The 288,358-nt window shown below is 38.6% G+C and overlaps 7 protein-coding genes across 17 annotated transcripts; 3 read left to right on the top strand and 4 right to left on the bottom strand.

The window, feature by feature from the left end:
• Positions 1-8,207: 8,207 nt before the first annotated feature.
• Positions 8,208-11,720, bottom strand: stx11a (syntaxin 11a). 2 transcript variants are annotated; one of them, XM_079832697.1, is made up of 2 exons: positions 10,828-11,155; positions 8,208-9,963 (listed from the first exon to the last, which is right to left on the bottom strand). In XM_079832697.1, exon 2 carries the CDS (start codon positions 9,956-9,958, stop codon positions 9,077-9,079), a length of 882 nt encoding a protein of 293 aa, XP_079688823.1. In that variant the 5' UTR covers positions 9,959-9,963; positions 10,828-11,155; the 3' UTR covers positions 8,208-9,076. The 2 variants fall into 2 exon arrangements, with proteins under 2 accessions (XP_079688823.1, XP_079688824.1); XM_079832698.1 differs by lacking the exon at positions 10,828-11,155 and adding an exon at positions 11,588-11,720 and having other exon boundaries at positions 8,214-9,963.
• Positions 11,721-28,023: 16,303 nt separating this feature from the next.
• Positions 28,024-43,876, top strand: akap12a (A kinase (PRKA) anchor protein 12a). The gene is made up of 4 exons (XM_079833261.1): positions 28,024-28,341; positions 30,418-30,517; positions 34,359-42,374; positions 42,463-43,876. Exons 1-3 carry the CDS (start codon positions 28,225-28,227, stop codon positions 42,335-42,337), a joined length of 8,196 nt encoding a protein of 2,731 aa, XP_079689387.1. The 5' UTR covers positions 28,024-28,224; the 3' UTR covers positions 42,338-42,374; positions 42,463-43,876.
• On the bottom strand, positions 43,315-46,369 carry zbtb2a (zinc finger and BTB domain containing 2a). Of its 2 annotated transcripts, XM_079833262.1 has the most exons (3): positions 46,246-46,369; positions 45,427-45,624; positions 43,315-45,329 (listed from the first exon to the last, which is right to left on the bottom strand). In XM_079833262.1, exons 2-3 carry the CDS (start codon positions 45,597-45,599, stop codon positions 44,168-44,170), a joined length of 1,335 nt encoding a protein of 444 aa, XP_079689388.1. In that variant the 5' UTR covers positions 45,600-45,624; positions 46,246-46,369; the 3' UTR covers positions 43,315-44,167. The 2 variants fall into 2 exon arrangements, with proteins under 2 accessions (XP_079689388.1, XP_079689389.1); XM_079833263.1 differs by lacking the exon at positions 46,246-46,369 and having other exon boundaries at positions 43,842-45,329; positions 45,427-45,691.
• Positions 46,370-47,529: 1,160 nt separating this feature from the next.
• On the bottom strand, positions 47,530-53,053 carry rmnd1 (required for meiotic nuclear division 1 homolog). 4 transcript variants are annotated; one of them, XM_079833258.1, is made up of 13 exons: positions 52,900-53,053; positions 52,655-52,773; positions 52,130-52,548; positions 51,858-51,966; positions 51,667-51,742; positions 51,537-51,576; positions 50,335-50,435; positions 50,081-50,187; positions 49,927-49,991; positions 49,739-49,815; positions 49,532-49,652; positions 49,319-49,435; positions 47,530-49,117 (listed from the first exon to the last, which is right to left on the bottom strand). In XM_079833258.1, exons 2-13 carry the CDS (start codon positions 52,683-52,685, stop codon positions 49,085-49,087), a joined length of 1,296 nt encoding a protein of 431 aa, XP_079689384.1. In that variant the 5' UTR covers positions 52,686-52,773; positions 52,900-53,053; the 3' UTR covers positions 47,530-49,084. The 4 variants fall into 4 exon arrangements, with proteins under 4 accessions (XP_079689384.1, XP_079689383.1, XP_079689385.1 ...); XM_079833257.1 differs by having other exon boundaries at positions 52,655-53,053; XM_079833259.1 differs by lacking the exon at positions 52,655-52,773.
• Positions 53,054-54,937: 1,884 nt separating this feature from the next.
• On the top strand, positions 54,938-68,141 carry ccdc170 (coiled-coil domain containing 170; the record flags this gene model as incomplete). Its single annotated transcript, XM_079832769.1, has 10 exons — positions 54,938-55,048; positions 55,126-55,382; positions 58,793-58,937; positions 59,014-59,199; positions 60,203-60,520; positions 60,594-60,773; positions 63,235-63,417; positions 65,311-65,553; positions 66,170-66,385; positions 67,863-68,141. 10 exons carry the CDS (start codon positions 54,938-54,940, stop codon positions 68,139-68,141), a joined length of 2,118 nt encoding a protein of 705 aa, XP_079688895.1.
• A 971-nt stretch (positions 68,142-69,112) lies between these two features.
• syne1b (spectrin repeat containing, nuclear envelope 1b) lies at positions 69,113-268,310 on the bottom strand. Of its 6 annotated transcripts, none has more exons than XM_079833876.1 (144): positions 268,095-268,310; positions 254,353-254,414; positions 244,748-244,843; positions 244,504-244,587; positions 242,596-242,688; positions 242,322-242,500; positions 241,991-242,187; positions 237,881-237,990; positions 235,030-235,137; positions 234,695-234,832; positions 232,144-232,308; positions 231,947-232,059; positions 229,730-229,898; positions 229,543-229,639; positions 226,268-226,470; positions 226,008-226,172; positions 225,627-225,779; positions 224,840-224,983; positions 224,587-224,754; positions 223,091-223,249; positions 222,608-222,772; positions 222,325-222,459; positions 220,142-220,300; positions 219,846-220,054; positions 217,329-217,437; positions 217,072-217,236; positions 216,551-216,718; positions 216,282-216,458; positions 213,736-213,876; positions 213,281-213,441; positions 213,016-213,166; positions 212,624-212,851; positions 212,452-212,550; positions 211,712-211,899; positions 211,462-211,585; positions 210,401-210,567; positions 210,094-210,247; positions 209,200-209,825; positions 208,935-209,114; positions 208,563-208,713; positions 208,290-208,448; positions 208,021-208,203; positions 207,845-207,946; positions 207,154-207,357; positions 204,813-205,020; positions 204,595-204,707; positions 203,517-203,722; positions 203,201-203,350; positions 202,193-202,484; positions 201,641-201,813; positions 201,253-201,562; positions 200,846-201,010; positions 198,682-199,038; positions 198,459-198,595; positions 197,828-198,005; positions 197,562-197,744; positions 196,692-196,835; positions 193,790-193,945; positions 192,142-192,306; positions 191,513-191,685; positions 189,723-189,876; positions 189,486-189,629; positions 189,248-189,412; positions 187,744-188,061; positions 187,260-187,415; positions 186,552-186,725; positions 185,705-186,031; positions 183,623-183,775; positions 183,372-183,539; positions 182,975-183,151; positions 182,740-182,886; positions 181,919-182,044; positions 181,659-181,835; positions 181,033-181,298; positions 178,762-180,922; positions 178,071-178,408; positions 177,764-177,908; positions 177,439-177,657; positions 176,926-177,194; positions 176,378-176,543; positions 175,717-175,872; positions 175,430-175,582; positions 175,150-175,332; positions 174,902-175,039; positions 174,603-174,788; positions 174,388-174,510; positions 173,932-174,114; positions 172,388-172,531; positions 171,410-171,598; positions 169,428-169,568; positions 169,068-169,187; positions 168,820-168,981; positions 168,492-168,686; positions 165,006-165,167; positions 164,147-164,338; positions 163,005-163,139; positions 162,773-162,873; positions 162,510-162,663; positions 161,216-161,347; positions 160,774-160,923; positions 159,874-160,083; positions 159,687-159,788; positions 159,246-159,365; positions 158,883-159,083; positions 158,608-158,781; positions 156,040-156,171; positions 155,680-155,876; positions 155,449-155,581; positions 154,389-154,571; positions 154,090-154,239; positions 153,718-153,894; positions 151,056-151,211; positions 150,789-150,944; positions 150,481-150,651; positions 150,259-150,392; positions 148,842-149,046; positions 146,342-146,524; positions 146,103-146,249; positions 144,883-145,037; positions 143,060-143,207; positions 142,847-142,941; positions 142,518-142,752; positions 140,703-140,897; positions 140,424-140,549; positions 140,195-140,350; positions 139,302-139,460; positions 137,882-138,048; positions 136,491-136,653; positions 136,218-136,405; positions 134,798-134,948; positions 134,530-134,712; positions 133,531-133,668; positions 133,267-133,458; positions 132,700-133,033; positions 130,114-130,182; positions 128,798-128,940; positions 128,547-128,673; positions 125,246-125,457; positions 122,526-122,726; positions 122,148-122,276; positions 121,835-122,047; positions 75,155-75,247; positions 73,045-73,103; positions 69,113-70,073 (listed from the first exon to the last, which is right to left on the bottom strand). In XM_079833876.1, exons 1-144 carry the CDS (start codon positions 268,159-268,161, stop codon positions 69,827-69,829), a joined length of 26,343 nt encoding a protein of 8,780 aa, XP_079690002.1. In that variant the 5' UTR covers positions 268,162-268,310; the 3' UTR covers positions 69,113-69,826. The 6 variants fall into 6 exon arrangements, with proteins under 6 accessions (XP_079690002.1, XP_079690004.1, XP_079689999.1 ...); XM_079833878.1 differs by lacking the exons at positions 130,114-130,182; positions 268,095-268,310 and adding exons at positions 237,610-237,657; positions 256,975-257,226 and having other exon boundaries at positions 69,113-70,076; XM_079833873.1 differs by lacking the exons at positions 193,790-193,945; positions 268,095-268,310 and adding an exon at positions 256,975-257,375 and having other exon boundaries at positions 69,113-70,076.
• A 4,403-nt stretch (positions 268,311-272,713) lies between these two features.
• On the top strand, positions 272,714-275,253 carry myct1b (myc target 1b). Its single transcript, XM_079833769.1, has 2 exons — positions 272,714-272,822; positions 272,975-275,253. Exons 1-2 carry the CDS (start codon positions 272,750-272,752, stop codon positions 273,490-273,492), a joined length of 591 nt encoding a protein of 196 aa, XP_079689895.1. The 5' UTR covers positions 272,714-272,749; the 3' UTR covers positions 273,493-275,253.
• The last annotated feature ends 13,105 nt before the right edge of the window (positions 275,254-288,358 follow it).

Genomic DNA, 288,358 nt, shown 5'->3' with positions numbered 1-288,358 from the left:
ATTGGAGTCCAGTCCTAATAGAATCTCCAAATCATTAAATCTAATTGTACTTTGTGGGTAAATGTGGTATGACGAAGTAGCTCTTAAGTACATGGGAAATCAATATTACATTTAGGTGATTAATAAATTGAGAGGAAAGGGTTTAACCCCACACAACTGTTCCGCAAGTTAATTGAAACTTTTTATATTTTCTAAATGTTGTCTAATTTGACTATAGCATATTCCTAGTCAGTATCATTTTCACCTGTATATTCATCATTAGATTTATTTTGCAAAATCATTGTTCTGTTAAAGCTTTATAAATGTGCAATTTTTTATCAGAATTACCAAAAAGCTCAAAAACTGTCACCCCAGATACTGACATCACAAAAAAATCTTACAAGAAACTCATGAAAAAGAGGATAAGAGTAGCATGAGGTGGTTGGTTAACACTGTGTTCCGTGACCAGGATGGCCAAGTGGTTAAGGCGTTGGACTTAAGATCCAATGGACAAATGTCCTCGTGGGTTCAAACCCCACTCCTGGTAGAGGCATGGTAACTTTAATTGGACTGCTTTGATGTTTACAGGTTCATGTTGCTGTCAGTAATGTTTCTGAGAGTTTGTACTGAAACAAACAAGCAGACACACTGAGGTTATGTTTACACTTCAACAATGTATTAAAAAAAATAAAAGTTTTCCTTTGTTTAATGTTTTCGCGTACAGACAACAACGTGTCGAAACGATACCCATTCACATGGAAATGCTGTATTATCTATGCCAGACCAGTATCCCTGTTTCCACCGAAATTGCCCGGACCAATTTGTCCCAGGAACTTTTTTCAGAGGAACTTTTTTCCCCCAGACCTGTTGCTGCCTGTGTTTACATCGCGGTTTAAAGTACCGTGAAGTCTAGGCAAATTAGTCCGGTGACGTAGGACTGTGCTCGACTTTCCAGTTCCCGTTGGAATTTCGTCCTAAGCTTAATAAAGCCAGAACCTCGATGTCGGTCCATTGGTTGTATTTTTTAAACTCCATTGTTGATTCGAATAGCAAAACAACTCTTACTGCACACACAGCAACAGACTTTTAAAAATGGTGGTTGAAATAAAATTCTGCATGGAGTCAGCCAATGAAAACGCTGCGTGATCTCAACCAATCAGTGCCCAAATCCCACCCCTGAAAGTTCCTGAACTTTGAAAAAGTGCTACCTTGCGAGCAGGGACTTTTTGACTTTTAAACCTCATTTAGAAACCTGGTCCCTGCAGTCGAAACACGCCAAGTACCGCCTCAAAGTCCCTAGTTCCTGGGGAAAGTTCCTGCAGTGGAAACGCGGCTTTAGTAAAAACACTACACACCTAGTTCAAACTAGTTCAGTGGAAACTCCGCCCTGCAGCTGATTCTTAAGATTTTATTGGTCATGTCAATCATAGTATTGATTGCCTACACCAAACACTGATCCCTAAACCTACCTTCACTGTAACCTTTGAAATTAGCTGCAGGGCAGAATTTCTGATGAAGTGGTTTGGGGGGGAAATTGCGCCTCCTATAGACTGAACACGTAATACGCATGCGTACAACTTCACCGTTTACACAAACTCATGCTTTTGTAGTTTACATGGAGATGATAATGTTCTCTTTTCAAAAACATGCACTATGAAACCCGTTTGCAAAAGTATGCATTTTCATATGAGGTTCCATTTGTGCCTAAAATTAGTTGACTGCTTTGTGCTTTCTACTATACGTGCCCTTGTCTACAGTAATTAATAAAATTAGGCTATATGACATGTTGATGTGTATGTTCTCTGTTTATGTAGTCTTGTTCTGTCATCTTTACTGTCATCTTCTTTTGTCTTTACTGTCGTCTTTCTCTATTGTCCTTAGTCTTGTTATATTTTCTTTACTGTAGTATTTTTCAGGCCCCTAAGATCTAGAGATAGGGTTTAGATTAAACCAGGATTAGGCCTTAGGACATTTATCTTATATAAATGTGCCCTAGAAAAAAACATTACTTATGTACATATTAAGACAAAACAATGACAAAACATTGACATATTTTATGATATGCCAGTGCAAGTTGCTTTTAGCTCAAACATGCATTGTAGTCCCAAACCTTGTCTGTGAAACCGGAGTATAGAGTATTTATTTCTCCAGTTACTTGAACTTCAGTTAACAGACATGAGAATCTCTGTTGAGACCTAAAAAGTTCAATACTGACATCTAATGCTGTAACATGGCATCACATCTCCAGTGTTGTTAAGAATCACTTAAAGGGGCACTTCAGCGCTGGGAAGATGAATGTGTATTTAAACTGTGTTATTTATGTAGTAGAAATGTGAAATTATTTTTGAATTTGGTGCCTTCTAGACTGAGAAAAGACAGAAAATGTATTTTTGTCTCATGTGGATGAAAGACAACAACTCCCAGAATGCACTTGCTTCGCTGCCCTACGAGGCCACTCCCAAAGCCACGGCTATTGGTTATCACTTGCCCACCATGGCACCGCCCCCAACGTCGTGTTGATATTCATAGTAATACAATCATTTTGTTCAGTTAGAGAATAGACACTACAATTAAAAACTGAATGTGTCTTTTCAATAAAGTGTGAGTGAGCCAAACGAAAGTCACGTCACAGACGCAGCAGGTGTCAGATTTCATTCATCACGAGAGAAAAGCTGAGCAGAGCCGAGGTAAGCGTGGCTGTCATTCTCGGCACGTGTCCAGTCTGGCGCGTTCGCATATGGAAGTTAAACTTTCATAGGAATTAATTGAAAAGTTGAAACACTCACTTTGCTCCGTACCGCCCCTTTATGAATGCCCGAGCCGAACGGCAGCGTGCGTGTGCATTTACATTCTGTGAGTGAGATCCCTCTGTGAGTGAGATGACGCAAAATGACGATATATGCGTCATCGGAGGACTTTTTCCAGAAATAAAATACATAATTCTCTTGTCTCAGGGGGATATGAGGGGGGAAAGTACCACAATTCGAATATACTACCAGGTTTCTACTGATACAAAGCTTAATGCTAAATCACTGAAGTAACCCTTTAACCTAATGGGGAAAATGTGACTTCAAATAGAATTGAAATATTTATAAATAAATATATATATTTTTAATTCTTTTATTATTGTGAAACTATTTAGAGCATCAACATGTGTTGTCTACTCTCTTTAAAACATCTGTACACAAAACTAACCTTTAAACTCACAAGAGTTCTTGTGTAGGGGCAGATACAATTAATGATGTTTCATTAACAAAGTTCGGGAGGAGCACGTTCAAATGATCTATCCAATCATTATGTCATTCCAACCAGCTGTCAGCAATCAGTAATCAACATGTCTACCCAATCAGCTCAAGTGGAGGACTATATAAATACCCAGTCAACTCACCAATGTTCCTTGACAGGTTTTCAGCATCCCTCCACCACCCCATCTTCCTCACACTCACCTGGTTACTTTCCTAACCAGAGACACAGGGGGAGTACTCTGGGTTTGGGCCAAATACCAAGCTCGGAGCCCTCTCCTCGAACAGCACGCCAAATACGCATACCATTTATTCTATCTGACTTATTTGTAAGTGTGAACTCGTGAAACCCACACATCACTGATCCATAATTCACATATCACCGACAAACACACACACATACATACTTGGCACTTCCCCTTTAAGAAGTGGGAGAGCTAGAGAGTTTTGTTGATGCGTTGTTCCAGCGCAGAAGTTGAAATAAAATGGGAGCCACAATATGCCAACTGTCAGTAGCATAGTAGCTAACGAAACTGCTTACCTACTGTTCATCACAGACTCATTTATCTGGCCGACATTCCCTGTGTGATACGGGGGCACAGGTTAGCGTCCTGTCTGCGTCAACAACGGACAGACACTTTGGCAAGGTTGGCTCATTGCTCGAGGCAGCCAATCAAGGCAAATATGCACCTATGGGAAGCGGCTAGTACCACTGTGCTTCAATGGACAACGTTTTACATGAGAGTTTGTGTTGGCGAATGTGAGCAGGCCCCTCCTGGGTGCAGACTTCCTGTGCACAATGGCCTGTTAGTTGATGTTAAAAATGGCTGTTTGGTCACCGCAAAAGGTTTCAATGTCTTACCCTGTTCAAGGAGCACCTTCCCCACGACCACTCTGTCTAGCGCATTGGCAGATGACTGTGAGTTCACCCAACTGCTCAGTAACTTTCCAAATCTCACTTAACCCACTTTCTCCTCAGCAGTGGCCAACCATGGGGTCGTACATCATATCTCTACATCCGGGCCGCCGGTCTATGCCCGGGCACGTCGAATAGATCCGGTGAAACTTGCAGTTGCCAAGGCCGAGTTTGCTAACATGGAAAAACTGGGTATAGTGCGATGCTCTAACAGTCCTTGGGCCTGGTCCCTCCACATAGTCCCCAAAGCAGATGGTGGTTACGGCCCATGTGGAGATTATCGTCGACTCAATGACATCACCACACCTGACCGATACTCAGTGATCCACACATTCTGGATTTTTCAGCCCGACTGGCTGGGAAAACCATTTTTTCTCGAAAGTGGACCTTATTCAAGGATACCATCAGGTGCCAGTCTTCCATGAGGACATCCCAAAAACGGCAGTGATAACACCATTTGGTCTTTTTAAATTTTTGCAGATGCCTTTTGGACTCAAAAACGCAGCACAAACCTTTCAGCGCATGATGGATTCGATCCTACGAGACCTGGATTTTCTGTTTGTGTACTTAGATGACATTTTACTCGCCAGTGTCCCCAAGAAAGAGCACCTGACTCATCTAAGATTGCTGTTTGCTTGCCTCGGCCAACATGACTTGATAATTAACCCGCCAAGTGTCAGTTTGGCCTGGCTGCTACTGACTTTCTAGGTCACCGAATCACAAGCCAGGGGGCAGTTCCCTACCAGACAAAGTCGACACCATTACAGAGTTCCCGGTTCCCCCCACAACCAAATCACTGCAAGAGTTTTTGGGGAAGGTGAATTTCTATCACCACTTCATCCCTCGGGCAGCCCAGCTAATGCATCTTTTTTACAGGGCCCTCAAAGGACACAGCAAGAATGCACAGGTTAACTGGTCAGAGGAGATGACCAAGTCATTTGAGGATGCTAAACTCGCCTTAGCCCATACAACCATGCTGTCTCATCCAATTCCAGATACCCCCATTGATATCACTATTGACTGTGTGGTGGGTGCTGTACACGATCAGCTGGTAGATGGTGTTTGGCAACCCCTTACATTTTTCAGTTGGCAGCTCCGCCCAAATGAGCAGAAGTACAGCACTTTTGACAGGGAGTTGCTCGCACTGTACCTGGCAGTAAGACACTTGTGTTTCTTTTTGGAGGGACGTGTTTTCACAGTGTTTGTCAATCATAAATCCTTGGTTCATGCTATGTCTAAATTTTCTGAGCCCTGGTCATCAAGGCATCAATGCTACCTGGCCTTCATATCCGAGTTCACAACGGATATCAAGCACATAGATGGAAAAAGCAACGTTGTGGCAGTTTGCCTTTCCATGGCCACTGTGCAAGCAGTACACTTGGGTATAGACTTTGTCCAGTTAGCTGCTGACCAGCAATCCGACCCTGAGGTGCAGGCTTACAGAACAGCTATCTCAAGTTTGAAAATAGCTGACGTCCGCTTTGCAGAGGCAGGAGTTACGCTGATGTGAGATGTCTCCAGAGGCCACCCTCGGCCAGTGGTACCAGTGCAATGAAGGCAAGTTGTGTTCGATAGGATTCACAGTTTGTCACACCCTGGGCGGAAAGCTTCACATAAACTGGTCTCTTCAAAGTTTGTGTGACATGGATTGAAAAAGGATGTTCGAAACTGGGTTTCAGCATGTGTGGCATGTCAGTGGGCCAAAGTGCAGAGACACATCAAAGCTCCACTGGAAACTTTTGAGGTACTAGAGCAACGTTTTGACCACGTTAACATCGACCTAGTGGGTCCACTGCCGCCCTACCGGGGGTTTACTCACCTTTTGACTATGGTGGATCGAACCACCAGGTGGCCGGAAGCAGTACCATTGGCCTCAAAGACAACAGCAGATGTGGCACGGGCCTTCGTCGACACTTGAGTGGCGTGTTTCGGCACACCTTCTGACATATCTTCAGACCGTGTCCCTCAATTCACATTGGAGGTGTGGACGGAGGTGGCTCGAATCCTAGGTGTGCAGCTTCACCATACTACGGCTTTCCACCCACAGGCCAATGGCCTTTGTGAACGCTTTCATCGCTCTCTCAAAACTGCACTGAGGGCCAGTCTGACGGATGACAGATGGATTGAGCGGCTACCATGGGTCCTGCTGGGCCTGCGAATGGCTCCCAAAGAGGATCTACAAACTTCCTCTGAAGAGTTGGTGTACGGTCAGACTCTGCAGGTCCCGGGAGATTTCATTCCAGACTGCACAATCTTCTGAACGCTCCGCCCTCTTAGATAGAATCAATACTTTCAAACCCGTTCTTACCTCTCAGCATGGACTGACGGTAGCTTGGATGCCCAAAGACCTCTCTGCGGCTGAGTTTGTTTTCATCCGTCATGATGCTCATCGAAACTCTTTGCGGCCCCCATGCGATGGCCCGTTTCGAGTGCTGGAGGCTGGAGACAAAACTTTCCTGGTCAACGTTGGGGGCCGGCCAGAGCGAGTCACTGTCGATCGACTTAAACCAACTCATGGAGAGCTAGGCCAGCCGATGGTTCCGGCGTTGGCTCCTAGGAGGGGTCGACCAGCCACCAACAATAGGACAGACCCCAAGGAGAAATCTCAGGCTGTTAAAGAGGTGCAACCTGCTGCAGACTGCACGCGTTCAAGGAGTCAAGTTCGAGCTCCAAGCAAGCTGATGTTGCCGGTGTTGGTGAATTCTGGGGGGGGGGGGGGCTGTGTAGGGGCAGATACAAACAACCCACACATCACTGATCCATAATTCACATATCACCAACAAACACACACACATACATACTTGGCACTTCCCCTTTAAGAAGTGGGAGAGCTAGAGAGTTTTCTTGATGCGTTGTTCCGGCGCAGAAGTTGAAATAAAAGTTACAACCGTTTTGGTCTAATGCTGCATTCCTGACTCGATAGCTTGCAAAGCTACACTAAAACACTTTGATTACGACAGATCATTTGTAAGTGTGTGCTTGCTGAGAAAGACATTACGAATGCATTCATAATGCCAATGCATTAATGTTATAGGCTTGTCATACACAGATGCAGTGCCAGCTGCAGTTACAACGTGAATTTCAACATCCTCATCACATCACATGCAAAATCCACAGAAGAAAAGACCAAAGTTGGAACTAATGCAATATATCAGACTTTAGACTGATAGTCACATTACAGTCTGAACTGAGAAAAAAAGAAATAAAATTAATTATCTCAAATGAAACTGTATTGATACAAGCAAATTGAACTGAGCAAGTTTGCAGCATATACTGTTTAGTTTCTTTCTTTGCTGCATATACTGTACCTTATTTGCTTTGAACTTATTTTATGGAACTACCACAAAAGCTACGAAATTGAAATTCTGTGACCCCAAACACACATCAGCAGGTCTGAATGATATCCTATAGTTTCCTATTTGATACAGAAGGTAATTAAAACCTCACATGGGAACCAGGATGGCCGAGTGGTTAAGGCGTCGGACTTAAGATCCAATGGACAAATGTCCTCGTGGGTTCAAACCCCACTCCTGGTAGATCTCCATAACCTTTAAACATAATGTGATAAATAAATGTTCCACTTTGGAACTACACTCTAAAATAAAATGGTGCTACATGGCACTAAAAGTGGTTCTTGGCTCGTAATCAGAGGAACCACTTTTGGTGCTGCATAATTATTAACAAAGATAGCATTGTCTCTCTGTTGGTTGCGTGTCTACATTTTCTACACTCCTGTTTGATACAGAAGGTCATTAAAACCTCACATTGGAGGTTGTATTATTAATATCTTTGTTAATAATAGTTGATAGGATTCTTCAATGGTATAGCCCCACTTTACTGTTCTACTGGAAATTTTCTGTCACTTATACCAAAAGCACCTCCATATAACTCCATCATAAGCATATGCATCATTGCTTTACATTTGTAGTGTTCTTGTACTGTTTAAACTTTATGAATGTGTCTAAAAGCTTCTAGATACAAATGTAAAACATGTTACCTCAAATACACAACTACAATCAAAACTGAAAGACACAACCTAGTTTAATGTGATGCATTTTTTTTTTTTTTTTAAATGAAAGCTGCTCTGTGGCTGTATGTGGTCATTTGACACAAAAAAACAACAGAATCTATTTCCTCAATTCCAGGATGGCCGAGTGGTTAAGGTGTTGGACTTAAGATCCAATGGACAAATGTTCATCAAAAAAGATTCATAAGTGTTATAGAATATCATGTTGACTTGCACACTGTGATGCTACTTTGCAAGTAAACATGATTCTCAAAAAGAAGCTCACAGATTTCTCAAACTGATTCGAATGCAACAATGTGCAGATTTGTTTCGACGTTTGTTTAAATGAATGGAATTGTTGGGCTTTATTTTCCGAACACTTTTACACAACGCCTTTTGCAAGTCATATTGCAGAAGTAACTAGTTGGGAAACCAACAATGATGCAATACAACGTATTGCATAAATGCTATAATGATGAACTGTAGAACAATATGGTGACCAAACAAACAAAGGCATTCGAAGATAAAATAATATTTATTAAATTAATACAACAAATCATACACACAGAAATGTACCTTAAAATAAAGCAGTAATAAAACATGTTACTGTATAATGTTTGCTTGCACTGTACATGGGCGTAAAACACTTGCGGTTTCCTTTTTAATATCTTTAACACATCAAGTAAATGTCCTGTGACACTCGCAGAAGGTTAGCAGCGAGATTGCAGTATCACTTCAGCTCAATTGCATTGCAGCTCCTGTGGTTTACAAGAAGACACAACGTTTTTTTGCAATGGCAACCATCAAGCGCAGGCACTGGGCATTGGTTGTTCTCTACAAAGTACACATGACATGGTTAACACTAGAATGAAATACTGTTGTTTGTTTAATATGCTATGGCTTAGGTGAAACTAGAAGGCTTCAACGCTGAGATCATTTATTGCAACATGGAAAACAGCAACAGAAGAGCTGTCGACAAGGGTTTTGCTTCTTGTATTTGACAGCCTTCTTTATCTGAGTTGTAGCTTTGGCCACAAAGTCTTGGGTGGCATATACATTTGCCTCAATGTTGTCCACCATGGGCCCTTGTTCCTCCACCAGCAAAGCCAGCTGGAAAAACAGATCATGGATGTCTCGGATGCGACTTTCCAACTCCAAAAGCTCCTTGTGGCGATTCTCGATCTCAGTGAGCGCTGAGCGAGCGGTTCGCCCGTCTGTGAGCAAGTCGTCGGAAAAAACATTGCACTTGCCGGTCTCGATCATTTCTTCGATTTGATCTCCACTCACTTCTTTACCCATGATCTCCGCTTGCCTTTGGATACGAGTCTTGCAGTTGTCCCTCTGTGCCATTTCGGCGCTGTTGTATTCATTCATAGCCTCATGAAAAGAACCCGTGATAGAGACGAACTGGCCATGTATCATGCGCACCAAAGCTGAATGGGCTCCGTGTTTCTCCTCCAACTCTTTACAAAGTGCATCCAGCTTCTTTATCCGAGCATACAGGTTCTCCCCTTTCGTTTTGATGCTGCGTGCAATCGTGTTCGAGTCGCGTTTGATGCTGCTAAAGCGTCTGACAGAGGTGAGAAAGCGTGTGTTCTGTTTGCCCAGTCTCTTCACCTCCATCCGGAGTTGGGCGATTTCTTTCTGGATGGATTGGGCTTCTCTGAAGGTGTCCTCCATGACATCCTCGCCCTCGAACACCACCGCATGCTGTTCAAATTCACCACTGTCCACATCTTCTCCGCAATCCACTTGCTCTTCCTCACTGTTGACTTTGGTGGCAACACCTCCCAGTTCAGACAGCCTGTCTCTCATCTTTCCTGGGAGGAAAATTACGGTTGTTAGACTTTATGACCTACATAACAAGCTTTGACTCTACAAGCATGTGTGAGACCTTCATTGCACAGTATGATCTTCAACTGGAGGAACATAAAATCAGACACAGCTCACAAGCTTGAAAATGTGGCCTCACATAAATGGTTTTAGTACAGCAGCAACAATTTACTATTAAGGTAAACAATTTATAACAAGACCAGAAATGTATGTCATATAGTTCATAACCACAATTGCAACCATGATGCTGCACATTTCCCAACAGATACAGTCACCATAGAGAGAATAAAAAGGGTGGGGACTTCCCTTTTGTCCTCTGTTGAACACCACGAGGAATAAGAGCAAATAAGTGACTTAAATCTAAAATCCTGGAGTAAACTCGTTATTGTCTCATTATGAAAATACAAACCTCAAGATACACATGTGAACGGAACAATAGAGACCATCCATTCTATTCCCGGATGTAAAGTCAACATTGAGCACCAATGAAATATATCAATGTTGTAGCCTACATAAAACAATATCATGCAGCCACACACACACAAAAAAAAGTATCTTGGCTGTAGGCCAAGACCATTTTACAGTGAACACCATAGTTCAGCCTCTTAATTCAGTTGATAAATAAAGCATCTTCATTTTGACTTCCTCAAAAAAAATAGTAAGCCAAGATCTCTTAAAAGTAACCACTACAAAAATAGTAGGCTATTCATAAACGATATAAGGACAATAGTGCGCAGTCGAATCAAGTTCCTTGTTTATTTCAGATTAACTTTGATGTTGGGCTAAAAAACTTCGTCAAACTTAAAACCAAATTGAAATAAATTGAAATGATACATTAACTGTCACGTTACCTTATTGCATGTCCCTTCGTTCAATTCAAACGCTTTAAACACGAGCTTGTATGGTTTCCTAACGCGCATCACCTCATGTCACATCGCTGCAGGAAATAACGTTGCAGTCGAATGACTGACTGACTGACTGAGTGTGACTGGTGGGAGTTTCCGACAAGTCAAAACACGAAAGTTAACTCATGTTTAGCCTACTAAAGTTTAAAATAAAGAATTCCCTTACATTCACTTCGCTGACACTTTTTAAACCCTAAAACGCCACACTTTCCGTCCAGTAGCCTATCACATGGATGTTTAAAATCCCCTCACATCATTTTTTTTTTGCTCACACGTTTCACATTCAGCATTCACATTGCAAATGCAGTGGCTGAATCCCTAATGCAAAATCGATCACTTCTGTTTTACCGAAGGGCACTTGTCAAAACCAATCCAAAATATTTGTCAGTGCTGGAGACAAATATTTTTTGTCTCCAGCACTGACATGTCAATAAAATCTTATTATTTTGGCTTTAAACTGAGTCCAACAATTCGTTTAATGCTGCTTTGTACTTGTCTTATACCCTTGACTGACAACCTACTGTAAGACAAACAGTTCAAATAAATTCCTTAGCCATTCATTTTATATTTTGACAGTTTCTCTCGTAACAAGATACCCAAACCAGCTATCCTCCTCTGAGGTATGAGGGTATAGGCAATTTATGGGTAATTGTCCTTTTAGAGAGGATCTATAGGCCTGGTTGAATCATAACTTAATCACACCTACCATTCTGTTTGTACCAAGCAAGCAATTTTGGAAAATCTGAAATGATATGTCTAGCAGAATAAAAAAGGTGTTGTCGCTCAAAAAAGTGAGGTAAGGTGTTCTAACTCTATTGATTGGCTAACATGTGTTCTGAAACTACTTCTAGAACAAATAGTAGCCTAAGCCAGATGAGTCACAGTAATCATGTGAGTGCAAAAGCAGAAGTGAAACAGCAAAAATATGTTCTGCACAACATGATAACCCAACTAAACCTAATGGTGTTTGCATTTGCAGGATAAAATACTTTACATAAGTTGTTTTTGCAATCAGATATTTATCTCTCTAATCTCAATCAATGTAAAAGGAATAGGCTCTTTTGTTCATGCACTCACCACATGATGGCAGTAGAGCCTGAATAATGATTCTCACAACCTTGTGACTTTTTCCTCCCTGAAGCAGTCACTGAGGTTTGAAATCTGTATTAGATAGCCTAATATCTCTTTGCTTATGAGGGTGTTGGGACGGTATATTTTTGTTAACATTTTTTGAGCATAACTGCTTCTTTTTGTTTCCTGTGCCTGACCAGGGGTGCGTTTCCCAAAAGCATCGTTAGCCAACTTTCTGTTGAATTTTGTTGGTAATGACGGAACTTGTGACCATATAGTTAGCTTTGGGAAACACACCCCAGATCAGTGTGGGTTTCCTCTTTGTACCATGGTTCCTTCCTTACTCTCAGGGTGTCAGGGAGTTTTTGCTTTCTGATGAAACTTTGTGCTTGCATTGCGACCGTGTAGGACTAAAACTGAACAATTGACAGGACCTGTACACACATTTTTTTTTTATTGTATGTTTAGGGGCACAACGGCTTGTCACAGGGCAGTCTTTGTACTTTTTCACCCTTAAATGTGCATATTAGTACCTCAGATTAGCAATATGTACCTTAAGGTACTACATTTTAGCTGTAAAAAAAAGGTACAAAGATGTCCTTTTAAGGGTGCACATTTTTTTTTCTGAGAGTGTATTACAGAAACATCTATTCTATCTGTTTAGTAACCTATTTTTACTTTTTGGAAATAGAACTTTTTCAAATCTTGAATCAAGAATTATAATAAGAAGTTTCTGTAACAGCCCCAGTTATTTACTATGCACTTGTGCTTACTTCTGCACTGCATACTTGATGTGCAGTAAATTTGCCTGGTAATATCATGGTCATTTGTTAGATTTATATTTTGCTGTTGATGTTCGGAATTGATAGCACGCATATCAAACGGATTATGCAACAGTGAGACATCACATGAGACAACTTCTGACATTAATTAAAAACATGCAAAGAAACGTTGTAATTCAAATATGATTACCTCTAGTGTAGTCAGATGACCGTGATCAGAATATTTATTAAATGATGAGTTCACCCAAACATGAAAATTCTGTCATTAGTTACTCACTCTCATGTTGATCCTACGCAACTACCACTTTTAAGCCCCAGAAAGGTAGTAAAGACGTTAAAGTAATCCACGTGACTCCAGTGGTTTAACCTTAATTTTAAGTGACGCAAGTGCTTTGTTTGCGACAACAACAATTTACCACTTTATTTATAAAATATGAATCTCTAACGCCCATTTATGTAACAACATCTGCTCTCGTGTCAACACAACACGCATGCGTCATGTTGTTCTCGTGAATGCATGTTGGAGATTAATTTTTAAATAAACTGGTAAATTATGTTTTATGTGTGCAAAGCACTCACTTCATTAAACTGAGGTTAAACGACTGGAGTCACATGGATTATTTGAATGATGTCTTTATCTTTCTGGGGCTTGAAAGTGGTTGTTGAGTAGCTGTCATTGGAGGGACAGAAAGCTCTTAGATTTCATCAAAAAGATCTTCATTTGTGTTATGAAGATGAACGAAAGTCTTACGGGTTTGGAACGACATGAGGGTGAGGAATTAATGACAGAATTTTCATTTTTGGGTGAACTAATCCTTTCAGCTCTCTATACACTGGTATTAGAGTGCAGAGATATTGTTGGTTCTCATTGAGTTTCTTTTCTGATATGATACAAGTAAACACACCCATATTAAAAGTCTGACTTTCCCATACACACCCATATTAAAATTGCCTAGATATACAAATAATACATTGAAAAAATAAGTTCCTCACATCACTACAGCATGATCCACAAAATCTAACTTTTACTTTACAATATAACCTTAAAAAAACAGTACAGTCCAGTTTATGTATTCATCGAAGCTTGATGTTGTTGGTGTGTTTTCAGATAACAAAATGATGGAATTTTTCCTATTATAAATCACTGTGTTTCTGATGTTACGTTTTTGTGTACTATGTATGGTTTTAAACTGCTTAAGACATAACTCAGTTATTGCACTTTCACTGTATGCTCAATATGTTTATGCATCTAATAGAATTACACCCTTCCGCCTGAAGTTCTACCTGTCTCTGCTGTGTGAGAATAGTGCTTCTCCACATAACAAAGATATGCTGTGCAAACACAGAGACAGAGTGTTTCCAAAATGAATTATATGGTCAGAATGTCATTTTTTCATTACATTAGGATATTAAATCACTTTAGGAAAAAAGGACAAGCAATAGAGTTCATGACCCAACTGCAAGGGTCATGCAATGATTTTAATTTAAGAGCTATTCATAACCAGCAACCACTCAGAACACCTGAGCGATTTGAGCATCAAGACAGCCTGAACATTTTCTTTGAAATAGAAGTCCAAACGTTTTTACACTTGTATATAATCATTAACTGATCAACTTCTGAACAAACCACCGTTTTCATTTTCATTTTACGTTCATTTCGCTTAAACCAAAATTGAAATGCCAGTTGCCACTTTGTGATAAGGTACAGGTTTCATACAGTTGTGGTCAGAATTATTGGCCCCCTTGGTAAATAAAATCGCAAAAATCGAACCTTTCATTGAAGCAAAAGAATTGAAAGTTGGGTTTTCTCCAAAACACGTTGGACACAATTATTAGCACCCCAAGAATTTATATCTCTGAAGTATATTCCCATTCATTTGTACATGTTTTAGCACACCAGGCTGACTAGGAACATGAAATTGTCCAGCTATGACTTCTTGTTTCACAGGACTTTAAATATGAGGAAACACATAGGCCAAATTCCCTTAATCGTCAGTCACAGTAACATCAGTAGCATCACAAAATAGAAAGCTGATGTAAGAAAATAGCTAAAGCATTGAAATGTTAGCAGCAGATCCTTTAAGTCCTGTAAGTTGCGAGGTGGGGCCCCCATACTCGATTTGATTGAGATCTGGGGAATTTGGAGTCAACACCTCAAACTCGTTGTTGTGCTCCTCAAAGCATTCCTGAACCATTTTTGCTTTGTGGCAGGGCACATTATCCTGCTGAAAGATGCCACAGCCACCAGGGAATACCGTTTCCATGAAAGGGTGTATGGCAGGGGGTACTCAATTAGAAACCTAAAAGGTCCACTCACCAAATTTGCCTTAAGTCCAGGGTCCGGAACAGTGATGGTCAAAATCACAAAAGAACTCCAACAACAAAGGTGGTAAATCCCCCAAAACGTTCAAACTATGTACAAAAGGTGATGTGGTCTGGCCTTATTAGTGTGAAAGTGACACCTTTTTTGTGCCACGAGTTCTTTAAACTTGGGCATAAAAGGTGTGAGGGCCAGGCGGAGGTAAGTGTTCATTACTGAGGGTGCTCCTGTATTTGTTTTTCACCATATTCATGGTTGAAAAGGCAGACTCACAACAGTATGTTGAGGGAAACATGGTGAAAATTTGAAGGGCCATCTTCTGCAAGAAAGGGACACCTGCTGTAGGGACCATCTTAGTCCAGAAGGTGGTAGGGTCACCGAGAGACTCCTGCAGTGGAAGGTTTTCCTGAAGCTCAGTTAGCTCTGATTGATGAGAAGAAGCACTAGCCCATGGGCAGATTTTCAGGGCTTCAGTTGAAAATTCTGCGATGTTTTTGACAAGGAATGGATTTTTCATGCATAGTAAGACTTGTTTTCCCAGAGGGAAATCCCCAAAGCGAGTTTGGAAATTTTCAATCAGCTTGTCCAGGAATTCAGCATGATTGTGATGATGATGATGTGTTCCTGCTGTTTGATTCAAAAGCTTTGGGAAGTGAAGCAGTTCCTGCTGTAAGTCACACTTGAACAGCTCCAGGGAGGTTACACTGTGTTATTTTTGCCCTGGAGCTTCATGTTCAGATCATTGAGATGGGAGGTAATGTCAGATAGAAATGCAACAATTTCCATTTGTTCTTCATTCTGCATGAATTCCACTAATTGTTTTGCTTTTGCACTCTTCTGATCCAACAGAAAGGTTTCCAACTCTTTCCGTAATGTCCAAAAGCGCTCCAGTACCTTGCCTTTACTAAGCCACCGGACATTGTTGTGGAGGAGCAAATCATCAAATTCTGCATTAGCCTCTGTTAGGAATGAGCGCAACAAGCGATGATGCCCTCAAAAAGTCTCATTACTGTTGTCATGACCTCTGCATACTTTTCTTCAAGACTGGCACACAAAACCATCTGATGAATTATGCAATGATATGCTATGAGGTCAGGGTGATAAGCTCTCAAGCGTGCCACTAATCCCCTCTCTCTTCCAGTCATACATGGAGCTCCATCAGTAGCAATGGAAATAACATACACCCTTAAAAATAAAGGTGCCAGGAAGAACCAAAAAGGGGTTTTCACGGCGATGCCATAGAAGAACCATTTTTGGTTCCCTGAAGAACCATTTTGTCAAAGGTTCTTTAAAGAACCATTTTTTTCTAATCATTTTATAGTCTAAAGAACCTTTTGCCACTACAAAGAACCTTTTGTGCAATGGAAAGGTTCTTTGGATATTAAAGGTTCTTCATGGAACCATACACCCTGGGCAAAGAACCTTCATTTTTAAGAGTGTACTTCAGGTCTATCTCTCTGTCTCTCAACATCTGCATCAGTGCTTCATAAATATCATCCCCTCTTGTGTGTCCATGGAGGGCTGTGAGGCCTAACACGTCTTCACAGAATTCTCCCTTCTCTTCATCAAAAAATCTGACACAAACCAGAAGTTGTGCGTTGTCTGTGGATTCATCCAAAGCCAATGAAATGCATTTACCCTTTTTTATTTCAGACTTCATTTGGTCAAGCAAATCATCAGCAAGGACTTTAGTTCGCTTTACAGCAGTGGAGTCAGACAAATATATTTGATTTCTTTTTTGTATGATGTCATCTTTTTGAGTTCCCTCAAACAGGGCAATTGCTATTTCATTCATGCATTCTTTCACAATCTCCGAATCAGAGATTTCCTAAGACCCATGCCACTCTTAATGAGGCTTCAGCTGCACGCTCTAGATGGGTGGCTGATCTAACTATTACACTGCATGTTGCTTGGTATGATGATTGCAGTTGTTTGATTTTTCTGGCCCTACCTCAGATTTATGGGGGTAATTGTGGTCAAAGTGTCCATGCTTTGAGCCATAATGACGTTTCACGTTACCACTCTTGACAACGGCAACCGTCTCGTTGCAAATTAAACACATTGGTTTTGAGCTCTCCACCGGCAAGCACAAATGCATAACTGTCAGTCCACAGTCCGTCTTAAATTCGCGACTTTCAGAATCGACTTTTCTCGGTTTTGTCAGGTTTTGAGCATGCCATGATTTTCGCTAGCAAGGAAAACAGGTACCGTTAGCAGATAGATCAGCGCCTGCGTTGTTGCGAATGACACACACAACTGTCATGGTGATTACAGTTATTACAGCTCCTGATTGGATCTTCAGATTAGACACAGAAGATAGATAATCCACATCTAGTAGGAAAACAATATAGGAAATCACGCACCAATGAAAACTCGCTTGGTTCATAACTAAATTATAATGTTGATTTTGGCTTCGGTCCAAATTGTATTGCGTCTGGGTCGGGATCCGGACAACGATCCGCCTATTGACTACAATAGGCGTAGGTGGTACATGTCAAAGTAACAGCAACATGGATGGCAGGACCCAAGGTTTCCCAGCAGAACATTGCCCAAAGCATCACACTGCCTCTGCCGGCTTGCCTTCATTCCATAGTGCATCCTGGTACCATGTAAAAGAAAACGTGATTCATCAGACCAGGCCACCTTCTTGCATTGCTCCGTGGTCCAGTTTTGATGCTCACATGCCCCCTGTTGGTGCTTTCGGCGGTGGACAGGGGTCAGCATGGGTACCCTGACTGGTCTGCAGATATGCAGCCCTATACGCAACAAACTGTGGTGCACTGTGTATTCTGACACCTTTCTAGTATTAACTTCTTGAGCAATTTGAGCTACAGTAGTTCGTCTGTTTGATCGGATCACACGGGCCAGTCTTCACTCCCCAAGTGCATCAATGAGCCTTGGCCGCCCTGTTCCTTCTGTGGACCAATTTTGATAGATACTGACCACTGCAGACCGGGAACACCCCACAAGAGCTGCAGTTATGGAGATGCTCTGACCCGGTCTAGTGATGTGTCGTTCATGAACGATTTATTAATTTTGAACGAATCTTTAATATGACTCGGGACTACCGAGTTGTCTCAGAGAGTGATCCGTTCATTTTGTGTTGACCGCGCATGCGCATTACGCTGAATCTGTACTGGAAACAACAAGAATGATTAGTTAATCTTTCGAGTCTCGAGTCTCGAGTTCGGATTTGAGTCTTTCGTTCTTCCTGTCAGTTCCATAGAGTCTATGCTGTCAGTAGCGGAAACAGAAAAGATTAGTTCTTTCAAGTCTCGGGTTTGAGTCTTTCGTTCTTCCTGTCAGTCCCATAGAGTCCATGCTGTCAGTAACGGAAACAGAAAAGATTCGTTCTCACGAGTCTTTCAGGTTTGACGTTTGAGTCATTCGTTCTTTTGCCACGTGACTTGTCACCGTATTGAACACTAGTTCACAACCTTTTTACTAACAAGCACGTAGTTATTTTTTTATTTTATTTTCATTTTTTTATACATATTTCTCAGTTAATATCAGACATATACAAATATGGGAAATATATTGACTATTCAAGTCTTACATCACAAATTCAAGTCAATTAGAGTATTACTCGTTTTGAATCAACTGTATTTTATATTTCTCTATTGAGTTGTTATATCATTTTTTTTGTCTTTGTGTTATTAATGAATAAAAATCAGTTTAAAAATGTTACCTAAACCTTTGTAACATAGCTTATAGGCCTATAGCACCTATACAAAAACATATTACAAACACACACACGCACATACACACACACACATATATATATATATATATATATATATATATATATATATATATATATATATATATATATATATATATATATATATATATATATATATATATATATATATATATATATATATATAATTTTATGTATGTGTGTGTGTTTGTGCTATATGATTCAAAATGAGTAATAGTCTAATTGACTTGAATTTGTGATGTTAGACTTGAATAAGTCAAAAAGATTAGTTCATTTTGCTGAACGAGACTCAAAGATCCGAGTCAGTAAAATGATCCAAACTTCCCACTACTAACCCAGTCGTCTAGCCATCACAATTTGGCCCTTGTCAAACTTGCTCAAATCCTTACGCTTGCCCATTTTTCCTGCTCCTATCAACTTTGAGGACAAAATGTTGACTTGCTGCCTAATATATCCCACCCTCTAACAGGTGCCGTGATGAAGAGATCATCAGTGTTATTCACTTCACCTCATAATGTTATGCCTAATGCACGGTGAGGAGGAGAGTTTGAGTGACCAAAGACTCTCCAAAGATCACAGCTGGAGAATTGCAGAGATTAGTTGAGTCTTGGGGTCAAAAGGCCACCTCAAGTTGTTTCAAGAAAAACCCTCCTGCTCATCCAAAAACAAACTCCAGCATATTCAGTTGTCAGACACGACTGGAGCTTCAAACGGGACTGGTTCTATGGTCTTATGAAACTAAAAAAAGAGCTTTTTGGCAGCAAACCCCATCAGATAGTTTTGGTACCAAGCCAAACGCCTATTTCTTTTTTTTTGCTGGAGGTCCTGGGCATCTTGTTCCGATACATGCATGGCATCACAGATTCTATCAAATACAAACGGATAAAAAATCAAAACCTGAAGGCCTCTGGTAGAAATCTTATAATGGGCCGTAGTAGGATCTTCCATCAGGACAACGATCCAAAACAAACATCAATATCAACACAATAATGTGTCACTGAGCACAAAATGAAGCTTCTGCCATGGTCGTCCCAGTCCCCTGACCTGAACCCTATAGAAAATGAGTGGGCTGAACTGAAGAGAAGAAGCACCATCATGGAACTGTGAATCTGAAGGATCTGGAGAGATTCTGTATGGAGGAATGATCTCTGATCTCGGGTCAGGTGTTCTCTAAACTCATCAAGGCATTATAGGAGAAGACTCAGAGTTATCTTGGCAAAAGGAGGCTACAAAAAGTATTTAATAAAAGGGTGCCAATAATAATGGGCAACGTGTTTTGTAGAAAAAAAAACCCATTTATTTCATAAAGAGATTTTCCCCACATTTTTACATTGCTTTATTTCAATGAAAGGTTAGATTTTTTCTGAATTTTTGGAATAAAAGATCATTCTGACCACAACTATATGCATTTTATGTATATGCAATTGTACATATATGATGAAAAACATGTTAAGTGGGAAAGTGAAAATTATTTTAGGCCTAATGATATATTTATAACTGACCCTAAAAACCAGTTTAGATGACACCACATAAGTGTTTGTTACCCAACAAACATTATACAATATGCAATATTTTGAATGCTTCTCATCTTTTATTTGAGGAAATGAACTCATCAGCTGATTTCCTGTTCATCTAAAATATTCTTGCATTAAGTTTTATTAGAAAAGCGAGCATGTAGTACCTCAAACAACCTTTTTAGATCACATTAAAATAAAATTAAATACATATGCATCATTTTCTTAAGGGTCCTCTGGCTCTCAGCCCTTCTGTAAGGTTTCATTCAATTACACCTAATGAGAAACCTGTAATTCACTTACCATTACAGAGCAAGAAACCACAACACACAATAATGCAATCAAACATCCTGCAAGCTGTGTACTAATGCAGATATAATGCATGACTTTTAAACATGACATGTTAAATGTGTGATCGGCGACACTGTACAAACAAATAGGTTGCAAAACAAGGTTGCATGAACAGACAGACAAACTCTATGAGAGAGATACGCATGCCTGCAGTTTATTCACATCCTTTACAGGGACTTTTAAACTGTATAATGTCTGAAGAAAACATCAGCTGGTTTTGGTTAGCCAGACTGTGACTCAAATTAACTGATCCTGTTAACTTAGTATGAGAATCTCCACAGCAGCTCCAATGTTTCAGGGCCTTTGATTGAATTAGCGCTCATGTTTGTCATGTGTTTAGACATCTTTCTTGGCTTGGTAATTGCCTGTTGCTGTTACTGTCCATTTCATTTATAAAGGAACCAAAACAATTAGTTATTTCTCAATAACAGCTCTCTGATTAGTCTATTAAAATGAACAATAACACATCAAACTACATCTAGAAGTTCCCCATAAACACTTAAAGAAAACTTGATTTGTATTCTTCTTAAAGAAAGTGTTAATGGTGGGCAAAACTCACCATCAAAATGCAAACTTATGCTTGTGTTTGAGGACACATACATGAATTTGGAATGTGATAAAGTCAAAAGGTTATTGAACAGATTGAACAAGACTGTCGTTTCCTGCTCTGTGGAAAGTCACAAGTTTCCTGTGAGATTTGGGTTCAATAACTTTGGGTTCGGTGGGATCAGACCACCGACATGTTGTAATTCTCTCTCCAAAAGATGACCAAAGATGGATCCATTGCATTTATGCACCAGATTATGAGCTAGCAGATGGACGCATTATCTTAATCTTCAGGCCCAGCAGTAATTCATGTTGATGTTCTTTATGTTGCTAAACTCAAACTCACACTATTGGTTTTAAACAATCTTGTTATGCGCGGCCCAGTCGAACATCTCAAATAGGTTGCATTTTTTTTTGGGGTTGATCACAATATCTCTTGCATCAATGTATTTGAAGACTATTACAGCAAATGTTGTTTTATGATCCAGTGCAAAGCTGAATACAACATTTTTAAAGCTGTTAAAGGAACACTCCACTATTTTTGAAAATAGGCTTATTTTCCGTCTCCCCTAGAGTTAAACAGTTGAGTTTGACCGTTTTCGAATCCATTCAGCCGATCTCCTGGTCTGGCGGTAACACTTTTAGCATAGCTTAGCATAGATGATTGAATCTGATTAGACCGTTAGCATCTCACTCAAAAATGACCAAAGAGTTTCCATATTTTACCTATTTAAAACTTGACTCTTCTTTAGTTACATTGTGTACTAAGGCCGATGGAAAATGAAAAGTTGTGATTTTCTAGGCCGATATGGCTAGGAACTATACTCTCATCCCTGCGTAATAATCGAGAGCTGTGAGCCGTCCCATGAGTGCAGCGGCGCAATGATATTACACAGCGGCTGAAAAAAGTCTAACTTCGGTCAACATAACCAACGTGACAATCGGCTTACACAGGGAGCGCTGGGAACTATTTTCAGGTGCTGAATATGGAAACTCTTTGGTCATTTTTGAGCGAGATGCTAACGGTCTAATCAGATTCAATGATCTATGCTAAGCTATGCTAAAAGTGCTACCGCCAGACCCGGAGATCGGCTGAATGGATTCAAAAACGGTAAAACTCAACTGTTTAACACTAGGGGAGTCGGAGAATGAACCTATTTTCAAACAAGGTGGCGTGTTCCTTTTAAGGAATGATAGTTCACTCAAACATGAAAATATTGTCATAATTTACTCACCCTCATGTGTTTTGAAGGAACGCATGAACTGTTAAAATGCATACCATGTGATGCAATGTCTCTGCGTAAATGCATAAATGTAAGAACCTGATGCATGCCACACACCATTGTGTCTCGTGCTTTGTAACTGTGCCAGGTTTTTAGATGTGTGCAACATAAACTTTGTTATGCAATTTTTTTTGTCCTTTTGGAGCTTGACAGCCTTTGTTGTATGAAAAAAAGAGCATAATAAATGTTCTCATTTTGTGATGCTCAAATGGGTTTCAAAATGACAAGAGTGGGAAACTGTCCTTTTAAGACAAAAACACAAAAGTCTTTTTGGACTTTCCTTTTGGAAACTTAAATTATCCTACTTTTGTAAAAGGTCAAACGTTCCTTTGAAATGAATGAACATGCCTTCAGAGGGACTTGGAAATCTTTGAGAGATCGGAACATGAGAGAACCATTGCTGAGTGTTTTATGTGGGCTTGTTTGTCACACTCGTGATGTTTGAGTTCACATGGCCTCATTTAATCTCAAATTGCATTATGATAAAGACTTTTCCTAGTACTCAGAATAACATTTGACCAGTCAGTTGATTTTAATTCACCCTCTCCCCATACTTTCCGCTTTAGGACATGATCTGCATGCCCAAAATGGCTGGAAAATCTATATATTTATCTTTAATTCCACTGCTCCCAAATTAGCAGGCTTTTCTCTTACTTCTATTACATAATCCATTTACCATGGATGACTGCAAGTTATTCCAACCCTTTTTGACCACAGATGTCAACCAGGAATCTACTTTTCCTGTGTCTCAACATATTCACATTGGCTGAGGTAATTATAATAATGATAATTCTTAATAATTTACGGTAAAGGTTAAACTCAGTTTAGCACATAACTCTAAGTAACTTGTATTCACAAAAAGCAGAGCTGGATGCTTACACCGTAAAAAGAAAAAAGTCCACCTATTTCAACTTAAAATCTTAAGTTGCTGCCTTAAATTTGATATAAGTATAATCAAATTGGCTGTACAAGTCATTTCAACTTAAATTCTATTAAATTACACAATCCAATTGAATCTCATTTAACTTATATAAAAAAGTTGAAATTGCATAAATAATTTTAAAGTAAAAAAAACTTCATCATTCATCAGCAATCATTATTTTTAACAGTGTACAAAAATCGATTCAATTTGAAATTAAGGGAACACACAATGGCTTGCAGATGTTTGGAGACCTTTATTTCATTTTCTCATTTCAGTTATAAATCCTACATCTTTACAATTAGATTAAGAGCAGGATTTTGGCTGGGCTTTTGTAAGACATTCACATTGTTTTTGAGCCACACCAATATTTATTTTACCTTGTGTGTTGAGATTACTGAAAGAACTTTCTCCCAAGCCTCCATTCTCAGCATAAAGAAAGGGGTTTTCTGTTGTAGCTGTTCCCTACATGGTGCTCCATGTTTCTGTTCCAGCATGGCTCACACCTGAACACTGCTGAACAGCTTCAGGATCAGTTGAAAGACCAACTGCAAGTCAGTTCCCTTAATTGATGCTTTAGAGTCTAAATGGGATCAAATCCTTGCATCCAATTTCAACATCTAGTGGACGGTCTTCCCATGCAGGAGAGTTTAAACTTTTATAGCAGCAAAGGGAGAATCGTGTTTTTTTTTTTGCATGGTTTTGAAATGTTCGACAAACAATAGATTTCATGAAGCTTTGTCATTCACAACAGAAAATTGTAACAAAATTGGAAGCACAGAATTAGATTGTAGCGATAATATTTGTTTCACTTGAATGACTGGAATAGACAAACCTGTTAATAAGAATTACCCGATAATTAGGGAGTGCCCTCATACTTTTCATTTTTTATGAATGAGTGGGCCATGTGAATTGAATTCTGAATTTTACTTAAAGGCACAATATGTACGATTTTTGGATTAAAATAACCAAAAACCCCTAGAATAATGTTATATATTTTGTTGACTTGTGTAGGCCTATACATTGTCCCAAAGTATTCCAAGAATGTTTAAATCAGAGAAATAAGCAATTCTAACCAGGACACGGAACGTGCGTCCATGCGTCCATGCGTCACCCATAATGACACCCCCATTACCCTCGATTTACGTTTTTATTTTGTTTTTAAACCAAAGAAACATCAAATTAATATATTATGTGTTTTATTAGACAGGCGAGCAACTGTTTGGATTTATCGACAGAAAAGGAATTATTGTTACACAGCTAAACACAGTTACACCGTGTCCTACCTACACGCGATGCGACGCCGCGACACGCGATAAAAGGTATCTTTTCCATGTTAATTACAGTTTTTGTCCTAACCAGCAGCGACGGCGACACACAATGAATCTAGCCTATTTTAGAAACGGTTTCTGTTTCTGCGACGTCGCGGTTGGAATAACAACACAAAACATTATCTCAGGTAATGTTCATGTGCTTTATTTAATGTTAAAAGCGTGTAATGTGACTCTGAACATCATTTAGTGCTCCCAGCTTTGTAACGTAGTCGTACTAAAAGCAACAATAGATAATTCACCTAATGGAAACAAGAACGTTCAAACAGTGAACAAACAAGTATATTCTATGACAAAGATTGTCTTAGCAACTCAGTATGTATTTTAGTATGGTGACGCCTTGCTGCCACATACATATTTTTTCCACTCCATTATGTCGTAATAACGAGATGTTATGTTGTTTTAACGATAACTTGTATTTTAATTTTGATCAAGATTTCATCAACTAATTGTCTGTATATTTAATAAATAAGAAGCAAACCAAGATCGTCTGGAATGGATTGACGTGCATAACGAACCCAATGGCCATGTTTCCATGGCCTTTGAGTAAGGCTGAAACTATAGCGTCTTTCTGTTTTTAATACAATTCTTGAATATATGTCTTAATTACAGTAGGCCTATAGATAGTTATGATATTTGTGACTGCACCCATGGGTCCGTCATTACTAGGTTAAAAGAGGCTACTCATGAGTGGTCCATGGCACCTGTTACCCATGGCTATCTGTTAAGAACTGTAGGCTACATCAATAAATTACAACAATTTCGTGCTATGGGCACTGCCACTGATACAGGCAGCGGAAGAGCCTATTTTACGCTGAGCTTGCTTCTGCTTTTTAAACATAGAAGTGTGAGAAAAGCCCATAGGCTATATCAATTCTCAAATGTGGATACAGGCATATATTTTTGTACACATCACTATACAACACGTCCTTATAAGGAGAAAATAGGTCGTTTTAACGAGAAAAATATGTAGTTTTAACGGCATAACTTCTCGTTATTATGAGAAAAGATGACGTTAAAACGACATATCTCGTTGACATAATTGAGTGGAAAAAAAATATATGTATGTGGCAGCAATGCGTCACCGTATTTTAGTAATGTTTAAATAGTGTAATATTTGTGAATTTGATTATTGTAGGCTACTTATCCATTTCCTTGCGAGTGCTGTCAAGATTAATCTCTGGTGCCGTGCACTTGCCGCGAGAACCCGCCCACACGCTGTTCTGATTGGCTGTGGTTTTTTTTATTGATTTGTCGCCTCTCGTAGTCGCATCTGGTGTGGACAGACAAATTGCTTGTCGCTGGAATCTTATCGCGTCGCGTGTAGTTAGGACACGGTGTAAGTCTTATTGTTTAAATCTTGTTTTCTTGAATTACCATGAGTACCATGTTTTACCATGCCTAATATCGATCTAGCTTACGGCAGTGTGCAACAAGTGTCTCATAGTAGCCGCCAAGTGAACAGAGTAGCATTATAACATAACTTTCAACACATTCAAATGTATCTAATATGATAAAACAGTGCTGCGTTACCCCACATACGCATGCGCGGAAGAAGCGGAAGCGCTCGTCTGTGGCATAATACAAGCCCCGCTGCTCTGGAGCCGTGTGTCGAGCTGGTCTCTCATTAGCTATCGCTCCGGCCTCGTTCCGCTCCAACCTGCTTCATAATACAGTAACATTAATAAATCTGTAATACATTAGCTCATCCATGAATCCATGATTTCTGCCCGAGTGTAACCCCTCCTGTTCGAACCACCTGCTCCAAGCGGGGCTCGAACCTGGGTCCGCCGGCATGAGAGTCGGACGATAACAAGGCGGCTAAAGGCTGCAACCTCTAGCATCAGTCGCTAGAGTGTCTCTTGAGATCAGATGAGTGAGGTTTACTCATACAACAACAACTACTAGCTGGCCTCCGTTACACGTGTCCAGTCAGATTCTTTTCCACCGACTGTAGAGGTGAAGACAACTCCCATCATTCTGCGTTTTGTTTTGAGTAAGCGACCTCTAGCTGTGAAGATTACATATTGTGCCTTTAATTGGATTTAATATTAAAGGGTTAGTTCACCCAAAAATGAAAATGATGTCATTAATTACTCACCCTCATGTCGTTCGACACCCGTAAGACCTCCGTTCATCTTTGGAACACAAATTAAGATATTTTTGTTGAAAGCTTATGGCTGAGAAAGGCTTCAGATATGCCTCCATTGGCATTCAGTACATTTACACTCCCAAGACCCATAAAAGGCACTTAAAACGTCGTTACAAAGTCCATCTCACCACAGTGGCTCTACAATAATTTTACGATGCGACGACAATAGTTTTTGTGCGCAAAAAAAATCAAAATAACACCTTTATCCAACTTGTTCTTGTCTTCCGTGTGTGCCTCCACGACGCATGCGCGAGAATATTACGCAGATCCGGCGTTTGGACACATGACCCAGAAGCGATTTGTTTACAAGCAGAGGAAGACGCGCGTATCTAAGCTGTTGAATTCGACATTGTCTACATCTACATTCTACATTGATCGGGGTTAAAGTGTGCATTTCATGGATTCCCGAACCCCGGCGCTACGTCATATTCTCGCGCATGCGTCGTGGAGGCACACACGGAAGACAAGAAGAGGTTGAATAAAGTCGTTATTTTGTTTTGTTTTTTTCGTAAAATTATTGTAGAGTCACTGTGGTGAGATGGACTTTGTAACGACGTTTTAAGTGCCTTTTATGGGTCTTGGGAGTGTAAATGTACTGAATGCCAATGGAGGCCTGTCTAAAGCCTTTCTCAGCCATCAGCTTTCAACAAAAATATCTTCATTTGTGTTCCGAAGATGAACGGAGGTCTTACGGGTGTCGAACGACATGAGGGTGAGTAATTAATGACAGAATTTTCATTTTTGGGTGAACTAACCCTTTAAGACATTGACATTAAAACACTTTTTTTTTTGTTTATTTAAAAAAAATTGGGCAGTTTAATTGCTTTAAAAACTAATTATATCACAAAGAATACATTTTTTATGTAGGAGTGTAAAATTAAGTGTTTTTTTTAAGTCGCATAAGAACTGTACTTTTTTCTCCAACTTTAAATTAACTTAACCTTTGTCTTATTTTAAAAAAGCGTTTATAGGAAGGACTATTCCACATAAGTTAGTATGAGTTATTTTTTTACAAGCCTAGTTCGACAAATAGAATCATTGGACAATAGGCCTACATCATGCGATGAATAAAGAAGCATAGGCCTAATTATGAGATAAATACGTTCATTGTAGGGGTTGTCCCTCGTTCATCCCAGGACTATAGTTCTCTCTCCCTTTGATCCGTCGAGGCGTGCCAGTGTGTTCATGTGATGCAGGAAGGATGTGTCCTAAAAGAGTTTGCATCGAGGCAAACTGCATCACTTCTGAGTCCGACCACCGCTCAGGACTCATCTTTGGATATCATCCCTTTCGCTTTGCAGTTACATTGGGTGAAAGGGAAGAAACCGAAGAGAAAGAGAGAAGGGTTGTGAAATGGGAGCTACGGCATCTACCCCGCAGCGGGACAGCAGATGTGAGGAGGACGCGGCGGCGGAGGAGCTCACTGCAGCAGCGAGCGATGCTCAGGATGACGGCAGTGCCGATGACAAGGTAGGATGCATGAAATCAGCCTCCTTGCTTGCAGAGAAACGCTTCACAAAGTTTCAAAGGCACGATCTCTGAATTTAAGGACACGTATGGGCCGTATCTCAAAATACAGTGAGCTGCCTACCCAGATAGCATTTCTGTTTAGCAAAATGTTTGGTAGACAGAGGAACAAATTATTGCTCAGTGGTTGCTCTTCTTTTTTTTTTTGCTCAGGAGAATAGACATAAAATACACTTAAATTAGACATTTGTTGAAATTAAATGTATAGAGTTATAAAAAATGTATGTGGACAGCATTTCAGTTAAGTTAGTCTTTTGATAATTCAATGAGAAATGTGACTTCATATTGCGATCTATGAGTTTTAATTTCAGACTTTGGTGTTTTTGAGAATCGGAGCACAGTTTGAGACATCTATTCTGAAACTGTGAGAACATGTGAGATTGCTTTTCCCAGAATTTTTTTTTTGAGACTGAAGCAATAATCTCCATGTTATCCCAATCTCATTGCTGTTTAGGATAAATATCTGATTTATAAAAAGAGAACTTTATTTCCTAGGAAGCAGCTCACTTCAGATGTAGCCATAAAATGAAAAATCACATTGACAAGCTGATATAAGTTAATAATGGTAGTGTGTTTTCCTTGGTGCGGGGAAATATATGAAAAATGTATGGGTTTTCTAGACAAAATAAATGTCCCACGTCCTATTACCTCATTTGCAGCTATTTAACTGCAGTAAGAGTCAAAAGTTAAAAGGAAGAAGATTAGGTGACTTTGTCCTATTTATGGGTGTTTGACCTAAATTCACCTTGAACAAAATATGCTTTAGGTTCTGGTAATTCAGATGAGATAGTTTCCCTTAGTTTTTAAGGGAGCAAGTTATTGAGATTTGCATTAATTTTTATGTTAAAATCATATTTGTTTTAATCTCTCTGTGGTGAATTCAGATTCAGGAAAATTCTATTGAACACATTCTTTATTTTGCCTGGTTCTGTACTTTTAGACATCAAGGAAGAATCTGTCATCTTGCAGCATGAGAACTGCAAGACTAGACATATTTGGGAAAAATCACACACATATACAAATGATCTGCCAAGCAAGTGTTTTGGTTAATTCTGGAGGAAGAATAACACTATAATACTAATAGTTGATGCATCCTCAATGGCTGGCAAAGAATATGGTATATTTTTTTACACCCAGACTCTAAACATTAAATTAGATTTAAAAGTGTTTCATCACTACTACACTGCTTCATCATTCATCAATTATGTGGATTGAATTTTTGGTTTGGCCTTTGATGTTTGTTTGCTCGTTCATCGCAATTATTTTCTTGTATTAAAAGTGTAGGTTAAATTTTAAATCCAATTTCCTTTTGTTTTTTGAAAGACGGATTATTTCAACATATCACAACTCTGTTTTGGGTTTGTCAGTTGTTTTGTTACACTAATGTGTGCACATTAATGGAGAGGGATATTTGTAGTGCTCGTATTCCCAAAGGATTGGTGGAATTTTCCCTTACTGTACTGGGTGCATTGATTTTCCATGTAAAACATGATGAGGTCAGCTATGGTTTAACAGGAAGTCTGTGAGTTGGCTTTTAGTCAAATGAGAGCTATCTGATACTCGGATTCTATGAATGTTCATTTATTTTGTTTTGTTAGTTTTCCCAAGGGCCATCTCCTTCAAACTACACTGGTTAGGCGGTTAACATTCAGTGTAGTCAAATGATATTGTGATAACTTTTGTAAAATGTTTGGGGAATTTCTTAACTTGAATCAGTCTCCATATAGATAAGATTTCTTAAATAGAAAATGTATTATCATGATTTCTATCTGCCAAAATCTGCATTAAACAATAACCCTTTGAGTGTGTTGCTGTTCATTTTTCATGGTCTTACTATATACTTGTCTATGCATTAATGTCTATATAATTATATAATGTATTCTATTCATTTAGTCTGTATAATTTTTGTAAAATGCAAATCAGCATTATTTATAGTTCCTTTATAAGTCATAATGATAAATAGCTAAATCCATTGTTTACCTTGTTGGTCACTCTTAATTTGTGCTCTCTTTTGCTTAGTTGTTACAGAAAAACGGACAGATCTCCAAATTGAATGTAAAGACAAGGAACCATGCAGATGAATTGAATGGCAGCTTTGAGGAGAAAGTACTTGCAGATGGTAGGTGATGCTATGTTTTTGCTTTTCATTTAATTGTAATATATTAGGGGTGTAATGGTACACAAAGCTGATGGTTCGGTACGTACCTCGGTTTTGAAGTCACGGTTTGGTACGGGTTTGGTACAGCAGGGGAGAGTAAACTAAATATACTAAATATAAAATTGTTTTTAATTTATTTTTAATAAACAGTGGTTTACTGAACAAATTGGGTCTGTCCTTAAACTAATTCAATTATAACTAAAAGTTTCTTAAAGATAATGCTGTAAACTATATAGGGAGCCCTTACTTGCACATTACTATAATATTAAAGGTTAACAACAGAGCCCAAACTATAAGCATGAATTCAGTTGCTATTTATGTTTAGATATAATAATCAACACTCATAAGCTTCACATAAGGCCGTTTTTGCATGAACTTCTAAAACTAATTATTATTTTTTTTCTCCAATTTGTTGTTGAAATATAATCATTTAGTGGCTGTAATTTTCATGACAGGTTTATTTAAACATACATTAAATAAACAAGACATCACTAACAGGCTAAGTAGTATATAATGAATATATATAGGCTAATATAATGAATATATATGCTAATATAGTGCATATATTCAATGAAAGAGTTGATTTCTCTAGTGAACTAACAGCTGTAGACACTGAATGACTTCGGAGGTAAACATGATTCTACATGACATTGTTTACAAGCTGTTTAATTGTCTTTCTGCGGTTGAAACACAGATGGAGCGATTACAAGACACATGATACATTTCAGTAAGTTGTAATGTATCCTCAACATACCTTAAGAGATATTAATTTATGTTTATTCTTTACACTGTAAAAAATGTTAAGGTTGTACAACAACAAAAAAATCTTAGTACCAATTTCCCCTAGCTTTTTTTTTGTTGACTCAACTTTTGTAAATAACAGTTATACGAACTGAAAATAAGATGTCTGTGACATAAAAAATGTTTAGTTGAGTCAACTTGACATTATTTGTTTTCTGGAGATATGCAACTATTCTGTAACAAATCTTTTGTTGTTGAGCCAATTCAAGAAATGTTGTCCATTGGAAACAGAAGTTCTTAAGAATTAACTGGTAAAGATGATTTTTTTAAAATTGAAAATCATTTGGTCATCACTATTTTGGTGATGAGTGTTTCCTTTGGTTGGGCAGTTAGCCTCTTTGTGTGAGTTTGTAACAGTGTTGTAACGCTTTGTAACTGTGTTTAGCAAAACACAGAATTTGTTGGTAAGAAAGAAATCAAGATTATAAAATTTTCAGCCTCATAAACTCTAATAAATCAATAATATTGTTTCTGACCAATATTTTACAATATTATATATTTTACCAGCAAAACTTTGTTACAGCAGGTCAGACATTCTGAATTTAAAATACATTACGGGGGGAAAAAAGTATTTTGCCACACACAGACATCAAGAATCAGCATATGAATCTCAACAATGGTGACATGCTTCATGCCGCAATGCTGGGAGCCAACAAAGTATTCAAATTATGGCTCCCAGCATGCATTGTGGCATGAAACATGTCACCATTGTTGAGATTCATATGCTGATTCTTGATGTTTGTGTGTGTCTAAAAAACGTTCCCACAATGTATTAAAAAATCAAAATTCAGAATGACTGGTCTGCTGCATAAAACTTTTTTTGGTAAATATAATATATTATTCATAAAAATCACTATCGATCAGGAATAAAGTAGTAAACTACTCCCCTTTATGTTGTTATCTAGATCACCTGATCATTGGTAACATCTTTCTTTGCAACAAATTATATGTTTTGTTAAACACTGTTAAAAAAAACCAAGAGTCAAACTGCCCAACTAAAGGAAACGCTCATCACCAAAATGGTGACCAAACATTTTCAATAAAAAAATTACATCTGAACCTATTAATTCTTGATAAGAACTTCTGTTTCCAATAGACACAAAATGTTGAATTGGCTCAACTACAAAAGATTTGTTACAGAATAGTTGCACCTCTCCAGAAAACAAATAATGTCAAGTTGACTCAACTAAACATTTTTTTTTTAATTTACAAAAGTTGAGTCAACAAGAAAAAGCTAGGAGGAATTAGTACTTAGATTTTTTTTGTTGTACGAGAATTTTACAGTGTGGATTTTCGCTGAACCAACACAACAAAATCAGTCATTTCAACTTTTTTTGATCGCGTTCACTCGCGCGGCGCACGCTGCCGCTTGAAGTTGAACTGATACGCGTCTATCAGTCACATCAAATTAAAGAGCGTTAAAACCGCATTAATCGTTTGAATTTCATGATTAAATGGAATGAATACTCAATATGTTCGTGTGGGAACTCGGATTGACGTGTGTTTCGCGCTTAAAACAAGCCGACTGTTAACTGTTAAAGATTGCAGTCATAACCGTTCGGTACACACGTGCACCGAACCGAAAGCCCTGTACCGAAACGGTTCAATACGAATACGTGTACCGTTACACCCCTAATATATATTGGCTAATATAGTGCATTATCAAAAGAGTTAATTTCTCTAGTGAACTAACCAGCTGTGGACACTGAATGAGGTAAATGTAATGCTACGTGACATTGTTTACAAGCTGTTTTATTGACGTCTTCCCACCTTTGAAACACTGATTGAGCGATTACACGACATATGATATGTTTCAGTAAGTTGTAATGTATCCTCAACATACCTTAATTCATTTGTTTATTCTTTGACTAGGAAGAGATATGCCATGAAGATATGAAGATGACATGCCAATACAGTGATCTATCACGTCACATTAGAGAGCGTCAAAACATAATTTATCCTTTGAAATTTGTGATAAATTGACAGAATACTTAAAAGATTACTTAAAATAACTGATAATTTATTCCCCTCCATGCCATCTAAGACGTTCATGTCTTTCTTTCTTCGGTGGAAAAGAAATTAAGTTTTTTGAGGAAAACAATTTAGGATTTTTCTCCACACAATGGACAATGGCAAACAAATGTTGAAGGTCCAAATCAATGGAGTTTCAAAAGGCTCCAAATGGCTTCAGAGGCTCGGCACGATCCCAGCCGAGGAATAGGGTCTTAGCTAGCAAAACCATCGGCCATTTTCCAAAAGAAAATAAATAAATAAATAAATAAATATATATATATATATATATATATACCTTTCGCTGCTCTGCGACACACCACCGATTGCGCAATCACGTCGGAAAGGTCACGCTAGACGTAGGCATAAGTCCTGCCTCCGTATTTACAAACCGCTTGTGCGAAGACTAATACTAATACTTCTGCCTACGTCTAGCGTGACCTTTCCGACATGATTGCGCAATCCGTTGCACGACACAGAGCAGCGCAAGATGAGTAATTTAGGTTAAAAAGTATATAAATGTTTCTTTTTTCTTGAAAATGAACAATGGTTTCTCTAGATAAGACCCTACTCCTCAGTTGGGATCGTGCAGAGCCTCTGAAGCCCTTCGAAGTGCTTTGAAACTCCATTGATTTGGACCTTCAACATTTTGGTTGCCATTGAAGTCCATTAAGTGAAGAAAAATCCTGGAATGTTTTCCTCAAAAACGTAATTTCTTTTTGACTGAAGAAATAAAGACACAAACATCTTGTATGAGATGGGGGTGAGTAAATTATCAGGAAATTTTAATTTTAAAGTTAACTAATCCTTTAAAATATGCACACGTGCACTGTACCGAAACGGTTCAGTGCGAATATGTGTACCGTTAAACCCCTAATATTTATATATATATATATATATATATATATATATATATATATATATATATATATATCTGCAAAATCATACATACTGAACTTTGTTCTTTTTCTTCTTATTTATTTTTTGTCAGTTGGCTCAGGGTTTGTCACCCTGAAAGAAGATGGAACAGAAACAACTGAAGACCTTCAGGAAATGGATGCTCTTCAACCAAACATTAAGAATGTGAGCACAGAGATGATAAATGTGGGTGCTGAAGAACCTGAGGAGGACAACCAATTGAATGATATCAATGAAGTTGGCTTCAAAAAAATATTCACATTTGTTGGATTTAAGTTCACCCTAAAAAAAGACTGTGAAAAGACTGAAGAAAATGAGCAAGAAGAAAGAGTTGCAAGTCCCTCAGAGGACTCAAGTGACACTCAAGAGAGCAGTGCAGTGGCAGCAAATGAAAACACACCTGATGAGACTCACAAAAGTGAAGCATCTTCCCAGCCTGATGCAGCTGAACCCTCTCAACAAACAGACAATGAAGCAGAGCTGGATCCAGACATAAAGTTAGTGGAACATTATGTGGAGGACACACCTGATAAAGACATGGCAAAAGAAAGTCCTGAGCCAGAGGAACAAATGTCACCAATCAAACAATTCTTTACACAGGGTATCTTTGCCAGTTTAAGAAAGAAAAAGAAAGAAGAAGAAATACACAAAGAGAGCAAGGAAGAGGAACTCAAAAGAATTGAGAAAATGGGTGCAGAGGAGGCTGAACATCAGGACAGTAAATGCATGTGTCTTGATATTCCATATATTATATCAGAGGAAGAAAAAGAATCAGTGGAGAAAGCTGATGACAAGTTGTTACCTGAAGGAGAGCTTCAGAATTTTCTAGAGAAAGATAAGGTACAAGGAAGTCCACTTAAAAGACTTTTTAGGAAATTTTCCACAAGAAGGCAGAGAGAAAGTAAAGCTGCAGAAAAGGTGATCGAGGCAGAGGAACAAGTCTCTGAACAGCCAAAGCCATCATTGGAATTGTCAGAGCAAGGGAGAGTAGAGGAACCAGTGATTGGAGAACCAAAACTTTCTGAAGAGGAGCTGTTTGCTGATGTAAGCCCTCAAGAGTCCAAAAAGAAATCTGACACCAGCGTTTCTTGGGAGGCACTGATTTGTGGTGGCTCCTCTAAAAAAAGGGCTAGAAAAACAAATGAGGAAGAAAAGGCAGACAAAGGAGAGGAAAATGAGAAAACAACTGACTCTCCACTTGGAAGTTCTTTTGAGGGTGATTATGATCATCTCACATCATCTAATGAACAAACAGGAAGTCCTGCAGAGGGAGAGCTGGGATCCACATGGAAAACGTTTAAAAAAATGGTCACCCCAAAGAGAAAGGTCAGAAATGGAGAAAGTAGTACCCCCGAGCAGATACCTTCAGACAGTGAAATGAGCAAAGATGATTCATTTTCTATGAAGAAACTTATTCCAGGGCATAAAAAAAGAAAATCAGAAGCAAGGAAAGAACAAACATCCTCTGATGAGGCTTCTAAGGATCATGATACAGGTGATGAAGATGATGAAACCCCAGCTATTATTCCCCTGTCTGAGTATGAAATAATTGAGCCTGAGAGTCTGAAGGAGATGAATGAACAACGAGTTGAAATCACAATAGAACATGAGATGCCAGAGATGACATCACATGTGTTAGAACAGGACACATCCAATGACTTGGTGCCCAAAATTGCAGCTAAAGTTTCAAGTAACTCTGGACCAACAGTCATACATGGTCTACCAGAGGACTTTGAAGAACTCACAGACTTTGTGAGCAAACATCAACAATTGAGTGATATACCAGAGGAAGGCATCATTGAGGAAACTATTGAAACACCAGTATCATCTGCTGAGTGGACAACACAGGATGACACCTTAGCTGAGGACATTGTGGAGTTGACAGCTGATGCGGTCACTGCCCCAGAACCATCGAGTGAACAATTCATTGGAGATGACACTACTGAAATGGTCTCGGCAGTCTCGCAACTAACTGAATCACCCAGGACATCTGGACATGTTACACCAGTGCCGGCTGAATATAGTGTACAAACATCAGATGTGATCCTACAGGAAGCTATTCAATCTATCTGCATGACTCAAAGTGTTCAATCAGTAACTACAAAAGATGAAAGACAAGAATATCTGGCCGTGTCATGCTCACCTTATATTGTGCAGTCATCCACACCAGAGGAAACAAAGGTTTTGGTTGTACATAAGAAAACCGAGGCAACAGCAATATGTACGGGCCTAGTATCTCAAGAAATAGAGTCTGTTGAAGAACATTTCCCTGCACACTTACTGGAGGCAATAGCTGAAGTGAGTGATGCTGTCCCAACTGAATTAGTATCTGATAACTTTACAGATGAACCTGAAGCTGCAGGACTTGAGGCAGATGAGGTCTATGAAGCTGAAATCAAGGATGTGAAGATTGAGTATCAGGAAATAAATGCGAATGAAGAAGAATTTGTCACTGAAACTCAGCTAGACGTAGAGCAGGTCATTAAATTAGTGGAAGAACCTCTTGTGGACGAATCAGAGGAAACTCATATGGAGGACAAAACAGAGGAATGCACAACTGGTATTCAACTCAGACAAGTTATTGATACAATGCAAAGTGAAGCTGGGCTGGTTCAGGTTATGTCAGACTACACCCATGGTCCTGAAACAGAGTGTCAATTGTATCCGGAGCTAGAGGCACCTGTGTATGAACAATCATTACCTTCTGAATCTGAAAAAGAGCTGAAGCTACCAGATGTTGAATTGTCATCTGCTGAGTTTGAGCAAGCTGCACTCACTGAAGTAGTTGAAACTTTGACACTTAGCGTTGTAGACAAAATTCCTGACACTACTACAAGTAAAGCTTCAGATGTCTTTGAGGAAGAAATTGCAATGATTTCCTCAGCAGATGAGTGTTTGGAAAGCAAAGAGACTGTTTGTATTATAAGTCCAAATTCAGATCACATAGGGGCAGAGACATTGGAGTTGGAAGACAATTTAGAAGTAGAAAAGGTTGAATCAATACATGCTGATGTCTGTGAAATACAAGTTGACATAGAAGATGCAGTCTTATTAGCAGGTGATTCAGTGGCGACTGTAGAGGACATCAGTGAGAAAATGGAAGAAAATAATGATGGAAAAATAACACGGCAGGAGATTAAGGAAATACATTTAGAGGAAGAGTCTGAGGATGCTGTTGCTTCAGAAGTTGTTCAAAATATTGAGGCTAAAAACATTTCAGAGGCTGTAGATGAATCATTAGCCAGAGAACAGTTGCTGGAAAAGGAGGTGTCACTTCCAGAATCCGTATTAGATGAGGAGGCTGAAGAGATCCATAAAGACATTGATTCAGATGTGGACAATAACAAAGTGGAAGACAGTGCAAGTGACAGAATGGACAGGATTTTTGTGAAAGAAGAAGAGGAACTTACAGTAAAAGAAGGTCAACCTTTAGCAAACACTGAAAGCAATGAAACAGACAATCAAGATATTCCTGCTCATATAAATACTACTGATGAATCTCCTGAAATAACTGTTGAAGCAGGGACTGAAAATGGAGAGATGGTTCATGAAATAAGAGAACACACAGTTGTTCCTGAGTTTTCAAAAGATGTATTAGAGCACACAGAAACACCAGCAGAAACCGAAACTAGTTGTGAAGTCATACTGACACCTCTAGAGACAGAATTGCCAGAAGTTGAAGCAACACCTGTAAAAACAGAAATTGTGGCTTCTCAAACAGAGGAATGGGGTGAAGACACCAAACATAGTTCAGAACCGCCTAAAGAGAATGAACAACCAGTGACAACTGAGAATATTAAGACTGGTAAAGTTTTAGAGATGGTTGCCATTATTGAGAACACAACAAAGCAGACAGGGAAAGAGAAACTTATTGTGATAGAACCAGTAGCACAGGCACTCGCAATATCAAAGGCAACAGAACAAGAGGGTGAAGCATCTGAAATGACTGTAGTTCATGCTAAAGCAATAGATGGTGACCAAGCCTCAGCAATGGCGTCAAAATTAATGAAAGTAACAGCAGTTCCAGAAGAAAAGGATACAATGGCTGTTGCACCCAAAGTGGAACCAGAAAGATTTGACTCAGGGCCGACTATAATTGAAGTGACTGCAACCACAGTGCTGGCACAAAATGATACACAAATGGAAGTTAGTAAAGTGAGTGAACATAAGAATGAAGCAGATGAAGATGCTAGGCTAAAATGTGAGCCTCTTGAACAATTAATAGAAACTACACTGTCAAATGAGTTACAGGTAGACAAGGCAGAAATTAAAGATGAAATACCAGCAGTAACGGATGTTACGCCTATAGCACAGGTACTACCATTGAGCTCTGAAGTTACAGCGGAAATGGCAGACATTTCCGTTTCTACAATACAAACACAAGTAGTGAGTGAACTCAGGGCTGCAACACTTGAAGTGACAGAACCAAAGGTTGAAATGCCAGTGGTAACAGAAGTTAAAGTAGAGACAGCTGTAGTAACTGAACTGGAAGTGGAGACACCTGTTGTCACATCAGTGGTTAAAGAACTTGAAATAGAAACGCCAGTGGTTATATCTATGGCAAAAACGACTGATACTCACAATTCTGTTTTAGCTCCACAGAATCAAAACATAGACACTGACACGTTAGTGTTGACAACAGTGATCAAAGAACATGTGGAGGGGAAGCCCACTGTTATTTCTGTGGTAGTGACACCAGCTACACCTCTAGATGATGTAACACCAGTTGTAACTCTAGGCAACGAGTCAATGGTTGTAGCACCAGTGGATGACACACCTGTTGTGACAGTAGCAGCAGAAACACCAAATGTTGAATCTGTGATTGTGAGAACTGCAATGGCCCCAGAAGTAGAGATACAGAATGTGATTCCAGTGGTAGCAACACCGAATCCTGGTTCAGTGTTAGTAACAGAGGCTGCATCTTCAGTATTAAGTGCAGAAACTGTTACTACAGTAGCAGAAGCAGCAGTTGTGAACACAGTTGTAGAAACACCAGTTGTTTCTTTCACAGCAGTAAAATCAACTCCAGCTCTAGTGACAGAGATACCAGCTGTGATGGAGAAAACAAATGTGCCCCCTGTAGTAGAGATACCAGTGGAACAGACACCAACTGTAGGTCCAAAGATAATGTCATCAGCTGTAACATCTGTGGCGGAGACTCCAGCTGTTGTTTCAGTGACAGAAACTGTACGTCCAGAAGAAATTACACTAGATGTGACCCCATTTGCAGAAACACCAGTAAGCCAAGTAACTGAAACTCCTGTGGTTTACATCACATCAGTAAAACCAAATGTAGCTGCAGTGATACAGACAGCAGTCATTGAGATACCAGCTATGATTCCAGAGACAGTAACAGAAGCTGTATCTTCTGTAGTAGCTACAACAGCTATAACTCCAGTAGCATCAGAAGAAAATGTAACCCTAGTAGTAGAAACTCCAGCAGAATATTTAATTGCAGTGGCAGATACATCACCTGTGATAACACCAACTCAGATTCCACTAATTGTAACAGAAGCAGCACCTCCAATTACACCAGCAGCAACTTTAGCAGTAGAGACATCAGCTGTGATCCCAGTAGTAGGAACTCCTGTTGTAAAGTTAACTCCAGTTGCAGTGGTTGAGACACCAGTTCTGACCCCAGAGGTAGAGACACCAGGCCAGGTTTCCTTGATAGTAACAGAGACTGCATCTGCAGTAGTTTGTTCAGTAGTGACTGCAGCGGTAGAAACACCTATCGTGATCCCAGTAGTAGAAACAACAGTTCTAAAGTCAGCTCCACTTACAGTGGTTGCGGCACCGGTTTTGACTCCACTGGTACAGACACCACATCCGGTTTTAATGACAGTAACAGAGGCTGCACCTTCAGTAGTTGTTTCATCAATGACTTCATCAGCTGAAACACCTGTTGTGATCCCAGAAGTTGAAACTCCTGTAGTAAAGCCAACTCCAGTGGCAGAGACACCAGTTGTGACGATGACATCAACTGTGACTTCAATAGCAGAAAGGTCAGTTGTGAGCCTAGTTCAAGAAACTACAGTAGGCGCAGCAACTGCAATTACAGTAGCAGAGAGACCTGATATGATCCCAGCGGTACAAACACCAGCTCTGGTTTCAGTGATTGTAAAAGAAGCTGCACCTCCGGTAGTTCTACCAGCAGTGACTAAGGCAGCAGAAACTCCTGTAGTAAAGCCAACTCCAATTGCAGTGGCAGAGACACCAGTTGTGACCCCAGTGACGATGACACCAACTGTGACACCAGTAGCAGAAAGGTCAGTTGTGAGCATAGTACAGGAAACTACAGTAGGAGCACCAACTGCAATTACAGTAGCAGAGAGACCTGTTATCCCAGTGGTACAGACACCAGCTCTGGTTTCAGTGATTGTAAAAGAAGCTGGACCTCCAGTAGTTCTACCAGCAGTGACTTCAGCAGCAGAAACTCCTGTAGTAAAGCCAAATCCAGTTGCAGTGGCAGAGACACCAGTTGTGACCTCAGTGATGATATCAACTGTGACACCAGTAGCAGAAAGGTCAGTTGTGAGCCTAGTACAAGAAACTACAGTGGGAGCACCAACTGCAATTGCAGTAGCAGAGAGACCTGATATAGTCCCAGTGGTACAAACACTGGGTCTAGTTTCAGTGATTGTAAATGAAGCTGCACCTCCTGTAGTTCTACCAGCAGTGAGTTCAGCAGCAGAAACTCCTGTTGTAAAGCCAACTCCAGTTGCAGTGGCAGAGACACCAGTTGTGACCCCAGTGACGATGACACCAACTGTGACACCAGTAGCAGAAAGGTCAGTTGTGAGCATAGTACAGGAAACTACAGTAGGAGCACCAACTGCAATTACAGTAGCAGAGAGACCTGTTATCCCAGTGGTACAGACACCAGCTCTGGTTTCAGTGATTGTAAAAGAAGCTGGACCTCCAGTAGTTCTACCAGCAGTGACTTCAGCAGCAGAAACTCCTGTAGTAAAGCCAAATCCAGTTGCAGTGGCAGAGACACCAGTTGTGACCCCAGTGATGATATCAACTGTGACACCAGTAGCAGAAAGGTCAGTTGTGAGCCTAGTACAAGAAACTACAGTGGGAGCACCAACTGCAATTGCAGTAGCAGAGAGACCTGATATAGTCCCAGTGGTACAAACACTGGGTCTAGTTTCAGTGATTGTAAATGAAGCTGCACCTCCTGTAGTTCTACCAGCAGTGAGTTCAGCAGCAGAAACTTCTGTTGTAAAGCCAACTCCAGTTGCAGTGGCAGAGACACTAGTTGTGACCCCAGTGACGATGACATCAAATGTGACACCAGTAGCAGAAAGGTCAGTTGTGAGCCTAGTACAAGAAACTACAGTGGGAGCACCAACTTTAATTACAGTAGCAGAGAAACCTGTTATGACCCAAGTGGTACAGACACCAGCTCTGGTTTCAGTGATTGTAAAAGAAGCTGGACCTCCAGTAGTTTTACCAGCAGTGACTTCAGCAGCAGAAATGTCAATTGTGAGTCCAATAGTAGAAACTCTAACAGTTAAGCCAACAGTGGCCGTGGCAGAGACTCCAGTGCCTGTAGTTCCAGTAGCAGAAGCACCTGCTGTGACCACATTGCCTTTGGTAAAAGCGACACCAGCTGGGACTGTGATTGAGACACCTCCTGTGACTACAGTTGAAGATGCACCACAGGAAACACCAGCAGCACAGATACCTGCTTTAGCCCCTGTAATGGTGACACCAGCTATTGGCCAAGTTGTAGGGCCAGCAGCTGCAGCGCTATTTGTTGCGACACCAGAGGTTAAGGAAGCAATGCTGCCAGAGTCTTCATTTGTGTCTGAAGATGTTGAACCACCATTTGTGGCAGCGAAGACATTAATTTTATCTGAAGAAAGTGCAATGGGTTCCTTGCAGCATGAGCCTGTTCCTTCAACAGAACCTCAATCAGAGGTGGAGGATGATGTGTGGGAGGATGCTGTAGATAATATTGGAGATTCCCAGGGCCTAGTGACAATCAAAGATGGTGCACCCCAAGATACTGCTGCTCAACAAGCATCTGATGCTGCAATTTGAGAGTGGCATGCTAAACCAAATGAAAGATATTAATGAGGTAGTAAGTGATTTCTTTATATCGCATTTAGTTGCATTGTATATTTAATTTTTCTTTGAAATGAATAACACTGATTTTATCATTCCAGGTGCAAGTTTAACAAGAAAAGATACAAACTTTTTACACTTGGAAGAGAATGGCAGATTTCACATTTCTCACAACAAAGAAATGACCAAACCACTGAGAAATAAAATTGCATTATTAAAGTTCCATTAAGTTTAGCTGTTCGGTGGATAGGCTGTTCTTTGATCACTACAAACATTTTATTTTATTAAACCCTTGAAAAGCAGCTATTTTGTCATATTCATACTAAGGATATTTTTCAATGTATAATTTTTATGCTGATTCTGACAGAGTAAGCTTAAGCACATTATATCACATTACATATCTAAAACAAAAAGTTTTCATATAAAATCTAAAACATTTGTACACATGCATTATATCCTATAGATTTGACTGTCTGGCATGTTTAGATTGTCATTGTTTAAGGCAAAAGCAATCGCCTGCTATCAATAATAAACACTGAAAGTTTAAACTTCACATTCATGTTCCATCAAAGAGGTTTAGACGATATTCGTTCAGATTCAGTCACTTAAAGGGATAGATCACCCAAAAATGAAAATTCTGTCATCATTTACTCACATTCGAGTTTCTTTGTTCTGCTGAACACAAAAGAAGATATTTTGAAGAATGTTTGTAACCAAGCAGAGAGAGCAACCATTGACTAACATAGTAGGGGAAAAATACTATGGTAGTCAATGGTTGCTTTATCTGCTTTGTTACAAACATTCTTCAAAATATCTTCTTTTGTGTTCAGCAGAACAAAGAAACTCATACAGGTTTGGAACAATTTTCATTTTTGGGTGAACTATCCCTTTAATCTGTAACTGAAAATGACAGGTTGATTCATTTGTTTTACAAATATATTTTACAAACAATTAAAAAAAGAGATTTATTTTTGTTTGTCCACATAGTCATACGCCAGTGTTACAAAATGAAGTATAATTTACAGAAAAACCCAATTCAAGAAAATATTCATGTGATTATTGTTAGCATATAAATTTAAGCATGCAAACTAATGTTGCAATTACTGGCTTGTCCCCATGTGTTGTTTTTTTCCCCAGAGAAGCACTTAACATATAAATGTTCCATATGAAAATCAATACTCTTCTGCATATGATTATTAAACAGTTTTGAATTTTTGTTATTATACAAGCTGCCTTGCTGTATTAAGGGGGTTTTGAAAGCACCTGGCCTGACAGAATAAGCCATAGCAGTATTGATATCAACATGTTAACTTATTCTAATATATTCCTAAGAAGTGTTTGAAACCATCTGTACAGACTATACAGGCTATGCATCTTTGATGAAGTTGTAATATTAACAATCAAAAATACAGGAGTATAGCATTATTCCTGTATTTTGAGACATTTCAAAATGTATGGTTTAATACAAATTATATTTCAAGTTTTATTTAAAAAATAATAAAAGAAAACTTCACCAATGTTTGGCTTATGATTTATGAGAAGTGGATATACAGCACACCAACACATTTATTTTGTTAATGGATGGGGAAAAAAACTGCTGGGTTATTTTTCAAATTTGTGAAATAGGAAGGAGAAACAGTAAATAGAGTTGTGGCATTTTATTAGTTTCAAACAAATCCCCAAATGACCTTTTAGCAACACAAAAATAAGCATGAGAGAGAGAAAAAAAATCTCAGTTTATAACACAAACACATAAAACAAAGTTAAATATTGGCATTGAAGCTAATACTGCTTTAGCATGATGTTTTAAGAAAGACTGGTTACTTCCGTAGAAGTTGTTGCCAAGTCCTTACTTTGATTTTCCTCCTGTGAATGTTCTGCCAATGGTAAATCTTCACTGTCAGTCAAACACTGATGTTTGGGAACCTCTGACGGACTTGCAAAAGAAGCTGCACACATGCTACATTTATAGGGTCTTTCTGAAGACTGAAAGAGAGCTTCCACCTGACTGTTGTCTTCTCCACCACACAGAACCAAACTCTGTTTGTTGACCATAATGTACGAGTCTGCGTCCTGACTCAAGCAAACATGTCGAGCAGCTTGGTTTGCTCTGCAGAAGTTCTTCCCACAAGCACTGCACTTGTACGGCTTTCCTGTGTGAATGTACATGTGCTCACGCCAGTGGCTCTTCTGAATAAACTTGCGAGCACAGGTCGGACACTCAAATTTCCTGCGCTTCATTTCACGGCCCATCTCGGTGCCCTCCAGGTTGTCTATATCAGCAATTTCAGAGGGCGGTGGGGTGTCTTCCATCCACGCCTGTTGATCGGTATCACTAATAACATCACTGTCAGCATGCAAAAGCTCCTCCTCCATTTCCTGATCTTCAAGCTCAATAGTGTGACCATTTTGCATAGACGACACCTGTGGCTCAGTTGCTTGGTTGCTGTGGACAAGCAGATGCTCCTTCAACTTGCACCTCTGGTTAAAACGGATTCCACAATAATTGCAGCCGTAATGCTTTCTGGAGGAAGCACTTCTGCTCATTATGCCATATGTGAGGTGTTGAACGACCGTGGCTGCAGGGTTCTGGGTGGGTGACTCTATGCCGACAGGTAGTGGAGATCTATAATCCATATCAGAAATTCCTGAAAATTCTTGGCTGACGATTTCACAGTTTTTAGCATAAACATCACCCTTGCACGTTGAATTGATTTTGGCTCGGCTGCATGTCTGATCAGGTATCTGTATACCATAAAGTGAGTTTGTCAAAGGTACATACTGGGACTCGGGGTTTATAAGAAGACTTGCCTCCTGTAATAAGGGGTACGCATGCAGGAATTTTACACCCTGCTCAAGGCGAAGAGGGTCAATGGGTTGTGAGGTAAATTTTCCAGTGTACATCAAGTTAAGCAGGTAGCTGAAGATATCTGCTTGTATGTCTGAAGGCTTCAGTCGAACACAGTCGCTACAAAAGAAAACAGAAAGAATCGTTTAAATCCAGACCTCCTCTGAAATAATACAATTCAAGTACTACAACTTTTTTGCCATCAAGTTCATGTTACCTGTCTTGATGGATGAACAGCATACGGAAGTAGTTTGAGAAAGCAGCAAGAACGGCTTTATGGGCTTTGAAAAGAACATCCCCGATGGCCACAGTACAGTCACAGAGGAAACCAAACTCTCTCTGAGCATTGAGACGCTTCAGAAGCACAAGACCGTGATGTGCCAAGTCCATTTTCCCCACATAAACACAACACAAACTAAAAGAAAATAATCATTAGGATTTCAGTAGATATTGCTCCTCATTAAATATTATTACACTTTGGTCAGCAAAACTACATTAATTTTGAGTGTAACGTTACTTGTTTTACTCTATTTCTATTTACAATATCCTCAAAAATATAGTAAAAACCTACTTGTGTACTTGCAAAATATTTTAAGTGTAAAACATCCTAAGGGGACTACATAATATCAAATTGGCAGAAGCGTGTGGCTTAAACGTCTAAACAGGTTTTGAGGCTACTACGTGTGTGTGTGTGTGTGTGTGTGTGTGTGTGTGTGTGTGTGTGTTGAGGCCCCGCCCATGTTGATGTGAATTCCGAGTACAAAAGTTTCCGCGGACAAATAGGAAACACGCGCTCAAGCAACGAACCCAATAAAATAACGTTACACTTATTAATGAGCGAAAGAAAACACACATATAAACAAGAGAGATCAAAAATCTTAGTCTTCCGTTAACGCAAGCCATGTCAAGAAGAAAACGGTCACGTTATTAATCATTTCTGGTCAAGATCCGTGAGTAATCAATAGTGCTTATCGTTACTAGGGTAAAAACGCCGACAACCTGTTTATTAAACACTTGTTTCAAATAAGACCCTTACCGTTCTTTCCCGACAGAGTTCTAAGCCTTATTCGGTTTGGTTTGTTGGCTAAAAAACGGAGGAAACTTCTTCACCGACGCAGTACGAGTGTAGTCAGTCTCAGTCAGTGATCCGCTCGCTGCTGTTTTCCGGAGAGTTTGAATCACATGACATGAGCGCGCGCCGGATCGAACGGCTGTCAATCACAAGAGGCTGATGATCAGTCAATCAGCTGCTGTAGAACATCAGCATTACGTCACGATGTATATGTTAGTATTTTCATCACATTAACTAGTGAAATGGTGAATACGTGTGTGAAATATAAAACACCCTGCTAGAAAATCCAGTTTATGATGGCACGTGTTGCAATGTTCCAAAAACCAGCTTGACAACATTATAAACTTTGTCGCAGCTTTTTGTGAATTAAAAATCAGTGGATAATTTTTTAGCAGTTCCATGCCATTGGCAACAAGGCAGCATCTGAAGAGTTGTGCACATTTCGGAGCTGTTTAAATATTAGCCTGCTCAAGCTCATATACTCTATGTTAGTTGTAAATAGAGGGCTATCGATGTCACTTTCCTAAAAATGTTCCATCAATACATGGTAATAAACAAATAAAACATCTAGAAAATAGCACAGACAAGTTTAGACATCTGAATAAATTTGGTGAACAATATTCGTATTTTGTGTGTTGTACAGTATTCCATCCATTTACATATTGTCTTTTTTTTTGGGACCCTGAGTCTGTAATAAAGTTTGATGATAATAGACACGTCGCACATTTAAGAATAGGGCTGTTTCTTTGCAACAGATTCCCCCCTCCATGCCCACAATTAATATGTTTTCACAGACAAGGTTTGAATCTAGTCCAGACTAAAATGCATGTTTGAGCTGTTCTTATATTTTATAATATGACATCTTAAAATATGTCAGTGGCATTGGCTTAATCTAAACCCTGTCTGTGAAACCAGACCTTAATGAACTGTGACTTCTAGTCACAGATTTCTCTAAGTCACAGCTGTCTCAAGATGGTTGACTAGCTAATGACCAGCTTGGACAACCTTTTTATTTTTTACAATAAAAGAGTGCGTTCGTGGCAAGATATAAGTAGCTAAACATTTAATATTTGACAACTGTTTTACGATGGATAGGTTTAACAACCCACGGTAACATACAGTGATGCAAACTACTCAACTTTTTTTAATGTAATTTCATCATTTTGAATTTAAAATATTTAATAATTTAAATGATGTCATTCATAACTGAATGTGACGAGACAAGAAGCTTTTTTATTTGACATTTTTGACACACATATATATATATATACACTCACCTAAAGGGTTATTAGGAACACCTGTTCAATTTCTCATTAATGCAATTATCTAATCAACCAATCACAAGGCAGTTGCTTCAATGCATTAAGGGGTGTGGTCCTGGTCAAGACAATCTCCTGAACTCCAAACTGAATGTCAGAATGGGAACGAAAGGTGATTTAAGCAATTTTTAGCATGGCATGGTTGTTGGTGCCAGTCCGGCCGGTCTGAGTATTTCACAATCTGCTCAGTTACTGGGATTTTCACGCACAACCATTTCTAGGGTTTACAAAGAATGGTGTGAAAAGGGAAAAACATCCAGTATGCGGCAGTCCTGTGGGCGAAAATGCCTTGTTGATGCTAGAGGTCAGAAGAGAATGGGTCGACTGATTCAAGCTGATAGAAGAGCAACTTTGACTGAAATAACCACTCGTTACAACAGAGGTATGCAGAAAAGCATTTGTGAAGCCACAACACACACAACCTTGAGGCGGATGGGCTACAACAGCAGAAGACCCCACCGGGTACCACTCATCTCCACTACAAATAGGAAAAAGAGGCTACAATTTGCACAAGCTCACCAAAATTGGACAGTTGAAGACTGGAAAAATGTTGCTTGGTCTGATGAGTCTCGATTCCTGTTGAGACATTCAGATGGTAGAGTCAGAATTTGGCGTAAACAGAATGAGAACATGGATCCATCATGCCTTGTTACCACTGTGCAGGTTGGTGGTGGTTGTGTAATGGTGTGGGGGATGTTTTCTTGGTACACTTTAGGCCCCTTAGTGCCAATTGGGCATCGTTTAAATGCCACGGCCTACCTGAGCATTGTTTCTGACCATGTCCATCCCTTTATGACCACCATGTACCCATCCTCTGATGGCTACTTCCAGCAGGATAATGCACCATGTCACAAAGCTCAAATAATTTCAAATTGGTTTCTTGAACATGACAATGAGTTCACTGTACTAAAATGGCCCACACAGTCACCAGATCTCAACCCCATAGAGCATCTTTGGGATGTGGTGGAACAGGAGCTTCGTGCCCTGGATGTGCATCCCACAAATCTCCATCAACTGCAAGATGCTATCCTATCAATATGGGCCAACATTTCTAAAGAATGCTTTCAGCACCTTGTTGAATCAATGCCACGTAGAATTAAGGCAATTCTGAAGGCGAAAGGGGGTCACACAGTATAAGTATGGTGTTCCTAATAATCCTTTAGGTGAGTGTATATATATATATTTATTATTTGCAGAGTTTAAATGGATTAATTCACAACTAGGCTATACTTAGGCCTTGTTCTTTATTCTCTTGAATCCCTTTTAACCACCCCCCCACCCCCAATGTTCAAGACATGGTTACGGCCTTGTATCCACTATATGTGGATCCTTTATTTTTTTTAATTTCAGGTCACAAAGTCACATTAAGAATAACAAAAGATCAGATGACTGATAAAGAAGTACATCAACTTAATTTACAGAAAACTAAATTTGTTGGTTTACAAAAAATGTAAGTCCTCTTGTAAGTCTATATCTGTGGGTCCTCAGAAGATTACACGAGCAAGTTCAAACATCACCTTCAGAGAGAAGAAAATAAACACGTTTTTATGTTACATTTGTAAAACGTACACGATATGATGCAGACATTTAAAAAAAAACACACATGGCTGTTTTTTGACAATGCAGCTGAATACACGGCCTATTATTAAACTGATATTCAAAATGAAAGCGAGTTGACTGGATGATATTAAATAAGTGAGCATTCAGTGTTTTCTAACCTCAATGGTGATCAGCACGACGATCATCCACTCCAGTCTGAGACTGTGTTTCTCACTGAGGTGATTCCTCATCAGGTCTGTAAGTTCAGTGCAGTGCTGCAACTTCTCGTTCACAACCTAGAAAACAAACAGTGCATTAGGATCAATGCAGCATTATGCCATCCTTTGATCAGGATATTTATGTCACATTTTATTGCAAGTACTTTCACTAACCTTGACTCTCCTGTTAATATTGAGGAACTGACAGGTCTTGTCATAGAGCTGCTCGAGATCTTCTCTGTCCCAGTAGAAATCAGGTGTGATCAGTAAGTCAGAGCTGAGGTTTATGCAGTGCCTGTAAAAGTGTAACAATATTAGAAGAAACAGAGCGGTAGATTATCTCATACAATATAACCCAGATATAGTCATATGGATCCTGACCTCAGGGAAAAGAGCTCCCCTATCTTCTGCATAACTTCAGCCCTGGACAGTTTCACTCGTTGTCCAGACTTCAGCATCTGTTTAGAAAGGTTTATGGCTAAAATTACCTCATTTCCAATAAAAGTATATTTTGCAGAAAAGCACCAAATGCTGGTATTACCTATGAAAAAGTACATAAGTGGATCTACCTCAGGAATTGACTGGATGGACTCAACAAAGTTGTCGAGGGAAACCTCCCATATTGCCAGTTTTACTGAAGGTAAAAGCAATGCAAGCGTTAAAAAAATAATTAGTCTCACAAAGTTTGATAAAAAATGTGTGAAAAAGCAAACATAATCCCACCTGACAGAGATAAAGCATTGGAAAATGCAAACTTCTCCAGAACAACCTGCTCATAATCCAGCTCTCCGTTAAACAAGAAGATTCCATGATGGAGCTTTGAATTACCCCTGAACCAACAAAAATAAATAATCAAACAAGCAAAAATAAAAGCATGGCTTCATCTTAAAGTAGTACCATCATCAACTTTCAAGGAGCATTACATGATTTCAGTTTTTGCATATATTACATTATGAAATGAAAGATTTGTGACTGACTCTCCTACTGTATAATTGATTTCTTCATTTTCCCAGTGGATCAGAGCGACTTCATAGGGTTGAATTTCATGCTGCTCCAGTACCCTCATCGCCGTCTTTACCTGAGTATAAAATATAGCATAATTTTTAATTTTGTGAAAGAGCTTTTTAATATTGGGAAAACACCTGATTCAGATTCACGTGGCATATTTATATATATAATTGACTGATATGCAATGGAAATTCACTGGTCAATAGGATTTTCATATATTTCTTTATTAGAGATAGTTCACCCAAAAACGAAAGTTCTGTCATTAACTAAAACCATGAGACTTTTGTTCATCTTTGGAACACAAATGAAGATCTTTTTTATCCATCCATTGAAGCTACTCAACTACCACTTTGACTTACTTTGAAAAGTTCATAAAGACATTGTAAAACTAATCCAAATGAATTGAGCAGTTTAGTCCATATTTTCTGAAGAGACTCGATCACTTTATATGATGAACAGATTGAATTTAGTCTTTTATTCACATATAAACATTCATCAGCTCACACATCAGTTGTGGTAAACGGAAGCTCAAGCATGTTCACTTGACGTGAGAGCGCCAATGAGGTTCATTCTCGTGTTACGCAGCACGTTTGAACTTTTGCAAGAACCAATGAGGTTCATTCTCGTGTTACGCAGCACGTTTGAGCTTTTGCAAGAACCAATGAGGTTTATTCTCGTATTACGCAGCACGTTTGAGCAGGTTTGTTTGAGCTTCTGTTAATGTCCCCTGATCAATGTTTAAATGTGAATAAAAGCCTAAATTAAATCTGTTCATCATATTAAGTGATCAAGTCTCTTCAGAAAATATGGAATAAACTGCTCAATTCATATTGATTAGTTTTACAATCTCTTTATGAACTTTTTGAAGCGTCAAAGTGGTAGTTGCGTAGCTGTAAACAGAGGGACGGAAATCTCTCAGATTTCATCAAAAAGATCTTCATTTGTGTTCAGAAGATGAATGAAAGTCTTTGGAATGACATGAGGGTGAGTAAATTATGACAGAATTTTCATTTTTGGGTGAACTATCCCTCCAAGGAGCTTTATTAAAATGTTCCTTTAATACAGCTTCCAACCTTATTAGAATATAGAGCATTTGAATGGTTTCCATTTGAAAGCTATCTATCAGAACATATGCCAGTTGCTTCAGTGTGTGTGTTATCTTAATACTTACAGTTTTCTCATCAACATTCCAGAACACCACTGAGCCTTCTCTAAAATGGTAAATAACACACAAAAAAATTATTACTAATCAGAAATCAAAAACCAAGAAATTTAAGTGACAAAATAATCATTCAGCATACCTGAAGAAGAATATTGTGCCACTGTCGTTTGGTTTTGAAGCATTCTCTGTTCCCATCACCAAAACATTAGAAGCGTCTGAAACCCACAACATTTATTTACTACAAATAAGAGACTGCGCTTGAGCAAGAATGCAATGCATTGTTTTTTATGTCAGCTCAGAAACATAAATAAGTGATGCAGATGAACTGACCTCTGGGAAATTCTTTGATTTCATTGAAGCCATGAGCTATGAGATCGTGACAGAGTGTTGGTAAATGGTACTGATCTGCAGTTGCGTATGCAATGCACTGCATCATGTCCTGAAAAATACCATTAAATACATACTAAACAGTCATCTTATATATATATATATATATATATATATATATATATATATATATATATATATATATATATATATATATATATATATATATATATATATCATAATTGGTTTTATCGTAACACTCAATAGTCACACACCTCCTCCAGACTGGGCTGAGTGGTTCGTGATGGCTGTTTGGTTCTTGGTCCCTTAAAGGTCCTTTTTCCAGGTATACCTCCTTGTTTCAGCACTGACTTGGTGACGGTTGTTGTGGACTGCAATCTCATTTGTATACTCCATGTTTTGGATATTAAATTTAAAGGGGTCAGCACTTCAAATTGTGGTCTTTGAAACATTCCTCTTTGCAATAAGTATCTATGGTTATTTAAGCTTATGTGACAGCTAGTCTGGTCTTTAAAAAGGTTTTGTGTAGGTGCACTGGATGCCAGTGTTGAGCAGTTTAACCTCATGGTGCTGCTTAAACTGTTTAATCCATTTACAGTTCTGAGAGCAAATCCACAGGCTTGGGTCCATTTCAAGGGTTGATGTAACCGCCGTAGAATCTTGAGAGACATGCCTGTAAGAATCAGACAGTTTCAGCATTAAAACAGTGTAAAATTAGGCATATTTCAGACCTGAAAGTAGCACTACATCTATTGGCCAACAGGCCTATTTCAACTGACCTTGAATGACAAGCATGTCAACACACTGCATTGGTCATATCTAACCCTCGTTATGGTTCAATATAATTTGTATATAGAAGCAAGTGCAAAGACAGACGTGTCAGCTTCTTTCTGATCAGCTGAGACAAACAAAGCAGATCCGATGTGAATTTCTTTCTAACACTATTGTCAACACAAGCTGCACTGTGACATACAATTGATTCTAATAATTCACTGAAATTCATTCGTCTTAACCCTCAGCGTACCTGTCGCGTACCGTCCCGCCAAATATTAGAACGTTCGGTGACAGAAACTGTTACATTTTTGTAAATACATGTTGCAACATTCTTACAGATTATTTGACAGTTCGAACAGCACGAGTGAACCGGTCACTTCCTGTATTTTGGTGACGTCAAATGCAGACGTAATGTTGCCCCGCCCCTGTAGAGACACGGCTTAAAGGGATAATTCACCTCAAAAATTAAAATCAGATTTACTCACCCTCAAGTCACCCTAGGTGTAGGCCTATATGACATTCTTCTTTCAGACGAATATAATCAGAGATACATTAAAACATGTCCTGACTCTTCCAAGCTTTATAATGGCAGTGAATGTCTGTTTCTGTTTTGATTGAAGTTCATAAAAGTGCATCCATCCATCATAAAAGTGCTCCACACTGCTCTGGGGGTTTAATAAAGGCCTTCTGAAGCGAAGCGATGGGTTTGTGTAAGAAAAATATCCATGTTTAAAACTTAATCTCTATCCCTTTAATTTTGAGCTTGTGGGTTTTATTTTGAACAACCTCATTACTTTATTTAGTAAATGGCATGTAGTAAAAGCAAATCTAAAGCATGTTGCAATATATAAGCAAGTTTGTTCTCTTAAATATGTGTGTAAAATAAGATAAGGATTTGAAAGTGTGTTCATTTAATTATTTTTTTTTTTTTTTGTTCTTTCATGTAGCTTATGTGCTAATTATATATCAAACTATAACACATTTTCTAGTCAAAGTTAAAAATGCGGTTACACTTTATTTTAAGGTGTCATTGTTTCAGTGTAATTATATATTTAAGTTCTGATATTAAGACTATGTACTTACAATAGGATTAGGATTTGGTTGTAAATTGCATGTAATTATGCATAATTTACTGTTATTACTATGGTAAGTAGGCTACACGTAACATATGTAACAAGGACACTGTGAAATAAAGTGTTACCAAAAGCGCTTTTATCGAGGAGAATTGTAATGCTTCTTTGAATTTACTTATATAGCACACATTTATCAAGACTCTATGAGGTAAATAGGAGGCTTTATGTTATTTGTCATATTCAAATCCATAATGTCAGTGAATTAAAACCAATAAAATCAAAACTGAACGCATTGTACGTCGCTCCGATAAAAGCATTTGACAGATGCATAAATGTTATGGATAAGCTTGACTTTTTCAACATTTGATCTTGCGCCCCCTAATGGTTAGTGCGTTAAGTGTTGTTGTGTTGCTTGGATACTTGATAAACTACAGCGCCATAACATGGCATTAGTCAGAGTTGGTTTGATATTTCGACGTGGAGCAACAACAAAGACAAACAAAGTGAGTTTTTATTTTTTGTACACTGTGCCAATTTATAGAGTGATACATTCTCATAATTATTTTCTTCATAAAAAGAATCGTTGACTTAATGACTTGACTTCCTTCTGCTATAACCATATATCATTTGATTTGTGTCAGGAGGATCAATAAAATGCTGTAACATCTTTGGGACTTGTCATAGTGCAGACTAAAACATGCAAACATGTAATAATTTAGACAGTCACAATTATTAAAATGTGATCTGTTTTGTAAAACTTTCAATGTGTATTTTATGATCATCTAGGTGTTAATTCATAACCAAATTCCCCTAAATTGGGGAGTTAATTGTAATTCAGAGTTAAATAATATCCCCACTCTGATTTATTACTATTATTTAAAAAAAAATATTAAAGGATTCACCCAAAAATGAAAATTAGCCCATGATTTACTCACCCTCAAGCCATAGGCCTATATGACATTCTTCTTTCAGACGAATACAATCAGTTATTAAAAACATTTCCTGACTCTTCCAAGCTTTATAATGGCTGTTTCTGTTTTGAAGTCCATAAAAGTGCATCTATCCATCACAAAACTGCTTCACACACAGCTCCGGGGGGTTAATTTTCATTTTTGGGTGAACTATCCCTTTAATATTCATTGTGAATGTTACCATTGCTATGGATACATCAGTTTCTGTCTGTCAACATTCAGGTTTGATTGACAGCGTTTCGCAATGGAAGAGTCTGTGATCCAGCAGCACCTCACACACTATAAACAGGCCACTGAGACGGCCCGTGAAGAGCTGGCCGCCCTGCAGGCCAAATACAACAACCTCCAGTCACAGGTTTACATATTCACTGGCAATTCCGGATGTTTTGAATGCACATTCTCTTTGTGAAATAACATATTTCATTTTAACAGTTCTTGGAAAGCCAATCCAAAGTTGCATCTCAGGACGAGACTTTGAAGAGTTTAAAGGATGCTATAGATAGACATAAAGAGAAAGAGGCAAGACATGAGTCACTCATCAGCTCGCTCAGAGAACGCAACCACAACACAGAGCAAGAAATGATCTCCATCACCTCCTCCAAAAGCATCATGGACATGAGAATGCACACACTTACAAAGGAGAACCAGGAGATCAAGGAGAAAACAATGGAATTTGATATTAAGTCGAAGTGAGCATTTTTGGTAAACTACAAGTCAAAAGTTTGCGCACACCTATCCTTTCTTTTTTTATTTACATTTTTTCCATTTTAGAATAATAGTTTAGTAGTTTGCATCTCTTTAATGTCATAATGTGCATTCCGGGATGCTTTTTAATATATATTGATGGACTCCTCACTTATGCTGCACACACGTTGACTGCTTTTCCTTCACTATTTAAATTATCCATTTAAAAAGAAAGAAACATTCATATACATAAATTGGCTATGTATAACTACATAAATATAGTCAACATATGTGCAACACACATACACATGGAAACACATTTGGAAACATTACTATTTTTAATGTTTTTGAAAGAAGTCTCTTATGCTCACCAAAGCTGCATTTATTTGATCAAAAATACAGGAAAAACAGTTATATTGTGAAATATGATTACAATTTAAAATAATGTTTTCTATTTTGAATTTAAAATATAATTTATTTCTGTGATGCAAAGCTGTATTTTCATCAGCCATTACTCCAGACTTCAGTGTCACATGATCCTTCAGAAATCATTCTAATATGCTGATTTATTATTTATGTTCCTCTCCTCGAACTGTCACCTTATCGTGGTGGAGAGGTTTGAGTACCCGAATGATCCTGGGAGCTATGTTGTCTGGGGCTATATGCCCCTGGTAGGGTCTCCCAAGGCAAACAGGTCCTTGGTGACGGGCCAGACTAAGAACAGTTCACAAACCCTTATGATTTCAACTACAGCAAGGACCGTGACGTCGCCCGGCATGGCGCAGCCGGGGCCCCACCCTGGAGCCAGGCCTGGGGTTGGGGCTCGTATGCGAGCGCCTGGTGGCCGGGCCTCCCCTCATGGGGTCCGGCCAGGCTCAGCCCGAATGAGTCACGTGGGGCCGCCCTCCTGTGGGCTCACCACCTGTAGGAGGGAGCGGAAGGGGCCGGTGCATAGTGGATCGGGCGACAGTCGAGGGCGAGGCCCCCGACGACCCGATCTCTGGACACGGAATCTGGCTTTAGGGACGTGGAATGTCACCTCGTTGGCGGGGAAGGAGCCTGAGCTTGTGCGGGAGGTCGAGAGGTACCGACTAGAGATAGTCGGGCTCACCTCCATGCACAGTTTGGGCTCTGGAACCACACTTCTCGAGAGAGGCTGGACTCTCTACCACTCTGGAGTTGCCCATGGTGAGAGGCGGAGGGCTGGAGTGGGTTTGCTTATAGCCCCCAAGCTCAGCCGTCATGTGTTGGAGTTCACCCCGGTGAACGAGAGGGTCGCTTCCCTGCGCCTTCGGCTCGGGGATAGGTCTCTCACTGTCGTTTATGCCTACGGCCCGTACCCGGCCCTCTTGGAGTCTCTGGGAGGGGTGCTGGAAAGTGCTCCGACTGGAGACTCCGTCGTTCTACTGGGGGACTTCAACGCCCACGTGGGCAGTGACAGTGACACCTGGAGTCTTCTCCAGGGTGCTCTGGGAGTATGGGGTAGGCGGCCCCCTGCTTAGGGCTGTTCGGTCCTTGTACGACCGGAGCAAGAGCTTGGTTCGCATTGCCGGCAGTAAGTCAAACCTGTTCCCGGTGCATGTTGGACTCCGGCAGGGCTGCCCTTTGTCACCGGTTCTGTTCATAATTTTTATGGACAGAATTTCTAGGCGCAGCCAAGGGCCGGAGAGTGTCCGGTTTGGGGACCACACGATTTCGTCGCTGCTTTTTGCGGATGATGTTGTCATGTTGGCCTCCTCAGACCAGGACCTTCAGCGTGCACTGGGACGGTTTGCAGCCGAGTGTGAAGCGGCTGGGATGAGAATGAGCACCTCCAAGGCCGAGGCCATGGTTCTCAGTCGGAAAAGGGTGGATTGCCCACTTCAGGTTGGTGGAGAGTTCCTGCCTCAAGTGGAGGAGTTCAGGTATCTTGGGGTCTTGTTCACGAGTGAGGGGAGGATGGAACGGGAGATTGACAGACGGATCGGTGCAGCTTCTGCAGTAATGCAGTCGATGTACCGGTCTGTCGTGGTAAAGAAGGAGCTGAGCTGTAAGGCAAAGCTCTCGATTTACCGGTCAATCTACGTTCCTACTCTCACCTATGGTCATGAGCTGTGGGTCATGACCGAAAGGACAAGATCCCGGATACAGGCGGCCGAAATGAGCTTTCTCCGTAGGGTAGCTGGGCGCTCCCTTAGAGATAGGGTGAGAAGCTCAGTCACTCGGGAGGAGCTCAGAGTAGAGCCGTTGCTCCTCCACATCGAGAGGAGCCAGCTGAGGTGGCTCGGGCATCTATTTCGGATGCCTCCTGGACGTCTTCCCAGGGAGGTGTTCCAGGCACGTCCCACCGGGAGGAGGCCCCGGGGAAGACCTAGGACACGCTGGAGGGACTATGTCTCCCGGCTGGCTTGGGAACGCCTCTGGGTTCCCCCGGAAGAGCTGGAGGAAGTGGCAAGGGAGAGGGAAGTCTGGGCGTCTCTGCTTAGACTGTTGCCCCCGTGACCCGGCCCCGGATAAGCGGAAGATGATGGATGGATGAATGGATTATTTATGTTGGAAATAGTTTTGCTGCTTAATATATTTTTTTATAACCATCAGGATTTTTTTTTATAACAATCCAGAATACCAGTATTCTTTGTATGCAACAGCATTTATTTAAAATAGAAATATTGTGTAACAATATACACTACCGTTCAATAATTAAAAAATCAATACTTTTATTAAAGTGTTAAATTGATAAAAAGTTACAAATTTATATTGTTCGAAAATATTTCTATTTTGAATAAATGCTGTTCTTTTAAACTTTTTATTCATCAATGAATCCTGAAAAAAGTATTACAGGTTTAAATAAAAAACATAGCACAACTGTTTTCAACATGGATAATACATCAGCATATTAGAATGATTTCTGAAGGATCATGTGATACTGGAGTAATGATGCTGACAATGCATTTTTAAAGTATAATAAAATAGAAAACCATTATTTTAAATTGTAATAATATTTCACAATATTAATATTTTTCTGTATGTTTATCAAATAAATGCAGGCTTGATGAGCATGAGACTTCTTTCAAAAACATTAAAAATATTAATGTTTCCAACTTTTAACAGTACAAAAGCTGTCACTGGGACAGTACCCATTAAAAAGGTTCTAACATGTACCATTTAGTTACTAATATGTAAAAACATTTTAATATAATAATATTACCAATATGTGCCTTTGAGGTACTAATAGGCACTCTTTAGGTGCAAAGGCGTACCTTTTTTAAAGGGTGCCGCCCCAGTGACAGCTTTTTTTCGGAGAGTGTATGGGAATTCTTATTCTAGCCCTCCGCCTCCCCAACATCACCTGCCTACATCAATTAAAGCATCATCTATGTTTGATTTTATTCCAGGGATCATTTTCTTTTAGCAAACACTGTTACAAATTTTTCAGACAATATTTTGCAGAATGCAACAAGGCAAAACAGGAAGCCACTGAGACCCAGAGGAGATGTGACGAGTTTATATCAACGTTAGCAAACAAAGTCTCTGTAAATGTGGCAGGAAAGGTGGATCCTATGGATTATATTGTATCCGTGGTGAGTGTTTTAGGCATATGCTTTCTGCTGATCCTTTAATATTCTCCAGATCTCTAACATATCTCTCTATGATAAGGTGGATGCATGCTTCAAGGACAGAGAGCGGCTGAAGAGCTGCATTTGCTCTTTAGAGGAGAGTGTGAAGTTGTATGAGGTGGAGTGTAAAGCCAGCAGAGAAACCGTAAAGAGACTGGTGACTGATGTAGACCGTGAACATGCGCTCTCAGCCTCCAGAGCAAATGAGCTGAACTCTAACAGACAGGTATCCATCCAGATCGATCATGCAATGTAACACACAACTTTAGCAACGCAAGCATATTTTAGGGTGAATCTGACAAAACCTGTTCAGAATATGTCTGGGTTACACACTACCGATCAAACGTTTGGATAAACTGCATTTATTCGATCAAAAATATTGGGAACATTATTACAATTTAAAATATGAATAATTATGCAATTTTCAGCAGCCATTACTCCAGTCTTCACTGTCTTAAAAGTATGTTCAGTGTCACAAAAATATGTTTTGCTAACGTTCCCATTATGTTTTCTGAACGTTCAAAATGCCCAGTTTTTCATGTCTTTAAAAACATTTTTTCTTAGTTATACAAATATTAAAGGGAACATTACATTTGAAAATTTTACAAACATTTATGAACGTTACTTTTGAATGTTCAAGGCAAGCAGTACCATTTCAAAAGAAATTTTTCCGAAAAAATGTTCAATGAAAGTTGTATACTAACATTTTAAGAACTTTGAACAAACTTTCTATTAACATTACTGGAAGAAAATTTTTTCATAACTTAACAGTGGGATTCATATTTCAAAAACATTTTTTTAAAATTATTTAATTATTCCAAACTTTTGACAAGTAGCTTATTTCACTTCAGCAGAATAATTAAATATATTTAAAACTTTATATATATAAGACTTTATTTAAAGTTGCTTATTAGCATGTATATTATATTGTCTGCTTATTAGTACTTATAAAGCACATATTAATGCCTTATTCTGCATGACCATATTCCACATTCCTTAATTCTACCCAATACTTAAACTTAACAACTACCTTACTAACTATTAATAACCAGTTATTAGGAGTTACCAGTTATTGAGGCAAAAGTTATATTTAATAGTTAGTTAATACTGAGAATTGGACCCTAATCTAAAGTATGAGCCTTTTTTTTAAACATTGTGAATATTAATTATATTTCCTGTAAAGCAATATCAGTAAGATTAAATCAGTAATATACTGTATGTTTTGTCAGGAATTGGATATAATCTCCCTGAAGAAGCTAAGTTTAGAGAGGGAGAACCAGACCCTTAAAAACTCCCTGCAGGAGACTGAACTGGCGCTTACGTCTGCACAGCAGCGCTGCCGCCACTACGAGAATCTGTCTCAAGATCTGGAAAATAAACTCCACGGCTGCCAGAACGAAGCTCAGGCGTCTCACAGTCACCATGAGGCCTTCGTGAAGAATGTGGAAGCCCTGCTGGACGATCACTCTCTTCCTGTTCCACACACAGAGAACGACATATTGAAGGCACTTACAGCCCTTTGTGCCAGGGAGAAAAGTGCACGAAAGGTCATTTGCATTTCGAACTATTATTAAACAGATTGCATTCTTATTCTTCAACTTATGCTTCTGCGTGCTTTAGTCTCAGATGGAGGTGGAAGGCAGGCTGGCGGAGGTGTCAGAGCAGTTGTCCAGCCACAAAGAGCATCAGAGCGGCTCTGAACGGAGGAAACAGGAGCTGCTGGACAGAATACAGAGTCTGGAGGATGAGCTGCTGACTGCTGGAGTCTGCAAAGATGGAATGAATCTGGACAAACAGCATGTGAGGAAGTAGTCACATTGTAAAATATTTCTGTCAGGACCACTGTCGTCAAATATGATTGATTGACTTGACTATTAGCATATAGTTTGGATTGCCGGTATGGTTCTGTTCTGGGCAAGAGGGAGTTCGCATCCATGCAGCCTAGCATGGATAAGAGCAGGGAGAGCAGCAATAACCCCCCTTAGGGTAAACAGAACAGAACCAACATAATGTATTGCAAATATCATTAATGATATTAAATGTACAAAATAATTCAGGAATTTAGTCTGATTCAAGGGGAATTAGAATACCAAATCCTGACTGACAAGAGGAGGAGCTGGGGGTGGAGGTGGGGGAAATGAGCTCTGGAGAAACACAATAGCTGCTGATAGTACTGAGGAGCTATATACAGTGAGGGAAATAAGTATTTGAACACCCTGCTATTTTGCAAGTTCTCCCACTTAGAAATCATGGAGGGGTCTGAATTTTTCATCGTAGGTGCATGTCCACTGTGAGAGACATAATCAAAAAAAAAATCCAGAAATCCAGAAGTCACAATGTATGTTTTTGTAACTATTTATTTGTATGATACAGCTGTAAATAAGTATTTGAACACTTGTCTATCAGCTATAATTCTGACCCTCAAAGACCTGTTAGTCTGCCTTTAAAATATCCACCTCCACTCCATTTTATTATCCTAAATTAGATGCACCTGTATGAGGTCGTTAGCTGCATAAAGACACCTGTCCACCCCATACAATCAGTAAGAATCCAACTACTAACATGGCCAAGACCAAAGAGTTGTCCAAAGACACTAGAGACAAAATTGTACACCTCCACAAGGCTGGAAAGGGCTACGGGGAAATTGCCAAGCAGCTTGGTGAAAAAAGGTCCACTGTTGGAGCAATCATTAGAAAATGGAAGAAGCTAAACATGACTGTCAATCTCCCTCGGACTGGGGCTCCATGCAAGAACTCACCTCGTGGGGTCTCAATGATCCTAAGAAAGGTGAGAAATCAGCCCAGAACTACAAGGGAGGAGCTGGTCAATGACCTGAAAAGAGCTGGGACCACCGTTTCCAAGGTTACTGTTGGTAATACACTAAGACTTGCAAAATAGCAGGGTGTTCAAATACTTATTTTCCTCACTGTATATCAACAAGTCCTCTAACTCATACGGCCATTAAGGTCGTTTGCACCATCCCTTGAATACGATGCGGTGATAGACGTCGTATTTCTATAGGTAGACGTGATCAGCCGACAGACAGCTGATGCGAGTTTGACTAACATGACGTGCCAGACGTACAGCCACTGGATCCACCTTATTTTGCAACAAGAATGCTATTTTCTGTGAATATGAGAGACTTCCAGTTCATTAACTGCTATAGTGCAGTAAACGGTAAAACTATTTGCACTACAAACCAGTGTTTATAATAATACATTAAAATAATAAAAAAGACAACTACATGTCAACTACTCTCATAGTACACTGTAAACCCTAACGCTCAAAATAAATAATCGGTTTGAGCAGAGCCAACTCAAATTAAACAAATTAGTTCAATCAAATTAATTTTTATGAGTATTTAGAACTGTCTTTTTCTTTTGAGTTCACAAAACTGACACATTTTAAGTAATCTGAATTATTTAATTGTTTTTGAGTTTTATGAACTGGTTTCTTTTAATTTAGACAAACTTAAATTTAACTGAAACTGGGATGGAATTTCTATTTCCCAGCATACTTTGCCATGACACTCAAAAGGGACAGTAAATGCTAAATACCATCATGTTGATGATGTATGTTAAATATTCTATATTGCTGTACTCATTCAGCAACTGCTATGCTATGCTAATGCCATCAAAGCATTGTGTAACCAATTAGCAAGGTAGCATTTATTGAATTAGCTAGTTAGCCAAGTTACCACTACTAAAAATACTGTAAGTTGATCATTTTAAGTTAAATGTATGAATTTGCTTACTCAAATATGTGAAGTTAAGAGCAATTTAAATGTCTGAGTACAAAATAAAAATCTGCAAGTTCTGCTTACTTAAACTAAAAAAATTATGGAACCAATTGCCTCAATTTGTTGAGTTTTGCCAACTTATTCAGGTTTACAGTGTATTAGTAGACTGATAGGTTAGTAGATATTAAGCAGACAGTCTACTAATACTCTAATGAGAGATAGTTAATATGTAGTTGCAAAGATACTTCTAGTTAGTAGAATGTCTAAAGTGGACTATCGACAAAGTGTTACCAAATAATATGATAAAAATACTGGTTTGTAATATCAACCAGCATAACAAGCTGCTTTTGACAGCTAAAAATAACTTAAAGCGAATGACACCAGAAGCCTTGCACAATTAAGTTACGAATGGAAGTGCCCGCTGTCGCGTTAATGATGGATATCTAGTTGGAATAATCAGAATGCATCATAAACGTCTTCAAATGACCTCTCAGTAATGTCATTGGTCTTCTTCCTCTGTAGTACCTGCGGCTTGTGGAGCAGCTCTCAGAGAAGTTAAAAGTGGATCATGTTGCTGCAGATCTGGGATTTGATATGAGACTTGAGGCCATTCTTACTCGAGCACAACAGCTGACCAGGCAGGAAGGGACAACGTTACTGGAGACCAAGACACAAATCTACAGTCTTCAGAGAAAGGCATGTAAAGTAAAATAAAACATGTTACATGTAAAATAAAACTACAAATTACTGCCCAATTGTGTCATATTTTACTGACTTAAAAAGGTAACACTTTATTTTATAGTGTTATTGTTACATGTTACATGCAGTTACTATAGTAATTTTACGGGTTACACTTTATTTTAAGGTGTTTTTTTTTTAGATACACTTTATTTACACATTTAATTACTGATTAATATTAAGTAACAACATGTACTTACTATAGGGTAGGATTAGGGTTTGGTTGAGGGTTAGTTGCATGCATTATGCATAATTTATAGTTATTACTATAGTAACTGCGTGTAACATGTAACAATGACACTATAAAATAAAGCATAACCCTTAAAATGTACAAAATTTATCTTAAACATTTTTTTTTAAATAGGGAATTTTCCAAAGTTTTTAAATTTTTGTAATATTTGTGGTTTAATAAAAACAAAAAATAACAATTGAAAAAAAAAATCAAATCCATTGAAATTTAATTAATTAAATATTCTTCAATCAAAAGGAAAATTCTTTAAATGTATATTATACTAAATTCATCAGTATATATATATATATATATATATATATATATATATATATATATATATATATATATATATATATATATATATATATATATATATATATATATATATATATATATATATCATCTGAAAGCTGAATAAATAAGCTTTCCATTGATGTATGGTTTGTTAGGATAGGACGTTTTTCAACTATTTGAAAATCCGGAATTGTCACATATGCGCTGTGTCTGTCCTTGGACTTTTACTTTGAAGTGTTTCCTGTGCTTTATTTTGTAGTTTTTCATGTTGATTAGTCTCCCCAGGTGTATCTTGTTTCCTCATTACTGTTGTTAAGCTTGTTTGCCCCTGTGTATTTATAGCCCTTGTGTTTCATTTGCTCTCTGAGTTGTTGAATGTGATGGTCCCTGCTTTCGGTTAGCTTTTGTTTCTTGTTCTCCATGTTTCATTTTGTTTGTATAGTTGTTTCTTTATTAAACCCCTGCACTTAGATCCATGCCTCAGCCTGCTTTCTCTGGATGTTACAGGAATCTGAGGGTGCAACAAAATCTAAATATTGAGAAAATCACATTTAAAGTCGTCCAAATGAAGTCCTTAGCAATGCATATTACTACTAATAATTTGATATATATATATTCAAAATATCTTTTCAAAATAAATTTACAAAATATCTTCATGGAACATGATATTTACTTAATATCCTAATGATGTTTGGCATAAAATAAAAATTTATAATTTTGACCCATACAATGTAGTGTTGGCTATTGCCACAAATATACACGTGCAACTTATGACTGGTTTTGGTCTAGGGTCACATATAAGTTATATACAAAGTTCTGTCATGAAGATGGCACAGACTGATAGGTCCTTAACTCCTTATCTGCTCGCATGACTTGCAATGAACAGGGCACGGCTGATTGGTTCCTGCTGTATCAGTAGCCAATGATCTCGCTACTCAACCTTTAAATACTTTGTCAGTATTTGCTGTAGCAGTGCAGCGCACTTTCAGAAACCCTCCACCTTCCCCAGCTCCACCTGTATAGATCTGCTACGGGTAATTCATGTGCGCTCTATTGTCTTACTTGCCTCACAGCAGTGTGTCGTGTATGTTGGCAATAGCAAGTCCTGTACTTGCTCTGCAGCAGCAGTAATGTAGCAGGTCTATTACGCCAAGACCAAACATATCAACATTGTCATATCTATTACCATGCCAAACACTCCGAGAGTTGTCATAACAGAAATGTGAATCTTAAATATAAATCTTGATCTAACTTTTAAATATTAACCATACAGCATTCCTAATATTATATGATTGTTAATGATAATTGGCTATTATTTCCATCCATGGCTACAGCTTAAAGAACAGAAGGAGCGTTCAGGAAGTAAAGACCTTCACCTGGAGCTGCTGAGGAGGAAGGTGGTCCAGCTGGAGGAGGAGAAGAGGAGCCGCTCAGCTCTGGCGGTGGAGAAAGATGACGCTGCTCTGGCCTGTAAGAAGCTCCAGAAGCGGGTGGATCGACTGCAGGCGGAGCTGAGCACCTTACGCTTCTCCAACACAGAGCTGAAAGCCCAGCTGTCCCACACCAATGAGCTCAAGGTACAGGGAAGAGCCCTGGCCCCCAGACCCTCACCAAACAGAGTCATTTCAGCATAAAATACAAAAAAGTGTTTAATAATAATAAAAAAAGTGAATCTGTAAATATACAAAACTGTTTATCTTTAGAATTCTTTGAGGGAATCTGAAATTGCATGAATATAAAAATGACCTTATCAAGACCAACTTTCTTTGTATAGGGTTCTTTATATGACTATATGCTTCTTTGGAGATTAGAAGTATTTTAGTTTCTATATGTACTGATAATAGGATGTGCTTTGAATACAAAGTTTCTTTGGATTAAAGCCTCTGCCAAATGCATTAATGTATATGTTCTAAATCGATCCTTCATGTTTTAAGTCGCAAAAGAATTGAAGTAGCAACAGATCTTTACTTCCATATTGTGACGTACAACGTGAATCGAATTGGATTATCGAAAAAGAAATAGATGATTTTTTACTGGAATATTGAGTTATGACATTTTGAGTAATTAATCAGGTCAAAACAATTGTTAAGGAAGATGAAACATGCATGGATGAGTTGTTCACAATAAGATGAAGAAAATAGAGAGCGGCAATGCTTATAAATGCTCAGTTTCTGCTGTCTTTGGTGCAACAAGATCAAAGTGATGGAACAAAACCAAGCCATAGAGGAGCAGAGTAAGAATCTGGGGAAGCTCGAGAAGAACAAGGTAAAGACTGAGAAGAAGCTGACCACCATCAAGTCAGAGCTGCAAAACCAGGAACTCAGAGCCAGAGATGAGATCCAACAAGCCCAAAGACTCCTGGACACTCAGTCTAGTGCCATAGCAGATCTTACTCACAGTGAGAAACAGGTACAGAGTGTGACGCAAGACGCATATCTACATATAAAAAAATCCTGAATATATATATATATATATATATATATATATATATATATATATATATATATATATATATATATATATATATATATATATATATATATATATATATATATATATATATATATATATATATATATATATATATATATATATATATATATATATACACACTATATTGCCAAAAGTTTTGGGACACCTGTCTTTACATGCACATGAACTTTAATAACATCCCATTCTTAATCCGTAGGGTTTAATATGGAGTTGGCCCACCCCAGCTATAACAGCTTCAACTCTTCTGGGAGTGTGTTTATGGGAATTTTTGACCATTCCTTTAGAAGCGCATTTGTGAGGTCAGGCACTGATGTTGGACAAGAAGGTCTGTCTTGTAGTCTTCGCTCTAATTCATCCCAAAGGTGTTCTATCAGGTTGAGGTCAGGACTCAAGTTCCTCCACACCAAACTTGCTCATCCATGTCTTTATGGACCTTGCTTTGTGCACTGGTGTGCAGTCATATTGGAACAGGAAGGGGCCATCCCCAAACTGTTCCCACAAAGTTGGGAGCATGAAATTGTCCAAAATGTCTTGGTATTCTGAAGCATTAAGAGTTCCTTTCACTGGAACTAAGGCGCCAAGCCCGACCACTGAAAAACAACCCCACACCATAATTGGCACAATGCAGTCATGCAAGTTCTCCTGGCAACCGCCAACATATGTACACCCGTTCTCCTGGCAGCTGCCAAACCCAGACTCGTCCATTGGATTGCCAGACAGAGAAGCGTGATTCGTCACTCCAGAGAACACGTCTCCACTGCTCTAGAGTCCAGTGGCGCCGTGCTTTACACCACTGCATTCGACGCTTTGCATTGCACTTGGTGATGTAAGGCTTGGATGAGCTGCTCGGCCATGGAAACCCATTTCATGAAGCTCTCTTCACACTGTTCTTGAGCTAATCTGAAGGCCACACAAAGTTTGGAGGTCTGTAGCTATTGACTCTGCAGAAAGTTGGCGACTTCTGCCCACTGTGCACCTCAGCATGTGCTGACCCCGCTCTGTGATTTTACATGGCCTACCACTTCGTGGCTGTTGTTCCCAATTGTTTCCACTTTGTTATAATACCACTAACAGTTGACCGTGGAATATTTAGTAGTGAGGAAATTTCAAGAATGAACTTATTACACAGGTGGCAACTATCACAGTACCACGCTTGAATTCACTGAGCACCTGAGAGCGGCCCATTCTTTCACAAATGTTTGTAGAAGCATTTGCATGCCTAGGTGCTTGATTTTAAACACCTGTGGCCATGGAAGTGATTGGAACACCTGGATTCAATTATTTGGAGGGGTGTCCCAATACTTTTGTCAATATAGTGTATATTTATGTATATATGTGCACATGGGAATGGATTGACATTGTTAAAAGTAACAAGTATGCTTGTACATTGCAGTTGCTGGACTTCTACACTGTGGTGTCTCAGATGTTGGGTGTTGACTGCACAGGCTGCGTGCCAAACTATGAAGTTCTCAGAAGGCTGGAGGTTCTGATCCAATCACGTCACTGCACTGCTCATCTACACCAGCATCACGCGCCTCACATCTGGGAAACTCCAGTTTCACCCATAAGCGTTGCTCATTCTCATGAGTTCAAACCCCAGGTTCTGCCAGCTCCTTCCAGTTCAACATCGGAGAGATCGGCAGCCCACTGTGATAATAACCTCCAATTCTAAATGAATGTTCATCCTACTGTAGCTGCACAGCCTGCATATGATGTGGACTGGATTCTGATGTTCTGTACGGTGACACATTGCTACCACATACATTATATATTTTTTTCCACTCAATTATATTGTAATAATGAGATGTCGTTTTAACTCATAATAACAAGATATGTTGTTAAAATGACATTTTTATCTTTACACGACATATATTTTCTCCTAATAAGGACATAAGTTGTATAGTGATGTGTACAAAATATACCTTTATCCACATTAGACCGGGGTCCGTCTTTACTAGGTTAAAGTTACGCCACTAAGGTGTATTTTGTAAACATCACTATACAACACATGTCCTTATTAGGAGAAAATGTTGTTTTAACGAGAAGCATATGTCGTTTTAATGACATAACATCTCGTTATTACGAGAAAAGATATCGTTAAAACGACATCGTTATTACAAGAAAATATGTGGTTTTTACGACATATCTCGTTATTACAACATAATTGAGTGGAAAAAATAATATGTATGTTGCAGCAATGCGTCACTGTAGTTCTGGTCTCCCCAACTGGCTTCTTAACTAGCCTAACCAGCACAATTCCCTTGGTTAAACAGCTTTAGCAAGTTATGATGGAGAAAAACATGGCTACACTAGTCCATCAGCACCGAACAAGCTGGTTTAATATAGTTGTTTCTGAAGGTTAATAAATATTTCCCGTTTTAGCTGGCAAGCATGTGCCAGTTAACACAAAAAGTATGTTTCTATAACATTCAAAAGTAGCCATGTATTTCGACAAAAGTGCAAAATGAAATGTTTTACAATGTTTGTTGTGATGAGCGAGATTACTCCAACCTCCTAATGGACGTATGTTGACAATGAATTGATGGCAGTGTTTAATACAACCCTGTGAATATTGTGTGCAAATCAGTTCAATGATTAAGCAGAGATTGCATCTGGCAGGAAAAATAACTATGATTCACAATTAAATTACTGTCATTTAATCTTTTATTTTAATGAAAAATACTAATCAGCAGGTTAAGTGCATATCATATGTGTATTTTCATTGCGAAGGTTTCTTAGGCCTTAGCAAACTGTACATACATAAATATCCTTTTCTTTGATGGTTTACATATTCATGACAGTTAACTTGAATATTAGAGCAGGTAATTTAAGATCAAAAATTAAAAATCAACAACAAATTCAATGAAATCAATGATTGTTTTAAAACCAAAGGATGACCACATGCCAAAAATACATATAAAAAATAATTGCAATATAGAGTTAATAAATTTTTCATCTTCTCTTTTTTACAAGTTATTCATTTAATACAAGCAATTCCACACATTTCAGTTTTTTCCCAATAAACTCTATCTTTCCATGATTAAAAAAGGCCTTTAGACCTGATTAACTCTTCCGACAGTACCAGTGTTGAGTTAATATCCTACGCTCTATTTTCCTCCCTCACGTCAAATATGGAAGAACATCAGTAGCACAAACAACACCTGACAGCAGTTTTCAGTGCAATAGGCTTTGTTCTAACATCTACACGAGACTCGGTGACGTACTGTAAAATTAGCAGCTGTACAAGGACACAATAATAATTCACTTTGGCTGCCAAACTCTTGAATTATGTCAGTTGCCAATTTCGGGAGAAACCCAATGCTGAGCTGCCGTTTTTTTTTTACTTCAAAGTCAGGCTCACATGGGCGGAGGCCCGTTGGTGTAGCGGAGCATGGGGTGGAAGGAGCGGGCAAAGTTGTTGAGTTGGACACAGCTGTAGTATTCCTCAGACGTAGGCACAAGAAAGGCCACGATCACCACCAGCAGCAGGAAGATCTGCAGGGGCAGAGCGGCCCAGAGGACACGCTTCAGGAAGCTTTTGCACCAGGACGGTGGATCTTCCTCTTCAGAATGGGAGGAACCGGATCCAGCGGCGTTGCGAGACCTGCTAAAAAAAAACGGCACAAAGAGGTGGAAATACTCAGATGCAAAACAACGTAAATAAGAGAAATGACATTTGTTGAGTAGCTTTCTAAAACTGTATCTAAGGAAACGGATTTTGTGTTGATTCACAATCCACAAAAGACATCTATAGTTTCTCCCTAAATAGGCTTTCATATTTAATGGATGGAATAATTTCTACATGCACATTTATCTCTGTCTGTTATATTTGGAAACACATTAGCTGCACAAGCTTGACATGGATAGAGTTAGTTTGAAATCTTCAGTAGCATTTAAAAGCAGAAGGGACATTTTATTCTTTATAAATATGCCTGTTTGTCATAGCACTGTTAAACAGAGTGAATGCTAACAAAAAGCACAGTTTAAGGCAAAGAGGGATATCCTTAAAGGGATAGTTCACCCAAAAATGAAAATTCTGTCATAATTTAATCACCCTCAAATTGTTCCAAACCGGTGTGAATTTCTTTCTTCTGATGAACACAAATGTTTTTTTTTTGTGAAGAATATGGGCAAGTCAATGGGGTCCATCAACTGGTTATCACATTCTTCAAAATATCTTCTTTTGTGTTCAACAGAAGAAAGAGAATGTTTGGAACAATTTGAGATTGAATAACAGAATTTTCATTTTTAGGTGAACTAGCCCCTCAATATCTGTGCATGGGTACTGTGGCCTAATTGTTAAAAAGAAGAAGAAACAAAATGTTTTATGTTCGAACTCCATGACCGATCACCATTCTGCTCTTTGAGCAAGATACTTACATCGGTTACAGTCGACAAACTGGCTTTAATAATAAGTCTACTTTGCTACATTGATTTAGATACAAATGACCGGAATAATGATTTTATCTGACTTCCTTGAAACACTAATCACTAGTAGAAAGTGACTGGAAATGCAAATAGAGTTGAATACTGTAGTTCAATGTTGCATTGATCTTCTGGGAAAAGTATCCAAAATATAGAACAATATTACTTCATTATCTATCATTCTGTAAAAAAAAATGTGTTTATTTGATTGTGAATATTGTACTCAGTTTGATATTTCTCAATTTTATCTTAAAATAACAAAAATCTTATTAGTTGATGGTTGATAGTTAATGGTCTCCATTGCCTTTCATAGTATTTTCTTTACATGCTATGGAAGTCAATGAGGTCCATCAACTGTTTGATTACCCACATTCTTCAAAAAATATTTTGTGTTCAACTCGAGGGAGAGTATAAATAATGAATAAAAAATCTTAGATGGTTGGTTCAACCAAAAATGAAAGTTCTGTCATCATTTACTCACGCTCATTTAGTTCCAAAAAACATTGGTTCATTTTCAGAACACAAATGAAGATCTTTTTGATGGAAATCAGAGCTTTCTACAACTACCACTTTGACGCATCAAAAAGTTCATAAAGAGATCGTAAAACTAATCCATATGAATCGAGCGGTTTAGTCCAAATTTTCTGAAGAGACTCGATCACTTTATATGATGAACAGATTTAATTCAGGCTTTTATTCATATTTAAACATTGCTCAGGGGACATAAACAGAAGCTCAACCAAACCTGCTTGATGCACAAGAACAAACCTCATTAGTAATTGCTGAAGCTCAAACGTGCTGCTCACATGAGAATGAACCTCATTGGTTCTTGCAGAAGCTCAAACGTGCTGCGCAACACGAGAATGAACCTCATTGGTTCTTGCAGAAGCTCAAACGTGCTGCGCAACACGAGAATGAACCTCATTGGTTCTCTCATATCATGTTCCGTTTACCACAACTGATGTGAGTTGATGAATGTTTATATGTGAATAAAAGCCTAAATTGAATCTCTTCATCATATAAAGCGATCGAGTCTCTTCAGAAAATCTCTTGAGAGTAATTAATGACAGAATTTTCCTTTTTGGGTGAACTAACCCTTTAAGGGTTAAAACTCTTCCATACATTTCTCACCCTCATGTCATTCCAAAACAGATTGGCTTTCTTTCCTCTGTTTAACAATTATCTTATACTAAAATATAAATGTTTAAACAATTAAATAAAAATGTCATTGTGAATATGCATCTTTAAAGGGGATTTAATGGGATTATGTTTTATATTAATTGGACAATTATTTTATAATCAAATAAATCTTGTCATTTCAACATGACCCACTTCAAGACAACTATTTGTGACTAAAGCTGGCATTTCATGGGAAACCAGATTGTCACTTGTTTCAATTATATTATACTAAACAAATATATATTATTAAACATTTTATGACAAAAATATCTTGTAATTGCACCATGCCTGAATACAAAACATCAACTTGTTGTGACTAACCCCCTTTAATGCTGACATATCATGGGAAAGCGGGCTTAGTCACTCCTTCAGAACTGTCCCAGCAGCTGAGAACCACTGGAATGTTATTGTGTGTTCTGACATTGAGTCTATGTAAGGCACAGTGATGTTTCTCTAGTGTCATCAAACTGCACGCATGGCAGATTGGAGGAGGGAGAAGATGATTGATTAGTCGGTGAAAGAGCAGATGTAACACACCAGAGAGAGAAAAAGAGAGAAACTGTTGCCAAGATTGTTCATTGCAGACGCTTGCTGAATAGTCAAGAAAATGAACGGCTCAGCAGCAAAAGCAGCCTAGCGTATCCATATTTACAGCCAAGAATACATAAAACAAGCATGTTTTAAAAGGTGTTGTGAGGCTTGTGCCTGGTGCATGAGCTCCCTTCGTAGTGTCTATCTCAGCTCCCTAACCTGAGCAGTGTCTAGAATCACAGAAGATGATGGAAGTCATCAGCATGAGCCTTTAGGTTGCTAATTAGGTCGCCAGGCCACCGCAAGGGTGGTCTGTCAGGTTAGTAGGACACTGTCCACTTAGGGGTCAACCCAGACCCTTTAGCGCTAGGGACCTACATTCAGGTCATGGGTTGAGTTCCATTATCTTCCGAGTGTTCTAGAAACCAGGAGAAAGGTACCTGTGAAGTGGACTGCTCACACAGGCTCCGGGCTGTGACAGACTACTTTTGCCCCGTGGCTGTTTGCAATGAACAGGGGGGTAAAAGAAAGAAAGAATGTTTCAGTCCAGGCAAATAAAGACAAAGCTACTGATGAAAGAACCCAAAAAAGAAGAGCACCAACAAAATCAAATGAGGGGGGGGTGACAGCACCTCTATGGAGACAAAGAAACTGGTTCTTCATGACACCGTTCTCAGAAAAACGACCTTGCCAACAAGGGATCCTTTACTATTTTAAGCTCATTTTGTGATTTTTTTTCACTGGACAAATGGCTTGTTTTCTGAGAGTGACTCTGACAAAATCATGTCAAAGGTCATATTTCACCCAGGAAGTCCACCATTAAGATTTTTTGCATTACGATATTATTTTGATAAACAACTTGGCAAGCATATTTTACCCCCAAATTCTCATTACCGCCATCCAGAAAAAGTCTCGGTAACACTTTAGTTTAGGGTCCAATTCTCAATTATTAACTTTGTTTATAAGCATGCATATTACTAGGATATTGCTGTTTATTAGTACTTATAAAGCACATATTAAAGTTCCTGTTCTTCGTGATCCCATTTTTCAAACTTTAGTTAGTGCGTAATGTTGCTGTTAGAGCATAAATAATACCTGTACAATTATAAAGCTCAAAGTTCAATGCCAAGCGAGATATTTTATTTAACAGAAGTTCCCTTTCAAAGCCTACAGCGAACGGCCGGTTTGGACTACATCCCTGTACTTCCTGCTTTAATGACGTCAGTAGAACAGTTTGTTGACTAACCTCCGCCCACAAGAATACGTAAAAAAGGGGGCGTGGTCTTGTTGCTCTCCCACGTGGAGAAGAGGAAGTGTTGCGTTCGGTTGCGTTTGTAGTGTGTTTGTCGCCATGTCGTCGAGACGCTGTTATTTTCATCCCGGAGTCAAATCACCTTTGTTTGGCCTTCAGGGACGCTGTACTTTGAGCGCATGCATCTCTACGTTACGGTAAGAGGCGTGACCTTTCCGGGCAACGTGCGCTAAGCTGCTGTCGAATCACAACACAGGAACCGCTGGCACAATCAGAACTGGTTACGTATTTCTGAAGGAGGGACTTCATAGAACAAGGAAATCTTTCAAGCCGTTTTGAGGACAGTGAAAACAGCGGTATACAGATAAGTAAATTGTGTGAAAAATACTGTTTTTTTACACGCGAAACATGAACACATGTTATATTGCACTCTGCAAACACAATCAAAGCTTCAAAAAAACGGGACCTTTAATGCCTTATTATGCATGACCACATTTCACATCCCTTAATCCTACCCAATATCTAAACTTAACAACTACCTTACTAATTATTAATAACCAGTTATTAGGAGTTTATTGAGGCAAGAGTCATAGTTAATAGTGAGATTTGGACCCTAATCTAAAGTGTGACAAAATCATTCATTATATATGCATAATAATGCAAAAAATTACAAATTAAGTACCATAAAAAGCATTAAAATGATTTATTATAGTATTATAATACATATTATTTATTTCAATATTCTTACATTACAGTAATACTTTGTTGATTTGTCATTTAAAATCATTGTATAACTGTAATGAGAATGAGAAATTTAAAAAAGGCATGATTTTTCTTTATGCTAAATATAATTTCACACTTTCTTCTTTTGATTTTGAGGTTAAATATGACCTGGACATTTTTTCATAGAACCAGTATTCCTTGAAGACTACAGTGTGGGAATCTAGAATAAACATGAATGTGGGAAAATGAGTAGAGGAACCAACCAAACCAGAATTTAGGGGTGTGAACCAGGTGTGACTAGTTGTTTTAGGGATGTAAAACGCACTTGGATCAATCAAAGGGATGTGGAAACACAACAGGGATGAATCACATCTCCAGTCCTCTTGCATTAGAGGAGAGCATGCTGGGAAAGGTTCTGAGCTTTGGAGGAACTCTGAGCAATATGCTAATAAGGTGTCAAGTGTGTTTTTGGAGGCCAAGTTTCAGGGACATTCAAGTGTCAGACTACCGTCTCAACGTGACAAGCAAACACTGATCTTTGAAGGGCCCAACAGAACATGAGGGTGATGTGTTACCGATCGCTGGCGGCTGGGAGTGCTGCGTCCAGACGCGGGGCTCAGGGAACCCGAAGTATCCAACTCATCAGCAGACGACCAAGATGACAAGTCCTACAGAGATTGTGTGTGTTGAGGAGGGTTGGAGAAAGAGTGTGAGGGAAACTTAAACTAGACATAAACACTGGCACATCAGGGTTATTATAGTTAACTGCAAACTAAAACCATACAAACAATGTTGTTACTTTAAAGCTGCAGTCTGTAACTTTATGCGCTCTAGCGGTAAATAAACAGAACTGCATGCGTCTTGGTTTGTTTGAGCTGCGCCCTCTACTGTACATGTGAATTTTTACCTCAGCCTGAGGCTTATTATTTAAATTTTGGTATGAAGAGGTCTTTATATTTGCACAAAAATGTAATTTTTTAGTTGTATAAAAAACAAAACAAAAAAAAACAAGCCCAGCCCAAACACAAAAGTAACATAACGCATTACTTTTCTTAAAAAAGTAACTAAGTAACTCAATTAGTTACTTTTTAAGGGAGTAACGCAATATTGTAATGCATTACTTTTCAAACTAACTTTCCCCAACACTGTCTATGGCGAGTCACGCAGGGACTGTGCTCCTCCGCAGCGGTTCCTACCAGACCGGTCTGAAATAGTCCCAATATAAACACTTATTATAAGTGTACCATGATGATTCAGGGTAAGACAAAAACACGGTTTGGAAAATGGATTCATGCTGTACATTCTCATTATATAATTTTCGTAAATCTTGAACACAAAAAAAGTTACGGACAGCAGCTTTAAAGAAAATAAACTTTAAAGGGATAGTGCACCCAAAAATGAAAATTCTGTCATCATTTACATTTCTGTAAATACAATTCTGGTAACACTTTAGTTTACGGTCCAATTCTTACTATTAACTAGTTGCTCATTAGCATGCATATTACTAGAATATTGGCTGTTTACTAGTATCAATTACAAATATGAATGCCTTATTCTGCATGGCCACTTTCTACATCCCTTAATCACACCCAAAACTTTAAATAAAATTAATAAATATAAAAATTGTAAAAACTACATTACTAAAACTTTAAATTTAAAAATATAAAAATAAAAAAGTTCAAAAAATAATTAAAACTATAATAGCATCTCAATGATAAATATAGCTGCAAGCAGCAATACCGGGGCCAAGCGCAAAGAAGACAAGACATGCCAAAATGGCTGGCAGTGTCAGATCAACTGGAGCAATAAGCAATTAATCACGTTTTAAGATGATTTTAGGCAAAATGGCTGAAATATCATATATAGAGTCACTGATAATATAAGTAAATGGTTTATCACTTTTGACCAATAGGTGGCACAGTTACGAAATTGATGTGGTGTGGTCAGAATAAGGGAACAATGACACATGCAAAGTTTGATACCAATATGTCAAAGCATTGCAGAGATACAGCCTCAAGAGTCATTTTGACATCATGCCTCAACTTCGTCGCTGCGGTTTACAAAAATGGTTTCATCTATTAATGCAAAATCCCTAACTTTTTGTTGACATAGTCTGAAGATGATACGATTCGATTTTGGTGGAAATTGGATAAACGGTCTAGGATGAGTTAGAAAAAGTAGGTTTTGATCAAATAAGAACATTGAGGACAGGATGTTTGACCAAATATGGCAAAATTAGTATCTATGTTCTCGGCATGAGCCAATAAATGTATTATGACCAGTTTCATTAAACTAGGCTAATTTAATCAAAAGTTATTAGCATGTTTGTAAATTTTGTTATAACCTCTGACCACAAGGTGGCACTGCCCCAAAACTTTTTGAGTACCTTCAAAGCATGGTGCGGAAGACCCATACCAAGTTTCGTAACGATAGACTAATGCGTTTGTAAAATAGAGTATTTTAGCACATAATTCAAAATGGCCGAGAGCCAAAATGGCCGATATGGTAAAATTGAATATCAGACAACTCTGAATACCGTCCTGAATCTAACGAGACAACTTTTATGATTTTTGGACAAACAGTTCAAAAGTTATAAGCAAAAATAGCCATTTTTTGTATCTCCGGACCAGTAGGTGGCGCTGCGCCGAAACGCTGCAAGTTGCCTCAAGTCATGCTTGTGATGACATGTACCAAGTTTGGATTGAACACGATAAAGCATTGTGGGGATATAGCCTTATGAGTGTTTTTGCAACCGCTACGTAAAATTTGTGTGCACGTTTATCAAAAACGATTTGACGAATCAACTTGATTTGCAAGTTTTTTTGTCAGCATGGTCTGAAGATGATCTGGTTCAATTTTCGTGCAAATCGGACAAACCGTCTAGGACGAGTTCGCAAAAGTAGGTTTTTTGGAAAATTAAATATGGCGGGGAAATTATCATGACCGAAAATGACGTCATAGGATGCAATTGAATCGGCATGAGCCAATGAATGTATTATGACCAGTTTCATTATACTAAGCTAATTAAATCAAAAGTTATTAGCATTTTTGTCAAGTTTGTTATAACTTTTGACCACAAGGTGGCACTGCCCCAAAACTTTTTGAGTACCTTCAGGGCATGGAGTGGAAGTCACATACCGAGTTTAGTAACAATACACTAATGCATTTGTAAAATATAGCATTTTAGCACATAATTCAAAATGGCCGACAGCCAAAATGGCCGATATGGTAAAATTGAATATCAGACGACTCGGCATGCCGTCCTGAATGTAACGAGACCACTTTTATGATTTTTGGACAAACAGTTCAGAAGTTATAAGCAAAAATAACAATTTTTCGTATCTCCGGACCAGTAGGTGGCGCTGCGCCGAAACGCTGTATGTTGCCTCAAGTCATGATTGTGATGACATGTACCAAGTTTGGTTTGAATACGATAAAGCGTTGCGGAGATATTGCCTTAAGAGTGTTTTTGCAACCGCTACGTAAAATTTGTTTGCGCGTTTATCGCAAATGATTTGACGAATCAACTTGATTTGCAAGATTTTTTGTCAGCATGGTCTGAAGATGATCTGGTTCAATTTTCGTGCAAATCGGATGAATCGTCTAGGACGAGTTCGCAAAAGTAGGTTTTTCGGTTAATTAAAAATGGCGGGAAAATTATTATGACGGAAAATGACGTCATAGGGTGCAATCGAATTGTCTTGAGCCAAGGAATCAGAGGAAAAAAGAATTTCGTTTCTAGCCCTTATGGTTCAAAAGTTATTAGCATAAACATGAGTCTAATTTTGGACTGATGGTGGCGCTAGAGGGATTGAGTTAGAGACTCAAAATTTGCTCTGGTGACATTTCAGACTGTCCTCTATTAGTGTGCCAAATTTCATAACTTTTTACCATACGGTTCTATGGGCTGCCATAGACTTCGTGGCGGAAGAAGAAGAAGATGAATAAATATAGCTGCAAGCAGCAATACCGGGGCCAAGCGCAAAGAAGAAGACAAATCGGACAAACGGTCTAGGACGAGTTAAAAAAATACTACATTGTAGTCAATGAGAATTTCATGTTGTGTTCTATTATAGCGCCACCAAGACGCACAATCCCACCACTTTTTTTATGTGTCCTCAGAGTCCATACATATGGGTGTCGATTTTGGTAAAATTCTTGTTAGATTTTAGCTCAGCATTTTATGTAATGGATCATAAATTATTGCTGGATAAATTGAAATGTCACATATGTACTTCTTACTGTCTGCATTGGTTTAAAAGTTATCTGTTTAATATGTGACAATGTTTATGTTATTATGGAAGTTATTCAGATTTTAAAGAGCAATGTGGTGTTCCTCAAGGAAGTTGTTTAGGACTATTATTGTCATCATTATTTTTCCAATGATCTTTCTCCTGTTTTAAAGTGTGCACGGACTGTCATGTATTTTTTTTTTTTTAAATCACTGCAGAACAATGGACTATAATATATAGAGGAATGAAAATATGGAATGATTTACTATCAGATATTACATATTTTAAGAAGTAAAATTAGTTTTAAATGGAAGGAACATTTAATGGGATTTGTATGTTTAATTTTATTGTTGTTGATTTAATTAGGGCCCGAGTACCGATGGCGGTCTACATGCCAATATTCAGTTGGTTATAGTGCCACCTGTGGGTAACAAATCTTGAGTTTTGTTGAACGGCGTGTCCGCGGCATCCTGACAAATTCTGATGTTTTGCCAGAATTTTAGTTAGTCATAGTGCTACCAGCTGGTAGCAGGAAGTGTGGCAAATACAAATGATTGATTTAGTCCTCCTATTTTTATATACTTAAATGCATTTTGCCCACCATGCTCTGTGTTCCTAAAGCCCACAAGGTGGTGGTGGCCAGAGTATGTGAGCGGAGTGGAGTGGGAGCGGAGCGAGGAGTCGAGCGGCGTGATTTTTTAAAAAGTCTCCACTACCGCTCCATCACAAGTGCAATTATTGTCAATGGCCCATAACAAAACTGCTTTTTTATCCACAATACACACACACGTTAAACACGTTTAACTAGCTTCAGTACTGCCGCTTCCACCACACAGATGGATCATTCAAATCAGAAAGAATGTAAAGGTTATGATGACGACGACGGACATGAGCGGGATGTTATAGTTCAAGGAATTTTTTGTACCTTCTACATACTGAATATGATCGGGTGAAAGCACATTTTAAACAGGTAGCACTTATTCACACACACAAGCATTCTCTCTAATGCATTCAAACAAATGTAGTCTTACAGTGCTTATCTGCTTATCTGGATCTTATTTTGAATGAGCAGAAATCTGTAATGTATAGTGAGCCATAGATAAAATAACGGATGAAAACGTAGTACTATTTTCATGATTCTCAACTAAATTTGCACTGCAAAAAGCAGCAATGATATTTAACTTTTAATGCTGATAAAGCCTAATGAGCTTGGCATGTCGTATTTTTTTTTGCACACAATGTTCCAATAAAGCACGTTGAAACTATCGCCTATTATTATTATTTTTTTTTCATTTAATGAATGTTATAAAGCAAATTTTTGTGACATTTCTGAGCTTACTTAAATAGACGCAAATTTCCTCGGAGCGAAGACGGAGCAGTGTTTCTGATATCAGTGAGCGAGGAGTGGAGCTGGGAGGGGGAAATGCTGAACCAGGAGTGGAGCTGGAGCGGAGTGATTATTGAACGCTTAGAGCGTGAATGGGAAATTGATGCCGCTCCACTCTGCTCACATACTCTGGTGGTGGCACAGGAGCGAGGACCCTTTCATTGCTCTTGCAGCTTTAATGTAGGTTTGTAGTTTTTACTTTTTGGGACCTCAGGAAGAGTAGTCACTGCCTAGTTGTTGGCTAATGAGGATCCAAAGAAATAAATAAACTTAGATCAAAGATGGGAAAGAGCATTCACGGCAATACAGGCAATTTAACTAATGAAAAATATGGGGTTTTTTTACAGTTATAACACATCTCTGCTTTTTTTTTAGGTGTCCTCAATGTGTGCCCATAAATATGTGTCAAATTTGTTGTAAATATCTCATTTTGTTTTGAAGTTATAGCCACTTATATTTATGAAAGCATGGGCTGCATTAATTGGATTTTTTTGCCACTTCCTTCCAAAATGTTGGCTTTTTGTCATTATTGTTTAGCTATTGACCTATGTTTCTGAATTTGCTGATGTGGTTTTGTTTTGATCGGACTAACTGTTTCAAAGACATTCGCAAAGGTTTTTTAGGTGCTAAAGTACACCTTTTTACAAATCGTAAGGTGAAACCTGGCATGTTTGGTATCATTGGACTCGGCAAGGATTCAGAAGTCTAAGGAGGTGAATGCTGTGAAAAACGTAGGCTTGAAATTTCTCAGGCTCCTTCAGGGCATTGTGGCAATGACATATAGAAAGTTTTTTGAGATACACCAATTTCCTCATAGACTATCATGGCACCCTGGACGAAGACAATGAATGCCCATTTTCATCTGACTAATGTTTGGGTGTGTATATTGCATTTTCATGTGTTTTTCCCCTAATATAGCGCCACCAAGTGGTCAATAATTGCGATTTTTTTCATGTGATCTCAGATTGAGCTCATACATATGTGACCTGAACTTGGTGAAAATATCACATTTTGTTCACGAGTTATAGCCATTTTAGTAAAAGAGGTCCCGGTCACATCGTACATTTTGGCTCCTCTTACCAATCATGAATCAAAATATGATATTTTTTTATAATTATTGATAAGCACTCTCCAGAGAACATTTCTGCAGTGGTTTGGTTCTGATCAGGCAAAGAACCTGGGAGTAATTTGCAAAAGTAGGTTTTACAAAAAACCTAAAATATCTCGAAATTGGCGCCTGAAGGGCAAGCAAATCCGAGGCATGCATTTTGTCCGCCTTGAGCCAAGGATTCCAGCGATATAAGGCACTCGAGGCTACGCCTTACGGTTGAGGAGTTATGAGCCGTTTCGTACTTTTGATCGCCGTTTCGTACTTTTGATCGCTGTAGCGCCCCCGTCAGGCCGATCGGGGCGGGCTTCGGTGACGTCGGTAGTCGTTGTGAGTACTACCAGCCCTGCAAGTTTCAAGTCTCTACGACTTACGGTTTGGTCTGCCCGATCAGTTTTAGCTGGAGAATGATGCATCATGGGAAAATGAACAGTTACAATAGGGTTTCAGCCTGACACCTGACTTTGATTGGATTTTACTACCCCTTACTATCAATATTTTGACATTTGGGCTCACGATTGTGCCTAACGACCTATGTTTCCGAACTTCTGTCGCTGGTTTCGTCTCGATCGGACTAGCGGTTTCGAAGATATCGGCAAAAAAGTTTTAAGCGCTAAATTACAACGGTGCACAAACCATACGGCGAAACCTGGCAAGTGTGGTATCGTTGGACTCGGCAACGATTCAGGAGTCCAATGAGATGAGTTTCGTGAAAACAAGTCAACCACACCCAAAGTTCTGAGCATTTTTTTAAAAAAATCTCCACTAGGTGGCGCTGTTTTCGAAACTTGTCAGGCTACTTTGGGGTATCGTGGTGATGACCCATACCGAGTTTCGTAACAAACCGTTCATGCGTTGATAAAATACAGCATTTTAGCACATAATTCAAGATGGCCGACAGCCAAAATGGCCGATATGGTAAAATTGGATATCCGTCGACTCGGCATGACGTCCCGAATCTAACGAGGCCCCTTTTATGATATTTGGACAAACGGTTCAGCAAAGAAAAGCTAAAATAGCCATTTTTCGTATCTCCAGACCAGTAGGTGGCACAGCGCCGAAATGCTGCATGTAGCCTCGAGTCATGCTTATGATGAGATGTACCAAGTTTGGTTTGAACACGATAAAGCGTTGCGGAGATATTGCCTTAAGTGTGTTTTTGCAAACGTTATGTAAAATTTGTTCGCGCGTTTATCAAAAACGATTAGACGAATCAACTTGATTTGCAAGATTTTTTGTCAATATTGTCTGAAGATGATCTGGTTCAATTTTCGTGCAAATCGGATGAACCGTCTAGGACGAGTTCGCAAAAGTAGGTTTTCCGGTTAATTGAAAATGGCGGGGAAATATCCAAGATGGAAAATGACGTCATAGGGTGCAATCGAATTGGCATGAGCTCAGAAATTAGAGGAAAAAATAATTTCGTTTCTAGCCCTTACGGTTCAAAAGTTATTAGCATAAACATGAGTACACATTTGGACAGGTGGTGGCGCTAGAGGGATTGAGATAGAGACACCAAAATTGCCATGGTGACATACCAGACCGTCCTCTATTAGTGTGCCAAATTTCACAACTTTTTACCATACGGTTCTATGGGCTGCCATAGACTCCCATGGCGGAAGAAAAAAAGACGGGAACGGTTTCAATAGGTGCCTTCGCACCTTCGGTGCTTGGCCCCTAATAAAAAGGGCATAAAAAGGGTCTAAAAAGGCCTATAAAAAAAAGACTATAGGGTCTGAGCACTTGATTTTTGAGCTGCTGGTTGCAAAAACTTTATCAAGCCTGGTGACATGTGCATCGGAGAGGTCAAAGGTCAATTTTTGCATTTTCAGCTCATTTATCATGGAAAAGTGGTGTTTTTTTTAACCTTTTAAACTGGTATGCCTCTACTGATGGCCCGATCTCCGTCAAAGTTTGCACGCGTCTTTACAATAATGCGGCGCACATGCTCAGCCGATTTGGTGAAGTTCTGCGCAGTGCAGGCAATTTTTAGTCATTTAAATGTCATTTCGCATAGGATAATATAGAGCATTTTTTTCACCTTTATAACAGTTAAAGCGCCACGGCGGCCATAAAAGTCTGCAAGCCTCTTTAGGGTCACGTGACGCATGCGCACGCGTGATTTCGTGAAGCTGTATGCAAATCAGGCAGGAAGAGGGCCGCTTTCAGGCATTTAATGGGATTTTCCATAGAAATACATCATTGTGACCCCTTTTTAACCGTTATAGCGCCACCAAGTGGCCAATCGCCACGTCCTTTTTCATGCGGCCACAGAACGATCTCTTACATATGCGTGCTGAGTTTGGTGAAAATACCTCGTTCCGTTCACGAGTTATAGCCAATTTAGTAAAAGTGGCTCCTCCCCCTTCCAACGTTTTGGCGGCCCTTAGGGACCGTGAACCCAAATTTCCACTTTTTTTTATAACCTTTGACAATCCGACTCCAGAGAATCTCGCTGCGCTGGTTTGGTTCCGTTCGGGCCAATAACCTAGGACTAGTTCACAAAAGTAGGTTTTGCAAAAAATCCCAAATAGCCGAAATTTTTCCCACTCTGACGAGCAAATCCGAGGCATGCATTTTGTCCGCCTTGAGCCAAGGATTCCAGCGATATAAGGCACTCGAGGCTACGCCTTACGGTTGAGGAGTTATGAGCCGTTTCGTACTTTTGATCGCCGTTTCGTACTTTTGATCGCTGTAGCGCCCCCGTCAGGCCGATCGGGGCGGGCTTCGGTGACGTCGGTAGTCGTTGTGAGTACTACCAGCCCTGCAAGTTTCAAGTCTCTACGACTTACGGTTTGGTCTGCCCGATCAGTTTTAGCTGGAGAATGATGCATCATGGGAAAATGAACAGTTACAATAGGGTTTCAGCCTGACACCTGACTTTGATTGGATTTTACTACCCCTTACTATCAATATTTTGACATTTGGGCTCACGATTGTGCCTAACGACCTATGTTTCCGAACTTCTGTCGCTGGTTTCGTCTCGATCGGACTAGCGGTTTCGAAGATATCGGCAAAAAAGTTTTAAGCGCTAAATTACAACGGTGCACAAACCATACGGCGAAACCTGGCAAGTGTGGTATCGTTGGACTCGGCAACGATTCAGGAGTCCAATGAGATGAGTTTCGTGAAAACAAGTCAACCACACCCAAAGTTCTGAGCATTTTTTAAAAAAAATCTCCACTAGGTGGCGCTGTTTTCGAAACTTGTCAGGCTACTTTGGGGTATCGTGGTGATGACCCATACCGAGTTTCGTAACAAACCGTTCATGCGTTGATAAAATACAGCATTTTAGCACATAATTCAAGATGGCCGACAGCCAAAATGGCCGATATGGTAAAATTGGATATCCGTCGACTCGGCATGACGTCCCGAATCTAACGAGGCCCCTTTTATGATATTTGGACAAACGGTTCAGCAAAGAAAAGCTAAAATAGCCATTTTTCGTATCTCCAGACCAGTAGGTGGCACAGCGCCGAAATGCTGCATGTAGCCTCGAGTCATGCTTATGATGAGATGTACCAAGTTTGGTTTGAACACGATAAAGCGTTGCGGAGATATTGCCTTAAGTGTGTTTTTGCAAACGTTATGTAAAATTTGTTCGCGCGTTTATCAAAAACGATTAGACGAATCAACTTGATTTGCAAGATTTTTTGTCAATATTGTCTGAAGATGATCTGGTTCAATTTTCGTGCAAATCGGATGAACCGTCTAGGACGAGTTCGCAAAAGTAGGTTTTCCGGTTAATTGAAAATGGCGGGGAAATATCCAAGATGGAAAATGACGTCATAGGGTGCAATCGAATTGGCATGAGCTCAGAAATTAGAGGAAAAAATAATTTCGTTTCTAGCCCTTACGGTTCAAAAGTTATTATCATAAACATGAGTACACATTTGGACAGGTGGTGGCGCTAGAGGGATTGAGATAGAGACACCAAAATTGCCATGGTGACATACCAGACCGTCCTCTATTAGTGTGCCAAATTTCACAACTTTTTACCATACGGTTCTATGGGCTGCCATAGACTCCCATGGCGGAAGAAAAAAAGACGGGAACGGTTTCAATAGGTGCCTTCGCACCTTCGGTGCTTGGCCCCTAATAAAAAGGGCATAAAAAGGGTCTAAAAAGGCCTATAAAAAAAAGACTATAGGGTCTGAGCACTTGATTTTTGAGCTGCTGGTTGCAAAAACTTTATCAAGCCTGGTGACATGTGCATCGGAGAGGTCAAAGGTCAATTTTTGCATTTTCAGCTCATTTATCATGGAAAAGTGGTGTTTTTTTTAACCTTTTAAACTGGTATGCCTCTACTGATGGCCCGATCTCCGTCAAAGTTTGCACGCGTCTTTACAATAATGCGGCGCACATGCTCAGCCGATTTGGTGAAGTTCTGCGCAGTGCAGGCAATTTTTAGTCATTTAAATGTCATTTCGCATAGGATAATATAGAGCATTTTTTTCACCTTTATAACAGTTAAAGCGCCACGGCGGCCATAAAAGTCTGCAAGCCTCTTTAGGGTCACGTGACGCATGCGCACGCGTGATTTCGTGAAGCTGTATGCAAATCAGGCAGGAAGAGGGCCGCTTTCAGGCATTTAATGGGATTTTCCATAGAAATACATCATTGTGACCCCTTTTTAACCGTTATAGCGCCACCAAGTGGCCAATCGCCACGTCCTTTTTCATGCGGCCACAGAACGATCTCTTACATATGCGTGCTGAGTTTGGTGAAAATACCTCGTTCCGTTCACGAGTTATAGCCAATTTAGTAAAAGTGGCTCCTCCCCCTTCCAACGTTTTGGCGGCCCTTAGGGACCGTGAACCCAAATTTCCACTTTTTTTTATAACCTTTGACAATCCGACTCCAGAGAATCTCGCTGCGCTGGTTTGGTTCCGTTCGGGCCAATAACCTAGGACTAGTTCACAAAAGTAGGTTTTGCAAAAAATCCCAAATAGCCGAAATTTTTCCCACTCTGACGAGCAAATCCGAGGCATGCATTTTGTCCGCCTTGAGCCAAGGATTCCAGCGATATAAGGCACTCGAGGCTACGCCTTACGGTTGAGGAGTTATGAGCCGTTTCGTACTTTTGATCGCCGTTTCGTACTTTTGATCGCTGTAGCGCCCCCGTCAGGCCGATCGGGGCGGGCTTCGGTGACGTCGGTAGTCGTTGTGAGTACTACCAGCCCTGCAAGTTTCAAGTCTCTACGACTTACGGTTTGGTCTGCCCGATCAGTTTTAGCTGGAGAATGATGCATCATGGGAAAATGAACAGTTACAATAGGGTTTCAGCCTGACACCTGACTTTGATTGGATTTTACTACCCCTTACTATCAATATTTTGACATTTGGGCTCACGATTGTGCCTAACGACCTATGTTTCCGAACTTCTGTCGCTGGTTTCGTCTCGATCGGACTAGCGGTTTCGAAGATATCGGCAAAAAAGTTTTAAGCGCTAAATTACAACGGTGCACAAACCATACGGCGAAACCTGGCAAGTGTGGTATCGTTGGACTCGGCAACGATTCAGGAGTCCAATGAGATGAGTTTCGTGAAAACAAGTCAACCACACCCAAAGTTCTGAGCATTTTTTAAAAAAAATCTCCACTAGGTGGCGCTGTTTTCGAAACTTGTCAGGCTACTTTGGGGTATCGTGGTGATGACCCATACCGAGTTTCGTAACAAACCGTTCATGCGTTGATAAAATACAGCATTTTAGCACATAATTCAAGATGGCCGACAGCCAAAATGGCCGATATGGTAAAATTGGATATCCGTCGACTCGGCATGACGTCCCGAATCTAACGAGGCCCCTTTTATGATATTTGGACAAACGGTTCAGCAAAGAAAAGCTAAAATAGCCATTTTTCGTATCTCCAGACCAGTAGGTGGCACAGCGCCGAAATGCTGCATGTAGCCTCGAGTCATGCTTATGATGAGATGTACCAAGTTTGGTTTGAACACGATAAAGCGTTGCGGAGATATTGCCTTAAGTGTGTTTTTGCAAACGTTATGTAAAATTTGTTCGCGCGTTTATCAAAAACGATTAGACGAATCAACTTGATTTGCAAGATTTTTTGTCAATATTGTCTGAAGATGATCTGGTTCAATTTTCGTGCAAATCGGATGAACCGTCTAGGACGAGTTCGCAAAAGTAGGTTTTCCGGTTAATTGAAAATGGCGGGGAAATATCCAAGATGGAAAATGACGTCATAGGGTGCAATCGAATTGGCATGAGCTCAGAAATTAGAGGAAAAAATAATTTCGTTTCTAGCCCTTACGGTTCAAAAGTTATTAGCATAAACATGAGTACACATTTGGACAGGTGGTGGCGCTAGAGGGATTGAGATAGAGACACCAAAATTGCCATGGTGACATACCAGACCGTCCTCTATTAGTGTGCCAAATTTCACAACTTTTTACCATACGGTTCTATGGGCTGCCATAGACTCCCATGGCGGAAGAAAAAAAGACGGGAACGGTTTCAATAGGTGCCTTCGCACCTTCGGTGCTTGGCCCCTAATAAAAAGGGCATAAAAAGGGTCTAAAAAGGCCTATAAAAAAAAAGACTATAGGGTCTGAGCACTTGATTTTTGAGCTGCTGGTTGCAAAAACTTTATCAAGCCTGGTGACATGTGCATCGGAGAGGTCAAAGGTCAATTTTTGCATTTTCAGCTCATTTATCATGGAAAAGTGGTGTTTTTTTTAACCTTTTAAACTGGTATGCCTCTACTGATGGCCCGATCTCCGTCAAAGTTTGCACGCGTCTTTACAATAATGCGGCGCACATGCTCAGCCGATTTGGTGAAGTTCTGCGCAGTGCAGGCAATTTTTAGTCATTTAAATGTCATTTCGCATAGGATAATATAGAGCATTTTTTTCACCTTTATAACAGTTAAAGCGCCACGGCGGCCATAAAAGTCTGCAAGCCTCTTTAGGGTCACGTGACGCATGCGCACGCGTGATTTCGTGAAGCTGTATGCAAATCAGGCAGGAAGAGGGCCGCTTTCAGGCATTTAATGGGATTTTCCATAGAAATACATCATTGTGACCCCTTTTTAACCGTTATAGCGCCACCAAGTGGCCAATCGCCACGTCCTTTTTCATGCGGCCACAGAACGATCTCTTACATATGCGTGCTGAGTTTGGTGAAAATACCTCGTTCCGTTCACGAGTTATAGCCAATTTAGTAAAAGTGGCTCCTCCCCCTTCCAACGTTTTGGCGGCCCTTAGGGACCGTGAACCCAAATTTCCACTTTTTTTTATAACCTTTGACAATCCGACTCCAGAGAATCTCGCTGCGCTGGTTTGGTTCCGTTCGGGCCAATAACCTAGGACTAGTTCACAAAAGTAGGTTTTGCAAAAAATCCCAAATAGCCGAAATTTTTCCCACTCTGACGAGCAAATCCGAGGCATGCATTTTGTCCGCCTTGAGCCAAGGATTCCAGCGATATAAGGCACTCGAGGCTACGCCTTACGGTTGAGGAGTTATGAGCCGTTTCGTACTTTTGATCGCCGTTTCGTACTTTTGATCGCTGTAGCGCCCCCGTCAGGCCGATCGGGGCGGGCTTCGGTGACGTCGGTAGTCGTTGTGAGTACTACCAGCCCTGCAAGTTTCAAGTCTCTACGACTTACGGTTTGGTCTGCCCGATCAGTTTTAGCTGGAGAATGATGCATCATGGGAAAATGAACAGTTACAATAGGGTTTCAGCCTGACACCTGACTTTGATTGGATTTTACTACCCCTTACTATCAATATTTTGACATTTGGGCTCACGATTGTGCCTAACGACCTATGTTTCCGAACTTCTGTCGCTGGTTTCGTCTCGATCGGACTAGCGGTTTCGAAGATATCGGCAAAAAAGTTTTAAGCGCTAAATTACAACGGTGCACAAACCATACGGCGAAACCTGGCAAGTGTGGTATCGTTGGACTCGGCAACGATTCAGGAGTCCAATGAGATGAGTTTCGTGAAAACAAGTCAACCACACCCAAAGTTCTGAGCATTTTTTAAAAAAAATCTCCACTAGGTGGCGCTGTTTTCGAAACTTGTCAGGCTACTTTGGGGTATCGTGGTGATGACCCATACCGAGTTTCGTAACAAACCGTTCATGCGTTGATAAAATACAGCATTTTAGCACATAATTCAAGATGGCCGACAGCCAAAATGGCCGATATGGTAAAATTGGATATCCGTCGACTCGGCATGACGTCCCGAATCGAACGAGGCCCCTTTTATGATATTTGGACAAACGGTTCAGCAAAGAAAAGCTAAAATAGCCATTTTTCGTATCTCCAGACCAGTAGGTGGCACAGCGCCGAAATGCTGCATGTAGCCTCGAGTCATGCTTATGATGAGATGTACCAAGTTTGGTTTGAACACGATAAAGCGTTGCGGAGATATTGCCTTAAGTGTGTTTTTGCAAACGTTATGTAAAATTTGTTCGCGCGTTTATCAAAAACGATTAGACGAATCAACTTGATTTGCAAGATTTTTTGTCAATATTGTCTGAAGATGATCTGGTTCAATTTTCGTGCAAATCGGATGAACCGTCTAGGACGAGTTCGCAAAAGTAGGTTTTCCGGTTAATTGAAAATGGCGGGGAAATATCCAAGATGGAAAATGACGTCATAGGGTGCAATCGAATTGGCATGAGCTCAGAAATTAGAGGAAAAAATAATTTCGTTTCTAGCCCTTACGGTTCAAAAGTTATTAGCATAAACATGAGTACACATTTGGACAGGTGGTGGCGCTAGAGGGATTGAGATAGAGACACCAAAATTGCCATGGTGACATACCAGACCGTCCTCTATTAGTGTGCCAAATTTCACAACTTTTTACCATACGGTTCTATGGGCTGCCATAGACTCCCATGGCGGAAGAAAAAAAGACGGGAACGGTTTCAATAGGTGCCTTCGCACCTTCGGTGCTTGGCCCCTAATAAAAAGGGCATAAAAAGGGTCTAAAAAGGCCTATAAAAAAAAGACTATAGGGTCTGAGCACTTGATTTTTGAGCTGCTGGTTGCAAAAACTTTATCAAGCCTGGTGACATGTGCATCGGAGAGGTCAAAGGTCAATTTTTGCATTTTCAGCTCATTTATCATGGAAAAGTGGTGTTTTTTTTAACCTTTTAAACTGGTATGCCTCTACTGATGGCCCGATCTCCGTCAAAGTTTGCACGCGTCTTTACAATAATGCGGCGCACATGCTCAGCCGATTTGGTGAAGTTCTGCGCAGTGCAGGCAATTTTTAGTCATTTAAATGTCATTTCGCATAGGATAATATAGAGCATTTTTTTCACCTTTATAACAGTTAAAGCGCCACGGCGGCCATAAAAGTCTGCAAGCCTCTTTAGGGTCACGTGACGCATGCGCACGCGTGATTTCGTGAAGCTGTATGCAAATCAGGCAGGAAGAGGGCCGCTTTCAGGCATTTAATGGGATTTTCCATAGAAATACATCATTGTGACCCCTTTTTAACCGTTATAGCGCCACCAAGTGGCCAATCGCCACGTCCTTTTTCATGCGGCCACAGAACGATCTCTTACATATGCGTGCTGAGTTTGGTGAAAATACCTCGTTCCGTTCACGAGTTATAGCCAATTTAGTAAAAGTGGCTCCTCCCCCTTCCAACGTTTTGGCGGCCCTTAGGGACCGTGAACCCAAATTTCCACTTTTTTTTATAACCTTTGACAATCCGACTCCAGAGAATCTCGCTGCGCTGGTTTGGTTCCGTTCGGGCCAATAACCTAGGACTAGTTCACAAAAGTAGGTTTTGCAAAAAATCCCAAATAGCCGAAATTTTTCCCACTCTGACGAGCAAATCCGAGGCATGCATTTTGTCCGCCTTGAGCCAAGGATTCCAGCGATATAAGGCACTCGAGGCTACGCCTTACGGTTGAGGAGTTATGAGCCGTTTCGTACTTTTGATCGCCGTTTCGTACTTTTGATCGCTGTAGCGCCCCCGTCAGGCCGATCGGGGCGGGCTTCGGTGACGTCGGTAGTCGTTGTGAGTACTACCAGCCCTGCAAGTTTCAAGTCTCTACGACTTACGGTTTGGTCTGCCCGATCAGTTTTAGCTGGAGAATGATGCATCATGGGAAAATGAACAGTTACAATAGGGTTTCAGCCTGACACCTGACTTTGATTGGATTTTACTACCCCTTACTATCAATATTTTGACATTTGGGCTCACGATTGTGCCTAACGACCTATGTTTCCGAACTTCTGTCGCTGGTTTCGTCTCGATCGGACTAGCGGTTTCGAAGATATCGGCAAAAAAGTTTTAAGCGCTAAATTACAACGGTGCACAAACCATACGGCGAAACCTGGCAAGTGTGGTATCGTTGGACTCGGCAACGATTCAGGAGTCCAATGAGATGAGTTTCGTGAAAACAAGTCAACCACACCCAAAGTTCTGAGCATTTTTTAAAAAAAATCTCCACTAGGTGGCGCTGTTTTCGAAACTTGTCAGGCTACTTTGGGGTATCGTGGTGATGACCCATACCGAGTTTCGTAACAAACCGTTCATGCGTTGATAAAATACAGCATTTTAGCACATAATTCAAGATGGCCGACAGCCAAAATGGCCGATATGGTAAAATTGGATATCCGTCGACTCGGCATGACGTCCCGAATCTAACGAGGCCCCTTTTATGATATTTGGACAAACGGTTCAGCAAAGAAAAGCTAAAATAGCCATTTTTCGTATCTCCAGACCAGTAGGTGGCACAGCGCCGAAATGCTGCATGTAGCCTCGAGTCATGCTTATGATGAGATGTACCAAGTTTGGTTTGAACACGATAAAGCGTTGCGGAGATATTGCCTTAAGTGTGTTTTTGCAAACGTTATGTAAAATTTGTTCGCGCGTTTATCAAAAACGATTAGACGAATCAACTTGATTTGCAAGATTTTTTGTCAATATTGTCTGAAGATGATCTGGTTCAATTTTCGTGCAAATCGGATGAACCGTCTAGGACGAGTTCGCAAAAGTAGGTTTTCCGGTTAATTGAAAATGGCGGGGAAATATCCAAGATGGAAAATGACGTCATAGGGTGCAATCGAATTGGCATGAGCTCAGAAATTAGAGGAAAAAATAATTTCGTTTCTAGCCCTTACGGTTCAAAAGTTATTATCATAAACATGAGTACACATTTGGACAGGTGGTGGCGCTAGAGGGATTGAGATAGAGACACCAAAATTGCCATGGTGACATACCAGACCGTCCTCTATTAGTGTGCCAAATTTCACAACTTTTTACCATACGGTTCTATGGGCTGCCATAGACTCCCATGGCGGAAGAAAAAAAGACGGGAACGGTTTCAATAGGTGCCTTCGCACCTTCGGTGCTTGGCCCCTAATAAAAAGGGCATAAAAAGGGTCTAAAAAGGCCTATAAAAAAAAGACTATAGGGTCTGAGCACTTGATTTTTGAGCTGCTGGTTGCAAAAACTTTATCAAGCCTGGTGACATGTGCATCGGAGAGGTCAAAGGTCAATTTTTGCATTTTCAGCTCATTTATCATGGAAAAGTGGTGTTTTTTTTAACCTTTTAAACTGGTATGCCTCTACTGATGGCCCGATCTCCGTCAAAGTTTGCACGCGTCTTTACAATAATGCGGCGCACATGCTCAGCCGATTTGGTGAAGTTCTGCGCAGTGCAGGCAATTTTTAGTCATTTAAATGTCATTTCGCATAGGATAATATAGAGCATTTTTTTCACCTTTATAACAGTTAAAGCGCCACGGCGGCCATAAAAGTCTGCAAGCCTCTTTAGGGTCACGTGACGCATGCGCACGCGTGATTTCGTGAAGCTGTATGCAAATCAGGCAGGAAGAGGGCCGCTTTCAGGCATTTAATGGGATTTTCCATAGAAATACATCATTGTGACCCCTTTTTAACCGTTATAGCGCCACCAAGTGGCCAATCGCCACGTCCTTTTTCATGCGGCCACAGAACGATCTCTTACATATGCGTGCTGAGTTTGGTGAAAATACCTCGTTCCGTTCACGAGTTATAGCCAATTTAGTAAAAGTGGCTCCTCCCCCTTCCAACGTTTTGGCGGCCCTTAGGGACCGTGAACCCAAATTTCCACTTTTTTTTATAACCTTTGACAATCCGACTCCAGAGAATCTCGCTGCGCTGGTTTGGTTCCGTTCGGGCCAATAACCTAGGACTAGTTCACAAAAGTAGGTTTTGCAAAAAATCCCAAATAGCCGAAATTTTTCCCACTCTGACGAGCAAATCCGAGGCATGCATTTTGTCCGCCTTGAGCCAAGGATTCCAGCGATATAAGGCACTCGAGGCTACGCCTTACGGTTGAGGAGTTATGAGCCGTTTCGTACTTTTGATCGCCGTTTCGTACTTTTGATCGCTGTAGCGCCCCCGTCAGGCCGATCGGGGCGGGCTTCGGTGACGTCGGTAGTCGTTGTGAGTACTACCAGCCCTGCAAGTTTCAAGTCTCTACGACTTACGGTTTGGTCTGCCCGATCAGTTTTAGCTGGAGAATGATGCATCATGGGAAAATGAACAGTTACAATAGGGTTTCAGCCTGACACCTGACTTTGATTGGATTTTACTACCCCTTACTATCAATATTTTGACATTTGGGCTCACGATTGTGCCTAACGACCTATGTTTCCGAACTTCTGTCGCTGGTTTCGTCTCGATCGGACTAGCGGTTTCGAAGATATCGGCAAAAAAGTTTTAAGCGCTAAATTACAACGGTGCACAAACCATACGGCGAAACCTGGCAAGTGTGGTATCGTTGGACTCGGCAACGATTCAGGAGTCCAATGAGATGAGTTTCGTGAAAACAAGTCAACCACACCCAAAGTTCTGAGCATTTTTTAAAAAAAATCTCCACTAGGTGGCGCTGTTTTCGAAACTTGTCAGGCTACTTTGGGGTATCGTGGTGATGACCCATACCGAGTTTCGTAACAAACCGTTCATGCGTTGATAAAATACAGCATTTTAGCACATAATTCAAGATGGCCGACAGCCAAAATGGCCGATATGGTAAAATTGGATATCCGTCGACTCGGCATGACGTCCCGAATCTAACGAGGCCCCTTTTATGATATTTGGACAAACGGTTCAGCAAAGAAAAGCTAAAATAGCCATTTTTCGTATCTCCAGACCAGTAGGTGGCACAGCGCCGAAATGCTGCATGTAGCCTCGAGTCATGCTTATGATGAGATGTACCAAGTTTGGTTTGAACACGATAAAGCGTTGCGGAGATATTGCCTTAAGTGTGTTTTTGCAAACGTTATGTAAAATTTGTTCGCGCGTTTATCAAAAACGATTAGACGAATCAACTTGATTTGCAAGATTTTTTGTCAATATTGTCTGAAGATGATCTGGTTCAATTTTCGTGCAAATCGGATGAACCGTCTAGGACGAGTTCGCAAAAGTAGGTTTTCCGGTTAATTGAAAATGGCGGGGAAATATCCAAGATGGAAAATGACGTCATAGGGTGCAATCGAATTGGCATGAGCTCAGAAATTAGAGGAAAAAATAATTTCGTTTCTAGCCCTTACGGTTCAAAAGTTATTAGCATAAACATGAGTACACATTTGGACAGGTGGTGGCGCTAGAGGGATTGAGATAGAGACACCAAAATTGCCATGGTGACATACCAGACCGTCCTCTATTAGTGTGCCAAATTTCACAACTTTTTACCATACGGTTCTATGGGCTGCCATAGACTCCCATGGCGGAAGAAAAAAAGACGGGAACGGTTTCAATAGGTGCCTTCGCACCTTCGGTGCTTGGCCCCTAATAAAAAGGGCATAAAAAGGGTCTAAAAAGGCCTATAAAAAAAAAGACTATAGGGTCTGAGCACTTGATTTTTGAGCTGCTGGTTGCAAAAACTTTATCAAGCCTGGTGACATGTGCATCGGAGAGGTCAAAGGTCAATTTTTGCATTTTCAGCTCATTTATCATGGAAAAGTGGTGTTTTTTTTAACCTTTTAAACTGGTATGCCTCTACTGATGGCCCGATCTCCGTCAAAGTTTGCACGCGTCTTTACAATAATGCGGCGCACATGCTCAGCCGATTTGGTGAAGTTCTGCGCAGTGCAGGCAATTTTTAGTCATTTAAATGTCATTTCGCATAGGATAATATAGAGCATTTTTTTCACCTTTATAACAGTTAAAGCGCCACGGCGGCCATAAAAGTCTGCAAGCCTCTTTAGGGTCACGTGACGCATGCGCACGCGTGATTTCGTGAAGCTGTATGCAAATCAGGCAGGAAGAGGGCCGCTTTCAGGCATTTAATGGGATTTTCCATAGAAATACATCATTGTGACCCCTTTTTAACCGTTATAGCGCCACCAAGTGGCCAATCGCCACGTCCTTTTTCATGCGGCCACAGAACGATCTCTTACATATGCGTGCTGAGTTTGGTGAAAATACCTCGTTCCGTTCACGAGTTATAGCCAATTTAGTAAAAGTGGCTCCTCCCCCTTCCAACGTTTTGGCGGCCCTTAGGGACCGTGAACCCAAATTTCCACTTTTTTTTATAACCTTTGACAATCCGACTCCAGAGAATCTCGCTGCGCTGGTTTGGTTCCGTTCGGGCCAATAACCTAGGACTAGTTCACAAAAGTAGGTTTTGCAAAAAATCCCAAATAGCCGAAATTTTTCCCACTCTGACGAGCAAATCCGAGGCATGCATTTTGTCCGCCTTGAGCCAAGGATTCCAGCGATATAAGGCACTCGAGGCTACGCCTTACGGTTGAGGAGTTATGAGCCGTTTCGTACTTTTGATCGCCGTTTCGTACTTTTGATCGCTGTAGCGCCCCCGTCAGGCCGATCGGGGTGGGCTTCGGTGACGTCGGTAGTCGTTGTGAGTACTACCAGCTCTGCAAGTTTCAAGTCTCTACGACTTACGGTTTGGTCTGCCCGATCAGTTTTAGCTGGAGAATGATGCATCATGGGAAAATGAACAGTTACAATAGGGTTTCAGCCTGACACCTGACTTTGATTGGATTTTACTACCCCTTACTATCAATATTTTGACATTTGGGCTCACGATTGTGCCTAACGACCTATGTTTCCGAACTTCTGTCGCTGGTTTCGTCTCGATCGGACTAGCGGTTTCGAAGATATCGGCAAAAAAGTTTTAAGCGCTAAATTACAACGGTGCACAAACCATACGGCGAAACCTGGCAAGTGTGGTATCGTTGGACTCGGCAACGATTCAGGAGTCCAATGAGATGAGTTTCGTGAAAACAAGTCAACCACACCCAAAGTTCTGAGCATTTTTTAAAAAAAATCTCCACTAGGTGGCGCTGTTTTCGAAACTTGTCAGGCTACTTTGGGGTATCGTGGTGATGACCCATACCGAGTTTCGTAACAAACCGTTCATGCGTTGATAAAATACAGCATTTTAGCACATAATTCAAGATGGCCGACAGCCAAAATGGCCGATATGGTAAAATTGGATATCCGTCGACTCGGCATGACGTCCCGAATCGAACGAGGCCCCTTTTATGATATTTGGACAAACGGTTCAGCAAAGAAAAGCTAAAATAGCCATTTTTCGTATCTCCAGACCAGTAGGTGGCACAGCGCCGAAATGCTGCATGTAGCCTCGAGTCATGCTTATGATGAGATGTACCAAGTTTGGTTTGAACACGATAAAGCGTTGCGGAGATATTGCCTTAAGTGTGTTTTTGCAAACGTTATGTAAAATTTGTTCGCGCGTTTATCAAAAACGATTAGACGAATCAACTTGATTTGCAAGATTTTTTGTCAATATTGTCTGAAGATGATCTGGTTCAATTTTCGTGCAAATCGGATGAACCGTCTAGGACGAGTTCGCAAAAGTAGGTTTTCCGGTTAATTGAAAATGGCGGGGAAATATCCAAGATGGAAAATGACGTCATAGGGTGCAATCGAATTGGCATGAGCTCAGAAATTAGAGGAAAAAATAATTTCGTTTCTAGCCCTTACGGTTCAAAAGTTATTAGCATAAACATGAGTACACATTTGGACAGGTGGTGGCGCTAGAGGGATTGAGATAGAGACACCAAAATTGCCATGGTGACATACCAGACCGTCCTCTATTAGTGTGCCAAATTTCACAACTTTTTACCATACGGTTCTATGGGCTGCCATAGACTCCCATGGCGGAAGAAAAAAAGACGGGAACGGTTTCAATAGGTGCCTTCGCACCTTCGGTGCTTGGCCCCTAATAAAAAGGGCATAAAAAGGGTCTAAAAAGGCCTATAAAAAAAAGACTATAGGGTCTGAGCACTTGATTTTTGAGCTGCTGGTTGCAAAAACTTTATCAAGCCTGGTGACATGTGCATCGGAGAGGTCAAAGGTCAATTTTTGCATTTTCAGCTCATTTATCATGGAAAAGTGGTGTTTTTTTTAACCTTTTAAACTGGTATGCCTCTACTGATGGCCCGATCTCCGTCAAAGTTTGCACGCGTCTTTACAATAATGCGGCGCACATGCTCAGCCGATTTGGTGAAGTTCTGCGCAGTGCAGGCAATTTTTAGTCATTTAAATGTCATTTCGCATAGGATAATATAGAGCATTTTTTTCACCTTTATAACAGTTAAAGCGCCACGGCGGCCATAAAAGTCTGCAAGCCTCTTTAGGGTCACGTGACGCATGCGCACGCGTGATTTCGTGAAGCTGTATGCAAATCAGGCAGGAAGAGGGCCGCTTTCAGGCATTTAATGGGATTTTCCATAGAAATACATCATTGTGACCCCTTTTTAACCGTTATAGCGCCACCAAGTGGCCAATCGCCACGTCCTTTTTCATGCGGCCACAGAACGATCTCTTACATATGCGTGCTGAGTTTGGTGAAAATACCTCGTTCCGTTCACGAGTTATAGCCAATTTAGTAAAAGTGGCTCCTCCCCCTTCCAACGTTTTGGCGGCCCTTAGGGACCGTGAACCCAAATTTCCACTTTTTTTTATAACCTTTGACAATCCGACTCCAGAGAATCTCGCTGCGCTGGTTTGGTTCCGTTCGGGCCAATAACCTAGGACTAGTTCACAAAAGTAGGTTTTGCAAAAAATCCCAAATAGCCGAAATTTTTCCCACTCTGACGAGCAAATCCGAGGCATGCATTTTGTCCGGCTTGAGCCAAGGATTCCAGCGATATAAGGCACTCGAGGCTACGCCTTACGGTTGAGGAGTTATGAGCCGTTTCGTACTTTTGATCGCCGTTTCGTACTTTTGATCGCTGTAGCGCCCCCGTCAGGCCGATCGGGGCGGGCTTCGGTGACGTCGGTAGTCGTTGTGAGTACTACCAGCCCTGCAAGTTTCAAGTCTCTACGACTTACGGTTTGGTCTGCCCGATCAGTTTTAGCTGGAGAATGATGCATCATGGGAAAATGAACAGTTACAATAGGGTTTCAGCCTGACACCTGACTTTGATTGGATTTTACTACCCCTTACTATCAATATTTTGACATTTGGGCTCACGATTGTGCCTAACGACCTATGTTTCCGAACTTCTGTCGCTGGTTTCGTCTCGATCGGACTAGCGGTTTCGAAGATATCGGCAAAAAAGTTTTAAGCGCTAAATTACAACGGTGCACAAACCATACGGCGAAACCTGGCAAGTGTGGTATCGTTGGACTCGGCAACGATTCAGGAGTCCAATGAGATGAGTTTCGTGAAAACAAGTCAACCACACCCAAAGTTCTGAGCATTTTTAAAAAAAAATCTCCACTAGGTGGCGCTGTTTTCGAAACTTGTCAGGCTACTTTGGGGTATCGTGGTGATGACCCATACCGAGTTTCGTAACAAACCGTTCATGCGTTGATAAAATACAGCATTTTAGCACATAATTCAAGATGGCCGACAGCCAAAATGGCCGATATGGTAAAATTGGATATCCGTCGACTCGGCATGACGTCCCGAATCGAACGAGGCCCCTTTTATGATATTTGGACAAACGGTTCAGCAAAGAAAAGCTAAAATAGCCATTTTTCGTATCTCCAGACCAGTAGGTGGCACAGCGCCGAAATGCTGCATGTAGCCTCGAGTCATGCTTATGATGAGATGTACCAAGTTTGGTTTGAACACGATAAAGCGTTGCGGAGATATTGCCTTAAGTGTGTTTTTGCAAACGTTATGTAAAATTTGTTCGCGCGTTTATCAAAAACGATTAGACGAATCAACTTGATTTGCAAGATTTTTTGTCAATATTGTCTGAAGATGATCTGGTTCAATTTTCGTGCAAATCGGATGAACCGTCTAGGACGAGTTCGCAAAAGTAGGTTTTCCGGTTAATTGAAAATGGCGGGGAAATATCCAAGATGGAAAATGACGTCATAGGGTGCAATCGAATTGGCATGAGCTCAGAAATTAGAGGAAAAAATAATTTCGTTTCTAGCCCTTACGGTTCAAAAGTTATTAGCATAAACATGAGTACACATTTGGACAGGTGGTGGCGCTAGAGGGATTGAGATAGAGACACCAAAATTGCCATGGTGACATACCAGACCGTCCTCTATTAGTGTGCCAAATTTCACAACTTTTTACCATACGGTTCTATGGGCTGCCATAGACTCCCATGGCGGAAGAAAAAAAGACGGGAACGGTTTCAATAGGTGCCTTCGCACCTTCGGTGCTTGGCCCCTAATAAAAAGGGCATAAAAAGGGTCTAAAAAGGCCTATAAAAAAAAGACTATAGGGTCTGAGCACTTGATTTTTGAGCTGCTGGTTGCAAAAACTTTATCAAGCCTGGTGACATGTGCATCGGAGAGGTCAAAGGTCAATTTTTGCATTTTCAGCTCATTTATCATGGAAAAGTGGTGTTTTTTTTAACCTTTTAAACTGGTATGCCTCTACTGATGGCCCGATCTCCGTCAAAGTTTGCACGCGTCTTTACAATAATGCGGCGCACATGCTCAGCCGATTTGGTGAAGTTCTGCGCAGTGCAGGCAATTTTTAGTCATTTAAATGTCATTTCGCATAGGATAATATAGAGCATTTTTTTCACCTTTATAACAGTTAAAGCGCCACGGCGGCCATAAAAGTCTGCAAGCCTCTTTAGGGTCACGTGACGCATGCGCACGCGTGATTTCGTGAAGCTGTATGCAAATCAGGCAGGAAGAGGGCCGCTTTCAGGCATTTAATGGGATTTTCCATAGAAATACATCATTGTGACCCCTTTTTAACCGTTATAGCGCCACCAAGTGGCCAATCGCCACGTCCTTTTTCATGCGGCCACAGAACGATCTCTTACATATGCGTGCTGAGTTTGGTGAAAATACCTCGTTCCGTTCACGAGTTATAGCCAATTTAGTAAAAGTGGCTCCTCCCCCTTCCAACGTTTTGGCGGCCCTTAGGGACCGTGAACCCAAATTTCCACTTTTTTTTATAACCTTTGACAATCCGACTCCAGAGAATCTCGCTGCGCTGGTTTGGTTCCGTTCGGGCCAATAACCTAGGACTAGTTCACAAAAGTAGGTTTTGCAAAAAATCCCAAATAGCCGAAATTTTTCCCACTCTGACGAGCAAATCCGAGGCATGCATTTTGTCCGCCTTGAGCCAAGGATTCCAGCGATATAAGGCACTCGAGGCTACGCCTTACGGTTGAGGAGTTATGAGCCGTTTCGTACTTTTGATCGCCGTTTCGTACTTTTGATCGCTGTAGCGCCCCCGTCAGGCCGATCGGGGCGGGCTTCGGTGACGTCGGTAGTCGTTGTGAGTACTACCAGCCCTGCAAGTTTCAAGTCTCTACGACTTACGGTTTGGTCTGCCCGATCAGTTTTAGCTGGAGAATGATGCATCATGGGAAAATGAACAGTTACAATAGGGTTTCAGCCTGACACCTGACTTTGATTGGATTTTACTACCCCTTACTATCAATATTTTGACATTTGGGCTCACGATTGTGCCTAACGACCTATGTTTCCGAACTTCTGTCGCTGGTTTCGTCTCGATCGGACTAGCGGTTTCGAAGATATCGGCAAAAAAGTTTTAAGCGCTAAATTACAACGGTGCACAAACCATACGGCGAAACCTGGCAAGTGTGGTATCGTTGGACTCGGCAACGATTCAGGAGTCCAATGAGATGAGTTTCGTGAAAACAAGTCAACCACACCCAAAGTTCTGAGCATTTTTTAAAAAAAATCTCCACTAGGTGGCGCTGTTTTCGAAACTTGTCAGGCTACTTTGGGGTATCGTGGTGATGACCCATACCGAGTTTCGTAACAAACCGTTCATGCGTTGATAAAATACAGCATTTTAGCACATAATTCAAGATGGCCGACAGCCAAAATGGCCGATATGGTAAAATTGGATATCCGTCGACTCGGCATGACGTCCCGAATCGAACGAGGCCCCTTTTATGATATTTGGACAAACGGTTCAGCAAAGAAAAGCTAAAATAGCCATTTTTCGTATCTCCAGACCAGTAGGTGGCACAGCGCCGAAATGCTGCATGTAGCCTCGAGTCATGCTTATGATGAGATGTACCAAGTTTGGTTTGAACACGATAAAGCGTTGCGGAGATATTGCCTTAAGTGTGTTTTTGCAAACGTTATGTAAAATTTGTTCGCGCGTTTATCAAAAACGATTAGACGAATCAACTTGATTTGCAAGATTTTTTGTCAATATTGTCTGAAGATGATCTGGTTCAATTTTCGTGCAAATCGGATGAACCGTCTAGGACGAGTTCGCAAAAGTAGGTTTTCCGGTTAATTGAAAATGGCGGGGAAATATCCAAGATGGAAAATGACGTCATAGGGTGCAATCGAATTGGCATGAGCTCAGAAATTAGAGGAAAAAATAATTTCGTTTCTAGCCCTTACGGTTCAAAAGTTATTAGCATAAACATGAGTACACATTTGGACAGGTGGTGGCGCTAGAGGGATTGAGATAGAGACACCAAAATTGCCATGGTGACATACCAGACCGTCCTCTATTAGTGTGCCAAATTTCACAACTTTTTACCATACGGTTCTATGGGCTGCCATAGACTCCCATGGCGGAAGAAAAAAAGACGGGAACGGTTTCAATAGGTGCCTTCGCACCTTCGGTGCTTGGCCCCTAATAAATATAGCTGCAAGCAGCAATACCGGGGCCAAGCGCAAAGAAGAAGACAAGACATGCCAAAATGGCTGGCAGTGTCAGATCAACTGGAGCAATGAGCAATTAATCACGTTTTAAGATGATTTTAGGCAAAAGGCTGAAAAATGCATTGTAGTCTGAGAGTGTCAGACCAACTGCAACAATTAACAATTATACAGTTTAAGAAGATTAGGCAAAATGGCTGAAATATCATATATAGAGTCACTGATAATATAAGTTAATGGTTTATCACTTTTGACCAATAGGTGGCACAGTTACGAAATTGATGTGGTGTAGTCAGAATAAGGGAACAATGACACATGCAAAGTTTGATGCCAATATGTCAAAGCATTGCAGAGATACAGCCTCAAGAGTCATTTTGGCATCATGGCTCAACTTCGTCACTGCGGTTTACAAAAACGGTTTCATCTATTGATGCAAAATCCCTAACTTTTTGTTGACATAGTCTGAAGATGATACGATTCGATTTTGGTGGAAATTGGATAAACGGTCTAGGATGAGTTTGAAAAAGTAGGTTTTGATCAAATAAGAACATTGAGGACAGGATGTTTGACCAAATATGGCAAAATTAGTATCTATGTTCTCGGCATGAGCCAATAAATGTATTATGACCAGTTTCAATATACTAGGCTAATTTAATCAAAAGTTATAAGCATTTTTGTCAAGTTTGTTATATCTTTTGACCACAAGGTGGCACTGCCCTAAAACTTTTTGAGTACCTTCAGGGCATAGCATGGAAGTCACATACCGAGTTTAGTAACAATATACTAATGCATTTGTAAAATATAGCATTTTTTGACAAAATTCAAAATGGCCGACAGCCAAAATGGCCGATATAGTAAAATTGAATATCAGACGACTCGGCATGCCGTCCTGAATGTAACGAGACCACTTTTATGATTTTTGGACAAACAGTTCAGAAGTTATAAGCAAAAATAGCCATTTTTCGTATCTCCGGACCAGTAGGTGGCGCTGCGCCGAAACGCTTTATGTTGCCTCAAGTCATGCTTGTGATGACATGTACCAAGTTTGGTTTGAATACGATAAAGCGTTGCGGAGATATTGCCTTAAGTGTGTTTTTGCAACCGCTACGTAAAATTTGTTTGCGCGTTTATCGCAAATGATTTGACGAATCAACTTGATTTGCAAGATTTTTTGTCAGCATGGTCTGAAGATGATCTGGTTCAATTTTCGTGCAAATCGGACAAACCGTCTAGGACGAGTTCGCAAAAGTAGGTTTTTTGGAAAATTAAATATGGCGGGGAAATTATCATGACCGAAAATGACGTCATAGGATGCAATTGAATCGGCATGAGCCAATGAATGTATTATGACCAGTTTCATTATACTAAACTAATTAAATCAAAAGTTATTAGCATTTTTGTCAAGTTTGTTATAACTTTTGACCACAAGGTGGCACTGCCCCAAAACTTTTTGAGTACCTTCAGGGCATGGAGTGGAAGTCACATACCGAGTTTAGTAACAATACACTAATGCATTTGTAAAATATAGCATTTTAGCACATAATTCAAAATGGCCGACAGCCAAAATGGCCGATATGGTAAAATTGAATATCAGACGACTCGGCATGCCGTCCTGAATCTAACGAGACTACTTTTATGATTTTTGGACAAACGGTTCAAATGGTATAAGCAAAAACAGCCATTTTTTGTATCTCCGGACCAGTAGGTGGCGCTGCGCCGAAACACTGCATGTAGCCTCAAGTCATGCTTGTGATGACATGTACCAAGTTTGGTTTGAATACGATAAAGCGTTGCGGAGATATTGCCTTAAGAGTGCTTTTGCAACCGCTACGTAAAATTTGTTTGCGCGTTTTTCGCAAATGATTTGACGAATCAACTTGATTTGCAAGATTTTTTGTCAGCATGGTCTGAAGATGATCTGGTTCAATTTTCGTGCAAATCGGATGAACCGTCTAGGACGAGTTCGCAAAAGTAGGTTTTTCGGTTAATTAAAAATGGCGGGAAAATTATTATGACGGAAAATGACGTCATAGGGTGCAATCGAATTGTCTTGAGCCAAGGAATCAGAGGAAAAAAGAATTTCGTTTCTAGCCCTTATGGTTCAAAAGTTATTAGCATAAACATGAGTCTAATTTTGGACTGATGGTGGCGCTAGAGGGATTGAGTTAGAGACTCAAAATTTGCTATGGTGACATTTCAGACTGTCCTCTATTAGTGTGCCAAATTTCATAACTTTTTACCATACGGTTCTATGGGCTGCCATAGACTTCGTGGCGGAAGAAGAAGAAGAAGAAGATGAATAATAATAATAATAGGAACGGGAACGGTTTCAATAGGTGCCTTCGCACCTTCGGTGCTTGGCCCCTAAATATAGCTGCAAGCAGCAATACCGGGGCCAAGCGCAAAGAAGAAGACAAGACATGCCAAAATGGCTGGCAGTGTCAGATCAACTGGAGCAATGAGCAATTAATCACGTTTTAAGATGATTTGAAGCAAAAGGCTGAAAATGCATTGTAGTCTGAGAGTGTCAGACCAACTGCAACAATTAACAATTATACAGTTTAAGAAGATTAGGCAAAATGGCTGAAATATCATATATTGAGTCACTGATAATGTAAGTTAATGGTTTATCACTTTTGACCAATAGGTGGCACAGATACGAAATTGATGTGGTGTGGTCAGAATAAGGGAACAATGACACATGCAAAGTTTGATGCCAATATGTCAAAGCATTGCAGAGATACAGCCTCAAGAGTCATTTTGGCATAATGGCTCAACTTCGTCGTTGCGGTTTACAAAAACGGTTTCATCTATTGATGCAAAATCCCTAACTTTTTGTTGACACAGTCTGAAGATGATACGATTCGATTTTGGTGGAAATTGGACAAACGGTCTAGGATGAGTTTGAAAAAGTAGGTTTTGATCAAATAAGAACATTGAGGACAGGATGTTTGACCAAATATGGAAAAATTAGTATCTCTGTTCTCGGCATGAGCCATTGACTGTATTATGACCAGTTTCATTAAACTAGGCTAATTTAATCAAAAGTTATTAGCATGTTTGTAAATTTTGTTATAACCTCTGACCACAAGGTGGCACTGCCCCAAAACGTTTTGAGTACCTTCAAAGCATGGTGCGGAAGACATGATTTTTGGACAAACAGTTCAAAAGTTATAAGCAAAAATAGCCATTTTTTGTATCTCCGGACCAGTAGGTGGCGCTGCGCCTAAACGCTGCATTTTGCCTCAGGTCATGCTTGTGATGACATCTACCAAGATTGGTTTGAATACGATAAAGCGTTGTGGAGATATAGGCTTATGAGTGTTTTTGCAACCGCTACGCAAAATTTGTGTGCGCGTTTATCGAAAACGATTTGACAAATCAACTTGATTTGCAAGATTTTTTGTCAGCATGGTCTGAAGATGATATGGTTCAATTTCTGTGCAAATCGGACAAACCGTCTAGGACGAGTTCGCAAAAGTAGGTTTTTTGGAAAATTAAAAATGGCGGGGAAATTATCATGACCGAAAATGACATCATAGGTTGCAATTGAATCGGCATGAGCCAATGACTCTATTATGACCAGTTTCAATATACTAGGCTAATTTAATCAAAAGTTATTAGCATTTTTGTCAAGTTTGTTATATCTTTTGACCACAAGGTGGCACTGCCCTAAAACTTTTTGAGTACCTTCAGGGCATAGCATGGAAGTCACATACCGAGTTTAGTAACAATATACTAATGCATTTGTAAAATATAGCATTTTTTGACAAAATTCAAAATGGCCGATATGGTAAAATTGAATATCAGACGACTCGGCATGCCGTCCTGAATGTAACGAGACCACTTTTATGATTTTTGGACAAACAGTTCAGAAGTTATAAGCAAAAATAGCAATTTTTCGTATCTCCGGACCAGTAGGTGGTGCTGCGCCGAAACGCTGTATGTTGCCTCAAGTCATGCTTGTGATGACATGTACCAAGTTTGGTTTGAATACGATAAAGCGTTGCGGAGATATTGCCTTAAGTGTGTTTTTGCAACCGCTACGTAAAATTTGTTTGCGCGTTTATCAAAAATGATTTGACGAATCAATTTGATTTGCAAGATTTTTTGTCAGCATGGTGTGAAGATGATCTGGTTCAATTTTCGTGCAAATCGGATGAACCGTCTAGGACGAGTTCGTAAAAGTAGGTTTTTCGGAAAATTCAAAATGGCGGGGAAATTTTTATGACGGAAAATGACGTCATAGGGTGCAATCGATTCGTCTTGAGCCAAGGAATCAGAGGAAAAAAGAATTTTGTTTCTAGCCCTTATGGTTCAAAAGTTATACGCATAAACATGAGTCAAATTTTGGACTGATGGTGGCGCTAGAGGGATTGAGTTTGAGACTCCAAATTTGCTACGGTGACATTTCAGACTGTCCTCTATTAGTGTGCCAAATTTCACAACTTTTTACCATACGGTTCTATGGGCTGCCATAGACTTCGCGGCGGAAGAAGAAGAAGAAGAAGAAGATGAAATATAGCTGCAAGCAGCAATACCGGGGCCAAGCGCAAAGAAGAAGACAAGACATGCCAAAATGGCTGGCAGTGTCAGATCAACTGGAGCAATGAGCAATTAATCACGTTTTAAGATGATTTTAGGCAAAAGGCTGAAAAATGCATTGTAGTCTGAGAGTGTCAGACCAACTGCAACAATTAACAATTATACAGTTTAAGAAGATTAGGCAAAATGGCTGAAATATCATTTATAGAGTCACTGATAATATAAGTTAATGGTTTATCACTTTTGACCAATAGGTGGCACAGTTACGAAATTGATGTGGTGTAGTCAGAATAAGGGAACAATGACACATGCAAAGTTTGATGCCAATATGTCAAAGCATTGCAGAGATACAGCCTCAAGAGTCATTTTGGTATCATGGCTCAACTTCGTCACTGCGGTTTACAAAAACGGTTTCATCTATTGATGCAAAATCCCTAACTTTTTGTTGACATAGTCTGAAGATGATACGATTCGATTTTGGTGGAAATTGGATAAACGGTCTAGGATGAGTTTGAAAAAGTAGGTTTTGATCAAATAAGAACATTGAGGACAGGATGTTTGACCAAATATGGCAAAATTAGTATCTATGTTCTCGGCATGAGCCAATAAATGTATTATGACCAGTTTCATTAAACTAGGCTAATTTAATCAAAAGTTATTAGCATGTTTGTAAATTTTGTTATAACCTCTGACCACAAGGTGGCACTGCCCCAAAACTTTTTGAGTACCTTCAAAGCATGGTGCGGAAGACCCATACCAAGTTTCGTAACGATAGACTAATGCGTTTGTAAAATATAGTATTTTAGCACATAATTCAAAATGGCCGAGAGCCAAAATGGCCGATATGGTAAAATTGAATATCAGACAACTCTGAATACCGTCCTGAATCTAACGAGACAACTTTTATGATTTTTGGACAAACAGTTCAAAAGTTATAAGCAAAAATAGCCATTTTTTGTATCTCCGGACCAGTAGGTGGCGCTGCGCAGAAACGCTGCAAGTTGCCTCAAGTCATGCTTGTGATGACATGTACCAAGTTTGGATTGAACACGATAAAGCATTGTGGAGATATAGCCTTATGAGTGTTTTTGCAACCGCTACGTAAAATTTGTGTGCACGTTTATCAAAAACGATTTGACGAATCAACTTGATTTGCAAGATTTTTTGTCAGCATGGTCTGAAGATGATCTGGTTCAATTTTCGTGCAAATCGGACAAACCGTCTAGGACGAGTTCGCAAAAGTAGGTTTTTTGGAAAATTAAATATGGCGGGGAAATTATCATGACCGAAAATGACGTCATAGGATGCAATTGAATCGGCATGAGCCAATGAATGTATTATGACCAGTTTCATTATACTAAGCTAATTAAATCAAAAGTTATTAGCATTTTTGTCAAGTTTGTTATAACTTTTGACCACAAGGTGGCACTGCCCCAAAACTTTTTGAGTACCTTCAGGGCATGGAGTGGAAGTCACATACCGAGTTTAGTAACAATACACTAATGCATTTGTAAAATATAGCATTTTAGCACATAATTCAAAATGGCCGACAGCCAAAATGGCCGATATGGAAAAATTGAATATCAGACGACTCGGCATGCCGTCCTGAATCTAACGAGACAACTTTTATGATTTTTGGACAAACGGTTCAAAAGTTATAAGCAAAAACAGCCATTTTTTGTATCTCCGGACCAGTAGGTGGCGCTGTGCCGAGACACTGCATGTTGCCTCAAGTCATGCTTGTGATGACATGTACCAAGTTTGGTTTGAATACGATAAAGCGTTGCGGAGATATTGCCTTAAGAGTGCTTTTGCAACCGCTACGTAAAATTTGTTTGCGTGTTTATCGCAAATGATTTGACGAATCAACTTGATTTGCAAGATTTTTTGTCAGCATGGTCTGAAGATGATCTGGTTCAATTTTCGTGCAAATCGGATGAACCGTCTAGGACGAGTTCGCAAAAGTAGGTTTTTCGGTTAATTAAAAATGGCGGGAAAATTATTATGACGGAAAATGACCTCATAGGGTGCAATCGAATTGTCTTGAGCCAAGGAATCAGAGGAAAAAAGAATTTCGTTTCTAGCCCTTATGGTTCAAAAGTTATTAGCATAAACATGAGTCTAATTTTGGACTGATGGTGGCGCTAGAGGGATTGAGTTAGAGACTCAAAATTTGCTAAGGTGACATTTCAGACTGTCCTCTATTAGTGTGCCAAATTTCATAACTTTTTACCATACGGTTCTATGGGCTGCCATAGACTTCGTGGCGGAAGAAGAAGAAGATGAATAATAAATATAGCTGCAAGCAGCAATACCGGGGCCAAGCGCAAAGAAGAAGACAAGACATGCCAAAATGGCTGGCAGTGTCAGATCAACTGGAGCAATGAGCAATTAATCACGTTTTAAGATGATTTTAAGCAAAAGGCTGAAAATGCATTGTAGTCTGAGAGTGTCAGACCAACTGCAACAATTAACAATTATACAGTTTAACAAGATTAGGCAAAATGGCTGAAATATCATATATTGAGTCACTGATAATGTAAGTTAATGGTTTATCACTTTTGACCAATACTTTGACCAGTTACGAAATGTATGTGGTGTGGTCAGAATAAGGGAACAATGACACATGCAAAGTTTGATGCCAATATGTCAAAGCATTGCAGAGATACAGCCTCAAGAGTCATTTTGGCATAATGGCTCAACTTCGTCACTGCGGTTTACAAAAATGGTTTCATCTATTGATGCAAAATCCATAACTTTTTGTTGACACAGTCTGAAGATGATACGATTCGATTTTGGTGGAAATTGGACAAACGGTCTAGGATGAGTTTGAAAAAGTAGGTTTTGATCAAATAAGAACATTGAGGACAGGATGTTTGACCAAATATGGAAAAATTAGTATCTCTGTTCTCGGCATGAGCCAATGACTGTATTATGACCAGTTTCATTAAACTAGGCTAATTTAATCAAAAGTTATTAGCATGTTTGTAAATTTTGTTATAACCTCTGACCACAAGGTGGCACTGCCCCAAAACGTTTTGAGTACCTTCAAAGCATGGTGCGGAAGACATGATTTTTGGACAAACAGTTCAAAAGTTATAAGCAAAAATAGCCATTTTTTGTATCTCCGGACCAGTAGGTGGCGCTGCGCCGAAACGCTGCATGTTGCTTCAGGTCATGATTGTGATGACATATACCAAGATTGGTTTGAATACGATAAAGCGTTGTGGAGATATAGGCTTATGAGTGTTTTTGCAACCGCTACGCAAATTTTGTGTGCGCGTTTATCGAAAACGATTTGACAAATCAACTTGATTTGCAAGATTTTTTGTCAGCATGGTCTGAAGATGATCTGGTTCAATTTTCGTGCAAATCGGACAAACCGTCTAGGACGAGTTCGTAAAAGTAGTTTTTTTGGAAAATTAAAAATGGCGGGGAAATTATCATGACCAAAAATGACATCATAGGTTGCAATTAAATCGGCATGAGCCAATGACTCTATTATGACCAGTTTCAATATACTAGGCTAATTTAATCAAAAGTTATTAGCATTTTTGTCAAGTTTGTTATATCTTTTGACCACAAGGTGGCACTGCCCTAAAACTTTTTGAGTACCTTCAGGGCATAGCAAGGAAGTCACATACCGAGTTTAGTAACAATATACTAATGCATTTGTAAAATATAGCATTTTTTGACAAAATTCAAAATGGCCGACAGCCAAAATGGCCGATATGGTAAAATTGAATATCAGACGACTCGGCATGCCGTCCTGAATGTATCGAGACCACTTTTATGATTTTTGGACAAACAGTTCAGAAGTTATAAGCAAAAATAGCAATTTTTCGTATCTCCGGACCAGTAGGTGGCGCTGCGCCGAAACGCTGTATGTTGCCTCAAGTCATGCTTGTGATGACATGTACCAAGTTTGGTTTGAATACGATAAAGCGTTGCGGAGATATTGCCTTAAGAGTGTTTTTGCAACCACTACGTAAAATTTGTTTGCGCATTTATCGCAAATGATTTGACGAATCAACTTGATTTGCAAGATTTTTTGTCAGCATGGTCTGAAGATGATCTGGTTCAATTTTCGTGCAAATCGGATGAACCGTCTAGGACGAGTTCGTAAAAGTAGGTTTTTCGGAAAATTCAAAATGGTGGGAAAATTTTTATGACGGAAAATGACGTCATAGGGTGCAATGGAATCGTCTTGAGCCAAGGAATCAGAGGAAAAAAGAATTTCGTTTCTAGCCCTTATGGTTCAAAAGTTATTAGCATAAACATGAGTCTAATTTTGGACTGATGGTGGCGCTAGAGGGATTGAGTTAGAGACTCCAAATTTGCTAGGGAGACACTTCAGACTGTCCTCTATAAGTGTGCCAAATTTCATAACTTTTTACCATACGGTTCTATGGGCTGCCATAGACTTTGTGGCGGAAGAAGAAGAAGAAGAAGATGAAATATAGCTGCAAGCAGCAATACCGGGGCCAAGCGCAAAGAAGAAGACAAGACATGCCAAAATGGCTGGCAGTGTCAGATCAACTGGAGCAATGAGCAATCAATCACGTTTTAAGATGATTTTAGGCAAAAGGCTGAAAAATGCATTGTAGTCTGACAGTGTCAGACCAACTGCATCAATGAACAATTATACAGTTTAAGAAGATTAGGCAAAATGGCTGAAATATCATATATAGAGTCACTGATAATATAAGTTAATGGTTTATCACTTTTGACCAATAGGTGGCACAGTTACGAAATTTATGTGGTGTGGTCAGAATAAGGGAACAATGACACATGCAAAGTTTGATGCCAATATGTCAAAGCATTGCAGAGATACAGCCTCAAGAGTCATTTTGGCATCATGGCTCAACTTCGTCGCTGCGGTTTACAAAAACGGTTTCATCTATTGATGCAAAATCCCTAACTTTTTGTTGACACAGTCTGAAGATGATACGATTCAATTTTGGTGGAAATTGGACAAACGGTCTAGGATGAGTTTGAAAAAGTAGATTTTGATCAAATAAGAACATTGAGGACAGGATGTTTGACCAAATATGGCAAAATTAGTATCTCTGTTCTCGGCATGAGCCAATAAATGTATAATGACCAGTTTCATTAAACTAGGCTAATTTAATCAAATGTTATTAGCATGTTTGTAAAAAATTTTATAACCTCTGACCACAAGGTGGCACTGCCCCAAAACTTTTTGAGTACCTTCAAAGCATGGTGCGGAAGACATGATTTTTGGACAAACAGTTCAAAAGTTATAAGCAGAAATAGCCATTTTTTGTATCTCCGGACCAGTAGGTGGCGCTGCGCCGAAACGCTGCATGTTGCCTCAGGTCATGCTTGTGATGACATATACCAAGATTGGTTTGAATATGATAAAGCGTTGTGGAGATATAGGCTTATGAGTGTTTTTGCAACCGCTACGCAAAATTTGTGTGCGCGTTTATCAAAAACGATTTGACAAATCAACTTGATTTGCAAGATTTTTTGTCAGCATGGTCTGAAGATGATATGGTTCAATTTTCGTGCAAATCGGATGAACCGTCTAGGACGAGTTCGCAAAAGTAGGTTTTTTGGAAAATTAAAAATGGCTGGGAAATTATCATAACCGAAAATGACATCATAGGGTGCAATTGAATCGGCATGAGCCAATGACTCTATTATGACCAGTTTCATTATACTAGGCTAATTTAATCAAAAGTTATTAGCATTTTTGTCAAGTTTGTTATATCTTTTGACCACTAGGTGGCACTGCCCTAAAACTTTTTGAGTACCTTCAGGGCATGGCATGGAAGTCACATACCGAGTTTAGTAACAATACACTAATGCATTTGTAAAATATAGCATTTTTTGACAAAATTCAAAATGGCCGACAGCCAAAATGGCCGATATGGTAAAATTGAATATCAGACGACTCGGCATGCCGTCCTGAATGTAACGAGACCACTTTTATGATTTTTGGACAAACAGTTCAGAAGTTATAAGCAAAAATTGCAATTTTTCGTATCTCCGGACCAGTAGGTGGCGCTGCGCCGAAACGCTGTATGTTGCCTCAAGTCATGCTTGTGATGACATGTACCAAGTTTGGTTTGAATACGATAAAGCGTTGCGGAGATATTGCCTTAAGTGTGTTTTTGCAACCGCTACGTAAAATTTGTTTGCGGGTTTATCGCAAATGATTTGACGAATCAACTTGATTTGCAAGATTTTTTGTCAGCATGGTCTGAAGATGATCTGGTTCAATTTTCGTGCAAATCGGATGAACCGTCTAGGACGAGTTCGTAAAAGTAGGTTTTTCGGAAAATTCAAAATGGCGGGAAAATTTTTATGACGGAAAATGACGTCATATGGTGCAATGGAATCGTCTTGAGCCAAGGAATCAGAGGAAAAAAGAATTTTGTTTCTAGCCCTTATGGTTCAAAAGTTATTAGCATAAACATGAGTCAAATTTTGGACTGATGGTGGCGCTAGAGGGATTGAGTTTGAGACTCCAAATTTGCTACGGTGACATTTCAGACTGTCCTCTATTAGTGTGCCAAATTTCACAACTTTTTACCATACGGTTCTATGGGCTGCCATAGACTTCGTGGCGGAAGAAGAAGAAGAAGAAGAAGAAGATGAATAATAATAATAAGAACGGGAACGGTTTCAATAGGTGCCTTCGCACCTTCGGTGCTTGGCCCCTAAATATAGCTGCAAGCAGCAATACCGGGGCCAAGCGCAAAGAAGAAGACAAGACATGCCAAAATGGCTGGCAGTGTCAGATCAACAGGAGCAATGAGCAATTAATCACGTTTTAAGATGATTTGAAGCAAAAGGCTGAAAATGCATTGTAGTCTGAGAGTGTCAGACCAACTGCAACAATTAACAATTATACAGTTTAAGAAGATTAGGCAAAATGGCTGAAATATCATATATTGAGTCACTGATAATGTAAGTTAATGGTTTATCACTTTTGACCAATAGGTGGCACAGATACGAAATTGATGTGGTGTGGTCAGAATAAGGGAACAATGACACATGCAAAGTTTGATGCCAATATGTCAAAGCATTGCAGAGATACAGCCTCAAGAGTCATTTTGGCATAATGGCTCAACTTCGTCGTTGCGGTTTACAAAAACGGTTTCATCTATTGATGCAAAATCCCTAACTTTTTGTTGACACAGTCTGAAGATGATACGATTCGATTTTGGTGGAAATTGGACAAACGGTCTAGGATGAGTTTGAAAAAGTAGGTTTTGATCAAATAAGAACATTGAGGACAGGATGTTTGACCAAATATGGAAAAAATAGTATCTCTGTTCTCGGCATGAGCCAATGACTGTATTATGACCAGTTTCATTAAACTAGGCTAATTTAATCAAAAGTTATTAGCATGTTTGTAAATTTTGTTATAACCTCTGACCACAAGGTGGCACTGCCCCAAAACGTTTTGAGTACCTTCAAAGCATGGTGCGGAAGATATGATTTTTGGACAAACAGTTCAAAAGTTATAAGCAAAAACAGCCATTTTTTGTATCTCCGGACCAGTAGGTGGCGCTGCGCCGAAACACTGCATGTTGCCTCAAGTCATGCTTGTGATGACATGTACCAAGTTTGGATTGAATACGATAAAGCATTGTAGAGATATAGCCTTATGAGTGTTTTTGCAACCGCTACGTAAAATTTGTGTGCACGTTTATCAAAAACGATTTGACGAATCAACTTGATTTGCAAGATTTTTTGTCAGCATGGTCTGAAGATGATCTGGTTCAATTTTCGTGCAAATCGGACAAACCGTCTAGGACGAGTTCGCAAAAGTAGGTTTTTTGGAAAATTAAATATGGCGGGGAAATTATCATAACCGAAAATGACGTCATAGGATGCAATTGAATCGGCATGAGCCAATGAATGTATTATGACCAGTTTCATTATACTAAGCTAATTAAATCAAAAGTTATTAGCATTTTTGTCAAGTTTGTTATAACTTTTGACCACAAGGTGGCACTGCCCCAAAACTTTTTGAGTACCTTCAGGGCATGGAGTGGAAGTCACATACCGAGTTTAGTAACAATACACTAATGCATTTGTAAAATATAGCATTTTAGCACATAATTCAAAATGGCCGACAGCCAAAATGGGCGATATGGTAAAATTGAATATCAGACGACTCGGCATGCCGTCCTGAATCTAACGAGACCACTTTTATGATTTTTGGACAAACGGTTCAAAAGTTATAAGCAAAAACAGCCATTTTTTGTATCTCCGGACCAGTAGGTGGCGCTGCGCCGAAACACTGCATGTTGCCTCAAGTCATGCTTGTGATGAAATGTACCAAGTTTGGTTTGAATACGATAAAGCGTTGCGGAGATATTGCCTTAAGAGTGCTTTTGCAACCGCTACATAAAATTTGTTTGCGCGTTTATCGCAAATGATTTGACGAATCAACTTGATTTGCAAGATTTTTTGTCAGCATGGTCTGAAGATGATCTGGTTCAATTTTCGTGCAAATCGGATGAACCGTCTAGGACGAGTTCGCAAAAGTAGGTTTTTCGGTTAATTAAAAATGGCGGGAAAATTATTATGACGGAAAATGACGTCATAGGGTGCAATCGAAATGTCTTGAGCCAAGGAATCAGAGGAAAAAAGAATTTCGTTTCTAGCCCTTATGGTTCAAAAGTTATTAGCATAAACATGAGTCTAATTTTGGACTGATGGTGGCGCTAGAGGGATTGAGTTAGAGACTCAAAATTTGCTATGGTGACATTTCAGACTGTCCTCTATTAGTGTGCCAAATTTCATAACTTTTTACCATACGGTTCTATGGGCTGCCATAGACTTCGTGGCGGAAGAAGAAGAAGATGAAATATAGCTGCAAGCAGCAATACCGGGGCCAAGCGCAAAGAAGAAGACAAGACATGCCAAAATGGCTGGCAGTGTCAGATCAACTGGAGCAATGAGCAATTAATCACGTTTTAAGATGATTTTAAGCAAAAGGCTGAAAATGCATTGTAGTCTGAGAGTGTCAGACCAACTGCAACAATTAACAATTATACAGTTTAAGAAGATTAGGCAAAATGGCTGAAATATCATATATAGAGTCACTGATAATATAAGTTAATGGTTTATCACTTTTGACCAATAGGTGGCACAGATACGAAATTGATGTGGTGTGGTCAGAATAAGGGAACAATGACACATGCAAAGTTTGATGCCAATATGTCAAAGCATTGCAGAGATACAGCCTCAAGAGTAATTTTGGCATAATGGCTCAACTTCGTCGCTGCGGTTTACAAAAACGGTTTCATCTATTGATGCAAAATCCCTAACTTTTTGTTGACACAGTCTGAAGATGATACGATTCGATTTTGGTGGAAATTGTGGTCTAGGATGAGTTTGAAAAAGTAGGTTTTGATCAAATAAGAACATTGAGGACAGTATGTTTGACCAAATATGGAAAAATTAGTATCTCTGTTCTCGGCATGAGCCAATGACTGTATTATGACCAGTTTCATTAAACTAGGCTAATTTAATCAAAAGTTATTAGCATGTTTGTAAATTTTGTTATAACCTCTGACCACAAGGTGGCACTGCCCCAAAACGTTTTGAGTACCTTCAAAGCATGGTGCGGAAGACATGATTTTTGGACAGACAGTTCAAAAGTTATAAGCAAAAATAGCCATTTTTTGTATCTCCGGACCAGTAGGTGGCGCTGCGCCGAAACGCTGCATGTTGCTTCAGGTCATGCTTGTGATGACATATACCAAGATTGGTTTGAATACGATAAAGCGTTGTGGAGATATAGGCTTATGAGTGTTTTTGCAACCGCTACGCAAAATTTGTGTGCGCGTTTATCAAAAACGATTTGACAAATCAACTTGATTTGCAAGATTTTTTGTCAGCATGGTCTGAAGATGATCTGGTTCAATTTTCGTGCAAATCGGACAAACCGTCTAGGACGAGTTCATAAAAGTAGGTTTTTTGGAAAATTAAAAATGGCGGGGAAATTATCATGACCGAAAATGACATCATAGGTTGCAATTGAATCGGCATGAGCCAATGACTCTATTATGACCAGTTTCAATATACTAGGCTAATTTAATCAAAAGTTATTAGCATTTTTGTCAAGTTTGTTATATCTTTTGACCACAAGGTGGCACTGCCCTAAAACTTTTTGAGTACCTTCAAGGCATAGCAAGGAAGTCACATACCGAGTTTAGTAACAATATACTAATGCATTTGTAAAATATAGCATTTTTTGACAAAATTCAAAATGGCCGACAGCCAAAATGGCCGATATGGTAAAATTGAATATCAGACGACTCGGCATGCCGTCCTGAATGTAACGAGACCACTTTTATGATTTTTGGACAAACAGTTCAGAAGTTATAAGCAAAAATTGCAATTTTTTGTATCTCCAGACCAGTAGGTGGCACTGCGCCGAAACGCTGTATGTTGCCTCAAGTCATGCTTGTGATGACATGTATCAAGTTTGGTTTGAATACGATAAAGCGTTGCGGAGATATTGCCTTAAGAGTGTTTTTGCAACCGCTACGTAAAATTTGTTTGCGCGTTTATCGCAAATGATTTGACGAATCAACTTGATTTGCAAGATTTTTTGTCAGCATGGTCTGAAGATGATCTGGTTCAATTTTCGTGCAAATCGGATGAACCGTCTAGGACGAGTTCGTAAAAGTAGGTTTTTCGGAAAATTCAAAATGGCGGGAAAATTTTTATGACGGAAAATGACGTCATATGGTGCAATTGAATCGTCTTGAGCCAAGGAATCAGAGGAAAAAAGAATTTTGTTTCTAGCCCTTATGGTTAAAAAGTTATTAGCATAAACATGAGTCAAATTTTGGACTGATGGTGGCGCTAGAGGGATTGAGTTTGAGACTCCACATTTGCTACGGTGACATGTCAGACTGTCCTCTATTAGTGTGCCAAATTTCACAACTTTTTACCATACGGTTCTATGGGCTGCCATAGACTTCGTGGCGGAAGAAGAAGAAGAAGAAGAAGAAGAAGAAGAAGATGAATAATAAATATAGCTGCAAGCAGCAATACCGGGGCCAAGCGCAAAGAAGAAGACAAGACATGCCAAAATGGCTGGCAGTGTCAGATCAACTGGAGCAATGAGCAATTAATCACGTTTTAAGATGATTTGAAGCAAAAGGCTGAAAATGCATTGTAGTCTGAGAGTGTCAGACCAACTGCAACAATGAACAATTATACAGTTTAAGAAGATTAGGCAAAATGGCTGAAATATCATATATTGAGTCACTGATAATGTAAGTTAATGGTTTATCACTTTTGACCAATAGGTGGCACAGATACGAAATTGATGTGGTGTGGTCAGAATAAGGGAACAATGACACATGCAAAGTTTGATGCCAATATGTCAAAGCATTGCAGAGATACAGCCTCAAGAGTCATTTTGGCATAATGGCTCAACTTCGTCGTTGCGGTTTACAAAAACGGTTTCATCTATTGATGCAAAATCCCTAACTTTTTGTTGACACAGTCTGAAGATGATACGATTCGATTTTGGTGGAAATTGGACAAACGGTCTAGGATGAGTTTGAAAAAGTAGGTTTTGATCAAATAAGAACATTGAGGACAGGATGTTTGACCAAATATGGAAAAATTAGTATCTCTGTTCTCGGCATGAGCCATTGACTGTATTATGACCAGTTTCATTAAACTAGGCTAATTTAATCAAAAGTTATTAGCATGTTTGTAAATTTTGTTATAACCTCTGACCACAAGGTGGCACTGCCCCAAAACGTTTTGAGTACCTTCAAAGCATGGTGCGGAAGACATGATTTTTGGACAAACAGTTCAAAAGTTATAAGCAAAAATAGCCATTTTTTGTATCTCCGGACCAGTAGGTGGCGCTGCGCCTAAACTCTGCATTTTGCCTCAGGTCATGCTTGTGATGACATCTACCAAGATTGGTTTGAATACGATAAAGCGTTGTGGAGATATAGGCTTATGAGTGTTTTTGCAACCGCTATGCAAAATTTGTGTGCGCGTTTATCGAAAACGATTTGACAAATCAACTTGATTTGCAAGATTTTTTGTCAGCATGGTCTGAAGATGATATGGTTCAATTTCTGTGCAAATCGGACAAACCGTCTAGGACGAGTTCGCAAAAGTAGGTTTTTTGGAAAATTAAAAATGGCGGGGAAATTATCATGACCGAAAATGACATCATAGGTTGCAATTGAATCGGCATGAGCCAATGACTCTATTATGACCAGTTTCAATATACTAGGCTAATTTAATCAAAAGTTATTAGCATTTTTGTCAAGTTTGTTATATCTTTTGACCACAACGTGGCACTGCCCTAAAACTTTTTGAGTACCTTCAGGGCATAGCATGGAAGTCACATACCGAGTTTAGTAACAATATACTAATGCATTTGTAAAATATAGCATTTTTTGACAAAATTCAAAATGGCCGACGGCCAAAATGGCCGATATGGTAAAATTGAATATCAGACGACTCGGCATGCCGTCCTGAATGTAACGAGACCACTTTTATGATTTTTGGACAAACAGTTCAGAAGTTATAAGCAAATAGCAATTTTTCGTATCTCCGGACCAGTAGGTGGTGCTGCGCCGAAACGCAGTATGTTGCCTCAAGTCATGCTTGTGATGACATGTACCAAGTTTGGTTTGAATACGATAAAGCGTTGCGGAGATATTGCCTTAAGTGTGTTTTTGCAACCGCTACGTAAAATTTGTTTGCGCGTTTATCAAAAATGATTTGACGAATCAACTTGATTTGCAAGATTTTTTGTCAGCATGGTCTGAAGATGATCTGGTTCAATTTTCGTGCAAATCGGATGAACCGTCTAGGACGAGTTCGTAAAAGTAGGTTTTTCGGAAAATTCAAAATGGCGGGGAAATTATCATGACCGAAAATGACATCATAGGTTGCAATTGAATCGGCATGAGCCAATGACTCTATTATGACCAGTTTCAATATACTAGGCTAATTTAATCAAAAGTTATTAGCATTTTTGTCAAGTTTGTTATATCTTTTGACCACAAGGTGGCACTGCCCTAAAACTTTTTGAGTACCTTCAGGGCATAGCATGGAAGTCACATACCGAGTTTAGTAACAATATACTAATGCATTTGTAAAATATAGCATTTTTTGACAAAATTCAAAATGGCCGACAGCCAAAATGGCCGATATGGTAAAATTGAATATCAGACGACTCGGCATGCCGTCCTGAATGTAACGAGACCACTTTTATGATTTTTGGACAAACAGTTCAGAAGTTATAAGCAAAAATAGCATTTTTTCGTATCTCCGGACCAGTAGGTGGTGCTGCGCCGAAACGCTGTATGTTGCCTCAAGTCATGCTTGTGATGACATGTACCAAGTTTGGTTTGAATACGATAAAGCGTTGCGGAGATATTGCCTTAAGTGTGTTTTTGCAACCGCTACGTAAAATTTGTTTGCGCGTTTATCGCAAATGATTTGACGAATCAACTTGATTTGCAAGATTTTTTGTCAGCATGGTCTGAAGATGATCTGGTTCAATTTTCGTGCAAATCGGATGAACCGTCTAGGACGAGTTCGTAAAAGTAGGTTTTTCGGAAAATTCAAAATGGCGGGAAAATTTCTATGACGGAAAATGACGTCATAGGGTGCAATCGATTCGTCTTGAGCCAAGGAATCAGAGGAAAAAATAATTTTGTTTCTAGCCCTTATGGTTCAAAAGTTATAAGCATAAACATGAGTCAAATTTTGGACTGATGGTGGCGCTAGAGGGATTGAGTTTGAGACTCCAAATTTGCTACGGTGACATTTCAGACTGTCCTCTATTAGTGTGCCAAATTTCACAACTTTTTACCATACGGTTCTATGGGCTGCCATAGACTTCGCGGCGGAAGAAGAAGAAGAAGAAGAAGAAGAAGAAGATGAATAATAATAATAAGAACGGGAACGGTTTCAATAGGTGCCTTCGCACCTTCGGTGCTTGGCCCCTAATAAGAAGAACGGGAACGGTTTCAATAGGTGCCTTCGCACCTTCGGTGCTTGGCCCCTAATAATAATAATAATAGGAACGGGAACGGTTTCAATAGGTGCCTTCGCACCTTCGGTGCTTGGCCCCTAATAATAATAATAATAGGAACGGGAACGGTTTCAATAGGTGCCTTCGCACCTTCGGTGCTTGGCCCCTAATAATAATAGGAACGGGAACGGTTTCAATAGGTGCCTTCGCACCTTCGGTGCTTGGCCCCTAATAATAATAATAAGAACGGGAACGGTTTCAATAGGTGCCTTCGCACCTTCGGTGCTTGGCCCCTAATAATAATAGGAACGGGAACGGTTTCAATAGGTGCCTTCGCACCTTCGGTGCTTGGCCCCTAATAAAATAACACACATTAAATATTCATTAAGAGCAGTGTTTTTTGACCTGAAGGCTTCCAGAACACAATATTCTAAGGCCCCTATATTGTATAATATAATATTAAAAGAAATGTAATATACTGTATATACTTATATGTATTAATTCATATAGTTATATTCAATCAATAAGGTAAATTAGTTAACCACAATTCATTTAAAGTTTAAAGAACTGTATGTTCTACAATAAAACGAAATTAAGAGTGAAATAATAATAAAAAAGAAAAGAATTTAGACTAAATATTAAATTACTACTGATAATATCATTACTTATATTAATAATGACAATTTAAATCAGTTGCACACCAGTTGAAAACCACTGATTTAGAAACATTTGGATGAATGAATTTATTTGCATTATTTGCAACAAAATTAAATGTAATTCATTTAACTCTTTGCCCGCCAGCATTTTTTTAGTTGCGTAATAGGGTACTGTATGATAGTGAAAAAGCCAGAAAATTCCGTCAATTGCGGGCAAATGCTGGTGGCATCCATGTTGTTGCGACATTGTTGGTAACTAACCTGCTGACTGCTGGTGATGTCCAGGGTCTTCTGCAGCTCTCTAATGTCTCGTGTCACCTCCTTCAGCAACATCTTGAGTCGGTTCCCGATCACATGTACCTTCTCTTTGGCTTCCAGACAGTCGCTGCCTTCCGAGTGGACCAGCAGCTGAAGGGACATGTCCTGCAGGGACGCCACCTTCAGCTGCGTGTCCAGCAACTCTCGACGGATTTGCTGTGGAACAATCAGCGTTTCGTCAAAACAAGCCAAGCAAGTTGTAACCCAAATATGACTATATATTTTGGGGTATAAACAGAAAAGAGAAATCCTTTACCAGAAGCGTTTTGTGATGGTCCTGTAGCGTATCGCTGTCCTGAGTGTGGTCAATCGGGACAATCTCATTCCTCCTGCGATCGATATTCTCCAGCCACAGAAGGAGACCGTGACTCATCTCATGGAAATCCTGAGCATTAGGAAAAAAACAAGAATCAGATGCTTTTACATTGTCTGCGTTTTCAGCAACCTAAACAATTACACCACGCTGCATCATATTTGCTGAATGAAATCCAATACTTGTTTCTTTGATTCCAAAAATAGTGCTCTCGCACGTCACACTTTTTACAAAGTAGTATGCAGTCTGTAGCATTTTTGCAGCATTTTGTGAACATCTTATAACAGCTTCAAGATCAGTTGTTGGTGAGGTGTTTCTTGCCTGGCACTGCATGAGAGCATGCTGGAGAGCATTCCTCCACTCATCCAGAGAGCTGCTCAGGCGTTCCCAGCGGTTATTCATCTCCTTCAGCCGTCGCTGCAGGTCTCGTGCCTCCTCGCTGTCCGACTGCACAAACTCAGCGCTGCAGAGGTTAATGGACAGCACGATGGCCTTACGCTTATCCAGAGCCTTCTGCAGCTCCTGCGCGGAGTCACAGGTCAACAGAGAAAAGAGTCAATCATGAAAAATCCTTCTTACTTTTTTAATACCTTGTATTTTCTTTCTCATTTTTATGTAAAGCACTCAATTTCCATTGTGTATGAAATTTGGTATATAAATAAACTTACTAAACTTGCTAAAAATAACTTGCTAAAAATATAAACAACTACATCATCATGTTGATATGCTATATTTTTACTATAAAACAATCATGTCTTCTAATATCTTCAATTGTTGCATATACTGAGCTGCAGCGGACACATTTGTAAACAACTTTACTTGGACCCATTGTGCGAGCTGTCTCTTTAATACCGCGTGGTTTATATACATGTTGCTACTGATTGGGCTGACATTTTTGACACACCCACCAAACGAGAGAAAACGTATCTCAAACCCGTTGCACACCGTTTCCAGGAAACATGACGTTCAACTGGAAACCGTAGCAAAACGTTGCGCACCGGTTTGAGCTTTGAACGTGCCCCTGTTGTGTTGTCCTTCTTTTTTCTGATTGGTTCAATATCATACTATATGAGCCATAAAAGCCTGATGGATCAAATTTGATACTCAACAATAACACTATGTAATGGTTTTGGGTCTTGTTCATGTTCACGCTTCATGTCTTTTATTTTCATGTTTATTTCAGTCATGTTTTCGGTCTTGTTCATGCTTCCTGTTTGTCATGTGATCCTGCCATGTGCTCCATTGTATTGTGATTCGCTAGTTTCATGTGTCATGTTGTCATTGGTCTATTTAGTCATGTGGTTTCTCAGTTCTGTTCTGTCATTGGTTCAATGTTTATCACTGTTCACAGGTGTCCCTTGTCTTACTCATTAGTCCTTGTGTATTTAAGCCCTCATGTTAGCCTTGCTCCCTTGTCTGGTATTAACCTTGTAACCTGCTGTTCGTTGAGTGTTTTCTGTTAGCCATGCCAGTCTTTGTGTCTTGTTGTGCCAAGCCAAGACTTTGTTTCATGTTTGGATCTTTGAATAAACTGCATTTGAGTTCGCAAGCTTGCCTCCAGTGGACTAAACCTTACACATATATATAAACTTTTTTTCTAGATTTTACTTTTTCAGATTTTGCCTAAAGGTTTAATAAACTGTTCAATAATAATAATAAAAAATGGTAACACTTTACAATAAAACTCACTAGTTAACATTAGTTAACTACATCATTTACAGCATTTATTTATCTTTTGTTAATGTTATGCTGCCTTCACGTGCTATCGGAATTATCGTAAATACGAGTTTCCTGGGTAAAAATTGCACATGAACGTCCTCTGATGTCGTGTTTCCCACTGGGAAGTTCGGAAATAATTTTGATACCCCAATTCCCGAGATGGGCGTGTCATAAGCTTTAAACATGGTGGCGGGGACGGGGAGAACTAGACTGCTGTGGCAGGTGTGGTTTTATTTATTTTTTTTAGGTCGTCTTGTCTTGACATTAATGTAGTACATATTTACATGTAAGAGTAATCATATGAAGCGTGTTGTTTGTTTGGTACACAGCAAAAATAGCCTGCATTTGACTGAAATTACAGAATCAGCAGAAAGCGGACTATCTGGAATGTTTATATGGTTGTCGGTGCATGGGAGACTACATATGATGTTGGTTTTAATAAGATTTTGGCAATAAATAGGCAAGAATAACCATGATTCCTGTTCACTCCGACAACAAAGCACTTGAATGCAACAAGCTCGTAATCACGACTTCTAAAGTGGGAATTAGGAAATTTCCGATAGCACGTGAAGGCAGCATAAATTTCAACATTTACTAATACTTTATTAAAATCTTGTTAACATTGGTTAATGCACCATGAACTAACATAAACAAACCATGAACAGCTGTATTTTTATTAACTAACGTTAACAAATGTATTGCTCATGATTAGTTCATGTTAGTCAATACATCAACTAATGTTAACTAATGAAACCTTATTGTAAAGTGTTATAAAAAAAAACCTTTAATTGTCTGGCTTTAAAGGGTTAAGTTTTAGTAATTTTGTTTGTGCTTTTAGTAATGTGCTTTTGTCAAGTCTATATTTATATGTCTCTTTATTTTTTTCAGTTTTAGTCATTTTAGTACTTAAATGTTTTGGTTACACTTTACAATAATGTCTTATTTGTTAACATCAGTTAATGCATTAGCTAACAAATGAACAATATATTTTTACAGCATTTATTAAACTTTGTTAAAGTTAGTTTGGTCGTGACAACTCTAGGAGTGTTTGGCATGGTAATGGATATGACAATGTTGTTCACAGTGCATTAACTAAGGTTAACAGACACAACTTTGACCTTAAACATGTATTAGTATATATTTACAATAACTAAGATTAATAAATGCAGCAGAAGTATCATTCATTTTTCATGTTAACCTTATTGTAAAGTTTTACCAATGTATTTCATCTAATATTTTTATATCTTATTTCAGTTTTATTTAATTTACTGTTCATTTTAAAATAATAGATTTAGTTAAGAACAATAATAACCGTGTCTGACCTTGAGTTTCTTGATGCGTAGCTCAATGGTCTGTATGTCCGTGCTGAGGTCCAGTCCCTGCTGCTGCTCCAGCTCTTCTTCTGCCTGGTCCAGCCAGCTGCAGACGCTGTTCAGGTCTGTGTTGAACTGCTGCCACTGCTGCATATTCTGCTTCATGCGCATCTCTTTACTGAGAGCCTGAGCCTGCAGCAGCTCCCAGCGCTCAATCACACCTGCACAAATGACAACATCATCTGTTAAGAGCTCTGCATCACTGCATGTGTCATCTGGGTCACAATTTATAGTAACATAATACGGTTGAATAGTTGAATACGGAAGGTGATCTGGGGGAAGCTAGATAATTTACTTTATAAAGTTTTAAATATGCATATATATGCCGTGTGGAGCAGTTATATGATGGATAGATGCACTTTTATGGACTTCAAAAACGAAGCAACAATTCACTGCCATTATAAAGCTTGGAATAACCAGGACATTTTTTATATAAATCTGATTGTATTCGTCTGAAAGAAGAATGTCATATACACCTAGGATGACTTGAGGGTGAGTAAATCATAATCATTATATTATAGGCTATTATAATTGTATTATAGTGTAAGCCTGAAAAAGAATTGATCTCACAAGGGGATTGTTTGGGGATCCTTGCCATTAAAACGTTTGAAAACCCCTGATATAGAAAATCTTGGAAATTCATAAGCAATAAACAAACATTTAATATTGATGGTTTAAAGGGTTAGTTCACCCAAAAATGAAAATTCTGTCATTAATTACTCACCCTCACGTCGTTCGAGACCCGTAAGACCTCCGTTCATATTCGGAACACAAATGAAGATATTTTTGTTGAAAGCTGATGGCTGAGAAAGGCTTCAGATAGGCCTCCATTGGCATTCAGTACACTTATACTCCCAAGACGGATAAAAGGCACTCAAAACATCGTTACAAAGTCTATCTCACCACAGTGACTCTACAATAATCTTACGATGCGACGACAATAGTTTTTGTGCGCAAAAAAAATCAAAATAACGCCTTTTTCCAACTTGTTACTGCCTTCCGTGTGTGCCTCCACGACGCATGCGCGAGAATAGGACGCAGATCCGGCGTTCGGACAGATGACCCAGAAGTGATTTGTTTACAATCAGAGGAAGACGCGCGTATCTCAGCTGTTGGATTCTACATTGATCGTGCTTTAGGTCTCGGCGTAGTGCTCAAAATGGGGTTAGAGTGTGCATTTCATGGATTCCCAAACCCCGGCGCTACGTCATATTCTCGCGCATGTGTCGTGGAGGCACACGTGGAAGGCAATAACAAGCTGGATAAAGGCGTTATTTTGATTTTTTTTGCGCACAAAAACTATTGTCGTCGCATTGTAAGATTATTGTAGAGTCACTGTGGTGAGATGGACTTTGTAACGACATTAAGTGCCTTTTATCGGTCTTGGGAGTATAAGTGTACTGAATGCCAATGGAGGCCTATCTGAAGCCTTTCTCAGCCATCAGCTTTCAACAAAAATATCTTCATTTGTGTTCCGAATATGAACGGAGGTCTTACGGGTCTCGAATGACATGAGGGTGAGTAATTAATGACAGAATTTTCATTTTTGGGTGAACTAACCCTTTAATGCTGCCTGTCGCCAATAAATTACTGTACAAAAACACATTAAGAACCATCTCAGTGTAACCGCTTAATTATTTTCATATTATAAAGAATTGAACTGTGAAATGGGGGGGGGGGGGGGGGTTAAAGTATTTCTTGGTAAAGAAGACTAGGTAATAACACTGTAAAATGTGCTTAATTTAGTGACTTCTGAATTAACTTTTTTTTATAAATTTTTTTATTTAATATATCACTAAGTTACATCAATGGTTAAATAAAATAGAAATGGCAAATTAAAGTTAAAAGCTATAACTGCATGATGAAGCCACTTTTTTTTTTTATTGTGTGTTTACATACGCTGTACAGGTAAAGAATGTTTTTGCTCCGGTGACCAAAATGTCCACCCAATAGAGAAAAGTTTTGCTCAGCGAGAAAAGAAATTAGAGGGAACATTGCTCCCAACCATTCTTTCACAATTTGAGCCTCATAAATCTTGACATTGACATCCTGGAATAAGGCTATTTAAATCCAAACAGCGACTTTTTTTTTTTTGGCCAGGCAGTGTATGATACATCAGACAAAAGGAAATCAATTAATATTATGTTTCACCCTATATTATTAAAACATTAAATTTAAAGCATTCAAAATCGTTTGAAATGTTATAATATGACAACATATTGAATTTAAGACGAGGGCGTGAGGGCAAGACATACAGATTTTACAATGGCACAAACTGTCTAAAGGTTCTATAAATAATGTTTTTTTTTCCGGAAAGGCAATGCATCAGCTGAACAATCAATCGGTATGTTGTTAAACAACGGTACAATCCATTTTACGCACTGCGCCCAAAGCCTCGTTTTCATTCCTGTCAAAAAATTCTATTTGGCTCCCCCCTCAGGTCTATTTTATAATTCCACACATCTAGGGACCTATTTTAACGATCTGAGCGCATGGTCTGAAGCGCATGGCGGAGGTGTGTCCGAATCCACTTTTGTTAGTTTAACGATGGAAAAAAACGGTTGCCGCACCAGGCGCATGGTCCAAAAGGGTTGTACCTAGTCTCTTAATGAGTAATGGGTGTGTTTTGGATGTAACGTGCATGGCAGATTCGCCATTTACATGGTGGAATTTGCGACCGGAAAGACTGAACGCTTCTCCAGAGAGGAATCCTTTTATTTTGAATATTTAAAAATGTTTGTGTGCTGCTGCGCGTACCTGTGTGTGTAATAAGCAGAGTGTACGCGCATTGTGGACCTGCCAATAGGCACATACTAACACGGCTTTTAAAGAACAAAAATATTGCGCTATTGACTTTAGATCAGGTTTCAGTAGGTCAATGGCGTAGTAGTTTTCATTTGCCTCAAAATAGCAACGCGCCAACAACACGCCTGAACATACCTCGTTTTCAGACCAGCACGCCCATGGGCGAACAGATGGGCGCGAGTGCATTTTTCTATTTAAACAACGTGACGCTGTATAATGGTGAAAATGATAACTCGGGCTGAAACTTGCAAAAAACACTTGCGTCGCGCCTGACGTCGCATTGCGCTAGGTGTATGATAGGGCCCCTAGTGTCTTATGCAACATTTATGCTTTTCTTCCCCTGCTCTATTGCCTATATAGACTACTACCAGGATTCATTTTAATGAGAAGTTTGAAGCATACATGTGTTTATGTTCACGGCATAGTGTATGATATGGTTTTGTACCTGAGGTTTGGGACTCGGAGCTGTTGGGATTGACGAAGCCTGATATCTTGTCGTCCTCGTCTTTCAGCTCAAATCCCACTCGCTTTACTGCATCTATACTGCCACGACATTCTTCAAGAAGACGCATCTGAGAGAATAAAATATAATGAACAAGCCATTTAATTCATTTAGCAAATGCTTTTTGTTATTCAAAGCACATTTTTACTACAGTGACAGTTCCCCTAATATAGTCCAATAGGATTTTCACTCACATAACCCATGTAGGTGGCATCTAGCTCAGGGCCAGTGGGAGTTCGGCTGCGTATGATGTTCTCCGTCTGCTGCAGATGGAAGCAGCTGGTGTTAAGAACTTTATCCAGTTGTCTGATGTGAGTCTCCAGTGAGCCAGTGTCACCTGTAGAGGAACACCAAAACACTTAGCAATGCAGGAACCACAGGAAGTTGCATTGAGAACTGCACAGTGGAACTGCGGTGTTGTTCTCAGGCCTGATGCAGTGCATTATCAAGAGATGGACATCACAACATTGCTTTCTCATTAGTCAAACATACTAGGAGCTTCTAATCAAATGGATCATTAGTCAAAGCAGTTTACAATCAGAGTGAATATATGCACTGCTCTTCAAAATCATATTTGAAATATTGCATGTTTGTTTGTTCAACATTATTTATCTGGGGAAGTCAATTAAGAAATATTTTCTTATTTACAATGATGGCCTGACATAATGGAAATTTGACAGTTATGGAGCGCATTTTGAGATGACCCTCTTGCGTTCTGAAATCTGCCGACATCAAGCTTATGATCATATTTTCAAGACAATTAAACACATTTTCCCACATAATTGTCATTTGCGTAATATAGTATATCCATTCTTATTACTTTAATCCAAAAATAAAATTACAAAGAATTACAAAAACACAACAAAATTACTAAAACTTAAACTGCTAAAATGAAAACTTAAAAATAAAAGCTGTAGATAATACAACAAACGTGTATAGATAATATTAAAAACCCAATTTTACAAACAAAAAAGACTAATTGAAATAAAAAACCTTGTATTACTGTATTTACTGTACTGTACTACAGCAATGAGAAGACGTGTTTTATTGTCATGAAAATAATGTCTTAAAATACAATTCTCTCCCATATTGACCCTTGTGACATTTAAACGACCATTAAAAACCCCAAATCAGTTGACCACTAATATTCAAAGAGTAAACACTTGATTTAAATGGATTTTTGTGCAATTGTTTTTTTTGTGTAATTCACAGTCTGCTCTGATTGTAAAGTACTGTGAGTAATGATGTTGATTTGGAAATCCAAAAGCATTAGAAACCAAAGACGAACACCAGAGTGAACTCAGTGGACATCAACCTGTGACACTACATGCAAACACTGGAAAACTGACTATACTGTGTGAAAACACAAATCAAAAGAGAAGGGTTAGAAAATATAGCCGATGGTCGCAGCACGGGGCTCCGTGCTTTGATTCGGTTTGTGAGTAGAAACTAAAGATCAGGCAACAGACTAGTGAGTGAGTCCCAGATTTCTGTGACTGCTGTTGCCTACCAGCTCTGGACCTCAGAGTTTGCTCAGTAAGTTTTAGAAATGCCTCAGGACTCTCTGGAATCACTACATCTGAAAGAAACATATACATGCATACAGTACCAATATGATTGAATGCTGAACCACACTAAAAACTTTTCAAGTCAGTTTAAAATCTCACAGGATTAATTTATATTCTCTTATTACTTATTACTCTTATTCCCCAATAATGACCGTCGTCAATAGCAAAGCTGTATAAAGAGTGCTCATCTTGGTATTAGAGGCTGGCGCTTCTTACGTTTTCACGTCTCGTGTATCACAACGAGGACACGCTCTCTCTAGTTACATTTAAACTAAGAAGGTGCATTCGATGGTAAATTTAGAACTGAAATTTTCCTTGACCTTTTGACATATAAGAGGTCATTGTACTATAAAACATCAATTTTTTTCCTCTTCAAGTTTAACAATACCCCATAATGACAACGCGAAAGAAGTTTGTTCCCACAGTTAACTGTGCATGTCAGAGCACAAACCAAGCCATGAAGTCCAAGGATTGTCTGTAGACCTCCGAGACAGGATTGTATTGAGGCACAGATCTGGGGAAGGGTACAGAAAAATTTCTGCAGCATTGAAGGTCCCAATGAGCACAGTGGCCTCCATCATCCGTAAATGGAAGAAGTTTGGAACCACCAGGACTCTTCCTAGAGCTGGCCACCCGGGCAAACTGAGCGACCGGGGGAGAAGGGCCTTAGTCAGGGAGGTGACCAAGAACCCGATGGTCACTCTGACAGAGCTCCAGCGTTTCTCTGTGGAGAGATGAGAACCTTCCAGAAGAACAACCATCTCTGCAGCACTTCACCAATCAGGCCTGTATGGTAGAGTGGCCAGACGGAAGCCACTCCTCAGCAAAAGGCACGTGACAGCCCATCTGCAGGCACCTGAAGGACTTTCAGACAATGAGAAACAAAATTCTGAAACAAAGATTGAACTCTTTGGCCTGAATGGCAAGCGTCATGTCTGTAGGAAACCAAGCACCACTCATCACCTGGCCAATACCATCCGTACAGTGAAGCACGAAAAGGTTAGGGTTAGGGTGATGACAGCATCATGGTGTGGGGATGTTTTTCAGCGGCAGAAACTGGGAGACTAGTCAGGATCGAGGGAAAGATGAATGCAGCAATGTACAGAGAGATCCTTGATGAAAACCTGCTCCAGAGCGCTCTGGACCTCAGACTGGGGCGAAGGTTTATCTTCCAAAAAGACAATGACCCTAAGCACACAGCCAAGATAACAAATGAGTGGCTACGGGACAACTCTGTGAATGTCCTTTAGTGGCCCAGCCAGAGCCCAGACTTGAACTCGATTGAGCATCGCTGGAGAGATCTGAAAATGGCTGTGCACCGACGCTCCCCATACAACCTGATGGAGCTTGAGAGGTCCTGCAAAGAAGAATGGGAGAAACTGCCAAAAAATAGGTGTGCCAAGCTTGTAGCATCATACTCAAAAAGATTTGAGGCTGTAATGGGTGCCAAAGGTGCTTCAACAAAGTATTGAGCAAAGGCTGTGAATACTTCTGTACATGTGATTTTTCACGTTGTCGTTATGGGGTATTGTTTGTAGAATTTTGAGGAAAATAAGTCTGTAACACAACAAAATGTGGAAAAAGTGAAAGCTGTGAATACTTTCCGGATGCACTGTATACAATTCCACATGTGTAATGGCTGGGACATGTAAAATTATTTTAATACGCAAAACTGTTACCCAACCATACTTCCAAGTCTAGAATGTGCCTAAAAAGTGTTTCAAAGAGAGCGTCAAAAACAGGATAGAAAATATTACTTCTAAATTAGGATATTTTTTTGTAAAAATCTTTCCAACAATATAAGTGGACCTCAGAGAACATTATAAAATAAAAAAAAGCATTTTAATGACCCCTTTAATAGTTAGTAGGCTTACAGTAATATTGTTGTAGCGTTAGTCTTGTTGCTAGAATGCTTGTTTTGTACACTATAACGTAGTTTACTAGAGTTTCTGACGAAATGTCAATTGCCGCAGTCTGTTTAAATAATTTGAATGAATTATTTTTAAAAATCGGTTTGAAGGACTAATTCACTGACTCACTCATAAATACTTCTTCCATTACTGGATGAATCAGAATTTCTGAATGAATCTCTTGAATGACTGATTCAATGACAAACACATTTTGTAAGTCACTAATGATGTAATCGATACAATCGTTATTTGAAGCACCAAGTTACTTTCAAAAGGTGATTTGCTCTATTTTGTTCACTACCTTAGACATCAGTGTTTATATCCAAACTAAAAACTTTTATTCCAGTACTTCTCTAATGATTTTAATATTTGTAAAATGGAAATAATGATACTTTGTGGTTGAAAAGACTGTGAAGTTCTTTCACACCTAAATGACTCTCTCTGGCTCAGTTGCAGCGCAAATTGATTTTGTCTAAGGTTTAATAGACACAGGCGAATCGTTGTAATATCATGAGATTTTTTTTAAACGATTAATCGTGCAGCTTTACCGGACAGATGTGCATTATCCCTTACTTATTCTCGCTTTTGTGTTTATTGGACTAAAGAGCACACACTGACCTGAGAGGGCAGATGCTGAGCCCTGCAGGTATCCATCCTCGCCTTGATCTCCTGGTTCGGAGGACAAGGCTCTGCTGGCGCTTTCCAAACCCCGGCTCAGGTCATAATCGTGGTCCCACTCTAGAGGGATAGAGTCCACACTGGCCGGAGTGTCTCGACCCGAGCGTTCGGCTCGTACAGGAGCGGCCAGAGACGCAGACCGACTGGAGGAGGGCAGAGGGGACAGAAGACCATCACCCAGACGCTCGCTCCATGGAAAGCTGGACACGTCAGCAGGCTCGTCCAGATCAAACTCCCGGTCCGAGTACGAGACTTCATGTTCATCGTCTGTGAGCTAAATAAAGATGTTGTGATGATTGGTGATTAAAACTTTTGTTTTAAACATTGACTAAAATTGTGAAATAAAATGTAAAAATTTGCCAAAAAAATTCATGTAAAATAAATGAATGAAGAATAAACAAATAAACAAAAAAAATCTAAATCTAAAATAAAAAGGTAATTATAAATAAACATGGAAACTAAATTAATATGAAACAAGAGAATAATCATCTGTTGTATTTAGTGTACCGGTAATCGGATAAGTTTCTTGTAGTAGCGTTCCACACGTCCAAACACTTCCTGGCAGTAACGCTGCAGTTCTTCAAGCTCTTCCTCGATCACAGCAGCATCTATTGGCTCACTCTTTTCTAGAAGAGCTTCACCCTGCTGGAATATGTGGTCAATCTTGCCTGTGTTCAGAGTGATCTCCTGCTGGAACACCTGGATGGGGCAGAAAACCCCCATAAGAGAATGGCAGGAGAATATGTGCAGTTTTAAAGGTCAGACACGTACCCTCAGCTGTTTGATTTTGGCCTGGACGTCACATTCTGAGAAGTGCTCAATGTTGGTTAATTGCAGGTCCATCTCAGTCAGCCAGACCAGGATACAGTCTCGCGCTGTCTCAAACTCCTCTCGCTGATATATAAAGTGCTGTGGTGGATATAAACAATGTTTTGTGATTAAAAAAAAAACTGATTTAAAGTAAAAGCACACTTGGACTAATACAGGTGCTGATCATATAATTAGAATATCATCAAAAAGTTGTTTTATTTCACTAATTCCATTCAAAAAGTTAAACTTGTATATTATATTCATTCATTACACACAGACTGATATATTTCAAATGTTTATTTCTTTTAATTTTGATGATTATAACTGACAACTAAGGAAAATCTCAAATTCAGTATCTCAGAAAATTAGAATATTGTGAAAAGGTTCAATATTGAAGACACCTGGTGCCACACTCTAATCAGCTAATTAACTCAAAACACCTGCAAAGGCCTTTAAATGGTCTCTCAGTCTAGTTCTGTAGGCTACACAATCATGGGGAAGACTGCTGACTTGACAGTTGTCCAAAAGACGACCATTGACACCTTGCACAAGGAGGGCAAGACACAAAAGGTCACAGAGGCTGGCTGTTCACAGAGCTCTGTGTCCAAGCACATTAATAGAGAGGCGAAGGGAAGGAAAAGATGTGGTAGAAAAAAGTGTACAAGCAATAGGGATAACCGCACCCTGGAGATGTATGTACTTATTAACTCTGGGGGATACGGTGAATAAGTTTTTAAGTGTTCCTTTAAAAATGGTTACATTAGCATCCATTAGTATTGGATACTGTTATGCAATTTAAATTTAATCTCATTTTGATAAGAAGTTAAAAGTCATAGTTTGAATGTTATATTAGCATTAATATAAAATAAGTTCTTTAAGATTTGTGTTATTATAATAAACAGTGATGACTGTCTAATTTTAGTATAAATGCTGGTTAAAACTAATCAAATGTCTCTGTACCTTTAACCTGCGTAGGACCGAGGACACTCTTCTCTGTAGGTTATCCCAGCGCTGGTTGGCATTGTGGGCCATTTCTCTCAGACTACAGGCCGCGTCAGTGCGATTCTCACGTGCCAGTCGCTGATACTGTTTATTGATCAGCTCCAGCTGCGTCAAACTTTCATGCACCTGCCGCTGGAATGCCTGTAAAAAACACATAATTGAGTGTTTATATCATAAATCTCTTCACTAATACTACATTCATTCATTCAGTCAGGATGAATCTCACCTCAAATTTCTTGAGCTCTTCTTTGGCAACAGTGTAAAGGACACCTGAAGAGTTTGGTAGTGCGGCTGTCTTTTCCGACACCATCAGCCACTCCTCAAAATGAGAGAAGTCATCGAGAAACTTCTGCCAGAGACGCCACGTCTCCTCAATCCTTTCAAATGAGCACCATTTAGGTTTAGGTTCATTGTCATTTACCAGATATATAACACATATTCAGCAGTGTTATTATCGCTATCACATCATATCATATCATATTTTTTGTTAAATTTAAAATTAGAATGCTGCTTTGGCAACTAACTGAAATTCAAATAAATCAAAGTTAATAACTTTAAATCACATAAAATTACTGAAATAACATGCTACTACACTACTCATACTATATTCTACAGTATATCCATAGAGTAAACAAGGTGACCTAATGCACTTGTCAAAATGTGCATCTTGTGTAATGTGCAATTGTGTATACCAGTGAGCATGATGTATCCCACAATGCAATGCACTTAAATTGACCTTACATCTTGAGAGTAATAATCAAGCCAGATATCAGGTTGTAATGTCAACCATATTATACACATTTTTCAAACAAAACGCACAAAAAGAGGTATTATATAGTAAACAGTATGTACTCAGAAGTATGCTAGTGTTCTATTACAAACACAATTGCTGCGTCCCAATTCGTTGACTAAAAAAATTAAAACAGTACATACTTTTAGGGCATTTTTAGTGAAGAAAAAGTGCATACTTTTGAGTGTGGAGCTTAAAAGTAGGCAATCTTTAGAAAATACTACTCTGCATAACTGTGTCTTTAACAGACCGCTTTGACACTTAGTTACATGCATCCTGTCACAGTTTAAACTGCCCTGTCAATCATCTTGTCACAGTTAAAATCTTCCGCATTCAATTTAATTTAATTTCAGAGAAAAATGCAGTAGCACGTTGATCTGTCAGTCGAGGGTCTTTCATGCAGAGACTCCTCATGTGTTTGCAATATGCAATATTGATGCATTTAAACGTTAATGACTGAATGTATCTTTATAAACATTCACAATGCCATTGCAGATTAAATATAATGTGGATAACATTGAATAAATATATTTTCGTCAGTTTAGATACTGATTATTAATCACTCAGTGCCCTTTATCTAAACCTGACGTCTGTCGTCACACACAGCTGCCATGTTTTTAGTTTTTTTAAAACTTGCTATTAGTGTTTGTAGTTCTAATCGAATCCTAATGCAAGGTGCAATGGATTGCATATAATATCAGCGCTTAGAATGTGCACAGATCTACACTTCGGATTCTAACTGGAAAAAGTAGACCTTCCGGGTGTCTTTGGGACACACTAATATTAAATTTGAATACTATTTAGTATGCGAATTGGGATGTAGCTTATGTGTATGAGCTTTATCAGCTGGTCATACTTGAGTCTCCTCTCCATTGACATGGCGCAGATGCTCCTCCAGCGGCGGTCCAGGCTGCGTGTGGCCTGCTGGATGGAGTCGCAATCAGCATCCGTAGCACAGGCATCACAGTCGTGCAGCAAAACCTCACACAGGTTCAGCACGGATGCCACACCTGTGCTGTGCTTTTCGATGTCTCTCTGTAGCTCCTGGATGAAGAACAAAAATTATGTTTTATCCTAAGTAAACGCATAAATCTAATGGGTTTATTTTTGAATGCATGTGTTTTTGTACCTGCTGCAGATCCAGTTTCCTCTGGATCTCCTGGTAGTCGCAGGTGTCGTAGACGATGGGACGGGACAGTTCGGTCTCAATGTGGGCGAGCCAAGTGCGCAGACTATTCATGTTCTTATCCAACTGCTGAATGGCCACTAAAGTCTCTCGTAGCTTCTTCACCCTGTGTAAACGAAGAAATGTTTACCTCACAATTTCATATACAAAATCAACATCTATATACAGCATACTATTTTATACTAAAATCTTTTAATATTCAAATATATATTATATACACTGCCATTCAAAAGTTTTTGATCGGTAAGATTTTTAATGCTTTTAGAAGAAGTCTCTTATGCTGACCAAGGCTGCATTTATTCTATGAAAAAAAAAAAAAAAAACGTAATATTGTGAAATATTATTACAAAATAAAATAACTGTTTTCTATTTGAATACATCTTAAAATTGTATTTATTTCTGTGATTCAAAGCTGAATTGTCAGCATCACAGATCCTTCAGAAATCATTCTAATATGCTGATTTACTGCTCAAGAAACATTTATGATTATTGTCAATGTTAAAAACAGTTGTGTAAAACATTTTTTTCAGGATTTTTTGCTGAAGAGAAAGTTCAAGAGAACAGCATTTATTATAAATAGAATAATTTGTAACATTATAAATGTCTTTACTGTCACTTTTGCTCAATTTAATACATCCTTACTGAATAAACATATTATTTTCTTCAAGTTCTTTCCCCAATAAATAAAAAAAAATCTTACTGACCCAAAACTTTTGAACGGTAATAAAATGTTACAAAAGCGTTTTATTTCAGACAAACGCTGTTCTTTTGAACTTTCTATTCATCAAAGAATCCTAAAGAATTTTTTTTCACAACTGTTTTTAACACTGAAAATAATCATAAATGTTTCTTGAGCAGCAAATCATCATATTATAATGATTTCTATTGGATCATGTGACATAAGACTGAAGTAGGGATGCTGAAAATTCAGCTTTGCATCACAGAAATAAATTACATTTTAAAATATATTCAAATAGAAAACAGTTATTTTAAATTTTAATAATATTTCACATTATTACTAATTTAAAAAAATAAAAAAAATAAATGCAGCCTTGGTGAGCATAAGAGACTTCTTCTAGAAACTACAAATCTTACCGATCAAAAACTTTTGAATGGCAGTGTATCATTTTAAAAACAGGAGACTTATGAGGTAGGGAGAGGAAATGTACAGTAATCGCAGCGCAATGCGGATTCAAACCTGCATCTCCTCCATGAGCACTATGGCTCAAACATGACTGGAGCATGTGCGCTCCAACATTTTAAAGTAATTAGAGTAAATATTGTGTAAAATAGTGAGGATAATGCCAACCGAGCCACAATGCGGTGTGAGTTACCTGGCCCCCATGAGATCGAGCAGGTGCTGCCAGCGTTCGTTGACTTTACCGAGTTTGTTTTCTATGTCAGAGGCTTTGCTCTCATGACTGGCCCGAGCTAAGCGTTCACCCAGCTGCGTGAGCTCATATTTATTCTCCTGAGCCACCGCCACCTCCTCCTGATAGTCCTGAGAAGACAGAGAGACAGTGCTGCGGTTAAACAGAGACACAGACAAGCATTCTCAAAGTTACTAATTTCAGTTTATAAGTCTATAGTTACAGTTAATATAATTCAAGTTGCTTTTGAAGGAATGGCTATCGTTATGCTGCTACAAACACCTCATACAAAAAAGGAAAAGAGTTGAAAAGAGTTTTATTTAAAATACCATATGAGCTACAGTTGTTGTAATAAGTATTATATTAAGGTATTAGGAAACCCTAAACTAAAACAAAGTAAAAACAAAATAAAGTAAAATTAATAAAATACAATTATATATAATATAATTTATTATAAATATTATAATTAAAAAATATATGATAACTTATAAAATAAAAACATTTAAAAAAGTAACTGTTTGGAATTCAATAGGCAAATGCTTAAGAGTCAATGATTATTATTGCAGTGATTATTATTTTTCTAGCATGTTATATGTTTGGCAACAGTTCTTCTGACCCTAGTTGATGGAGTGTGTAGCTTTTCATTTCATAAACAACCACGTAGGAAGACACATCATGACCATATTTCAGAATGACAATGTCAAGATTCATCAGCTCAAATTGTGAAAGAATGGTTGGGAGGGAGCATAAAGAATCATCTTAACCTCTTGAGTCCAGATCTTAAATTCATTGAAAGTCTTTGGGATGTGCTGGAGGAGACTTTACAGAGTACTGGACTCTTGCACTGTCAATAAAAGATCAAGACCAGAAATTGATGCACTTCTCTACTGGAAATAACATCACAACATTTATTTCCATCAACAGGTGCATACATTTTTGGTCAAGATCTTGAATTGACAATGCAAGAGACAAGCGCTCTTTAAATCTACTTAGCCGAACATATAACATGCTACAAACATAATAATCACTGCAATAATGATCCAATCATAGACTCTTAAACATTTACCTATTTAAATCCAAACAGTGGGCAGTTTTTGGCCAGGCAGTGTATATTATATTATATATAATTTATGATACATTATTATATATATAGTTTAAAATACTGCACATATAATATTAAATAAAATAAATGTAAAAATATATTAAATAATAAACAACATTATATTATATAATCAAACATAATATAATTACTAATTTATATATATATATATATATATATAACACAAATATAATATAAAAAATAAAATACAAATATTTTAGTGACGAGCGTAACATTAAAAGATAGTATTTAGTGGCTAAAGCAAAGATTTGATTACACTGTTACCTTTCGTAGTTTCTCAATCATTTCTTCGATGCTGACGTCTCCATTCTGGGATACTTTGCTTTCCATATGTGTCAGCCATTCACACAGCTCCTTGTATTTATCATTGAAGATGGCCCATTCATTCAGCTTCTCACTCACCTGCTGTCTGCGCAGACACAACTGCACAGGCAAATACACATAAACATAAGCCTTCAGTAATTACAAATATGTCCCAACATTTAAGATTCATTAGGACAGTTTAAATTAAATAATTAGCCACGGCGTCTTTCTGTATCTTCAAAAAGTACAAAACTAAAGTGTAAATAAACACACCGTTACATATGCCCAAAACTACTTCAAAGAAAAATAAAAAATATCAGACCAGAGCATCATTCAAAAATACAGCATGAGAGAAGAGTTTCTGACAGTCTGTATGTACTTAGAGTTAACTTTGTGTCCTGAGATATCAAACGTACACTCACATCCTGTGGTGTCTCAGCTCACGCACCGGATGCCACAAAGAGCGTGCACGAAAAAAAAATCTTAGTTGCTTTGCATTCAAGTTTCATTTTGAGCTAAATACTGGTGCTTTGCATTACTTTCTACTAGAAAAAAAATAAGGTGGTATAATCTACAAAACACTCTGATTAAGTAATGTTTGAAAAAGGAAATTTAACTAAAGCGGCACAGTAAATATCCACTCTATTTTCCCTATATTTAATTAAGAGAATGTGTTTTTGAATGTCTGTGGATGTGTTTTAAAACCTAATGTGCTTCCTATGGAGCACAGATAGCATACATTTGATTGTGCTTATGATGTCTATGAGGGATGCCCTTTATGATTTGAAAATGTCAGCTGCACCAACAATAATGGGCATATGTAGTAGAACAGCACCACCTAAAGGCCTGTGTACCTGGTGACAGATCTCCTCCCACTGCCGGTGCAGGAGTTCAGTGCGTTCCTGCAGCACACGCAGATCCTCTGGACTGATGTAACTGCACAGAGACTCTCTCAACACAGTCAGATGGGTCAAATCCTCCTTCCAGCCATCAAACATACTCTCCAGATCCTGTATGGAAAGTAAAGTTTCCTCTCATTTCATTGTTATTCAGTTCCACGTACTGAATCTGAACTGTGCATACCTTGCAGCGCAATTGTTCAGACTGCAGCTCCTCGTGGCGATCTGGGAGCGGCTGGGAGAGCTGTCGCTTAAATGCTCTCAGTTTCTCCAGAGATCCTCCGATACCTTTTTCACATCTCTCCCAATCCTACACAGAGTTTGAATCCAGTCAAAATTATTTCTGGGTACATAGATCACATTCTGAACAATTATAGTATAATGCAGTGCCCTATCATTTGAAAACACGCCCTAAACTAATGTAGTGACGTCTGATTTACAAACGAAACATAAAGAATTGTACCCTGAGCAGGACGGCCAGCTCTTTCTTTTGCTCCTCCAGGCAGATGTTGGCGCGTCTCCAGCGCTCCTGTATGTTGAGCAGCTCCTCTTGTAGAGCCGCCTCGGCCCGTGAGTCAGCAGACAGAAGCAGCTGTCGGCCGGCCTCCACCGTCAGGATGTAACTGCCCTGCTGCCTCAGCAGAACCTTCTCCCTCAGCTGCAGCAACAACAGAGCATCACAAAATCTGAACCTGGGGCCTCGCTTAGAAAAGCATGCGTATATAAATGTATAAAATGTTGTATAAAATGTCTGTATGCACAAAAATGTTTCTAGATGCATCCCTCTTTACAAATTTCAGTTCATTTTTAATTCAAGTGCAGTGAACAAACCCTTCAATTTCGTCAACAGAATGCCAACACATATCACTTTATGGTTTAGAAGTACGGCACTCATCATCAATGAGCTGAGCAAGCGTACTCTCTGCAAACATATGTAGGCATGGCCTTTTGTGCACATAATTATATTAATGCATATTATGATTGCTCATCAGTGTTATTTTAGCATCATTGAGATACTATTATAGTTATTAAAAATATATTTTGAACTTTTTTTCTTTTTTCTTAATAATTTTGTTGATTTTGTCATTAGTTACTGTTTTCTATATAGGTTTAATGGGGTTTTGAATTATAAAAGTAAGACATGCTACTGCTGTACAATAGAACGCACATGAATAACCCGAAGCAGATCTATACAGGTGGAGCTGGGGAAGGTGGAGGGTTTCTGAAAGCACGCTGCACTGCTAAGCAAATGCTACCCGAGTATTTGAAGGTTAAGCAGCGAGCTCATTGGCTACTGATACAGCAGGAACCAATCAGCCGTACCCTAAAGATAACGATGTGATTAAGAGCAGGTAGTTAAAGGACCATCTAGAGTAGAACTTTGTATTTCAATTAAAAAAAATTGTATAACCTGCCTATTTATGTTCATATTTTAAAAAACGATGTTGAATTTTGGTGCTCATATACCAGTAATTTAATTAATTCAATATAATTTATGAAAATGTGAAGATAAATAGGCAGCAGGGTTATTATAGTTAACTAAAAACTAAGGCTAAATCCATGAAAATAAATTGTGTTACTTGAAATAATATAAATATTAATTAGCTCTTCAGTTGGCGTACACATAATAATAATAATAATAATAATTTGTTACATTTATACATCACATAACATAATATCAAATAAGAACATTTTCACATCAGTTTCTGCCTTTATAAATCTTAATTTGTTCCTCAATTTTGACATTGCATTTTATAATTGAGGTCCCAGGTTCATAAAATTAATAGGAACCTTGAAAGAACTTGAAGGGTCTGATAGCTCCCATCATTTTTGAAAAAAAAAAAAAAAATGTTGTGTGTAGCAGGGTTATTATAGTCACTACAACTAAAATCATAAAAAAATTGTTACTTGAAATTAATAAACTTGAACTGAAAAAAAAAAATTATATATATATATATATATATATATATATATATATATATATATATATATATATATATATATATATATATATATATATAAAAATATAATATAATATAATATATATATATATATATATATATATATATATATATATATATATATATATATATATATATATATATATATATATATATATATATATATATATATATATATATATATATATATATATTTATATATATATTTATATATATATATATATATATATAACATTATTATTATTATTTATTTATATAAAAAAGTTGTGGGGTGTGGTGGGGACTTATGAGGTTCTCAGCAGTCAAAGGATATTTACCTGAACTGCATCCAGCATTGCTCGTGCCTGCTGTAGCGGGACAGGTGCGCCCGCCTGCAGGGTCGTGGCCTGATGGGACACCTCCACCAACCACTTCCGAAGCTTCTCCCCCATCTCCCTGTAGCGCTGCCATTGACGCAGGAGACTGTCTATGATGCCCCGCCGCTGCTGTGCGCGTCTCACCACCCCCTGCCACTGGTTACTGAGCAGAGCCAGCTTCAGCTTGAACTCATCTCTGGAAATACGGTCACCATGAGTTTCAAACATAAGCATGTATTATGAAGTATGCTGATATCTTGCATAAGCACATTTCGGATGATGTCCCTCACCTGTCGTCCACCTGTCCCTGCTCCAGCATTTGCTGTCCATCGCTGATGATGGAGTGAAGGATCTGCTGTCTGCTGAACATCTCTGCCTGAAACAGCTATCACAGACAAACACAGCTTTGTTTATTCACATTAGTAATTTGAATAGTATCTAGACGAGATACACACCATTTGACACCTAAATTGCTTTTGTATGTCTCAGTTCACACAGCTCACCTCATGAGCTCTCTGTTGCTCCATCAGGCTCTGGAAGTTTCCAGAAATCTCCACAGTAAGTTTCTCCTCCGTCTGCACCAGGAACTCCATCCACGTCTCACACTTCTCCAGAAATGTCTGCTGCTGTAGTATGAGGGCCTGAAGTTTACTGAGAAGAGAATTGACATATTTTAGAAGGTAGACAGACACTTGACAATATCTACTTTCAGGGCTTGACATTAACTTTTTTGCTCACCAGCCACTGTGGCTAGTGGTTTTCCACAGTTACTAGCCACTCAGCATTTTCACTTGCAACAATTTTGACATCGATACCATGGGGAAAATGTATATTATAAAATTTTATATTATCTCATAATTTGGTCTGTCACTTTAAGACCTGACGCACATATCCATTAGACTGTTACACGTGCGTTTTTTTTTCTTAACTGTTTACGTTCACTTTAAACATGAATACGTGAATACTCACCAAGACCGGCATTTTGACATTATTTTGTGTGTATTTAACTGTTTAAGCACTATATATAAGGAGCGAAAAAACTCAATTTAGTACTGAGAAGTTGCTTTATGTGCACGCATTTTGGGTGTGAGCACAAAATCGGCGGGAATGAGTAAAATTATGCGCAGTACACGTAATCCCACACTGAAATTTAAGCCCTGTAACACCAAAAATATTGAGGTTTGTGTGTAAACTCGCTGTCGGAGAGATACGAGAGCGAGAATGTGCAGATGTTATTGTGTATCTAATCTGCTGAAAATGAGTATTGGATGCATTTCAGATATTTTTCAAAAAAAAAATATTTTGACAACACTATATTGTGCATACTTTATTATTTCAGATGCTACAATTGAAAAATTTATATATTATATATAAAATTTACAATTTGGCGGGTTGGCTGGTGCTAGTAGGTCGTCTACTATAATACATAGTATAATATATGAAGGTCTTTACATAAAGAGGGGGATTTAACCCTATAAAGCCTGTATCATATTTGATACACACATTTCTAAGGCCTCTAAATGTTAAACATGATGAAAACTCAATGTTGTACTCAATCTACTAAACACATTGTGTTATCTGATTGATAGTTTATGCTTTTTGTATAAAGCAAAAAAGGTATTTTAGTATAATTATAAAAACGTCCACCTTCAGGTCGTGATACATGTCTTTTTATAAAGTGATACTTATTTTTATAAAGTAAATGTAACAAGAACTTTTATATTAATGGCAATATTTCAGGAACACTGGACTGGACTTAACCAATTTAGGTTTATATAATTTTAAAAACAATTATGTTAAAAAGTATCAAATATGATACATCAGGCTTTTGATGAACATTTATCAGTGTATCTCAATCATCATTGTATTGTGGAACTGTATTGCATTACCTGTAACAAAAAAAGAAAAGAAAAGAAAAACTAAGCATTTAAATATTATCTTACTTAAACATATTATTGGGAGAGTGACAACTGATATGTATATGCATTTTATTTCAGTAGTCTGCTATACTGTTATAAAGATCTCATTGATTTACATTACAAGCTATCATAATTTCATCATCCTTTTTTATATAAATATCAATAACTGCATCAAATTGCATAATTTTTGCCTCTGAATAAAATTGAGGAGCTCCATATTTTCCTATATCCTACTATACGAGCCATAAAAGCCAGATTAATCAAATATGATATTATTTAAAGCTTGTCTAAAGGTTCAATAAATTGTTTCATTAAAGAAAAAAAAATCTGACTATTAATTCTGACAAGGATTTCCATGGTTAAGAAAGGGTTATGAGAAGTATTGTTCATAATGAGCTGGAGCTAACCTGAACCTCTCAGTGGTCTGAGCTGAGGTGGTGGACCAGCTTCTGTTGAGGTTCTGCATGCGTTTGATCTCAGAGTCATTGAGCGGGAGTCTGTAACCCAGTTCACTCAGCCTCTCCAGATCAGGAGACATACTGCTGAACTTCAGCATTTGCTTCTGCACAGAAAAACACAGCAAAAACACATCGGTGGTCAATCTATATATCGGCCAGGTCATTTTAAGCGATTGCACACTTTCAGTTTTCATATTGTCAGATTGTCAGTTATTTTAAGGGGATTTTTGTGGAAATATTGTGTAAAACTTTCATTCTATTTCTTTGTACATCTCATTTGCTATAATTCAAATAAAATATTTGGACATACACATTTCTAATTATTACTATTGTCAACATTTTAGAATAACAGTAAAGTCATCAAAACTATAAAATGCCACACAAATGAAAGTATTAGAATTAGTGACAAATATAGAATATAAAATGCCAATATTTATAGTGAAAACTGTATCATGTTTTTTTTCTCATACAATTTATATTTCTGTACAAAAATAATTGAGTATTTAAGCATTTAGATCAAAAGGTCTATAACATAACAAATAGTGTCAATTTTGTCCAATACTTTACATTTACATTTATTCATTTAGCAGACAACTGAGGAAAAAAATTACACAAAGTGCCTGAAATACTTAGTTTTGGACATTACTTAGAGTAGCATAATCTAGAATAGGGAGCGAATATAGGAAATTTCGTTTTTTTTTTTCAGGACTGTGCTGTGAGTGCTGTGTTCTTTTTTCTTTTTCAGTACTTTGACTTATATTTTGACCAATATAGTGTACATATTGGCCACCCTGATCCAGGGCTATTGTAGTATTATTTATATACTACTAGATTATTTATTGATATTTTAAATAAGTTTTCATGTTAAATTTAGTTTACATTTTAGTATTTTTTATGTGCTTTAGTCATTTAAAAAAAAGATTTGTTTAGCTTTAGTTTTATTTCAATTTTAGTTTTAGTAATTTTAGTACATCAACTTATTTTATTTCATTTAGTTATCAGCTATTTACATTTTTCATCTGATATTTATATTTTATTTTATTTCAGATTTATTTCAATTAAAAACATTGTAATCGTTTTAATTAACAACCACAGCACTGCCCTGATCTCTACATATTAGCATTAAAAATTCCTGTCTCAGGATAATTTGTCCATTCAGGACTGCGTACCTTGAGTTCCTCCATGCGGTTCCAGATCAGTGACTGGTCAGAGGAACCGTTGGGATCCTGGCCTTTCAGAACCTCCTCAGATTCCACGATCCAGCGGGACAGAGAGTCCAACTGTTCGTTAAACGTCTCATAGTCCCGAACTCCAGCCTGGGGAGAAAAAAAAACCCATCAGTACTGGACACTAAAACACTCTCATACGACACTGAACCGCTCTAGTATTTTTGATCCTCTCGACTCACCTGCAGCACCACCTGCTGTCTGCTCAGGCTCTGCTCCACGGCACTTAGGCGTTGGGTGAGGGACAGGTGGTCAGACTGGATGGAGGCCACAGCCGATGTGTCCACCTGCTGTTTAAGCTGCTCTCCTAGCTCCAATAAAACTTGCAGAGACGCCTGGACGGGAGCCTGAGAGTGCAGCAGCTCCTGAGGGAATATGGGATGAGAGGAAAATTATTCTACATTCTTAATGAGGGTGAATATAAAACTTTACAGAAGTATTTGCCGTTCAGAATTCATGATTAGTGCACTAGATTAGTGCATTAGTACACACTCTAAAGACCATTTCTGTATTCTACAGTGGTAGATTTAGAGCTATAAATCATAAATAAAGTCCAGATATTCATAATGCTTTATAAAGGTATTTTAAAACTACACTACACATTATAATTAATTACACTGTTTCATACATATCTACAGCCCCAGTTGTAATACATTATACTCAACTTACACATGGTTACCCCTCTAAAACGTATAATGCATGATATAATATATTATTTTGTATTAGCATTGATCATGTGTTTTAATTCTTTATAATCTTAGTATTATATAAACGTAGTGTATTTAGTAATGTAGGATTACTAGTTAAAATTATTGGTGAGAACATACTAACTTTAAGGCATTGAAATCTAATCTAAAAATATTAAATTAATTTAAAATAATTAAAATGCATTAAAACAATTTGATGTGAGTATTAATGATACTTCTGACAAACTAGAGAAAACTCATAAAAAAAGAGTAATTGATAACTTTTAAATTATGATTATTTATTCATCATAAAGTCTGAGAGATTCCAAAGACATCCGGGTAAATCAAGCATGAATCACAACATGATCAGGCCGTAAATGGGGAGCCAACGTAGCCATCGAACAGGCAGAAAGCTCGCTTAAGCTGCGAGAAATCATTGGCAACCCATGCATAGGACGTCAAGGTCAGCGGGTCGACACATTTCCAACAGTTTGGGAATGCAAGCACAACGGTCCAGTCAGAAATCCGAGCTCAAGAGGAACAGAGGTGTTTGTCCAGAGCAGTGGAACAAGCATCCCAGGGAGCATGGACAAAATGGGATCTGCACAAGCGCAAGATCACATGGGCAGAGTTGTGGAGACTGGAGCCCTACCGCATCTCCTTCCTGCTGCGCTCCGTGTACGACACCCTTCCTTCACCGTCTCATTTGCACACATGGGGGCTGAGGGACGACCCATGCTGCAAGTTTTGTGGTCAAACGGGGACACTGGCACACATATTGTCAGGGTGCAAAACTCGCTATAGGTGGCGCCACGACAAGGTGCTCCTGTCCTTCACTGACACAATAGAGTGATAGAGGTGCAAGAATAGGCCAGATGGCACAGGTGAGAGGGCAACTATCACCTTCATCAAGGAGGGAGCTAGCAAAATCCAACCTGCTGCAAACAACAAGCTCTTGGGAAATGAGAGTCGACATCGGAAGGAGGTTGCGGTCCCCGGAAGTGGTCCACACAGCTCTTCGCCCAGACATCGTTTTGTGGTCAGCCAAAGACCGTAAAATCGTCCTAATTGAGCTGACCGTGCCATGGGAGGAAGTGAAGTGTGACCAAGTATGGTGACCCATACTTGGAATTTGTGCTCTGCATTTAACCCAAGTGCACACACACAGTAGTGAACAGCCATATTGCTGCGGCACCTGGGGAGCAGTTGGGGGTTCGGTGCCTTGCTCAAGGGTCTCACCTCAGTCGTGGTATTGAGGGTGGAGGAGGGGGCTGGTTATTCACTCCCCCCACCGACAATTCCTACCGGACTTGAGACTCCAACCCGCAACCTTCCGGTTACAAGTTCGACTCTCTAACCATTAGGCCACGACTGCCCCCAGGGCTACAAGGAGGCACATGAGAGAAAGGCCTTGAAATATCAGCCTTTATTCCAGGAGTGCAAAGATAAGGGATGGCAGGCATAGCTGTTCCCTGTGGAAGTAGGTTGCAGAGGCTTTTCTGCCAATTTAGCATGGCGGCTGCTGACAGCTTTAGGCATGGATGAGAAGAGCAAGAAGCATGCTGCTCATAGGATGGGACAGGAGACTGAACGAGCTTCATGCTGGATATAGAGTAAGAGAAAGTAAGAAAGCTGGAAGCCAGGAGTAGATGGGCAGTGATTTGGCCACCACTGCCGACCCACCAACTGGAGAGTGTTGTGGTTAAGGGTCGAAACACTCAAGGAAGGTTGGGTACCACCTGAAGACATCTGCTGCTGGCTGAAAGCTACGGTTACCTAAAGGGGTAACCAATGAAAGCACCCAACAGGTGTATTCCACAATTAATCTTTGTTAATGTTAGTTAATACAAATGTTCATGTTCACAGTGCATGTTTCTTTAAAGTATGTTAACTAATGTTAACAGAAACAACTTTTGATCTTAAAAATGTTGTAGTAATTGTTGAGCATGCACATGCACACACACACACACAGACAGACAATCTGAGTTGTACTCACAGCACAGTCCTGAATCCAGGTGGACACTTCCTCCTCACTGATGTCTTTGTGGCTGGCTGTCTTCAGCATCTGGTTTGCTCTCTCCTCGAGTGTCTGGACACTGGAGTCACTCTGTCCATAAAGGTCCCTATAGCTCTGCCACAGCTGCAGGAGACCCTTACTACTCTTCAGACGCTCCACAATCTCCTCCTGTAGACTGTTCCACCTGAATACCACAAACGCATACAGAAAACATTGACATTACAGGTTCAACTTCACTTAAAGATTACCATATTAGTATGTCATGCTATTTACTGTTTAAACACTATTAATACATGTTTCTCCATGATACTTCCAAAGATACCACAGTACTCCCATGATTAATGTTCAAAAACACACTGAATTGTCATCTTGGTACTTTTTGTTAGTTTGTCAAGATTCAGTAATAATTTGACAGTAAATACATACAATACAAGTAAAAAACAAACTTCAGAGTCAATGTTTCCCCTGAAAACGTTTTACTTTTATTTGCTCAAAAGTAAAAATGGAACAACTGTCCGTCCGACCCGCCCATCCATCAATCCATCCACCCACACATCCATCCACCCACCCATCCATCAATCCATCCATCCATCCACCCACACATCCATCCACCCACCCATCCATCCATCCATCCATCCATCCATCCTTCCACCCATCCATCCACCCATCCATCCATCCATCCATTCACCCATCCATCCATCTATATATCCATCCATCCACCCACCCATCCATCCATTAACCCACCCAAGCCATCCACCCATCCATCCATCCACCTATATATCCATCCATCCACCCACCCACCCATCCATCTACCCACCCATTCATCTATTCATCAAATGGTAATAATAATAATCATAAATGTTTCTTGAGTAGCAAATCAGCAGATTAGAATGATTTCTGCAGGATCATGTGACACTGAAGACTGGAGTGCTGAAAATTCAGCTTTGCATCACAGGAATAAAATTACATTTTAAAATATAATAAAATAGAAAATAGTTATTTTAAAATAATACTATTTCACAGTATTACTGTTTTTACTGTATTTTAGCTCAAATAAATTCAGCCTTGGTGAGCTGAAGAGACAAAACATATAAAAATAATGATTTTAAACTTTTGACCATTATATGTATATGGTTTAAGACAAGTGCATTTGCAATAAGGTCAGCCGCAAAAATAACTGTCCACGCCTTTTCTGTGCTCATTTTTCACTGTGTGTCTTTAGTAAATCCTGACATTAGTTATTTTAACACCAAAAGTGGGTTTGTGCTGGGGCAAGCTGTCAGTAAATCTGGCCCTAAGTATATAATCTGCAAATGTGTTATTGTATTGACAGAAAAGAATGAAATAAATAAATAAAAAAACATTCATGAAGCATCAAATGTAGCACCACATGCACCTGGCGTTGATGTCTTTAAGTGTGTTATTGAGAGTGTCAGACACAGACGGGTGACACTCCTCCAGAAGCTGATGTGTAACTGATCCAAACTTTCTCAGGCTGCTCTCTTGTTTCTCAAGCTCTTCCTGCAGGTTCTAAAGATGTCACAGAAAAGAATAGGAGTAATTTTTCCACTTCAGATTCAGAATTTGCAGAGTAATGCTGAAAAGGAACTTGATTTACCTGTAGACTCTCCACCTGCAGCCGTGAAGCCTCCAGAGATCCCGTGAGCAGACGGTAGCGGGACACAGAGTAGCGTCCCTCTGTCAGGTAGCCGTTGATCTCTTCAGACGCTTGTTTGTACTGACTCCACTTGTCCTGGAAAGACTTCAGGCTGATCTTGAGCTGCCCGATCTGAGACAAACAAAAACATAAACACATCAATAAAGCTCTGTTCAAAACCCTAATTTACACATTTTTAAACAAACTCTAAGGCATCATTAAATTATGGCCTAATTAAAATGAAATACAAATGAAATAAATAGTACTACCAGGTGGTCCAGATTGGCCCATGTGTTATTCAGGGCTTGTAGAGACTCCATGACAACAGCACAAGCCTCGTCTGTCTTGTTTTGGACAAGAGCACAGGCTTGTTCCTCCACTCTCTCCAGCTCTCTCTCCTTCTCCTTCACCATCTCCTCCATCTCCTGTTACATGTGAGAAATAACAAACAATCAGTATTCCGCTGGTGGGGAAAGCCACCTCACAGAGGTCAGGCTGAATAAAATAAGACTGTGTGTCGGGTCAAACGGACAAACCTGACAGTCTTTGAGTGCATTCTGTACGGAGGATAAATTCTCAATCCTGTGTTTTCTCTTGAGTCTGTCCTCCTGAGCGTTCAGCCACGCCTGAAGACCCTGGACTTTACCCTCATATTCAACCCAGGATGCCAACAAGCCTTCCAGATATTGCATCTAAAGCAAAAAATGTAAATGTAACAAATGACACATGTATGCTATTTTACAGTATAATCATCATATACCAAACAGTAACTAAAACAGTAAATTATAAATCAGTATATAATCACAATTTAGTATTAAAATAATAATGATCATTATTATATAATTAATATAATAATTCACAATTCCTATTCATATAATTACAAACATAATAATAATGTGTTATTATTAATAGCAATGATTAATAAATTATATAAATGAATTAAAATGCTAAAAAGAGTCAATCCTATATTTTCACCCCTCAATAACTACTGTTTTACTGTAAGAACATACAGTTCTTGAAACTTATGGAATCACAAAATGTATTGAATAAAATTAATTCAACAAAATTAATTGAATAAATATTCAATTAAGTCCATCCGTCTGTACACCCACCCACCCTTCAAGGGGTCAGGAATTGAGAAATCAACTTTTCAAGTTGTGCCAAGCCGTGATGTTAGCGTGTGTTGAAACGCCGCCTATTACCCCTACCCACCTATTATTAGTTCTGTTAACAATATTATATAGGGGACCTTCGGATATTGTCAACCACTGTTCTATTAGCATTACTTTTAAAGGGGTGGTAAAACACATTCTTTTGAAGGCTTGATTGTGTTTGTGGGGTGCACTGTAACATGTGTTCATGCTTCGTTTGAAAAAAAAATCATTATTTTTCATATATTTGACCTTTATTCTACACTGCTCTGTCCCTCCTTGTAAAACGGTCTGATGCTTTCCGGGTTGTATGAAGCCAGTCCCTCAAAAATACGTGATGGGCTCTGATTGGTTAGCTGGCCCAGTGTGTTGTGATTCGCTAACCGCAGTGCACGTTTGTCGGAAACGTCACGCCCCTTCCCTTCACCGGTAGACTGTGCTTTGGTCAGTATTAGAAACGATGGCATCAATAAAACCACACCAATCTGAGCCCGAATCAGACCCAGAACATTTTAGTGAAGATGATCGAGCAGAACCTGTTCAGTCCTCAAGAGTAAAGACTGCGGATCTATAGTGATCGCTACTGAATGGCACTGTTACTTTTGTATTTTTAGAACGATTATAGCCAAATATCTGTCGCAAGAACTATTAACCCAAAACACTAAACACTGGCTTTACTAGTAAGTTAGCCAAATCACACACAGAACCATGTTTAGCATGCCCGTAGATAAACAACACATAAAAGCTCTAATCAAAGAATCATTTACACAAATGCCAAGTTCGCTGTTGAGATTTTAACGTTAGTGTTTGTAACGATAGGTGTTCGTCGGATAACGTTAAGTAGGAATGAGCATTTAACAGACTGGTTTGCAGAATAGCGTTGTCATCTGTTTCCTTCCTTGCTACAATGTACAACCTATTACAGGAAAACACATCGATGAAAAATAAATCAGACTTACAGGTTGTGGCCCGTGAACAGCTTCTGTTTGTAAATCCAGCTTTCAGGACAAGCCGTTGTGCATATCCTGTATTGAACTCGCGAACATTGTGGAAGTTTTCCTCCGTGAAATGTGCTGCGGGAGGGAGCCCCGCGCGCGTCGTGCATTCACACACTGGCAGTGTTTGTCTCACGCAGCTGACGTTGTGCAAATCCGGCATTGAACTCGCGAAGATGGAAGTTTTCCTCCGTGAGATGTGCTGCGGGAGCCCCCCACGCGCCTGTTCCCCGCTGTCTCATACACACACGTGCATATAACATGTTGTATGTTAAACGCTCTTCAACGCACCCCTGTCCCTATGAAGGCTGAACAAAGCAAGTACCCCAGACCTGCAATCCGGATGAATATAACAGCGTTTCCTCTGCATCGCGGCAACAACACTCCAGCCTACCACAACAGCGCCGCGATACAAAATGGCGCCCCCGACCCCCCTATTTAATATTCTCGGAGGAGGGGTTTATGTAAATATTGAGCCTGGTGATGTCACCAACCCTGGAGGAATGTGTGTAGTCGCCTAACGGCCGTTTGCTGTAGTTCTTAGAAATGGATTTCTTTAAAAGCAAATATCTCCCTTTGCTTTAAACTTTGAACGTTGTAACTTTACAGATGTTGTTTATGCTCAAGCAGCAACATTACACGCTAGCTAAAGTTAGAATAGTGAAATCGTGGTTTACCACCCCTTTAATATATTATATGGATGTGTATCATCATATAGTCATTAATTTATTTGGTAATATTCTTTGTAGTACCTTGTAGTACTTGAAGTACCTTGGAGTAAGATGTAGTGTAAATGTCATAACTATCATAAATATCACATAAAAATGGTAATGCCATTTCTAATCATTCCTGTGCCCTGATACTGCTACAACATCTTTTTTAAGGGTGATTCTGAATGGCAAACATTTAATCAGTGCAACGCAATGAGAGACTTAAAACAATTATATTACTTTTCTTAACAGTGTACAAACTGTTTTGTACTGATTGTATTTCAGAATTCAATTATCTACAAAAAGTCTGTTAGAGAATTGTGTAGAAGTATGAAGTCTCACTCTCTCTGTGATGTGCGTCTGAAGTATCTGCCAGTGGCAGTTCATGGCGCCCAGTTTCTCAGCAAAATCAGTCTTATCGCTGCGTTTGCTCTCCACATCCGCACCGCTGATCTGGAGCACTGACTGATTCACAAAGTCCACAGTGAGCTGTTTGCAGTTGACGTCCACTCTGAAGCCCTACAAGAAGTAAAGCAAAACAACAGTATGTAAAAACATACACTCCACACAAATTAGTCATTAGTAATAAGTCTTCTGACTAGCGTCATAAAATCCGGTCCAAAGTGCAGTTTAATTTGGAAAAGATTCACCCACTTAAACATGAAGGGCCATTTGATGACTCTAACAGGGGTAAAACTTAAAAAATGATGTCACCTTGTATCGCTGCAGGTACTCTTGGATGACCTTTGACCCAACAGCTCCTTTGAGATTTTCCTCATCCTCTTCTATCACTCTCTCCATCAATGAAATCCAGTTCACAAGCTCAGCAATAGCATGACAGGATGCCAGCTTATCCATCTGAGACTAAAACAAATGAACAATATATCTTTGAAAAACAATAGACTAAGAAAGATCAGACAGGATCTAGGAACCTCAGAAATTAATCTAATCCTATTTGTTGGAGCAGATAAGCCTGTTTAAAGAGCGGCATATGCAGAAGTGCTGGTCTGTACCTGGTGGAGTTTCTCTTGAACTATGGGAATGCGGGAAAGCAGTTCGGACCACTGAGAGTCCAGAAGGGTGAGTTCAGAACGCAGAGACGCCGTGTCCATTTTCTTCAGCCTGAGCAGATGGTTTCCCTCGTTCAGCACTGAGGCCTTCAGATTGGAGCGAGTCTCCACCTCCTTACTGAACTCCTGAACAGAAGAGAAGACAACACATGGAACTGCCTGTATTAAGTGGTTTTTAGAATTAGGTACTTCCTTATGGACATATGCAAGGATATAAATAATTACACAAATAATACATATTTAATTGTTAATAATCAATAATTAAAGCTTCTATTGAAACTAATTAATCATTGGCAAAACATTAAATTGTGAATATTATATAATAAAAAATAATACAATAATATTATTATAATTATAAATATGGCCCAAGATGCTGTGTTAGGCTCCAACAGGATAAGCGGTTTGGAGAATGGATTAATGAATAAATAGATGGATTGGAGGTTGGATGGAAAATAAATAAATAAATAAATGGGCTCCAGCATCCCCACATCTTTAATAAATTAAATAAAATAAAATAAAAAACACAAAACAAAACAAAAAAATAAAATACAAAATTAAATTAATTTAAAAGCAAAACAAAAAATAAAATAAAACAAATAATAATATTGGTTGGATGGAAAAAATTATTATAAATATTATAAAATATAATATTGGTTGGATGTAAAATAAATAAATTAATGGCCTCTAGCATCCTCACAACCTTACAAAGGATAAGTTTGTAAAATAAAACAAAACAAAATAATACACAATTAAATACAAAAAATTAAATAAAACACAAAGCAAAAAATAACAAAATTAAAAACAAAACAAAAAGTTAAATTAAATTAAAAACTAAAAATGTAAATTAAAATAAATAAATAAAACAAAAAAATAACAATCAGCAGCATTCTGTTCATCAGCAATGCATGGGCCAGTATGGTTCTTCTGGTGAAACTGGTTGACCAAATGCATCAACATCCCAAACACATCCCATGATTCTTAACATCAAGACAGCCTAACTAACCAGAAAAGCAGACAGCTGGTCTTTAACAGTCTCCAGTTCCTGAGGACCAGCAACAGTCTGTGTGTTCCAGAACTCCAAGCGTTCCAGAGCTTCCTGTAACCAGCTACTCAGTTCAACAGACTCACGCTTATACCTGTGACAAACAACAAGCACATATCACCATGAAGATTATAGAAATAAATAAATAAATAAATAAAACAATGAATTTCAGTCTAAAACTTAGCTCCTGACCTGGTTGAGTGCTTCAGGATGGACTCCAGGTTATGTAGCTCTTTGTTAATCTTGGTGGAGTTGTTGAGCCAGTGCTCGCCCAAAAGAGTGAGCTGGTTCTCCAGACTGGAGCAACTTACATATGACAGAAGATGCTTCCCTTCCTCCAGCACCTGATGCAGCTTGTTTTGGTGCTCCATCAGACTCGCCTTCAGGGCCTTAGGTGAAGATCATGAAAGGCCAATATGGAAAGTTGATCACATACAGTAAGTCTGGTATTATTAGATTATCTACCCTAATACACCAATCATACCCATGTTGGCAAGCTACTCCAGACATCTCATTTTAATATGCCTGAAGGTTCATTACTTTATTATGTACCTGATAGAGCTCTATTCTTTCATTCAGTCTCTCCTCTGTTTCCTCCACCAGGCCGACGCTCGGCAGACTGCCCTCCACAGCCTCTAGCAAGCGGTACAGGGTCTGATAGTCCAAAACTAGACGACTCCATGTCTGATAAAGTCACAAACAGATAAGTAAAAAAAATAAGTATAAGTACTTTAAAACATAAACGCTACTAGGGACACACACACATATTAGGGATTAGTGCCCAAAGCCGTATACGGGGTCGCGCAGATTATGATATAACCTAAATTAATATTAGGTTTCAAGACACAAGACACAAGAGAATGCGCTGTATGTCAATGTCCTGTCTGTGTGGCTGCGTCTCATGTCAGCTAATCGAGGGACACTCTGACACACACACACACTCGACGCACAGAGAGACTCGCGTCAGTCTCCTGCTCACATCGAGTTCTCTTTTGGTCTTGAACAAACAATAACAACAACACAGAGAATTTTGAGTATTCTCATATTAGGAGTCTTAAATTAGTTAAATAACGTCTTAAATAAACTTAAAGAGTTGTGAGGAAATGAGATGCACGGGACAGCGCGTGAGATCCGCGTCATGTTCGTCAGCGGCCGTTCTTAAAGTGACAGGAGCACTGATGATGCCTGTCATTAAAGTCGGCATGAAACGGAAGTTGAGATCGTCTTTTTCTCCTTATTGTGACGTATATCCGAGTGAAACGGCTTCTGAAATTAGAAAAAATGTAGGATGAGGCTTGATTTCGTCCTTCGGGAATTGATTGGATCGTTGGAAGTTGCTAACAAAATCGAGGCAGATTGGAAGTTTGCACTCAGTTGTGGAGAAAAACTTGATCTATCTCTTAAGAACAGTTTTTTCCCCAGAGCTGTCTCTTTACTGAACTCAAACCCACGCTGATCCACTCCCCTCATATACTGATAACTCTCCTACCTCACATCCGCCTTCACTTTGTTATTTGCACTACCGACTCTTTATTACAGTAACAACTGTTTACTTATTCATTTTGCACTACCACACCGTAACTGGATTATGCTCATTTGCACTGCTGACTGTTATTTACAGTACCTACTGTTTACATTTGTATTTTGCACCGTACTTCTAACTGTAATATGCAATCACTTCCACTGCACTTTTACACTTTTTTTCGGATAGCTTCTGTCCATAATTTATTGCACTACCTTAATCCACTGCCATATTCCTCATTTTAGCCTAACATATCATTGTATACCTCTATCTGTAAAATTCTGTTTATAGTAATAGCCATCTGTATATTATATTATATTCATAGTACATATCCACCTGTAAATTCTGTTTATAGTATTAACCATCTGTATATTATTCACTGTACATATTCACCTGTAAATTCTGTTTATAGTAATAACCATCTCTCTATTTATAGACATATTTATATATACTCAGTACATATCCATGTCCTGCACTTATGCAAACGTTGTATATCCTGCACTTGCTGCTATTGCACTTCTGGTTAGACCTAAACTGCATTTCGTTGCCTTGTACTTGTACTTGTGTAATGACAATAAAGTTGAATCTAATCTAATCTAATCTAATCTAAATAAATGTATTGTCTCTCTAAATCTTTTCTACATAATGTTACTGAGCATATTTCCTTACTTTTCGCTGGTTTATGCTACACATTTTACTTATTTTAAGCCTTTTATGGCTTTATTTCTGTAAAGCTTTTTTCTCAGCTCTCCCTTATAAAGGGGGCGCGCCGTAAGCGCGTTCACACGCTGCATTCCTCAGTGCGAGTCGTCACGATAAGCTGTTCGTCCGACTATATTGAGTAATTTTTACATTAAAAAAAGCTTTTATTTCTCATATATTTCTCTCTTTTTGCCTCAAGTCCTTATTGAAGAAGGTATTGTGTATACCGAGAAAAATGCACCTAACCACGATCAGTGACATGTTTCTGAGAGGAGGTGCAGAAACGAGACGGGGCGATAACCCCGCCCTCGCGCCAGAGCACATGACCGGGAGAGAAGAGAGGACGTTTCGATGGGGGAGGGAAAGTTAACATATTTGATTAAAGATTATAAGGGTAAATTAATTTTTAAAAAATAATGAAGTGCACAGATAAATCAGTTATAGTAAACACTACAATATTAATATAAAAATACGAATTGTAAAATTTGATTTCATGCCGCCTTTAATGTTCATCAAAGAACAACGGGAACAGAGAAAATTGTAGCTTTAATGATGATTAATCTATATTTCATTTATTATTTATGCAGTTAAGAAAGGTGTTTGATAACTATTACATTTCTGTATATGTCTAACAGGGAAGGCCATGGGTACTAATATATATATATATATATATATATATATATATATATATATATATATATATATATATATATATATATATATATATATATATATATATATATATATATATATATATATATATATATATATATATATATATATATATATATATATATATATATATATATATATATATATATATATATATATATATATATATATATATATATATATATATATATATATAAAACCACACTGTATAAAAATGATGTTACCTCCGAGATGCACTCCAGCTCAACTCCTTTTTTATGCGCTTGCTTAAGCACATCCTGAGCGCGATCTAGCGTCTCCTCCAGAGTCTGACGCTCACGTGGCATAACAAAGGCACTAGTTTTCTTGTAGAATGTCTCTGTGAGGACCATGTGCCACTCCAAGCCTTGGAAAAATTCCTGTAAATCAAACATTTGGGGAACCGTCTTGAAGTAAGCTTGTGTACTTATTTTTACACACACACACACACACACAAGATGTGTTTAGGAGTTTGGTGTACCTTGTGTTTGTCTAGAAGGCTGTGCACGTCCTCTACTGAGCTAGCAATCATCTTCTGGTCAGCGGTCATCTTATCCTGGGCCGTGTCCACCAGATCAATTAGATCTTGCAGAACTCGTTCATACTGATTCTTCAGTGCCATATTCTGATTCAGCCCGCTCCGTCGAGAGCCCACCGTCATCACCAGCTCCTCGTAAGCATCCTGTCCAGCACACATATGGATAAACCCAGGTATTTCAGGCCTTAACCACTATATTTTAGGACTTATTGTCTGGTTCTCTTTTTTATAATAATATACTGCACAAAAGTGCGTTTATAAAAGTGTTTATTTTGCCCATGTTGATGCCAATGATTGGTTGAGTACCTGTAGCTTCAGCAGCTCATTGGTGGAGAACTGGTCCGGGTGTAGCTCCGCCCCTCTGGCTTTCAGCTCGGTTATTCTGTGCTCAAAGTCTTTCAGCGTCTCTTCTACCTCTGCAATAGTCTGTCAGAACAAAAGTGATACAGCGATGACACAAGACTTCACAGCGATAACTGTCCTACTGTGCTGTTATTGTTAACTAAAACAAACTATTACAAATCTTTTTTGTAAACTGAAATAAATCTAGGTAAATTACTTCAAAAGTGAACTACTAAAGCTGAAAAAAAAACCTAAAACTTAAATTAAAATAAAGCTAAACAGCTAATTCAAAATATTAATGAATACTATAATGGTATATAAATAATACTAAAATGACACTGATATACAACCAAAATCACTGTTAATCCAATGCATTAATAATCAAATATGAAATATCTTTCTTACTTCAAGCTGTTTAGTTGTTGTGTGGTCAAGAACTCCTGCCATTTTCTGGATAACCTGGAACTTGCTTTCACTAATCGCTGTAAAGAGATGCTGTAACTCCGTCTGAAAAGAAACAGGAACTGAGATGATGTCGCAGTGTTGCATTCATGTACAGAACTCAATGTTGCCCATCAGGCCTGATTCACACCTGGAAAGCCGTGAGCTCCCGCATTCTGCTCAGCATGGTGTCACAGCGGCGGTCCAGAGCCGAGTCCAGGGCTCCCAGGCGTCGAGACAGACAGTCGAGAGTGTCCTTCATCAGGGTCTGCTCTTCATCAGATAGACCCACAGAGCTGCCGATCAGGCCTTGGCTGTGGCTGGTCACCCTGGTCACCTCCGTCACTTCTTTTCCCAATGTCTGTGAGGCAAGCAAAAAATATAGATAAGATATTTATAAATGCGTTTCATTTATTTCTACAGCTCTGTCTATAGTTTTACATTTCACTATTGGCAGTGTTGTTTAAAAACTGTTCCATTGGCAACAAACTGAAATAAATAAGCTGAAGTACTAAATTCATATGTAAAATGAAAATATAAAAAATAAAAGCTAATTCAAAATATTAACTTTTCCGTCATTTATGACAACGCTTCCCTGCCATTGATAGATAGCGCTGCAAACTGGAGAACTCCAAAACGGGGAGTGGACTCCAAAAATGGCCAGTACCTCCAAAAAGTGGCAAATCTCTTCCGCCAAATGATGTCGTTGTTTAATAATAAAAGATAGAGAAGATTCATATAGAGAGTGCAGTGGCCTGGAATTTGTCTCAGATTTAAATTTTCAGTTTTTTATTAAAATAATGTAAAACATAAATGTTCTTTAATAATATAATTAATAGTTTTAATCATTTAAAACATATTAAGTAATTTAAGTTTCAACTGTTTAAAATATTGTCCAGAAGACATATATATGAGGATATATAATATTATATTGTTTAGTGTAAAATGCCTTTAATAAGAAACAAACATCCGGAAAACCAAATGTGGGCGAATATGATGACTCATAGGAATCAGATATTAGCTAGCAAAATTTGCCGCCCAAAGTTCAGACCTCATAATTGGAGAGTTGTGTGTCAGCGTTCTCCGCCAGTAGTGCAGGGCCAGAAAACAGTGTGTTCTCCACATCATCCACCCAACAGGAAGTGGCTGTGACTGCTGAATAAAGCTGCTGCTCCATCAGAATGACCTCACGCTCTGTGGCCTGTAGAAACAATCACACATTATACACTGTTAATGCGGACACCTACGACACACACATGTTGATGTGATAAGCTGTCAAGTTAAGCAATAGGTTGTGCATTAAAATTATTTTACCCTGGTTAAGGGGTGTAAACGTTCATAACAAGCAATACAGTTATTTAGCCTGTATAAGTGTAAGTGTAGGCTGTTAAGGAACTTGGTGAATTAATCAAATTCAATTCAAGACTCAATTGTTGTGTCACCACAACTGCATGCAACAAAGAAACAGAGCTGTTTTATAATAATGTGGCTACCTGAGGGGTAGTTTCCTTTATTGTCTGACTGAATCCATTGTGCAGGGACATCAGGCTGGACTTGTCCTGGACGCGAGTCTCTCTCTTATAAACCGGGGCGGCAGTCTTCACACAAGCAGTTCTGGAGTAAAACTGTTAGAAAATATAACATTTTATGAAACACTTCACCAACAGAGAGTTTCCCAGTATTACAACTGTGCTCCAGTTATGCAAGATTTTTGCATTCCCTGAAGGCAGTCAGGCCTCAAAAAGAATAGTGCTAAAGTTTAAATTAAAGTGATAGTTGAGAACCCAAATACAGAGGGGAAAAGAGACTGATAGTATTATACAACGGCAACACTTTAGTATGGGGAACGCATATTCACCATTAAATACGATTTTTGCCTCAAAAAACTGCTAATTTACTGCTTAATAGTTAGTACGGTAGTTTTTGTAGCTTTTAAGTTTAGGCATTGGGCAGGATTAAGGGATGTTGAATACAGTCATACAGAATAAGGCATTAATACATGCTTTATAAGTACTAATAAACAGCCAATATCTGAGTAATATGCATGCTATTGCTAATAAGCAACTAGTTAATAGTGAGAATTGAACCCTAAGATAAAGTGTTACCTATGCAACATAGATTGATAAATAGATTTATGAGAGGAATGCCAAGGTCATAGGTTTGATTTCCAGGGAATGCATGAACTAATAACATTTAAACCTTAAATGCAATGTAAGTTGCTTTTGGATAAAAGTGTCTGCCAAGTGCATTAATGTAAATGTATACTCACTGTATACAAGTATATCTTGTAAATGTATAGTTGTATACTCATTAATTGAGAGACTACATTGAATGTATGCACGTTCAGAAATGAATGTGTCACGCTTTATAAGTAATTCGGTAAACTGCAAAAAAGTTGAAAGGTGATTAGAAATTGTTGACCTAAAATATGCATTTTAATCTAAAATCTTGGGGTCAGATTTACTAACAGCTTGCGCCAGCACAAACCCTGAAAAGTCGTGGACAGTTATTTTTGAGGCTGACCTTATTGCATATGCATTTGTAGGAGTTTCCCTTTCAGACGCAAAGTTTATGGAAGGAGAGTATTTAAATGAATGTGATTTACTAAGGTTTGCGCTAGTCAATTTACTGGTGTTTGTGCCATTAAACCAGACGCTTAAACCAGAAGCTAATTTGCGGTGTTCTTGGTAGATTGCATTGGTCATTATGAAAAAGATCCGGCTGTGTCTTTGTTCTTTAATGTGCGAGCATTCAAGCTATGTGGAGACTGTAAAGAAATCAGTGTACCGGTTGTTTGCTGTCTTGCTCCAGGGTGTTCATGAGGAGCTGTAGTTTAGTGGCCATGTCTTTTTTCAGACTTTCCCATCTCTTTCTCCTCTGCTTTTTCACGGCCTGACTGTCTCCCTCCAGCTCTGTATCGGGGGACAGGATCTCCGTCGCACTGCAGAAGATTTGACGCAATTGTAAAGAGAGAGAGTCAGTAAAGGTTGGAGGTCAAAATGATAGAAAACAGTGAGTAGCAGTGAAAGAAAAAAAGAGGTTAATGATACCTGGCTCTGACGGGTGATGCTTGTTGGGTGAGTATTTCCTCTCCACGACTTGCCACAGATTTCAACAGCTTCTTTTGCTCTGCAAGTTGCTCTTCAAGCTCCTGAATTAACATAATATATCATCATTCCTCATTTAGTAGATGCTTTCTTAATTAAAACAACTTACTACAGGTTCAATCCCAGTTTTGTCATTTAAAACCTCTCACTCTTCTTCTTGTAAAATATTACGTACCTTCTGTTTCTGGAGGGTGTCCTGGTGCTGTAGGCTGCGTGTGGAGCGGGCCTGGGCCAGCCAGTCCTGCATGTTTGGACTGTGGGAGAGACTGGAGTCGGATTCACTGGAGTCTGATGGTTCCTGAAGGGAATCCTGCGGGAGAGGGACAATCCAAACATAAGCACTTACAGTGTATTAATAGTCTTGAATACCGAAAATACCTTGATGGAACTGAATTCAAATAAAATCAAAAGATCATTCAATCATGAATCAAATCATGAGTCATCATTCTCATATTCCGCAATATTCTTGTGAATAACAGCAGGAAAAGAGGAAGCCATGCATGAGATTGTGGTATTCAGACCCAGAACCCAGTGCTGCTGAATTATTCTGCACATGGAGTGACAAGCAAAAAACCTATGATGAAATATATTATTATTACACAAGCTGTTTGAAGGCCTTTCAACTCCTCCCAAATTAAAGTCGCCTGCAGGACATAAAAGACAAAACGTTTAGAGAATCTCACAAAAACAATGTCTGGGTCTAATATTTATTGTATTTAAAAATATATATATTTACTTTATTTTAATATTTAATATGTTAATTTTAAGAATTTTTTACATTGAGCCATTATTCTCAATTACATTTCACAATCCTGGATTCTTTTTTACTTTAAGATACCGTTTTTTTTGTAAATACAGTTAGTTTTTGCCGTTTTTAAAAACGTTTAAAATATAGTACAATTGTTTTAATATAATATTTCCTCCTCACTGTCAGATATGGTGTTAATAGTGGATAAAATGTTATATTTTTATAATAATAATGATTATTATTATTTTCACTTGTGAACCATTTTAAGATGCATTTTATGAAAGATTTTATACAAATAAAATGTATTATTATTACTACTACTATTATGTACCATTATAATATTTTGGGCATGGACCTTGAAGGAATTTGGAGTACCTTATAATACAATGATAATTGATATACCAATAAGGTAATCATGTATGTTCAATATTATGCGTCATGACATATATCAAAGTACTACAGTACTAACATCCCGTCTGAGTCCTTTTTTAGGGTTCCCAAATGAACGTCTAGAGTCTAGAACAAACATGTCTCTAGTTTCCAGCCTTGATCCAGAGGTCAAGCCTCACCTGAATGTTGATCTGCTTGTGTTGCAGCATCCTCTGCAGCTCTAGCAGGCTGCCTTTCAGCGTACGCAATTTCCTGGAGAGCAGCTCCGTGTCCTCCCTGTTCTCCGGTCGGCCCTCCAGCAGAAGATTCTCGCTGTGTCTGGAGAGCTCGGAGAGAGCCAGCACCTTCTCCTCGATTTCCAGCAGCATGTTCTGCAGGAGCAACAGAAGCGAGGCCAGCTCAAACATGGTTCTGCAGCTCTCATCCCAGGACCTTACCAACACCTACAGCACTGTACATTATCCGTAATCCCTCACGTGCCATGCTCCCAGTAAACATGCATTCTTTAGGATAACAACAGGAATGTATAAAAGTGCTTAAATGATATCCAAAATTCACTTAAGAAGTGTCAAGACAGTTGCTTTAAAAAGAATTCAAGGTGTTTCGCAGTGGGACATCTGCCAGTTTGTAACCTTCCCATGAAGTCAAACGAAGCCCCACCCCTTTCACCAATAATGCTGCGGCCACCCTCATGAATATGCAATAAGAGGCGGAACAGACTTCCAGTGAGCACCAATCCTCTTACAGGAGTCCTCTAATATCCTCAAAGTCTGTGAACTGTAACTGTGAACTGTGTTACGCTGAAACATTTGCATAATCTGATTACGGCTCGTGCCACAGACGCTTAAGAATCAATCCATCTGAGGCCTTTTAACACTGCTGTTTACAGATAACACGTTTCCTGTTCTCTCAGAGGAATTAACTCATTCAGGCCTTAATGTCGTGCGGTAACAAAATAATACATTTTCTTTTTTATATATTAAACAGTAAATCATAAATGTATATATTTTAGTAATGTGCAGTAGGGGGCGCTCTAACCTGACAGTCTCTGAGTTGCTCTTCCATGTCTGAGTCCTGAGAGCAGGAAGGGATGTTACTGCGAGTGCTCTGCAGCCATTGGTCCAGCTGGTCTGCCTGGTTCAGGTAGCTCTGTAAAGCCTGCGCCTGCTGCTGCTTTTCCACTCGTTCACTCAGTCGCTCCTGTACAAATCACCATAAACATCTATAAATATCTACTGGGCATCTGTCAAGACTCTGGGCTGATCAGAACCCACCTTTTCTGTTTGTGTTTTGTGGTTTGTTATGTTCTCCTTTGTTTGTCATGTCTTTGTCCATCCTCTCGTTTCCTTTTCATTAGTCTACACCTCACCTGTTGTCTCTTATTACCCTCTTAGTTTGCTGCCCTATTTATTTCCCTTGTGTGTGCGCTGTTCTGTGCCAGATTGTTGTTTGCCCCTGAGCTCACAAGATTCAGTTAGTGTTTTTGTTGGTGGTCCAGTCTTGTTTTTTTTCTTTTGGCTCCATGATTCTCTGCATGTCCTGCATTCCCTTTTTGTCTACTCCTGCCTGGCTTATAGTCTGCTTGATCTGGTCTGCCTGGAATTCTGAGATGTTCTTCTCCTAACCTGGTTCTGTTAGCCTGGCCTGTTGGATCTTTTCTTTTCTCCCGCCCCGGGCAGCCAAGCCAGCACATCTGCCCGTTTTCTGGATTCTCTAGTGTCAAATTTTGTCTCTGTGTGGTCTGTGAGCAGCAATCTGTCCATCCACTGGTTCTGCCTGTCCTACTTGCTATGACCCTTGCCTGTCCTGATATCAGTACCAGCCTGCCCCTTCTGGGTATTTTGCTAGCTTGATTTTTTTCCCCCTGCTACTCAGCATCTGTTTTTTCCTGGCTAAGGATTGTTTTTGTTCGGACCCTCTTGGGATGGATTTTGCGGAGTTTTGGCTTTTGCATATAAACCTTTACTATTCATCTGCATTTGGGTTCTCTCTCTATTACTGGTTCTGACAGCATCTTTATCACATAATAAAATAAGTGTGAATGTCACTGCACCACTACTTTCTGAAGAAACTGAGATTAGATTTTAAAATGTGTTCAAAAACAGAGAAAAAATAAAGAAAATTACTGGACCCATCTATATGTACAGTGGGGCAAAAAAGTATTCAGTCAGCCACCAATTGTGCAAGTTATCCCACTTAAAAAGATGAGAGAGGCCTGTAATTTTCATCATAGGTACACTTCCACTATGAGAGACAGAATGAGAAAAAAAATCCAGAAAATCACATTGTCTGATTTTTAAAGAATTGATTTGCAAATTATGGTGGAAAATAAGTATTTAGTCACCTACAAAAAAGCAAGATTTCTGGCTCTCACAGACCTGTAACTTCCTCTTTAAGAGGCTCCTCTGTCCTCCACTCGTTACCTGTATTAATGGCACCTGTTTGAACTCATTATCAGTATAAAAGATTGAGATCGTAGAAGACTGCAGAAGACTGAATCTGCAATAGGTAAGCAGCTTTGTGTGAAGAAATCAACTGTGGGAGCAATTATTAGAAAATAAAGCCAGTACATGTCCGGGCCCGTCGAAGTTCGCTAGAGAGCATTTCTTTCTCATTCTGTCTCTCATAGTTGAAGTGTACCTATGATGAAAATTACAGGCCTCTCTCATCTTTTTAAGTGAGAGAACTTACACAATTGGTAGCTGACTCAATACTTTTTTGCCCCACTGTATATATTTTTTATATAATGCTATTCTTTTGAACGTTCTGTTCATCAAAGAATCCTAAGAAAAGGTATCACAGGTTCCACAAAATGTTTCATCAAAAATATGAGGCTTCTTTCAAAAATATTTTTAAAAAATCTTAGCAACCCAAACTTGTGAACAGCTGTGTTTTCATTATAAAACGTATATTTATTTAGTTTCCTTATTACTTAATTAGGGCTGTCCTCGACTAAAGATTTTTCTAGTTGACTAATAGTCGTAAGCCATTAGTCGACTAATGCCGAGTTCAGACTGCACGATTTTCAAACTCGTCGGATCACTGCTCTTTTCACACTGCATGACTATCTGGGCCAGCATTCAGTCGCTGCTGTGTTCACATTGCACGATGGATCGGCGACAGGTGGTTTCACACTGCATGACTGTACAAGAGAAAGAATCGCTGACAGCTCTGTCCAGTCCACAAACTACATTTCACAACCAAACACACTGGAGAAGTGAGAAGGGAACAATGCGACGACAATGCGATCACGTTCGTCAGACTGGAGTTCTCGCGCGAGACTGGAATTGTTATTAAAAATATAGACTGCAGTGCAGAAACTTGCGATCCAATTTGTCTGTGCGCTGATTTGCGGCAAAAAGGAGAAAAAGAAAAAAGATTATGCCGGAGGAAATGGTTGGGGAGACACAGGGAGAAAGGATTGTGCTCTGCAAAGAGAGTTGGAGTTTGTCGGCCATTTTGCAAAACCTGATGGTGAGTCAAAATCGGGGCTAAAATCGGGCAGCCTGAACTCGGCATAAATTGCACGATTATATTAATTTAATTACTTAAATTTATACACTGAGGAGAATACTAAACCATAATGATCGTTTAATATATATAGGTGTAATATATAGCCTATTCCGTGCTCAAGTGCACACATGGAGCTTGCCGCAAAGCATCGGCAAAAGTAATAATTATGAATGTGTCTGGAAGAAATAGCAAGGAGCCATTTTAATTATGTATTAATAAACTAGTGTTTTCTGTGTCAGTTTCAGCTGCAAAGATGAAGTTGACGATGCTGACTCGCCAGCTCCGCAGTATAGTGAAGGCGCCCATTGAGAGAAATGCACCTTTCACACGTATGTTTGGATTTCCTGCCCGACATACTGTAATTACTGTAAGGACCTGCCATTAACGATATAACATTTAGTAGACTATTAGGGGGCAGCCTAATATATATTCACCCCCCGGCTCTTAATGCATTGTTTTTCTTTCTGGAGCATCAGTGAATGTTTGAACCTTTTTTAGTAGTTGTGTTTGAGTCCCTCAATTGTCCTCAGTGTGAAAAGATGGATCTTAAAATCATACAGTCATTGCTGGAGAGGGTTCAAATATGAAAAAGAGGCTGGAAAACTGAAGAATGTGCAGGACCTGGAGGATTTTTCTGAGGAACATTGGGCAGTTTAACTGCTCAGGACAAACAAGGGACCCATGAACAACCATCACAAAACAAAAAAACAGCCGTGGATCATCCAGGGAACGACACACAGCACTGAGAATCAATGGTTCATAAACTTTTTAGGGTTATTTTAATAAATTCAGCTTTTTTTTTTTGTCTTGTGGACTATATGTAAAAAAAATTTATGTAAAATATCTTATTCAGGACAGTACTAAATAAAAAATAAAAATAAAATAAAAATACAATTTTGTATGATCCCTCTTATTTAGTTAAAATTATTCCCATTTTCACAGATTCTGCAAGCGGTTCACATACTTTTTCATGCCACTGTATATATAAATTAATTATTATTCAAGGTATACCTCAAGAAGTTGTCGTTTTCCTGAAGCCTTCATGTGAATGGTGGCCATCCTCTCCGACAGCACAGTGAGTGTTGACTGCATGGCCAACTGATCCGAGGAGTCCGAGTCCACGGCATCGGACATCAGCTCGTCTGTGAAGCTGGACTGAAGCCCATCTATATCATCCTGCAGTCTGACAATTTCCTCCATCTGATTCTGGAGGAATATGGCAGTTTGACAGTTTCGTTTTTGTTCTGCATCCATATTCTTCTACAGCTCCTATGGTCTACAGCTGACGCAAAAGCAACAGAGAGAATCCTTCAGAACTTCAAATCTACAATCGGCTCACCTGATAAAGGACCATTTGTCTGTCAGGACTGAGATCATGCATAGGGGGCTCGTTTAATCTGGTCTCTATGGACTCCATCTTAGTAGAGATGGACTGTACAGATCCCTGATAGCGCTGTTGCTTCTCCAAAGCTTCGTAGAGCGTCTTCTGCTTTTCACTTATCTGCAAAACACAGAGATAATCAAAACTCAAAGACCAGATTTTAAATACTAGTGCATCTGACTGTTGAACACAAAAGACCAACGTACCACATTTTTCAGGGTCTCCCATGAGCGCTGAAGATCATCTATACTGGCTACAGACTCCAGAGCGGGATTGTACAGCTCCTGGATGGGAGCTCTGGTAAGAGTGGCCCTTCCCATGGACATCTACATTTAGGACAGGCCGAAAGAAAACAATGCAAAATAAAATATATTATGTTAATGTGCTACATTGCACTGCTGTCTACATTATGCAGTAGACAGTATGTTAGGTTTCCATTCCAAACCCAATTTTCTTTATGTTTTCAGTAAAATTAAGGGGAAACTGATAATTGCAAAAAAGCAACAGGGGGAAAGTCAGCTAGAAAAAAGATCAAGCACCAAAAGCTTTGATATTACTGTTAATACCTTGCTAATGGCTGCTTCAGTGTTATTGACAGGAGAGGGAGACCGACAGAAAGCAGGAGAGCAGATCTCACTGCTGGTGCCCTCCTCCCCAGACTCCTCTGTCACAGGAGACAGGAGAGACTGACAGCGACCAGCCGACATCTGGCAGCAGCACAAGCGGAGAGAGTCACGGAGCAGAAGATATTAGTCAATCAGTAAACAGAGCTGTAACGTTCATTGATTATGGCATGCAAAGATAGCTGAGAGATGAGTAAATAAGGACAAGATAAGAGGGTCAGTTTTTAATCAACACTGCAAATTGATCTCTTAAACCTGGCTCAGGCTACAGGAGTTTCAGGCCAATTTATGCCCGATTTCAGAGGGGGAAAAAAATGCATCCAGGGGCAGGGCTTTTATTTATCTGGTAATGTGAGGCGTTTACAGATCAAATCTTAAACTTCCCGATCTGCTCATGAACACATCAGGGCCGCCCTGACAATATCATACATGTTTGATATTCAGGATTTTAAATTGGGATGATTACGATTATGATTACGTTAGTACACAATAGCCAATGAGAGACAAGTCTAGAAGGAGACTGAAGTGAAGGAACTGGTGACCGCGAAACAACAAGTTGCCACGACACACTTTCCATTGTGTTTACATCCGCTTCTCTGTGAGGTGCTAAATCTGGCAATATTTTGAGAATATCTTATAGTGTGTGATGCGCCACAATATTTTTCTTGTAGTGTGTGCAGGTTTGAGATTTTAAAGAAGAAAATCTGTGAAGATTCTCGTTATGTGTGAGATGCAACAAGATTTCACAATCGGTTAAAGGAACACGCCGACTTTTGGGGACTTTAGCTTATTCACCGTATCCCCCAGAGTTAGATAAGTGCATAAATACCATTCTCATCTCCGTGCGTGCCATAACTCTGTCTGATGCACACACCGCTAGCCTAGCTTAGCACAAAGACTGGAGGTAAATGGCTCCAGCTAGCCTACTGCTCAAAAAGTGACAAAATAACACCAACATTTTCCTATTTACATGTTGTGATGTGTATAGTTACATCGTGTACTAAGACCGACGGAAAATTAAAAGTTGCGATTTTCTAGACCGATATGGCTAGGAACCAATGTTCCCTCTAAGCTGCGCGCGTGCGCGGCCGCGCACTTGTGATAGACACAGACGCGAAATGTGGGGAGAAAACCATTTGATTGTAGTTTAAATGAGAAATCCCTTGTAGGAGAAGCAGGGGCGGAGGAGGGATGCTGCAAGATCTAACAACGGGAAGAGGTAAGCTGCTGGTTTTATACCTTGGTATTAATTGAAAGATTAGATGGGCATACTCCTCCCGAAATTACGTTTAATAACTTCACTTACAGTTAAACCCACCACAAGTGTAGCGAGCAAACTCTAAACACCAAAGTAACACACATCAGTTTTAATAGATGTGTTTGTGGTTGGGGTTTCAGTGATGTTTAGATAACTATAAAAGTGTTCACATGTTCCCTTGAACATATTTAGCTATTAGATCTATTTAATTAATTCAGTTTTTTTTTTAACAAATTGAAGCATTTAAACTGATATAATATACTATCAGTTTAAATACTTCCATTAGTTTTTATATTATATTATAGCCTATTATAATTATATAATAGTGTAAGCCAAATAAAGAATTGATCACACAAGGGGATTGTTTAGGGATCCTTGCCATTAAAACGTTTGAAAACCCCTGATATAGAAAATCTTGGAAATTCATAAGCAATAAATAAACATATAGATATAGATGGTTTAATGCTGCCTGTCGCCAATAAATGACTGAAATGTATCTTGTTTTAAGGATGATTATATATTTTAACACAAGACAAATATTCTGCTAAAACTATTAAAATTTGGTTAAATTGACTTCTGTAGTGCACACAATTATTCGGAATACAAGAACAAATAGCAAACTTTCTGAGACATCTAACACTTAACCCACGATTATACTGTTACTTACCGAGACTTGTGACTGGGTCTTTCTTTTAATAGCATCACCGTCCAGTTCCTCTAGACTCTCATTTAAACCCTCTGCATCACTCACTGTCAGGAGCGTGGTGGCGTGTTTAGCTTTCACCGTCAGCATCTTACACTTGGAGTTCAGAGATGCAATCTGCTCCTGGTAGCCCTTGATTTTCTGGGCCAGTTCCTGTTTAGATAAAAAATAAACACAGAATAGATGACAGATTATGTTATTTAACTGCCCTTTAGGTTAATGCAAGAAACATGAAAGATCAGTCTGGCTAACCACAAACTGTAGACATTAAATATAAAGCCAGATTTGAGGACAGTAGCTATGTTTCCATCCAAAGTTGTGAATTTAACTTATGCGCAAAACTGTATTATCGTATTTGCAATACGCTCGTTTTTTAGGTCAACAGCTTATAAAAACGTCTGTTTTTTTAGCTTGTTTGCTGTACACCTTGTCACATATCAGCTTTAAGACATTGTTCTGTTTTTTGTTATAAGTCAAAAATGACAAGGAGGCCGCTTCACGCAATACAAAGTCAATGGAGACGGTTTGATTGTTTCCCCCCGTTGGGCGTGGTCTTCAGATTATGACACGTGTCTCTATTGTTAACAAAAACGATTCAAATATTTTTTGGCAATTTAAATAAAGTTAAAATAAAATATAAATATTAGATGAAAAACCTAAACTTGAATGGAAAATTAGAAATGTTGCTTTAGCAACTGACTAAAATAAATAGTGTAAGTTGAAGTACTAAAATTACCAAAACTAAAACTGAAATAAAAATAAAGCTATATAGAAATATTTAAAAATCAAAAGACAAAAACACATACAATTACTGAAACTTAATTAAATTTTAAATGAAAACTGAAAATATAAACATAAAACATAATTCAAAATATTAGCATTAGTAATAGTAATATTAGTGAATACTATAATAGTATAAATAATACGAAAATGGCACTGCACCTCATGATGATTAATTTGTGCCTGCAGCTCTTGGATGTTGCTGGTGTTCACAGGTTGGTCCTGAATGACCCGGTGAGCATCTTCAATCATGACCTGCAGGTTTCTGACATCCTGTTCATACTGTTCGTACTGCACAACTGCCTCCTAAAACAGATTTCACACACATTTATTTTTATATCATGATGGGGATGTCATACTGGACTTACCCCATTCACACGGGGCGTCGTTGTTAACGCTTGGCTGAAGCTTCGTGCTGATGCGACCGTCATAGTGACAACAGCCAATCACACGTCTGCTCTAGGGTTGCATGAACGCAATTGGCTAGCGTATGCTCTAGGGTAATTGCATAGGTCTATCTGATTGGATGATGCCTGCCTTGGCGCTTGAAAAGTTGAGAAATCTTCAACTTCTGCCACTTGCAACGTGAGTGAAGCGACGTGACGGAACCCACAATTCAGTTCGGCAACACATGACGTCACCTATTCAAAGTAAATGAGAAGCGTTAACGCCGACGCCCCGTGTGAATGCAGCGTTAAGGGGACCCTACTCCTTAACCCATTCTTTCAGATACCTTTGAAATATTTAAATGCAAAATAATACACTATTTAGTTCCTTTACGGAGCTGTTACATCATGTAGACTTTTTCAGCCGGGTTTTTGTGGGGACAGGTAATAGCAAAATCAGACCCACTCTAAAAAAAATAACCCTCTGAACACATCTCTAATTTATAATCCCTTCTGACAGATCATAAAACAAATAGCATTTGAGCCTAATAAGCTATAAGCACTCATGATTCAGGATAAATCGCAAATTCTGAGTTCCCAGTAGGAACTTTGGACCCACTTTATATTAGGTGGCCTTAACTACTATGTACTAACATTTTAATTACTAATTTGATACAATGTACTTATTGTGTACATACATGTTTTTACATTGTACTTACATTTAAAAAAATACCTGCATGTAATTACATCTGTAATTCATTTCTGTAGTTACATTTGTAATTACACTGTTGGCACTTCCCGTACACCTAACCCTACCCTTAATCTTACCCATACCACCACACCTGTCCCTAATACCCGTATCCCACCTCAATATCAGCAAAGGTGTTTTGCAATACAGTTTGAACACAGTAAGTACATTGTACTTATTTTTTGATGTAAGTACATAGTAGTTAAGGCCACCTAATATAAAGTGGGGGCAGAACTTTTAACTGGAACGCCCCCTCAAGTTGGAGTTCGACTCGGAAACTTGGAGGGACAGCAACCCTGGCTTCAGAATCCTGCTCAGCGCATCAACAGTAGTGAAACAATAGTAATATATTGTTTATTAGCACTTCTGTTGGTCTGTGTCTCAATAAACTCAGTTGTGCACACAGTACTACCCAACCTCTATCTGTGGACATGATACTTCAGCATTATCTGTGCAAAATGCTGTATTCCGAAAGAGCAAGCAGTATTAAACATATATGTGGTGCTGATATCAAGACCAGCAGCTGAGCAGGTGTCTTTATTCCCATTTGGTGCCACAGCAGCTCTACCTACCTGCAGGATGTTGCACTGCTGGATGGCAGTGTGCTGCAGTTGACTGGCCTCTTGTTGTAGATTCAGAGCAGTGCGGCAGATGGACAAACTGGTCACCACTTCCTCAGGGACTCTTAGAGCGCTCTGACACTCCTGCACGGCCTCTACCTGCTGCTTAAAGCTCTCCATGTCTGCCAGCAAACGCTAAAAAAAAAAATCCATTCTAATAACCAAAAAGTTATTCCCTCTTTCCGTGCTAAAATACTGTACATATGTAACAAAAAGCAGGTTCACAGAAAGCACTCAATAATTAATCCGAAAAAAACTTGAACTAACTACTAAGCCACTGCTCCATAACTAAATGTAAACTTAAAAATAATTGTATTACCCATATCTATAATGCAGTCAAGTAGGCTGTGCATGCAATTATAAGCCTCAAATAACTTGTGTGTTCAGGATCAAAGCAGATAAATGTACCTGTCTTTGAGTCAGTTGTTCTTTTAGACTCAGTCGAGATAGTTCAGGAGACGTGAGAGTGGCTTGAACCTGCTCCAGAGTCACATGCAGGGCCTTCACTTCACACTCAAACCTCTCCATATCCTAAAAGAAAATACAAAGTAAAGTCAGTCATGCTGAGCTACTGTAGTTACCAGAATATATTAAATATTCAAATCTGAGGAAAGAGAAAAAACCTTTGCTGCATCTTGCAGACTCTGCAGTCGTGATCTGATGCCCTGCTCCAGCTCCTCAGTGTGACGGCTCAGTTCTGACACCTGCTGTCCCATTGCCTCCACCTGCAGCGTCTCAGACAGTATCTCCACCTTCTCATGCATGGCCTCCAGGTCACCATGGAGCTCACGTGATTCACGCAAAACAGACTGCAGGGTCAAATGCACAGATTATTAATTGTCACTGTAGACGACAGATAACTGCACCAAAATGGACTTAAATGTTATACACACACATTTGATTTGTGTGTGTTGTAGTTCACCTGATACATCCTGATCTGTTCTTGCAGGTGCGAGGAGGAGTTCCAGATGATGTTGGCTCTCACCAAGCTCCTGGCTCTGTCTGTCCACTTCACTATGAACTCAAACATCTCGTTGTACTCATCTAGATGTGCATCCGCCTTATGAGGGAAAAAAAACACATCACATCACATGCAATGTTTAAAAAACTCTAATACAAAGTCTTAAATGAGCAAATAGCCTGTATGAAATAGGTTTATAGGTATCTTACCTTCTTCAGCCATATAGTCTTATATTCAGCCAGTCGCAGAGTGTGATGATGGATCTCCCGTAATTTGGCAATTGCATCAGCCAGCTGTCTGGCTATCAGAGGGTTACGGCGACCAAAGTCCTGCAGTGCGGCTTCTAGCTCAGCGAGATTTCTTCCGCAGCCGTCAAGTTCATCACAGAGACGCTAGAAATACAGAAATGAGTTCAAGAAAACGCGTTTGTTCATAGAAAACCCATTCAAATGTAATGAATAAAAAAGATTATTAGGATGCAACACTTACTCTGGCCTCATCTTTGGCCTGGTCAATATCAGTGGCCTTTTCTTTCAGAGTGGTAGAGACGGTCTTCAACTTTTCAGACACATCATGAATTCTGGAATTGAACTCTTCTTTGATAACTCTGGTCTTCTGGATGTCTCTCTCCTTGGCTTGAACCTAGAGGTATGGATTAATTAATTAATTTATATCTTATATTATGAAGTATTAGTAATATTGTTCAAAACATTGGTCTTCTATGATTTTGTAAGAAACTGCCAATTAATCCACTATGAAAACAATAAAACAAGTACCTGGTCCTCGATGGATCCCAGTGCCAGGGACACTTCAGCCAGTTGCATTGAGATCTCGGATGGTAAAATAGTGAACAGGTCCAAGTATTTACTTTGCTGCTGCTCTGCAAGCTTGTCCACGTTCTGACGGTGAGTGATCAACTCTCCATGCATCACCTGCACAAGTTTAAAATACAATTAAGATAGGAAAATCAGAATCTACCATTCTATGTACATTCTACTACTATGCACAATATGTAAATAATCTATATGCATGAAAAAACCCAGGATGACACACTACATTTGCTAAAATCTAGAAATACTGCATTGGGTAAACAATGCAATGAGCTCAACTTCACCTAATTAAACATGCAAAATTGAGTCAATAGTGTTGCATATTAAAGTACGTGGCCTAATGGTTAGTCGGACTTGTAACCGGAAGGTTGTGAGTTCGAGTCTCAGGTCCGGCAGGAATTGTCAGTGGGGGGAGTGAATAACCAGCTCTCTCCTCCACCCTCAATACGACCGAACCCCCAACTGCTCCCCGGGCGCCGCAGCAATATGGCTGCCCACTGCTCTGGGTGTGTGTTCACCACTGTGTGTGTGCACTTGGATGGCACAAATTCCAAGTTTGGGTCACCATACTTGGCCACACGTCACTTCACTTCGCATATTTTTTCACCTCTAATTCTTGTGTGAGAACATCCAGATCAGACGTGGGGTTCAGCAGGAGCTCTCTGGAGTCCTGGATCCAGCTCTTGACCAGACTCAGTCCTCTCTCCACACCTTCCCTGTCCGATAGTTCCTGCTGGACCCGAGCCTTTCCTGTCCTGGCCTTCTGCAGGAGACTACAAGAGACAGATTGTACAGATTAGCATTCAGTCAATAATGCTGATACAGGCCAATTATTAGCATTGTTCTGTTGAAGCCAATTTTGGAAGCAAAACTACAACGACAATAAACTGGTCAGCAATCAGGTTTTACTATTTGCACATGCTACAAATCCATTGGTTACTGTAGACAGTTGAATTAGTAGTTGAACTAATATTGCACAATATTGGTATTAGCCAATTTCAGTGTTGCTATAAATTCTGTAAAAACAGTGTACTCTTTTCTTTGACAGGTTTTAAAAGTACTAAACAGATTAGCATATTTTGAACTATACATAATATTTTTGTTGCCGGATTTCATAATTATTGGTTTGCATTGGTTTGGAGAAAGATTACACACCTCTCTAGCTGATCTTGCATGGCCTTGATCTCCTTCAGACTTGGTAATTGCTCGTGATCAGCCGTTGGCACAGAGACCTCCACATCATTTAGAAGGCTGAGAGCATACTGTCGTAGGAGAGCTAGAGAAGACAGCTCCCTCTCTAAGTCCTGACCAACCAGCTCGTATTGGTCCAGATGTGACTGCAGTGTTGCTTTGGAGGCTTTTTCAGCAGTGCAATCAGGAACACGGCCCTTCAGTTCTTCTGTTACAGCTCTAACCTTCATCATCTGAAAAACATAGTTGTCTTGTTTGAAATACTTTATAATTGTTACATTAACCTGTTAACCCAAGTGCTTGTACCGTTAAATGTTTTATATATATATATATATATATATATATATATATATATATATATATATATATATATATATATATATATATATTTACATATATTCAAACCATTTGATTTTCAATTTAAATGTTATAGCATTATAACAACATAATATCAAATGGAGAGTCAGTGAAACTGACCTTTTCCCTGAAAGTTCTCCATTCGTGGGCCGTATCCTCCAGCACCCTCTCTTGGCCTCGTGCTACACTTCGTAACCTGGTCCAGCGCTGCCACACTGTGGTCATGGATCGACTTATGGTGGCTTTACTGGCGTCACTTCCAATCTGCTCTAACTGTGATGCTTGCTCTTCCAGACCAGTCAATTTTTCTTGGAAACTGTTCACCATGGATACTAACGACTGCAGGCCAAAGAGGAAGATATTTTCAATTGGTTTATCATCATGTAGACAGTTGAATAAGTTTATTTTCTCAAGAAAGAGAGTCAATATGGCACACTTAGCTCACCTTATGACTCCTGAGTTTCTCTTCAGCTTCAAGGCCCGTTGCAGCCTTGGCTGTGGAAAACTCTGTTAGCTTCTTCTCTGACTCATTCATCAGCTCAATAACTGTCTGTCTGGCCTCCTGATATGAATTCCACTGGGCAACACAGCTGAAAAGGTCACATTGTTAATTTGATTATAATTCAGGCCTACAACAAACTACAATAGCAGTCTTTATTAGCATCAAACTTGGGTCAATTTACAATAACAAACCCTTAATATATCTAAATACTCAAAATGTTCTGGAAAACTGTGCTGTGTACCAATTGTACCTGTTTAAGATGTCTTGGTGGCACTGCAGCTGGTCTCTGACCTCCACACCTCTCTGCTGTGCAGACTCCACACTAAGTCGAAGCTGCTCTTTGGCTGTAGGGTTGACCAGGTTTTCAAGTTGAGGTGGCAACGATTCCAGCTCCTCAAGAACACCCAGGAACTCCTGTTCAGTGGCCATGATATCTTCTTGTTGCCTCAAACACTCCTCGTAGTTCTCCACGTCCACCCCGAGACTGGCCTGCTGCAAGAAGCCCACAGCATCCTCCAGCCACTCACATGCTGTTTGCATTCTGGAGTGATACTTCTGGCACAAGGCAAGAGCTTGCTCTAATGTAATCTATAAGAGAAACATTTTGATTCAGTAGTTAGTAAGCTACACTCTTAAAAAATAAAGGTTCCAAAAGGTTTCATATGCCATAGGTGAGAGAGCGTGAGGACTATAATGGTGACAATTTTGGGTTCCCCCAAGAACCATTCATGGAACATTTCTTAAAATCCATCCACTATAATAAACTTTTGTGCAATGCAAAGGTTCCATGGACATTTAAGGTTCTTCGTGGAATCATATATGCCAATAAAGAACCTTTATTTTTAAGAGTGTAGGGGAACCATTGGTTGACTAAGGAACTCTTGCTGGCTTATCTTATTAAGAGGCCTGGTAGGAACACCAGAATCCCATTTTGAACTTGCCTGTTTGGAACTAAGGGCACGTTGAACATCAGCCTCCAGCTTGGCCATCTCTTGTAGACTTGAGTCCACGTGAGCGGGAACAAGCTCATTGGCACTGGTGTACTTCTGTTTCTCTCTGGTGCTAAGAGCCGCCACTATCCTCAGCCTCGACTGCACTTCCTCTTGCATTATCTGTTGCTTCCGGATTTCCTCTTGGACCTTCTCAATCTTGACATCTACCACCACCTCAGAGCCAAGTTCATCTTTGATTTGCTGGAGCCAAGTTAAGGTCCGATTGACTTCGGTCTCAAAGTCTTTACTCTGTACAAACCTGTTCTCACACTCCACAATTAGTTCTCCAACAGCCGACTGTAAGGACTGAAGCTCTTCCTGCCAAGAGGTCACCCGCTGCTTTGAAGCCTCGTGTGCAGCGGTATCGATGTGGGATACCAGGTCATCCATCTGCTCCATGAGTCGAGTGAGGTGAGAGCTGGCACCTTGAAGACTAGCGGCCAGGGAATGATAGTTTTTCAATCTCTCCTCAGCTGACTGCGTCTCTGCATTGACTTTCACCAATTGCTCTTTGGTGGCCTTCAGCTCAGAATCAACTTGCATAGCCATGGCTTGATGGTCCTCGAAAGATTCCAGAGTGTCGTCGAGATGTTCTACCCTTTGCTCAATCAATCTTTTGAGTCCGTTGTAAAGGCTAACCAGTTGGGTCATTTCTTCAGGTCTCCAAGGTTGACCAGTGCTTCGAAATCCCTCTTTCTTTTGGTTAAGCTCACTGACGGCTTGTCCGAGATTGGTCAACTCCTCTAGAAGGGCTTTATAATCTGCCTGAAGACTGACAACTTCCTCAGTCTTAAGGCTGACAGACTGCGTCCCCAAGTTGTAGAACTGTTCCTCAAGTTCTTTTAGTGCTTTATGGGTGACATCAATAAAGGAGGCATATTCCTGTCGGGCAAGAATGGCTTGCTGTATTTTCTCCTGTTTCTCTTTGGCTAATGCCAAAATATTATTGTACTGTTGAGGAAGAGCAATCAGTTTCTCATCTAAGTAGCAATGGTCGACTTCATTCAGAGTGGGAAGTATTTCTTGACCCGTTCTTTGCACAGTTAGCAGAAGGTTCTCATATTCCATGGCTTGATCCAATATTTGTTGGTATTTTGTAAGTTGCGAGCTCAATTCTGCATCTCCATTCATGAGGTTGATCTCTGGGAAGGTCACAATATCAGCTTGCTTCAACCACTGGCATATCTTCTCAAGATCTGCCTTGAAGTATTTCCTGGTCACCAATACTTTTTCCAGCTCCTGAAGCCTCTGGCTACACTTCTGTAGGGCAATCTCAAAGGTATTCTGCAACTCTTGGAGCTTGTTTAGCATCTCAGATTTCTCTTCTTCAGAGGCATCTTTCATCAGATCCCTACCTTGGGACCACAGGGAGGTCAGCTCACTCTGGTAGGCCCTCAAGCTACTCTGGATGTTCCTGCATGTCCTCACTTGCTTAGATAGGTCATCGGGAAGAAGGGCTATGTACTCCTCTGCTTGTGCTTTCTTCTCATTCTGTTGGACCCAGGTGATGGCTTGATTCACAGCCAACAGGAACTGGGTTCTCTCAGTGAAGGCTTTGCTTAGGTGTTTCCTACGTTGAGCCACTGTGACGCTCAAGGACTCCACTTCTGCTTGAGTTTCTGAGATGAGTTGCTGCAGTCTTTGCCTTTCATTTAGCCCAAGGTGTGCTAAAACCCTATCTGCATCGCTCATAGCCTGGGCCAGCAGAAGCTGCTTGACTTCCAGTTCACTGCATATGGTGAGATGGTCAAAGAGGAAACTCTGTGCTAGCTCAGGTGGAGGACTCATCTTCATGGCTTCAGACAGGGCAGGCTGCTGCTCCTCAGCCCATTCGCGAGCTTCCCTCAAACGGGCCTCAACTTGGCCCATGTCTTCAAGGGTCACAATAGAGTCTTGGATCTTCCTCTCAATGAGGCTCTCTAGATGGGCCCATCGCTGCTCAAAGTGGCCGATCTGCTCCTTCACCAGCTCTTTGTCATCCAGGTTTAAGTGGTACATTACTTTTTGCTTCTGCTCTTTGAGGTCCTCAAGTGTGTTTTTCTTTTCTTTAAGAACAACTGAGAGTTTCCGAAGAGCCTCCAAATGATTAGACGAACTCTCAGCATCAGTTCTACAAAATCATGAAAGAATAATGTAAGTCTCAAATTACACTTTCAATCTAGCATTAATTAAAAGTGACATACGAATACATTTACACTAAATCCTGAATAATAGGTCTACCTGGCCAGGTTATCCCATTCCTTGGACACCTGTTCAAAGAGGGCTTCCATGGCACTGATACAGTCATGATACTCTTTAGTCCTCTGCAGATCTTCCTCTCTCTGAGACTGCAGTTGGTTAGCCTGATGGCACAGTTCCAGCCATGCATGACTCAGTCGACCAATCTCTGTATGCTCAGGAGACTCCTTCCCTTCTGTCAGCTTACTCACAAGCTCTGTCATCTTAGTCAGAGTACTTTGTCTGCTTTGAAGCTGCTGGCCAAATTCCTACAGGCAACATGAACACAGAGGACAAGACAAGCATAAAAAGACAACATGAGAAATGAAATTGGACTCTTTTATGTTATAAATAAATCTCCCTGTTCCTTTTGTGCACAATCCATATGTGCATATTATTCTAACATTATTATAAAAATGTCTGTTGTCATAATCTGTCATCAAAATTGATTAACTTGCTCCACATTTGAAACATTTAGCCTTTGTCCACCTCTGCTGATACATTTGCCAATATATAGAGTATATTAATATACTATTTTTCTATTTTAAAATTATATAAATAACATTTTAAAATATATAAAAATACATAACAAAATGTTATTACATGCATCAAATCAGACATATATTTACTTTTGCTTGATCAAGCATGTTTTGTGCAATCTTGGGCTCCAGCTCTGCAGGTCTCCTGGAGAGACTTTGCAATTGCTGTTCCATGTCCTGGAAAAGTATTGAGAGCTCCTGTTTTTGCTCTTTAATCTCCCTCCAGCTATCTGACAGCTCTTGAGAAATGGTCATCCTCTCCTCAATCTGTAGAATTGACATATTATTATTAACTAGATTCATTTTACATCCTAAAGCAGTGTTAGTTAAGTCTGCATGATCAAACTCACCATTGTTTTGGTTTGCTGTATTTTGGCAGCTGTAGCCCTTACAGACTCATCCGATAAATCACACACTGAACAAACCAAGTCAAGATATGTACTGGCCTGCTCCTGTAGGGCCCTGAAGTGTTTCACCTGTGGAGTAAGTAGTCAAAATGTTACTAAATAGCATTAAAACATAAATGGACAAAAAATAATAACAACATAAATAAAATAGCTTTACAAGTTCTGTAAACAATGTCTATGCAATTCCCCTTTTTGATTCAGTAAATAATATATAATGTATAGTTACCTTAATGAAAAACATAATTAAAAATAAAGATATATATATATTTTAATATATACTGTGTCTAAAAAAACGTAATTATATAACTGATACTATAATCTATATATGATATAAACATATATTATATATTTTAATATTTTTATTTAACAAGTTTACTGAATGTCCAAAGTTACACTTTTGGAGGCAATTTAAACATACGTTTTAAAATGAATGTTTTTTTTTTGTTGCTGGACAAAATAACAGAAAAACAGTATTGCTTATTTAAATTATAATAGGCCTATATATTAATCCTGATTATATCCTGATATGTTTCATGTCTTTTGTCAGTGAACTATTTCCTGTTAGATAAAATATTTCCTGTAAAGATTGTTTATAAATTGGCACCTTACAATTGGAACCTTAGACAGGTGGCACTTGACAGGTCTAACAACGCATGAAAAAAGTTTATATATATATATAGTATTTGTCTAGATTTGTTCAGACACCTTCTAAGCTGGTTTATAACAGTTAGCACAGAATCACTCTCCTGCTCTGAGGCATCTACCTGCTTCAGAGCCTCCTGAAGGCCATAAGGAGTCTGCGCCTGCAGCTGGATCTCCTCTTTAACAGTGGACAGCCACGTCTGACACTGCTGCAGGGTATCCTGATGGCTGACGTACTTCTGGAGCTCACGATCAAGACTCTGATACACCTGATGAGCCAAATTTTAGACATTAGACTATGAAATAAATAAGATGACCCTTCTGATAATGAGATCCTTTATTAGCAAGGGTGCTCACACGCTGAGCCGTGCTACAGATAGCCGAATAGCTGTCTCTGGTTCCCTGCTGGTGTGCCTGGATCTGCTGACTGATCTTGACCTGGACTTGGTCTGTGCAGCTACTGGTGAGACAATCCCCTTTGTCCTTCAGGCTGGTCAAACGCTCCTCAAAACCAGCTATTTCCTCCATTATTGCCTGAGAAGAAATAGGCCAATTCAGAATTAGAATGCAAACTAAATATATTTAGTTAAACATAAACATATGCCAGGTGATACAAAAGGAAACTGTTTATGTGACTTCTGCATGGATTGTTATTTATTTTAAGGTCGTTTTACGGCTTGCAAGTTGCTGCAAAGCTATAGTTCATTGTATATCGGGAAGATATAATTAATAGCTATAATAACAGTGCACACACCTTGTGTCTGGCTAGCTGTTGTGTGGCCGTCTCTAAATTACCACTTTGCATGGAATCAGAGGTGACCAGCCTGCTAGACATCTGTAACAGCCATTTCTCTACGTCTTGTAGTTCACCATTATAGTCCTCATGCTCTCTCACGCTCTCCATCAAACTCTTAACATGGACCTACAACAGACCAGCAAAATGCATGGAAGACAGGTAGCAGAGACACACATTTTCAAAGGGTCTTGCATTACGCATGACAGTACCTTGGCATCACTGCATAAGTCTTGATAGTCTGCTTTCAGCTTGCCGATGTTCTCGCTGACAGACGGGTCCCGGATGGTTTCAAGAAGTGCATCTCCCTTCTCTATAACCGATTTGACAGCTGACTCATGGGATTGGATGGTCTGCTGGATTGTCTAGAAGGGGACAAAGGAAGCATTTGACATAGTAAAGACACAAGACCACACCGAACATGGTGAATGCGTCTTATAAATCTGGAATGGTGAGAGAACATTGTGCTTGGTATGTTTTCCATCTTCAAACTATGGATGCACCGAATCCAGGATTCGGGTTCGGATTCGGCCGAATATTGGGTTTTTTGACGGGGTTCGGTTTCTACCGAACCTTAGAATTTTTTTCCACCGAACCGAACCCTAGGCTTGCACTATGCGCCTCCGCTGGTCGAACGTAATGATGCCGCCATTGATTATGGGAAGGTGTTTACTAGGTGGACCGTTCGAATCCAGTCGGCTGTGAGAAAGTGAAAATGGAACTTGTGAACAGAAAACGTGTTGTCTGGCAGTACTTTTAGTCAAAAGAAGGCGATTCAAGTCGAGCTACATGTTCAATTTGCAATGCAATGTCTCGTGGTGGCAAGGACCCTAAACAATAGCCGCTGTTAAAACATTTGCATATGAAACATCCGAAAGAATACGAGTTGTGCAAGGAATCTACAGACAGCAGCCAAAATGCAGCAACTTCAGGTAGGAAGGACAGTCATCCTGGCATAATGTTGCTATTCTTAATTAAAATGAAATTAAATAAAAAATACACTGCTGGTGCTCATTCGGTTAATATTCCCAACGACAACCGCTGCTCGTTATCTGATTATTAACCATTAACTGATAAGATTATAATATCGAATTGGCAGATTGACGAGTGTCTGTGATCCGTTAAAAAGACACTTTTTCACTGGTTTATTTTACCGTGCAAACAGCAGCATAGATCAGATAAAATATAAATAAAAAGAATAAAACAAATAGGCCAACACTAAATATTTTTTCACTTAAATAATTACCAAATTAAGATGACAAAATGAAAATACACTGAATCCGTTTGAAGCTTTGAAGAACCGGAATACTTTTTTGTCAAATAAAAATAGCAGGCCTACCTCAATCCACACCTTGTATGGTTTTTATTTTTTTTAAAGCAACATGTCTAAGTGATGTGGGTAAGTCTGGAGCGCAGTCTGTTAACAGTTAAACCCGCGGCAGAAACACCCTCTCAATCCTGGTTTATAGCCGACGTTCGTCTGTCTCCGCAGCGCGAGCCTCCGCTGACTGACAGCGCGCGCGCCTCCTGCGCTCTCTGTTGTGCTGTTCTTTAAAACGACAAAGGGCGACTCGGGGTAATTGTTCTTTAAACCATCAGGAAACAGCGGCGAGAAGAACATGCAAGACAATGTTTACTTTAGTAAACTTGACCAAAACCACACTACGAAAAGCATTAAACAAGGCTTCAGATGGCACTGATGTCCCGGGGATACAGAGATAACGCCTCGCTAGAGTGGCCAGCCTCGGGAAGCGCCTTTCATTTGCTTTCCACCAGTCAGGAGCTTGTACTAGCCTACTGACTGTATTTTAATACCGCATAGCATATTTTGCAATATGAGCATCCCTACACTGCTCTAGACATTGTTTACTTCATTAATGTGTTTACTCTGATAATGGACTGAGGATTGAAGTAGGATTCGGTATTCGGTTTCGGATTCGGCAGAATCTTAACCAGTGGATTCGGTATTCGGCCGAACCCTTAAAATCTGGATTCGGTGCATCCCTACTTCAAACCAAACCTGGGTCTTCAGCCGACAAAGTTTAAATCCTGTCTGGCTAGCGCATTTCCCATAATTTTTACGCATTAGGTCAGTAGGCAGAGAGTAGGCGGTCTTTTGTGGCTATTTGAGCGCATTAGACCACATGAGCGTTTACACTACAAAAGCAATTCAGCTGAATGTGTTTTCGACTACCTCTGGAAGTGGTCAAACTCAAAACGTTTTAGTCACCACAATTGTCTTCATTTTTCACAAACCCCCCCCCCAAAAAATGCAATCAAAAATCTTTGCTCACCTTATATTTGGCTAGCTGAGCCTTTTTTTGGTAAAGTTCAGCCTTTGGCTCCACAGGGGACGCCAGCAGTGATTTTGTCTCTGTGAGCCATTGTGATTGAGTCTTGTATTTGTCCAGGAAGTCTTTGGAGAGCTGTATAGATTTCTCTGTGGCACTAAGCTCTGACCGCAGAGCTCTGATCAACGCCTCCAGCTGGGAGAGTCGGGTGTCGACTTCCTCCTTGAGCTGCTCTCCCTCAGGTTCCTCCAGGAACGTCATGGCACGATCAGTCTTTTCACGCATGGTCTTCAGGAAGGTGTGACCCAGTTCCATATCACCCTGCAGAGCCTGAGACATAAAAAACTCATTCATATGTGGATATGCACTACCGTTTAGGGTCTGAGATTGTGTAATGTTTTTGAAAGAAGTCTCTTATGCTTAGGCTGCATTTATTTGATTAAGAATACAGTGAGGACAGTAATAGTTAAAATAACTGTTTTAATGTATTTAAAAGTGTAATTTATTCCTGTGTTGCAAAGCTGAATTTTCAGCATCACTACAGTCTTCAGTGTAACATGATCCTTCAGAAATCATTCTAATATGTAGATTTGCTGTTAAATAAACAGATTCTTGATATTTTTGTGAAAACTGTGATCATTTTTTTTTCAGGATTCTTTGATGAATGGAATATAACAGCATTTATTTTAAAATAGAAATCTTTTGTAACATTATACATGTATTTACTGTCACTTTTGATCAATATAATTCAATAAAATTATTCATTTCGTTAATAATAAAAAAAAAAGTATAAAGTATAAAGCTGCTTTATCTTAATAACCAAAGATCATCACTATCACATTTGTCATACCTCTAATTTTTTCATCTTCTTCTCCATGGAAACACGATCAACCACATCAATGGTAGTCGTGGTCACACTACTGAAGTTCTTTTGTGCTGTGCTCAACCAATCAGAGAAGGTGCTAAAGACACTCTGGGATTCTTCAATACTGGACACTTCCTCCTTCAGCTGCTTGATAGTGTCCTGCAAACACATATCAAATGAATAGTTCAATTCAGCATTGTAAACCTTGTGCAGTATGTGTGCTTTTCACATTACTTTAAAAGGCAAAATATCCCCAAAAATTTGCTAAATCTGACTTCATTATGATAAGATATCCTTGAAGGAAAGAGTGCTAAATAATGTAAATAAATAATAATAATAATGCCTTAGGTTGTCTTTTAGCGGTAAGGTTTGAGTTATGGTTAGTCTTTCACAAAATTATAAATGGGTTTATCTAAAAACAAATTAATTATATGATATGTCCCCATTTAGACAGCCATCTTGTTTTTTTGTGGGTTTACTTATCTACACTTTGGGTACAAATTAAGCTACATGTAGCTAAATCTCACACAATTATTCATAAATAGAGTAAATACAGTATTTTCGTTTTATTCTAAAATTGTGAAAATGTTTTTTTACGGTTAGGATTAGTCTGAGGTGATTACAATCACTTTATAGAAGGTTTATGGCATGTCTTCATTTAGATAGTTAGGTAAATGTGTGTTTAAAGTGTACCAGCAGGTGTAGCAGCAGGGCATGATAGCGTGACGTCAGTTGTGTGGCTCTAGTGCTGACTCTGCTGCTTATGGGCATCTCTTCTAAAACCTGTTGGGCCAGGACACTGAGACCCTCAATCTCCTCCTGATAGGCCAGCACCTCCTCATGCCAACCCTGAAGAAACAAATTACAACAATATATCACTGACTCCATACATACATTCAACTGGAACAGTTCTCTAAGAGCAACCTCATCTTGGGTTTGAACCTATAACCTTTGGTGTACCAATCCAGATTTATGGTTACTACGGTGTAAAACATTATTTGTTGAAGTTTACTGGTGTACATTTGACAAGAAAACACTAGTTCAAGTCTTTCTATTTCAAAATTTCACATTTAATTCAATGCGTTAATTGTCATTTCTTTGTGACTATTTGTGAAATGTACTAGCAATTACTAAGTAAATCCTACACCATTTTTTTGTGAATGTTTCCTGTTCCAACCTTCAGGAGATGTAGCTGTGCCTCTTTTGTTGCTCTGTCAGATCGACGGCCGGAGCGTAACTGTCCTTTAGTTTCCATCCCCTTGAGCCAGTTATCCAGCCTCTGGAACTTCTGCTCAATCTGCCGGAGTTTGGCCAGAGCGCTGTTGAGCTGAGATCTGGTCTCACCCAGCCGGGCCTGATACGAGCCCCACTCCTGCTGGACCGTCTCCAGGCATCGGTCCTCTAACTGCGGGACGCCCCAGGGAATCACCTGCTCTCGGGTCACCAGCAGTGTGTTGAGCAGGGCATGACCTTCTGTGCAATGCACCTGCAGCTCCTGAAGATGGATATTAGTTATTTCTCTAATGCATATTTATATTAAAACCCCAAATAATCAAACTATTCCGCAGAAAAAAAACTGTAAATATGAATATGGATGCACAATACATTGTAAATCCCATCGGTATTTGCCAATAATGGCATTTCTTTAAACCAGTCATTCAAAACTAAGGGGCCGGGTCCACAAGGTGGGCTTCCAAAATGCTACAGGATGGCTTAAAACTATTTAAATATAATTAAAATTATATAATAAAAATACATGATTTTTTTAAATTTAAATATAAAATACATAAAAATATATAAAAGTAATATATAATTAATTATTAAGATGAATATATTAACATAATCTAACTTGTTATATTAAAAAAAAACTTATAATTACAATTATGTAAATATAAAATATATTATAAGTAACAAAATTTGTTATTAATATTAATATTTTAAAACAATCTAACTTAATTAAACTACTAAAAATATTATCACAATGTACTGAAATTATACTTTTTTCCCTTTGATAACTATTGTTTTGCTGAAGAACATATGGTTCTTGAAACTTAAAATGAATTTTACTTTTAGAATTTATTTAAATTACGAACACTACCAGTTTCTGAATATAATATTTAATATAAAATAATATTTTGTCTACGTCTGTAGAAGCAATTAGGCATCTTTCTACCATATATCATAAGGTTTTAATGTCTGATATTGACATATTCTAACCATTTAGATTAGAACTTTATTATGAGCACGTTTTAAGTAACAGAAAAAAATTATAATATCAGACTTCACAATAAAAACACAAGAATAATCCAAATCAACCAAAATGTCTATATCGGTGTGTCTGTAATTATTAATATTTACTGGTAAATCTTAATACATTACATTACATTAGTAAATGTAATTTAAAACAGTTAGACAGTCTAAAATTGTATTCATATATTGTCATAAAAATGTTGCATAAAATGTATATTTTAATATACATGCACTACTTATCTTAAGCATGATAGTGTTTGTTAACGGCATATTCAATTATTTGGGAAATACTAAATATATAAAGCATTATTCATTAAAACAGAAAATATATTAGAACTCCTGCAAGATGTTTCAAACTTATTTATAAAATGAACAAATCCGCTGTCAAATTTGCTCAGGAAATAACGTGCCTCACAATAACATCTTCTGACCTGTAGTTTGCGTAGCGTGTCCTCTAGAGTCTCGACGTCTCCCTCCAGCTGTGTGTAGCAGCTCAGTCTCTCCTGCTGTTGCTCCAGCCAGTCTTTAAAATCATGCAGACTGCGCTGGTACTCCTGATGGGCCGACACCAGCTCCTCCGCTTTGGCAACTGCACACTGTGGCAGAAAAATTAGTGCATAAACACATGCTAAATATTCTGTATGAGGATGAATGAGGGACTCATTATACCTGGGCTTTGTTTTTGACAATGTTATAGCGCTCTTGCAGGTCTTGAATCTCTAGCTGGGTGACATAGTGCTCGGCCATGTTGGATCCCTTCATGGATATGACATCCAGAACGCTGCTGTGACTTAAAACATCCTCTAAGAGCAACTGAAATGAGGAGAATGTTTTGTAAGAAAGGACTGACATTTATTAGAATATAATTAAAAATTATTCAGAGACTCATTGACAATAACACCGTACTTTGGCTTTGCCCAGGTTGGTGGTTTTGTCTCTCATTTCAGAACACTGTTTGTCTGCAGAGTTTAAAGTCTCCTCCACAGTCTCCATCCAGCTCACAAACTGACGTACGTCCTCCTGGTAACTGGTCCACTGTGACAGAGCACCCTCCAGTTGACTGTTCAAAGTCAAACATAACACCATTTAATATACTACCTAATTCAACTTCAGCAAAGAACATTCTTTTTATTAACAACCATTTTGTCTGTATAGGAATCTAGAATTCGCTATATACTGTGTGGTTTTGTAGGGTTTATAGGGCCAGTTTTCTTCGTTTTTTGTTTTAAACCTAATGGGAAGCCATTTTTCAATGATTTCAGTTATTATTCATTTGTTAGTATTATGAATCAGACCTCTTGCCCAGCTAACAAAAATATGTGTTGTGCTAAAATTCCCTTTAAATGATGAAAAACGTTATTTCTAAATGTTCTCTGAATGTTTAAATCATCTAGTTTTTTAAATGTTCTTAAAATGTTTTTCTAAAAATGATTATCCGAACATGAAGGTAACATTACTTTTTTTATTTATTTTTTATTTTGCAAACATGGGAACGTTACTTTTAATGTTCTCTACATATTCACAAGTGGTAACATTTTAATTTTTTTGGATGAAAATCAAACAAATAAGTTTTAGAAAAAAAACTTCCATGAACAATGAATTAATAATGTTTCCAAATAGCTTTGAACAAACGCTCTAATCTACAGTATACTCATTTTTGGAATAATGTTCATTACTTTGAGAGAACCTTGCTAGAACATTGGCCAAAGTTCAGAGAATGTTCCCTGTAAGCTGGGTGGTTTGAATATGCTTGGTTCAGAATAATAATAAAAAAAAAAGATCATGTGTTCTTTTCATTTGTAATTTAGATAACAATTTCATACAGTTGATTGATGAAATATATGATGCAGGGTAACAACAGTGTGTGATGGAGCCAATAGAATACAGTTAGAATGTCCCTAAAAGCCAAAATATAGGGCAAAAAAATGTTTCTCATATATTTACATAATGATATGATTAAGCTATACGGTCCAGAATAGCATGAGTGCAAATGCGTTACTGATTTTCAGTTCAATAAATATGAAGTTAAAATTTTGTTATTTTAGACACAATATTGTCTGTTTTGCTCAGTTTTGCTAACGAAAATGTGAAGACAAAGCAGAACTGTTTGTCTTCAAGCAACACACAGCATCTGTGTTTTGAACGAATCAGGTGAACCAATGATTCAATGGACCATTCATGAAGTAAACCATTTACTTCACTCTTGAATAAATCAGGCGTTTGAACAAATTGAATGAATGAATGAATGAATGAATGAATCAGAGACTTAATTATTAAAACATTTAACTGGCCACCAACTGGCAATTTTATTTTCTTATTTATAGTATAATTTAATTAAAAAATAATTTCATATTTACATATTAATAAAAAAAACATTAAAGGTATAATTCACCCAAAATATTTCTTGACGCTACTTCTTGTAATGTCTATTTGATGCTTTACGCAATAATGACTTTAAATTATCTTTTGGGGGTAATTTCTCAACTAAATTTGATGTGCGTTTGATTTGCAATTAATTCGATGATTCAATCGCCACATCATGTAATTAATTAGATTAAAATTTGTGATCGCATGACAGCCCTAATGTATATACATGATTATTTTTGTAACCCAGTGATATAAAGTTCACAAATGAAAGGATGGTATAATTATTGTTATTATAAAAAATGCACTTATTTTAATAAGACCACGTTGACCTTTTGCATTGAATCGATGCTGACAGCAGTCCATCCCAGGAGTCCTTGATGTCCTCGATTTGTTGGCGGACCAGAGGTACACCTTCAGCTGAGGTGTTCCTCTGAACCGTCTCTCCTCTTGTTAGCAGCATTTTCAGCTGTATTTCCTTCTCTTGACGGGCCGTCAGTAAAGCCTGGGTAACATATATGCATTTATTAGGTCAACGACATGATAAATCATGAAATCAAATGTCGAAAAAGTCAAATACTTAAGATGAATTGTTCAGAATGTAGTCCTGTGCTTACTGAATACTGCACACTGTTATATTGGCCACTACAAAAGTAGTATGTGAAACCGTATGCAATATTCAACAACATACAATAGTATGCTACATTAATGTTGCATGACTTCGCTCTATTTTAATGTTTGATTTATGTGGCATCCAGTTATCATTTCGGAAGTAAATATGGTTATTTATGGTGATAGATATATATATATATATATATATATATATATATATATATATATATATATATATATATATATATATATATATATATATATATATATATATATATATATATATATATATATATATATATATATATATATATATATATATATATATATTATCCGCTGTGTTCTTCACCTCGAGTTTGATCATCCTGCTGTCCAGCACGTTTTTGTCAGCGGTGGGAGTGCAGTAGGTTTGCAGCATGTGACTTGTATCAGCCACCCAGTTCTGCAGCTCTTTCAGGCCCTGTGAGAACAGCTGGTGCTCGGACACAATACGGTCGATTCTAGAAGCTTTTTCCTATCAGACAAGCACAACATAATCTGATAAATAATCCGTTTTCAAAGATAAAGTGAATTATTTGCTTAGGATATTATGTGCACGATCCATACGTGATCATAACATACAGTTAATAATTAATCATTTGGTAGGGATAGCATCTTATTCGAAATAGTCAATGTGTTAAAAGGAAAGCAACAGCACTTTTTTAGTCATGTTGTATACTTATCAGGTCTGGAAGATTATTCTGTATGATTTGTTTTGTTTTTTATTAGTAGTTCACCAATAAATATACTTACACTGCCCTAAATACATCATTTTTGTGCAACAATTGTGTACTTAACTAAGCACATAAATACAATGTGAATATAACATCAAAAACAATACTTTCTGAAATGTTTATGAGCTTAATTACTCCATGCAACGCTTCCAGATAAAATGTGTCCTCCACCCAAAATAAAAACACACGGGCTGTGTCCAAAACCAAAGGTCACTGATTTAGCAAACATTTGAAAGTACATATAAAGAAAAATTGTTTGTTTTAATATTATTCAAAATCATTTAGATATCCAAACATTTAAATGACCACAATGCTTATTTCTTGGTTGAAATAAATGCATAAATTAGATTTTTTTTAAATCAATTGTTAAATTTAAAAATGTAAAGTTGATAGACAGACAGACAGAAAACAGACATACAGACAGAACAATAGATAGACAGACAGACAGACATACAGACAGATAGACAGACAGACAGACAGACAGACAGACAGACAGACAGACAGACAGACAGAAAACAGACATACAGACAGAACAATAGATAGACAGACAGACATACAGACAGATAGACAGATAGACAGACAGACAGACAGACAGACAGACAGACAGATAGACAGACAGACAGACAGACAGACAGAAAACAGACATACAGACAGAACAATAGATAGACAGACAGACAGACAGACAGACAGACAGACAGACAGACAGACAGAACAATAGATAGACAGACAGACATACAGACATACAGACAGACAGACAGACAGACAGACAGACAGACAGACAGACAGACAGACAGACAGACAGACAGACAGACAGACAGATAGATAGATAGATAGATAGATAGATAGATAGATAGATAGATAGATAGATAGATAGATAGATAGATAGATAGATAGATAGATAGATAGATAGATAGATAGATAGATAGATAGATAGATATACAGACAGACAGACAGACAGACAGACAGACAGACAGACAGACAGGTAAATAACCAACTAACTATATAAATTAATTATATTTTAAATCATTTTTGAAATTTTAAAAAGTAAAGTTGACAGATAGACAGATAGATAGATTGATGGCTCCCAATCTTCATTTGATACATGATACATGATAAAAACCGTATTTTTAAGGTTTTGGACACAGCCCTATGTGCCTCACACAGTCTGTTGACCTCTGCAGCACTGGGGACGGGTAGCCATCGGGCAGACAGATGGGACGTTACCTTGGTCAGGTTGCTTAAAGCTAGGTACTGAGCTGAGAGCTGCGAGACACGGTGCACAAAGCCCTTTCCGGCCGTGTGTCCGTCCCACAGCTGCTGGGCCTTCTCCCTCAACCTGTGCAGCTGAGACTCCTTAGAGGCTAATTCCTCTAGCAGAGACTGTGAAAGCACAGGCACGTTAGCACAGAGCAGCATCGCACACAGTCCTGGGTTAGTCAGATGATTAATAAAGCAACATGGCAGCACATGAACAGGACAGGTGTTAAAACTGGGGATGAGCGATGACAGAGAAGCAGATTAAAGCATGACATGAAAGCAGCTGTTTTCTACACTCGATCGAATGCACTGATCAGTATCTATACAGACATCTGACATTAAAGTCAACATAAAACAAACTGGGGGGATTCACACAGTTTGAAGGTTCACACAGTATTCTTTTGTTAAGTTTTAGATAAGTTTAAGATAAGTTTTAGGATTATTCATGTTTAGGAGAAATAAAAATAGACATTTGGCAAACTCTAGGAGTATAGAGATTTAAAATGGACAACAGAGCTCAGATATTTGGTTTTATGAGAATTTTATGAGAAACATCTGGGTTCTGCTAAGGATATTTGTTTAAAATTTTATATACGTTTATAAATATATACAATATTTTGTTTAAAAGTTTTACACTTCCATCCAAAAGTTTGGGGTCAGTAAGATTTTTAAGTGTTTTTGAAAGATGTTTTTATGTTCACGAAGGCTGCATTTATTTGATCAAAATTTGCCATTTTCTAAGGTTTGGCCTATAAAGCAAATACTTTTTTCCTGTTCTCCGCTTCTGCATATTATAGAGCCAATTTGATAAATTATGCAGCTGTAACTGTGTGGGTTTGTTAGTATGGATGTCAGAGTGTGGTGTGTATGTGTGTAATAAAAAAAATTGTGTGTGCGTGCTTGTAATATTTGAGAGCGAACTGCAACTGCGACAACTGCAAACAAGTCCAAACTAAATCTTACTGAGAGCAAATTAAGTTTAACCTCAAATTTGGAACACAACTTGTTTAGATATAATGGCTTTGATTTTCTAGAAGTTTTAGAGTTCAACATGTTTCATAAAATATATATTTTATATAACATATTATTCATAAATAATTTTCATAAACTTAAACCTCTATAACTTTTTTTTTAGTTTCACTTTTTAAACTTTTTTGTTAAAATGAGAGCAAACTTAAGTCTGTGCTCCTAATAAAACATTTTTTTTACTGTTATTTGACTTTGACATTTTTGTCCTCTATGGACCAATGTGTAACTTTTTTTAATCTGATGCACAAGGGTTAAAACTAAAACTAAACATTTCTGTTAAAATAAAATATTAATATTAAAAGGAAAACTTAAAACGTAATATATATGTTGTTGTACTAACTAAAGTACCAAAATGACAAAAAAATATTTAAAATATTAATACGTAAATAATACTAAAATAACACTGGCACAAATTGTCTTAATAATCTTTCATTAAAATAAAATAACTTGCCTGGGCCGGGTTTCCCAATAACGATGTATCTTAGCTCTAAAGAGCATGTTCTACGAGCGAAGTTACGATCACTCGCAGCAATGCCACGTGCGTTTCCCAAAAATTTACTTAACATGAACGTGCGAGAACGCGCTCTAAGTGCTACTTAAGAGTCGCTGTCCATTTGCGAAGTGCTGAAATATAACCTTATACGGAATCGTTTCCTCTGAACGTTTCACCTAATAATTGTCATCTGATGTGGATTAGCAATCAAAACTCGTCTATATAAAGCAACTACATACAGGCTGAGGCACTGACAAAATGGCTGAACAAAAAAAAACAAGAAAAGATCCCTTTCAAAAAGACGAAATAAATATCCTCATTTAATTCAGATGTGTATTTATAATTTTTTTTGTTTGTTACCTGGCCTCATAAAATTAAAAAAAAAAAAACACAAAAATAATAAGCAGCAGAACTGTTTTTTTTTTTATCAACATTGATAATAATGAGAATATTAAAATTAAAAAATAATAAAACAAGTGTACAATAAAGTACAATCAAAACCTTATAGTATTATCACAATGCACTTGAATAAAGTTAAAGGTGTAATCTGCCGGTTGTCCTGTAGGTGACCTCATAACTCTGTCTTCTTACGATAACCTTAGAGCTTAACGATTACTCCAGAGCACTCGTAGATCTACGATCGTTTTCAAGTGCTACTTAAGTTACGATGCTTTTGGGAAACAGACCTTAATATTAAGATCACTCGTACAATCGTTTTTACGATCAACTTAGGCTTAAGATGCTTTTGGGAAACGCAGCCCTGGCCTCTGAAACGACTCTGCTTTTCGAATGATGTCACCAAGGCATGCAGGCTATTTCATAACGTCAACCAACCGCCAAATGGCTATTACCTTAGGCCCGGTTTCACAGAAAAGGCTTAGACTAAGCCAGGATTATGCCTTAGTTCATTTAGAGCATTTAAGTAGCTTTTATAAACGTGCCGTAGAAAAAAACATTACTGGTGTGAATCTTGAGACAAAACAATGGAACTAACATATTTTAAGATATGCCAGTGCAAGTTGCTTTCAGTAACAACAGCTCAAACATGAATTTTAGTCTGGGAATAGCTTAAGACTTGTCTGTCAAACCAGGGGATAGACTTAGAAACAACTTCTGATGCATAAAATCCCTGCCCTACATATTTTTACAAATTGTAAAGTACACATATTTTTCTCATTGAATTTCCAATTTCACAGAGAAATATGTCAAATGAGTTGTGAATGCTATTTCATGTTCAGCAGCAATGGCATGAAGCATAACTATTCCGATCAGCTAGAATGATGCTTGTGAATGGCTCTTCTGCTAATGGCTGTGAATAAAGATGGTATTGGTTACATTGTACTACACCTGTAACCTGTGCAGTTCCTGTTTCTTGGCTGTGAGGTCATGTAGTCGACTGCTGCTCTCCCGTACGCCTTCTTCGGTTTCATTCAGCCAATCCTGGAGCGGCTCCACGCTCGTTTCAAAGTCCCGCATCTGAGACTGAAGATTCTGGAACAAAATAGTCAATGAAGCTACATTTAAAGAGAGAACGATTGATTAGCTACATCAGGAATTTATAATGTTTTTTGCTAAATGATATACTTAAAGGCATAGTTCACCCAAAAATGAAAATTCTGTCATCATTTCCTCACCCTTAAGTTGTTCCAAACCTGTATGAGTTTCTTTCTTCTGCTGAACACAAAAGAAGATTTTTTAAAGAAAGTTGGTAACCAAAAAGTTGAAGGACCCCATTGACTTCCATAGTATTTTTTGTCCCTAATACGGAAGTCAAAGGTGTCCATCAAATGTTTAGTAACCCATATTCTTCAAAATATCTTCTTTTGTGTTCAGAAGAAACTGCTGGGTGAACTAACCTTTTAAGTACGCCTTGAGATTCCAAGAAATATTGAATAACATGAATAATAAATGTAACTAGATTTTTAGATGTTGCATGCAATCTTGTTTCTGCCACGGAATAAAAAAATAAAAAAGGTTGTTTGCACTTTTTATCTCACAATTCTGACTTTGTTCTCAAAATTGTGAGATATAAACTTACTATTATGAGTTAAGAATTATTAAGTCAGAATTCTGAGAATTTTTATTCCCTGGTGGAAACATGCTCCCATAGTTTTGAGTGGTAGTTTACTGGCCCAAAGCAAGAGTAACAGATGTCAACAGATTAACAAATGTGTGTGAATTTTTTATGATCAAATGATCTCTCATAGCGCAGGACACCTGTAAGGCGGTCTCTCTCTGATGCAGATTGGTCATGAGTGTTTTCCAGTCTTCTCTGGTTGTGTTTATTTTGGCTCTGACCGACTCCACTCTGTCTTTGGCAGTGATACTCATCAGTAGCTCTCCGCTGGCTGCCACCGTGTTTAGTTTGCCATGGCCTTGCTCACGGTCACTTAGAAACTCCTGCAATGAGAAAAATGTACTCTCATAAATGCAAAACTCTCCAAACTGGACCGGAATTCATTGGAAAATCAATAGAATTAGACCTGGATCTTCAGCAGGCTGGACGATGCTTCCGCCAGGTTCTGAGGCACATCAAAACATTTGGCTGTATTGATTTTCGCATTGACCAGCCACTGCTGGAAGTCTCGAAAAGCAGCACGGAAGCGCTGCTCCAGGAGCTTCTCTTTTCCCTGACACTCCCGGGACGCCTGGAGACTGAGGCTACAGTGAAGAAGATGTAAACGACAGTGCTGAAGAAAAAGATTTCACTGCAGGGATTTGAACCAAACTGATATCATGCAGTCTCAGTCTTAGATGGCACGTCTACCATTTGCAGAATCTCTGATGCTGTCAGGGTTCTGTCACTTCGGTCTGGTTTATTCTTGGTTTGGTGACAGAGCTCTAAAGCTGCCTTATATACTATAACCGACATTCGCATACGTTTGTTGCATTTCACCCTAGCGGCAGTCGCACGTAACTTTGAAATTGGTCGTGAAGCATCTATAATTACATTGTAACAATGACACCTTAAAATAAAGTGTAACCAAATATATTGCTCATTATTAGTTTGTTAATTAATGCACTAACTAATGTTAACTGTCTCTGTGTACTTAGACTTTCTGCTAAAATTAAAACAATGTAACACCTAGAAGTGTTTGTCATGAGCTGTCCTACCTGTTGTATTCTTTAATGAGGGCGGACACTCTTTCAGATTGAGCGCCCAGATCTCTGGAGAACCGGCACAAGTCATTCAGCTGACACTTCACATTGTCAGACATGGGCTCCACATTTAGCAGTGCTTCCAGGGCGTCCTGAGTCATAACAACATTAAGTACAGTTATGTTAAAAGAACACACACGTATATATAGCTTTAATTATTTTGTTCTGTAGGCTTTACCTTCGCTATCTGCCAGCCCTGCACAGCCTCTTCCCCAGTGGTCATTTCCTCCACCTGCTGCAGTTTGATGCGCCACTCTTGCAGCTTGCTGCTGAACTCCTGCAGGTCCTGCTCCAGCTGTGTAGCTAAGCTGTTGAACTCCTGCTCGGAGTTGGCCATCTGAGCCAGAACACCCTCCAGACCAGAGCACACGTGTTTAGCTCCGCGCTCCCACTGTTCCCAGGCTGAGAGCAGGTTGGACTCCTCCCTCTCCAGAACCTCACAGCCCACCGTGGAAGTGTGGTCCCGTGTGACGGCACCACAGCTCTGCACACGGGTCAGGCGCTCACGTCCTTGCTTCTTGGAGTCTAACAGCCCCTAAAATGGAATTACAATACATTAAAGTTAACATGAAATCAAAACTGACTCGGTTTACTTTCTTAGTAAAGGTTTCTGGTTGTTGTCGTGCATGATAAAATATCGGAGCACATGACAATTTTTTTTTTATTATAGTATGTTTTATACAAGAGAATACTATTTCAGTCTTTCTACAAAATGTCACGTTTAATTCAATGTGTTACTTGCTTTCTTTGTAGTTATTTATGAAATTTACTAGCAGATTCTGAGTCAAAATTCCATGTAAATCATACACCAAATTGTTTTCAGTGTGGTGTGTTACACACTTTTAGGGTCAATTTTATTTACAATGAACAAGAATAACCCATTTTAAATCTTACAATTTTCAAGAAATACACTATAAATATTACTTACAAAAAAAATCATTGTATTACCATGTTTTTTGGACATGGTAACATGGTTACAGTATGGTGTTCTATAATGTCAAGATTTCTTATAGGAGACCTCAGCTGAAAATATCTATCATTGCAAAAGCTTATTTTATACAAGCGTTCAAAAGTTTGGCGAATGTAAAAAAAAATGAGTCTCTTCTGCTCACAGAATACAGTCCATTCCCTAACCCTGGAAATGCATGGTATTAACCCACTATAGCCTATATAGAATCACTTCTGCCGCTCAACAAAGCAAGATACATAGATAAAACTGAGTCGTATAGGGTCGGATTGTTCGTACAGTATCTGTGACTGAAAAAACGACCCAACGCAATGGCCAGAGGTGTAATTTTCTAGTCAAAAATGCATGCAGCTCCCACAAATATTATTAGTCTACTTCATAAATCTCCTAGTCTTTAGATGAAGATGTTTATTTGTGTTCCTGAATTAAATAGAGGCCATGTATTACATACATTTAACATTTTGACATGATCATAAAACTTGTCTTGTGCTATGAAATGTTTTTCTGAATATGCCGTGTGCAATGCAAAGGGCGTTTGTTTATGTATTTGTTTGGGCTAGAATATAGACATGAAATGCACAGAGTCTAATGTAAAACGTTAATTTAAATATTTGTCAAAAGCCTAAAATCCAGTTATATATGATGAGCTGTTTGGCATCAATGACACATCAGGTTTAGATAAAGTTTACACATCCATCAGTTTTCTGTTGTTTTGCATGCATGTAGCTTTATCTGTTTATTTATTCGTTTTTCTTGTTAATACAGACATGCACGAATGAATTAGTTAAGCATGTCAATGTCACAATATTATTCTCAAATTACTGACAATAGCAAAGTTTTTTTGCTTTTTTATAGCATCCGTCTTCATCAAAAGATGAAGTAGGCTATTGTGATGTGTAATATTTGGGGGAGCATGCGTGAAAACTGCTTTAATGACAAGTTGACTGCTTTTGACACAGTTCGAGTCATAACTTATGACTATATTGGTGATTTTGTTCAACAAACCTTTGCCATTGCAGTAATAAAATCTCTTATTTCTTCATCTTTACAATAAATAATACATCATCATGTAGTGCAAATGTTTAATTGTAATGGGCATATGTGCACAGGCTTTCGGAATTGATGAATGGCTCCTTCTGTTACTCGGCAGTATAAAACTTCAGATTTAACTTATTAGAGGTGCAGAACGCCACACAGCAACTTTTCAAGCAAAAATCAATTGTAATCATTACAAAAAGTAAAGATAAAACATCTAACAAGGTCTACGCGCGTTCATTCGAATTGATTGTTTTCCCCCACGCCACACGGATATGACGTTTTTGTGGGCATTCCCAGTAATGCTGACCAAGTCTATAGTAAACACAGATAAACGTACCCTGACTTTAGAGAGTTTCCTCTGAACAGAAGCTGCATCCCCAGACATATCTGACCAGCGCTGGAGCTCTTCTTTAGCCGAGGTGAGCCAGTCATTCAGGTCACGCACCGACTCCACGTACTGCTCATGCTCTTTGACGATCTCCTCCATCTGTTGGACCTTACTCTACAGCACAAGACAGTATAAAACATATCAGAAGAAAGAAAACTTATACTATAAATTTTTTAATAAATGTTCTTGGTCTTTTGGTGAATAATTCAGATTATTATTAATATTGTTTCATTATCTTTTATCCTAACAATTATCTCTGCCTCAAAGACAACCCTTCTACAATTCATATTTTATCTGAGTGACTTACAGGAAGTGGTTTAAATTGTATGTTTATATTTAAATTACAAATATTTCACCTTAATGACAGCTGTGATGTTGGTAAACTGGGTGTTAAACTCAGATTTCGGGCCTTCTGCGAATGCCTGGTCTCCTGTTTTCTCATAGAGTTCTGTGGCTTTCTCATTCAGGCGGGTCAATGCCGACGAATGGACCTCCACATCAGCCTGGATGGCCCGTAGGCGTTCCAGCAGTGAGGCTTTCTCTTTCAGCCCGGGCTGCTGCGGCAGAGCCACTCCGGCCTCCTGCTCCACCATCTCCATCCACTGCTGTAGCTGAGCTTTACTCTCCAGAAAACTGCCCCACTGAGCTACGGTCCACTCCAGACGACTGCATCGCAAATTATTATTATTTAATAATTCTGCAAAGTTACCATGGGGTTTCTTAAGAGGAGACATGAACACTCACCTGTGACAGCTCATGGCAGTCATGAGGATATTGGCCCAGGAATCCTTTAGACTCTTGAGCTGAGAGCGGATAACATCCTGTTTATCCCTACCGCAATTCTTCAGCACCTGTTCTCCCTTCCCTACGGTCATGTTGAGCTTCACTTCCCCTTCACCCTTCATTAGCAAAATGTCCTGAAAGAATATCATCAAAATATCAACGATTATATATCATTTTTAAAAATCCTAAAAAAAAAAAAAAAGTGCATTATTGACTAACAAGACAATAGTTTAGTAATAAAATAAAATAAAACAATAGGCTTGGTGGTTATATTTATATTAATAGTATAATAATATATTTTATTTCTATTTTATTTTATTTTATTCTATTTTATATATATATATATATATTATATTTTTAATATCATTAATATATAATATAATAATGATTGACAAAGACTTTGAATTTAATTGATTGCAGAAAATTGTGAAAGGTAAAAATATTGCATGAGGAATTTCAAAAAAAGGGCTTGTCAGCACTATTACAAATAGATGCATGACTCTATTTTCTGACCTGAACCAGGCCCAGTCTCTTCTCCAGGGTCTCTTTATTCCCGCTGGTGCTGTTGAGTGAATTGAGGCGCTCTTGTACACCGCTGAGCCATCCCCAGGTGCTCTGCAGCGTCTCCTCGAAGTTGTGCTGCTCCTGCTGACTGAGCTGACATACGCGCAGCCTCTCCCTCGCCGCCTTGAGAAGTGCCTGATGCTGCAGCTGCAGCTGTGCAGACGCCCGCAGCTCCGCCCCACTGCCGTGACCCCCCTCACTCAGAGCCTGAGCCTCCTGGCACAGACTCTCAAAAGAGTCCCTGCAGAAGAAGAGATTGTATAATTGTAAATATAAAATAATTGTATATATTTGTATTATATTTTAAAAAAATTATTGCAAAAATTCCTTAAAATTCTTTATATCATATATTATAAAATGTCAATATTAGACCTGTAAATAATCACAAAAACATGCTCAGGTCACATTTACACATTTCCCATAAAAAATATGTTTAATTATCATGAAAATCATTTCACAATGCAAAAAAACAAAACAAAACATAAAGCCAACTAAAAACATGTCAGTTAGGTCATATTTCCCTGCAAAATTAAATTAAATTTTTAAATTCTAAACACTTTTAAATTAAGAAAATAAAATAAATAATTTGTTATTATTAATATGTATTTATTTATTCACTCATGTGTGTATTATACATATATGAAGTATTTCGGACTTTTACAAATCCTCAAAGTTCTGCATTTTATTTTAAATTAATACATTGTTAGCTAACTGTGTGATTTGTATATGTACATTTCTGAAATACATTACATTTATTCATTTAGCAGACGCTTTTACGACTTACAACTGAGAAATACAGGAAGCGATCCGTCATGAAGAGGTGAAAAATCCCAAAAAGTGCCTGAGATACTACGTTTTGGACATTACTTAGAGTAATATATATGTATGTATAATGTATGTGTAATGTATATCCATTCAGAAGACAGTTTGATATTTGTCAGTTTAACATATTCTAACCTCTCTTTAAGCACTTCATGTTGGAATTCTTCCACACGCTCCAGCGTCACTTTCTCCTGATCGCTGTGTCTCCCCTCGGGCAGCTCTGTGCTCATCCTCACATCCATGCGCTCCAGCCAGCGTGTCAACCTCTGCAGACAGCTCTCAAAGCTAGAAAGACACAGCACAGATTTCAATTCAGAGCATTTGTGCCAAATAACCCCCCGCCAACTTACGTCCTCGCTTCCACAGCAAAGCCGTTTATCCAGGAAATATATCTGCCAGTCAAATATTTAACCCAGCAAGTTGCAATGTGAAGCCGCTGTTAAGTTCTCACCCGCTGAGCAGACTGGCGCTGTCTTCCAGGTTCTGCTGGTTCTGTTTACACTGCTCCACATAGCTGTCCCAGTCCTGCTGGATGGAGGAGAGGTTCTGCTGAACCTGGCCAGCGCTGGCTTTGGGGAGGTGTAGAAGAAGCTTCTCGCCTTCTGTACACACCAGTGTTAGACGGCTGTCTCCATCATCCACCCGCTCCAGAGCTCCCTGTAAGACAGACAAACGACTCCACAATGAGTGTTAAGTGTTTAACATACAAAAGCCATCTACTTTGTTTGTACCATGGATAAAACATGCAAAAAAATCCCACAGACTTTCATTGAAGGAGAAACTGAGACATTTACTACCATTTAAAAAAAAGGAAGGCTTTTTCAGGAAGGCTGCATTAAATGGATCCAAAGTGACATTAAAGACATGTATAATGTTTTAAATGTTGTAAATATTTTAAATAAATGATGTTTTTTACATCATTTTTGTTAAAGAAAGAAAAATGTATCCACAAAAATATGAAGCAACAACTGTTTTCAACATTGATCATAATAATAAATGTTTGTTTAGCAGCAAATCAGCATATTAGAATGATTTCTGAAGGATCATGTGACACTGAAGACTGGAGTAGTGATGCTCAAAATTCAGCTTTACATCACGGAAATAAATGACATTTCATGAAATGTATTTGCATAGAAAATAGTTTTCCACAGGAAAAGCACAACTATTCATACAAATCTGTCTTGCTATTATACAATAAAAATCATTATAAAGATAATTTTAAAATCTAATAGTACACTACAGCTCAAATAAAAAATGACATATTTTCCAGTTAGCTCCTCCATGTTTTTTTCTAACCAGTCACAATCATCAAAAGTGTTGTTTTAAGACATTTTAACAGATGCTTGCTATCTATTTTTAAGGACGCCCACGCTGGTCCACAATCCCACTCAAAATAGCTGTATTTTTATCACTAAATATGGCTGCGATTTTGCCATTTTACATAGCATTTTACTTCTCAGTGAGGTCAGAAAGATTACTTGACACTCTAAGTCCACAGTTAAGATGAGGTGTTACGAAAGATGAAGTACCTTCAATTTCTGCAGTTTGCGTTCCACCACACTCATGTCACCAGAATGGTCGGCACATTCTCTCACAATGTCTTTCTGTCCAGAGAGCCATGTATGAAACTCCTTCACAAGATCTGGGAAGAGAAGAGGACAAAGAGGACAGTAAGTCATCTTACCACCATGTCTGTCCTTCAATCAAAGGAAAGATCATTTTAATTCAGGAATACAGTGATTCTCACCATTGAAATGCTGCTGGAGGCCATGCTGCATGGACCCAAGCTTCTTAACACAGAGCTGATTGACCGTTTCATATTTCTTGATGAGGTCGGTCAGAGAGGAACCTAAACCAGCTAGTTCCTCTGAGGGGTATTTTCTGCAAAGCGTGTTCAAGCTTTCCCGGGCTGAGTCAATGCTAGCCTGCTGGTTTTGAAGCTCCTTTTGGATTTCCTATGAATTTTATACATAAAAAATGTTTGATTCTTGACCTATGTAACCTTGTATTTTAATAAATAAGGCTGTTATGACTCCAACATTTTAGATACCATTGAAATGTCACAATTCTCGAAAAAACTACTAGTCTAACTCATATAAACATTTTTAAAAACAAGTAAACTAAGAAAATAAGAACAAATTAACAAATTACAAGTAATAGCACAAATAAATACAATCGAACAAAGTTACAAGTGAAATAAACAGTGCTTTAAGATTAACAATAGTATTCATGTAAGAAATTCTACAGAAATTGAATAAAATGAATCAAATGTAAAATAACTGGATAGTCTTCACTCTATAAATTAAAGGAGAATTCACTTTTATAAGGTGTTTGGACACATATGTCCACAGTGTGTGTAAACAACCAGCCTATGATAGTAAAAATCCACCCAATACTTTTTTTATAATCCTCATCAATCATTATCAATCTCTCATAACGCGGTTTCATATTTTCCCCTACCAGAGTAGGGAAGCCCCATCCCTGTTGATGATCTACCGTTTTAGCATAGACACACCCCTGAGTGAGAAGCACAGAGACCGCCATTTCTGTTTACTCGCTGTATCAGCTAACGTTAGCTAGAGTATTACAATGTCTGCGCCAAAAAACATGACAAATGTTCTGTTGTCGGATGTACCAACGTACATACAAGTCTCTATAGACTCCCGGCATCCGAGCCACTGAGGACACTGAGGTTGAATTCATTTTTGAAGGAAATGTGCTGAAGAATGTTGGTAAAATGTTATATATTTGTAGACTGGGTAAACCCAGCCTGATCTGCCGGCGATTTGATTTCGCCCTGCAACTCAATCTGGAAACCTGTACATTCATTTCTACTGCTTCTGTTACACTTTTGCGGGAACCAATCACAGACTGACTTATCCACCTGGCGCGCTATTGGCGGGTTTAACACGATGACGGATAGAGAAGCCCGTTGAGCACGCCTCTTGTGCTCTGATAGGTTGAAGGACTATCCAATTGCGTACGGAGTCATTTAATTTATGCTCGTTGATCACGCCTCTTGTGCAGTAGAAAATACATAGCACACTTCCCAGACCAATGTTCAATCTTAAATTGAGCTTGGTCTGGTGATAGCCAGACAAATATATTTGCGCAAATCCTTTTACGCATGACTGTTGCACCAACGAGGGTAAGTACAACGCTGGATTTGCGACTCCACTGGTAATTTCTGACATTTTGGGGAGATTCGCCTGTTTTGTCGTTGATGGAGTATCCGAAGCTCGTGTAAAGGATCAAAGGGGGGGAGCAGCAGCTCATTTGCATTTAAAGGGACACATACAAAAACGGCGCATTTTGCTCACACCCAAATAAGGGCAAATTTGACATGGTATAATAAATGGTCTGGGGGGTATTTTGAGCTGAAACTTCAGAGACACATTCTGGAGACACCAGAGATTTATATTACATCTTGTGAATAGGGGCATAATACGTCCCCTTTAAATATAAATTAATCCTTATTAAAGCAACAGAAGTTTTTCAGTCAAGAGTTGTGAGTGATTTTCCTTTTGTCTTTTGCCGTTTTGTTAACATTATTAGGTTTATTAGGCTGCTGTCACTTTAAGACCTGATGCTCAAATCTGACACACATCTGACTGTTTACAAGGATTGTAAAGGATTGTGTTTTATGCCATCAATTCTGTCAACTTCTGTCCCAAGCTAGACTGGGTAAACCCAACCTGGTCTGCCGGCGATTTGATTTCGCCCTGGAAACCAGTACATTCATTACTACTGCTTCTGTTACACTTCTGTGGGAACCAATCACAGACTGGCTTATCCACCTGGCGCGCTATTGGCAGGTTTTACACGATGACGGATAGATAAGCGATGGGTCGTTGCCTGTTGATCACGCCACTTGTGCAGTAGAAAATACATAGCAGACTCCCCAGACCAATGTTCAATCTTAAATTGAGCTTGGTCTGGTGATAGTCAGACAAGTCCCAAGCATCTTGCCTTGGGTAATTGGCCAGTCCTTATTTTCGACCCCTGCCTAGAGCTTTTAAAACTATATGAAATGATTAGCTAACCGTGACATGTTTCCTTTAAAATAGAGGAAATCACACTTTTTGTACCTTTACTCTGCAGATCTCTTCAGGAGCCGTTTCACAGGGTGAATCCACCAAAGATCTCTCAACGTTCATCAGCCACTCAGACATCCGGGTGAGAAAATCTTCCAGCTGCTTCTTCTGAGAGCAGAAATCTTGGAGGTTGCTCTTGGCTTGATCACATAGCTCTTCGATGCTACTAATTTTCCTTCGGAGGTCCGTCTCCATGACCTGGAAAGAATCAAAGGTTTGAAGATGGCGTACAGGTAATGAAACTAATGGAGAACAAACAGAGATCAAATGAAGATCAGACTTAATGCAAGCTCACACTACACGAATTTTAGCTGGATTTTGGAGTCACAGACAGATTTCCAAGGGCCAAATCGGTGCCTGTTGCGGTCGCAGGTCAGAAACGTGATTTGAGCAGTCACAGGCGCTGCAATATTTTCAAACCTATTTGATATCATTGTTACGTGATCTTGTAGTGCATGCAATGCAACAAAAAGTTGGAACTAATCCAGCCAAACTCAGTGCAGATGATATAAATGGAGGGACTGCCTCTTGACCAAATGTCTTGTAGTTTGCTTTGTGCACCTCGTCAGCGTTGTATTGTGTAGTATGCATGCTGCTATGACAAGATAATGATATATGACAAGAAACCTAGTTGTGTAGTGTGAGCACATTACAGTCTTACAGTGTAGTGTCAGCTTGCCCTTACCTGCAGTTTAGCAGGAACATCGTGGCCACCACCAAGTTGTTTCAGCTCTGAAACTTTTTCTTGTAAAGCATCAATCTTCTTTTCTTTTAGGCCAACATCCACCTACACATAAAAATGAATAAAATATTACACAACTGTTGCTCTGGTTTTATAACTGTACACTGTTTGGAACGTGCCTTGACTTCCGAGAGTTTATTTGCGGTTTTCTGGCTATCGTTGAAGTTATTGAGTCCATCTGTAAGATCCATAACCGAGCTGTTGGACCAGCTTTCAATTTCTCCACTGATATGGTAGATTTCCACCCACAAAGCAGAGCTCCTCTTGAGACTTTCGAGATTGTCCTCGATTTTCTCTGAAGCCTATGAAGAATAATGGCTCTTAGATTCTGTTATATGAGATTTATTTTTAATGAAAGATTAAATAATTGGCCATTGGACAAACTCACATCTAGCCATTGGTCCACTGTGGCATCTATTTCGGTCTTCACAATCTGGGTGTCGCAATCGGGGATCTTGTTTAATTCACTTAAAAGCTTCTTTCCTTTACTGGAGAATCGCTCTAGCACATCCTGGTTGCTGGCCATCTCTGCTTTTACAGCTTCATGCTACAGAAAGGAAATATAATTAAAGACCAGCATTAAAGTTTACTTTGGATAGTAAAAGTTATAACTCTTTCTAGCTGGTATTTTGCATTCTGCCTGCAGACTGGCAGGTTTTACCTTTAACAAGGATCTCCGTGTGTCCTCTTGGTCTTTTAGGACGGCTTTAATGTCGGCTATAGCATCAGCGCTCTCCAATATCGTGTTTATTGAAGATTTCAGACTCTGGTAGTCTTTCGTGAGGTCTACCAAAGCACTGCTCTGCTCTTGCCTGGAACAAAATTATGCAGAAACGGTTGTGACTAAGAAATCAGTCACCACGTGCCCATTAAAGACTTGTGTTTTTAATTATTTAAACATTAAATGCAATTGCTTGTTTTCTGTACAGGTCCATAATATTGTTCCGACATGATTGATTGATTGATTGATTGATAGGCAAATACCAATCAAATATAACAAAAACAGTACAATGGGTCCTTCCTGGCAGCTCACCTTTCAGTGATGAGTTTCTTGGTGTCTTCCCAGGTGGTCTGAAGCAGGCTGATTTCCCTCAGTACTTCACCACCCAACTCAGCATCTCTGTGAGCCAGCTGTTGACCTTTATCCCTGAGCCACTGCTCCTCATGCTGGTGGGACTGGAGCTCATCTTCTAGCTGATTGAAGAACCGAAGCCTACACACATCACAAAGAAGATGAATATCAATAAACACAGCCATAGACATGTACAAACAACCCTTTTGAAAAGGACAATCCATACCTCTGCTGTAAAGTATGTACATTGGGCTCTTTCAGGCCCTGTTGATCTGCCTTCTCTTCGATATCCTCCACTGTTTTGAGCAGTTGCTCCTTACGCTGTCTGAACGAGCTCCAAAGAGCACCGAGAGCCTCAGCCTCGCTTTGCTTCGAGCCCAGTAGGTTCCTCACAGCATCAAGCTCAACACTCAAGGAGTCGGCCAATGAGCGGCATGAGGAGCGCGTCTCCTTCCCATTGATCAGGTGGAGATGAGCCTTACAGAGGCTGCCGTCCAGGTTCACGGCGAGCGTTTCCAAGCGGCTGATATCAGGAACAATGGCTTCCAGGTCTCTCTGCAGCTCATCCACGCGGCTTTTATCCCAACTGCCAGCGCTCTCCACAGTCTGTCTGAGGCCTTGAAGGACGCCGGCCGCCACACTGTGGGTGTGTAGGAAGGCTTCTAGCTTCTCCACACTCTCATCTCTTAGATCAACCAGCTGATGGGCCTCCAGGTACGGCTGCAAGGAGTTTTCCCACTTTCCCTGAAGGTGCTGAACCTCAGAAGGCTCACAAACGTCACACAAGACCTTTGTTTGCTCTTGAAGACTCTGTCTTGCAGTGCTTTGCTTCTGCAGGTCATCTCTCCTCTTCTGGTGGGACAAAACATTACAACCTTTAAAACCTGCAATCTCTCTTACTGCCAATAAATAACATATTCTGTTCTATTCATTATATAATTACGAGGTTTCTCAATTTAACACATTAAACACTTCTTTTTAAATACAATAAACTTTTTTGTGTACATTGATCATAAAACAATAAATCATTTTCAATAAATCATTTGAGTTTGAGAATGTCAATAAATAGGATAAAATATATTGTTCTCCATTGAATGGAGGCTCTCATAATGGAACGTACCTTGATATCATTGGTGGAAGGTTGAAGATCAGTTATATCAACGTTAGAGAATGAATGTAAAGATGAGAGGAAAGACTCTCCCCATTTGAAGAACTTCTGTAGGGCCTGATCAAACTGTTCCACCTGAGAACGGTGCTCCTGAAGAACTTGGATTCTGTAATAAACAGTTTGATGTACAATATTAGACATACTCTAACATTCATAATGCAAGAAACCATTATAAAAGAACATAGGAAAAATATACTGTAAAACACAATAAAAGTGTAGAATTTAGCCAGCAAATACTTATACAGTACTTATGCCTGACCTGTTAGGTATAGCTGTGGTCTGACACTTCCATCTTTTCTCGAGCTGTTCAAGGTCTTCTTTGAGTGTTTTCACACCTTCATCCGATGCAGTGGTGTAAAGAGTTGGTGTTTGGGCCACCAGCCTGTTGTAAACTGACTCCAGAGACTGAAGTTCACTCTGTAGGTGCTTTAAAAGAACAATATTTAAGACATTTTAGAAACAAATTGAAATTGACATTAATTACTTTCATAAAGAGGCCATATTAAGACTAGGTCTACTAAAATAGGTTTGAATGTTCCATAACTGCGAGTTTCAACACACTACTAGCGCAACTCAACCAGGCCTCCCCTTTTTATTTTCCGTATGCCTTTGGCGGGAATTATTTAAATGAGGAATATTGTTACGTGTTTGTTCCAAGAAAAAAATTCAGAAAGGAGTTCAGAAACAGTGCGCACTGATATAGAGAATAACTAGCTTTGGAGTGACTTCATTTCATGCTCAAACAGCAACATTACTGTCACATATTCCCTGTGTGTTTGTGGACTTTTACATAATTTCCTGTTGTGTGTTTTTGATTTGTAGTTCATTGTAGTTTTTCATGCTGATTTAGTTCGCCAGGTGTTTCCTATCTGTCACGCCCCCTTGTTACCTTGTATTTATAGTGCTTGTGTTCCACCTGTGTTTTGTCAGTCGTTGTACGTTTGTATTGTTTTCTCAGTAAATGTTCCTGCGCTTAGATCCGCTTCCTTGTCTGCTCATTCCACACTCATCGTTACAATTACACAGTAAAAAAAGTTGAACGTAAAAATGTTTTTATTTTCCCTAGTCTTTATCAATATATGATCTTATAACTTTTTCTGCCTTCGCTTTTCAAACAAGGCAGCATGGGCAGAAACAAAAAACTAACATTAACCATTAATAAGCCTATATTTCACAATTTAAATAAATCCCAATTAATAAAATGAACCCCTGCTTTTCAGTATTTCTTGCTAAATATTCTGTTGCACATAGACAAAAGTTACGCTATTGAAGTACAATGCATTGCGGATGCTGTTTCATGTTCTATCTCTAGTTTATTACTTTCAATTCCAGTAGTTCCCCATCGATCTTTAGTTTGTCAACCGGAAGGAACTGTGTGTCAGAGCTGGATACGGATTCGCATCTCTCCAGACATGACTGCAAGGCAGACCAATCCTTTTCATACCTGAAACAATCAAAACGAGCAAAAGATTTTAATAAATAACTAAATAAGGAATATCTACTCATACAAAGGGATTTTTTAGGATTTAAGAGCAAATACATTAGATACCAACAGTGAAAATAATCATACTTTTGCCAATGTGACAGAAGGCTCTCCATTTGGTTCTGTTTCTCCTTGGCCTGTTTTAAACACTGCTCGTAACTTTGCTGTAGGGCTGCCACGGCTTTCTCTGCCTTCTCCCTCTCGCTGAGCCTGCGGGCGCCAGCACACAGAGACAGCAGGGTGGCCTTCAGCTTTTCCAGGGACTGGAGCATATCCTGAAAACCAAACAAATCACTTATTCAGACTGAATTGGTGCAAATTAGGGTGTGTTCACACTTGACAATTTTGGTTTGAGTAAAACGACCTCTGGTGCGATTGATCTGTTAGTGCGGTTTATTCAAATAAGTGCCATGGTGCGCACCAAACAAGCAGACAGATACCTCCCATTTCAAACAAACTAGTTTGATTCAACTGAAATATGAACCCAACATAGACTAAAGACATCTAAGCAAACCAAAATCAGGATGTGATGTCACCAGATGCGACCCCTAAAAAGGACAAAATGCTCAAGCATACCTGTTTTTTCTCATCATAGGAGCTACTTTGCCCATCACAGTTTGGTACAGGTGTCAAAACCACCGTCTTCTTGCAGAAAACATTACAGTTTCGTATCTTTAGGTTCAGTGTTAAAAGTGACAGTGTGAACCGAACTAAATGTATAATTTTCTTTTTTTTTTGGTCTGGACCAAAAGAACCAAGAGAACCAAACTACAAGTGTGAACACACCCTTAATCAGAAATGTTTACAATTACATGCAGGCATCATACCATGTGACTCTGTAGAGTTTTGTAGGTCTCAGATGAAGACACACAGGAAGTGACAGGGCTGTCAAGTTTCTTCTGGATATCTTCAACCTCTGATTGTACCTTTTAAAAGGATAAAATGTCATTAGACAACATACGACTTTAATAAGACTGTAGTAAACATGTTCAAACATGCCTTTTGAAGATTGTCATTAAACTTCATCTGGTGGCAGGAGCTCTCTTCCAACTGTCCATTCAGGTGTTCCACACTCTCCTTAAGCTCCTCCCAGTATCTGCCAATCTGTGTCAGGCGGGCTTTGATTCGTGCAGACTCGCCAGAGGACACAAACTGGACCAGCGCTTGAGACTTCTCCTCCAGATTGGACAGGACCTCTGACCTCTCCTGCAGACCTTCTCTGACCGTCTACCCATCATAAATATGCAATAAAATATATACTTAATTCAAATAAGTTATTCTTTATAAAAAAGTATCAAAGGTTTTAAATAAATACCGAAGCCATGCAGTCATTTCAAGCATTTCTAAAAGACACTTTGTTCATTTATTTAGAGATATATGTATTATTGCACCTTTACGGTACAGATCTGCTGGTCCAACGGTGTGCTGGAGCTTTTCAATGCATCCATTTCTCTTTCTCTCTCTGTTATCCATGTGGAAAATGCTTCAAACTCACTCCCGAAAGAACCCCACTGATCTTTCATCCCCTCCAAAGTCTTCACACTGAAAAATCAAGACAGTAATCATGATATTATAGTTTCATTATACATTTATAGATAACTCTTAATGCATCTGTCTATGAAATAAAAATAAATATAAAATAAAGTAGGGTATTACTCTCGCTTGAGTCCAGTCTCAACTTTGTCCACTTGCTCACTCAGAGCACGTGCTTGATCCTGGAGGAGAGACTGATTTTTGGGGCCCAGTTGGATCTCCACGGCCCTCTTGAGAAGAGTGTCCACCTGTCTGGTCTCTGTTTCACTCTGTTTCAAGAGATCCTACAGGAATGACAGCAACAGATGAAGAAAACATTTATGTGACACTGTGTTTTGTTTTTGTGAAATAGAATAATCACAATAAACAATTAAAACAAAAAAAGAATTTAGTTTATTAGGCTACAGTTGAGTGCATACTGGCTGAGGCATAATCAATTTTATTGCCAGAGCATTTTCTAACGAGGATTTGCATTGTAAAAGCTCTAGCAGCTCTTTTGTGTTCAAAATAAAGATGCTCATGTTTAATTAAAGGTGATTCATTACACTGAGCCCGTGGAGATCAGGTGTTGTTCTCACCTTGGCCTGCTCCAGCTCTGTGCTGAGACTGTCTGGACTGCTGAAGTTCATCTCTCTCTCCGTGACTGATCGCACCTTACCCACAAACTCCCTCACTGCTGCCTGCTGACTGTCAAACTCCTGCCAAGCAGCTAGGGTCACCTGACAACACAGAGAGACATTCATCAACATTGTTTCAAAACCAGAAAATATTTTATCTGTTCGATCACAAAAGCCAACATGCTACTGCATTCACAACACATTTAACTTTGAATGTAATATGATTTCCAAATTAAACAGAATAATCAGTGGGAAATAGTTTGTGTAAAATTGGTCTTTAACACCGTTATTCTTTAAAATATATTGAACATAAAAAAGTAAATTTCATTGCTAATTTGAAAAAGTAGAGATGTTTTGTTGTAAATGTAAAAGTAATGCATTACTTTACTCGTTACTTGAATTGAGTAATCTGATTAGATAACTCACTTTACTTGTAATGCGTTACCCCAACAAAGTGTTGTAAAGTTGTAAAGTGTTACCAATAAAATAAATAAGTAAGTTAATATTGTGTTGTTTTAGACAAAAAAAAGGGACTTTGTCTGCAAGCAGTGAATCAACAGAATCAATACTTGTGTGTAGACATGTGCCGGTATACGGTAATACGATATACCACAATAATGAACATGTTGTTTTAGACATCAAATGAATGAATGACTCAATGACTTGCTCAATTAGACATTTATTAGACATTTACCGCAGGATAATTTCATTAAAAATAATTAATTTTTTCCATATTAATAAAAACAAACATTAAAGGTATAGTTCACTCAAAAATATTTCTTTCTGAAGCTACTTTTTGTAATGTCTATTTGACGACTTAAAATGTTCTTTTGGGAGTAATTTTTCAGCCAAATTTTATGTGTGATTAATTTGCGATTCATTCGATTAATTAATCGGCACATTGTGTAATTAATTAGATTAAACATTTGAATCCCTTGACAGCCCTAATACATATTATATATATATATATATATATATATATATATATATATATATATATAATATAAAAATCCCTTTATTTTACAGTACGTGCACTGGGTTAAGGTTAGGTTTAGGGTTAGTACCTATTTATTACCCAGTTATTGTAATTACTATAATAAGTACATAGTATGTACTAGGGATGCCACAATTCTCAATATAATATTGAACCGCTCGGTACGGCATTCACGGTTCAATACGCACTTGTGAATTGCATTTTTTTTTATTTTGCCTTGAATTAATTATTTTCTACACATTCTATCATTTGCCTCCATCCCAATACTGAACAACGCAACATACATTCACATCACACGTTAGAGGTAGAGTTATACTCACAGAACACTATAGTTATTGACAATCACAAAAGTTCATTATTTACAAGCGTTTTAGCCTTGCCGGTTAAACATTTCGCACTGTTTTAACATGCGCTTTTCTGAGCGTGCGCTCTAAAAGCCTGTGAAACACGTGATTACTGGACTAAGTAGTCTTACTACGGTAATACTGTCAAATACACACAAGGTTAACATAAACACAGTCGGTTATGTCTAAAGTGAAAGTAAAATCAGCGTGTGTCTGTATATTAGATGCGTGCAGGTCTTAAATTGAGAGCAGCGCAGCCTAGTGAACATGCTGTCCTTAAAGGGACAGTTCACCTCTAAAATGATGTCATTATTTACTCACTTTAATGTTGTTCCAAACCTGTATTAGTTTTTTCTGTTGAACACAGACAACTGAATACCAGACAGTTCATGGTAGCCATTGACTTCCATATTATTATTTCCTACAATAGGGACCAGCAACTGTTTGGTTTCCAACATTTTTCAAAATATATTTTATGTTCAACAGAAGAAAGAACTTTATTCAGGTTTAAAACAACGTGAGAGTGAATAATCGATGACAGAATTAAAATTTATGAGTGAACTATCCCTTTAATGTTAATGAAACAACAAAAGACAAAGAGAAAATCCCTCACTGCTCATGACTGAAAAACTTTAACAGCTTTACTAAGAATCAATGTATATTTTATAGTGAAGTCTATGTAATGTTTTATTTTTACATTTATTCATTCTATTTCATACTTAAATGCTGCTGTACAGCTCTGAGCTGCCAGTGTAAATCTTTATATATATATATATTTATTTTATATTATACAATACACTAGGAATGTGTACAAGGGTTTTTTAAAGTAAAGTTTTAAGTTTAAGTAAGGTTTTTCAAGTCTTTTAAGTAAAATAAAGAAAGAGTATTGCAATAAAAAAAATACTATTTTTTTCTCCTTGACCTCTTGCTGTTCCTGTCGCCAAAGAATAGAATAGTAAAAAACTAATGTGACAAGCCATCAGAACCGAACCGAACCGAAAACCGTGGTTAAAAAACCGAGGTATGTATTGAACCGTGGACTAACTGTATTGTTGCATCCCTAGTATGTATATTGGGAACTGGACTGTCAAATAAAGTGCTACCAATATTATAATGTAAAATATATAGGTTTTATATTATTTTATTTTATTTGACTTGAACATGCTCACCTCCAGGTTCTTTTCCTGTGACTCTGTGGTTTGATTCATTTTGCTCAAGGTGGTCTCTAGTTTGTTCAGATCTTCCTGTAAGCTCTCCTCCAGGCTCTCCTCCATCTGGAGCTGCTTTCCACGGTTTATCTGCTCTTGCATTTCCTTCCTCTTCTGCCGGAGACGCTTCAGTTGTTGCTGCGCATTAGGAAAGCACATGAATGTTAGATATAAATATGAGTTTCCGCTTCATTATATCAGGGCTGTGATTCATTCAGTGAGAGTGGTACCTGATAAAGCATCAGCAGTTGTTGAGCTTCTCTGACAGACTCAGAGTCCAAAATCTTGCCGATCTCTGACTGCAGCTCCTGCTGACCCTGTGTCAACTCATCCAGTGTAGTTTTCACCTCCTCTCTGAACTGCACACAGTCGCTCACCGCCAGCACGACCTTCTCTGACTATTACAGCACACACATACAAACATCTATTATTATTGAAATATTTAAAGGCATCATAACATGGAAAACGGGAGTTTTTTTTTTCAAACAGACGTCTTAAAGGCACAGTAGCACTATTTCTATTAATTTTTTTTTATTTTTTTATTTTATTTCTCTCTGTGATTCAAATTTTAGATAGTTTGTTGGTTGTTATTAGGTTCTTGATAAAAGCCTAACCAGGCACAAGTGCTGCAAAACACTTTAGAAAACACATAATTTTGTCATCCAAAGCACCTAACAGCTGATTTACGAAGATTTTTTTCTTACATGGCAGATTATTTTGATCTATGGCTCTTAAAATGAGTATCTATTACCTCAGAAAGAGACGTGAGGAGACCCTTGAAGTCAGTGGAGAGTTTTCTGAGGGCGGATCCCTGCCTCTGGGCTTCACTCTCTGTGCAAACCTCTATCAGAGCGGCCAATCGCGTCCTCAACCAGCTCACATTCCCCTCCTGCAGTTCAGCATCGTTTCTCAGACTCTGCCATTCATGAAGGGACAATTGGTCAAAATTTCACACAGCTGACACACTTATCTTTACACTTCCATTTCTTTTCCATCTTTATTACTCACCTCGATTGTGGATTTGACCTGTCCGAACTTGCTGGGGTCTCCAGCTCTGTTTCGCAGAAGTCTGAGTTGACTTTCCTTCGACGTAACCCAAGCAGAGAGTTCAGAGAACCTGCAAACACAAAAAAAGTCATTATTAATGATTAACGATACAAATGAATTATAGAATTAATATAGTATGAATTAAAATTCATTTATATCATACAGCACTTTATAAAAATAGACAGTACAATAGTCAAGTCACGTTTTATTTATACGCTTAAATTACATTTATTAAAATTAGTTAAATAGTGCTTTGTACAATACAATACAATACAGATTGTTGCAAAGTCTTAAAGTCCTAATGTTGTAAATTTCATCAAATACGAAACTGTAAGATAGCTCTACAGAAGATAATATTGTTGTAAGCCCTACAGAAGATAATATTGTTGTAAGCTCTACAGAAGATAATATTGCTGTTATTCAGCTCAATTTAGTTCAATGTGTTTTTCAATTCAGGTCAATAACTTTATCAATGTTGCAAAGTTCGGTAACACTTTACTTAAAGCCTTTATGTACAGAGGTGTCAAGTAATGATGTACAAATGAAGTGCTTCGTTACTTTACTTAAGTAGAAATTTTGGGTATCTATACTTTACTGGAGTATTTTTCAACCGACTTATTACTTCTACTCCTTACATTTTCACGCAATTATCTGTACTTTCTACTCCTTAAATTTTAAAAATAGCCTTGTTACTCCTATTTCATTTCAGCTTGTTTTCATTCCGGCTTGTCATCGTTCAAAAAAAAAAAAAAAAAAAACTATCCAGAAAAATTGCGCCATCAGGATAGAGTGAATTTGATTGGGGTTGGATGAGAAGTATATACATATACCATTCCGACACCCTATTGGTTTGTACGCAATCCATCGCACCTGCACATGACACAAATCACGTAATGCTCAGTACATGTATGTGTGAGTTGTGTGTAATGTTTTTTTAGATTAGTTATGTGTTTGTGACTAAAACTTTTATGCATGTGCCGGTATCAAATTTTCATGTTGCGGTTAATTGCTGAAGCTTTTATCACGGTATACGGTATTATCACGATATTGAAATTCGTTGCAAAAAAAGTGTTGTCATACTATAACCGGTTTAAAAACGTTCTTATAACAAAAAGAACCAAACATTTTAAATACAATAAAGCAATACACAAAACTGTATAAAGTAAACAAATATTTAAAACAGATTAAAGTGCTAAAGAATTATAAAGAACAATAGGTAACACTTTACAATAAGGTCTCACTAGTTAATGCATTAACATTAACAAAGAGCGAATAGCTACATTTTTACAGTTATATTCTTTGATATGTTAGTTTAAAAAAAAGCACCTGTTAGTGTTATAATACAGTTACAACTTTTGATTTTAATAATATGTTATTATTTTGCTGAAATTTACATTTAACTAAGATTAATAAATGCTTTAGAAGTATTTTTCATTGTCAGTTTGTTAATTAATAAACTAATGTTAAATAATAGAGCCTTATTGTTAAGTGTGTGACTGAACAACAATCAGAACATATTCAAACAATATCTAGTAAACGTAGATGCCTCATTCGACCGCTCCAGGCACGTCGACGCGCCGCCATTTTAAAACGGTCAACACTTCAGATGCTGTCGTCACTCACAGTATAAAAAAAACAAAAAAAAACAAAACAAAGATATCCAAGATTTGAATGTTCACAAAAGTGCGTTTGCGACGATATTCGCGACGAAGTGCGTTATCACGTTCGAAAATGGCGGACGGCAAACGTATAGCGGCCCATAGAAACAGTCGCTAATGGGGCATCTACGTATACATATCTATGGTTCCGTCAGCGCCCTCTGCTGTCAGAGAGTGAATGTGTGTTTCATTCAGGGCATGTCCTTCACTCGTTCCGCCATGTGCTCGGCTCATGCATAGTTTGTTTACATCAGTGCGCGTTTCTCTTTGACGTGTTGTTCATTTTAAACGGTTGATGGGTAAAGTATTCTTAATATGCATTCTAAAAATCGGAATAATTCGAAATAAATAATTATTCACGTTTTTTTGAAGTGCCCACGATAACAATATTGTGCATGTTCATTATTGCGGTATATCATATTACCGGATACTGGCACATGTCTACACACAAGTATTGATTCTGTTGATTCACTGCTTGCAGACAAAGTCCCTTAAAGGATGTGATCACAACTACACGCTAAGAAAGAGTCATTTTTTGTTGATAGATGTTGATAGATGACCAATACTGAGTGATCGCTGGACAAACAGATTAATTGATTGTAATATTAATTCAGCCACATCAAGTTAATTATATTAACTGATCCAAACATGAATAATTAATTATAAGAAGTTATGATTAATTATTCATACAGTATTTCCCTTTTAAACTAATTTGCTACACGTCCGAGAGTGTCAATGCTGTTAAATCGATAATATTACTGAATATTAATTGTCTTTTAAACCAATTAATAGTATTCAATAGAGAAGACCAAAGGTTCACCTGGTATTAAACTCCTTCCACTTATCAGGGTGCTGCATTAGTTTCTGATGTGTGCCGTCGATGTCCTCTTTGACCTCTGCAAACGCCGCCCTAGAGTTCTCCAAAGTTTGGCGGGCTTGTTCACTCTCTGGAAGCTTCAAGCTAAGTTCCTCCATATGCTGTAACCGCTTCTCACAAAGAGCATGAGGACCCTTTTCCTTAAAAAACATCTATATAAAAAATATCCAACGTAAGCGTTCCCTATTTCGAAGGAAAAAAACAGTACTTAAAGAAGGTTTAATGCAGGCCGCTCTCACCCTGTGCTCTTTGATTAACCTCTCGCTGCCCATGCTGGGCAGACTGCGGTTCTCACGGGCCAGTTCAGTCTGACACTCCTGCAGTGATGTCATCAGACGACTCTTCTCCAGTTCCACCTTCAGGTGCAGCAGGTGGTAGGGAATCTCTGTTTGGACATCCTGCAGAAAACATGCATTTTCATGTTGTGGGTCGAATTCAATACAACGTATACAACAATACAGAAGTTATTTTCTTATACTTTCAAGCTATGATTTATAGCCCCATCTGACCACTTAAAAACACGTATTGGTCCAAATTAAAGCCATTTAGAATGTTTTACAATTTGAAAGAGGGTTAGCATTCATTTGAACAAGAAAAGCACAACAATAATAATTATGGGTTAAATATGGTCATTGGTTAACCCCTTCAGGTGTGAAAAGCCCATAATAGCAACCATATTATCAATATTTATATAATTAAATATAAAAGTTATTTTCTCTATGTTATATATATATATATATATATATATATATATATATATATATATATATATATATATATATATATATATAACTGCACTGTATATTTTATTTTATTTATTTATATATTTTCTTATTTAAAAAATGTTTTATGTTTAAATCAGATTCTAATGTCAACACCTGTTGCATTACTACTTATTGCTGTCAGGTTTATTTATTAATTATTATTGATGGATGTAGCTATATGTATTATTAATATTATCATTATGAAAATATTATGTAACTGTTCGGTTTATAAAAAAGGTTTAATAAAAGCAGAGTTCAGTATAGATGACAGACAAGACAGACAGAACGATAGGACAATAGATAGACAGACAGACAGAATGATAGGACAATAGATAGATAGACAGACAGAACGATAGGACAATAGATAGACAGACAGACAGAACGATAGGACAATAGATAGACAGACAGACAGACAGAACGATAGGATAGACAGACAGACAGATAGACAGAATGATAGGACGATAGATAGATAGACAGACAGAACGATAGGACAATAGATAGACAGACAGAATGATAGGACAAAAGATAGACAGACAGAATGATAGGACGATAGATAGACAGACAGAACGATAGGACAATAGATAGACAGACAGAATGATAGGACAAAAGATAGACAGACAGAATGATAGGACAATAGATAGACAGACAGAATGATAGTACAATAGATAGACAGACAGATGGATAGAATGATAGGAAAATAGATAGACAGACAGAACGATAGGACAATAGACAGACAGACAGACAGAACGATAGGACAATAGATAGACAGACAGACAGACAGACAGACAGAACGATAGGACAATAGATAGATAGACAGAACGATAGGAAAATAGATAGATAGACAGAACGATAGGACAATAGACAATAGATAGACAGACAGAACGATAGGACAATAGATAGACAGACAGAATGATAGGACGATAGATAGACAGACAGACGGATAGAATGATAGGAAAATAGATAGACAGACAGACAGACAGACAGACTGATAGGACAATAGATAGACAGAATGATAGGACAATAGATAGACAGACAGACGGATAGAATGATAGGAAAATAGATAGACAGACAGACAGACAGAAAGAACGATAGGACAATAGATAGACAGACAGACAGACAGATAGAATGATAGGAAAATAGATAGCCAGACAGACAGACAGACAGATAAAATGATAGGAAAATAGATAGACAGACAGACAGACAGACAGACAGACAGAACGATAGGACAATAGATAGACAGACAGAACGATAGGACAATAAATAGACAGACAGACAGACAGACAGACAGACAGAATGATACGACAATAGATAGACAGACAGACAGAAGGATAGATAGATAGATAGATAGATAGATAGATAGATAGATAGATAGATAGATAGATAGATAGATAGATAGATAGATAGATAGATAGATAGATAGATAGATAGATAGATAGATAGATAGATAGATAGATAGATAGATAGATAGATAGATAGATAGATAGATAGATAGATAGATAGATAGATAGATAGATAGATAGATAGATAGATAGATAGATAGATAGATAGATAGATAGATAGATAGATAGATAGATTGATTGATAGATAGATAGATTGATAGATTGATAGATTGATAGATAGTAAGGTGAGACTGTGAGAAGATGGAAGCGCTCTCTAACCTTCCACTGTTTGTGCAGTTTCCTGACTGTTTCCTGCAGATTCTGCTGTTCTTGCTCTGGTAAAATATCTGTGAGTTCATCACAGGCTTTGAGAAAAGCATTGAGGATTCTCTGATCCAGCTGCCCAAAGAACTCCTGCAGGACATTCAATAGAAACATTATGAAATCATGTCAGCTTTAAAATCTCTCTGCTCATTTCCTTCTAGAGACCAAATTAAGTTCAAACTCTGCTTTCGGCCTATTTGCCAAGCACTAGAATAGACTGTTGGGTTTGAGTTCTCACCGTGTGCTTTTTCAGAAGGTCCTCTGGGTTTCCTCTCTCAGTCATGGAGCTGCGAGCTATTTTCAGAACCTTCTCCAGCTCCACACGAGACTCTTCGAATCTCTTCATCAGGCTGCTGTTCGCCTCCACGTGTCTCTTCCATTCTGTGGTTTCTTTTACCATGCCCTTTTTGAGATAAAACATACAAAACACGCATGTAGACACAGTGGAAACATCAACTGTTTCGCAGGGACAGAAATTAGATCAAATGTATGATTTTTGCTTAATTCATGTGATCCTCAGATTTTCATTCAGAGTAAAAGGCTGCAATAAAAGAGATCTCAAACTATGCTCAGATTTAGTCATTCAATCAATACTCATTCTTGTGTGTAAGACATGATGTTCTTCGGTTTGGGGGATTGTTAAATGTGATTTATATTGTAAAAATCAATACAAAAAACGCTGAAAGACATGATGTTCTTCTTCCATCTGTGCAGTTCCCACCTGTGAAGAGGCCTGAAGCTCGGTGATCCTCCTCTCTAGCAGTGACGTGTCCAGGTGTTTTAGGTTCTTACTGGTTTCCAATGATTTCAGAATGACCTGATGGTTTTTATCAATCACTGACAGACACTTTTTACAGCTCTGCTGATAGGTTACCAGCTCCTGTTAATTGTATAAACAGAGAAAATACAGACAGAGACAGAATTAATGGCAAATACATTTTAATATATTAAGTATTTAAGGGTGGCTTGCACCAACAAGGAATCTTAAATCAAGATTAAATCAAGATTTATCTAATAATTGTGTTGCACCAAACTTTAAACCTTGTTTAGGCTTCAGGTTTACATTTAAACCATCATTATGGTCCTAGATTTAATTTATATTTAAAATAGATCAACTTTAATCCTGTTGCTGCCACAATATACTCCATTAATTGATACTATAAATATTCCATGCTATGAAATCTGCATGCGCTGCCGCAATGTTTTCATTGCCGGCTTGATCAGTAATGGTCTCTCTACGTAGTGCTTTATAAAGACAGCTGACATTTTACAAGTTTATTTCCTTTATCGGCAAGAGCTCCTTATTTCAGAGAGAGAGAGAGAGAGAGAGAGAGAGAGAGAGAGAGAGAGTTTCTGGTGATCAATAAAGAAGGAAATTGAATATTAATATTGTTGCTCTCAATGGCGAATCCATCATGGCGGCAAAAATGTATTGTAAATTAAGGTTTTAATCGCAGGTTCAATTCTAATCCCCAATTTGTTAATCTGGGTTTAAAAATAAGTGGTGTAACACAACTCCATTTAAAATAAAGCCTAGATCAACAAATCCTAGATTAGACCTAAACTGTGTTTAATTTAATCCTTATTGGTGCAACCCACCCTAAAAATCTTAAAGCCTGTCCACAACCAATTTGGAGGCACAAAATATCCACAATTTTAGAACCAAAACTATTTAATGGACAAAATTCTTCATTCTCTAAAAACTCCTGAATAAATTGTTTGACTTGAGAGTCAATGTTGGGCAAAATATTTCATTTTTAATTACACGAACAGTTTTAACCAAAGTTATTTTAGTTTAATTGAGATACTACTATTTTTATTAATATATATAATTTATTAATATACTGTGTTTATTCATATAATGAATTATATTTTTATATTTTCCATTTTAATTTTATAGTAATTTTGTATTTTTTATGTGTTTTTGTCATTTTAATTCGTTTTTTAATTTCTATATTGTTTTCATTTATTTTTATTTCCGTTTTAGTTATTTTAGTACATCAAGCTGAACTAAATGAGAAATGAAAAGGCTACGTTTTTTAGATTTGATTTGATTTCAGCTAACATCAAAGTAACATTATTATTATTTTCAGTATTGAATTATATATTCCTTATGTTTAAAATCTTGTAATTAATTTTTAAAGTGCGAACAGGCCTTTACCGTGGTGCAAACTGTCTCATAACCCTATAAGATGCAACCCATTGTCCTTTAGTCACCTGACACTTCTGCTTGAAGTCTCCTGGAGCTTCGGAATCCCGGGAGGAAGTGATGCGGCTCGCCTTCTCCAGCGACTGGTAGAACCCAGTGATATGTTTCTCCATCTCTTCTAATGGAGGCAGCATGGCCTGGGAGTCCCTCAGCAGGGGCAGAATTCTCTCTCTTATCTGAACCAGACATTGAGGTATAATGTGAGACGGTATGATTATGGTCTAATGTGGCAGTTCATTGGGGAATATACAGGGCAGGCACCTTGCTGAGCTCATCCTTGATGGTTGCCATGGTAGACAGCATCTGTGCAATCTCCTCTTCTGTGATGTCTTTGGTCAGCTGCTGCGCGTTGCGTGTGGCCGTCTTGTACGCCGCCTCCATGGATGGCACTTTGTGCTTGATGTCCTACGAGAAATGAGTTGATATGTATATGATCTCTAGCACCAATGACACTGCAGTAAACACCATTATTCTTTGTAATATAAACTGCATAACATTTTTTCAATATTAGACTGTTAGACAAAAAAATCTATTTCAAATTAATGCTGTTCTTGTGAATTTTCTATTTATCAGAGAATCACAGTTTCCATTAAGACATTAAACAGCACAACTATTTTTTTAACATTGATAATAATAATAAAGGTTTCTTGATATTAGAATGATCATGTGACACTGAAGACTAGAGTAATGATGCTGAAAATGCAGCTTTGCCATCACAGATTTAAATAAAATATACTAAAACTAAAAAACTTTAACTTTGTTATTTTAAACTGTAATCATATTTCACAATATTACTCTTTTACTGAATTATTGATTAAATAAATGCAGCCTTGATGAGCATAAGAGCTTTCTTTGAAAAACATTGAAAAGTCTTTACCAACCCCAAATTTTTGAACAGCACTGTTGTACATAAATCAATGTACTGTCAGCTGGTCAATGTCGCAAATTTGAGGGATATTATCATTCTAAAGGGGTTTATGCTGCAATCGCCCTATCAGAATCAAGTATTTCAGAGAGCCAGGTAGCAAGCTTTGTGAACTCTGATTACCTCAACGTCTTGTAGATATGTCCGTATGTTCAGAAACGAGACTTGAACTGGAGTGTTCATCCTCTCATTGGCTGTGTCAATAAACACCTTTAAAGCTTCAATCCCATCGTCATAATCCTTCCTCAGTTTGTCCACTTCATCTGCTCTTGCATACTAAGAAAAAAATGTCATCAGAATTATGTTTACACCAACATGAACATCTACATTATTTCTTAAAGGGTGCAGAAGCAATAGTAATGACTGTCAGGAAAACGGTCATGAAAAAATGTTTTGGTCTAAGAAATCATGACTCTAAGCATATTTAAAAAATGCTTGATGTGCAGTGTAGAATATGAGCCCTTTATGATAAGAAAACCTTAAATGTGACGCCACTTGTCTTACTTGTTTGACTTTGACGAACAGCTCTCTCCATCTGCCGTTGAGAAGGAGCAACTGCTGTTTGAGTTCTCGGGACACGGGCTCATCGCAGGTCTCAATCAGGAAGTTTCCAGCATCGTTCATGTCCATGTGTTGCTGAATCCAGTGTGGAAGATTGCGGAAAAACTCCTAAAGAAGAATTCACACTGTTTAAATACGCAATAGCTGTTTGACGTTTATCCCAACGTAATTTCATCTGAAAGTCACAAACTTTGACAACACACCCGTTTGTCGCTCTCTGACTGGTTGAGCATCTTCTCTGCGTCCTCCAGCCAGGCTTGCAGACTGGCCACTGTGCTGCTGTACTTCTCCCAGTTGCAGATCACTTCCTCCAGCATGCTGCGGACGCTGCGCACCTCCACTGACAGGTTCTTCCATTGCGCTGTTGCATCGCTCAGGAACTTATTCACCCCTTCTACCTCTTCAGCTGAATGAAAATCACATTATGAATAAAACTTGATCAATAATAAAGTAACTTAAAACAATTGCATTTCTGAATCTGATTTTGAGGTACACAAGAAGTGCAAAACAATCCCTAGAGTCAAGAAGGTGTGCACTTTGGCAGACTAGAGCATCAGCTAATGTAAGAGAACTGCTAGTAGTTGTTATTAGAAGTGAAATCACTGTAATGCGAGGTTAAACACTTGTGCACAGTCAAGCTAGAGCAAGCACATTATCTAAAGAGTCACTATGTTACGGAGTACTCTGGTTCCTCTAAACTCACCTCTCATGATGATTTTACACCCTACAGTATGAAATAGTTAAGCCACATTACTACACCTTACATGGTACCTTCGTATTCAAGTGAATCTGTTTTTGAAACTGTCACAAACATATCCAGGTCATGTTTCTTGCCATTTTCAAAAGAATAACAATAAGAAATTATATTTTGCATAAATATATTTAAATTGTTTGTTTTTTTAACATTTAACAATATCATAATGCAAAAATAATATTAATAGTAATATTATCATTACTGTAATGCAAAATATATATATATATATATTAGTGCTGTCAAATCGCATCCAAAATAAAAGTTTGTGTTTACATAGTATATGTGTGTGTACTGTGTATAATTATGTATATATAAATAGACACACGTGTATGTATATACTGTATATATATATATATATATATATATATATATATATATATAAATATATATAAATATATATATATATATATATATATATATATATATATATATATATATATATATATATATATATATATATATATATATATATATATATATATATATATATATATGTAAACACAGACTTTTATTTTGGATGATAATATGTATTGTGTATATACACTAACCTAAACGATTATTAGGAACACCATACTAATACTGTGTTTGACCCCCTTTCGCCTTCAGAACTGCCTTAATTCTACGTGGCATTGATTCAACAAGGTGCTGAAAGCATTCTTTAGAAATGTTGGCCCATATTGATAGGATAGCATCTTGCAGTTGATGGAGATTTGTGGGATGCACATCCAGGGCACGAAGCTCCCGTTTCACCACATCCCAAAGATGCTCTATTGGGTTGAGATCTGGTGACTGTGGGGGCCATTTTAGTACAGTGAACTCATTGTCATGTTCAAGAAACCAATTTGAAATGATTCAAGCTTTGTGACATCAGAGGATGGGTACATGGTGGTCATAAAGGGATGGACATGGTCAGAAACAATGCTCAGGTAGGCCGTGGCATTGAAACAATGCCCAATTGGCACTAAGGGGCCTAAAGTGTGCCAAGAAAACATCCCCCACACCATTACAACACCATCACCAGCCTGCACAGTGGTAACAAGGCATGATGGATCCATGTTCTCATTCTGTTTACGCCAAATTCTGTCTCTGCCATCTGAATGTCTCAACAGAAATCGAGACTCATCAGACCAGGCAACATTTTTCCAGTCTTCAGCAACATTTTTCCAGTCTTCAACTGTCCAATTTTGGTGAGCTTGTGCAAATTGTAGCCTCTTTTTCCTATTTGTAGTGGAGATGAGTGGTACGCGGTGGGGTCTTCTGCTGTTGTAGCCCATCCGCCTCAAGGTTGCGTGTTGTGGCTTCACAAATGCTTTGCTGCATACCTCGGTTGTAACGAGTGGTTATTTCAGTCAAAGTTGCTCTTCTATCAGCTTGAATCAGTCAGCTCATTCTCCTCTGACCTCTAGCATCAACAAGGCATTTTCGCCCACAGGACTGCCGCATACTGGATGTTTTTCCCTTTTCACACCATTCTTTGTAAACCCTAGAAATGGTTGTGCGTGAAAATCCCAGTAACTGAGCAGATTGTGAAATACTCAGACCGGCCCGTCTGGCACCAACAACCATGCCACGCTCAAAATTGCTTAAATCACCTTTATTTCCCATTCTGACATTCAGTTTGGAGTTCAGGAGATTGTCTTGACCAGGACCACACCCCTAAATGCATTGAAGCAACTGCCATGTGATTGGTTGATTAGATAATTGCATTAATGAGAAATTGAACAGGTGTTCCAAATAATCCTTTAGGTGAGTGTATATATATATACAGTAGTAGCCAAAAGTGATGTCCAGCCTAGGAAAATTGACATCATCTTCCTTTATTCAAAAATTATTAAATGTTTGTTAAAGATTTTGTAATTGCTATTGCTTAGTTGTGCTTGCAGTCAATGTTTTATTTGTGATAGCGCAATTAAACATGCTAAAATGTGCAGACATAATTTTTGGCCAGGCTATCAAATTATGAAAATGAGAGATAACCATCAAAATATTAATAACTGTTCTGATTCTGTTGTAGTCAGTGTGTGCTTTTTCCAGTGAGCGTTTTGTTTTTCTATGCATTTGTTTGTAAAATAAAATAAAACCTGTAGCTGTAGATAAAGCTCTTAGATAAATACCTCACGAAGTTTAGTGCTTTGTTCTTCCCTCATATTTAAAGTATATTTAATATACTAAGTATAGTAATATATTTCCCTCATATTTAGATGGTTTAATAAAATATGTAGGATCATTAAAAATAAATATCCCCTCTGCACATCCCTTTGGCCACTACGGTATACATTACACACACACACACACAACATATAAAGCTCAAAAGTTTGGGATCAGTAAGATTTTTTTGTTTAAAATAAGCCTCTTATGCTTATACTGAAAATAATGTGGCATTGCAAGAAAACTGTAATGGGTCTAAAATAGGCTTTGTTTTCATTATGCAAAATAATATTTTTTTTCTCATGATTTTGCAGTGAAATATGACCTGAACATTCATTTGTGGCAAATGAGAGTCAAGTGTAATTTTGAGTGAGATATAATTATTAGTCCAGAGCACTTGTTTCAGCACTGTAATGATGGTTTCAAGGACGCTTGACAGAATGAGGCTGCCTGATCACAAAGCAAGAGGCTCATTTTGGCTGCCAGAGTTCAGAATTGCTGCCAGGGAATGATTATAAAAAGCTGCATGAATCTCCGGCCTCAGGGGAAAATTGATGAAAGTGAGATGCGTCTTACCTGAAGTCCCAGATTTCAAATAGGTGTCTGCAGCTTGTTTCAGAGTCCGAAACGTGGTTTCATATTGCTCAAAGAACTTGTGGCCTTCAATGAACGCCTGTGTGTAGATGAGGACGTGATATGTCAGCAGAATCTTTTTTTATAAAGCAGATTTAAAAGAGTTTATTAAGTACGCTGGAGGACGTACAATATAATTTTGCAGAAGAAGCTCCACTGAGTCCCGTCGGCCGTATTTAATGATCCACGATTTGAGCTTTGACTCCGCCAGCATAAGAAAAGCCATGAGGCGATACTTCATCTCCCAGAATTCAAATTTAATCAGATGGACGTGAGATGATGTGGACACAAAATTAAGCCTGTGAAGACATGAAATAGCAGTAAATATAGCAGTAATCGATGGGATTTAAGACCTTAGTATTTAAACTCAACATGAAACAAAAAATTATTTATTAATAAATGTTGCTGGTCTTATTGTACATCATTCATTATTAGTTTGTTATCCTTAAAATGTGATAACATTCTTCACTTTAATTTATGTGAATGTAACCAATTGTTTGCACATTGCTATGTAGTTGCTAGGGCATTGTTATGTGGTTGCGGAATTCCACATGTTCTGAGTGGTTGTGAGCACATTGCTATGTAATTTAGGAGTCCTATGTGGTTGTTAGGGCGTTGCTATGACTGCAGAGTTGTTCCACCTGCTCTGAGTGGTTGTGAGCACATTGCTATGTGGTTACTAGGTGTACAATGTAGTTGCTAGGGCGTTTCTATGACTGCAGAGTTGTTCCACATGTTCTGAGTGGTTGTTTGCACATTGCTATGTGGTTACTAGGGGTACTAAGTGGTTGCTAGGGCATTGCTATGTGGTTGCAGAGTTGTTCCACATGTTCTGAGTTGTTGTGAGCACAGTGTTACGTGGTTACTAGGGGTACTATTATGTGGTTGCTAGGGCGTTGCTATGACTGCAGAGTTGTTCCACATGTTCTGAGTGGCTGTTTGCACATTGCTATGTGGTTTAGGAGTCCTATGTAGTTGCTAGGGCGTTGCTATGACTGCAGAGTTGTTCCACATGCTCTGAGTGGTTGTTTGCACATTGCTATGTGGTTGCTAGGGGTACTATGTGGTTGCTAGGGTATTTCTATGTGGTTGCAGAGTTGTTCCACATGTTCTGAGTGGTTGTGAGCACAGTGTTATGTGGTTACTAGGGGTACTATAAGGTTGCTAGGGCGTTGCATGACTGCAGAGTTGTTCCACATGTTCTGGGTGGCTGTTTGCACATTGCTATGTGGTTACTAGGGGTACTATGTGGTTGCTATGGCATTGCTATGTGGTTGCAGAGTTGTTCCACATGTTGAGTGATTGTGAGCATGTTGCTATGTGGTTACTAGGAGTACTACATGGTTGCTAGGACGTTTCTATGGCTGCAAAGTTGTTCTACATGTTCTGAGTGGTTGTGTGCACATTGCTTTGTGGTTACTACGGTAATATGTGGTACATATAATATAATTAATAATATAATATAATATAATATAATTAATATAATATAATATAATATAATATAATATAATATAATATAATATAATATAATATAATATAATATAATATAATATAATATAATATAATATAATATAATATAATATAATATAATTAATATAATACATTAATATAATAAATTAATATAATATAATATAAGTTTGTAATACATGTTTTATATTTTATTTTATGTCAGTTTAACATTTATTTATTTCAAGTAATGAAAAATTAATTTTATGGTTTTAGTTTTTGTTAACTATAACATATTACAATAAAATATTTTTAGGCAGTATCGTGATTTATGTTTTTCATCCCCAAAATATAAGACTCCTTAAATTATCATTAAGACGCTTGTTATACCATTTAAGGTATTGAAGACTTTATGAGCTTACATTTAAGAAAATTTTAGATTTTTATTTGCACACGTGCTCCAAAAAAACTTTTCACAGTTCGTACACATCTATTTTTAGTCGCAAATGCACGTGGAATGCACGCATTGTCGAGCCCATGTGGTTGCTAGGATGTTGCTATGTGGTTGCAGAGTTGTTCCACATGTTCTGAAGGGTGTGAGCATGTGTGCAATGTGGTTGCTAGGGGTGTTCTAGGTAGTTGTTCAGGGTGGTTACTAGGCGGCTCAAGTCAAAGTCTATTTGATGTTCTGGGCTCTAAATATTGCTAAGTTCCCTCTTTCGTTATAAGTTTATGAGATTGTTTTGTCTGTTTGTCATCCTTTCAGTTTAATACTTCAAATCACAATGAAAGTCTCACACTTTCACTCAAAAAATATATTGCATAATAGGATATTAAATGCATTGCAAATGCTGTTGCATGTTGCCTATAAACAGTGAAACCTAATGTCATCAGAGTTGACCTTTCTGCCATGTCCTGAAGCTGCTCTGGTGGAACCGGGACGCCATTTACTGATCGGTCTCTGTGAATCTGTTGAAATGTCTGTCTGTGCCCCTCCAAATTCTTCATCACCTCCTGTACAGAAATCACACCATTTCTTATTTTAGGAGCACTGTGATCAGAGAAAGTCCCTCAAGAAAGAAAAGTTCTTGCACCTACCTTGTGCTGTTCCAGTTTTCTGTGGATGATGTTGGCCGTCTCTTCGTGGGCCTGTTGAATCGGTACGTCCTCTCTCAGGGAAAGTTCTGCCCGATGCAGCCAGGCTCCGATCACTCCCAGAGGGCCCGGCAAAGACTTGTCCAGATGGATGTGCCAGTCTAAGAGCTGCACAAACCACAAAAATGCATCGCAAATATCAAAAGGAGCGATCTGTTTTTTAATGCCGCTCACTGTTTGCGAGGACCTTTCAAGCTGTCAAGTGTCTGGCCAGATTGCTGTTTCCACTCTATGGACTTCTCTGTTCCTTTAAACAAAACGGCCTCTGTGTGTCTGTCCTCTTTCCTCAGTAATGAAGGAACTGTATCCATGGTCTACGCTCCAATTCACACTTCATTCCAGCTAATGACAACTAGACAAGTGCACACTCATTTATTCTCACAGCAGCAACAAAAACTATTTTTCAGACATAATCAACGCAATAGTGAATTTATGTACAATAAAATATAACAGTTAATATGTACAATCTTTAGCTTACGTTAAAGCATTCATTTACCTTTAGAAATTAACTGAGCTCTATAAAAATATTAACAAACATTTAAAAGACTATATGAGAATGAACTAAAACTAATGAATCATGATTAATATTGTCTAATGTTTAAAGTTTTTAATATATTGTTATGTTTTAATACTTTCACATTGAATCTCCAAAATAATGTAGAAACAACATAAAGACAGTATATTTTAAATATTTGTAATAATGGCATGTTTTTACTAAGCACTATGGATGAAGGCCAGAATCGCTGATACCAATACTGATGTCTCTATTAAATAGATTTTTTCTCAGTTTTAGGCATTAATTATAGCCATTTAACATTACAGTATAATTGAAAGCTATAATTTCTAACATTTAATATGTTTTTAAAAATATAACAACTTTTAATTTAAGTGAACTTAAAACATATCTTCACATAAACCTATTGTAATAAATGTCACATTTACTACGGTACGGTTCAGTAAAATTCAGTATGGTACGCAATTTTTGCCGTTTCCATTGTCAGAAGTACCCTAGGTACCCTAATTCCGAACCATACCATATCACTTTTTTGGCACCCTTCCGTTGGGATACCTAGCACAGTAGTCCGATACTAAAGGGTACTGTTGGCGGTGGAAACATAAGCTGGATCATGATTTACGGTCCTGAATCGTACTGTACTGTACTAATGCCGCTCGGTTGAAATCAGCCATGATAATATATCAGGGTTCAACACTAAAGTTTGTTTTCTAGGCAGGACAGTTCAGATTTGTACCTACCCTACTAAAATGCCCAAAAAAGTTATTGTATTCATAGATTTTGACCCATGTAACCTTGTAAACAGTGCTTTATTATTTTCAGGAAGGTCTAAAAGGTAAATATACAGAAGTTGAATAATTTCTTGAATTATTTCTGGCACAGTCTTCACCACATAAATTAAAAAGTGAATATAGATGAATCATTATTAAAGCTAAAAAACTAGGTGAGTGATTTTTTCTTTTGTTCTTTGATTATCCTTAATGACAGACAGCAGCAGGTTTATTAGGCTGCTGTCACTTTAAGACCTGCCGCACATGACCCGGATCGGACACGTACCCTATTTTCCCACAACTCCTTAAGTTCATTTAACACTTTTTAACTAATTTAAGACTGTGCTTACGAGCATAAACGACAAACGGGAATTCGACTCAATGCGGTGCTGCCGTGCTGTCGAAAACGGCTTTCTCTACGCGCATTCCGTGTTTGTTCACAGAGAAACGCATCACATACAGCGCGCCAGTACAGATTTGAGTTCTTTTTTTGCATCTTATCACGCTTAAATAGTTTAAAAAGTACTTGAACGAAAGACAGCATGATCATATTCTGTAGTGCAGTCAAAGGATGACAGGAAAAAACAAATGCTGCGTTAATTATGTGGAATATTTTGTCAACGTTGCGTTAACGTATCAGTTTTAACAGGCCCAGTAAGATTATAACATATTTACCCATTATATAAATATATTCACTTTTAAATATTTATTTTAGCGAAGGCTGTGATTTTATATTATTAGTGATATTTAAGTGATTCTTGAGCTATTTAAGATATTTTTATCTTGAGATGTTGAAATGTGTGCTAATTTTCTCTTCATCATAGCCATCAAAAAAAGCATTTGTGTATACACATATTTAACCATACCTAATCATTTTAAATGATTAGTTATGTGACACATGCAACAACAAGAGCTGAGATAATAAGAGCTGATGCGTTGATGGGGAAATTGTAAGTGAATCAGTCTGTTCCTCACACAAAGCTAGTGTACAACTTCTGACTACTTTTATGGGGCTTTTTCTGTCATTTTTGGTGTACAAGAGTTTCTGTCCCGATTCATTTTCATTGTATAAAAAGTGGCACGAACATAATGCTAAACATCTCCTTTTGCCTTCCATTGAAAAAAGAAACAACCGGAGTTGAGTAAATGATGACAGAATAAAACATTTTGGGCGAACAAACTCTTTAATTACATTAGGCGAAGCACGTACCCTGACAGACACATGATCCCAGGACTGCTTGACCACGGCCTGATCCACTGACAGTTTGCCGTCTCTGTGTACCGGCTGCAGGAGAGACTCGATCTGTTTCTTTCTCATCTCGAACTGCACACGGAAGCTCTTAAAGGCCTTCAGACAAAAAAAGAAAGATGGGGCAGCACTAAATTCATCTGAATTGACAGCAAACTCACAAATGCAATCATTATAGAGCTAATCGTTATATTAAGCCAATCATTATAGAGCTTATTTACATGTAGAGGTTCTAAATGCAGCAAAAACAGCCTGTTTAATTCTAAAGATCGTAGATGGAAAATTGTCAGCTTTACCTGATATTTGTCAGTGAGACTCTCTTCAGATCCCTGTGCTCGCAGAATATCTCTTTCAAGCTGATCCAGCCAGATCTTCACCTCCCTCAGCACCTTGCGTTCCTCTTTCTGTGCACATCAGACAGAAAGAAACAGCGATTTATCACTCGTTTAGCAGGTATTCAGCAAGAAACCTTATAAAAAGGACCCCACAGCAAGTAACACAGTAGTGTGCAATCCCAAAGAAGAGTGAAGATCTTCAACTATTTAGTATTTTGTTACACACAATACAGAGCTGTTATGACCCTATTTATTAATAACCACATACCTCAAGCATTAGCTCAATATCTTGTGGATCATACTGTCCAGGAGAGCAAAGGCACATCAAGAGATGCAAACACAACATAGTCAAGACATTAGCAAGATAAAAGCCAGAGAGAGAGAGAGAGGAAACAAGCAGAGAGTATCCACCGCAGAAAGGCCATTCTCAGGAAACGCTGACATTAGTGTGTTACATGTCTCCTATTCATATAATTAACATGATACTAAACATATTTGGCAATTTAATTCTGTTTAGTGTTCTATTTGTTCATGTAAGATTATATAGAAAGTCTTTTAATTAATAAAAATATATATATATTCACTGTTCAAGCACTTTCAGTCCAATATAGTCATTTCCTTCTATAAAAATAATATTTTGATCTATAAATAGTCAAGCCTACCATTTTAACAATGTTATGGAAAAATTAAATCCATATGAAATATGGCCTCAATCCATGCAGAGCTTTTCAGAAAGTCAGTGCGCACCATTAATCTATTTCAGAGTGATGGTATGAGATTAATACAACGTTTCTGCTCAAAACTCACTCTATTGTGACCGTATGCAGATATTATATATAATAACGCATAGATGTATTATGAGACGTTTAAGGTCACAGTGAGGTGGGAATTATTATCACGCAACATTGACTAATGCATCGGCAGAGAATCGTCTTTCTACGAGTCATTAAGAAATTATGGTTCTATTCTATCTAAAGAAATATGAGGTAAACGTGTGAATACATATATATATATATATATATATATATATATATATATATATATATATATATATATATATATATATATATATTATATATATATATATATAATATATATATATTATATATATATATATATAATATATATATATATATATATATATATATATATAATATATATATATATATATATATATATATATATATATATATATATATATATATATATATATATATATATATATATATATATATATATATATATATATATATATATATATATATATATATATATATATATATATATATATATATATATATATATATATATATATACACAAACACACATTACATGCACAGCAGTTATTTCTGGTTCTCGAAGAGCTGAGAGCCGTGCAGTTTGTATCACTCCGCTTGCAACATTTCTCGCAGCAAGTGTCATGACGGATGAGCAAACCTCCATAATTTTACAAATACTCCTGTTTTTGTGTCACTGAATGTAGTTTTGAGAGTGTTTTAGGCAATAATGTAGTTATTTAGACCTCAAATATGTGACTAATATATAAACATTCGCAGATGCGAGCCCCAGGCCTCCATCGCTTCATCTCAGCCAGTCATTCGGTATACTCGTGTGATATTGCTCATATATACAGTATATATATATCATTTCAGTATTTTACAGAAAAAGCACCAGAATACTGAAAGTAAAAGATGGTGCTAAGGGCATTATTAGACTTTTTGTGCACTGAAATTTTGTAAGAGGGTTTTTGAGAGGCATATCATTATTTATTTTATTCCTAGTTATAATGTGTGATTAATAACCTTTACAGAAAAACTAATGAATTTTCCATGTTTTCCGCACGTGATCACGTGGATTTCACATGGGAACTGACCCAAAACCAGTCTCCCATGAGCAAAGTATGTGTTTCACATGGGACCACGTGTTTTTGCACATTTTTTGTAGGGGGATTGCATACTGTAATGTGATTTTTTTCACATGCAAAGTTATAATACTGGGATTTATAATACTGATGTTTTATTAACAAATTTCAGGAGGAGCACGTTCAGATAATTAAACCTAATTAAACACGAGTGGAGCACATTAAGTTAATCAATTGAATCAACGATAAGAGGTGAATATATACTGCAGATTTACCTCCTTTTCGTTGACAGTTTTTAGCATCCCTCCACCACCCCATCTCCTCACTTTTAAATAAACTCTTATTAGACGTCAACACAATCCATAATACAATGCAGTCTAGTTCTAGACTACCTCTATCACGGGGGGGATACTCTGGGTTCGGGCCAAAATTCAGAGCCCGGAGCCCTCCCCTTGATAGCACGCCAAATACGCATAATCTTTACTTTATTTAATTTGATGCAAGTGTGAACTCGTGAATATATTTTACATTATTAGTATTTAAACTCTTGCAATTTAATAACTTTGTGGTAGGGTTGTAATTACGTTTCCAGTATTTTAAAATCACATATGGCATCATTTCTTGAGAATGCCCCATACATTAAATGAACCTCATGCAGGTGAGACGAAATCGGCTCTTACCTGTAGAGCTGGGATAGAGAGAGCGAATGTAGGAATGGAACGAACCAGCTACAAATGCGCACGGGTGAGTGACACAGACAGAGAGACAGAGTGAGCACACTGAGCAATGCATTATGGGTGTGATGCTAGAGTAAAATACTCCTTGAATGGATTCCACATTGTGATGGACAGTAAATGGTTAGTGACTAATGAGCAAGCACTACAGCAGTGACTGCATTAAATAACAACAGCAAGCGGCTAGAGTATTTTTAGCATAAGCACTAAATCGTACCTCCTCTTGGTGTCCATCTGTCTCGGACTGGTGGGGATCTGGGTAGTGCTTCAGGAACTGAGCTACATATGTCATTATGGATTTCTCATCAGGCTTGTCCACATCCACATCTGCAAGAAAAACAAACACAAAGTGAGAGATTTGAACCCCTCAAGGGGAAATGGTTGCGGTATTACCATTGTGATAATCATTTATCTATGCATGCATGCACCTAGTTTCAGTTCTACTGTGCTTTACTGGCACATCAAATGTACATTTGTGATGTAGATTGGTATTGTTAGAGGATTTGCAGCTTGCCAAACTCAAAAATAGTGCCAATGTACATAAGATGATGAAAAAATATAAAAAGACAAAATATATACATTACCGTTCAAAAGATTGGGGTCAGTAAGATTTTAAAGAATTTGAAAGAATTGTGTTATTTTATTCCCTAAGGATGTATTAAATTGATCGAAAGTGACAGTAAAGACATTTATAATGTTACAAAAGATGTCTATTTCAAATAGATGCTGTTCTTTTTAACTTTCTAAAGTATTCATTCATTATTCATTTTGAATGATTTCTGAAGGATCATGTGACACTGAAGAGTGGAGTAATGCTGCTGAAATTCAGCTTTGCCATCACAGGAAAATTTTCTTTAATAATTAGGGCTGTCAAATGATTAATCGCAATTAATTGCATCCCAAGTTTGTGTTTACATAATATATCTGTATGTATTGTATATAAATATTATGTATATTTGAATAGACACACATACATATTTCAGAAATATTTGCACGTATATACTGTATATATATTTATACAATTTATATTATGTAGAAATATAAATATTTCATATATAAATATAAAAAAAGAAATCTTAAATATATACATGCATGTGTGTGTATTTATATATACAGTGGTGGAAATGGACGAAAATTCACTAGGCGTATTGACAAAGTGTATTGACACTTATCAGTAACATCAGTACATTGCGAGATGAATATGATGCAACCATGCATTTCCATTAAAACTATGTGGCAGGGTAATGGAACAAAAAATTAACATGTCCACAAAAGATAATGTCTGAAAAAAACATTTGAGGAATCTATCCAATATGAACATTCAGATTTTATATACTGTCCAAATTATTGTAGAAACAACTTAAATTCAGTATATAAATTCCAAGTGAACTTAAAAAAATCCAAACATCTACATTTCTCATTTTCATTCATGGAGATGTGCTTTGGTTTAGTGAAGGATTGCTGCCATCTACTGGAAAACAAACACTTTTAAAAATAAAAAAAACATTGATTCTTACCTACAGCCACTATATGGCTACTTAATGTTTTTTTTTTTTTATTCATGTTTAGACATTTCTAAAATCATTATTATAACAATAAAAATTACTCTTCTCAATTTTGGGGTGCGTGGTGAGCTATATAAATAGCTAAAATAGGCCTATTTAATATTTTTTTTACGATAGATGTATTCAACAGCCCACAGTAATAATACAGTGATGTAAACCGTTCATATATTTATGGGATTTCGCCATATTTTATTCAAATGTGTTATAAGACACGTTTTGCATTTTTGACATATTGGTGAATAGTGAATGTGTGCATATTTTAAATAAAATACTCTTTGCAAAGAGTTTAGCCTAAATGTATTACCTCAGTTACACTTAGACTAGAACTTATTTTACCGGTCTTATTTATTTATTTATTTTCTCTTTATTCCCTTAAATCCCTTTTAATCCTTATTTTATTTTACAGGTATCATAACATCAGTGTTGCCAAGTCTGCGGTTTTCCAGCTGAATTGGGATACTTTAACACTGTTGCCGCGGGTTGAAGCGACCCCAATTATGTGATATTTAGCACCAGGTAGGGCTGCGCAATATATCGAAATATCGCAAATGTACATATCGCAATATGCATATCGCAAGGGTACGCAATATCTGAATGATTTTAATAGGCTACTTCAACGTTGTGAAAATTTTACGTTTTAGGTTGACGCATATAGCAGAGAATAGACTGGGCACACGACTGTTAGTCCCCCAAACGCGATTTTTACTGGAGAACCCCCAAAGTGAATCATCAGGTGTTCCATAGACTTCATTCATGTCATATTAGATGATCCACTGACCTGAAAGAGCCAAATTAGGCTTTTTATAGCCTCTTCAAAGGGATTCTACCAGATCACCTCATGATGTCATGCTACTCTGCATCTGATCAGGGCTGATGTCATGCATGACCTATATAAGAAACTATAACAGCGTCTGTCTGTAATGAGTCCTGATGATGGCGGATCCCCAGTATAATTATGCAGTGTCTGTCTATTCACATCAAACTCAAAACAAATGAGTGGCTCTGCAACAGCACAACAGATTATTGACTGAATCTACATTATTAGCCACACAAAACTAGTATTGGCGGTACATTCATGGTATACAACAGTCATTTTATATATTTACAGTGTCATTTTAATATCATTGAAGAACTATTATAGTACTTTGAAATATTTTGAATTCGTTTTTATTTATTTTTTTGTTTTACTTTTAGTTACATTTTTTATAATTTAGTTGTTTTGGTCTTTTTTTTCTTTTTTTTTATTAGTGTACATAATGTTGTTAATACATTTTTATTTTCCATTTTTGTTTTAGTATTTTTAGTACATCACATTAAATTCATTTTTAAAAAATCACAGTTTCCACAAAAAAATATTACGCTGCACTAATGTGTTTAAAGGATTAGTTCACTTTTAAATAAACTTTTGCTGACAATTTACTCACCCCCATGTCATCCAAGATGTCTTTCTTTCTAAAGTCAAAAAGAAATTAAGGCTTTTGATGAAAACATTCGAGGATGTTTCTCCATATAATGGACTTCAATGGGCTCCAAACAGTTCAAGGTCCAAATGACAGTTTCAGTACAGCTTCAAAGGGCTTTAAACGATACCAGACGATGGATAAGGGTCTTATCTAGCGAAACGATCAGTTTCTCCAAGAAACCGAGCAGTATTTATGCTATTATTTTACCTCTTATCATGTCTGAGCTCCGCCATAACTTCCGCTAAGTGTGGTCAAAATACGAGCGTGGTCATAGATGTATACGTAGATGTCTCATTAGCGCTTGAACGGATCATTAGAATGAGGCATCTACGATCGATATATCTATGACCACGCTCGTATTTTGACCTCACTCAGCGGAAGTTATGGCTGAGCTCAGAGATGATCACGTTCATCTGATAAGAGGTAAAATAACAGCATAAATACTGCTCGGTTTCTCGCAGAAACTGATCGTTTCGCTAGATAAGACCCTTATCCATCGTCTGGTATCATTTGGTATCGTTTAAAGCCCTTTGAAGCTGTACTGAAACATTTAAACCTTGAACCGTTTGGAGCCCATTGAAGTCCATTATATGGAGAAAAATCCTGGAATGTTTTCATCAAAAACCTTAATTTCTTTTCGACTGCAGAAAGAAAGACATGGACATCTTGGATGAAATGGGGGTGAGAAAATTATCAGCAAAAGTTTATTTAAAAGTGAACTAATCCTTTAACATTAATAATGTTTCTTGAGCAGCAAATCAGCATATTAGAATGAGTTCTGAAGGATCATGTGACACTGAAGACTGGAGTAATGATGCTGAAAATTCAGCTTTGCATTACAGGAATAAATTACATTTTAAAATATATTACAACAGAAACCAGTTCATTTAAATTGTAATACTATTTTACAGTATTACTGTTTTTACTGTATTTTAGATCAAATAAATTGATATTAACAGACTATTTTTTGAGAAACATAAAAAAACGTAATGTTTCCAAATTTGACAGGTACTGTATATAACATTTCAAGAAGCAAAAATGTTTTTTTATGGTTTTAGTTTAAGTTAACTATAATAACCCTGTATATATCATAGTAATGAATGATTCTCATTTTACCCCATGATACACCAAGGTACAGTAATTAAAAAAATTGACTTAAATTACCATTATACATTGTCTCAAAAACATGGCATTTCCATAGAACCATGTTGAAAAACCATGGTGCGATGTTGTAAGTGGACATTGTCTATCTCAAGGGAACTTGGAGAGATTCTGGAGGAAAATAAGTTGTATCAGTACCTTCAGGATCTAGTAAACGTGGTATTCCCAGCTCATTTTCCGCAACACTGAACGCCTCTTCCAGGTTCTCACGATTACTTCTTTTTCTCACGACGTCCATGTCCACGAGCTCTGGTCGAATGGCATAAATAACAGAATGGAAGGCCACACCGCTGCGCCAACTAGGACCGAAGTCTTTAATTTCAATCCCAAGACGCCTTCCAAGAAGAAACAATGACTTATTAGGGGTCTTATTTACAATTAGGCCTATTTTTATACACAGTTCTTGTTGGTTGACATATTCATTACAAATGGTCAATTTGCTTTGTATTTATTCTGAAATATGACATACTTGGTCGCTGTGTTTTGGACCCATCTGAGCAGGGCTTTTTTGGCGTTGCCCTGAAACTTGGTTACCACCTTGCGTTTCATTGGTGGGCTGCCCGTCTCTGAGCTGGCCATGCTGTCCACCGAAGATGCACTGCTGGATAAAGCCTGAAGGGCTGGAAGATTACTGGTCAACTCCTCAATCTGCAAAGGTTTGCAAAGACAGACCCTTAAAATACAGATATATATAGACATATGACAATTTTCCAGATCCTACGATCATAATTGGCAAACATTACCTGGAAATAGAGGATAATGGTCCATATCAGCCCCAAGACAATGGATGGGCGTCCATCAGCGATGTCAGTGGCATTTATATTGACTAGTTTGATCTGTAAAATAAATATTTATCAGGTTAGAAACTCTGACTAAATAATTTAAAGATATCAATGCGACATTTACATATAATCCACAGATCTGAGGTCAGGCAAACAAGCCTGCTGATAAATCGTGCAGAATAAAACTAGGGACGTGCATTAAGAAGGCAAATAGGGTCCATTTTGATATTGTTGGCTTTAATAAAATCAAGCAGCCAGACTTATTCACTTCTTGAGGAATAAGCCAATATGAATGCACCAAGAATATAAGGAACATGTGAGTGAATAGACAAAACTGCAATTTGCTCATGGTCAGCCAGTCATGGACATTATAAGAGATGCTGTAGAAAAAACAAGCTTTTTTAAAAATAATTGCAGCTCTTTCAGCCAGTTGCACCTACAGCAGAGATCGGAAAATAATGAAGGTGCTCACTGCATACGGTACGCATCATCAAATGCAGATATGCGTAACAAGAGCAGGTGTTTGTGAGAACTGTGACTAGGAGAAGTACTGACCGGAGACCCTCGGTACACAGACTGAGACGAGACATGGCAAGAGAGAGGACACAGTTAAGAAAACAGTATGAAGACAAATACCGGACTGGGACATATGGACATATTCAATGATCAGGGGCCGGTTGCATAAACCGTTAAGACTAGTCTTACAAGTTAGACATACATTTTTTTCTTTAAGACTGTTCATATTTGTTTTTAATCAGTTACATAAAAACATAGACTGGCCTAATTTGATACGAAAAGTAAGACTGAATGCCACTTGCCTAACTGCTAGTGGCTCATACTAGATCTTAAGACACTGTCTTAACATAATGGCTTAGTTTATGCAACTGGCCCCAGATATGACTGAGGAATAGGGACTATTTCAAATAAATGCTGTTCTTTTGAACTTTTTAATCATCAAAAAGGAATCATGAAAAAAATTTAGCACGGTTTCCACAAAAATATTAAAGAGCACAACTGTTTTGAACATTTATAATTATCATAAATGTTTCTTGAGCATCAAATCATCATATTTGAATGATTTCTGAAGGCTCATGTGACACTTAAGACTAATGTAATGAGTAATGATGCTTTGATTACAGGAATAAATTACATTTTAAAACATATTAAAATTGAACACATAGAACGGTTATTTTAAATTCTAATAATATTTCACAATATTACTGTTTTTAGTGTATTTTTAATCAAATAAATGCAGACTTTTTGCAATTTTTTTTTTTTTTATATTACAGACCCCAAACTTTTGAACAGTAGGGTATATTTTGGATAAAATATGAAAAAAATTTAAAGATTGAAATAATTTTAGTTTTTCTTATATCACAAGGAACTGAAAATGGGATTACATTTTAAACCATTTCACTATTTTGTTTTGAGCGGATGTTACCAACATCAAAAAGGAAAATATTTAAAATAAAAATATAAATTAAATATAAAATAAGTTTGTAATTGGTAAAACACAAAAATGCAATATTGGATTCTGTGATGTTTTGTGGTGTTGGTTGGTTAGTGTCACTCTAAAACATTTATCGTGATTGATAAAATTACACAAATCATTTCATAAACAACTCCTCACTATCTTTTCTGCGTGTGATCTACCTGATCAATTCTTGTCATTGCCTGATCTTGACCAGAGCATATCTGGTATATTATTTTATAGAAATACTTCCTTAAATGAACGCACAAGCAAATTCATTTTTAAAAGAGAGAGTTTGAACTGCAGAACAGGAATGACTCAGCTGGGAGGAATATCAGCATTTAATTAAGACAGATGAGCAGTTAAATGAGATAACCAGTGTTCATAAGGTCACCTACCTTCCTTCCCTCCAGGAACTTAAGAGCTGTGCCGATGTTGGACACCCAGTGGATCCTTTTGATTTGGCGGCCCTGTTCGCATGGCTGGCAGGGAAATAAGGGAGGTTTATCAGGAGCAGAAATGAGCCTATCATCTTGGCATTAAACAGACATTGAAGGCTGACACTCGCCAGCTGCTCCTGTGCTCAATGCAGAGGTTTCACAAAGGGATAATCTGCAGATATTGCATCATAGCAACACTTACTAATCTCTGTCCAGACAGCACCTCTAACAGAGCCAGCAGTTTCACCCCATCCTTGATGTCCTCAAAGAGGTCGTTGACTTCATATGGAGGTTTGTGCTGAAAAAGGACAAAAAGAAGAGGAATGAATAAACTTAATGAACTCTTTGAAAACAAATGGGCAACTGTGTTTTTGCTACATTTTCTTAAACTTTTTGTTCTCATTCTACTTTACTCTTATTCTACTTTATAAGTAGGTTTAGATCATCTGCTGAATAAATACATATGAATGCTTTTAGGTCATTCCCTCTTCATTCCCAGAGGAACTAAAGAGTATTGCTCAGAAGATGCTATTTCATACAGTAGCTCAGGATTCACAACGCATAACAAATTCTCAGTTTTCACAGATGTTTCTCTTGAAATTCCTTAGAAGAAATAAAAATAGATGCAATTGAATGAACTATTGATAGTGTAGAGCTATAAAACGAATGTGGATAGCAGCTCAGATCAATTGAAGAAGTGTTAGGTTCATATTTAGATGTTCAAACATGAGTAGGTAAAGTGTCAGTTTATGAGAGGTCTTTATCTCTACATGAATTCTGATACACACTCCTTGTTCACGCTTTAACCAGAATTGTCATGCATTCGAACTTGTGATCACGCACAAAAACTGAAACTACAAGCTGTGCAGGCATATGAAACTAAAACACACACACACACACAAATACACTTTATTTTAAAAGCAAATGCAAATGTATGTTTCATGGTGATGGCTAGCTAGGATTTTGAGTGAAATGAATCGCTGAGAAAAGGGCAATATAAATACAGTTTTATATGAATATGGTGATATTTCAGGATACGTTTACTCAGGAAAGACACACTAAAAGGTGACAGTAAAAACATTTATAATGTTACAAAATATTTTTATTTCAAATTAAAGCTTTTCATTTGAACTTTCTATTCATCAAAGTATCCAGAAAAAAATGCCTCACAAATTCAACACCAATATGAAGCAGCACAAAATTGTTAATAATAAGAAATGATTCTTGAGCAGCAAATCCGCATACACTATATTGCCAAAAGTATTGGGACCCCCCTATAAATCATGGAATCCAGGTGTTCCAATCACTTCCATGGCCACAAGTGTATAAAATCAAGCACCTAGGCATGCAGACGCTTCTACAAACATTTGTGAAAGAATGGGTCTCTCTCAGGAGCTCAGTGAATTCAAGCGTGGTACTGTGATAGGTTGCCACCTGTGTAATAAGTCCATTCGTGAAATTTCCTCACTACTAAATATTCCACAGTCAACTGTTAGTGGTATTATAACAAAGTGGAAGCAATTGGGAACAACAGCAACTCAGCCACGAAGTGGAAGGCCACGTAAAATCACAGAGCGGGGTCAGCGCATGCTGAGGTGCACAGTGTGCAGAAGTCGCCAACTTTCTGCAGAGTCAATAGCTACAGACCTCCAAACTTTGTGCGGCCTTCAGATTAGCTCAAGAACAGTGTGTAGAGAGCTTCATGGAATGGGTTTCCATGGCCGAGCAGCTGCATCCAAGTGCAATGCAAAGCGTCGGATGCAGTGGTGTAAAGCACGCTGCCACTGGACTCTAGAGCAGTGGAGACGTGTTCTCTGGAAAGACGAATCAATCCGATGGCCAGGAGAACGGTACTTGCCTGACTGCATTGTGACAGGTGTAAAGTTTGATGGAGGGGAGATTATGGTGTGGGGTTGTTTTTCAGGGGCTGGACTTGGCCCCTTAGTTCCAGTGAAAGGAACTCTTAATGCTTCCGCCTACCGAGACATTTTGGACAATTTCATGCTCCCAACTTTGTGGGAACAGTTTGGGGATGGCCCCTTCCTGTTCCAACATGACCTGACACCGGTGCACAAAGCAAGGTCCATAAAGACATGGATGAGCGAGTTTGGTGTGGAGGAACTTGACTGGCCTGCACAGAGTCCTCACCTCAACCCGATAGAACACCTTTGGGATGGATTAGAGCGGAGACTGCATGCCAGGCCTTCTCATCCAACATTAGTGCCTGACCTCACAAATGCGCTTCTATAAAAATGTAAAAATAAAAATATAAAAATCCCATAAACACACTCCTAACACGTTCCAAGAGTTGAAGCTGTTAAAGCTGCAAAGGGTGGGCCAACTCCATATTAAACTCTACATATAAAGAAAGTGATGTCCCAAAACTTTTGGCAATATAGTATATTAGGATTTCTGAAGGATCATGTGACCCTGAAGACTGGAGTAATGATGCTGAAAATTCAGCTTTACAACACACAGATTAAATTAAATTAGAAAATATATTCAAATAGAAAACAGTTGCTTTTAAGTGTACAGATTTTTAACAATATTACTGTTTTACTGTATTTTTTTATCACACAAATGCAGTCTTGGGGCCAGATTTACTAAACAGGGAAGATTAACATGAGAGCGTAATATATAAAAGTGCAGATGAGATTTGAAAGTTCTGCATGTGATCTACTGATGACATACAAATTAAAGAACACAGACGCAGCCGGATCATTTCCATAATGACTAACGCAATCTACCAAGAGCAGCACAAATTAGCGTCTGGTTTAAGACACGCTTTTTGGGGAGTTAAATAATGGCACAAACACCAGTAAATTGACTAGCGTAAACCTTAGTAAATCACCTTGCATGATTCATTTAAATACTCTCCTCCCATAAATTTGCGTCTGAAAGGGAAACTCATACAAACACATGCAATAAAATCAGCCACAAAAATAACTCTGACCATGCCTTTTTAGCGCTAATTTTACATTGCGTGTCAGATTTGCACTTCTCTGTCAGATAACTAATTTCTTTTAAGTTATCTAATTGCTACCCAATTTACTGCCATAATGTGAATTATTTTAGGGGCCATTTACACGACACCAGTTTCAACTAAAAACGGAAACTTTTTATCCACTTTTGCCATCCATTTACACGACAATAGTGTTTTGGGGGCCTGAAAACATGAAGTGCGAGTTTTTGAAAATGATACCGTTATCATCTCCATGTAAACTACAAAAACATGAAACGGTAACATTGTGAAATGTAAATCCTGACAGTAGTTTTTGACGGCAAAAGTGGGTTTGCGCTGGCGCAAGCTGTTAGCAAATCTGGGCCCTGGTGAGCAGAAGTAGCCTGGATGCCAGCCGAACTTAGCCCTGCCCTCAACAATTGTGCTCGGGCAGTTCGGTCTGGACTTTCTCCATAGAGGAGTAATTATGCCCGAACAGAAACTGTTCGGACCAATGAAATTGGCAGGGCGGGCTTTAGACGATGATGGACAGATGATAAACAGTAACGTAATCATCCACGTCCTCAAAGGCGCTTGGGTTGAATTTGTTCTAATCCTAAACAAACTTGTTCGTATATGCATTCACCTACTATTTCTCTCAGAAATGATGATCGTGTTGGTAGGTACTCTGTGTATCCTTAAATTCTTTTTTTAAACCACCGGCAATGATCTTTTACACTCATCTTTTTCTTCTAACGTAACTTATTCCAGCGTGCGTGCAGACAGGGTTGCCAAGTTTTTACAACAAAACCCGCCCAATTGCTACTCAAAACTAGCCAAAAACAAGCCCAATAGCTTTCCGGGGGGGTTCTCCGGGAAAAAAATGCCATTTGGGGGGTAAAATGTATATTATTTTGGCAGGGCTGCCTGCTAAAATTCACATTCCTGGGTCTGTATATCACATAATTGGGGTCGCTTCAACCCGCGGACATGATAAACAACCCGCGGACTTGGCAACACAGTGCAGTTGAGTTCTGTTGACATTTGACAACGTCGCTCCGTTGCTCTGATTGGTTGTAGGTCTATCCAATTGAGGTCTTTCCTGGCTCGGTTGAAACACGCCCCATAATCACAGCCCAACGGAGCAGTATCAGACTCAAATTCTGACTAGAATTGAGTATGACGACGTCAGGCTAGAGCAGAAGAGGCTTCTTTCAAAAACATTTTTTTTTTTAATTTACCAACCCCAAACTTCTGAACGGTAGTGTACCAATGTACTATAGTATTACTATCTAATTACTGCATCATCATACTGCTACTGTGCCATGTGTAAGGACTATGACATGATTCAGACAGGTTGGAGTTTAGATTGAAAATCTAAAAAGTGCAAATCTGCTTTAAAATATTAAAGGAAATGGACACAATAGGAAAAGATAACAGATGTGTCAGAGGTCAAACAAAAATAGCAAAACTTTCCATCATGAAAACAGCCTCATAAGTACATATAATGTGCAAAACATTTGCTTCGGTCCTGCTGACTAATGAGAAAATAAAAGGGAAGCAAGAAATGTACATCGAGATTTATTTTTGTTGAACAAATGCATAACAGTAAAACATTACAAAATAAAATAGCTGGACAGACAGGGCAGAAAGCAGACACACACGCACAGACAGCAATGTGAATCTGTAAGTATTGCAGGCATAAAGCATTACTTAGCATATTCTGCAGCTCAAGTTAGTATGCACTGAGCGTGTGCTTTCTGTGCGGACACTGCCTCACTGCAGTGGACCCAATGCTGCACACATTACTGGGATTCTCCAAACTTTTCATAGGCGTGCTTTAAACTGTTGTGTAGCAGATTGTGTGGAACAAAAGGCTCCTCAGACCAATCTGCACTGACTGGAATACTTAAACCCACCATTTGTGTCAGATTATCCTCTCTTTGTGTGCTGCAAAGTGCCACGTCACCAAAGCAACTAATCACGCATAATGAGGCGAGAGGGAGGGGTAACAACACTCACAACATCTTACAACAGCTCCGCTTTAGTTTCTACGATCTGCATGTGGGTCATTATACAAAGCCATGTGACTATGTAACAATGGATTGCCGATGTCATCATTTACTACGTGCAGTTAAAGCCATTTCTGTTTCCACATCAACTAAAAGACAGTAACTTCCTTGTATTTACAAATGCTTTTTCTTTATATCTCTTCATGAGGATGTCTTTTTTTCTGGCCTGTCCAAACCATCTTTTTTATAATTTCTCTTCACTGTATTGGTTAAAAAAAAAAAATAGCATTTTGAAATAAATGCTAGTCTTATGTCTTTAGTTTTGTATATGCATATTTTTAGGCTGACATAATACAAATTATATAAATATCCCTCATAAAAAAGTTTACTGACATCATCATCCATTAAATTAGTAATGTCTCCTTTAAAAAAACTAAAACTAAAATAGTTTATTCATCTGTTTTGTTATTTTTGTCAGTAGGGGAGAAACTAGGGACAAGGCCGATACCGATACTTGTTAATGATAAATAAATGTTAATAAAGTTATTTTTATAATAAGGAGTATGTGCACATGAAGTGGGGGTGGCATGACATCAGTTGATGCTGTCTTTAGCTTCAAATAAAAAAAATCCTTGGATTATTTTTGTGAAAGTGAAAACATTCTTGTTTCACACTGCTGACATGATCTTATCACTATAGCACTCCTTGCCAGTGTTGGGGAAAGTTACTTTGAAAAGTAATGCATTACAATATTGCGTTACTCCCTTAAAAAGTAACTAATTGAGTTACTTAGTTACTTTGTAAAAAAAGTAATGCGTTACGTTACTTTTGCGTTACTTTTTCTCACCTGGGCTGGGCTTGTTTTTGTTTATAACAAAAAAGTTATATTTTTGTGCAACGGTAAAGACCTCTTCATACCAAAATTGAAATAATAAGCCCCAGGTAAAAATGCAAATTCACGCATGAACAGTAGAGGGCGCAGCTCTGCTGCCAATCTGGATAATTGTAGAATAGGATGCAGGAGAAAAAAGTTTTACCAATAAAAACCAAAAATCTAGTAATTTTCATCATCAAAGGTCAGCAGCAAGACATTGGTAAATTAAATATAAAGGTAGATTAAATGCATAAAAATAGTTGTTTTATTTAACATTTAATTATTGGAGGTTTGCATAGTACTCTGATTTTGCATTTGACTGATTTTATTCATTTTGAGGAGTACAGAATCTTTATTGTGCAAGTGAGATAAATAAATGCTCACATTTAGTCTAGAACTACAATAACCCTCATGTTCACACACACACCTCTGCACTTATTTTTCTCACCATGGGGGCAGGAGAGCTGTCAGTCAAATTAATGCGAAAAAGTAACTTGTGTTACTTTTTTGAAAAAGTAACTCAGATATTTTGTTGTAAATTTGAAAAGTAATCCGTTACTTTACTAGTTACTTGAAAAAGTAATATTATTACGTAACTCAAGTTACTTGTAATACGTTACCCCCAACACTGCTCCTTGCACACGTGAGTTATTGCAGGCACATATAAACACGTTATCATATCGGCATAATTTTTTCATTTCATATCCGATGACGTGCCGATAATATCACGCATTCCCTAGGATAAACTTAAAAAAGTTGATTTTGCTGATTTTGTATAGTAAGAAATTGATTATAAAAAAATTGACAATTGTAGAAATGTCAAATTAATATGGAACATGGTCCTCCTTAATATTTCTCAAGACATGATTATAACCTAATATATTAAAATATTTCAATGTATTATGATTTATCACAATTTAATTTATTATCGCTTAAAGTCGACATCAAATCAAAATTGACCAAATTTATTTATTTCAAATAGAGAAGCGTTTGTCTTTAAATTTCACAAATTGCTCTTATTTTTCAACATTTTGAATTGCCAATCAATTCCCTAAAGAAATCCAATTTCACTCTAAGGATATGTTTACGCAACAAAAAATTTACTAAAAACTGAAAAGTTTTCCTTTGCGTTTTTGAAAAGTTTTGTGTACGTTCACATGGGTCCACAAAAACTATTAAAATCGTTGTGTTATTCATGCCAGGCCAGTAGTTGGCGATGACTAAACACGTAATACACATGCGCATGATGTTACCATTTCACAATGTTTACCGTTTCATGTTTTTGCAGTTTATATGGAGATGATAACGGTATCATTTTCAAAAACTTGCACTTTAAAACCCGTTTTTAAAAGTTTATGTTTTCAGACCCCCAAAACACTATTGTCGTGTAAATAGATGGCAAAAGTGGATAAAAAGTTTCCGTTTTTAGTTGAAACCGGTGTCGTGTAAATGGCCCCTAAAATAATTCACATTATGGCAGTAAATTGGGTGGAAAATGCATTTCATGTTAACTTAAAATAAATTAGTTATCTGACATAATCAGAAATGAACAACTTTCTCAAAATGTAAAATCCACCCATATAATGCTGACCATGGCTTGCTTGATAATATCTGAAAGGATCTTGCTAATGCTCTGTTGATTCTTAAACACACCATCTGAAATCACCGGGCACACATGTCAAAGACCTTAGGAGCGAAGCATGCTTCTTCCCACTGAGAATTGTTCCAGCCCCTTTCGATGACCATCTGCACATACCTACAGTGTCCAAGACTTCCCAAAACACACTTGTCTCTACAAGCATGGATTCAATCCACATTTCCACATGACGTAAGTTGCGTTCAGGGGAAATATCTCAACAATGTTGAATGTAACAATACAACAGATGGTCTGACAGAATGTCTCTGTCCTTCTTTAGCAAGAGACACAACATGTCAACAAAGAGTATTTGATTTGCGAAAAGAGGTCAAGTTCTGGTGTCACAATAGATTTTGAAGATGCTCCATTAGACAGTTCCAAAAAACCCAGAATCCTTCCTAAAAGTGGACATATATTTGTAGTAATTTTGTGCGTGTGTAGTAAATTATATAAATCAATTAATTATAACAAAATGTCAGTCTTTCATGTAATATAATTATGATTTTTTTTATATCATCATTTTGAATTTTAGGTGATATCATTATGAAAAAAAATTATTTTATGTCATAATTATGTTTTTTTATTATTGCAATATTAATAGAAATATTAATAGAATAGAAAAACAAAATATTGCAATGTCAGTTTTATGTTTCATATCATAATTTTGACTTTTAGGTTTTAGGTGATATAATTATGTCAATTTAATAAATATAGTATATCATAGTATATCATATATCATATAGTATATAAATATATATCAATTTAATCATAAGTATGGCTGTATTGGTCTTCCAAATATGCATAATAATCAAATATGTCACCATTTAATAAATTCAGAACCTGTTTTGAGGTTCTGTAATGCTCAGAGTCAGCCTACTAACACAAGATCACCCACTCGTCTTGGCCATGGCAGTTGGACGCCATCACAACACAGCATTCATCCTCAAAGCACACAGCACAAACAGCGCCCTTCATGCTTTTTATTAGAGTATTAGAGCATTACGCCCCCTCACTCACTGTTTACTGTCCGGACCACGATCAGCCTTTAATCATCTGAGCTTTACTCAGTTATACAGACATTTGCCCTTTAGAGTCATTATGACATTAGGCTACAAAACTAATTACATGGACCATTCGCTGTTCACGGATGATGGGTCAGGAAGACAGGAGAACAGTAACACAGCCATCACTGCTTAAGACGCTGGTGTGTTCCCTTTCCTCAGAATAACATCAACATCAACTGTCCAGCATTATCAGTGGTTGGTTGTCTATCATAACATATAGTTGCACACAAATAAGATTCTTAAAGGTGCAGTGTGTATTATTTCTGAGGGTCTATTGACAGAAATGCTGTTTTCAGTGGTGTATAAAGACCTTCCATAATGAACCGTTATGTTTTTATTACCTTAGAATGAGCAATTTCTATCTACACACACCGCAGGTCCCCTTACAGTGAAGTCGCCATTTAGCACCGCCATGTTTCTACAGTAGCCCTAAACGGACAAACTTCTCTACAGAGCGCTAGACACACTCTGCTGTTTTAGACGACGACATCTTTGTTCTGTGTCGGCCACCGTATCTTCTCTACGTGCTTCCAAAAGGAAGGGTGAGCGGTGGGTGATGCAATTCACAACCTCACCGCTAGATGCAGCTAAAACTCACACACTGCACCTTTAAGCTACAGTTAAAAAGATAACTGTCTAAATATCATTGTATGAAACAATGAAATAAGACAAGTGTCGTTTATTTTAAAGAAAGATAGCAAAAGCAGTTTTCAAGCAAAACATTTCACAAAAACGAATTGCACGAGTGTACAATACACTAAATTTTGATGAAAAATACAGTAAAAACAATAATATTGTGAAACATAATTACAATTTACAATAACCGTTTTCTATATGAATATATTTTAAAATGTAATTTATTCCTGTTATGGCAAAGTCTTCAGCCCGAAATCTTTTAATCAATTGAATGCATCCTTGTAGAATAAAAGTATTCATTTATTTCTATAATCTTACCACTAACTCTTGAACGGTAGCATAAATTAAGTCAAAATGAAGATTTTGTTTGTCAATCTGCAAAAAAAATTCACAGATCTACTCAAAATCATTGTCACACCAGGATTAAAACTCGCTGCAAAAATGGCCCCGAAAAATTGAAGCGAAAGTTTGTGCCGCAATTCAGCACAAAAGACATATTTTGTTATCTAATGCAATAACATACAAGCATTTTTAAAAGTGCCCCATTACTGTTTGGAGTCACTGTTGTATTGTAATCCAGTTTAAATAACACTACGAACAAAACGATGTGTCATTCAGATGAAAAAGATTCCAAAACATCTTACCTTAGCCAAGTGTGAATTAATCCACTTTGTAAAAGTTCTTTTCTGCACCGACTCCTGTTCATCTGCAGAAGAGAGAAACACAATAACCACGTCAGTGATCAGATCGTTTTTACTGCTCAAAACTGTTTCCTGTCTTCTTCATTCTGCTCACAGCCATCATGACTCACCTTGGGGTTTTTTTATATTTGTGAGAAATAAATGCATCCAAGAGGATTTAATATTGAATATTGTACAGTTTTACTAAGCCTGCGTTAAAAGCGAGAGATGAGATATTCACCAGCACAGGAGAGCTGAGCGTCCACATGTGGCATGGGCAAAAACATTTGCATGATATTAGAAACATGGGGCAATTTTCCCATTATTAGATCTAGGGCCAGATTTACTTAACAGGGCAAATTAGCGAGAGAGTGTTAGTCACTCTATTCACTCCATAATGACTAACACAATCAACCAAGAGCAGCGCAAATTAGTGTCTGGTTTAAGACATGCTTTTTTGGGCGGTAAATAATGGCGCCAACACCAGTAAATTGACTAGCGCAAACCTTTGTAAAATCACCATGTATGATTAATTTAAATACTCTCCTCCCATAAATGTTGCGTTTTAAAGGGAAACTCCAACAAATGCTTATGCTAATAAGGTAAGCTGTAAATATAATCCTGTCCATGCCTTTTCAGTTCTAATTTTTACAGCAGTTTTACAGTAGACAGTAGTTTTTTAATGCCAAAGGAGGGTTTGCACTGGCGCAAGCTGTAAATCTGGCCCATAGTATGTAGTATATACTCAACATTAAAGCTGAAGTCCGTAACTTTTTGCGCTTTAGCGGTTAATAAACAGAACTGCATGCATCTTGCGGAAGAACACTGCAGCCGGAGCTACTTCTCTCTGTTTACGTCTATGGCGAGTCACGCAGGGACTGTGCTCCTCCGCAGCGGTTCCTACCAGACCGGTCTGAAATAGTCCCAATATAAACACTTATTATAAGTGTACCATAATGATTCAGGGTAAGACAAAAACACGGTTTGGAAAATGGATTCATGTACATTCTCATTATATAGTTTTTGTAAATCTTGAACACAAAAAAAGTTATGGACAGCAGCTTTAACAACATAAATGCATATTTAAAAAAAGGTAACAAAGATATGCTTTTTATGTGCAAATCACAAGCTCTTAAGTAGACTTCATTCAGCGCTTGCCTGTGCAAAAGTCATCGCCACAATGCTATGGTGTTATGGGATGTTACTAGGGCATTGCTATGCAGTTGCTAGGATGTTCTGGGTGGTTGCCAGGGAGTTGTTATGTGGTTATTAGTGTGTTCTGGGTGGCTGCCAGACTTTGGTTATGTAGTTGCAAAGGTATTCTGCATTGTTGTCAGGCCATTGCCCTGCAGCCATAAAGATATTCTGAGCGGTTGCCAGGGTGTTGTCAAGCAGTTGTTAGGATGTTCTGTGTGGTTTCCAGGGTATTGCAAAGTGACTGCAAAGGTGTTCTGGTGGTTGCAGCCATAAAGACATTCTGAGCGGCTGTCGGGACACTGCTATGGAGTTGTTAAGATGTTCTGGGTGGTTGCCAGGGTGTTGCTAAGTGGCTATAAAGTTTCTATGCAGCCATAAAGATGTTCTGAGTGGTTGCTAGGATGTTCTGGGTGGTTGCCAGGGCACTGCTATGAAGTTGCTACAGTAGGATGATCTGAGCGGTAGCCAGGGTGTTGCTATGCGTTTGCAAAGTAGTTCTGAGTGGTTGCCAGGCCACTGCTATGCATCCATAAATATGTTCTAACTGATTGTCAAGGCATTCCTATGCAGCCATAAAGATGTTTGGAATGGTTGTCAGGGTATTGCTATGATGTTTTAGGAAAGTGGCAGCAAAGGTGTTCTGAGTGGTTTAAAGGGTGTTGCTATGTGGTTTCTATGCAGCTATAAAGATGTTCTGAGTGGTACCTAGAGTGTTCAAGGTGTTGCTGTTATTTTTTTATCGTCTGCAAGGTGAAAAAAGTGTAACTAATTAACATTGCTAGGATAACCCCTAAGTATTAGCAATAGCACTAGGGATGCTTAACTTCGCAAACAGCAGTAATGGAAGTTTGTGACATCTTTTAACACAATATACACGTCTTGCAGAGCATTTCAAGATACAGATAAGGTCATTCAGGTCGCCAACACACACCCACCAGACATATTTATGCATGATGGGTTCAGACGGACCAACGATATTCACAAGAGACAACATCCTATGTTTGCATGCTTGTTCTAATGCAATGCACAGGGCATGTTTAAGAAGCATCCATGTACTGTAGCACACACATGGCATGCCGGTGCAGCCTTAAGCACACCACAGCCATTATAATCCAACATGCGCAGCTGTAAAGAGGTTAACATCAGCACTCGTGTGCAGCCGTGGCCCGTGCCGACACGGTGATTACCTCTCCTGAGGAGGAAGACGAGGAAGACCTCAGCTGGCCATTAATGTCTAGTGAGCCATATGACCCAGAGACGTGTCACTGCATATCTGGATCATACATCTGTTTCACCTACATTCAGTGAAGCACAGACTACATGTCAATCTGAGCTAGTGGCTCCTGAAATATCCAGTCAGATGAGAGGAGACATCGATGTCCCACTTACCGCGGAGATACTGAAAGAATCCCGTCACCAGATTCAGAGACGTGGTCTTTTTCACAGCTAAGTCCTTAAAGTGAGCCATTGTGAGCCCTGCATTCCCTCCGTTTCTTTGTGTCCTTCATGTGTGGTATTGCGTGCCTGTCATTCAGGGAGGAAAACCAGATCAGCTATCCTTTATTTCCTCCGGGAAGCAGGAGCTTTCCGTGTGAAAACACAGTGCGACTGAGTGCTGGAGGATGGAACCTCCCCCTCCTCCTGTTGTCTCCCCCTCTCTCTCTCTCTCTCCTCCGCTGTGGATAGGCTGCTAATCGAGGGCAGTTTTTATGAGCCAGGCAACTTCCTGTTGTTGGCGGAGCTGGGGAGTCGTGCTGGTGTGGATGCTCCGTTCAGGTCTGTTCTAGTTCTAGCAGCATCCCACAGCTGCAGCCATACTGACCGGCTATGGCACTGATCCTCCAATCAGCACGCGGGGGGCTGTGATGTCACTGGGCAGCTGGTGTTATACTGATTTATATGGGTGGGTGGGGGTCAGTACTCGTGCTTCACAGCTTGAACTCCACCGGGGCTTCCACTACAAGCACTGCAGACACCCTAATGCAGGAATGGCTTAGAAAATAATCAGATTCATTGCAGTCCAGAATGCTGTACAACAAGGGACTTATTGGTACATAACACAATTACTGTGGGCGTGTATAAGTTTTCAAGTGTAAAATGCAAAGCACATAGAAACGGACTTTTTTGCCTTACAATGACATGTCAAAATGTATTGAATTGACTGATGTCTCATTGTGCACAATTTATTAATTTAACATTATCGGAGTGTTTGATGAGGCAACTATCACTGTTAATCTAGCTTGAACAAACTACTAACACTAAATATTAAAAAAAAAAATCCTACAGCATTTGTGCAACAGACATGAATGATACTTTAAATCATGTGTCATGTGTTCATAGACTTAAAATGAAGAGGGAATAAAGAGACCTCGAAGTGAAGTTTACTTGAGCAATCACTTAGCAACCACCTAGCAACACCCTGGCAACCACCCAGAATACCTCTGTAACCACCACCAAGTACAAATAAAAAAAAAAACACCTTAACAATGCTCATATTTTCTTAAGAAAAAAAAGATTTATAGGAAAAACATGTATATGTATGCATTTATACGTTAAACTTAATGCAAGAATTAAGCAATAAATGTAATTAAATGTGGCCCTGGACCACAAAACCAGTCATAAGGCTATTTTTTTATTTTATTGAGATGTATACATCATCTGAAAACTGAATAAACAAGCTTCCCATTGATGTATGGTTTGTTAGGACAATATTTGGCCGAGATACAACTAATTGAAAATCTGGAATCTGAGGGTGCAACAAAATCTAAATATTGAGAAAATCACCTTTAAAGTCATCCAAATTAAGTCCTTAGCAAGGCATATTACTAATAATAAATAATACATTTTTTATATATTTATGGTAGGAAATGTACAAAATATCTTCATGGAACGTGATCTTTACTTAATATCCTAATAATTTTTGGCATATAAGAAAAATTGATAAGTTTGACCCATACAATGTATTGTTGGCTATTGCGACAAATACACCCGTGCGACTTATGATTGATTTTGTGGTCCAGGGTCACAAATAGTTATTCAATTAAATTATAACTTTTATGTTAGATGCAATTAATCGATTTGACAATATTATATATATATATATATATATATATATATATATATATATATATATACACACTATATATATATATATATATATATATATATATATATATATATATATATATATATATATATATATATATATATATATATATATAATATATATATATATATATATTAGTACTGTTAAATCGATTATATATTACATATATTTTATGTATATAAAATTAATAATAACATGTAATATTGATAATAACATGATAATAAATGTTTATTGAGCAGCAAATCACCAAATTAGAATATGATATGATTTCTGAAGGTGACACTTAAGACTGGAGTAATGATGCTGAAAATTCAGCTTTGATCACAGAAATAAATTACATTTTAAAAAAAAAATTTACAATGGAAAAGTTATTAAAAAAGTTAATAAAGGTTATTATTATAATATCATTCAAAGTTATTAATATAATTATTTTCATAATTTCAAAATTTTTACTATTTTTACTATATTTTAAATCCTTTAAGTATTTTTGATTCTGTATGTGTCTATGGCAAAAATCATTCATGGTATGAATTTAATCATACTAAATAATACATGCATTATTTGCAAATGGCTATAAGGCAACTGGGAACCAACTGCACTCAAAGTATTGAATCATTTATGTCACAGCTAGAGCAAAAGCATCTGCCACCTGCTACAGTGCAGCCAGTGACATCACTCTATTATTCCTGACCATCAGCCACAGCATGAGGTCCACACAAACACAACCCACCTCACGACATATTTATTTATGTCCTGATATATATATATATTTAATTGTGCAATTATAAGACCATCTTATGACCAGAAATGGACATCCCCAATGTTAAGTCTTGATCTTCCAGGCATGCATTGCTTTGTGTTGTGTCCTGTTTAATAAAACACCCTTTATTAAATTACTTAATTTAATCTCATGTCTTGGTGCATTGAAATGTAAGTGCATTTACAAAATATAATTGTTCCTTCGCAAATCCACTTAGAGGAAAAATCCATTTTCCACTCACTCACCGTAGCATAGCTCAGGTATTTATATCTCAAAAAGCTTTTTGTGTTAAAGATAGAGGAATGTACCTTAAACTGTTTCAGTCCTAGAAGATAATTAAATTAGTGGAAAAAGTGATATCACATGCTCATCTAATGAGTCACAATTTGTTTCATCTAACAGGGATAAAGCTTAGTGTTCTTAGAAACAGATTAAAAAGACCTGGCATTGTACGAACTAGAATAAGGCAAGAAAAGGCAACTTACATATCTAACACACACATATACATACACACACGCTCACAAAACGTGAATAATTTTAAAGGAACATGCCGACTTTTTGGGACTTTAGCTTATTCACCGTATCCCCTAGAGTTAGATAAGTCCATAAAAACCATTCTCATCTCCGTGCGTGCCATAACTCTGTCTGGAGCACCCACCGCTAGCCTAGCTTAGCACAAAGACTGGAGGTAAACGGCTCCAGCTAGCCTACTGCTCAATAAGTGATAAAATAACGCCAACATTTTCCTATTTACATGTTGGGATGTGTATAGTTACATCGTGTACTAAGACTGACAGAAAATGAAAAGTTGAGATTTTCTAACTGATTTTAGCCATATCGGTCTAGAAAATTGCAACGTTTCATTTTCCGTCCGTCTTAGTACACGATGTAACTATATGCTAATGCTGGACAGTTCTGCAAAAGAAGCTGCTGTTTATGGGCCACAACCTGTAAGTATGTTTTATTCTTTGTTGATGTGTTTTACTTTTTATTCTGTAGCAAGGACGTAAACAAAGGCAAACGCGGTTTGGCTCCGCTAGCCAGTTACCTAATTGCTAATTCAAATTTATCCAACAAACACCTACAAACTTCTTTTTAATCCCACTAGCGAACTTCAAATGTTGGTGTTTGTTGGCGTTTAAAGGTGTCATGAACTGGCTTTTTTAATTTTTTTATACTGTTGTCTGTGGTCAACTTATGACGTTTGTGTGGTTTTTATATTCAAAAACATCATAATGAATAAGTAATAGGCTATTTTCTGCCATGGTTTTGAGGCTCTCTGATGAAACAATCGGTTTTGATGGGCGTGCCGCACTGAAGACTTGGAAGTAAACGCCCACGGCTAGGATTGGATAAGATTTGCATATTTAATGAGCTTTAGCTACCGTCAGTCCCAGGAATCGTCTGGGGGAAATGCTCAGAGGACTCGCAAAATATCGCGGAAATAATACAAACACAATGATTAAATCACACACACACACACACACACACACACACTCTCGCGGACACACACACACACTCACTCACTCACTCACTCACATGGACACTCACTCACTCGCGCGGACACACACACACACACTCACACACTCACACACACACACACACACACACACTCGCAAAGACGCGCGGACACACACTCGCTCGCTCGCTTGCGCAGACACACACACAAACACACACACACACTCACTAACTCACTCACTCACTCACTCAGACGAAGACACACTGACACACTCACTCACTCACTCGCTCGCGCAGACACACACACAGACACACACACACACACACACACACACACTCACTCACTCACGCGGGTGAAGACACACTGACACACTCACTCACTCACTCACTCGCGCATACACACACACACACACACACACACACACTCACTCACTCACTCGCGCAGACAAACACACAAGCGTCGCGCGGACACACACACGCGTCGCGCGGACACAGAGACACACACACTCGCGCCTGGCTCAACGTTACAAGTCCGATCACGAGTAAACCAATTCAATAACACCTTCTCCACCCTGTGACAGCATGCTAAGGTATGTAATCAATAGATTTGCAAAACTAACACATAAAAAAACATGTTTTAGCCTACTCACATGTGTGTTCAGAAGGAAGCTTATGCAGGGACGATCCTTAGCTCACGAGTCGGTGGGCGGGGCTACAGAAGCATATTTATCTGTAAAGGCGGCGTCTAGGTCCTATTACGTAAGAGATCCGCATATTCTGAAAGCTCTCGTTTTCTGAGCCTGATGTCAATAAAAGCTTTTCTTTGACTAACAAGGAAGTTTTCAGCTCTGAAACTTACAGGATATTTTTATATTACCATGACCTTTTATATGTCAAAAGCTCAAGGGAAAGTTGATTTCTCAGTTCATCACCCTTTTAAGTGATCAGTGTAAATGCAGGCTAAACATGGTTCTGTGTTTGATATGGCCACTGTAATAAATCCATGATTAGTCTTTGTAATGGTCTCATAGTTCTGGAGACAGATATTCGGCTATCGTTGAATGTTACATTTTGATGTTTTAATCCATTGTTGTTTTATATAGAATTGTTCTATAGTCAATACAATATTTTATGCATTTACATCAGAAGTAACTGTAATTAAATTACAGAAAAATGAAGAGTAATCCCTTACTTTACTCTTTCAAGAAAAAAAAAACATCATTCCCACTATCAAACAGTGTGCAATGTGCACGCTTACAGTGTAGAAAGCTTTATTTATTAATAATGGTCTTCTAGTTCGCAGCGTCATCCACTTGCACTTAGTGTTAAGAATTACAGTTAATTAAAGTATTAATGAACCGACGTACAGTCACTTTCAGTCTACTCATAGAAATAAGAGAAACAAGTGTGTGGAGCATCTGAAATTTAAATGAGTGTGTTCAACACAAACTCGGGACAGATGATATCATAGGCAACGGGTCAGATGTTGCCGTCATCTGCTGAATGGAGAGTGTCTTTAATACATCACTGGTGCAGTTAGGGAGAAATGCAATGTTGATTTCATGTATTAGGTAAAAAAAAAATAAACAATGTATAAACAAGGATACATTTATAATAATTTAAATATTTAGAAAAAATATTGAACACTGGAATACTGCCCTCTAGTGTCCTTTTATTCTCTTACTGCATTAAATGGCCAACATCTAAATTGCAATATATAACAGTATTTTGTTCAATGTGATGATGGCATTGTCTTTGATTAGAGAGAGCATCAGATTCGAGCATTGCAGACCAACAATATATTTAACCAGTTACTGATATAACGCCCTCAGATTTACAATTCAATTCAATTCAAGACAACAAACTTCTTGTGTTTTTTTTTCTTCGTTGGAGAGTTTTCATCTGATATGAGTCTAAAGGAAATGGCTGCTGTATAAAAATCATTCGTGCCAATGAATGGCGCTTTTACCACACGCTCGAAACAGGCATGCGCCAGTCACCACTGCGAGGGAAACCAAAAGAGGTTACTCTGAAAACAGTAACCACAGACCTTCTGTCATATAAACCACACATCGCCTTATTCGCTGTTGATGTGCCATGGTAACTAGCACACACCTCTTCTGATGTGCCTTCACTTCACAAATGCAAACTGCATTTGACCACATGCTTGAACTTAATTCAACTGAATTCGCCAAAAATGCAACTGCTCTGCCAACATCAAATGCCAAATCTACTGCACATAAGAAAATGTACAGAAATCAGAACCTTAACATGCACAATAAATTATTTTTACATTTTCTTAATACATGTAAATTATACATGTACTTAATACATGTAAATTAATGTCAGTGTAACATTTATCGCCATGTTGCTAGGGTATTTTGGATGGTTGCTAGGGCGTTGCTATGCAGTTGTAAATCTGGGTTTATATGTGGGTGGGTTAAGTCTAAACTCAGACTTCCTACACTAAAGCTGCAAATGCATGCCTGACTCTTGAAATTTTGGCGGTAAAAACAGAAGTGCCAGTTATCACGCATATGCAACTTCCTTCCTGGAGTGTTTGAATAATAAGTTCCTGTTTTCAGCTTAATTCACGCTTCATGTTTCGTCCTGAAGACTATGAGCATGTGGGCATTGCCATGGTGATCAGCAATAAACATAAATTCTCCACAAGGAAGTAGCACAATATCCTCTACAGGTTACATAGGAAATGCATTAGAGGCTTTGAATAGGTGCCACACACTTTCATCCCTGAGCATCTTTAAATATTCATGAAGAGTGTTTTTTCATGGACTTTATGAGTTGTTCAGAACAAGATTGTGAGTTTGAGTAGGCTACTGTGAAAATAAAACCTCAAATAGCAAACGGATAAAACCTTAAAGTCAACCACTTTATTTACTTTCTTAAAATATATTTACTGGTCTTATGCATTATTTATCACTGTTATTTTGAGGGGGAAAAATCCCCCTCCCATACAACCACCTGCCATACAGACACTTTTTACCATCCAATCAAAATGATTTGATTCATTTTTTTTATAAAATTAGTTTTAAACAGTTTCATACTTATTTTAAATGAAAGAACTAAAACTAAACGAAACCTTTTTTTTTTTTTTGTAAGTACATCCGTAAATCTGGACAGGTGAATAAATCACATGTCACAGTCAGTCACCTGCTAGTAGATTATTATTGTGTTACCCAGCATGCCTGGACAAGACCTGGTTATTAAGTTTAAAAGGAGTTAGATCTTAACAACACTTATGCTTGTATTATTGCTCTTTCCATATACTTCTGGTCTGTTTATTGTCATAAGAGCTGTTGAAATCATTCTTAAATCAATTACTGAGCAGAAAATTTTACCAGCCTTATGCTGTTATTACTCTTCCATGAAAGCCCACAGCGAAACATCTGCTTTCACTTAGTCACGGGATTAACACTCTCAAAAGTCTCGCTGTACTCGGCCAGCGGGTTGCCATCAAACAGAACTAAATACAGCTAATTTGTAATTTTTATAGACTTGCCCCTGTCCACTGCCAACACTGAGTAACAGCCATCAGTCAATAAGAAGGGGCACACAACGCCAGAGAGTCCAAGTTTCGATCTGTTCCATCTTCCAAGGACAGGACATCTTCCAAAGAGGTGTCAGGTTCTACCTGACACACACCACCTACTCTTCTAGAGTCCCTGTCCTGCTCTTAGACAAAACCACTGAACAATATATGGCCATTGAGCATATTGGTCAGTCTGGGTGTTTTATTACAATCTAGATTTTTTTACTTTTTTAGGTTTGTTCAAAGTACAAGCAACAGTAATAGTGATGCAAGCTTAAAGGTGCAGTAATTTCTGAGAAATGCTATTGAGAGTGGAAAGGGCCGAGCAACACAACACTTATACATCAGCAGCAGGGGGGCGTGTCCACTCATGATGGGGGAGGAGAGAGAGCCAATCAGCTATAAGGAGCGTGTCCACTCATGATGGAGGAGAAGAGAGAGTGAGCCAATAAGCAGTAGAGGCGTGTCCACTCATGATGGGGGAGGAGAGAGAGTGAGCCAATCAGCGTTAGGGGCGTGCCCATTCATAATGGGAGAGGAGAGAGAGTGAACCAATCAACTGTAGCGGGTGTGTACACTCATGATGGGGGAGGAGAGAGAGTGAGCCAATCAGCGTTAGGGGCGTGCCCATTCATAATGGGAGAGGAGAGAGAGTGAACCAATCAACTGTAGCGGGTGTGTACACTCATGATGGGGGAGGAGAGAGAGTGAGCCAATCAGCGTTAGGGGCGTGCCCACTCATGATGGGAGAGGAGAGAGAGTGAACCAATCAACTGTAGCGGGTGTGTACACTGATGATGGGAGAGGAGAGAGAGTGAGCCAATCAGCTGTAGGGGGCGTGTCCACTCATGATGGGGGAGGAGAGAGGGTGAGCCAATCAGCGGTAGGGTGCATATCCACTCATGATGGGGGAGCAGAGAGAGTGAACCAATCAGCTATAGAGGGCGTGTCCACTCATGATGGGGGAGGAGAGAGAGAGTGAGCCAATTGGCTGTAGGGTGCATGTCCACTCATGATAGGGGAGCAGAGAGAGTGAACCAATCAGCTATAGAGGGCGTGGTCATGATGGGGGAGCAGAGAGAGTGAACCAATCAGCTATAGAGGGCGTGTCCACTCATGATGGGGGAGCAGAGAGAGTGAACCAATCAGCTATAGAGGGCCTGTCCAATCATGATGAGGGAGGAGAGAGAGTGAACACATCAGCTGTAGGGGGCGTGTCCACTCATGATGGGGGAGCAGAGAGAGTGAACCAATCAGCTATAGAGGGCGTGGTCATGATGGGGGAGAGAGAGTGAGCCAATCAGCTGTAGGGGGCGTGTCCACTCATGATGGAGGAGGAGAGTGAGCCAATCAGCGGTAGGAACATGTCCACTCATGATGTGGAGGAGAGAGAGTGAACCAATCAGCTGTAGGGGACATGTCCACTCATGATGGAGGAGGAGAGTGAGCCAATCAGCGGTAGGGACATGTCCACTCATGATGTGGAGGAGAGAGAGTGAACCAATCAGCTGTAGGGGGCGTGTCCACTCATGATGTGGAGGGGAGAGAGTGAGCCATTCAGCAGCAGGGGCGTGTACACTCATGATGGGGGAGGAGAGAGAGTGAGCCAATCAGCAGCAGGGGTGTGTCCACTCATGATGGGGGAGGAGAGAGAGTGAGCCAATCAGCAGCAGGGGTGTGTCCACTCATGATGGGGGAGGAGAGAGAGTGAGCAAGAGGAAGATTTGAAGACTGTAGAAAGAGAGATGGCTGAGAGACATTACAAAAGAGAAAAGCTCAGAGGTATATCATTGGGAAAAAAGGGTTATGATCAAGCAAGAGCTTTAGGACCCGTGTTAATATTAGAAAAACTTTCCAGCGCTGGAGAGACCTAAGCGGGAAGGCATGAAAACGGACACAGAGGTTGCGTTTTTTCTGCTCTGTATGTAAGTAACTTTTCAGTTTTGAGAGACATTGTTTGTCTGGATTTGCTGGCGACTAACAACCAACTGTTGCTTGTATATACTCTTGTGTACTGTATGTTAATTTTTTGTTCTTCTTTGTAATTTTCGCAAAGCATTATTTTGCTTCGCTTCAGTTATGATAAAGAGACATCCACTCTTGCATTGTATGTTTGTGTTTTTTGGGGGCGGAGCAATGAATGGAGGGGTGTTTTTGTTTGGGTTGGTTTCAAATATCAACAGTGTTTCTCAGAAATCACTTACTGCACCTTTAATTTAAGGGATACTCCACACAAAAAAAAAATGTATTCTGTCATCAATTATGCACTTTTATGACATTAAAAATCTGCTTGACTTTCTTTTTACTGTGGAAGAAAAAAAATGGAACCAATTGTATTGAATTGTATGGATTGTATGGAAAAACACTGAGACACTTGAACAGTGTACTTTTAGTATTATTTTCCATATATAGTATTGTATTATTGAGTAATATTTTGAAAGTATGATATTTTCAGTTTCATTTTTTGTTATGTGCTTGTGCTTGTGCTTTTACTTTTTGAGCTTTTTATAGCTTTAACTTGACCACATTTTCATTTCTGGGTGAACTATCCCTTTAAACATGTGGATTTGGTGATGGAGAATAATGAAGCTGCCCAGCAAAACAGGTGGAATATGGAAACATTTTCCTACCAGCATGAGCCCCTGCATCCCAACGTCATCACTCACTCCCAGGACAGCAATCATCGCTCCTGTTTTTCTTTTGGGTGGTTTTATATTTTGTCTTCCTCCAAAATGTATTGCAAAAACATTTAAACATTTCCTGCCATCTAAAAAGCCATACTCATAATGTTGGCAGGTACAATATCGGCAGAGATTGTGCCTTGAATGCATTTGATATGACATGACATAGCACTCCAGACTAAAACAATCTTATCATAAAGAATCATTCAAGCAAGAAAGGTCAAACAACTCTATTCTCTCTATGGCAGCAACACAAGTTTAAGAAAAGGGCCTTTTGTCAAGGACAACTTCCTGTAAGTAACAAAGATGACCTTCATGGGCCAAACTTATATTAAACACAAATCTAATTGTCTTTGTTAAAAAAATTGTTTTTAAAAAGCCATTACTAGGGCAATTTAACAATAGTTCTTTGCAGTTAGATTACATGCCATCTATGTGATTTTAATTAAATTACCAATTTAAGTCAGCACCAAGCAGACACAATTATGTACAAAGATACAAAGAAAGCATCACGACACAAATAGATCCTCTGTATCTAGTTAAAAGGTGAAGAAAACCTATCCTTACCTCAAGCACTGCAGCACAAAACCAGTCCATTTGAACCCTCAGCTGATAAAGCAAGGCATCCGTAAGCCATTCTAATGAAAGTGCATGATTCCCTCGGGACAGTTCAAATACACAAACATCTCTTTTTGCAACACTGCCATAAGCTGTATTTGATGACAACATTAGTTTAAAAATAAATGGATGGACACGCATAGCCATTATGTAAAGCATCAATATTGATTTCTCGAGTGGGTCAGTTCCTATGCTATCAAATATGGTGCATTTGTGCAACAAGAGGCATCTGGCAAACTATTGGTGTGAAGGCACTGAATCAGCAAAATTCCTCCTGACTCATAGAGCCAGAGGACGCCGTGGAAGCTGGGAGAACAGAAATACAGTATCACCTACCTTGCAGCCTTTGCATCACATTCATAATGTCCTTGGTGGACCGTCCGAAAGGGCTTAGGGAAGCCATGGTCCCTCTCTACAGTCCTGTGCTCCTCTGACACTGGATCACTCATGCAGTCGGCACGGTAGACAGAAGATACTGCAATACTTTCTTAAGGGGGCATCCCCATCCGCCCCTCCTACAACTCTCTTTCCTCCTCTTGCTCTCTCTCTCTCTCTCTCTCTCTCTCTGATGCAGAAACTCCAGGAACTCGATATGATCCAATAGAAAAGCAGGTTTCATTTAGGTGCCCGACCGGGTAGTCGGCCAATCAGAAGTCCTCTTCTATCTAGTCAGTGAACCAAGAAGAAAGAGTAACAGCATGGGTGTCAAACAGAACACTGTAAAAAGATTTAGATGAGATAACATATAAACTAACTAGTGTGACAAAAAAAATAATAATAATAATTATGACTAAATCAAATAAGTAATTTTTTAAGATCTGGTAGAAAAACTGCACATTTCCCCTTTCTACAGTGCAATAAATGTCATTGTGTTTCTATGTATGTATGCACACTGTAGTCATGACTTATGCTGTACATGCATATGTTTGCACACAGGCCAGGTCCCTTTTATCTCACATAAATTGCTGTTATTTATTTATTGTCAGTTTTATAATAGTATTAATAATAATAACCCACATTAAAAAATACTATAGTATGTTATAGTAAAATTACTCTAGTAAATACTAGTGTTTTTGAATCATACTATAGTAAATATACTACAGTAAATTAACAAAGTGTAGTAAATACTGTAATATACTACAATATACTACAATTTACTGTAGTATCTTTACTATAGTATGGTTCAAAAACACTATAGTATTTACTAGAGTAATTTTACTGTAATTTTACTATAATATACTATAATATACTATAGTATTTTTTCATGTGGGAATCTATGGACTTATTGATTGATTGATATTAGAATATATGGAAAAGAGTTTAGTCATAAGAGCTCATTCATAATCCAAAGTCTTTGCCCACCAGGGATAACTTTTCGACTTGCATGTTTATTGCACATGAAACGCATCATGGACGTGCATGCATTTTTATCAGCCAAAGCTCTGCAATTAACTAAGTGAAGATAACAGAAACTCAGCAACACAAGATAAATATCTGCACAAACAGCTTGTCTGAAGTCTAAATGCATGCTCGACGATTATACAGGAAATCTATTGCACAAATCGCCAAGAACACCCGTTCTATTTCATCCGAATCTATTTGTTTCATGTGTATGGTAGTATGTATGTAATGCGTGTATTACCGTGAGCAGATGACGCTTCCTTCCCCGCAGGACTCTTGTGTCTCGTGTGATGATGATGGTGAAACTCTGTTAGACTGGTTGCTTTGGAAACCTTTAAACAATGTTGCAAGGCCGCGTTACTTCATGTGACCTTTACCGCCACCTTTCGGTGTTAAAGGAAACAATAAGGGGACGTTTACACATTAAACAACGCAGAGCAGAGGATTAGATAGATAGATAGATAGATAGATAGATAGATAGATAGATAGATAGATAGATAGATAGATAGATAGATAGATAGATAGATAGATAGATAGATAGATAGATAGATAGATAGATAGATAGATAGATAGATAGATAGATAGATAGATAGATAGATAGATAGATAGATAGATAGATAGATAGATAGATAGATAGATAGATAGATAGATAGATAGATAGATAGATAGATAGATAGATAGATAGATAGATAGATAGATAGATAGACAAAAGGATATAGATAGATAGATGGATGGAAGGACGGACGGACGGACGGACGGATGGATGGACGGACGGATGGATGGACGGACAGACAGACAGATAAATAGATAGACAGACAGAAGGATATAGATAGATGGATGGATGGATGGATGGATGGATGGATGGATGGATGGATGGATGGACGGACAGACAGACAGATAAATAGATAGACAGACAGAAGGATATAGATAGATGGATGGATGGACGGATGGACGGACGGACAGACGGACGGACGGACGGACGGGCGGGCAGGCCGGCAGGCAGACAGACAGACAGACAGACAGATAGATAGATAGATAGACAGACAGACAGACAGACAGGCAGGCAGGCAGGCAGACAGACAGACAGACAGATAGATAGATAGATAGACAGACAGACAGACAGACAGGCAGGCAGGCAGGCAGACAGACAGACAGACAGACAGACAGTGTGTAGTTCATTAGTATCTCCTTCAAAAAACATGGTTCAATAATGACATCTGCTGGCCATTCCTGTTTTTGTAATAAACTCAGAGCACGGATGCCCTGCTATTGTTTTAGGATAAACTTCTTCTTCACTGTAATACTTGTAAAAGCCAGTACACCAGGAGGTGACAGTGACTGTGAATTTGGTTGAATGCATATCATCTTCCTGTTACTTCTGAGAGGACTTGCATTTCTAGACCCTTTTAGCAAGCATTATACAACCCCAAATCAGAAAAAGTTGGGACAGTATGGAAAACGAAAAAAACAAACAAAAGAAGTGATTTCTAAATTTACTTTGACTTGTATTTCATTGTAGACAATATGAACACAAAATATTTCATGTTTTGTCTGGTCAACTTCATGTCATTTGTAAATATGTATCCTTTCCTGTCATTCAGACCTGCAACACATTTCAAAAAAAAGTTGGGACAGGAGCAATTTAGGGCTAGTAATGAGGTAAAATGGTTAAATAATTATGTGATTTGAAACAGGTGATGTCAACAGGTGATTGTAATTATGATTTGGTACAAAAGCAGCATCCAAGAAAGGTCTAATCCTTTAGGAGCAAAGATGGGCCGAGGATCGCCAGTTTGCCAACAAATACGTGAGAAAATTATTGAAATGTTTAAAAACAATGTTCCTCAAAGAAAGATAGGAAGAGATTTGGATATTTCACATTCAACAGTGCATAACATAATTAAAAGATTCAAGGAATCTGGAGGAATTTCAGTGCGTAAAGGACAAGCCTAAGCTGAACAACTGTGATCTCCGATCCCTCAGGCGGCACTGCATCAAGAATCGTCATTCATCTATAAGCGATATCACCACGTGGGCTCAGGACTACTTTGGCAAACCTTTGTCAAGTACCACAATATGTAGTTACATCCACAAATGCCAGTTAAAACTGTACTGTACCGAAAGGAAGCCCTATGTTAACAGTGTCCAGAAGCGCCGTCAACTTCTCTGGGCTCGGAGGCATCTGGGATGGACGATCACACAGTGGAAACGTGTACTGTGGTCAGATGAATCAGTATTTCAGGTATTTTTTGGGAGGAATGGACGCCGTGTGCTCCGGACCAAAGAAGAAAAGGATCATCCAGACTGTTACCAGCAACAAGTCCAAAAGCCAGGGTCTGTCATGGTATAGGGTTGTGTCAGTGCCCTTGGCAAAGGTAACTTGCACTTCTGTGAAGGCACCATTAATGCTGAAAAGTACATAGAGATTTTGGAGCATAATATGCTGCCTTCAAGAAGACATCTTTTCCAGGGACGTCCATGCATATTTCAACAAGACAATGCAAAACCACATTCTGCACACATTACAAAGTCCTGGCTGCGGAGGAAGAGGGTACGGGTACTTGACTGGCCTGCCATGCAGTCCCGACCTGTCTCCAATAGAGAATGTGTGGCGCATTTTGAAGCGCAAAATGCGACAACGAAGACCCCGTACTGTTGCCCACCTTAAGACTTGTTTGCAGGAAGAATGGGACAAAATTACACCTGAAACACTTCATCACTTGGTGTCTTCAGTCCCTAAATGTCTTTTAAGTGTTGTGAAAAGGAATGGCAACATTACAAAGTGGTAAATGCTTTACTGTCCCAACTTTTTTTTAAATGTGTTGCAGGTCTGAATGACAGGAAAGGATGCATATTTACAAATGACATGAAGTTGACCAGACAAAACATGAAATATTTTTTGTTCATATTGTCTGCAATGAAATACAAGTCAAAGTAAATTTAGAAATCACTTCTTTTTTATTTTATTTGCGTTTTCCATACTGTCCCAACTTTTTCTGATTTGGGGTTGTAGTTATACTTTAAGGTGGGTGTGTGTAAGAGTAGTATTATTTGGTTCTATGATCATGAAACATACAGTGACATGCCAAAAGGCACAGATACTAAGGAACTAAGGAAATCCCTTCTGACAACTGAGAACTTATCACCTGGGCGTTTTCATTTTCGTATGGGAACTGTGTCAAATCAAAACTAACTTGATGAATCTATTGTTCTGGGTTTATTTTCCTTTTATATTTTCCTTTTATCCTCACTCTATCTTAAAACAAATCTACTGCAAAAAAAGGAAATTTAAAGTGCTGAAAGGTCTACAAAAAGGTGTAAGTTGGTCTATTATAATATAATGGAGTGAAGAAGCCATTGTATTGTATCCACTGAAACGAAGGAAATGATGCAAGAGGAAACAGCACTGTTCCCCTGGAGTTCTGTCCCGAACTGATAAGCCGAGCACTTGCTAATTTTACAAGTAAAGAGGCAGGAAGAATGACGACAATGTTTCCCTTTATGCAAACAAAGAAGAAGTGCCAGATTCCCTGAGAAATACATTGAACAGTCCTTGTGGGCTTGGATTGAGAGTTTGGCTGCATGTTGACATGCTTCTGCTGACTATTATGGCTTCAAATGAAACAAATGTGATTCGGGAAATATTTAAACATATTGATTTTGGTAAGAATTTGTGTGCATTTGGCTCATACTTTTAAATCAATTTAAACTGTGTGCAATTATAAAAAAAATATGCAGTTAAATATTCAATATAAAAATAGGCTACTGTAAATTTTCAATTGTTTAAAATGACTTTTAATAACCTTTCCATCCAGAGGAGCTCATCCTGGCATTCTGCTTGTCGATACTGATGGGTCTGCTCATCGGGATCTTGATTTTCCTCCTCCTTACGTGGATGTCAAGACGGAGAGCTTCGGTCAGGATCACCAGTGGTCAAAACCAGTCTTCTGAATCTAAAGGCTCACGTAGTCAACGCTGCCACCTCAGACACTACAAGAGCCACGGCTTTGACAAGAACAGTGAATATGCGGGAAGAGCGACGTTAAACCTCCACAGACAGACTTCAGTAGACCCCAATGAGCTGCTGGGCAGAAGCCCCAGCTTTCAGAACTCCACTTTTCGGCCACCAGCAAAAAAGACTAACAAGACTAGTGAGGAAACAGAGGATGATAACCAAGCCGCATTAATTCCCAACATCACAGATCCATTTAGTATGGAACCAGCAGAGTCTTTCTGGCTGGGGAAGGGCAGTCTAAGAGGATTTCTACCCAGACAGACTCCACCACCTGCATATGACAGCGTCATTCACATCTTTAAAGAGACCCGTCCCTGACTGCACTGTGGCAAGAGACTAAGGACTTGCATTGCACATAAACATGAATTCAACTAACTTAAAGCCTTGCTCTGATTTGGGAAGGGATCTGATTTATCCTATACTGACACTCATTTGATATTATCTAGAATAAATGTAGGGTGGGACTTAATTTTGTCCAGGGGTAATTGATTGGACGGTTGTGGTTTGCTATTGGTCGATCACATGTGAGTGACAGGTTGTCCCGCCCTCAGGCCAGTAAACACATCATCAGAGAAGAGATTTTGTTGCAAGAGGGAGGGGAAGTTGATTAAATATTATGAGGGAACATGCATTTAAAAATAATATTGTGCCAAGGTAAATCATGTCTAATAAATACTGCAATTTTACTGTCAATTTTGATTTCATGGTGACTTTAATGTTAGAGAAAGTTGAACCCTTTCATGCTGTGGTGTAAAATGTTGAATTGGCAAGCAAATAGCAGTGCTTTAGTGTGTGTGAAGCTTTACATTCTCTAGCCAGTGTTGGTTTTGAATGTTTGTGATCACAGCAGCGCGTGTTACCATGTATCCAGCAGTCTTGGTTAATGTGACAAATAGCTGTCTAACGCACCATAAATCTATGTGTATTGACATAAACCATAGTAGCCTACTGAATGATTCCCATATTAATTTACCATAGTAAGTAAATTGTAGGCTACTCCAAAATAGCCTGCATCCAAGTGAAGGAATATTGAATGCTTATTTTTGTCCACTAAAGTAAACCATACACACTATAGGAACAGCAGAAAGTACAGCAGAGCGCCTCCTGGGAATCTCTTCAATATGGTATTGTTCTGTCAGCCTTTCCTGAGATGAAAGTGAAGTATCTCTCCTGAGTCCCGAGCCTTGTTGCAGAATGTCTGAGCAAAGGAAATAAGTGCTAGTAAAATTCATTTTTACTAATAGAAAACCTTACAGCATTTACAACATATATCAGTACATCCACAATAACAGATGGGCTTCAGAAGAAAAAGATCCTTTCGATATTTTTTTAGTAATAACAAATACACTTTCAGGTCAAACTTATACCAGCTCTGAGGTAAATAGTTAGGTAAATAGAGGTAAAATGTGCTACTATTTGCTTACAAAGTCTGTAAAAGACGTATGAACACCCATTTCATTGTCATCTGTCAGGTTGTAGGGATATGTTATGCATGTTATTGCAAAAAAAAACTAAAATCAATTACACAACCTTTTACAGGCCTACTGTATTTGTAGGACACTTCTCTTAGGCTACGTCTTAGGCCCTGTCCCAAATGGCACACTTCATATGCACTTTCGGTCTTGTGGACTTACAATGGCTGTATGAGGCGCCGTATTTGACAAAACGAAGCGAACGCAAACTCTAAAATATGCTGGGTTAAAAATAACCCAAGTTGGGTTGAATGGGTTAAAACAACCCAATCGCTGGGTTAAAACTGTCACATATCTGTCCTGTCTCATTGAGCACATGTGGTGTTTTGTTATTTTGAGCTAATTGCTTGTCTCTGTCTGATCCCTCCCCCTTGTTATCTGATTAGTGTTTGATTTCTCCCACCTGTTCCCTCCTTATTTCTTGCCCTTTATAAGTTCCTTTTGTGTGTTCAGTCTTTGTGAGATCATTGTCTTGTCTCCTGGTTTCCTGTGATTTCCCCTTTTGGTATGTTTAAGTTCTATTTGTTATTTGGATTGTGTTTTGCCCCATTGTGGGTTTTGTTTTGTGTTTATGTTTCTTTTTGTAAATAAATACCTTTTCCCTGCACTTGAGTGCTCGCACCAGTTCCCATTGTTTGTGACGTGACAAAAACAACCCAATTGCTGGGTTAGTCCATTTTCAACCCAACTTGGGTTATTTTTAACCGAGCATTTTTTAGTGCCGCGAGAGAGCGCCAGCGCAAGAGAGAACAATGCTGCGTCCCAATTCGCCTACTTATACTACTTCCTAAAAGTATGTACTCTTTTTGTGAAGAAAAAGTACATACTTTTGAGTGTGTAGCAAAAGACTATGCAAGCTTTGGGACATACTACTTTGTCATCTTTAACGGACTCTGTTGCTTATTTGCGTGCATCCCGTCACTGTTTAAACTGCCAAATGTAAAATAAAATTGTAATCTATTGACAGCCCTAATAAATGCACAAATAATTTTATTATTACAGGTTTGGAATCGCTGGGCGATTCATTCCGGTTGCCGTTTGCCACACGCTGTCACTGACAGGGGGAGCAGAAGCTCATTAAATATGCAAATCTTATCCAATCCAATCCAAGTCTCCAGTGCGGCACGCCCATCAAAGTCAGCCCAATCAGCAGCAACATGTATATAAACCACGCGGTATTAAAGAGACTCACACAATAAGTAAAGATGTTTACAACAGCTCAGTATACGCAACAATTGAAGATATTAGAAGACATGATTGTCGTAAGAGTTATATATATATGTATAATTCCTCAAAAAGAACACAAAGAAGGGCCTTCTCGGCTGCCATAGTTACAACTCTTGCGTCAACAGAACAGGGTGTTCAACGCAGCACCGTTTCCGTTTAAAAAACGTTTTGCAACGTTTTGTCGGGGCTGAACGCAGCCATGATGTCATTACGATGCTGTCTTGACGCCAGCCAATCGCTGCATTGCTGATCGTGGTTTCGAGTATCGATGCATCTGCCCTCTTCAGGGAACACAAGAACGCGCAGTGATCTTAGATCATTTAATCCAGATATTTTAATCCAATCCGCAAATTCGTTTGAAGAACCAAATTAGCCAGAGATCAGTTATCACGATTAAAAGATCTGGGATCTGTCAAATCATCTCAGATGTAATAAGCAACGTACGAAGAACGGGCCCCAGGGCAGAAAATAGCCTATTACTTATTCATTATGATATTTTTGAATGTAAAAACCATGCAAACGCAATAAGTTGACCTCAGACAACAGTATAAAAAAATTATCCCTTTAAACCCCATGCATGACCCCTTTAAACAGTTATGGGTTTTCCCGTGCCTGACAGCGCTAGTCCAAGCATTTGTCAGTTGTTCTGTGTTCACAAGAAGTTCAATATAAAAGTCCTTTCCATATAAAAGTCTTCGCTATTGAGTGACTCACTCATTAAAGGGGTGGTTGCATGCGATTTCACTTTTTAAACTTTAGTTAGTGTGTAATGTTGCTGCTTGAGCATAAACAGTATCTGCAAAGTTACAGCGCTGAAAGTTAAATGCAAATGGAGATATTGTCTTGTAAAGTTATGGCAGTTTATTGCCTACAAAAACGGCCGGTTTGGACTACAACAAGCTTCTTCCCGGGTTGGTGACATCATAAACCCTTGCTATTAACATAAACACTGCCCCTGCGAACACGCAACAAAGTGGGCGAGGCCACGTCGCAGTCATTACGAAAGAGAGAGAGCTGTTGCAGAACTACAAACTATATTTGGCCATCTAACCAATCTAAGACCATTGCGTTTTTCGGAGGGATGAGCTTCATAGAAGCAGGAAGCAAACGAACCGTTCAGTGGAGGACAGTGGAGACAGTGGTGTGGAATAAAGGTAAAATATAAGAAAAATACGGCGTTTTAAAAAAAAAGAAGTATTAAGACTGCGCCCCATTAAGACTGTAATACTGCGCCCCATAAACACAACCAAGCCTAGAAAAAAACCACGGAACCACCCCTTTAAGACAGTCTTTGCCGCCATCTAATGGAGTAACGGTCAGGGACTATATTTTCTCCAGTGGAAGGAAGAGATCTTATAATGATCATAAACTCAAAAATGTAAGCATGAGTCTTAGACCTTTTTAATGATGTATAGTCTGTCAAGTTAATTACATTCTATTTACAACTTAAAACTAGCAGTAACTTTGAAGTTAACAGGTTTTAAGCAAATGCTGGTTGAAGCGACAAAGGACCATCTTGTCACTTGGCTATAGAGGTGTTGTAGGGTTATCTGACGCGTGGATCCAAAAAATGACACGGTCAAAAATTGTTTGCTTCCCTCATTACACCTGCCCTCACTTCCTCTCTGGCTACTTATATCCATTAAACCCACACTCCACCCGGTGTCTAACAGTGGAACTACAACAGACATATGAATAAAGCATAAGGGCTCTTACACTGGTAATACACATTTAGTTAACAAAATAAAACTATAAAAGTGCACACTGAGACTGAGAGAAATAAACAGCAGATGCTGGCTATTTTCAGACAGTTTGCGTTAGCCAGTGGTCCACAGCTAATAATAAACAGCACCTTAACGTTATCACTAACTTAAGCAAACGCTTTTAACACACATATTTAGTCGTAACAAAACAAAAGCATGCCCGTTTTAATGCTAGTAAAAGTGTGAGTACAATGAAACGATCCACCCGCATGTCTCTCAGCTATGGTGCCTTCATCTGTGCTGATCTGTGTCTTGAGGAGATGATGTCACACGGAGGGAGGCGTGACCATGTCAGCTGAACACGCCCCAGTTTCTTGACTCCACCCCCATGTCAAAACAGTGCCATGAAGTGAAAAGCACAGAAAAGTGAAGCGCAAAGGAGAAACAGTATCGCAAACTCACACTTGACTGAAACGCAGAATAAAAGTTGCGAGCAAATGAAACCACTTTATTTTCCTTTTGCAAAAAATTTTTTCTCTCAATACTTTATTTTTTTTTGCAAAACTTTATTCTTTTGCAAATCTATGCGCCGCTATTTTGACTCCATATAAGCACACTGAGATGTTACAGATATATGATTACACAACTCTTGACTGAATCGGAATCAATTCCTGACAACATCTCAGTCAACGGTTCATTCTGCTCTCATGATAGGTTTCTCTGTCATAGCAGGATCTTGCTCAAGTCCACTATGATCCTGTTCTTCTAGATCTCTGTTACCTGCAGGAAATGGATGTGATGGTGTGTGTGTGAAAGCTGCTCCAGCTCAGCATCTCTCCTCCTCGGATCATTGATCTCCTGCTCCAGTCGCTCCAGTCGTCCTTCAGCTTGACTCACTGCAGTCTTTTCCTGAGCTCTGATCCGCTGTCTGACCTCAGAGCAGCTTCTCTCAATGGAGCGGATGAGCTCAGTAAAGATCCTCTCACTGTCCTCCACTGCTGTCTGTGCAGAGCGCTGTTAGGACACACATCACAATCACACAGTGGCTTCAGCGGGACTGACAGAGACAAACTGAGACGTCTCAAACTTCTCTTCTTCTCCAGACTCACCTTATGAGACTCCATAGCCTCTCTCAGCTCCTGAAGATCTTTCTGTCTTTGCTGGCTTCTCTGACGGATCTTCATCTGAATCTCCTTCAGCTGCTTCCAGGGAGGACAAACCAATAACAGGAAATGACACATAAACAACTGTCACACAAAAAGGGTCAAAGATCTAGCCAGGTAAGTTCACGTTCAAACCACAGATTCATAGTTCCCTGAAATGAGATTATGAATGGATATGAAACTGAAATATCAGCAGTATTTCATCCGTGCCTAGTTTTATATGAATACTTCACCCTAAAGTTTTAATTCTGTCATCATTTACTCTTCCTCATGTTGTTCCAAACCTGTATGACTTCCTGTCTATTGTGAGACTCAACAGAAGATATTTTGAAGAATGTCTCGGCCAAATAAAATATGGTGACACGTCAATAACATCAAACCTCATTGGTTCTTGCATGTCACAGTCACATGACTAAACATCAATGTGCCATGACACAAACACCAGTGAAGTTGATGTTTTTGATGTCATCATATTTGATTTGGCATCTGTGTACATGAGTTTATCAATGATTTGATTTGTGAATCAAAATTTGTCTACTCATTTTTTTAAATAGCATTCTTGCTATACGTGTATGAAAATAATGTACTTTATTTTATTTGTTTTTTTATTTATTAATTCATGGAAATACATACAGTAATTGTGCACAATACATATATTGAGAATAACACAACAAAATACTATAGACAAACAGTTATATAATGGGAGATGAAGAAAAAACAAAAAGGTAGTGAAAAGAAAGATCTTGTAATTAGAATGTCTTTGGGAGTAGTTTGATATTATTTTTGTATTTTCTTCCAGTACAGACGTCACACTCCACGTCTCCAGCTCCAGCGTAACAGTCAGCAGGAAGTTTAATCTTCTTCAGTTTCTCCACCACTTTAGCCAGAATGGTGTTTTTACCTAAAGCAGGTCTTGGATTGAAGGTCTGTCTGCACTGAGGGCAGCTGTAGACTCTCTTCTCATCCTCCTGATCCCAGCAGCCTGTAATACAGATCTTACAGTAACTGTGTCCACACTGGATGGTCACTGGATCCTTCAGGAGATCCAGACACACTGGACACGTGAAGTCATTCTGATCCACTGAAATTCTGGCTTCTGACATTTTACTGCATGAATACAGAGAGACACAAACACACAACAGCTTAACAACACTTCTGTTTCCCTGAACTGAGGGGTTATATATATATATATATATATATATAGTGTGTGTGTGTCCGCTGTATTACAGGCTATTACAGCCAATCTCTTTCTGATTGTACAACAGACACATAAAACGGATGTTATTCTTCACCTAATAGTTCTCCAGTTCCGCAATTGTGGGAGTGAAGGCGAATCTATACAATTTTCACCTGCCGTCTCGCATAAGCGCCAAGGACCGGCCAAAGCGATGTGTGTGTGTGTGAATGAATGACCAATTAAAAAGTGTGATAGCACTAAAAAAGAGTTAATAAAAGCGAACTAAATTTGGCACTGGCACGCAGACTGATGTCAGATACTGAATGGTTTCTATTTAGGCTTATTGCCCTTGAACGATCAAATACACACATAATTATGCCTATGTCCATATTGGTGGTTATGTCTTGAGTGAACATGATCTGCACATTACTTGAGTAGACATGATCTGCAAATAGGCTAAATTAGATGGCTTTTACTTTAAGACCTTCCACAGACAGCAAGCCAACATTGAATAGCCTATTGATTTTCCATCTGAATCATCATTATGGTTGATATTGAAATTTCAATGCAAAATAAATGAATCACCATCACATTATATAGATGAAACCTGACGTTATTAAGGTGGATGGCAACAACATTGATCTATAGTTATCTTTATGATTGATTAAGCATTGATATTTGGTTTACCGGGCGATTGCCAATGTGTTGAAAAGTCATTGATTTAGAGTTGGCGACCGGTTGTTGAAAGTCATCGACTTATAGTTGACCGGGAAACAGGGCCGGACTGGGACACAATTACAGATCAGGAAATCCTACACCCATCCAGGCCATCTTATGTACCCAAATTAAATTTAGAAACATGGACAACCCTATTTTTCCCCTAAATAATTAAAGTATTTAATTCTCTTGAACGGTACCCTCACTTCCCTTTTCCTTTTCCTAATTTTCCCTAATATCTCGCTGTCTCTCCCTTCCACCAGGATCATCAGCCTCATACACTAAGTAAAGAGGAGTACTAGTGTTATTGGAAATTTAAACTAAAACATTACTATGTGTGTGTGTGTGTATTTTTCTCGTACCTGTCTCTTCTTCACCTGTCACTTTTCCTGGCCTCGTGTTACATACAGAACTGTCACCTTGGTGCAACAGGACCTTGGTGCAAATCAACCACCTTATTGTAATTTGTTTGCCCAGAATCTACATCTACTATATTGCAAGTGGAAGAAGTTTAAAAAAACGTCATGACTACCAAAAATAGGCTACAACCATAGGCCAAACCTCCAATGATAGGCTACGTTCGGTTTTGTGTAGAAATATTAGTAACATTTTACCATTGAGGCGATTCAGTGACTGAGTAACACGAGACGATGTTTTTTGCACCTGAGCATTCGATATTAAAAGGACTTAAAGGCACACTGTAAAAAAAAATCCCAGTAAAATTTACGGTAAAAAAACGGCAGCTGTGGCTGTCAGAACTTTACCGTAAAAAATATGGCAGTAACGTTTTAGGTTTTTAGGGACAGCACCATATAATTTAAAGGTTTATAGTGTAATAATTACGTTTCAAAAAATGTTTTACTTTACAGTTCAAAACCGTATAATTTAAAGGTTTATATTGTAATGATTATGTTTACACTGTAAACAATTTACAGTAAAAAAACATATTTCATTAACTGAAATGATCTTAAATTACCAACCTATTGAAATACTAATATCTGTTATGTACCTTTGATATATACAGACAACCACCAATCACAGTACAGTGGTGATGAGAATCATGTGATGAATCAAAGCTCATCATCACAAGCAGCTTTTAAGAGGACAATACTATAGAAGGTGCTCAGTGTCATCCACACAAACACTAAACACCATCATGGTAGAACACATGAAATTTAAAAAATGCAATAAACATTAATTTGACAACATCAGATGTAACATAAAACCCTAATGTACATAACTGATTAGAAAAAACAAAGAAACATAGTTATGTCAATGAAAATACATCAAATGCGAAGTGTCATGCAGGGAATTCTGGGAAATTTCAATTTACGGGTTTTCACTGTAAATTACACAATGACTTGTTCTTTTTCACTTCCAAAAACTGCAAATTTAATGGTATTTTACTGTAAAATGTAAGGTTAGATCTATTACAGTTATTCACTGTATATAGTACGGAAACTTTCTTTACTTTCTTTCGAAACTTTAACTGTTTTTCACCATAGCATTTTTACAGTAAAATACCGTTAAAATCACAATCATTTTTTACAGTGCAGCCTAATATGTGAATGCTTTCAGTGGTCTCTGCTCATTTAACTGATAGCCAAGCTATATTAGAATAATCCAATCGATTATTGTTGTTTCATAGCTAATTGTCACGAGCCTGGTGCGTGGATCAAACAGCTCATAGTGTTAAAAAATAAAAGGGATGTGGACGCACGAACAGGTATGATTGGTGAATGTTTAAAAATATTTACAAGTAGCCTAATTTATTTGAATACTGCATAATTTTTTAATGCTGCATTCCGTTCATGTTAGGGATTTTTTTTATTACAATGTTGTATGCAGTCCCATGCAGAAATGTAATATAGGCCTATTTAATGGGTACATTGTTAAACATAGGCTATTGATATATTTTTAAAATGCAAAGAACATAAAGCTTAAAGGGATAGTTCACCCAAAAATGAAAATTCTGTCATCATTTACTCACCCTCAAGTTGTTCCAAACCTGTATGAGTTTCTTTGTTCTGCTGAACACAAAAGAATATATGTTGAAGAATGTTTGTAACCAAGTACTGAGAGCAACCATTGACTACCATAGTATTTTTTTCCCTACCATGGTAGTCAATGGTTGCTCTATCAGCTTGGTTACAAACATTCTTCAACATATCTTCTTTTGTGTTCAGGAGAACTAAGAAACTCATACAGATTTGGAACAACTTGAGGGTGAGTAAATGATGACAGAATTTAAATTTTCCACATGTGGCAGTCCTGTGGGCGAAAATGCCTTGTTGATGCTAGAGGTCAGGGGAGAATGGGCCAACTTTTACTGAAATAACCACTCGTTACAACCGAGGTATGCAGCAAAGCATTTGTGAAGCCACAACACGCACAACCTTGTGGCGGATGGGCTACAACAGCAGAAGACCCCACCGGGTACCACTCATCTCCACTACAAATAGGAAAAAGAGGCTACAATTTGCTCACCAAAATTGGACAGTTGAAGACTGGAAAAATGTTGCCTGGTCTGATGAGTCTCGATTTCTGTTGAGACATTCAGATGGTCAGAAGTCAGAATTTGGCGTAAACAGAATGAGAACATGGATCCATCATGCCTTCTTACCACTGTGCAGGCTGGTGGTGTAATGGTGTGGGGATGTTTTCTTGGCACACTTTAGGCCCCTTAGTGCCAATTGGGCATCGTTTAAATGCCACGGCCTACCTGAGCATTGTTTCTGACCATGTCCATCCCTTTATGACCACCATGTACCCATCCTCTGATGGCTACTTCCAGCAGGATAATGCACCATGTCACAAAGCTTGAATCATTTCAAATTGTTTTTTTGAACATGACAATGAGTTCACTGTACTAAAATGGCCCCCACAGTCACCAGATCTCAACCCAATAGAGCATCTTTGGGATGTGGTGGAACGGGAGCTTCGTGCCCTGGATGTGCATCCCACAAATCTGCATCAACTGCAAGATGCTATCCTATCAATATGGGCCAACATTTCTAAAGAATGCTTTCAGCACCTTGTTGAATCAATGCCACGTAGAATTAAGGCAGTTCTGAAGGCGAAAGGGGGTCAAACACAGTATTAGTATGGTGTTCCTAATAATCCTTTAGGTGAGTGTATATCACCATTCATCCGTAAAACCCCAAAACATACATTCTGGTATCTTAAGATATTATATATTGTATATTCTTACTTTTTTCTGCATTTTAACCACCTGCTCTAGTTTATTTATTTATAATAAACCACATTGTATACCACAAATTGTTGATGTTCTTAGATTCTTCCATGCTGATGGCTGTGCAGAGAACATCTCCGCTATGAACCATCTGACTTGTAAGTAAAACCTCAAACGTATAAATTCCTGTGTGTATATGATACTACAAAAATTAATAGTTCTATGAAATTAAATGGTGAAATGTTCATGAAGTGACTCTGTAGTAGACACTGAAATCTTCACAAGCGTCACTCGTGCTTCACTTTGTTGAGTAGTCAAAACTGCAGCGCTCATTCACATAGACATGGCAGAACATAAAGACTTCAGATTTCATTAGCAGTCTTTTTGAGCTTTAATATTCACAGACACTAGTCAGTATCGATATCTGAATCATTGTACAACCCTACTTTTGAATTATTTATTCAAAAATTGCCAAATTCTGTGACATTCCGCGTAATACAGTAAATTCCATTTGTGACTGGATTCTGTGATTTCATGCATGACATGTTTCTGCATCGCGGAAATCATATGACTCTACGTGGTATTTGCATTATTAAAGAGAGTTCTGCACACTTCACCACTGAGGCCAAATGAGCATTGTGAATGTAAGAACCTCAAGTTATATTTATAACAATCTTTGTTGATGTTTGAATTGTATTTCAGGGCAATGTGTGAAGACAGATAAACAAGATTTTGTGACAACCTGGACAGAAGTCGATTCCAGATCCACCTTCCACACCAGACTTCTCATATGGATCGCGTCTACTGGCATATTATATGTTCTCTGCAGAATTACGTGCATGCAGATATTACTCAGGAACATGACTAAACTTTGTTTGCTATAATACATCTATTTAGTGCACCAGCATGAAACATACTTCCCCCCACATTTGCTGTATATCTATATCTTTGTTATTCTTTCGTCAGATTTCCGGTGTTGTTTCTCAAAATCAGGTATGCCAATATTATAAAATATTGTATTTTTGTATTCCTTATCTGTAATTGTTACATTTGTTAATCTGTAACAATGAAAAAGCTGTTATCATTTAACACTTTTGATTTTTTATTCCAAACTTGTATGAATTTGTTAGACCTTAACGTTAATGTTCCTTATTCACCATTTACTTTCTTTGGTACAAAAAAGTGAATGGTGAATAAGGAACATTATGCTTAATATATCCTGACTAAGGTTAACATTAACACCTCCCTTTGTGTTCAACAGAGGAAAGAAGTCATACAGGTTTAGATTGCAAGGATGAGTAAATGACAGGTTTTCTTTTTTGTGAACTACTTCTATCATATTGCTTTTTATATTTTGTGAATAAATACAATGAGTGACTGAATTTGTATGTAGTATAAATTATTAGGCCTACATATGTTAATGTAGTCTTATAAAATGGGCAACAACCAGAGGTCAGCCCTACAGGTAAAGTGAAATGTAAAAAGCGCTAGTAATAAGCTAAATATTAAGATCTACAGAAATATTGTAACCTGTGACTAGCCTGTGACGAATTATAGAGAGATCTAAAAAAAAAACACTTAATCTATTTCTCTCACCATACAGTTATAATATTGTTTTATATTAAAGTATTTTTTCAAAGATAACACAGTAAAAAACAACAACAACATGATAACAGCATGTGTGAAGTGAAGAACCAGTTTGAAGAATCAGTTTTCAACCTTAATTTTATTAAGAATATTTTTTGAGCGCAAAATAAATAAATAACTTAAACCATTTCTTTTCACCTGTGTCATTAGGCTTGTTTGAGATGCGCCTCGCCTCGCCTGCAATTCAGCCGAGACTAGGCGGCTGCAGTGAGGGGAGGAGTGAAAAAAGTGCAGGCAAGCCGGACAGTTCTCTCTTCTCGTAGTGGATCAGACACCTGCGAGATCAAAGGCGGATATCGCGAGATTCACACTCGTGCGCTTTGTTGCTGACAAACTGGATGTAATTTAAGTTCTGTTACTTTTATATGAAAATAAATATTATGAACAAGACACCCAAAGTTTTTGTCATTTATTTCCATTCGAAAGACGTGTTTATCAATCATTTTTACTTTAATTAGGCCTACATACATGTTTGTGTATATATATATATATATATATATATATAATGACAACAATCACATAACCCACAGATCGCCTTTGTTAGAGAGTTTGGGAATATTCAAACATCAAATTTTTTTAAAAAGAACCATGCATCACGGTTGTTTAAACCAATAAGCATTAAGCTGTGTCGTCAGCAAGTCGTTTCCCATCATGCTTTTGCTCTGCGCAGTCGGTGGAGAGCAACTGCGCTCAACTGCAGAATCCGACACATCCGCCTTTCGCTCGCGAGAGTTTTTTGACATACGTCGGCATGGCATCAGAGCAAGGCGGACTGCCCTCGGACACATTTCTAACCGGCATGCATCTCGCGCTGATCACCGGTGATCGGTTCTGCGCAGATTTTGCTCATCTCAAACAAGCCTATTCTCCTAAGCAGTTTACGTTTGCCAGCTCCTGCGTCAGCATCACATGTATGTCGTAGTCTTCAAGTGAACAGCTTCGGCCAATTAGAGTGCCGAAGTTATGACGTCACTTAGTAGGCCAACCCGGAAGTTAGCTGCGCATGGGTTCCCTCGATCGAAAAGCCATGCATTTTCTCCATAGACTTTTGGAAAATCGCAAAAAATAAGATCTGTGTTCAACAAATTAGTTATGAGTTATGACCCTTACACGTTTTGTCTATCAAGATAATCTTTACAAATTAATAAAAAATGTATACATTTTGAAGCCTAAATAAAGCCGTCAGATATAAAATGCTAACGGTAGGCTATAAACGGACTACAGCACACCATGGTCGCGGATCAACGTCATCATCAAGCTTCCTCAAACTTTATTTAAAAAACGCGCTCGCTCATTATGATCTGCGCTGTGTATGAACACTTATCCACTTTTTCATGAGAAATATTGCCCATTCGTTTTTTCCAAAAATGTTAGAAACTAGTCGGCTACAACGGTAACATAAAGTTAAATAGCCTAAAATAAAAAAGTAATGCAACTTCACTTTGCGCTCAGCCTAAACGATTTGCCAGGGAACAAATTATATTATATTATATTAAAAGACGAATTATAGCTGGAGACGCCACAGAGACATCAGAGCCAGCGGCAGACGGCAGAAGGACTGGCCGAGGAAAGGCCACTCTTGCCGGGGTAAACAAGCGCAGAGCGCGGCTGATCCACTGGAGCTCACAACTCCGAAAACGGCAGATAAAATTTTCAAATAGGCACTCTTCTTATAAATAAACCACAGATTTGAGCTTTAAACAACTACATTATCGCCTGAAAAAGTCTTAAAACTACGTTTTGTCACACATTAACAGTAGATTTTAACAAAAAAAGACGTGTGAACACAGCCCATGTCAGACATTTCTCAACGAGATGAGGCAGAAGCCCCGCCCATGAGGCGAATTCACGTCTGTTGTGCAGTGAATGTCCCACGCGAATGAAGCGAGTAAACTCAAAATGTTCGAGCATCCAACTTTGCACGAATACAGCGATTATTCACGGCACATAAGTTCTTCATAAGTGATGCTGAAACGCGGGCTAGTGAGAGATTTCCTGTTTGTCACGATGACGTCTGAAGTCCCCGCCAAAGGATGTCCCTTTTAGCAACTTGTTAGCAACCACCGTTTTTAAGACACAATAAAGTTTTAAAAAATCACAAGCAGGTTTTAACTAATGTGTTTTATGTCATAGATCAAAACGTGAAAATATTTAGAGGCTTTGTTAACCACAGACCTTATTTCAGGCGATTTAGCAAAAACCCATTAAAAAAACCCATAGACTTTAGGGCGAGGGAACCGGAAATGCTAAAATGCTAACTCACTTCCGTGTTTTGGCCTACAAAGTGACGTCATAACTTCGGCACTCTATGGTAAGCCGGCGTTCTGGCGTAGCTCTGACGTAACTCAGAAGTGCTGCATTACGTCAACAGCGTAGGAGACTGACACAGACTTGAATAAATTGTTGAATAAAGTCGTTATTTTTGTTTGATTTTGCGCACAACAAATTAATCGTTCTGACTGAAGTTGCTCTCTTTGAAGTATGACTGCTTTCTTGCCTTCTTAAAGGGTTAGTTCACCCAAAAATGAAAATTCTGTCATTAATTACTCACCTTCATGTCGTTGGACACCCGTAAGACCTCCGTTCATATTCGGAACACAAATATATTATAATATATTTTTGTTGAAAGCTGATGGCTGAGAAAGGCTTCAGACAGGCCTCCATTGGCATTCAGTACATTGACACTTCCAAGACCCAGAAAAGGCACTTAAAACGTCGTTACAAAGTCTATCTCACCACAGTGGCTCTACAATAATTTTACGATGCGACGACAATAGTTTTTGTGCGCAAAAAAAAATCAAAATAACACCTTTATCCAACTTGTTCTCGACTTCCGTGTATGCCTCCACGACGCATGCGCGAGAATATGATGCAGATCCGGCGTT

The sequence above is a fragment of the Gobio gobio genome, assembly GCF_949357685.1.
Source record: "Gobio gobio genome assembly, chromosome: 13".
NCBI classification, from domain to species: domain Eukaryota; kingdom Metazoa; phylum Chordata; class Actinopteri; order Cypriniformes; family Gobionidae; genus Gobio; species Gobio gobio.
This window is presented reverse-complemented; position numbering and strand designations above follow the sequence as displayed.

What these genes read in the sequence shown, in the direction of transcription:
- stx11a (XM_079832698.1), bottom strand. Translation starts at nt 9,958, where the DNA reads ATGAGAGACAGGCTGTCTGAACTGGGAGGTGTTGCCACCAAAGTCAAC.
- akap12a (XM_079833261.1), top strand. Translation starts at nt 28,225, where the DNA reads ATGGGAGCTACGGCATCTACCCCGCAGCGGGACAGCAGATGTGAGGAG. An exon ending in ACGGCAGTGCCGATGACAAG is followed by an intron (nt 28,342 to 30,417) that starts GTAGGATGCATG and finishes TCTTTTGCTTAG; the next exon opens with TTGTTACAGAAAAACGGACA. An exon ending in GGAGAAAGTACTTGCAGATG is followed by an intron (nt 30,518 to 34,358) that starts GTAGGTGATGCT and finishes ATTTTTTGTCAG; the next exon opens with TTGGCTCAGGGTTTGTCACC.
- zbtb2a (XM_079833262.1), bottom strand. Translation starts at nt 45,599, where the DNA reads ATGGACTTGGCACATCACGGTCTTGTGCTTCTGAAGCGTCTCAATGCT. An exon ending in CTGTTCATCCATCAAGACAG is followed by an intron (nt 45,330 to 45,426) that starts GTAACATGAACT and finishes TTTCTTTTGTAG; the next exon opens with CGACTGTGTTCGACTGAAGC.
- rmnd1 (XM_079833257.1), bottom strand. Translation starts at nt 52,685, where the DNA reads ATGCAGTGTGTTGACATGCTTGTCATTCAAG. An exon ending in GGCACAATATTCTTCTTCAG is followed by an intron (nt 51,577 to 51,666) that starts GTATGCTGAATG and finishes TTACCATTTTAG; the next exon opens with AGAAGGCTCAGTGGTGTTCT. An exon ending in TCGTGCTGATCACCATTGAG is followed by an intron (nt 49,118 to 49,318) that starts GTTAGAAAACAC and finishes TTCTCTCTGAAG; the next exon opens with GTGATGTTTGAACTTGCTCG.
- syne1b (XM_079833876.1), bottom strand. Translation starts at nt 268,161, where the DNA reads ATGGCTTCCCTAAGCCCTTTCGGACGGTCCACCAAGGACATTATGAAT. An exon ending in ACATCACCAGCAGTCAGCAG is followed by an intron (nt 75,248 to 121,834) that starts GTTAGTTACCAA and finishes CAATCTCTGTAG; the next exon opens with GACTTGTCATCTTGGTCGTC. An exon ending in CTCCCAGCCGCCAGCGATCG is followed by an intron (nt 73,104 to 75,154) that starts GTAACACATCAC and finishes CATTGCAAACAG; the next exon opens with CCACGGGGCAAAAGTAGTCT.
- myct1b (XM_079833769.1), top strand. Translation starts at nt 272,750, where the DNA reads ATGCTTCTGCTGACTATTATGGCTTCAAATGAAACAAATGTGATTCGG. An exon ending in ATTTAAACATATTGATTTTG is followed by an intron (nt 272,823 to 272,974) that starts GTAAGAATTTGT and finishes CTTTCCATCCAG; the next exon opens with AGGAGCTCATCCTGGCATTC.